Genomic DNA, 243721 nt, shown 5'->3' with positions numbered 1-243721 from the left:
ATGCTGGGCCAGGGGTCCAGAGCTGCAGCTGCAGGCCTACACCACAGCCACAGCAGTGCAAGATCCAAGCCGCATCTGTGAACTATGCCACAGCTTGCGGATCCTTAACCCATTGAACAAGGCCAGGGATCAAACCCGCATCCTCGTGGACACTATGTCAGGTTCTTAACCTGCTGAGCCACTGAGCCACAATGGGAACTCCAAACGTTTTGTTTGTTTGTTTTGTTTTTAGGGCCGAACCCGTGGCACATGGAGGTTTCGAGGCTAGGGGTCTAATTGGAGCTACAGCTGCCAGCCTATACAACAGGCACAGCAACAGCAGATCTTTTACCCACTGAGGCCAGGGATCAAACTCGCATCCTCATGGATACTAGTCTTGTTCGTTACCGCTGTGCCACTGCGGGAACTCCCTTCCCCTCCTTCTTTATTGTTCCCGAGTTCCCGCATAAACTCCCACCACAAATCCCCGCCAGCACCTCCTCGCAGTCAGGCTGGCATCACCTTGAACTCAGCCCATCCCTTTCGGAGGCCTTCGTAAATCTCTCTTGCTTTACCGCCTTGGCCTCACACGTTCCTCCCTCTGCAGACCTAACAAGGATAGGGCAGCAAGAACACTATCAGCTGTCACTGTCCCTGGCCTGGGTCACAGGGACCGTCTTCCAGAGACCCTCAGCAGCGACTTCACCGCGCCCCATCCAGGCCCCGTCCGAGGGCCCTGGTGGCACAGAGCTGGCGGCGGCAGAGGTTGGATGCCAACTAGGTCTCTGGCCTCAGCCTAGAACCTGCCTGGTTTTCACAGCCCAGGGCAGCCCCTCACTCACTATGTGCATCCGCGTGTGATGTTTCTTCTTCTGCAGGAAGGAAAACAGCACGGTATTAAGAGCTTCGTGTTTAGTTTACTTCCGCTTGATCAGATTTTACCCCAGACATTCCCTCAATGTTTCTGCTTGAGCTCAGATTGGATTATGCATTTCTCTTCTGAATGACTGAGCTGGTAGACTTAGTCAACCTTTACTCCCAAAAATCTCTAAGAGCAGTTAACACCAACCATTTCCAGTCATTATTTAAAAGTCAGGAGTTCCTGTCGGGGCTCAGTGGTTAACGAATCCAGCTAAGAACCATGAGGTTGCGGGTTCAGCCCCTGGCCTTGCTCAGGGGGTTAAGGATCTGGCGTTGCCATGAGCTGTGGTGTAGGTCACAGATGCAGCTCGGATCTGGCGTTGCTGTGGCTCTGGCGTAGGCCGGGGGCTACAGCTCCGATTAGATCCCTAGCCTGGGAACCTCCATATGCCGAGGGAGCGGCCCTGGAAAAGGCAGAAAGACAAAAAAAAAAAAAGTCTATTTCGGCCCAACGATTAATTTAAAATTAGAAATAATTCTTAAGCATCCTTCAATAATTAGGGCTTGTTTGAAATTTAAAACAGTAAAAAGGGCATTCCCACTGTGGCTCAGTGAGGAGGCAGGTTCAATCCCTGGCCTCACTCAGTGGGTTAAGGATCTGGCATTGCTGGGGCTGTGGTGTAGGCCCTTAGCCTGGGAACTTCCATATGCTGCAGCTACGGCCCTAAGAAGAAAAAAAAACTTTCAAACAGTAAAAGTAAGTTTGTAGAAATGATACATTTACTTTTAAACTTAGTCATATTCACTTTCTTATCAACATTTACAGCTACCAAAATAAATACTAATTTATTATTTTATTTTATTTTATTTTATTTTGTCTTTTGTCTTTTTTTTAGGGATGCACCTGCAGCCTCACAGATGAAGTTCCAAGGAGCATGAATTCATACTCATACTCACAAAATTATTAAACAGAGGCAAACCCACTCCATGAGTGAGCAGATCCAGAAAAAAAGCAGACTATGTTTGAAGTCAGTATTTGAGGTATGGAGTTTGTGTATGTTTTATTTACCAGGTTTGGAATAAGTAAGATAATTGTCTTTAATATGTTTAAAGAAATAAGAGGGGAATATGAAGTATGACAAAAGAATAAGAGATTAGGAGCATTTATCAGACAGAAGATTTGAAGAACAAAATAGAACATCTAAAAACAAAAGGCTACAGGAGTTCCCTTCATGGCTTTGTGGTTAAAGAAATTGACGAGGATCTGTAAGGATGCGAGTTCAATCCCTGGCCTCAAGCAGTGGGTTAAGGATCTGGTGTTGCCATGAGCTGTGGTGTAGGTCATAGACATGGCTCAGATCTGGAATTGCTGTGGCTGTGGCGTAGGTTGGCAGCTCCAGCTCTGATTCGAGCCCTAGGCTCAGAACTTCCATGTGCTGTGAATGCAGCCCTGAAAGAAAAAAAAAAAAAAGCTACAGAAACACACACACATACATTTCCAAGTATAAAAGCAAGGGACGGGACAAATGATGAGCTATGGATATAGGATTGCTCTGATATAATTACCCAGAAAACAACTTCGGAGACACAAGATGAGAGAAAATAGAAGGTAAGAGACAGTGAAAATGCCTCTTTGGTTAGAATGCAGAAAATGAGGAGTTCCTGTCATGGCGCAGTGGTTAACGAATCCGACTAGGAACCATGAGGTTGCGGGTTCGATCCCTGGCCTTGCTCAGTGGGTTAAGGATCCGGCGTTGCCATGAACTGCGGTGCAGGTCACAGACAAGGCTCAGATCTCGTGTTGCTGTGGCTGTGGTGTAGGCCGGCAGCAACAGCTCCGATTAGATCCCTAGCCTGGGAACCTCCATATGCCGCAGGAGTGGCCCCAGAAAAGACGAAAAGACAAAAAAAAAAAAAAAAAAGAAAAAAAGAATGCAGAAAATGAGAAGAGACCGTTGCTGTCAGTAACCCAAACAAGATGCAGAAGCCACAGCATTAGAGTCTTTCTAAACCAGTCGGAGAGCTGAAGATGCAGCTACAAAAGAAGGAGAGAATTGGTAAGTTAGCCAAAGACACCCTGGATTTTCAGCTGCCAAGGGCTGGGCATGTGCATGAGGCCTGAGGGTATCTCCCCAGACACTTCAGGTTTTGCACAGACAATAGCTGCAGGTGGACAGGAGCGCTAGGAGGAGTCCCTCCAAGGTGTTCTGGGCAGAGCAAGATCTTCACATGTGTCTAAAAGCCTGCGGCTGGGCTGGAGAGTAAAGAGGACTCATCAACAATGTGCAAAGCTGTCGGTCAGGTTGTCAATCAGAGAGAGGAAGGTCTCATGGTGGTGCAGCGGTAACAAACCCAACAAGGATCCATGAGGCCACTGGTTCAATCCCTGGCGTTGCTTAGTGGGTTAAGGATCTGGTGTTCCCATGAGCTGTGCTGTAGGTGGCAGACACGTCTTGGATCCTGCATTGCCGTGGCTGTGGCGTAGGTCGGCAGCTGCATCTCTGATTTGACCCCAGCCTGGGAACCTCCAGATGCCACGGGTGTGACCCTAAAAAGACAATTAATTAATTAATTACTCAGTGAGATCTATCATGTTGTGGAGAACTGATGGAAAACATGAATAGATTTGGGGAATCTTGCTAGAGTGAGCACTAAAGCACTGTAGGACAGAAGATCCTGAGCCCACCCTAAAATATGTGCAGCAAGTAGGGAACTGAAATAAACAAAATCAGCAAAAAGCTCAGACCCAGCTTAACTATAGAAAAACGTACTCAGGCACTCCAAACCAATGTCCAGACACAAAAAAAGAGAGCCCTTCTAAAGGGAAATATTAGTTACCTCAGTCTCTACTGTTTTGACATCTCATGATGAAGAAAGAAGACAGTTAATAGAAGTAGACCCATGGGTGGCTCAGATGTTGGAATTATTTGACATGAGCTTTAGAGTAACTAGAAATATGCTAAATGGTCTATTAGAAAAGGTAAACAATATGGAAGAGATGGTGAATTTCAGCAGACACAAAGAAATGGCAAACAATGAATCAAGTGGAAATTCCAGAAATGAGAACTGCAATATCAGAAATAAATATTTCATCAGGTTTTATAACAGAATGACTCAGCAGAGCAGACACTGAGTAAACTTGAGGACAAGTGAATTCAGAAAAAAAAAGTCAATCCCCCCAAAAAAAACTGAGAATATATAAGAGTGTCTAAATATATGGGACAACATCAAATGGTCCAACACACCTGAAGGAGAAAGGAGAAGAGTAAATGCTTAAGAGATATTTGCTGAGAATGGTTTAAAATCGATGAAAGACATCAACCCACAAACCCAAAGAGCTCAGAAAACAGCAATGAGAAAAAATAAAAAGGACACTCCCACACACACCATGTGTATGCATACAAATGTCAACCCAGAATGCCGTATCCTACAAATGTAGCCTTAAAAATAAAGGTGAACCAATCTCAAGCTGTTTCATCCTGTATCATTTCATTTTTGAAGTGTCAAAATTATCAAATATGGAGAAAGATGAGTGGATACCAAAGGCCATTGATGAAGAGAAGAGAGAGGTGTTATTCAAAAGGGCAACGTGAGAAATCCTTGTGGTGATGGAATGTTATTTGATTGCTTTAGTGCCCATCCCCTGGTTATGATATCATACTCTAATTTTGTCAATGTTATTAGTGGAGGAAACTGAGTAAAAAAACTGTTATCAGGAAACTGATATATGGAATCTCTCTGTTTCTCTTCCATTGCATGTAAATCTACTATTTTCCTAAAATAGAAGATTAATCTAAAAAATTAGGGGCAAAACAATTACATTTTTAGAGATGAAAGCTGAGAGAGGATTTCTCTCCGTCTGAACTTCTCTGCAAGAAATACCAAAATAATTTATCCAGGCAAAAGAAAAATTATTATTATTATTTGTCTTTTTGTCTTTTTAGGGCCACACCAGCAGCATATGGAAGTTCCCAGGCTAGGGGTCTAATCAGAGCCACAGCCACAGCAATGCCACAGCCATAGCAACGCCAGATCCTGTCCACATCTGTAACCTATACCACAGCTCACTGCAATACCGGATCCTTAACCCACTGAGTGAGGCCAGGAATTGAACCCACAAGCACATGATTCCTAGTTGGATTTGTTTCCACTGTGCCATGATGGGAACTCCTAAAGAAAAATTATATGAGATTCAACCCCGAATCTGTGGGAAGCAATGAAGGGCACCAGAAAGCATGAATATCTGTATACATTTAAAAGGTCTTATCACTGTGTGTGTGTGTGTGTGTTTGAAACTGCACATATATATCTATGAATAGTAAATTTCATAATTAAAAAAAATAGAGAAAGAAGTCAAGAAAGGTAAAACCATCTGGAGACTTGTCACATGTGCTAAGCTACACACAGGAGGGGTAAAAAGAAGTGCTATTTTGACAACAGGGAACTGACAGTGATAAATAAATGTGGTTGCTGAGTCATAGTGGTCCCATATGCAGAGGAGCTTAAAAATGCAAGAAGTGTTAGATCTTGTGAGCTCATCTAATGCTCTCAGGTGTATCAAAGCCAGTTGTCAAAGCTTGTGTTAGTAGCCAAATTGAGGAAAGATTACATTGTTGTTAAATTAACACTGTGTAAGTTAGGTTTTTTAGTGTGCTTATGTGAGATTCATTAAAAAAAGAGAGAGAACCTCAATCACTAATTCATTCCAAATGAAAACCTAGTTGAGATAAATTGTATACCTAAATATAAAGACTGAAACAAACAAACAAAACAAGAAGAATATATTTATAGCCTTGAGGATTAAAAAAAAGCAAGATCATAAAATAAAAAATGATAAATTAGACTTCATCAAATATAAAAAAATTCTTCATCACCAAATATTACCAGTGAAATAAAAAGGCAAGTTCCAGACTGTGAGGTTATGTTCATAAAACAAATTATTTGTATCCACAATATATAAAGAACTCTGGAAACTCAATAATCAAAGACAGCCCAATTTTAAGAAGCAAAGTCACATAGGCCACCTCACAAAAGAAGATAGATAAATAGTCAATGAGCACATGAAAAGCTGTTCAACTTCATTAATTGCCAAGAAAATGCACATTAGTTGGAAACCCAATAAGATGTTACTACATGCCCCACTAGAATGTCTAAAATACCCAAGATTGACTGTAGCAAATACTGGGATAGGCACAGGGCAGCCAGAATCCCCACATGTTGTTGGTGGGAGTGTGAAATGGGACAGCTACTTTGGCAAAGTGTAGGCTTCCTGAAGTGTTAAATTTACGTCTATGACCCTGTAATTTCCTTCCTGGGTATTTGTCTAAAATAAATGAGTGTGTCCATACAAAGCCTTTCAGAAGACTGCTGTAAGAGTCAAACCCAGACTGGATCAACAGAATGGATTAACTGTGCTTGTTCATGCAGTCGAATATTACTCAGTGAAAAGAAAAAGAAAAAGGAATAGATTCCTGATACCCACACCATACGTCTAAGTCTCAAAATAATAGGCTGACTGGAGTGAACCAGACACAAAAGTGCATCCTTAGAATTCAATAGGTATAAACATCTAGAACAAGCAAAAGACTTTTGGGGGTAGAAATCAGAGGAGAGCTTGCTTCCGGTGTGGAGCGGGGTGGGGAGCTGGGAGGGTGGGCTGGGAAGGGGGACAGAGGCATGCCAATGGAATTGCTCTGTGCCTTCATAGTATTCATAGAACCTCATGGAATATTCCACTTGAAATCTGTGCATGTCAATGTGTGTAAATTGTGTTCAAAACATTTTTCCTTGTATAAATTTAGATCAGTTAGCCAGCCCCCCTGGCTGAGAGAGCAGACCTGAAACTTGAAGTTGCCTTCACAAGGACCTATCTAGAGGGAGGTTTTGAGAACATTGCTGGACAACCAGCTCCTGCTCCCTCAGACCTGCCACCCTCTGCAATTTCCTACCACCTGGTTCTCCCTGGTGCATGGGCAGCGAGCGAGGTAAGGGACCCAGCAGCATGGCTGCACTCTGGGGAAAGATGAATGCTCATCGTGTTGGAGGGAGTTCCAGAAGGAAGGAAACACCTACCATCCGGGATGGTTAACTGTAGCTGGCAGCTTGGCTATGCTGTGCTGCCCAGCTCTTTGGTCAAACATGAGTCTTCATGTTGCTGTGATGGTACATTCTAGATGTGATTAACATCTACAGTTAACTGACTTTAAATAAAGGAGGTTGCCCTGCATAGCGGGTGGGCCTCATCTAATCAGTTGAAGGCCCCAAGAGCAAAGACTGACGTTTCCCACAGAAGAAGCAATTCGTCCTTAAGATGGTGATGTAGAAACCCTGGCTTGCGTTCCAGCCTGCTGCCCTGGGGAATTCAGCCTCGAGACAGCAGCACCAACGCCTACCTGAACTCCCAGCCTCCTCCATGGTTTTAGACTTTCTGGTCTCCACAATCATGCGAGACAATTCCTTAAGCTAAATCTCTGTGTGTGTGTGTCTCTCCCTATTATATAGAGATACTTAGATATACACAGATATATAGATGTATAGAGATCCTACACATATATCTAGGGATTATATGTATATGGATTATAAATGTAATCCTACTTATCTGTGTGTCTGTCTGTCCATCCATCCATCCATCTGTCCGTCCATCTGTCCATCCCTCCATCCATCCACCCATCCATCCATCATACCACGGTTCTCCAGAGACTCAGTACCGCACTCCCTGAATACACATCCTATACTCCGTGTCTCTGGAGAACCCAGACTCACACCTCAGCTGTATTTCCCTCTGTACCAGCCCAGGTTCCTGAGTCAGAGGAAGCAGGTGGCCCAGAGTGAAAGGTCATTTATTTTGGAGGAAACATTCCTGAAGTGATGGATGAGGGTGTCTCCCAGCTGGCATATTTGGGGACAGGGGCATCCATATTTCTGAGTCCAGGTTCCCTAAAATGGGCTGCTGCACGGCTCGTCACATAATTCTTCCTGATGTATCTGCTCATTATTTCCTCCGTGAAAAATCACGGTCAGCTGCAAAGTTGTTAAACCACCATCTTTTCTCCTGGGGTCTGTGGGCATTTTCGTCACAATGTGCCTCTTTCTGCAGAGGGAGGGCAGTTACACCGTTGAGCACTGTCGCGTGAATGCAGCGGGGGGCATGAAGGGCAGCATCTCAAGGTCACTGTGGGATTAGCTGCTTGCGTGTGACAGGAACCCCAGAGTGGATGGTGAGGGGTACGGGGGACAGAGCGCTTTGACCCCCTCACCTGGACCAGGCCCACACGCCGTGGGCAGGGGCAGCCCTGCCCTCGAGATTATTAAACCCTTTGCTTCTGTGTCCCCAGGTCAGCAGCTCTTTTCAGCAGGCACCCCACCCCAGGTGAGGTGCACACCATAGAGCCTGGATCCCACAGCGGGTCCCAGCTGCTGCCTGGGGTGCTCAGCAGACCAGAGGGTGTGAGGTTGTCCTGGACACACAGTTAAAAAGACCGTTGCATCCAAACTGAGGCCGCAGGCTCTAGACTAGGAGTGTAAGGCCCGGACGGGAGGAGGAAGCCGGGAGAAGCCGCCCGCATCGGGACCCTAAGTTATCCTGCTGACCCCGACCCCCCCACGGACCTCAGACAGAGGCGCCCCTCCACCTCCCCTGCCTCTGCCTCTTCTCTTTTCTTCCTTCCTCTTCAAAGACGCAGAAAGATGGGGCCCAGGTGAGACCTGACACCCTAACCCCACCCCCTACCCCCCAGCTTGGAGCTGCTCCGAGGGAGCCTCCAGCCTGGATCTGACTCTGGTCCTTTCCTCGGCTGACCGTCAGTGTCTACTTACCTGCTTGATTTCACCTGTCACTTGGGTGACTGTTTGTGGGGCCCCTTCAAAGACCACCCTCACTCGCCTTCACGTCACCCCCCGCCCCCACCTGTACTGCGAACACCCCCTGGTGCCCCGCCCCTGGCTTTGTTCCCCAGGTTCCACATCTGGGGATTCCCTTCCCCTCGTCTCTTGGACAAGGGCCAAGCTGCGCAACACAGCCAAAACTCACTGCTTGGTAGCTTTCCTCCTGCCCTTCCCTGAAGAGCTGCCTCCCTCTCAGGGCCCCAGGCCCTGCACTCCCCCCTCCCCCAGCTCTGGGTGTAGCCCTATTGTCTTCTTCCCTCCCGGACCTGCTGCCCTCCTGCAGCATCAGTTAGACTGTGTACCAGGCATGCACCTGAGAACCGCCTGGGAAGTGCGCAGAGAAGTTGGCATCCATTTCTCCAGCAAGGTCCCTGCGTTATCTGCAAGTAGCCCACCCAGCTGGTATCCTACGAGGGGTAGTGATATCTTCCAAGGATGAAAGGGAAGTGCTTGGTGGACAGGCCACGGTACCTGCCTGACCCTTGGGCTGAGGGCCAACCCGGTGGAGAAAGGTGAGGGGCTCCAACCCCCTGTGACTCAGTCCCCACGGCCTCTTTTAAATGACCTCTTCTCTGGGGATTGGAAGTTGCTCACAAAATCCTTAAGTCCAAAAGAACCCAACAGTCATTTTGATAATACTGATTCTCCTAATCCAAGAGAGTGGCATATCTTTCCATCTGTTCGTGTCTTTGATTTCTTTCCTCAGCAGCCTTTACTTTTCAGAGTGCAGGTCTTTTGTCTCTTGGGCAGGTTTATTCCTAGGTGTTTTATTCTTTTCGATGTGATGATAAATGGGAGGGTTTCCCTGATTTCTCTTTCTGATCTTTCACTGTTAGTCCATAGAAATGCAGTTGATTCCTAGAATCTAAAATACGGCACATGGAGTTCCCGTCGTGGCTCAGTGGTTAACGAATCCAACTAGAATCCTTGAGGTTGCGGGTTCGTTCGATCCCTGGCCTCACTCAGTGGGTTAAGGATCCGGCGTTGCCATGAGCTGTGGTGTAGGTCACAGACACAGCTCATATCTGGCATTGCTGTGGTTGTGGCATCAGCCGGCAACTACAGCTCCGATTAGACCCCTAGCCTGGGAACCTCCATATGCTGCGGGTACGGCTCTAGAAAAGACAAAAAAAAAAAAAAAAAAAAAAAAGGCACAAATGATCCTATCTGCAAAACAGAAGCAGATCATGGCCAAGGACAGCAGACTTATGGTTGCCGGGGGGCGGGGGGGGGGGGGAGTGGGGTGGACATGGAGTTTGCGCACTGTTAGAATTGTATGGATGGACAGTGGGTCCTACAGGGAACTGTGCCTAACTGGGCCACTTTGCTGCACAACAAATAGTGAGGAAACACTGGAAATCGACTGTACTTTAACCAAAAATATTTCAAAAAGAACCCAGAATAATAACATCGAATAACTTTCTCATACTAAGACACAAGTCCAAATGCTGCAAGTAGTTTCAGAAACAACACCCGCTTCCAGCATAAATATTTATTGGGTTGGGTACTGGCGCATTTTTAAGGATCTGGGAGAATAATTGGATGATGGCCTGTGTTCTGCATTCCATTCTTTTTGTTGTTTCTGAACCTCGACTCCCAGTGTGGGCCATGTGCTTACAGGGAGGTCCCAGGAGTGAGTCTCCCCACAGCTGGAAACACGCACGGGGGGGTGTTTCCACGTGTTACAGGATTATGCTGAGATAAAGACAGCCAAGGTCCTGTGAAAATCAAAAAGACAGATGATGAGAGCGGGAAGCTATCATCCATGAACCCTTCCCTGGGCAGCCCTGTCCTCCTGGCACTACAGATCATGTGAGGTGGGGCGGGGGGGGGTGCTGTTCCCCTGCCAGACCTCTAGGTACGAAGTCCAGCACAGCCCCTGACCTCACTGCTATGTGACCTTGGCCGAGTCTCTCAAAACTCTCTGTCTCACTTTCCTAACCTGTGAGAGGTGACCACAGAACAACCCCTCAAAGGTGGTTTGAGGATCAGAGAGCGTGAATGTGAAGGTCTGAGCATGATACCCACATGCAGTTAAAGCACAATCCGTGTTACCTTCCGTATGTTTAATTTCATGCTCACTGCAAGCCTGCAAAACCAATCATTTACTCTCCGTCTTAAAAACGGAACACTTGAAACCAACCCTGCACTTTCCAGGAAGCAGAATCTGGGGAACGGATTACATGCTGGTGCTGTACCAGCGGCGAGGCACCAGGGCTGTGGGTTTTGGTTGCCCAGGAACAACCTGAGACAGCCGCTTAAACGACAGACTTTTGTTCTCACAGCTCTGGAGGTCAAGGTGTCTGCAGATTGGCAAGGGCTGCTTCCTGGTTTGCGGGTGGCTGTCCTTGCTCTGTCCTCACAGGGCAGAGAGAACAGGTGCAGGAAGCAAGCTGTCTGGTGTTTTTTCTTTTAAGGGCACTAATCCCATCACAGGGCCCCACCCTCCTGACGTCCTTAAAACCTAATTCCCTCCCAAAGCCTCTGTCTACAAATACAGTTCTCACTTACGAAATTTTTTTGGGGGGAGGAGGGTAGGACACATTCGGTCCTCAGCAGTGGGGGAAGCAGTGCCAGGGAGGGACCAGGGCCAGGTAAGTGTTCAGCTGGGAATCCTGCTCTGCCCTAGGCAACCCCATCCCTGGGAGGGAGGAAAAAGGGGGAGTGCGTGCTTCCGAGTCCTGCTTCACATGGGCCAATTCCCCCCTCCCCACAGGTTAATGTGGTTGCATTTCTCTGGGGCAGCCCCGTGGAGCCAGATACCGGGCATATGAACAGGTTCAGGAAGTGGTGGTGCCAGTATCAGTGACGAGGGCGGGGGAGCTGCTCGGCCTTGGGCCAGCACAGATGGTGCCTGAGTGGGGCTTCCTCCAGGCAGGCAGCTGGGGGCCCCCAGGAGGCTCAAGAGATGCCTGGTGGCTCAGGCCAAGCCAGGGCTGAGGGGCCAGAGGACAGTGGTAAGAAGCTGCACCCAGAGGCTCGGAGGATGTCCCACACTGGGTGTGATGGGTGCCTGGAAGTTTGGGCCACAGTCAGCACCTCACCTGGACCAACCTCTGAATGCCGAGCCCTACCCACTGTGAACCAGACCTGGATCTGGCCAAAGCATTCCCACCTGATGCGCAGAGAGCCACAAAGGCGGCATTTAGAACCGACGGGCTCGTCCCGCTGCCCATCATCGCTTTCCCCTGTTCTTGGGGTGGATTTTCTCAAAGATCCTCAAGAAAACCCTGCTATTGTCATTTTGACAAATGTGGAGCTTCTCGTCAGCTGTCTGAGGGCCTGGCATCCGGACTGTGCCTGTGTGGGAGAGGGTTTCACCCCACAGCACCCAGCTTGGTTGAGATCAACACGATTCGTCTCAAATCGGTTTGGGGTCAAATTCTACAGTATGTGTGCAAGGCTTCCAATCTGCCGTATGGTCTGCTGTGTAACCTCACCGCGCTCTGCTCTTCCCATGGAACCCTTAGAGCTCCTTGTCCATCAGAACTGGCTAGAATTCTGAAGTGGAACCCAAAAGGGACCGAATAGACCCTGCCACCCTTGTCTGTGCTTTGGACGACTGGTACTTTTTTGTAGGCATTTTATCGAGGTATCGAAGGGAAACATCAGGAGGTGCCGATTCCGTGGCCCGTCGGTGCTCACAGGGGGGCGGGAATATTACTTGCACGGCCGAGGGTGAGGTGGGGAGAGGGTCTTGCCATCAGGAAGCCTAGTCTGGATCCCTTTGGCACGATCTTGGGTAAATCGCCAGTTTTCCCTCCCACACAGGTTTTTCCTGAATAAATTGGAGCTACTCTCACCTCCCCCGTTCTCCCCGTAAGTGACCCTCGGATCCTGTCACCCATCCAGGCTTGTGCACAAGGATCTTTCCCTTCAAATGGCTTGAAGTCCAAGAAGAGGCTCTGCGTGTTTGTTTGGCCTGAGCTTTGTTCTCGGTCTGCCGTGCTCAGCCCAGGTGAGCCTCGGGTTGTCCCCGTGCCCCAGCCAGGTGGGTACACTTGGGTCAGGAAACCAAGGCCCAGGAAGCCGAGGAACCTGCCAAGGCCACGTCACACTAGAGCCATCGGCCCCTTGTCCAGGACACCGTGCCTTGGGGACCCAAGTTTGGCTGTTTGCTGGGTTGACACATGTGATTTCCCCCCACCCCCTCCCTTGGGCCCTGTGCCAGCCCCAGGCTTCCTACGTGTCACCTGGGACATGGATCACGGCTCCAGCCTGAGCATGGCTTTTAGGACCCAGTTCTGTGGACAGTACAGCTGTACCTGTAGCACCGTGTCAACAGTACGCTGAGCAGCAGGACTCTGGAGCCTCAGCAGTGATCTGGCCAAAAGGACAGGGTCTGGCCAGCACCAGCCGTGGCCTGGCCCTCTGGGGAGGCTGGCATTTGGCTGGTAGGAGCAGCGGTGTTTCCTAGAGCTGTTCAGGGTCAGGCGGGCATCAGTTGCACAAGACTCTGTCCAATTTCACTGCTGATGGCAGTGTCCCAGAGTCCCCAAGCATCTCCAACACGACGTCTCTCAGCCCGGCAGTAACCCGGTTACCGTGATGGCACACACAGCCAGTCTCAGTATTCGTGAGTCCCGCGTTTGTGCATTCACCTGCCTGCCAACGTCGATCGGTCACCCCTGATCAATACTCTCAGTGCTTTTAGGGTCCTTTGCGGACGTGCCCAGAGCAGTGGAAAATTTGACGTCCTGTGGCGGTCCCAGCTGAGATGCAGCCAAGGGGCTGTGCCTCCTGGTCTCCGCTCTCACTCTGTAAACAAGTGTCCTTTTCACGGTCTAGTTAGCGACACACTTTCCTCATTTTTGTGCTTCTTGTGGATGATTCTGCTCTTTAAAATTGCCCTCGGGCATCATGCTGAGGCGCTGTCCAGAGCCCTCGGTACGAGGAGGCTGTGATGCGCCTTTTGGAGGAAATACACACGTCAGGTGACCTTCTCTCGGGCGTGAGCTCCAGCGACAATGACATGAGCTCCGTGGTAATGACTCCACTAATACAAAACAAGTGTCTTTAAACAGAAACACACACAAAACCGGGTTAGGTATTGATCGGCTGACAAAAATGCCTGACCAGGGGCTCCCAGGAACCTGACCCTGTGTTTCCCCAGGAGCCACGACGCGGCACCGCGTACCTCGGGGTGCCAGGCAGCTTCATCAAAGGACCAGCAATATCACTGCCTAGACCAGGGGTCGGTCATCGAGGCCCTTGGGCCTGCCAGAGTCCACCTTCTGCTTTTGTATCGCCGGCACCAGACACATTCCTTTACACCTGCCGGTGGCTGTTTTCACACTTCCGCAGCAGACTTGAGCAGTTGTGACAGCCACCAAGTAGCCCTCAAGCTTAAATCTGGTCCCTTAAGAAAACGAGGTCCCTCCACCTTATATGCATACATGGCGTGGCTCCCGGGAAATCCGCCCCTTTTGTCTGTGGTGGAGTCCGGGCAGTGCCGAGCTGGATAGGAAGTCATGACCCCTGAGGGAGGATCCAGACTCAGGCTCTGCTCCTGACTTGACCCCTGACCTCTGACCTCAAATTCCAGCTCTGCTGCTCAGCAGCCAAGGGCAGTTTCCTCAATCTTCCTGAGCCTGGGTTTCTGAATCTCATGCTAAAACCCAGCTACTGAGCAGTTGTTTTTTTCTTTATTTCTTTTTTTTTTTTTTTTTTTGTCTTTTTAGGGCCACACCCGCGGCACATGGAAGTTCTCAGGCTAGGGGTCCAATCAGAGCTGCAGCTGCCAGGCTATACCACAGCCACAGCAACGCGGGATCCGAGCGGACTCTGTGACCTACACCACAGCTCATGGCAATGCCGGATTCTTGACCCACTGAGCAAGGCCAGGCATCGAACCCTTATCCTCAGTCAGATTCATTTCTACTGAGCCACAATGGGAACTCCTGAACGGTTGTTTCTTAAATTCCTTGCTATTAAAATGCTGTTGGAAGAGGGAAATGCCATTCTTTTAATTGGACTTTTTAACTGCAAGGTTGAGTATAGCCACCCACGTGGTAGACGCCGCTGGTAGTCCACCCAACAGCAGCCGTCTTCTTTCCCTTCCACTTGGGGGAGGCGGAAAAACTCCTCCTCTGCTCCGAAGATGTCCGTGTCTTAATGCGTACAACCTGCGAGCATGACACCTTGTTCCCTCCTTACTGGTCCCGCCATGGAGAGAGGAGCCTGGCTTATCACAGTGCTCTCAGGGCCCTCGACAGCGGGACAGGGAGGCAGAAAAGGAAGAGCAGAGAGATAAAACTTCACAAGGGACTTGAAGGGCTTCACCAGCTTTCAAGATTGAAGGAAGTGGAGTTTCCACTGTGGCTCAGCCAGTTAAGAACCTGCCCTAGTCTCTGCAAGGATGTGGGTCTGATCTCTGGCCTTGCTCAGTGGATTAAGGACCCAGCATTGTCACACGCTGTGGTGTAGGTCACAGATGTGGCTCAGATCTGGTGTTGCTGTGGCTGTGGTGTAGGCTGGCAGCTGTGGCCCCGATTAGACCCCTAGCTCAGGAACTTCCTTATGTTGCATGTATGGTGCTAAAAAGAAAAAAAAAAGAAAAAAAAAAAAGAAAAAAGAAAAAAAAAAAAAAAGAGTGAAGGAAGCCACAAACCCAGGAGAGCAAGCAGCCTCTGGGAGTGGGGAAAGGCGAGGACACCTTCTGTCTAGGCTTCCAGGAGGAATGGAGCCCTTCCCACAGCTTGTTCACAGTCATTAGACATGGCTGACCTCTGACCTCCTGAGAGGTGAGAGAATGAGGGGAGGAGAATGAGCAGGTTGTGTCCTGAGCCACCAAACTGGTGTTAATTTTTTCACAGCAGTAATAGGAAACCGATACCCCCGTGGGACTTCATTTTGGATTCACAATGAATCCAATTCAGGCAGCGTATTTTCTAGGCTCCTTTGCACGTGGGGTGGCCATATTACTGGACTTGGAGTTGGGTCCACTTGCCAGGGCAGTAGAGCCAAGCTACCAACATGGGTTTTGGTGAAGGAGGCATGGCGTTTATTGCAGGACACTAAGCCAGGAGAACTGGCAGCATGTGCTCAAAAGACTTGAAGTCCGCAGTGGCTTTCCGGGAGGGGTTTTTATAGGCAATGTGAGGGAGGGGGCTGCAGAGTACGTGATCAGCTCATGCACCATTTGCAGACGGGTTGGTGTCAAGGTGAAGCTTTGAGCATCACCAATCTTCTGGTTTCAACCAGTCTGGGGTCTTAGTGCTGGTGGTTGGCAATTTCACCTGGTGGGGGGTCTGCTTCCTGTAAACAACTTAGGAACCTGTCAGGCCTTTATTTCTATCTTCTGGCTCTGCTGTGTGGCTGGTCCATAGTCTAACCTGGCACCGGTCTCCCAGCCCAACAGCTAATCTTTGTTTCTATGCCTTCATGTTTCCTAACCATTCACTCTTGAGCCGGGCTTTAGAGACTCAGGGGAGGCCTGGGAGACTAAAGCAAAAGCCTTTTGCTTTAAAGGCAAGAGGCATAGGGACTTATACATGGTTTCAAATCCCATTTTATTTGATATGCTTCAATCTTGGGGAGAACAGGTTCAGGACAAGAAAGGGAATAACATTTTGGATGTAGAGATTAATCTTGAACTTGCCAGAGGAGCTTGATTTTAGGGGGACTGGCTTTCAGCCACGTGATTTGGTTCTGACAAATGCAATGCCCTTGGGTACACGCTCTGGGAAAGCTTTAAGCACTTACCATTTTCCCTTTACCTCTCTGTGCATCCTTCTTATTGCTGCGAATTTGGATGTGATGGCTGGAACTGCAACAGCCATGCTGTGACTGCAAAGAAAAGCCGAGAAAATGACAGACACTGTGTTCCTGACATCAGCGAGCCCCTGAACCAAGGCCAGCAACCACCTGCCCCTGAATTCTCATTAGGTGAGCCAACAAAATGGCCTGTTTTAAAGAGTAACGCAGCGTAACCTAGGAGCTGCTTGTTTGAGAGCAGTGGAAGCGGGTGGGAGTAGGGCCGTTGTAGAGAGGTCTTGTGAGAAGTAGTTAATGCCCACGGTCGTACCTCCCTGTGAGCCAGCATCAGAACACACATGGGTGCGCTGTGGCTCCCTCCACGTGCAGCCAACCAGGCCTGTGACTCTCTGGGGCCAGCTGGTTCCCTCCTGGGACTCGTGCCCCTGGCTGGGCTAGTTCTCCGTCTTGTCATAATCAGTAAGGATCCTCTTATAACCCTTCCAGCTACTTGTTATTTCACGTTACAGAGGCCGGAACAGGTGTTACGGCCGTGGGGCCCGGCTCTGCCACCTGCCGGAACATGGCCCCCGAGGAAAAGGGTCTCGTGCCGCTGAATCAGCCTCTCTGTGCCGCTTGCCCACGTGTAAAATCAGGAGGGTTGTGAGAGGAGGACGTGAATCCGCCTGCACACCGTGCTGACAACGGCAGCTGGTACGGGGGCCAGTGCTACACAACCGACGGACTATGGTCTGGGAGGATGAAGCCAGTGCTTTACCCAAATCCCCTCAGGTCCCTCCCGCCTTCCCGCCCACCTCCCCACCTGACCGGGCTCTTCCTTGACTGATGCTGACCCTGAGCTCCTGGTTCCGTCTTCCACATGCACAGACCCGAAGTGCCCAGGGTTTAGGTGCTCACGGACCTGTGTTAGACTCACTCTGAGAACCGCAGGTGGTGGGATCCACGGGGGGTTGGGGGGCTGAGAGTTGCACCGGAGCACCTGGTGGGACCTTGGGCTCAGCACAGAATCCCCACTGAGGTGAAAGGTGAGGTAGGCATGGGCTGGTGGCCTGATGTCCCAGGTATAGTGGGGTCTGAGGTCCTAGGTGTGGTGGTTCTGAGGGCCCAGGCCCTGTGGTGGTTCTGAGAGCCCAGGTGTGGTGGGGCCTGAGGTCTCAGGTGTGGTGAGGTCTGAGGTCCCAGGTGTGGCGGGGTCTGAGGGCCCAGGTGTGGTGGGGTCTGAGGTCCCAGGTGTGATGGTTCTGAGGTCCCAGGTGTGGTGGGGTCTGATGTCTCAGGTGTGGTGAGGTCTGAGGTCCCAGGTGTGGCGGGGTCTAAGGTCTCAGGTGTGGCAGGGTCTGAGGTCTCAGCGGGCTGCGAGAACATTGGATTGAAATCACATCATGTGACAGGTGTATAATTTCTCCCCTCAGCATTGAGCTACCCACATGCAGGCAAGCAGTTGGATTTATGCAGGACCACGGTATTTGAAAAAAAAAAGAAGATATTAATAGCTTTTTGTCAGAATCATTGCTCTAATGAAACGGCGTAATACATGGAATCACCTTGCAAATCGTGGGTCATGTACAAATATAAATGTTCACACCTGACACATAAATATTGCTTATACTATAAACTAGAGTATTTAATTTGCTCGTTTTCTGGCTAAGCAGAAAATGAAATGTTACTTTGATTGTATATGTGAGCCGTCAGTGCCAAGTCCTCGAGTGTGGTTTAGGGGAAGATGTGTCTATCGCTGCCTGCAAGTCCAGTAGCCTGCAGTGTCCTGAATTACAGAGGCCCTCGATGCCAGCCCAGAACAGGGCTTAAATGAAACCGATTATTTATCTGTCGTCCCCGTCTTGTTTAGAAGACTTAATTGGTGGTTTGTCTCATATCGCTCTGGGGAAACTGGGTAGCCGATGCTCTCGGTTGCATTTTTAAGTAGATACTTATTTATGTAATGTGCTGCTGCCAAAAACAAGCTCACCCAGACCAGATGCTTTTATCACAAGCCCTTGGTATCTGGGAAAAAAAGGAAGCAGCCCAGTGAGTTGGCCATTAAACAGTGGGATTGCAAGGAACGTGCTCTTGGAAGTGCTGTCGTGACTATTCCCGCACATTTCTTGCTTCTTGGAGATCCGCATAGATCTGACAGAAGATGAATTGTTGCTAGTTGTTTCAGAAAATAGGGGGAAGAGTGTTTGAATCTGTTTGGCCAAATTCACGCCCACTCCAAATATTTTTTGATAATTTTTTCCCCTACTGTTACGTATCTGAAGCTTGTGGTCTTTCTGCTACGCTCTGAGGAAACTGTGGGCTGGTGAACAGGATGGACCTTCCATCACGGTGTCTCTGCTGGTCAAGACTGTTTTCCCCTCATTCTTTTAATGACTCCTGATGGGCCTCTCCTTGGTCTAATTCTTGGACACGGCGGTTCTGAAAACCCCAAAGAGGATGAATTTGGTGCTACTATGTCCCCAGTGAGCCTGGATGGAGCCTCAGAGTCCTACTCAACACAGCCATCCCCACAGCTGCTTGGAGTTAGTCTCTGTTTTTGCTTCGCTCTCTCTCTCTCTGTGCATCCGGTCTTGCCAGGACCAAGGGGCCCCTTCTGCTCCATTCTTCCCTCTCTTTTCTGCTTAGGCTTGACAAGCATTTCTTTTGCTTGCTTTCTCTTTTTCTAAATCCCATTCCATCTGATTCTGTATCCCATGCTACAATGCGCCCATGATTCTAGCTGCCCTTGTTATTCCCCTCATACATGAATGTGTAAGAGAAACAAAACTGTGAATGTGATGCTTTAAATTCGTATTTTTCTTAATTATAAAACTTAATGTAGCCGGAGAGGGTACAGAGGTGCAGGCATGCTCATATATTATTGGTGTCACTCTGAATTGTTATCACTTTGAAAATAAATTTGCCAATATGCCTTCAGAGCTGAAAATCATTAATCCTCTTTAACCCAGTAATTGAACTTGTGAAAATCTCCCCTTTAACATGAACCTGAAACTCAAGCATTAAATCACATACGGAGATGTTTATGATGGCGTCATCCATAATTACCCTGAATGGGAAAGAATGACAGTGTCCCATAAAAGAGTTTTAAAAATGGAAGTAAATACAATCACATATTACAAAGAGAAGAACATTGGTGTAAAGTTGAGAGTGTTAGCACGGAAACTGCACAAGGACCGGCATCGTCGTGGCTGGGATAGAAACAGATGGAGAGGTGGGACCCAGGACAAGTTTGAGGTGGGGGTGACGGTGGGCATTCTTTTGGGGCGCTGCGTAACAAGCGACCCCAAGCTTTATGGGGTAAAACAGCACTCGTTTTATTTATTTGTGTATTTATTTATGTATTTATGTATTTATGGCCATACCCACAGCCCATGGAAGTTCCTGGCCCAGGGATCGAATCCGAGCCACAGCTGACACCTGCACTGCAAGCACAGCAATGCTGGATCCTTAACCTGCTGCACCATAGCAGGAACTCCAGCAATCGCTTTATTATGCTCACAAACCCTGGGGTCAGGAAGCTATGGAACTCAGGAGGGAGCTCTGAGGCCTCATGCGGAAGGATGTCCATGCCTGTGCTGACCTGAGGCTGGGCGCTGGAACCATCCTCGCTCAGACATCTGTGGCTGGAATGGTGTGAAGGCTGGGCCCTGCTGGACCATCGAGCAGGGCGCCTACATGTGGCTTCTCCCCCGGGCTTGGGCTTCTCACCCCCTGGGGCTGGGTTCCGGAGGCCACATGGAAGCATCACAGTTCTTATGACCTCGTCCCAGAAGACACAGTGTCACTCCCCCCACATGGCCTGCCCGAAACCGTCACAAGCCTGCCTCGACTTAAGGGGAGGGGACGCAGACCCAGCGCCTTGATGGGAGGTGTGTCAAAGACCTTGTGACTTTTCTCTTTAGCCGCCAAGGACCTAAGGACCGAGGCACAAGGGGACGGAGGAAATGTCACAGCTAAGAGTGAACATGGTCAGAGACCAATGAAATTAAAATGCAACTCGACGCTCCCTCTGCCTGGAGGGACTTGTTCGGCCTCCAGAGAAGCCAGCACACGGGATGCAGAGGGCCTCTTGGATCTGGTTTCCAGGAGAGCCGAGGAGTCAGACGGGGAGTGATCCATGTTCTATTTCAAGGCGGAAGGAATCACATCAAATTCTGGGTTCCTACGATTCATCTTGAGAAACTCTATTTTCCCTTGTATTAGCCTTTGGAGATTTATAAGCAGAAGTTAAAATCCACACCCCAAGTTCTGGGATAAATCCGTTTATTATCGAACGTTCATTATACACAATCCTAGAAAGATTCCAGGAAATGGACACGAATATATTACAGACGGGGTTTGTTCACACCAACCCGAGGATTCCAGGAGAAAGAAAACAACACAGGATCAGAGTTAGTCCCTGAAAATAGAAGAAATACTCCGCTCTTTTTGCTTTCTTAAATTTTAAGGTGAATTTTACATACTTATAACATGTAATTCATTCAGTCATCAAGCTGAAGGACTCCAAAGCTCCTGACTCCGTGAGCTCTCATTATATTTTCTTTGTGTCTCTTTAAAGGCCAATATCTTATCCTGTCTTGGCTTATAGTTATTTACACAGTATATATATACACACACATACACACACACAGACGCGCGCGCGCTAATCTAACCCGTACTAGATTATATTCTAGTATCTTCTACGCATTTAGCATGTGGCCTCATATTTTTCATTAGTGAAACTGCTCTGTCATCGCCTTATTTGGGGGTGAGTTTTCTTTTTTTTTTTTTTTTTGTCTTTTTGTTTGTTGTTGTTGTTGCTATTTCTTGGGCCGCTCCCGCGGCATATGGAGGTTCCCAGGCTAGGGGTCGAATCGGAGCTGTAGTCGCCGGCCTACGCCAGAGCCACAGCAACGCGGGATCCGAGCCGCGTCTGCCACCTACACCACAGCTAATGGCAACGCCGGATCGTTAACCCACTGAGTAAGGGCAGGGACCGAACCCGCAACCTCATGGTTCCTAGTCGGATTCATTAACCACTGCGCCACGACGGGAACTCCAGGGGGTGAGTTTTCGATCATGAGGTCACCTTTTCTAGCTCCTTACGTGCAGCATCCATGTGCAGTTGACCTTTGGAAAACACGGGGGTAGAAAATTCACCTCTCACGCCACCGTCAGCCCTTCGTACATGCAATTCCGCATCGGCAGATTCCACCAACTGTGGGCTGTGTGGCTGAATTTACTGAAAAAAAAAATCTGTGCATAAGCTCAGCACGTGTTGTTTAAGGGTCCACGCTACCTGTGTTATCTCATTTTCAATGTAAAAATCACTGATCGTTCTTATGTTTTAATTATGTTTTGTTTACGTTTTTAACAGAATGGATGGAATCGTTGGCAGTTCCGTAGGGGGGGTTCACGGTGTTCTTTGAGAGCAATGCTGGATATTCTTGCATCACCCACCTTTTGAGTGATGTCCTGGTCCCTGAGGGCTCCCTGTCTGCCTTCCGGCCAAGGGAAAGCTGAAGCAAAGGTCGGTAAGAGCTGTGGGTTCTTGGTCAACTCCTCCTGTGACAGCCTAAGATGCTGTTTCCTACCCGAGAAGTGAGATTTAGGATAGTGGTCTTACCTACACCATGAGGTTGTTTAAGGAACAAGCGAAAAAAGACTCATGTTCCGGGACATGCCCTGGCCATGCACCTTGTAAAGAGGGACGAGGCAAACCCTAACCCTAACCCTAACCCTAACACCTGTAAAGAGGCACGAGGCAGACGCGCCTGCGCCCCTGCTGCTCCCCACTCGAGCCTCTGGTTGGCACCACTCCCTGCAGTCGCCTCCTTTGTCGTGGACCTCAGACTCTCTCTCAACACAGTGCTGATGGATTAAGGCTGGCGCCTGAGATAAATCTGGTTTAGAGGACATGTTTTCTGAGTAAACTAAAATATCCATTAGGCACAGAACCTGTGTTTTTTCCTACGTGTCTGTGAGCGCATCTCTGTTCGGCATACACGGGCAGCTCCCCAGCCCCATTTCCCACTTGGGACGGGCGCTGTGCCCATCACCTCTTTGCCGTGGGGCGTTGGGGCTGCTCGATGGGGTCCTGAGAGTGGCCAGGTCTGGTGGGGGGATGGGGGGTGGGGGGGTGGGCAGCGTGCACGGCTCAACTCTGAGCAAGGCGTCTACTCCAACTCCTCGCTGGCTCATCCTTCAGGCAGGCTCTCGAGAGGACAAGGTAGCAAATGAGGCCCTGAAAATTGACTTGCTTGATTACATTTCTCTGATCTGTAGTCTTGCTTTCTTAATTAAAGGGTCCCCCCCCCCCGAAAACACATTATTAAGCTTGAGGTTAAGCTGTTCATCTTGAAACCTCTTATTCTGCCCCAGCCCCTACGTGAGACTTATAATTAAATGACCTGGTACGCTTTAATCAGAGATGGACAATTTCTAAGAACACCATAGGATGAATCCTGAGAGAGATTTCCTAGTTTCATAAAAAATTACCTCTTTAGGAACAAAAGGAGGCAGAGAAAAAAGAACTTTGTCAAGGTGATTACTGGAAAGGATGTAATTGATGAAATGCATCATCCGACTTCAAATCTGGGGGTACAGCCCAGTGAAACATGACTTTCGGAGTTCCCGTCGTGGCGCAGTGGTTAACGAATCCGACTAGGAACCATGAGGTTGCGGGTTCGATCCCTGCCCTATGCTCAGTGGGTTAACGATCCGGCGTTGCCGTGAGCTGTGGTGTAGGTTGCAGACGCGGCTCGGATCCCGCGTTGCTGTGGCTCTGGCGTAGGCCGGTGGCTACAGCTCCGATTCAACCCCTAGCCTGGGAACCTCCATATGCGGCGGGAGCGGCCCAAGAAATAGCAACAGCAACAACAACAACAAAAAAGACAAAAGACAAAAAAAAAAAAAAAAAAAGAAAGAAACATGACTTTCTAGGCACCTGCCATGCTGGTGGGCTGTGGCGGTACATAAAAAGAGTCCATGCGAAACGCTTTCAGCAGTTAAGAAGAAATTCTATTTCTGGTAGTGGAAGATTAGATAACACAAACCCACCTTTCCACTGAGAACAATAGGAAAAACAGAACACAGCGGAAAGAGAAAAGGCCCGTCTGTTTATAGCCATCGCGGAGCTCCCAAGATAGAAAGGATTTGAGAGCCAGGATCCCGGAGGGAAGGAGAGAGATTGAAGAAATGCTGAGGGAGGGGCCGCTTGCCTCTCGAGGCCCTGGGACCGGCTGAAGGTCCCAGTACCTGCACAAGCTTTCAGCAGAAATCAAACATCAGAGCCCACTGCGAAGGAGGAGGGCTTCAGCTGGGACTCCCGCAGGGTAACTCTTAAGAGTGAGGGTGAACCATAAAGACATCCCGTCTCCCCAAGAATGAAGCCTAGAGCCCCTCGCCTCCTGACCGCCGTCTGTAGAGAGAAGAGCCTTCTTTGAAGGAGAACAGCACAAACCAGCACCTCCCAGGGGCTCTAATTCTCTGTGTCTAACATTCCAAACACAGATTAAAATACCTGGCATGAAAACACATGAGGACAGGACAAAGACAAATAGAAAAACGCTAGGGGCCCAATCCCAGGAGATGCAGGTATTGGAATGATCAGACTCAGACTTTAAAATAACTGTGCTTAGTATGTTTAAGAATGAAAAGCCAAGTTGAGAATTTCACCAGAGAACTAGGGAACCGGTAAAAGAAAATACCAGACGGAATCGTGGCAAGAATAAATGGTGAAAAAGACGTCAAAGACGAAGGAGTCCGAGTGGCAAAATGAAAAGGGCTGTCATTTCTAGAACTGGTGCCCCCCAAGGATGAGAAAACAAGCATGAATCAGGGGCAACCCTGAAAGAGATCATGGCTGAGAATCCTCCAACAGCCAACGAAAGACATGGATATTCCCAGATATCAGAAACTCATTGATATTATCCGTCTGTGATATTAATCAAGCCATACCTGTTCTGATTGGCTGGTGTTTAGGCCACGGCTTAATTAAATGAAAACCCTTGCAAGAACAAGGAACGAATGCAGAATAATCAAAGCAGTGCGGTCCAAGAGCACAGAGAACGCAGAGCAGACACAGGTGTACATAACGCCAAGTTCTTTACCAAGACGTGACAGAATACACTGCAGGAAAGATGAATCGTTTCAAGTCAGCTGGACCCAGATCTCCATCTCAAAGCGTCATCTCACCAGCTTGGTGATCCTGGGCAAATTCTTCAATTCCTTTTCTTACCTTAAAGAAGGAATCACAGTTCACAGGAAGGTGTAACAAACTGCCTTGTTTCTCTATTTCCACATCGTAGGTGCCTGGTGAAGCCCAGTCCCCTTTCACCTGGGCTACAGGATGAGGTTGGACAAAAACAGTTGCCTCCAGGCTTCTATCCTTAAACCCACCACCACTGACCTCTAGGGGCCTTGAAAGCCGCCTGGCTGTCACGCTACACCCCCAGATCCCAATCTGTGCCCTCTCCTCCCTCTTGAAATAAGCACCACCTCCTCCTCCTCCAGTGTGGACATCAACTGATTTCTTGGCTTCTTTAGCTTCATGGAGAAAATGGGGATGATACGAAAAGAACTGCCACAAGCGCCCGCATCTCTTCCATCGCCTTCCGCCGGCTGGGCCCACAGCCTCTGTCTCCCTCCGGGGCTTGGCATAAGCATGAGCTCTAAGTCCCAGCCCCTCTCTCCTTCTCGATCAGCACCTTCCACTCTGCTGGGTCATTTCCGCCAGCCAGTGACCCGGCTACTCCTCCCGGCAGTGTTGGGAAACAGCCTTTCTGTGGTCCACTGTTCCTTCCAGGCGCTAAGTGTCTGCTCTAGAAATGACTCAAGCCAGCCTCCTGTCTGCACCTCTCCTGTGGTCTCTGGCCAAGGCCACAGGCGACGACCCCAAGGCTACATGCAGGGGATAATGCGGGGCATCCCGCTCACCTGGCCCTCCAGCTGCAGGTGCTCTGGGCTGACCACTGATTCCTTCTGTCCCAGCGCCTTCACTCAGCTTCCAGAACACACGGCTGGCTCTTTCCTGCCTCCTTTGCAGAATGTGCCTTTTCCCTCTGACCTCTAAAGCTCTGTGTGCCTGAGGTTCTCACCTCAACTTCTTCCCTCTAGTTACACTGAGGTCCCTTGCTGTTAAATGTCATTCATTCACTCTTGCTTCCCATATTTCCAGCCAAGTTCAGTATCCTGAACTGCAGACTTTGGTATCTAACTAGCTTTACAGGGTCCTTACGTGTGCGTCTCATGGGCATCTGAGATGTGACACGTCCCAGTGGAACTCCCGCGTGCCTTTGCTCCCTGCCCTCTGCTCTCTTAGTCACAGGCAGCTCCATCCACCCTGCTGCCCCATTAGGGCAGCTGGCTCACTGCTTCCGTCCCCTCCACTTCCCAGTCCCTCAGCAAATCTCCAGAGCCGTGACCTTCACCTGTCTCCCGACTCTGGGCACTCTTCCAGCTCCACAGCCAGACCAATGTCATCCTCTCCCGGAATGTTGCAGAAGACCACCCGGTGCACCCCCCCGGCCAAGCTCCCCTTGCTCCTTCTGGGTTTTCATCCCAGAGCTGCTCTGTCAAAGCCCAGCCCAATCCCCTGCTCGCTCCAGCCGCCCAGGGGTCCTGGTTGCCGTGGAGTGAAGCGGAAGTTCTTACCTTGCCCTCCCTGACTTTGCCACCGTGACCTTCCCCTGCTTGCCTCTGCTCCTGCCACACCTGCCTCCTGCCACACCAGCGTGTATAGGTGTGGGGTGGGGTCGTGTAGCAGGATCCTGCTTTCTGCTGTGTCTGTGGAGCGCGTGGAGACCCAGCATGTGACGGTGAGTGCATCTCTGGAGGGATTCCTCTGCAGAGGCACCCGATGGACCAGAAATGGGTGGGAAGCTTAGGGGCCCACAGGGAGCTCAGGACATGCCCAAGACAGAGCTAGGTCCAGAAATAGGTACAGAACAGGGGAGAGCGCTGCAGGGAGCCCTGATGTGACAGGCAGAGACTGCCACATGCGCTGCAAGCTGAGGAGACTGTAGAGTCCTGCTGACCCTTGGTTTCTGACCTTTGGCCCCCAGAGCCACGAGAGAAGACATTGCACACATTTTTTTTTTTTTTTGGTCGTCTTTTTGCCTTTTCTAGGGCCGATGTCGAGCATATGGAGGTTCCCAGGCTAGAGGTCTAATCGGAGCTGTAGCCGCCGGCCTATGCCAGAGCCACAGCAACACGGGATCTGAGCCGAGTCTACACCACAGCTCACGGCAACGCCGGATCCTTCACCAGGGATCGAACCTGCAACCTCATGGTTCCTACCAGATTCGTTAACCATTGAGCCACGATGGGAACTCCCGACAATGCACATTTTTAAGCCACGAAGTTTGGGGGACCGCGTTATTGCAGCTCTAGGGAACTGACACGCCGGGCTCCAAAAAGGCCAAGGGGCAAAGGGCAGAGAACCAAGGAAAACTTTTACGTACAATGGGAGGAGCCTTTACGTGCGGTGGGCGGAGCCCTTACGCACAGTGAGCGGAGCCCTTACGTGCTGTAGGAGGAGCCTTTACGTACAGTGGGAGGAGCCTAGACGCCTTCCGGCAGAGCGGGAAGGGCCAGGAGGGGGGTGCCGCGAAGAGGAGGGAAGCACCAGGTGAAAACTCCAGAATCTCAGCTCAAAACATTTTCCTGTCAACTGAAAGACACCCCAGGCTGTTGAAAATTCAGGTTGGAGATAAAAGAGGCAGTTTTCTCTAAGTCCGATCCAGAATAAAAGGAGTGCGCAGACTGACGGAACCTCGTGCGTCTGTGGGGTCCCTTAGAGGAAGCGTTGCTTCAGCTACTCCAGGAGCTTCTGCCCTTCACAGGTGCCCAAGGACGCTTGACTGCTCCGTATTTCCGGATTGCTGCAGGGCGCTGGGTCCGTGGGCTCTGTTCTCCAGGCTGAGGGCCTGCTGTCGTTTTCCCAGGCCTGCTGCAACAAAGCACCGCATTTTAAAACTTGATGGTTTAAGAGGAGAAGTTTATTCCCTCCCGGCTCGGGAGTATGGAAGTCTGAGATCAGGGTGTCCACAGCTGAATCACTATGGGAACTCCTGTTTCTGGTTGTTTTCTAAGCAGCATTATCCACGTGCCCCCACTCTCCATTGTTGCTGCGTGGAGTATGCCAGGTGGCAGGCAACTTCTCCCTTAATCGCGGATGTGAAGTCTTTTCTGACAGTAAGTAAATCTGCACTTACCGCTCAAGAATGTTAGCTTCTGCTATTCTCGTCATCCTTTTGTGCTCTCCCATTTTATTCATTGTCTCGGCGTCTCCGGTTCATGTTGTATAATCAAATCTGCCTCTTAGCAGCCTAAGGCTTGGTGGGCTTAACTCGATATGACCCCAGCATCACCGCCTTCAAGGAGTTGTGCTGTGTGATGGGTCCTGTATCGCAGTACACTTATTATTGTTATTATTATTATTATTATTTTGCCACACCCACAGCTTGTGGAAGTTCCTGGGCCAGGCAGGGATCGAACCTCGCCACAGCAGTGACCTGAGCCGCTGTAGTGACAATGCCATATCCTTAACCCAGTGCGCCACAAGAGAAATCCCACAGCAGCCGGATTCTTTCTCTATCTTTTCTTTCCTGATTCAGAAAGACAGACCTATTCAACTGTTTTATTGTGAAATCAGGAACATATAGATTGCTTTTCAAGAGCATTCTCTTTTCAAAGGACTGTAAGATTAAGGAACACACATCTGCTGTCTGCAAAGGGCCTTGAGGATACATCTTTTCAGTAAAGAGATTGTCTTTTTATTTGCTTTGATTAAAAACAGCAGCATTCCCTGCTGCCAAATAACTCACCTGGGTTTCATCTCATCACTCTAAATAAGTGGAACAGGCATGCATCACAGTTCGCTCCATCAGAGCATCAAGGCAAAAGAGTCTCAGAAAGGCTCCCCGAGGGCCACGAGTCACTGCGCTTTCAAGATCACAGGCAGCCCGTTTCTAAATATCTTTATTTTCAGCCCTCGGGTGACACCGCCTCCTGGGACTGGGTCCTCCTGCTCTGTGTCCATTGAGCTCAAAGCCATGCATCCTGGCTTGTCTGCAGTGGATCTGGCTCACACAGCGCACACTTGGCTGTGGACACGGATCTCTGTTATCTTCCCGTGGTCGGAGAGGGAGAGCACACCCCTTGACCCGTGCCTTGATGATGGGCACGGTTAGGTGCTTTCCGATCCGCAGGTCTGGGGTGAGCACTCCGGAGTGGGGGAGCTTGAAGAAAAAGACAGAAGCAAACCTACCAGCTCCAGGACGATGGTGGTGCTGGTGGTGGTGGTGGTGATGACAGCGGTGACGATGAGTGGTGGTGGTGGCGATGAGCATGGCCATGACGATGGTGGTGGTCAAGATGGTGATGATAACGGGCAGGATAATGGTGGTGGTGGTGGTGACAGCAGCGACAGTGGTGGTGGCGATGGTGGTGATGACGGTGGGGATGGGGGTGGTGGTGGCAGTGGTGGTGGTGGAGAGAAGGACAGTTGTGTCAGCAACCATGGCGCTGATGCCTACCACTTAAAGAGCATGCTCTGTTTCCATTACTTACCTGTGATTCACTCTAACTGAAGCCTCGAGCTCTCGGCTGTGGTTCCTATTACGAGCCTGGTTTGGTCGACTTGGAAACTCCCCCACATGGAGTCTTACTCTTCTTGTTTTGGGATAATTCTTTAGGAAAAGCCATGCTATGGGTTCTTGGAAGCACCCTTCATGGACCTGTCCTCACGTGGGTGGCAGTGAAGTCTCATGACCCCACAAGGGGCAGATGTTGAGACTGAAGACAGAAATGTTTAGAGGAGGGTGAGAGCAGAGGAAATGGGTTAGAACACCAGGCTTCACCAGGAGTACCTCCATGTTTAATGCCATCCGAGATCGGATGGGCTCTGTCAGGGTTAATGCTGAGGGGTGTGGATTTTGGTGCAGGAGTATCGCGGCTGCTCATGATTGTGCCTGAACCAGACAGAGCTTCTCCTGACCAGAGAGAGAGGGCTGAGGTCAGAAGACCCCAGCGGAACCAGCTTTACCCACATTCTCAGAAGCCTAGAGCTGCGAGATGCACTGAGAGGCCTCACCTTACCTCTCTGAAGGCCCCCCCATCACCCAGGATCTCAGAAATACCTGATCTGGGACAGGCTGCTGAGCCAGAGTCCTCACCGGGAACCTGGGTCCTCATCAGACCCTTGGTTTCTGTGACTCATCCACGCCCAGCCCCAACTGGAGCTGTGACTTTACAGCCTTCTCCATATCCTTTGAAAAAGTTATAAAAGGTTATAAAACTTACATGGAAGAGATTATTAAATTGTAACGTTTCATGCTTACTTTGAAGAGTAGTAAAATAGTCTATATTTTATCTTTTATGTTAAAATACTTGCTAAAGCAAGTGCCTTTTAAAGTACCATCTGAAAGCCCACCTTTCCCCTTTTTTTTTGATAAAACAAAGCACATGTACATAAAGGGTACAGATCATAAATGTGCCAATGCATTGTTGCCAGTTTAATGCCCCCATATTCCTAATATCCAGGTCAGGAAATGGAACAGTACCAGACACAGGTGCTGTTTATGCCGCCTCACGATCGCAGCAAACCACCACCTAATGTCTAACACCTTAGGTCACTTTTGCTTGGTTTTGAGTTTACATTAAGTGGGATCATATAGTATAATTTTTGTTGTTGTTTTTTGTTTTTTTTATCCACCTTTTATTTGTGAGATTCGGCTGTGCTGGAATATGTGGCTGTAGTTTGTTCACTTTTTCTCTTTTTCTTTTTTTTTCAGAGCCACACCCAGGGCATATGAAAGTTCCCAGGCTAGGGTTCAAATCAGAGCTGCAGCTGCTGGCCTGTGCCCCAGCCACAGCCATGTGGGATCCGAGCTGCGTCTCTGATCTACCCCACAGCTCACAGCAAAGCCAGATCCTTAACCCACTGAGTGAGGCCAGGGATTGAACCTGCGTCTTCCTGGATACTAGTCCAGTTGAGCCATGATGGGAACTTCTTGTTTATTCACTCATTGCTTTGTGTTCATATTAGTATTCTAGCACTTATTTATACATTCTGCAACCGATGAATATTATACTTGCTGCCAGTTTGGGGCGATGGTGAATAATGCTGCTGCAGACGCTCTCACACGTGTCTCTGGTATAGGCCAAAGGGTACAGTGTTTGTGACACAGGGCAGGCGCTTGTTCCATAGGTGATGCCAAAGGTTTTCAAGCTGCATGGTTTTACTGTCAGTTTTTGACTTGGTCTGTTTTGGAGGGTGTGTCATGGTGTCCCATCGTGGTCTTAATTATATGTTTCTGTAGATGACTGATAAGAGTAAATGCATTTTCAGGAGTTTATTAGTCATTTAGATATGCTCTTTTGTGAAACTGCATGCTCAGATCTCTTGCCTGTATTTTTTCCATCGGGGGTGTCTGTCTTTCTCTTGTTAGTCTCTAGGGGTGCTGGATGCACGGTCTTCAGTGGATACGGTGTAGACGATACACCTGGTACAGTACAATAATAAACTTATTCAGTAATAATCTTGCCTTATGACTCGCTTCGTCGTGTCTTTGTTCATGAACCCACTTCCGCACACCTCTCTTTACCGCTCTTTTCATTTATATCTTTCCCTCCTCCTTGGTCGTGAAGATATTCCTCTATTTTCCAGAAGCTTCCGTGTTTTGTATTTTACAGGCCATCGAGTCACCACCTGGAATTCCTTCCTTCCTTTTATCTTTTTGGCTGCATCCGTGGCACGTGGAAGGTCGCAGGCCCGGGATCGAACCTGCACCCCAGCCGTGACAACACCACGGGGTCCTTAACCCGCGGCACCACGAGGGAACTCCTGGAATTGATTTTATTGTCTTGTGCCAGCCAGGGGTTAGATTCGCCTTTTCCCACGTGGGTATCCAGTGGGCTCAGACCATTTACTGAAAAGACCATCTAGCCCCCGTTGCTGTCAGTGCCATTTTATTTTCCAGCTAGTGCCTCTCTTTAGCTGCCAATGCAAAACCGTTTTCCAAAGCGGTTATTCCAAATTTTAAACATTTGTTTAGCCTTCTGTCACACCAGGGGTCTTCATTGTGGTGGCTTTATAGTAAGTTTTGACGTCTAGAGGAAACGGTTTTATGTCCTGTATATTTTTTTTAAGATTGCCTTTTTGGAAGTTCCCGTCGTGGCACAGCGGAAACGAACCCAACCTGGAACCATGGAGGTTGCGGGTTCCATCCCTGGCCTTGCTCAGTGGGTTAAGGATCTGGTGCTGCTGTGGCTGTCGTATAGGCCAGCAGCTGTAGCTCACTTCAGCCCCTAGACTGGGAACCTCCATATGCCGTGGGTGCAGCCCTAAAAAGAAAAAAAAAAAAAAAAAAGAAGATTGCCTTTTTCGTGGGACTCTTTAAGGGTTCATTAATTATTCTGTTCCCCACCCATCCTGGCGTCCTAGGCGTGTGCCCTTTTTAAACCTGGGCAGTGCATCCTTGGTTTAGAAAGTCTCCTACCCTCACCTGTTACCTCTTTCCACCGGATGCAGGGAATTTAGGGTGCCTTACGTTTCCCTCGCCCCCTCCTACTGTGTATGTTACCGTTGCCAGGATTTGAATTCAAGATCATTATTATTTTGCATGGACAGTTCTGCTCAGAAGTAGCACTAACAAGTCCCATAATCTATCCAGATCAATTGCTGTGGGAGTTGGCAGAAATTTTATTCTCATGTTTAAAGGTTGCCCTCTTGTTTCTTCTTTCACTTTTCATCTGGCGTCTTTGTTTTTCTACTTGAAGAACTGCCCTTAGCATTGCCCTTAGTATGGGTCCCAGGTTGAAAATTTTGTCCATTTTGGTCTCAACTTGTTTTCACTTTAATTTAAAATTTAAAACAATTTTTAATTTTTGAAAATGAAATGTTTTTAATTTTAATTTTTTTTTTCCTTTTTACAGCATATAGAAGTTCCAGGCTAGCGGTCAAATTGGAGCTGCAGCTGCTGGCCTATGCCACAGCCATAGCAACGCCAGATCAGAGCTGCATCTGCAACCTACGCCACAGCTCACAGCAGCACCCAATCCTTAACCCACTGAGTGAGGCCAGGGATTGAACCTGCATCCTCATGGATACTATGTCAGGTTCTTAACCCAGTGAACCACAAGGGGAACTCCTCACTTTAACTTTTGAGATATATTTTTCTAGAATTTAAATGAGTTTAAATTCTCGTTTTTGTTCGTTGTTATTTGAAGACATTTTATTTTCTCCTGGATTCCATCTCTTCCTTCAGTTGACTTTAATTCTCATGGCATCACTTTGAAAGTAGTTTGTCTTTTTCTCCGCCTGCTTTCTTTTTGGTTTTTAGTATTTTTTTCCACGTTGTGTCTAAGTGTGGTGTTTTTGCATTTATCCTGTTTGAGGTTTGTAAAGCTTGCTGAATATGTGGCTTTAGGTATTTCATTAGTTTGGGAAAATGATCCTTATTTCTTTTCCCTCTGTTTTTTTCTCGTGTTTCCAGGACTTCAGTTATAGGCCGTTTAGACTATCATACCACATCCCTGCCTGTCTCATGTTCTTCCTGTGGTTTTCATTATGTCGTTCAGATAATTCTTTCTGCTCTTTCAATGTGCTCATCCCATCTTCAGCTTTTTCTGATTTTGTATTAAATCCATCAACACAATGTCCTTGTAGTTGTTTAGTTCTAGAAAGTCCAACTTGGGCTTTTAAAAAGAACTGGCGATTCTAATTCTTTGCAAAACTGTACGAAAGTATTTTCCGGTTCTTTACGAAAATTCTCTGTCTTGCCTTTATTTCCTTGAACGTGTTAAGTCTTGTTATTTTAAAGCCTCTGTCTGAAAATGCCATTATGTGGATCCCCTATGAGGTGACTGTTCCTCTTTATTTTATTTTATTTTATTTTATTATTTTATTTTATTTTATTATTTTATTTTATTTTATTTTACTTTTCTCTTCTCAGGGCCATACCTATGGCATCTGGAAGTTCCCAGGCTAGGGGTCAAATAGGAGCTAGAGCTGCCAGCCACAGCCACAGCCACAGCAACGTGGGATCTAAGCTATGCCTGCGGCCTACGCCACAGGTCACAGAAACGCAGGATCCTTTAACCCACTGAGCAAGACAAGGGACCAAACTCACATCCTCATGGATGCTAGTCAGGTCCATAACCTGCTGAGCCACCATGGGAACGCTAACTGTTTCTCTTTATTTTAACTAGATGTTTTATGTCCCCATGAAGGGCAGTCTTTGACTAGGTGCAGGCACTGTATTTTTAGCGTTTAGAGATACTTGGGGCTCTGGGTGACTTCTGCTTCCGGAGGCTGGTAGACGAGGGGAGGGAGAAAGCTGGGATTAGCTTGATTCTCTCGGGGACAAGCGTGGGTCAGAGCCCGACCACACTTTGTTTCTGAGGGTCTGCCCACTCTGGTTTGCCCCTACTTCTAGGTGTACCCCTGTGCCGTCCCCACTCAACGCCAGGTGTTTAGCAGAGCCACCCTCCCTGTCCGCAATGCGCTGAATTCCCGTTTCTGTCCCACCCTCCAGGGTCTGTCCGTGGCTCCGCCCATCCCTGCGTGTTCTGCAGCTCGTTTCAGCCTGAAGCGAAGCATCTAGGGTTTAAATGGCCCTAAATGTGAGACCCATTTTTTAAAAATTTTCTCTCGAAATTTGGTTCTGTAATTTTTTATTGCTGTATTCGTTTTCCGACGTCTTTAAATACATTTCCAGTGTTTTCTCGACTGTCCTGGTTGCTTTCATTTGGAAGGATGCGCTCTCATCCGTGGAGCTGGAACTCATCTGGATAGCAATATCTTCCCATATATCAGAGAGACCTGCTTCATAGGAATTTCGCACCTAATGTGTGAGAGTGTAATTAAATCTGCCCACCATGCCAAGGTCCTTTCTTGCTCGTCTCCTCCAACAGCTGCGATCACGCTCAAAAGACAGCTCTTGCTCAGGACTGCAGTCCTTGTGCTCTAAGTGTTTGTGACACTTGGGTGTTCTGCCACCTTGATGGTGTCTTCTGTTACGAATGGCCCGTGAAGTCAGCGTGGAGACGGCCAGCCCCTTACCTGCTGCGCCTGACCATCTGACTGCTGCTTCCATGTCCCTGTCTGCCCTAGAAACTCTGTAGAGTCTTGCCTCCCACCCCTGCCTCATCCCCTTCCCCCTTGAAGCGGATGCTTTTATTGCTCAGGTATCACTCTCCGCATGCTCTCGGCTGGTGATGATTGAAACCCTTTCTGGTTCACTTTTATAGCGACCATTTGCTGAGCCCTTACTGTGCCTGATGCTGCCTTTAAGCGTTTTCCTTACTGGCCTCGATTATTCCTTTGCACATTTTTCTGCAAGTTTCTATGTTCATTTTACAGATGAAGAAACAGGCCCAAGGAGATTGCATTGATTATCCAAGATCCCGCAGGGAGCCTGGGCAGGAACCAGGGTGTGAACTCAGATCGAGTCCTGTGCTCTGAGCCTTGCACCACAGCTTGGGTAAAACATGTGGTGCAGATGGAACCACCTCAGCTTCCAGAAAGGACAGTTTTAGAGACTCAGAGAGAGACTCAGCCTGTGAACGAAGAAGGTCTAGTGCCGTCTACTTTGATTTTAGTTCATGGGATATTAGCCAAGAAAACCCAAATATATCATCACCTGCGGGTAGACAAGTAGTGCTGTTGATTGACTCTCTAGTACTTAATTTTTACCTGTGCATAGTGCATGTATGAAATGGGTCAGCTCGGCCAGGTCATGACCCCCAGCTTTTGGTCAGACACCAGCCTATATGTCACCATGAAGTTACCTTTTAGTGGTAATTAACATTTAAATCGGTAGACTTTGATGAAAGCAGATTACCTTACCCAAAGTGGGTGGGCCACATCCAATCAGTTGACGACCTTAAGAGGAAAGGCTGTGTTTTTCCTGAGGAAGAAGCAATTCTGCCTTCAGACTTGAGCTGCAATATCAACTTTTCCCTGGGGCTCCGTCCTGCCAGGTTGTCCTATAGACTTAAGACTTGATAGCCCCACAATTATGTGAGCCAATTCTTTAAAATAAATCTGTCTGTCTGAGATAGAGTGAGAGAGAGAGAGAGGGAGAGAGAGAGAGAGGGAGAGGAAATATATACACTTCCTATGGTTTTGTATCTTTGGAGAATCCTAATACAGATGAAGAAACTGTTTACTTATCTGAATAAGTAAATATTTTATTGCGTTAATCACAAGCCTTTGTAGACATACTCACATCTGATAGATTATGTTCTGGGGAAAAATTCTACAAGCAGAATATAGTTTCTCCCTAGAAACAGTGTCCTAATAGTCCACTCTTAAACACAAGAAGTTTCAAAAGACCAATTCCGATACTGTTTTTAAATGTTAAAAAATACTCTGTGGACAATGTGCAAATATTCTGTATAATATAACCATTTCTTTTCATTTTTTTTTTTTTTGTCTTTTTAGGGCTGCACCTGCAGCATATGGAGGTTACCAGGCTAGGAGTCAAATTAGAGCTGCAACTGCTGGTCTACACCACAGCTACAGCAATGCGGGATCCAAGCTGAGTCTGTGACCTACACAGCTCATGGCAACGCTGTATCCTTAACTCACTGAGCGAGGCCAGGGACCGAACCCGCGTCCTCATGGATACTAGTTGGGTTCATTACCACTGAGCTATGATGGGAGCTCCCAATATAACCATTTCTGAAGCCATAGGAAGAACTATGCAATCATGATAGCAAACACTTTAAGTGGAGAGAAACTTAAGTTCTGGCATCATACCTCTCATTATATGGAAAAAAATGGAGAACAAATTAAAGCTTGGTACTCAACCCAGTGCCACTCTCGAGGTAATTTTATGAAATTCTCCAAGTGGCCTGTGGGTCATGAGCATGAGTTTGAAGGACTCCCATTGAGGGCATCTGTCCCCAGATAGCTAGGGCCCATGGTGCAGGGATTGGGGGAGGCTGCAGAAGTTCTGCTGGACTCATCAGGAAGCAAACAATCCAACCACAGACTGGACCATACCTGCCGGAAGGCTGGAAGGAAGACCTGGCTGAGGAGGCCAACATGGCTGTGGATTAGTCACATTGCTGCAGGTCAGGTTGCATCATTAAATGACGTGCAAAATTTTAGCACTTGACTCTAAAGTCTTAATCATGGGGGAGAAAAGCAAAATGTGCTTTTTATTCCATAATATTGAACTATAATTTTGTTACACTACAATTATTATTGAGAAATTAGCCACCTGTAGGTGGACTGAGTGTGTCAACACTTACTCATGAACCCAAGGTTTTGCCAGAATTCTGAGCTTGAGGGATTCTTAGAGGCGGAATAAAGGCCCCTGGAGAGTGAGGAGAGTTAGTCATTCTCAACTACCTTGTCTGAGCCACGGACTCAACGCTGATGATTGCATGTAATTCTTATAAAAACCCAAAGAAGTAGGTATCATTACACCCACATACAGATTGTGAAAATTAGGCTCAAATAGCATAAGGAGTTTACCCAGGTCCGTAGAGCCAGTGAAAGCAATCCTTTTCCACCGGATTTTGGGCATAGTAAGAAAAAGCCATGCTGCCGTATGGTTCATTTCTTGCCGGGGGTTGGCAGACTTACTCTGTGATGGGCTGGATGGTACATCATTTAGGCTTTGCTGGCTATGCAGTCTCCGTTACAGGTGCTCAGCACCACTGCTGTAGTGGCCGAGCCTCCATGGATAATACGTAAGCCCAGGAAACTAGCTATGTTCCAATAAAACTTTATTAACAAACGTAGCAGGTGGGATAGATTTGGTTCCTGGGCCGGAGTTTGCTGCCTCCTCATCTGTCACCTTGTCCTGGAGGAGAGTGGACATTGGCTGGTGTGGTTTCATCTCCTTATTGTACAAATAGACATTATATACACATGAATGCAGGGTCCACTGCAGCATATGGATAAATAGTTAGCATCCAGCCAACATGGTGCTCAGGCTGGAGAACAGGAAGCTTTTATTCACTCAAGGCTTCCTTTGAGCAAAAGATTTTTCTTCCTTCAGTAGAGGCATCGTTCAGCCCTCCGTTTGGCGTCTAGAGCAGGAGATACCCTCCATGTAGGGTTCCGTGTGTGTTTCTCTTCAAGGTGATTTGTCTTTAGGTGCTCAGCCTAAATTCTCCAGGCCGAATTCTCACTCAGTATTGTAGGCGGAGGGGGGGCCAGGTGCTTTCTTGTTCTGGTAACCTCTGCAGCTGTCACCACGAGAGGGAGGCACCTGACTCTGAGTTACAGAAATTGCAGCAAAATGAGACAGGCCACCCTGTCTGGACATGACTGACAGGGATGGAAGGGACTTTGGAACCACCAGACAGACAGGAAACAGCGCTGGGTCCTTGTTGGCTCCTCTTAAAAAAAAAGTGTGTTTCAAGGTTCACTGCCTGACCATCAGACTATGAAATACAGGTTTCAGGCCCCCCCATTAGGTGGCTTTTGAACAACTGTAATAAAGCTATTTATCCTGGTTCAGCCGTTGTTGGTCTTCGGTGTCCAGGAAGAAAGAGACCAATAGAAGAAAGATGCTCTTTTACTTTGGGGGCGTGAGAAAAGCAGCAAGCATCTAACTTCGCGTTTTCCCCAACTCTGCGTTACCCAGCCCGAGTCTCCTGATGGTCCCTTTTAGCCTGAAAAGATGGGTCCGCGCTCACGGTGAGCTCACGGGCCTGCATTGTTCTCAGGGGCAGCAGGAGGCTCGGCCTGGGAGCGTGGGCGCCGCTGTGCAGGACGGAGCGGTGGCCTCTGCAGGCAGTCAGCCTTCATCAGAGGAAGACGCAGCCCTCGCTCCGCCTGGGAGCCGCCTTTGCAGCTGTCTTCATGGTCTGATTGGCCTTGACTGTGTGTCCGCCGCTGGGATGCTCGGAGTCGAGGTGCAGACTCTCTTGATTGCAAGTCTGACAGTCACACATCTTTCCTATTCACAAGCCACTCGTTGGAGAGGCCGTGCAGGCACCTGGTGGGTCAGGGGGGCCGTCGGTCTACCTCTCACATGCTCCGGCTTGACGGAGGGGTCCGGCTGTGGCGAGGAGGTCTCGGGGAGAGTTCTGCTGAAGCAGAACGTCAGAAACAGAATGGTACCTCTCCCTGGGCGCTGGAAGGACTTGGTTGATGCCCACAACCCAGGGCCAGATTCAAGGCCGTCAGCATCTCGGCAGAAGGTAAAACTGGACTCAGATGGTTCGAGAGAGCTGCAGGAAAGGCCTGGTCTCAGGAGTGCGGGCTTGCTGGGAGGAGGGCGCCGCAAAGCACGCTGACCATTCCGCTCCCCGATCCAGAGGGTCAAGGTGCCAGAGGGCCTCTCCCTGACCAGACTCGAGTTCGGGGTCTCTGCGCCCTCTCCCCAGCTGGACCCTGGCCTTGGGGCTCGCGCCTGCCTTCACATCGCTCAGTCTCAGGAGCAATCCTCTAGGTCGGTTTGCCCAGAATCCCCGACCCTGCCCGCCTGATCACGGTGTCTGTGATCAGGTTCCCACGCGCTCAGGTTCCCACGCGCTCCGGCCCCAGGGTGATGGCTGATTGCCCTGGACTCCCTTCAGCAAGAATCCTGTTAGCTCAGTTTAGCCAGAATCCCCCACCCCTACCCCGGGACTCTCAAGTCCTGCCTTTCTTCGTTGAATTCGGAGTTGAGGCCCACAGTGGAAGTTCCTCCAGCGGTGCCATAGTCCCTCTGGGCAAAGTCTGCTTTGCCATCCGAACAGGTGTCATGAATAATGCCGTCTCTGATAAAAGGGAGGCCACGCTTACCTCTGAGCTGAGGAGGAGCAGGAGCGGTGCAGACGGGACCCCAGTCACTGTAGGAAATGTAGCCCAGAACGGGACATGGAGGAGAGACAGCCTGACCTCTCTCTTTCCTTCCCCCCCCCCAGTTTCCTGCGGTGCCTCCCATTAGCGGCACCCAGAAGGAAGCCAGCCCACAGGGGAGCCGGTGGGGTCCTGGATGGGGGAGCAGAGAGAGCGACAACACAGGGCATGGCCGTCACATCCCCAGTGGGCTGGAGGCTGGCCCCTGGTCCTGCGTTCTTCCTCTCTGCAGCCCACAAATCCCGTCTCTGCGGGGTCCCTGGGAGGGGGTGGGCTGTACGTGTCAGTTCCTGCATAAAAAGAATTACCCGTAGCCTTTATTTATTTTTATCACTCAATGAATCTATGACATTTATAGTTGTACAATGATCATCACAATCCAATTTTATAGGATTTCCATCCCACGCTCCCAGTGCATCCCCCCACCCCCCAAACTGTCTCCTTTGGAAACCCCAAGTTTTTCAAAGTCTGTGAGTCAGCATCTGTTCTGCAAAGAAGTTCATTGTGTCCTTTTTTCAGATTCCACGTGTCACTGGAATTCGATGTTGGTGTCTCTTTGTCTGACTGACTTCACTTAGCGTGATAGTTTCTAGGTCCATCCATGTTGCTAAAAATGCCGTTATTTCGTTCCTTTTAATGGCAGAGTCATATTCCATTGTGTATATGGACCCCATCTTCTTGATCCGCTCCTCTGTCGATGGACCTGCAGCCTCACAACTATGAGGATGCCTATGGCTTCACCCACCGCACAGCAGGACTTTTGCAAACCTGTTGCTCCCAATTCGTCAGCTCAGAATTACTGAACCTGGGGGAAAGCGGGGATGGGGGTTTAAGGCGTCCCTGCTGCCAAGCCTTTACCTCTGCTGCCAAGGTTTTCACACGAGAACTGGCACGCAGTGAGGATATGAGAGCTTTTTAAGGGATGAATGAATTCCACTCAATGCCTGGAGTATTAGATGAAGAAATCACGGCACAGAGTTGGAAAGTGACCCGCTTGACATTCTTGCATGATAGAGTTAGGATGTGTGTCTGGGACCCCCAATGCTAGGAATTTCCTCCCTCACCCCCGTCTCCATGGCCTCAAGGACTTGTTGGGGTCCCAGAAATCCCAGGATTGGTGGTCGGATCAGGTCGGCAGGTTTTTTTCTTTTTTTTTTTTTAATTGTAGTTAATTTACAATGTTGTGTCAATTTCTGCTGTATATACACGTCCTTCTCCTGTTATCCTCCATCATCTTCCATCACAAGGGATGAGATATGGTTCCCTGGGCTATAGAACAGAGACCTCATTGCTGATCCACTCCGGATGCAACAGGTTGCATCTGCGGTTTGACTCACAGACGTTTGACGATGGAGAGGACAGGAGTGAGCTCTGTCTGGGTTCGTCAGTCCCTGTGACCTGTGTACCTGTCACCACATAGCACAGGGACCCTACAGAGCCTAGAAGAGGTGGGAGTTGACATGTGCTTTTCAGAAAGGAAGTAGATAAGGTGCGGGGTTTCTGTGTCTGAGGGCGGGGGTGCCCTCATCTGTGTTTATAATCAGGAGTTGCATTCTGTCCCTTTCAAATTCGTGTATTGCCATCCTAGCCCCAGGTACTCAGAAGGTGCCCTTCTGGAAATAGGGTGCTGCAGGTGTATTTCGTTAGGCTAAGGTCACCCTGGAAGGCAGGCCCCCAATCCTCTAAGACTGGTGTCTTTGTGAAAAGGAGGCTATTTGAACACAGACATGAACACAGGGAGGAGGCTGTGTGAAGATGAAGGCAGAGGTCAGGGTGATGCTTCTAGGAGCCAGGAAAGAGCAGAGACCAGCACCCCCCAGAAGCCAGGGGAACAGCCCGGAGTAGTCCTTCCTTGGCCTCAGAAGGGACCGGCCCTGCAGACACCCCGACCTTGGACTTCTGGCCTCCAGACTGTGAGACAACACATTTCTGTGGCTTAAGCCCCCCGGTGTGTGGTGCTCTGGAGGATGGTCCTAGCTGACTGGTGCCCGGATATTTTACATGTTCCCCTTTGTGTGTGTTTATATGTCTACAAACATGTGCGCATGCATGGGCACCACACCCACACGTGCACGCACAGTGAGCAAGTATATATGGTTTTCTGTGTATAAAGAAATCCCACTATGTCCCAAGTCCCTGGAGGCCTCCTGCCCACCCCCCAAGGCCGAGGGGCGGCCTGGCGTTTGGGAGCCACCCGGGCCTCCTCGCCTTCCTGCAACTGCCACGCCTGCATCCTCCCCTCAGAGCCCCTTGAGCATCCTAGGATGCTCGTGGGCCCTGATGTGGTCCTGTCTTCTGTCTTGGAGCACCTCCTCTGGCCCCAGCTCCACCCGCAGAGGATCGAATGTCTTACAAACGAATTCGGTTCCTATGGAGGACATAGCAGGACGTGGGGAGAACTTGCTTCGAGCGTGGCAGTGTGAATGGGAGCGCAGGGTGTGTGTTACGTGAGCACGTGTGTGTGTGTTGTGAGCACGCACGCTGCCTGGCACTTATCAACACAAGGCCCTTGGCTTCGTTGATGTGACAGTGGGACAGTGTGATCATGGGACAGCCCAGAGGGGTAGGTGGCCCTCCGCGTCCTCACCCTGTGTCTTCAGACAAGCAGCAAGTGCCCACTTTGCAGCCTAGAAAGATATCCATCGTTGTTAGAACTTTATATATGAGTCACTTTGTTTTTCTTCTCCGTTTCATTAACGCCTTCTTCTGTTTGAACATAGAAAACAAAACCCATTTTTGCATCTAAAACAATCTTAAAAAAGAAATTGCTTTTTTCTTCATGGTTGGATAGTTGAAGCTGGCCATGTGATTTTTAAACCCTGCTCCAAACCAAGGAAGAGGATATGCCCCAGTTTAAACACAAGACCACAGGCCCCAAATAGATTTGTTCTGCTAAACTCCAGACCGAGACAATTTAATGAGAGTTCTCGTCTATCCCAGAAACGGGGTGTTAAGCCAGCCACTCAGGGATCTCCTGCTCAGCACTAGTTAGGTCATCTGCCTCATAGACCCTGCCACCCCCTCAAGGAAGGTAACAACCAACCTGCTTTTTTTGGCCTAGAAAACCTTTCTTGTTCCCACTCCTCCTGCCTATAAAAGTCTTTCATTTTGTCCAGCTCCTCGGAGCTCCCTTCTTTCTGCTGCCCTACTGGCATTAATTTTTGCTCAGATAAACCCTTAAAAATGTTAAGATGCCTCAGTTTATATCTTGGTTTTGCCAAACACCATGAACGCTTCCACGTGCAGTGGAGGGACAGAGACGCGCGGGAACAACTGTGTCCAGAGTCTGCCGGACATGCCTGTCCTCCTCTGCAGGAGCGCCTTGGGCAGGATGCTTCCACGTCTCTGCAGAGGCTCTGGCCCTAGAAATTTGATCATGGGATTGACAAGTAGCTGGAACATTCTGGAAGCCTGAGGTCTGCCCTTCTGGCAGGTTCAGAAAACCGAAGGAGGTAGTGGAATGGGTGGGCAAAGGTCAGGGGCACAGGAGGCTGGGGCTGAGCTCAGGGTGGCCTTGGCACACGGGTGGGACAATGAAGCCAGTCGTCAGAGCTTCACCACCCGGCCCACCCCTACCTTCTGCGTTTAGAAGCCCCTCCTTTTCGATGGGTTGTGTCCTTTCCTTCTTGTCCCTGTCTGTGCATGGCCTCAGGACTCCCCAGCTGATCTCAGCCTTTGCAGGCAGCATACTGTGGGTTGGGTAATACACCTGCTGGTCACTCAGAAAGATGCTCTTCGCTTTGCTAAGTGTCACGCAGTCCTCCCAGATGATGTCTCATGACCCTCTGTCTGCTTCCTGGGACCATCTGAAGACAAGGGTTTTTTTTTGTTTGTTTGCCACACTTGTGGCGTACGGACGTTCTTGGGCTAGGGGTCAAATTGGAGCTGCAGCTGCCAGCCTACGCCACCGCCACAGCCACACTGGATCTGAGCCACATCTGCGACCTATGCTGCACGCTTGTGGCAATGCTGGATCCTTAACCCACTTGTTCTTAACCTGCTGAGCCAGGCCAGGGATTGAACCTGTGTTCTCATGGACACTATTTTGGATTCTTAAGCCACTGAGCCGTGATGGAAACTCCTAAGGACAAGTTTTTGACTGCAGGGTTGGGGACCTATAGATGTCAGTGGTGGAGCTATGCTTGGGGAGGAAGTTCACAGAGTCTGGTGGACAGGCAGCCACCTGCGCCAAAGGCTGGCATTGACTGTGATTAGACCCAGCTCCCTCGTCACCAAGAAGCGAAGCTGCCCAGAATGATTAAAAGTGGAAATGGCAGAACAATGCACCTGGCGAATGCTCAGGGAATGACTTATGTTCAATGACATGTATTCATTTATCCTTTCCCAGAACCGCGCAGCCCAGCGCCAAGGAGAGCTAGCTATTTAACTCACCATCTGCAAACACCTGGCATATTGATAATTCTTGCTGTTTGTTTGGCTTGACTTTTCATAAGTCAATTGATTCTGAATGGTTTTTCCTTCCCATTTAACTTCCATTCAGAGGAACTCATTTCATCAGATTTCCTAAATGAAGGTCCCCAGAATATTTTTTTTGACATTGTGATAAAATTCATGTAATTTCAAATTCACCATTTAAACAACTTTAAAGTATACATTTTGGTAGCTTTTTGTACATGCACAGTATTGTGCAACCATCACCTCCATCTGGTTCCAGAATATTTTCATCACCTTGAAAGGAGAGCCTGTACCCTTGGAAATCACTAATATTTTTCTGTCTCACTTGATTTGCTGCTTCTGGACGTCTCATATGAGTGAAATCATACAATATATGTCAGTACGTGCCCTTTTGTGTCTGGTTTCTTTCATTTAGCATAATATTTTCTTTTTTTTTTTCTTTCTTTTTTTTTAGAACCTCCCTGGCCTCTGGAGGTTCCCAGGCTAGAGGTCGATCCAAGCTGCATCTTCGACCTACACCACAGCTCATGGCAATGCTGGATCCTTAGCCCTCTGAGCGAGACCAGGGATTGAACTCTCATCCTCACGGACACCATGTGGGGTTCTTAACCTGCTGAACCACAGCAGGAACTCCAGCATAATATTTTCGAAACTCATCCATGTCGTAGCACCTTTTTAGTACTTCTTTCCTTTTTATGGCCACATGATATGGACTTACCAAGTTTGTTTATCCATCTAAAACTTAGTTGATGAATAAATACTTGGGTAGTTTCCACCTTTTGGCTGTTGTGATATGCAGGGTTTTTTTTTTAAAGGGACTTTTTCTTTGTTGTTTTTGTCACTAATATTTAAAAAAAAAAATACACAACTCATTCTAGATTCATACCAGACCGCTTTCTTTGTGGCCTCTTGTCTAGAATTAAAGAGCAGCCATGGAATCCAGCCACAGCTGTGGCCATGCTGGGTCCTTAACCCACTGCGCTGGGCTGAGGATTCCATCTGTACCTCCACAGTGACCCGAGCTGCTGCACAGGCACCGCTGGATATTTAACCTGCTGTGCCACAGCGGGAACTCTCCTAGGTTTTCCCTTTTGACTGTTAGGACAGGGTAAGGCATTCAGAAGTGAACTGAGGAGTTCCCGTCATGGCGCAGTGGTTAACGAATCCGACTAGGAACCATGAGGTTGCGGGTTCGGTCCCTGCCCTTGCTCAGTGGGTTAACGATCCGGCGTTGCCGTGAGCTGTGGTGTAGGTTGCAGACGCGGCTCGGATCCCGTGTTGCTGTGGCTCTGGTGTAGGCCGGTGGCTACAGCTCCCATTCAATCCCTAGCCTGGGAACCTCCATATGCCGCGGGAGGGGAGCGGCCCAAGAAATAGCAACAACAACAACAACAACAACAACAACAACAACAAAAGACAAAAAGACAAAAGACAAAAAAAAAAAAAAAAAAAAAAAAGAAGTGAACTGACTTCCTGCAAAACTGCAGGTCTTTAGAACGTCGGATGTTGGAAAGAACGTCCACCCTTTGGGGCCATCCCTGCTGCGCGTGACCGTGTCATTACGGCCTTGAGCGGGAAGGCGATGCTTCAGCAGGAGATGAGGGCAGCCACACATGCTCTTGTTTGTACATGTGAGTGTTGGCATCCAGGATTTGGGAGAAAGAAGACAGACTCCGGGATGTAAGGGTAAACCAGTTCCTGCCTCAGAGGTGGCAGCGATGGCTCTGATGCATTCGTGTTCCTCAGTCAATCGTGGTTTCCCAGCCTGAGCTCTGTTAACACCGAGGCCCCGATTATGGCCTCAGGGGCCACGCCCTGTGTGATGGGAGCTGCATCCGTACCTGGCCTCTTTCCATTAGATGCAGATGGCATCTAATGGAAAGATGTCCATCATGGCAATCAGAAATGTCTCCAGACATCGCTAACGTCCCCGGGGAGGCAGAGTCATCTCTGCTTGAGAGCCACTGGGTCAGAGAAAATAAATAGACGCATTATTCCCAGTACCTCTAAGCCTGGTCCTTAATGGGAAAGGGGTGGGGTCAGACAAAGAGCCAGGAAGTTGCAGGTGGAGGAGGGTTATCGCAGAGAGGAAGCCAGACCAGGAGTGATGGGTGTTTGTTTAGGTTCCCAGGGCTGCCTCATCAGGGGACACTTTTTAACCAGGCGGCTCATTACAGGCTCAGGGGTCATTACTTCCAAATTGGCTGCTCATCACTGCTCATTAGAAGAGCTACCATTTGAAATCTGTTTGTTTCCCGCCCTCTTTGAAGAGAAGAGTGAACAAGCTCACAAGGACGAATGGCTCCTGAAAGCGACTCTGTTCTGATATTTCTCTGAGGAAAATGCATCACCGTGTTTTGTGACTGCAAACCCCTAACATAAAAATACTAGAAGTCGCTGGTTGTGGCCAACCAGATGGTTCTATATGGAAATCCTTGGATGAATTGCCATGCTCTTTACTCCGAGTGACTCAGAAGGTGAATATCAAATAGGTATCAAAACATGCAAGCAGACTCTTTTAACTCAAATATTAAAAAGTTGTGCCAAAGCTCTGGCTGTGTGCATCCCCTCTGTCGGGGTTTCCCTCTGGCGGTGGTCCCCCTGTTGAAACAGCCCAGTTCTCCTCTGCAAAGCCGTGTTTTTCGCATGTTCTGTTGGAAGTCCCCCCATCACCGGGTGTGTTTGCCATGGTCCTTTTGACTTTTGGCTTCTGTGTTTTCAGCCAGCTCGCTCCGACTGGTTTCGTTCCACCAGCTGCCATTGTCCTGACCTCCGCAGAGCCCATGGGGGCGGGAGAGTCCGGTCGTGAACTTGCAGAAGGACGTCCTGTTCCAGTCCCAGCCTTGTCTTTTTGCCGCTGTTCAGAGAGTTTGTCAGTGTATTTCCTTCCATGTTTAAACATTGCTTCTGCTCCAAGGTCTTCTACCAACTCCCTTCTGCTCTGTGTCCACTTTGGGCTCTTCCTTTGTGCTTTTGCCTTTTTAGCTGGAGAGCCCACGAGAGTCAGAGACCTGCTGCTAACAAGCTTGTGGCGTTGCTCAGACCCCGGGGTGGGTCTCCTTGCTTTCCATGAAGAGGAGGCTGTTGCCCTCTGCCCCGGAGGCGCAGGTGGGAGAGAGTGGCATGATGACTGTTAAAGGGCTTGGTGAAGTGCAAGTACACATGGAAAGTTGTGTCTACATTCCGTGCGCTTACCTTGTTTCCCAGGCTCATCCCAGACCACTTCTCCATCACTCTGTCTAGCACCTTTCCGCTGTCTACTTTCTTCCAGCATCTTCTAAATTTCTCCTTATTTCCAATTTTGCATCTGTTTTATGTGACCTTCTTTAAAGAGCATGGGAATAAATGCAAACTCCAGACCCTCTGCACTCTGAAGTGTTCCCGGCATTGTCTGATGTCCCTGGCAAGAAACAGTGCCCTTCAAGCAACAGTGCCCACGTGACTCAAAGGGATAGTCCTTTCTTAGGATGGAAAGCCTCCTCTCAGATACATCTGCTGACCGCATCCTCACCTGCAGAACAATCATGCCAAGAAAATATACGAAGATATCCAGCTCTGCCTCATTTTCTCTCTCATTCTCATGCATCCTTTTTGGGGAAGGGGCGTGATGAGGGAAGGACAAGGACAAGGAGAAAAGGAGAGATTCAATCCTGTAGGGTCTGGATAGGGCAGCAACTAGCCTTGACCTGGCCAACTGGACTCCTCCTGCGGGTCCACTCAGAATCGCCACCATGGCTTCCTGGAGCGCTGTGGAGAAGGACAGGTGTTCTTCTTATTGATTGGTGATGTCTGTGCAGGTGTTGGGCTGGGGAGCAGTGGCAAGCATGCTGGAAGTATAGTCTCTCTGCTCTGTCCCACCTTGGTTAATTTCTTCTCTGGAGTTATTCATGACTCAATTACACAAGAAGCATTATGGTACTTTTACTCTTCTGTACTTTTATGCTAAAAAGGAATAGTTTAAAGTGCTTCTATTCAATGCAAGGGCCTTGGAGAGGATATTGTGGGCAGCCTCTGAGCTGCAGCATGCATCTCGGAATCAGAGATATTTAGAGCTAAGAGGTTTTATTGTCTTTCACGTTCTGCAATGGCAGCCACCCCAGCCTCCTCTTCTTTTTCTCCATGTGCTGTCCAGCTGTCACAGCACTGAGTTCTTTGGCAAAAGATGCTGTTTCCATCTCAGAAAACTTCACGGCCCATGTGGCTCTGATGATGTGTGGCCACAGAGGAGGGATTTCCAGGATTGTTTTTGCTCAGGGGTCCGGAGAGGCAGCACAGTCTCCGGTGTCAAATGAGGCATTCTTTCCCCCTGTTGTGCCATTCCTGCCCAGTGGGCTTGAGAGGGCTTGTCTGCCAGCACACATCAGCTGAGACTAGTCATGTTATTTATACTGAATGGTTTTGACCACTCATTACTAATCCATCATCTCTATTCTACAGGCTATTACTGAGCAATGATATCACTCAATTGGGATGCAGGATGCCAACTGTCATTTCTGTTGTAGACAGTGGGATCAACAGCCAAGAGACAGTCATGATGCAGCTCAGTTCTGGCTGGACCATCCCATGAGGCATGGGGTTATCAGGCTTTTTCAAGGGAACTGGCCTTTTAAATCTCTGGGCCAAAGAAGGAAAAGGGGGAGTGTTACACTTTTCAATTTGAGATTAATCTTAAAACTGTGAAAAGAGGGAGAGTTGATATTCAGAAAAGATGAAGAGGGAAGAAAAGAGGTACTTATGCCTAGGGTCTGATTGGGGCAAAAAAATAGCAGAGAATGGGAACCTCGCTGGATCTTCCAGTTTAGAAAGATGCTAAAGTAGTAGCATTTTTCTGGAATGGAGTTTGATAATAACAACTCAAAGTCTAGGAAGTATACATATCTTTGGACATGATGATTCTACTTCTAGAAAGTTATTCTGAGAAATAAGTGTAGGTTATTTCCTTTATTAAATTACAAGAGTGTTTTTATTATAGTGCCCTTGGTAATTAATGAATATGGACAACTTAAACATAAGAGGTTGACTTATCATGATGTTATAGGAAAATATTTAGTCTTGCATAAATTATTCTGTCCATCAAGTAAAACCAAAAAGTTAAAGAAGAAATATACACCGCTACAGTAATGAAAATGTCATGGTACTGGCATAAAGATAGACATGTAGACTAAGAAGATAAAATTGAGAATCTAGAAAGGAACACATACACCTGTGGCCAGTTGTATGTGCCAAGCCCACTTAATAGGGGAAAAAATAGTCTCTTCAACAAATGGTGCTGGGCCATGTGGATTTCCACATGGAGAAAAAGGAGGTTGGACCCCTACCTCACACCATACACAACTATTAATACAAGGTGGGTCAATGATCTAAATATAAGAGATAGAAGCATGAATTACTTAGAAAAAAACAAAGGGTAAAACTTCATGACCTTGTGTTTGAGGATGGATCCTTCAATATAACATCAAAGTATAAGAAATAAAATTTAAAAATAGGTAAATTGGATTCCATCAAAATAAATTTTTTGTGCATCAAAGGATATTGTGAATATGAAAAGGCAATGGAATGGAAGAAAATATTTATAAACTATATATTAATAAGGGTCTAGGGGAGTTCCCATCGTGGCTCAGTGGTTAACAAATCCGACTAGGAACCGTGAGGTTGCAGGTTCAATCCCTGGCCTTGCTCAGTGGGTTAAGGATCTGGTGTTGCCGTGAGCTGTGGTGTAGGTTGAGGACTCGGCTCGGATCTGGTGTTGCTGTGGCTGTGGTGTAGGCCAGTGGCTACAGCTCTGATTCGACCCCTAGCCTAGGAACCTCCATATGCCGTGGGTGCAGTCCCAGAAAAGACAAAAAGACCAAAAAAAAAAAAAAAAAGGGTTTATATTTCAGAATATATAAAGAATGCTTAGAACTCAACAACAAAGAGACAAACAACCCAATTAAGAAAAAGGTCAAAGGATTTGAATAGACATTTAAATTTTTCTTACTTTATTTGTATTTTCTAAACTTTCTACAGCAAAAATCTTTTAAAAACCCCTTTATTATAATATTTGGTAGGAGAGAGGAACAAAAGGACCAGACCCAGGTGTCCCTTGGGAGTGGAGCCCTCAGCCCTGCAAAGCCTGGCCACTGGGCTGTCCCTGGGTGAGAGAAAGAGCTGCAGAGCTGGTGTGCTATAAGGCAGAGAGTTGTAAAACAGGGCTTGTATCAGACCACACACACACACACACACACACACACACACACACACACACTCATTAGTGCTGATGTGCGGTGTTGAGTCTTGAAAAATAAAGGCTATTGCATAAGGACCTCAAATCGGTTTCCTTGACTGATAGGGCTAATAACCTCCCACCCATCCCCTCAGGAGCACGCTGAGCCTCCTCGGATCGTGCCCTGGCACACTGTCCTTCCCAGCCTGCGTTAGGGCTCTGAGATACTTCTCTGGGTTTGTTCTTGAATGCTCCTTTCCCGGAATAGAAACTCCAGGAGGTCAAGCACAATGGACAGCTTGTGCCCTGTTTTCCCCCAGTTGCTGGCTCAGCCCAGAGGAGCTGCGTGATAAACACGTGATTGAATGAATCAGGATGCTAAGAGAGACAGGGGATCATCACGAGGCACCCGGGTTCTGAATCACTGGTCCCATCGGACCAGCCTTTCCAGGAAGACCATCTCCGGAGAAGTTGAACAGGATGATGGGGTAGCGCTGGTGCAGTGGGCAGGTGGGTAGCGGATCCACGGACTCCCTTTCTGATGCTTCCGTGCTTTTGCCTGGCTCTTCTCTCCCCTCTGGCTGTTCGTGCATCACTGCATCTTCCCGTGTCCTCTGGGACACCAGGGTGCAGGTCTAGGGCCAGGCAGCGTCCTTTACACACCGAGGGCGACGGGAAGCGATGATTCCGTGCTGTCCTCTATGGCTCTTCAGACCCGCTCGATGTCAGTCAGGACATGGAAAGTCCCCCTCAGCAGAGTCTTCAGCCTGAGAGCTGACCTGCCAAATACCAGGGCTGCGACTCAAGTTTCCAAACTCATGACGTCCCGTGATGCCACGTGATGGCGGTGGACTGAATCAGAACCGTTCATGCGAGGCCCTGGGTTTCTGAATTTAAAACCTTTCCCGGGGGACTTCCACGATCAGACAAGGCTAGGAAATGTAGCTCCGATGAGTCGTGTAACTAGTGAGCTGCTTTAGAACCTCAGGAGGTGCTGCTTCCCAGGACTCCTGTGGTGGACCTGGAGGCCATGGGAACTTCTGTGTCAGCTTTCTCAAGATCCTTCCCCTTCCTGGACTCCGTGGACTAGAGCTTCGGTCTCTAGCCATGCCTCTCTTAAACCCCGCCGCACCCCAAAGAAGTGGAGAAGCTGGAAAAATAGCATTATTTGCTTTGATCTCTTCTTTGGTGAAGAAGTGGCCTCAGAAAGGCCTGTGTTCAGCGTGTCGTTTCCTTGACGCAGGGGCAAAGCCAGCATGTGCCCGTGTGAGGCTTCTAACCTGATAGGTTGTGACCCCTCTCCACCTTTCCGTACCTGATGGAAACCTACCCGCAAGTCCCCCTTCCTGGGCAGAGAGAGAGACAGAGGTCTGAGAAATCAGGCTGGGAACACTTTTGGTCACTCCACGGGTAGGATGCTCTGATGATATGGACCCCTCGGAAGGAAGGCTTCAGCTCAGTTGTGGATGTGGCATTTTTAAAGCCATCTGGAAAAGGGTTCGTGGAATTTGTAGAGGTGAACCCAGTAGCAGTGAAACAAAAAAGCTGGAGACATGATGGCACGTGGCGGTGATGGGGACACGTACTGAGATTCCCTAACGTCATCAGGGGACCAGGACAGGAGGAAATGCAGTGTCGATCCATCAGGAGTTGGAATGCCTTTGCTCGCTGGGGATGCTGCCAAGACAGATTTGGTTTCGCTCGCTCAGAAAGAACGAATGGGGTCAGAAGGCCTCCGGCAGCCAAGCGTCACTCTGTGGTCACCCGTGTTTTTATTGGAATGTATTGGTTGGGTTGGTCTTTGTTCAATGAAACTGAGATTGCTCAGTTGGTCCCCAGAGATGCCCGGCCCGAAGATGTGCTCTGGGGACAGAGGAGGGGGAAGGTGTGAGACCCAGTAGAGGGGTCCCACGCGAAAGAGCCATGTGGCCTCAGCCCACCCCCAAGCTTGGCCACTGCTGACTCATCTGTGGAGTGACCTCCCCAGGGGTAAGGGCGGGAGGAGCCCTTCATACCGTATCTCCCCCGTCCCTGCTCTGGCCTTGCAGGTGAGTCACTGAGTCCAGCCCACACTCAAGAGGAGCAGCTGGGGTGAGGGCTGAGCCCTGCTCCTGGAGGGGAGTAGTTGCAGCTATAGTATTTGGAATGAACTTTTTCTTTGTTGATTTTCTCTGTGCTATACGAATTTATTTATTTATTTATTTAAAATTTTATCTTCTTTTTAGGGCTGTACCTGTGGCATATGGAGGTTCCCAGGCTAGGGGTCCAATCGGAGCTGTAGCCGCAGGCCTACACCACAGTCATAGCAATGTGGGATCTGGGCTGCATCTCTGACCTACACCACAGCTCACGGCCGTGCTGGAACCTTAATTCACTGAGCGAGGCCAGGAATGGAAGTTGCATCCTTATGGATACTAGTCAGATTCATTTCTGCTGAGCCACGATGGGAACACCGACAGATTCAGTTTAAATTCATCTTTTTTTTTTTTCTTTGGTGGTCATGGATTCTTTCTACTCAAGTTAAAGAAAAACCACCTCGTAAGGTCATTCTTTAAAACTTTCAGTCGCTTCCTGCCTGTTCTGTCCTCTCAGCCCTTATTACCTGGAGCTGCCTCTAGAAGGACATCTCACCTTCCATATCTGTGCACACAGTCCAAGCCCACAAGCCTAAAAGCCACCCCAGCCTTTTCCTGTTCTGATTGCCTCTTGATCCCTCCTTCCAACCAGAGCTGCTGCTGCTCCTGCAGCCTCACCATGTACTCCAGGGGCTCCATGTACTCCAGGGCTCTGCAAGGCAGGAAGGGCAGGAGGCATGAATGAAGGTGTTAGCTGTAAAGGGAGATGGAGGCGGAGCTGGGCTGCTGCTGTCGCGATGCTGGGGTCACTGGGGAACGAAGCCCTCTAGGAGCTGAGATGCCTCATCTGGCCACGGAGGCTATTCGTGGTCCCCCAAGGTCATGAGAAGGACTCAAGTTCACACATGCTCGATGCCTGGGCAGGAGCAGGTGCTGCACGTCCTTCTGCTTCTCAGCTGAGACCCACTTTGCCCGTCTCCACTGGCAATCCTGGTTTTTGTTGGGTGAAAGAAACGGCCTGCATGGACCTCTCTTTACGGCAGAGCCCTAGCATCGGGGAGGACTTGATCCCATGGCTTTTCTTGTCACTCGGTCGACCCCACCCTCACCCACCTTCACTTTCATCCTCTTCTTGAATGTCACCTCCACCTGGGTGTCCCTTGGAGCATCTGCCCGGGAGCCCTGGCCATCATGGTGTCCCCAGAGCCACACGTTCCGTATCTTTCCTGATGGGCCATTAGCTGTGCAGCATCGTAGTGACTGTAGTTTGTCTGGCAAGGAGCAGAAGGGGCTCGGGAACCAGCCCTGTCACCCAGGGTTTCACCTTCACTCCTGGATATTAACTCATTGCAGAATAATGCAGGGGAGAATGGGGAGCAAAGCGGTGCCCTCTAAGCAGAGAGGTGGCTCTGTGTGGCCTTAGGGGGTATTTGGATCCCTGAAACTGACCTGTACCTTGAGCTTCGACAGCCTTTTTCTGTGAACATTTCGGAAACGCGGGTCAGAACCCCGGAGCGTGCCCAGCCCTCCCCGAGGTGAGCAGCAATCACTGCTCTTGCCATGGATTTGTTCTAAGCCCCCTGCATTTCTTGCCTGAATGTGCTTTGGTTCCGTTTAGCTAAGTAGGAAAAAATTGCTCTCCTGGCTGGATTGCTGAACGGTGATTCATTTTGGTGGAAGCACTCATAATTAAAAACAGTCACAACACAAACGAGCCACTAGGACATACGCGTCCCGGGCAGTCGGGGCCCAGGAGGCTCTGCCATCGTGACAGCAGAGGAGAAAGCAAATTAAATTTATAGCTCGCTGGTGTCTCTTTCCAGGGGCGAGCTCTCAAAATCGGTTGGTTTATGCAAGTGATTAAAAAGTGTGGAATGCCTTTCTCGGAAGGGATCGTGCATCTTTAAGAGCCGTTAGGATGTCAGAAACACATGGGTGTGAATGCCGGGGGAAGGGATGCTTGCTTCGGGTGAGTCTGTTGCAAACAGACTCCTGATGTAGAAGGAACGGGGGGCGCTGAGAGGATAACTGATGCGCAGATGGCGCGGCGTCAAGGTTAACTCAATGTGGGGACGTCAGAGCCGCCGCGAGGTGACGCTGGCGCAGACGGGCGGTAAAGAGAGTTCATTTCCATGCCTCACAGCCCACGCTGCTCTTCCTGCGGGCGGGGGTTGGGGGTGACCGTTAAGGGGTGGTGGAGCCCTGTCTGGGCTGAGAATGCAGAAAGGGGTGTCACCGGTGCCCTGGGGTGACTCTGGTTCCCTGGAGTGGGACCGAGAGATCTCCATCGCTTTCTCCACGTTCAGGGCACAGCAGCTCAATGGTCCTGTGGGGGTTCAATGCCCGCGCCTCGTGGTAGCAACACGATCCTCCAAGGCTGCAGACGTGAACTCTGAACTCTCCCATGAGTTCAAAAGCAACACTCCTTTGAGGATGCTTTTGCTGGCGTAGCGCCAGGGGAGGTGCTGCCTGGCATGTTCCCACTGTGATGGGTTCCGGGGAGGCGGTATTTCCAGAGAGGACGTCTGCGCGGTGAGATTTCAGGCCAGGAAAGTGAAGGTCAACGGCAGAAGCATGTTCCCCACTTGGTTCTGAGCCCTGGTGGGCTGGGCAGCGGGGGGGTGGGGGTGGGGGCCGCACAGGGCTGTGGGCACAGCTTCTTGCTGGGATGCTCTCTGTCAGTCTTTCTCTTTGCTCTCCCTCACCCTCTCACTCTTCATCTTAAGAGGCTGCAATCCCACTTTCAACGCAGAGTTTATGGAGGACACAGCCCTGAGGGCCTACTGTTGCTGATGCACTGGTTCCAGAGTAAAGATCAGACCCCCCGGGGCTGGCAGTGGGCTGCCTTGGGGAGAAGGCCTGACCCCGGGGTCCAGCTTCCACTCTTCTGGAGGGTCCGAAGGGGTGGGGAGGGGATGCTGTCACTGATGGCAGACCTCCCAGCCTGCTCCTTATGGCCTCGGGCGTCCGTGATGGGGCCAGGTGGGCAGATGGTCTTTCAGACACAGTGCCCCACCTCATGCTTTGGAGGCTCCAAGTGGCAGGTGCACTGGGATGCCAGCTGCTGCCTGGCCTGGTGCTCGAACTTTCCAAAGGGGCTGAAGCTGCCAGATCTTCTCCAAATAGAGTTGAGGTGAGCTGTGAGCTCCACCAGAAGGTGGTCTCAGGCAGGGTAGGGTGGGCCGATCTGAGATGATGGGCATTCATACTGATGATGCCCAGGATCAAGGGACTCACTCCCCCAGCGGCCCTGCGCCCACACAGCGCAGCAGCGTGCATCCTGGGCCAACCTGCTCCCCCATCCTGGGTTTCAATTCTCAGTCTCTGTGGTAGGGGTGGGCACGGATGCTGGCAGTTCTCATCCCTGGCTTCGCGGGTCTCCTTTCTCTGGGCCTGCCCTGTGCTTTCTGGCTAAACCTGCAGGGAGGCAGCCTGTTCTTCAGAGACTATTCGCCCCCGGTCCGGGGACACAGCAAACTCACGGAAGGACAGCCTCCTGCCTCCTGGGGATCAAGAGTGCTGGGTTCAAGAGGACGGAGGAAGCTGGGTTGGGGGTTAGGAATCTCCTGGAGGGCTGGAGCAGCTGTAACAAAGCACAGAGAAAGGGCAGCGTGGAGTTCCCACTGTGGCTCATGGGGTTAAGAACCTGACTGACATCCGTGAAAATGCGGGTTCAATCCCTAGCCTCGCTCAGTGTGTTGAAGATCCGGTGTTGCCATGAGCTATGGTATAGGTTGCAGACATGGCTCAGATCTGGTGTTGCTGTGACCGTGGTGTAGGCCAGCAGCTACAACTCTGATTCAGTTGCTAGCCTGGGAACGTCCATGTGATGCAGGTGCAGCCCTAAAAATTAAAAAAACAAAGAAGAAAAGGGCAGCTGAAACATCCCATCATTATCGCCTGATGGTCTGGGGCCGGAAGTCCACGGCTAAGGTGTTGGCAGGGCAGGTTCCCTCTGGGGCTGAGGGAGGAGCGGCTCCAAACCCCTCTCCTAATTCTGGGGTTCCCTCGTCATCTTTGGAGCTTCTTGGCTGTGGAAGCACATCCTGCTCTCTGCCTTCGTGTTCACATTCATCCTGTGTACGTGTCCCCTGACCCCAGTCGCCCTTTGATAAGGATGCCTGTCCTGTGGGACCAGGACCCCCTCCGACTCCACTGCGACCTCCTCTGTTTCACTAACACCATCTACAAGGACCCTTCCCTCGTGAGGTCAGGCTGAGGCGATGGCACTGGGGACCTCAGTGAGTTTTGCAGGGACACAGCTCAACCCCTGTCAAGCCAAGGCTGGTTTTAGGGCTGGGAGTTTCCTGCGCTCGGTGCACTGGTTGGACTGGGTAGAGAGAGCTGACGTTGCTTTTAATTTCTGTAAGAGTGAAAGTGAGGCCCAGGGCACATGAGCTTCCTGGGAGGGAAGTGACTTCAAAGTTTGGGCTGATGGGAGGATTCTGGGACCTCGCCTTGTTCTCCAAAGAGAGTAGCAAGACAGCCTGGAGACGGGTGAGTATGTCAGCCCCTCCTCGGTGCGGCCTGAAGGGAAGGCCAGTCTCCAGACCTGGCGTTCCCCGGTGGGGTTCCCTGAGAAATGCAGTTTCATCTTTTCAGCCTGGACAAGCCCGGCCCCAGGTGACAGAGGCCCTGGGTGTTGGGCGGAGCTGGAAGGAATGAGGGCTCGTGAGCTTCTGTCAAAGGCGCATGTCTAGGACTGATTGGGGAAATGAGGTTTTCATCACTTTTTGGTAATTTTCTCACTTTTAATAAATGTTAACTAATTCGATAACTTTTTTCCCTCATAGAAAGTGGGAAATGTCAAAATCATGGACCATCAGACCTCACTTGTAATGAGATTTAGTTGTGTTTTTCTTTCTTTTTTTTTTTTTCTTTTTTCACAGCTGCACCTGTGGCCTATGGAAGTTCCTAGGCCAGGGGTAGAATGGGAGCTGCAGCTCCTGGCCGACACCGTAGCTCACAGTCATGCTGGATCTTACTTAATGCACTGAGCGAGGCCAGGAATTGACCCTGAATCCTCGCAGAGACAGCATCAGGTCCTTAACCCACTGAGCTATAGCGGGAACGCCTAGCTGCCTTTTCCAATAAGACACACAGCTGCTGGGTGGCAAGTCCGGAAGCCGGCCTCACAGGGCGCAGGGCAGAGGGTTATCTCACAGGGAGGTTTGCTGGCGTTGCCTGGAGCTCAAGACCCCACGGAAGCATGTGGCACCTTCGCTGCGCCGTGGTCTCGGGTGCTGTGCCTCCTCTCTGTCCTGCTCTGCTCCAGGTGGTCAGAGAGCCTCACTCGGTTCAGTTAAACATCACCCTTCCCCCCGCATCTGCAGCACGCCTGGCTCCCTTTCCTTAAATCTTTACAGGAGGTGTTGTGTACAGGCTTCTAAGTCCGATTCTGTGAACATTCATGAGCGGCTCCCGTGTGGAGGGCAAGCTGGAGTGTGAGGCTGTGTGCCCGCACGTGCTGGGTTCACATGTACTTGGAGGAATGTCACAGTGCCACTTGCAGACAGGTCCCTGGGGGACAGGAGGGACGTGAATACTGCCTGGAGGTGAGAAGGGGGCTTGGTGGAGTCAGGGAGGGTGGATGATGCCTGAGCTGGGTTCTGAAGGGGGGTAAAGCAGTCTAGAGCATCCTGGGGGCTCGCTCGGGTGGCCTGGACCAGAGACGGGGCACGAGTGCTCCAGATCCAGGGTGCAGGTTAATTCAGGCCCAGCCACGGTTCCTGGCTGAGCAGGAGAGAGGCTCTGGCACACCCTCTGGGGTGAGAGGCAGCGCGTACGGAGCCATCCTGTTGAGCTCTGATCGTGTATCCTTGATAAAGGGCTCCCTCAACTAGTCACCTCTCTGCTTCTGTTGGAAATATTGCTGCATCTTACCAGCCGTGGATATTGTTATTAATTCCCATTCAAGCCATACATCTACTGTTGTTTTTCTTTTTAGGGTCATACCCGCAGCGTATGGAGATTCCCAGGTTAGGGGTCAAATGGGAGCGGGAGCTGCCAGGCTGCACCACAGCCACAGCAACATGAGATCCAAGCCATGTCTGCGACCCACACTGCAGCTTTCGGCAACGCCGGATCCTTGACCTACTGAGCAGGGCCAGGGGTTGAACCTGCGTCCTCGTGGACTGGTTGGGTTCGTTTCCACTGCGCCACAATGGGAACTCCCACACATTTGCTTCTAATCCAAACATCATGAGACACCAGCCTGTCACCAAACGGCCCGCCTGTGGGATGGGGTATGTACTTTCTCCTGGTGACAAAGGTGCCCGTGCCCGGGCCTTCTTCCCCTGAGCTCCCTGGGCGGCGTGGCGTGGAAGAAGAGGCGGACACGTTCCCTTTGTGAGCGTGTGTGGGTTTTCTGTGGCAGTTACTTGCTGGAAGCTTGTGTTTATCTTCTAGCAAGGGAGCCAGGGGCCCAGGGCTTCGAGCAGCTGCCTCTCCCCTGCACAGACGCCCCCCGATGTGGGTGACTTTTCAGGCATCTCGCAGAGAAGATTAACTGCCAAGGTAATAAAGGCAACTGCATTTAATCACTTTCCTAATTAATGCATTTATTGCCGCTCCTTGCTGCTTTCTGGGCTGAACGTAACGAGCAGGAAGGAAGCGAGTGACACAGGGACCCCCGGCATTTTCACCTAAAGGTTAATTAACCTGGGTACTATCTGGGGGATGATGCCTGGTCCGTGCCCGTGGGGGCCACACCAAGGACGGGGCGAAGCACACACCAAGCCTGCGTGTGGAGCAAGGTCACAGGAAGTGAGACTTTGCATGATGGGCTGTTGCCTTTGAAAGGACGTTCATGTGGCTATTGATTTAATTCAAAGCTGAGCCCATTATACCCAGACGCCTCTACGAAATGAGAAATGAAAGAAAGGAGTGGCCGAGCAGAACTATCAATTGAAACAGTGCTTCTATGCTGGAGCTCGAATAAAAATAGGCTTGGTGTCCGTTTACATATTGATCTGGGTTTGTATCTGCCGTCTGCAGCCGCGCGGGGGCCAAAGGCTCTTTTCAAAGAAAGCCTCGGCCAGACCTCGATGGTGAGCCGTTCCCACAGGCTCAGGGTGTTTCCCAGTCGGTGCACCTGCCCACGGCGTTGCTGAAGGTCTGGGATCAGATTTCCTAGGGTGCAGCGCCCCAGCCCCGTCAAAGCACCCCGAGCTACTTATCCACAGCAACATTGCAGCTCACCTGCTCACCTGGTCCACCAGAGAAGCTCAGAAAGAAAGTGCCTGGCAGGAAGCTCTCATTGGACTAAAAAAGGAGTTTATTGTGATGCATAATAGGATTAGGAAGAGCAGCCAGAGCAGCAGCTCCCCCACCAGCCAACAAAATTAAAAACAGGATGGGGCGTAATTTAGGAGCGAGCGCTGGGAAAATCTTTAAAATAAGCATGTGCTTAAGCTCGGCAATCACACTTAGAAAAAATGTTATCCTAGAGAAATAATCACAGATCTGCATGAATATTTGGCCATAAAGACACTCATTATTTGAATGTTAGTAAAAGATTGGAGACAGCTCTGGTTTTAGGATTTTGGAAGGAAAATCTGCCGAATGGGCAGGTTCTCCACACAAGGCAGTGCCCCAGCTCTCTGCGGACACCAACAGCATAGGATTGAATTCACTTCTGACACCGATCCTGAGAGTCAGCCCAGACCCCCCGGGGCCGGGGGGTGCAGTTCATAAGCCCCAGTTTGCCACCCTTGTCCTCACTGACGGGCCATAAATCAGGGCTTCCCCAAGCCCCTTCTCAGGTTTGGTAATTTACCGTAAAGGCTCACAGAACCAGGGGAGGGCTTTGCTCACACCTGTCAGTTTGTTACAAAGGAGAGAACTGAGGCTGCGAATGAACAGCCAGATGAGGAGGTACACTGGGCGAGGTCCCCAGGGTCTGAGCACAGGCGTTTTTGTCTCCAGAGTTGGGGTGCACCGCCCTCCCGGCATGCGGATGCAGTGATCACCCCAAGCTCTCTGAGCCTCGTCAGCTGATTTCCAGTGGCGATTTCATCATGCAGGCACCACTGGTGACTCAGCGCTCACCCCGCTCTCCTTCCTGGAGGACAGGTGGTGGGCAGTGAGGCTTCTAGTCAAAGTTTGGTCTTTCTGGTGACCAGCCCACATCCTGAAGTTCGCCAGGGGCTCCCCCAGAGTCACCTCGTTAGAACAAAAGATGCTTCTGTCCTTCATGAAAGACAAGGGTTTTAGGAGCTCTACGCTGGCAACCAGAGGTTAAGACCAAATCCACCGTTCCGATCACAGCAGCCTAACAGGTGTCATCTGTGTGACACTGAGCCGGTGCCACTCCCGGCCGCAGCTTCCCACTGGCACCCCGAGAGTGTTGCTTTGAGCTTTAAGTGAAATGCTGCGTGTGAAAGGCTGAGAACCAGGCTTGCCCCACAGGAAGTCTGTTATTGCTGGTGATGTGACCAGTTAGACAGGGGGTGACTTGGTGACAGGGGATTGAGTTATGAAAGTGACGCTGTTTCTTTGCTGAATAAAACAGTGCCCCCAGTTTAAGTGAAATTGAGGTATTTGATAAGTAAACATGGTTCTGTGCTAATTCTATGATAATATATATGTCTATATTACATATATAAAGAGAACCACTGCTAACATTTTATTATTTTATCTTCATATATATTGCATAATTTATATATTAGATAGATTTATGTATATATGTATACACATGTACATATGTGCATATTTCATATATATGATATATAAAAATTGACTAAACTAATTCACTATGAGCAGTGGTTCCTTTTGGGTATGGGAAATAGAAGTGATTTTAAATTTAGTCTGTATGTTTGCCATAGTTTCCAAATTAATTTTCAATGAGAAAATGCTCTTAAAATAATATCTATTTAATTTTACTCAACATCAGATTCCAAAATTGGGAGTTTAGGACTGAAATGAAAATCCATTTATTATGAGAGAATGCCACTCACAAATGTACATGTAAACACATAGCCTGAGTTTTGTCATTATTTGTGTCTAATGATGTCATCAGATCAAGACAAGAGAGCGAGCAGGAGTTCCCGCTGTGGCTTAGCGGTAAGGAACTCGACGAGTACCCATGAGCTGGGATGTAGGTCGAAGACGCAGCTTGGATCTGGTGGTGTGTGGCTGTAGCGGAGGCTGGTAGCTGCATCTCCAATTCTACCCCTAGCCCGGGCATTTCATATGCCAGGAGTATGGTCCTAAAAAAGGGCAGGAGAGTGAGTGCGTTGGGCAGCTTAGGCGCCAGCCACTCAGCTGGGGCGGCGGTTGGTTTGCGCGTTCCTGACTTGGCCGATAGTGAGCACGTGTGTCCACGTCTCATCATGAGGACTGCTGGTTCTCAGATCAAGTGGCAGTCCTGCGGTCCCAGAGGGCCGCATGGCACTGCTGGGGACAAGGGGATGCAGTCTAGGTGAGAACCAGCGTAATGCACACCTGATCCAGGGGTATTTTTGGTCCCCTGATAGTAGCTCCTTCGTGGTTGAGAGAAGTCAAAGAATACAGAAAGTCGTGAATGAAGGAAAGGAAGGCACCAAGATATTTAGCATTCCTTTTCAAAGTATTCATAAAGCACCCCATCCATGTTTTTCTTAAAAACAAAATTCAGTTGGCAGTGTTTGGGGTGCTGAAGGGGTAATAAATAGCCTTTTCAAATAATGAAAACAAAAACAAGGTCTGTAAATGGGATCTAAAGTTTAGAAGCACTAATGTCTTTTCTCTAAGCTGACCCCGAGGACAGCCTTGATTTTGTGCGATGGCTGTGGGGTGGCAGCGAGTAGAATGAGAGACAGGAAGCAGGAGTGTAAACAGAAAGTTAGCAAAATGAGCCTCCCTGTTGGTTTTATCCTCATTACATGCAGGTTTTAAATGAAGAGAGTAGAGTAAGAATAGATTTTCTTTCCTCCTCATTTATGCTAAATAATCTCATCCCTAACTCAACGGTTGCTTGAACAAGATGTAGAGTGAATCGATGAGAAGACAATCAATGTGTGTGTAAGCATCATTTTATGAAATCTTCTGTGCAAAAGCCCAAGAAACCAAATACCCATCATCTCCGAGACCCTCCAAAGGATCTCATTTCTTAACAGAAAGAAATGACAGGTGCCGAGCCCCGAAGCACCCGTCCTGTTGCTGTTGCTGTTGTTTACTGAACAGGTTCCTTTTGCTTAGTAAGGGGCATTGCTGTGGCCAAAACAGGTTCTTGGCACAGAATAGCTAAGGCATCATGGCTTTATTTTTCTAGCCTCTCAGAATTAGGAGAGGTTGTATTTTATTTTATTTTATTTTATTTTATTTTATTTTATTTCATTTCATTTCATTTCATTTCATTTCATTTCATTTCATTTCATTTCATTTTATTTTTAGGACTGCAGATGTGGCATATGAAAGTTCCCAGGTTAGGAGTCAAATCCGGAGCTATAGCTGCTGGTCTATACCACAGCCACAGCAACGCCAGATCCTAGCTGCATCTGCAACCTACACCCCAGCTCACGGCAATGCCGGAACCTTAACCTATTGAGCGGGGCCAGGGGTCAAACCTGCATCCTCATGGATACTAGTTGGGTTCGTTTCCACTGAGCCACAACGGGAACTCTTGCCCATTAGTTTAAATATTTAAAGGTATTTATTTCTCTCATATATTTCTGATGACGATACTCTTTATAAGAGGCAGTACCTGTTTCAGAATTCTCCTTGGGCTCCGTCTGGCTTAGGAGGGCTGGCAGCCTCGGGCCTCTTCTCAGCTCCCATTGGCCACAGCCTCCGGGTGGCGTTTTAGAGGTCAGTCTCCCCATCCCTGGCGTCTGTACCATGACCTCTTCGGCTTTCTCTCCCCAACCTCTACTGGTCCTTCTCAGGCTGATCCCTCTGAGAGCATCTTCTCCAGGACCTGATGTCTGAGCCTCTTGTCTCTTGGCATCTCACCGCATCCAAGGCAGCCAGCTCTCACCTGGGTTGATGTGTCCTCATTCTTGATTTCTGGCCCCATCTTTCTCCCCAAATCCAGGTCTTGTTCACCTCATCTAGTGACAGCCTCCGCCTGGTTCCCACTCGTATCTTCAATCTCAGCAACCAAAACGGAACCTATACTTCTTCTGCTTATCTCCACGCTTCCTTCTATCTTATCTGTCTATGTCCATGCAAACATCCTCTGACCCTCAGAGTCTTACTAGCTGCATTAGTAATTTTTCTTTTTTCTATTTAGGGCCACCACCTGAGGTATGTGGAGGTTCCCAGGCTAGGGGTTGAATCGGAGCTGCAGCTGCCGGCCTGCATCACAGCCATAGCAATGCTGAATCCAAGCCATGTCTTTGACCTACACCACAGCTCATGGCAATGCCGGATCCTTAACCCGCTGAGCGAGGCCAGGGATCGAACCCTCATCCTCATGGATACGAGTCATATTTATTTCTGCTGAGCCATAATGGGAACTCCTACCTTAGTAATTATTAGGCTTTTCCTGAATGCCTGCTGTGATGCAGGTATTGGGCTGCATACCGAGGTTATCTGTTTCTCAAGCTTGTACCAGCACACACATTATACAGCTTCTTATATATGTCTGAGTGGGAGAAAATTCTTTCTATCAAATTTCTTTTTTCTCTCTCTTTTCTTTTTTGTCTATTGTCCTTTTAGGGCCACGCCTGCAGCATATGGAGGTTCCCAAGCTAGAGGTCATATTGGAGCTGTTGCTGCCAGCCTGCGCCAGAGCCACAGCAGTGCAGGATCTGAGCCTCGTCTGTGACCTACACCCCAGCTCATGGCAACACCAGTTCCTTAACCCACTGATCGAGGCCAGGGATCGAACCTGCAACCTCATGGTTCCGAGTCGGATTTGTTTCCACTGTGCCATGACGGGAACTCCTCTATCAAATTTCCAATCAGGTTCCTTTGTGATTAAAAGTCTCCGCTTTTCACTGTTGTCTATTAAATTCCAGGTACCTCGGCCTCAGATGCTAGTAGCTACTTTGCCCCTTCCTCTTCCGTCTTGACTTTCTGCGTAATTTGTGCTCTGGTCAAATGAAACAGCCTGTTACTCTGCACAAGGCATGTAGGAGCCCATCGCCGAGATCTGACTCAGTTTTCTCTTTTCTTTTTTGCCATTCCCTCTGCATGTCTGAATCCTTCCTGTTTATCAACGTACCTAAAAAGGCATTTCCAGAAAAGACTCTCTGATCTTTGCCGCCGAGTCTCCTGTCACCTTGCACGGCATGTTCTTGGAAGCGTCAGGACCTCCCTCGAGTTACTTGCCGTCACCTCCTCGGTGTCCAGGAGACTCTCTGGTCTACCTGAGGAAGGCCGTATCTCTATGAACTTCCCTCTAAGAACGGCTTTTGCAGCATCCCCTAGATTTTGTGTGGTCGTGATTCTCTTGTTTGCGTAGATGTACGTTACTCCAGAGTGGCCCCTGACGCATGTTTGCATTATTGGAGGGCGGGTGCACTTAATCAAGGATGCCATCAGGGGTAGCACTGAGAAATGATGAGGTTAATACTGTAATTAGTTCGGGCTTACCAGTTAAGTGTCACAAGCCTCCTAAGATCAGACACCGAATTATTCAGAAATAGAACAGCACAATGAACAGGGCAAAGATATGTATTCGATTTGGGGAGAGTACTTTTGACTACGATGTGGGGTGCGCGTTTGGGCTATGAACTAACAAGGTCCCCACGGACACCTTTTAGTCACACCTCTCTGGCGTTTAAAATAAGAGAATGATTGGAAAATAATTGGTACAAGCGCCTTCTCTCTGGGAGCCAGAATTCCTTCCCTGACTCTTGCCTCCTGGCTTAGGATGCTGCGGCTGGGCTCCATCTCTCACCCTGACATTGTCTGACAATGTTCCGTGGTGATCGTGCCCAAGACCTGGGGTTGTCCCTTGATGGGCACGTGATTTAACAAAGAAAATACGAAACGAAACTGCAGTGCTCATTATTGTCTGTTACCTGATAGTCCCCTTAACGATGAGAAGTAGAGGAGGCGAAGGGATTTGATTAGCATTTAAAAAGAAGAAAACCTTGAGCTTGGGGTTTAATGAGCTTGGTGAAACTGCTGCTCTGAGCATTGCTGCAGAGAGGATGTAAAGAGAAGAGGTCGCCGCCAGCCCGAATATCGGAAATCCACTGGCCTTTGTTTAGCCTCGTGCTTAGAGATGTCCAGCCATCAGGAGAAAACTACCGCCAACACGGCGGACAGAGTTAGACCGCAGCCCGGAGTTTAGTGCACGAGCCTGCTGCCTCTTCCTTCTTGTGCTTTGTCTTGTTTCCCTCATCTGCCAAATGGTATTATCACAACAATCTTGGCTGGTTGTTGTGATAACTCAGTGAGATAATACATGGCTATTACTAGCCTCATGCCCAGTCTGTAGTAGGCACTGAAGGAGTAAGTGAGGGAATAATGCAAAGAAAATAACATCACGGCTGGGAGAGTCCTAGGTGATATCATGTGTGTATCAGGCGAAGAAGGGGTTACACATCGTATGACAGACCATGAGCAGTCATTTGTGGTTATTCAGCAAAGCATGGTGCTGTGATGATTAATTTTGTGCTCGTATAAAAAAGTGAACTGGAGGGGAAAGCGGATAGAGACAGGACATAATTGCCAAAGTCCATGCATGAGTAATGAATATGACAGCGTAAATCCAAACAAAACGCCGATAGAAGAGGCTTTAAAAGAAGAGACCCTGAAATTGCCTGGTGAAAGTATGAGAGGGAGTTATGAAGGGAACTTTCAATTAGGAAACTGAAAAAGAGTGGAAGTCAGAAATATTTGAAGACAGAGTTAATTGGGGACGTGCCAAGTTCAACTTTCAGAGCCTATTGAGTTAATGATCATGCAGCATCACTGGAGGTGAACGGTAGAAGTTTAGAGTTGGCACAGATGACTAGGAAAGATTCTAAGGAAGGATAGTCAGATTTAAAGTTGGACTCAATGACTGAGACCACGCGAATGAATGGGAATTCTAAGGAGGAAGAGCAGAGACTAAATTCCTTGAGGGCAGTGAAGTAGAGGGACCTAGAGGAAGAGAATTGCCAGAAAGGAGGTGTTGCCCAGTCATGTTCAGGCCATGAAGACTAAGAACAGGTCACTGGGTTGGTCCAAGGAAGGATGGAGAGTGCGGTCCTGTAGAAGTGGAGATGCGAATTCAGACGGTGTCCTGTCCAAGGGAGACTGAAAGCTGAGGAGCTGTCCTGGGTGCTGACCTGGCTCCAGCTGTCGCCCGTATGGGCACTGGTACACATTTTGTTGTGTTTATAGTGCTTGGTTCTTTCCTAAGTTTGAGCTTGTGACTTTGAAGGGGATGCCAAGTGGTACCCAAAAAACAAACAAACAAACTACCCCCCTCCCCCCAAAAAAAACTATCTGTGGGAAGATTCCCTATGCTCTGCTAATTTTCTAAAGTAGGAAAATAGGGTTTGGTTCCATTACCCTTGGCTACTGAGCTTGTAGCTAGTTTTCCCACCTGTGCTGCATTTGGATAAAGCTTTATTATTGGACTTTTAAAATGTATACCTTATGCAATGAGAGGGTTTTTTATTAAGGAGCAGGTCCACAAGAGCAAATGCTACCTACCTTTTTAGAATTTAGTTTCAGTCAGGAGATTAACGACTGTGCTGTACTGGGAGCTGGTCCCTTTTTTCTCTGTATTGTTATTAAACCTGTCCCCAGAGACAGTGCTCTGCCCTGCTAAATCCAGGGCACTCCTCCAGGCCTTCACAGCAGCTGGGGCTCTGATTTTTTTTCAGGCTTCTCATACTATGGTTTATTTGAGGTATGACGTACTTGTGTCTTTGAGAACTAGTTAATAATCTGGATTCATAAAAGTCCTGGCAGTGGCGGGTATGATTCACTAGTAACTTATCTTCTCTTGCTACTCTGGAGTAACGCTCTCATACTGCTCCTATGTATGAAGAAGTAAATTCACTGAAATGCCAGAATGAATAGCAGCATCCAGGATTGTCTTCCCTCCTTCAGAGCTAGAATCAAGTACCACGTAGTAGCTAAGGACTTCTGATGCACTTTCACTCCCCAAAAGACCAACTGGATTTGCAGGTGATTAGGAGGGCTGGGGTCCAGGGAGTACAAGTGTGGGGGGAGCTGGAAGAGTGTTGTTTTATTGAAGGTGCTCGTTGTCTGCAGCACAGTTATGCGTCTCCAACCTGGTCTCCTAGGGGATGTGGTGCATCTGGCTGCTGAAATCAATGGAGGGGGTAGGTGAAAAAATGAAACCCAAAACAAGTATCATGTGGTCTTGTGGGGTCTTACTCACACACACTAGGAGATCAGGGCAAACCTTCTTCTTGACCTAAGGTATCTGGATAAAAGAGAGAAGGATAAACTGGAGATAGCTTCCATGTCAGGCTGGGATGGTCATATCACAAAAGCCATTCATGCAAGAACAGAGAAGGAGATCAAAGTGAGCAAGAGGAGTATGACATACCCATGAGATGCCACACTCTGGGATCTGCTGATCTTTTTCATTGCATCTCCTATTAAGTTCCAAACATTCCAAAACTGGGTGTTCCCTACCATGGGTAGAGTTGCTTCTCCAAGTTAGATGGAAATTTCCTGCTTTACTGCATCGCAAGGATAAATAGATCACCTATAAGCTGTGCCTGCATTTATTACATTGTGTACTTCTTCCATTCTCCTAATGTGATTATTGTGCAAAGACCCAGACAAATCACTGTGTCCTCTAAAATTCCTTGTGCTGTACTTGCCAACCATATGCTAAGAAGCAACACTTTCTATCACAAGTGACATTATCCAGTGTCACATTTCACCTTGTCTCTGAAGACACGATGGTTGAGTAGCTGCTTTATCGTGGGCGAGACAGGAGCCAGGCCACCATGTTTTGTTACCGTGCTCACTGCAGTGTGCTTTTGGATGCGTGAGAAGCCATGCACATGGCTGGAATTTGAGGACCAGCCAGAGGATGTCCAGGTGGTATGTCATATCCATTGGCTGCATCTCAGACTTTTGGTCCTAAGAACAGAGTGATGCTGAGAACAGGCAGGCGATGCCATCTGTGAATTCTGCTTCCAGATGCCTGCGAGACAGGGGCAGCTAAGGGTGACTGGGGGGTCTTTCTCCATGGAGGTCTTGTCTTGCCAAAAGAAGGGGGATGGATATTTTGGTGGTAGGACTGCAAAAAAGCAGATCTTAGGAACTTAGCTGGCTTTCCTCCCTATGGACTCTGCACTTCACTTGTTCCGTGGGCTCCAGGCTTGCCTGCTTCTTTTTGGTCACGACGCTGGAGAGCAAATGGAGATGAGTGATGCCGGCTGGGCAGCTCTTTGGGCGCACAGACTCTCACCCAGCTCTCTCCTCACACTAGACAGATGGGGAAGCACAGTTGTCCAAAGCCCAGATTGGGGAGGGGTCAGTTTCAGCTCTGTCCCTTCCTGGTTGTATCACTCTAAGCAAACGACCTAACTCCTTAAGGTTTCTGTTTTCTCACCTGCCACTCAAAAATAGTTCCACCACTACCTTGGTAGTGGTATAGGGATAAATAAGACGGCCGTATAGTGATGTTTATCCGTAATTTACCATTAAGCCAATGTTGTATCCTTTAACTTTCCTCTCTCTGTCACTCACTGTCCCCCTGTCACTGTCCAATGGATTATTTTTAACCTATGTAAAGAAAGCTCTGCCACCTGGGTGTTTAACCTTACTAAATTCTTGTCATTCTTGACATTCTTGACAGCGGCTACCTCAATATGCAAGATGCCCCACTCCCTAAAAATACTTCCAAAATGTCACTTCTTCGCTACCGTTGAAATACAGATACTGCTTCCACCAGCCCGAAGGTTTAATCTCATTAGTAGTTTTTTCCTCTTTAATTAGAGAAGCTCACAAAGAACATATTTTGAGCACAGAAAAAGAAATGGTAATGAGTTGACATGATGGAAGTGTTGGCTGACACTGTGCTAGTTGTCATTTTACAGCATGGAGTGTATCAGATCGGCACACTGTACACTTTAAACTCACACGATGGTATTTGTTGCTTATATTTCAATAAAGCCATTCTGGGAAACTGGAAAAAATACATTTTCTGTCTATCGCTTGCACGCCTTCTTTGAACTAAAATTAAAAAGAGTCCCGAAGGACTGGAGGAATAATTCAGAGAACCGTGGAGTCTTAGAATAGCAAGGAATCCAGGAGGCTACACAGCTTCCCATCCAGGAAAAAAAGGAATTCTTTTTTTTTTTTTCTTTTTTTTTGTCTTTTGTTGTTGTTGTTGTTGTTGTTGTTGCTAAAAAAAGGAATTCTTGAGGCCATGAGACTTGATCTTGTCTGGATGTTAGAATCGCCTGGGAACCTCTTAGAAATCCCCATTCCCCGGCTATACCCCAGCCCTGTTAAATCTGAGGAACAGTATTTAAAAGACTCATATGGTCCCAGTGGACAGCTGGTGATTCAGAGATGTCTCTGCTGATGGTCACTCCACGCTCCATGTAGGATCCCAGAGGCGAGGAACTCCCCGCCTCTGGAGCTGGTTGATTACTTGATTAGTGTCTTAGTCAGTTCGGGCTGCCATTACCAAACATCTTAAGCTGAGTGACTTGTAAGCAACAGATATTAATTTTCCACATTCCTAGGTGGGAGGAGTCAGAGATCAGGGGCCAGCATTGCCAGCTTCTGGTTCAAGCCTCCTTCCAGGTTGCAGGTGGCTGCCTCCCCACTGTGTCCTTGCGTGACAGAAGGAACCCTAGCTCCCTCTCTGGTCCCATCTCATGAGGGCACTAAACCCATGACCGTGAGGGCTCCACCCTCATGACCTAATCAGTTTCCAAAAGCCCCATCTCCAAAGACCATCTCACCGAGGATTAGAATTTAGCATACAAATTTTGAGAGGACACATTTGGTCCATAACGGTTAGTAAACCATAGTGGCTTCCTGTATGGGGTGGAGAGGCTTGCAGTCTATACATTGGATGAGATGCACTGACTCTGGCCGTTGGGTGCCGCGTGGAAACGCAGATGGAGCATTGCCTGATGTTCTACTGATAAAAAAGCTGGAAATATGGATATTCACAGCCTTGGTTTTAAATAAGAGCAAATAATTTAAAGATTGAAAGCCAGGGTGGGGCAGAATGCACCGTACTTACAGGTTGTTGAGTTTGTAACTTCAGCTCTAAAGGGTTGGTCATCCCTCCGAGGGGCCCCAGGACAGTAAGGGCTTGGGAACTGTCTAGAGAGAAGACAGCTGGGGACAGTGGTGCATCCAAGGATGATGGAGCAAAGAAAAAGATGGAAATGGAGTCAGGAGGAAGGTATGCCACAAAGAGCGCTGGGAAAGTGTTGAAACTTGCTGATTTTTGCACTCTTGATGTGTCTGTATTTCCCTTCTGACCAGTGAAGCCTGACTGGAAAGAGTAAAACACTCATTAAAAAATCTGGCTGTGAGCTCCCTTCTCTTGCTCCCATTCACCAGAGCCACCATGCAGTAAGGAAACAGGAAGTTCCCTGTGACCACAGGAAAGGCAGATGCCTTCCATTTAGGCTGACCCTGCGAGGGTCCTGCAGGCTGGGCCTTGGGATGGGGGCAAGAGGCAGGAGGGAACTCAGAGGTCGGGAATCGACCACAGCCGGGGGTCATTCCTTTGGCTTATCCAGAGGGGTCTCTGACATGAACTTTTTTTTTTTTTTTTAATGTAATTATGACCATGCTCTTTTTTTTTTTTAATTTTTTTTATTTTCCCACTGTACAGCAAGGGGGTCAGGTTATCCTTACATGTATACATTACAATTACATTTTTCCCTCACCCTTTCTTCTGTTGGTTGCAACATGAGTATCTAGACATAGTTCTCAATGCTATTCAGCAGGATCTCCTTATAAATCTATTCTAAGTTGTGTCTGATAAGCCCAAGCTCCCGATCCCTCCCACTCCCTCCCCCTCCCATCAGGCAGCCACAAGTCTCTTCTCCAAGTCCATGATTTTCTTTTCTGAGGAGATGTTCATTTGTGCTGGATATTAGATTCCAGTTATAAGTGATATCATATGGTATTTGTCTTTGTCTTTCTGGCTCATTTCACTCAGGATGAGATTCTCTAGTTCCATCCATGTTGCTGCAAAGGGCATTATGTCATCCTTTTTTACGGCTGAGTAGTATTCCATTGTGTATATATACCACCTCTTCCGAATCCAATCATCTGTCGATGGACATTTGGGTTGTTTCCATGTCCTGGCTATTGTGAATAGTGCTGCAATGAACATGTGGGTGCATGTGTCTCTTTTAAGTAGAGCTTTGTCCGGATAGATGCCCAAGAGTGGGATTGCAGGGTCATATGGAAGTTCTATGTATAGATTTCTAAGGTATCTCCAAACTGCTCTCCATAGTGGCTGTACCAGTTTACATTCCCACCAGCAGTGCAGGAGGGTTCCCTTTTCTCCACAGCCCCTCCAGCACTTGTTATTTGTGGATTTATTAATGATGGCCATTCTGACTGATGTGAGGTGGTATCTCATGGTAGTTTTGATTTGCATTTCTCTTATAATCAGCGATGTTGAGCATTTTTTCATGTGTTTGTTGGCCATCTGTATATCTTCTTTGGAGAAATGTCTATTCAGGTCTTTTGCCCATTTTTCCATTGATTGATTGGCTTTTTTGCTGTTGAATTGTATAAGTTGCTTATATATTCTAGAGATTAAGTCCTTGTCAGTTGCATCATTTGAAACTATTTTCTCCCATTCTGTAAGTTGTCTTTTTGTTTTCTTTTTGGTTTCCTTTGCTGTGCAGAAGCTTTTCAGTTTGATGAGGTCCCATGGGTTTATTTTTGCTCTAATTTCTATTGCTTTGGGAGACTGACCTGAGAAAATATTCATGATGTTGATGTGACCTGAACTTTGAATTATGCCAATCATGCAGAACACTAATGCTTCCCAGGTAAAAAAGAGATGCAGAGGCACAAAGTGGGAGGGGAACTGAGTGTTGGCTTTGTCACAGGGCCAGGGGACAGCCACAGAGCTGGGGAGAGTGATTTCCCCAGGAGAGCGAGAGAGCCCTAAGGCCAGTGTCCAAGGGCCAAAGTGGGAGGGAAAGCCCCAGAGGTCAACTGGTGTCGGAGAAAAGGAGGAAGAGGTCAAGGCTGGGACAGGCCATGTTGGATAAGTGGCCATAGGTTTGGCCATTCCTGGGGCATCTTAAACATTCGCTAGTTGAAGTCAAAAGGTTAATCCTCATTAATTTTTTTCTCAAAAAAGAATTTGATTCTTTTATTGGGAGCAGATTAGATAAGAAATGGGAACAGGGAAGGTTTAAAATTTAAAAAGTGGATGAAGGGAAAGGACATGAAAAAGGAGGAAGGCTGGGGAAAGAGAAGGTCAAGGAGAAGCATTTCCCTCCCTGTTTTCAATCCCAGTCCAAGAATCTGCCATCACATCAGGACAGAAAGATCTAATCCCCATGAGCACAGCAGTAACATCTGTAATTTGCTATACCCTGCTCTGCAAGAACCATTGGTGGTTAAATCCTGTTTTAAGAAAAGTGAAGATGATCATTTGAACTCAGAACCAAAGAAGCTACTTGCTTGGATGGTTTAGTCGCCAGCCCTCGTTGGGTAGTGTGCGTGAGACTTAATTAACTCAAATCACCCATTCTGACAACAAAGCCGTGGTCCCATATTTGTGCCTGAGTTGGCCCTACAAGTTTGAGAAGCACTGGATGCCATGTACAGTGATGTGCCCTGGGGACAGTGGGCTCTCAGGGACTTTGAGTCAGTCCCCAGGGAGCCCTGGGCTCTTTGGAACTCAGGACACATGTTCGGGTGTGGAGAGGGTTTAGGACAGTTTGATCTGTTGGCCCACACAACTTCCCAGAGCGTCAGCTCCCAGGGGAGGTGATTTATCTGTTGGGACAATCTGGCACTGGAGCAGTTGCCCAGCCCCGGCTGAGCAAGGTCAGCACGGATCCTCGGTGACTCTGTTTGAGCTGGGAGCGTCTTTGTGGTCTGTGGCTAGGATTGAAATGGACTTTGCATGAGGAGTTAGTGAGGGTTACTGGTGTGTGTCATTGCTTTGATAGTGAACAGGAAAAATAGTGACCACGTGCAACTCAGACTCCCCATGATAGCTTTCATCTGATCCTTTGTGTGTGTGTGTGGCGGGGGGGGTTCATTTTCTTTGGTTTGGATAACAGAGATGGTGCTGCCTCCAGAGCCACTGCTCGGAGCTCAGGGTGCCCGAGGGGCGCCACCAAGGATGCATTTACAACCAACAGAAACTGATAATGATGCCCGAATGGTGATTTCACAGTGAACCAACCGAGAGAGGGGAGGGCACGTGCTTGGTAGAGCGAGCCCTTCATTATCTGACTGGTCTCCTTGGAAACTCATCAAGAAGGGATTTAAACATACTTTCCCACCACTCTGGCTATCATCCCGTGGAAAATACTGGCTAATGCTTTGTTTTAGGACCTGCCTCCCTACAAATGATGTGCAAACAATGAATAAGGTATTGATTGAACTGCAGTAGATCCCATTAGTTGTCTCGAGATTTGCACACATAAGAGAGAGTCTGACACATTTGCAATAAGGAAAAGGCTTCCAAGGGTGCTGGATTCTGCAGGAAGCCTGGAGAGGGCGCTGATGGCTGCTCCCTGGTGTGAAGGACTGAGAGAGTGTGTGCCAGGGTGCCCTTGCAGGGGGCACAGAACCGTTCCCTGGTCCTAGCGGGCTTTTCAGAGACTGATGAAGCTGGTGACATCAGCAGTTGGTGTCAGGAGGGGGCAGTCTCGCTCCCTTCTGGTGGCCTCTCCTTGGCTCCCGCTGAGTCTGAGCACTGCCCTCCCATCTGTCAGGATCAGGCAGACCCCGGACAAGTCCAGCTAAGACAAAGGGGCAGATGAAGGTGTGTCAGGCACGAGGTGATGAGTGGGACTCCTTAACTCTGTCATCTGTTCGAGACATGGGAGCGGCTGCTCCTGAGGTCTGCGGGCTGGAGGAGCAGGTGGCGTCGTGTAGTGGCGCTCAGGGCGGTGGACGTGGCCATTCACAGGCGTGTTAAGCGCATCCCAGGTGGCAGTCGCTGCGCTAAACTCCGGGGAGATGAGCTTGAAGAGGTCGGGGTGCTGATGGGAGGGAGCCCCCTGGAACCAGGCAGCGAGTGGGGGCCTAGAGCTGCCCTAACAAAGGACGACAGGCCAGGTGCCTGGAAACAACGGATCTTTCCTCTCCACAGGTCTGGGAGCCAGAAGCCAAGATCACGGTATTGGGGGTGGGGGTGAGGTTCCTTCTGGGGCCATGACGGAGACACTCCGCTCGCCTCTGGTGGTGGCTGGAGGTCCATGGCTTGTAGATGCGTCACTGCATCCTCTGCCTCCACTGTCACCTGGCTGCCCCCTCTCTGTCCCCTCTCTGTCTCATGTCGGGACCCTCCTCACGGTGTCCACCCACGTGCAGGATGGCATCCTCTGCATGTCCTCAGTTACATCTGCAGAGGCCATTATTAGGGCCATGTTTTGGGTTCCAGGTGGACGGAACTTCTGGAGGGGGCGCCATTCAGCTCCCTACACGCGGTGCACTGGGAGCAGCAAGGAGGTGCTGGTTTCTCAGAAAGGTGGCCTCAGCACAGAAACTTCCCGATAAGCTAAGGGGTCCTGGAGACGCTGCTACGCAGATCCTCACACACTGCCTGATAGAGGAACAAGCTAAGTGCCCGTCAGTGGCTGAGTGGATAAAGAAGATCGCACACACAGAGGAATATTATTCAGCCATAAAAAATAAAGAAAATCCTGCCATTTTTGACGACATAGATGGACTTGAAGTCATTATGCAAGTGAATAAGTCAGAGAAAGACAAATGCTATGTAACTTCACTTATATATGGAATCTAAAACAAAAAACAAAAAAAGAGCCCCCCCCAAAGTCATCAGTACAGAGGACACACTGGTGGTTGCCCGAAGTGGGAGGGAGAGGGTTGGCTAAGTTTTTAATTAAAGAATAAAGAAAAAAAATGGTTTGGGGTCTGCTGGAAAGGAGAAACACATGGCAGAAGAACACATTCGCTCTTCCTACAAATTTAATGACACGCAGGCCTACTGCCCTAGCTGTGCACATGAAAATGTAAAATAAAAAATGCAAATGTCATGAATAATAAATGCAATTTTCAGAATAGTGGTAACGTTACGAATGGGATCGGAAAGCAGTTACAAACTCTGGCCTCACATACAGTGATGTTGTTCGATCTTAAACAACTGTGATAACTAGTCCCTACTTCTTAACGGAATAATGTTAAGTGGGTGTTTGCTGTCTTTTTTCCTATGTTTGTGTGTAGTTAAAATGTTCCAATACTAAACAGGAGAGCATACTAAGTCTCCACGTATGTGGGTTAACTTTTCCCCCCTTCTGGAATAGAACCATTGTGAGGCTGTTTGCCTATCTTTGTTCCTCGGGTCCTTGTCCTTGGGACCTGAACATGACTGACAGTAGTCCCGCAGTGCTTCCCACCACGTGTTCCACTGCCACCTGGTCTGCTCCTTTCCCACCTCGGGCAGAGGAGAGGCCCGGGTACGGGTTCCTGAGGTGAGTGGTTTCCCGACATGCCTGCCTTGGAGGGAGAAGTGACTCCTTTGGATGCTGAGTGTCATTCTGTGTGTCCTGTGCCCCCAGCTCCTCCCCCCACCTTCGGATGCCAACCTCAGGGATAATCTAGACTAAGGTCAGAGGTTTCAGGTCTGCGCCCTGCCCTGCCTCACAACTCGCAGTCCCCCTCCTGGGATGGGAACCCTGGCCATGGTTGGCAGGAAGGTAAATTGGTGCAGCCACTGTAGGAAACAGAATGGGGGGTCCTCAAGAAATTGAAAATAGAACTACCAGGTGATCCAGCAATTCCAGGTCTGAGTATTTATCCAAAAGAATTGAATTCGGGATCTCGAGGAGGTATTAGCCTGGTCATGTTGCGTACAGCAAGAGTCACACAAGCCAAGATGCCAAAACAACCTAACTGCCTGTCCACAGGTAAACAGGTAAAGAAAATGTGGTCCAGGCACACAGCGGGATGCTAGTGCATCCTTAAGAGGGAGGACGTGCTTCGGTAGGAGACGCCGGGCGTGGACCTTGAGGACATGAAGCTAAATGAAATGAACCAGTTACAGAAAGACGGATACTGCGTGATGCACTTAAACGAGGCATCTAATAGCCAAAGTCATAAAAACAGAGTACAGAGTGGTTGCCAAGGGCTGAGGAAGGGGGAAATTGGGAGTTACTTACTAATCAAGGGGCATAAAAAGTTCCAGTTAAGTAAGATGAGTAGGCTCTAGAAATCCGTGTACAACCCGTGCCTATTATCAACACTTCCATATGGCACACTTACACATTTCAGAAGGTAGATCTCTTGTCCTGTGTTCCTATCACAATATAATTTCAGAAAAAAGAGAGACTTGAGGGAAAGGTGAAGGAGTGGGGGTGGGACTTGGCGATTTCAGGCTGCAGCCTTCCTAAGATTCTCTCTCTGCAGTTACCTTTCTATTCTCATTTTTTTTTCTATTTCACTGATAATCACCCCCCCCCCCCACCCCAAGCCCCGGCCCTCTGGTGTTTGATTGCTATAACTTGAAAACAGATATACAGCTGTAAAAACACATCCGCGTCCTGACTGTCTGGAGGTCTTGCTGCAAAGATTTCCATGTTTCTAACACATGAGTACAACCGCATCATTGACATGTTATGGTTGACAAGAGAGAAATTACTTTAAAAATACAATGTAACGTGTTTCTTTTGTTGATGACAAGTTTCTGGGGCCCTTGAGGAAAATGATCATGCCTGTTGGAAATGAGTCACTTGTTTTTTTGAGATGATGGAGCAAAGTATATTCCACACCTTGAATGGGATAGAATTTGAGCAAGGGGCAACGGGAAAGAATTAAAATAATCCATTCAGACTCTTGGGTAATTCAAAAACCATTCATTGATGACTCAGGGCTATGTGCAGGCAGAGACTGATTTTTTTTTCATGAAGCAATTATGTCGCCCTGGTAACTTTAAATTTGCTGTCTCCATGGTTCAGAACATCATTCTGTCCTGTACATTTTTTTTTTTTTTTTGTCTTTTTAGGGCCGCACACACAGCATAAGGACATTCCCAAGTTAGGGGTCGAATGGGAGCTACAGCTGCCGGCCAACACCACAGCCACAGCAGCACAGGATCCGAGCCTCGTCTGCGACCTACACCACAGTGCACGGCAACACCGGATCCTTAACCCACTGAGTGGGGCCAGGGATTGAACCCGCCACCTCATGGATCCTAGTCCGGTTCTTTCCCACTGAGCCGTGATGGGAACCTTCCCTCTCAGTCTTAACTAGGATCTCACCTGATGCAGGTGGACAGGCTGGTGTGCCGACCCAGCTTCCATCCTTGATGGTTCTGAGAGTCCTGTGACCAACCTCTTCTCAAGCCGCGGCTGCTGTATTTACCGGTGACGGCTCAGCCTGTGTCTGGGGCACCGAGAGACACCTTGCAGATTCCTGAAGAACGCGAGGGCTGTAGTGACGCCGTGGTGGTCGGGATAAACCAGCCCGGGGCTGAGGTAGCTTCCTTCTGTGCCTGCGGACTCTACAGCAGGAGAAACCCGGTGGCCGGAAAGAGTCCTTGATCATGTTAGAAGGAGCCTTCCTGTGTCCCCTTGGCAGCCTCTCTCTTTCTGGAGGGACCTCTAGGTTCCAAGTTCAGACTGACCACAGAGCCAAAAACTGTTGTGATGGGAAATACAAACCCACCAAGTGGGTCCTTGGAAGTGACCGTGGAGAGGCGTTTTCCAGACACAGCAGTTAGACCTTTGAGGACATGGCACCAGCGGTCATAGGTCAGGTCCCTAAGGAGCAGAGGCTGAGACAGAGATTCGGGCATCCATGAGCATAGAGGCTCTGCTCCTCAGGGGGAAAAAAACCTGGGAAAGAGAAAGGGACTCAGAACAAGGATGGAGAAATCCAGCAGAGTGTGGTTTCAGGGAAAGATCCAGGTAGCAGGCTTTGGAACCTAGGTCATGTCATCAAGTTGCCACCCCTTTGAGGCAGGGGCATGTCTTGTGCTCTGTGTCAGGAAGCCATCCACTGTGGGCCACCAGGCTGGCGGACACCCCACCAACAGCAAAACTCACGGCAGCTAGGAGGTTGGTACCAGCCTGATAAGGGGGCCTGGGTGCTACTCTTCCCACAGTGGGCGCCTTCGAGTCTAACCCCAAGAGCACTGGTGATGCGCGTTGGACACATTAATTGGTCTCTGTGCCAAATCTATAAAATGTCACATAATAAGCTCTCAAGAATGTTAGCTTTTCTTGCTGTTATTGGTTTTTTATTGGCATGGCTGCGATTCATTGTTCATTTAATGGCATTTTTCAAAATGCTGAGTACGAACCAATCTTCCCAGGAGATTAAAAGATTAAAAATTCAAGATTAAGAAATGGATGAATTTTCACCATGTGCTGCTGAATATTTTAAAGGCACAATGACCAGCTGCAAGGTCAGTTCTAAAATTCTCCATCTTCATTTGTTCTTGTAGGATGATAACAATGACTCAGCGCTCCTGCTGAGTAAAATAATGAGTAGCCTATTGGATGGAATGTCTTGTTATCTAAACATCGGACCTAAATATGAGATTCCTCAACAGGTCTGGTTTATCGGTCAGGAGATTGGTCCCGTGCCCAGATCCCCTCCGGACTCACTGCGAGAACCTGGGAAGTGACGGTCCCTCCATTCCTCCAGGCTTTCGTGTTTAAAGGGCACAAGTTGAGAAGTGACGTCTTTGAGGGCTGGCTCCGCCTGGGACTGGTTGGTTGTAAGAGAGGGGAACGCATTTAAAACCGGCTCAAGAGGGAGTTCCTGCTGTGGCAGAGTGCGTTGAGCATCCATCCGACTGCAGTGGTTCAGGTCGCTGTGGAGGCTCGGGTTTGACCCCTGGCGACGCGGGTTCGACCTTCAGCCTGGCTCATTGGGTTAAAGAATCCGGTGTTGCCACAGCTGCAGCGTGAATTCAATACCTGGCCTGGGCACTTCTGTATGCCACGGGTGTGGCCATAAAAAATAATAATAAATAAATAAAAGTAACCCCATGTAGGAGATTTCAAAAAATGTGGCTTAAGAAATAAAATAAACTAGCTCAGGAAAAGGGAGATCATTTTAATTTTACTGAGTTCATCACGTTCCGGAATTTGTCAGCAGGAATGTTTGTTATCGTGCTTTGCAAATACAATTCAAATTCTGAGCCTCTCAGACCCTGTATCTCTTGGTTCCCATCCTCCAGAGACCATAGGGTTGACCGCCGCCCGGGTCGAGTCTGCGGCAGCCGGGAGAGGACCGTGCGGCGGAGCCCAGCCGCCCTGCTCGGGGCTGCGGCTGCGATGGGACGTGGCGCCCCGCAGAGGAAGTGGGAGAGCGGCTGTGCTTGGAGAGCCCGCCCCGTGCTCGACCTCGCGCTGTCTGCTTTCTCCCGGGAGCCCTGCGGGGCAGGTAGCGGAAGGCACGGTTCTGCAGCCGGAGGGAGACAGGTTCATCCCCGGCTCTGCAGTCGCAAGGGCAGAGCTGGGAGAGCGCGTCCTGACGTCCCGCAGGTTCTGTGGATGAGAGCGCGTGCCCCACTCGCCTCTTCTAGGATTTCCCGGGGCTGGTGTCTCCGCGAAGCTGGGGTGGGGGGGCGAGACTGGCCCCCAGTCTCTGATGGGGGGTGTCATTACTCCAGCCGGTCGGGGTGGGTTTTTCTTCTGGGTGCCTGGGCAGCTTGCCTGCTGGCTATTGGGAGCCCTTGTCCCCAGCCAGTATACACGGATGCCCACGTTTCATTCTCGGGTCTCCTGAGGCAGAGCTCCCCTGCATTCAGGAAACAGTTTTATCAGTGTTAGCCTGGGGCACACGAAGGTGCAGGAGTTCAAGAGCTCGAAGTGACATGGCTGTTCTACAAACCTTAATGACTCCGAGGGTGGACCCGAGGCCATTTGCTTCCCCTACTTTTTTTTTTTTTTTTTTTGTCTTTTTGCCTTTTCTAGGGCCACTCCCGCAGCATATGGAGGTTCCCAGGCTAGGGGTCTAATTGGAGCTACAGTCACTGGCCTACACCACAGCCACAGCCACAGCAACCTGGGATCCGAGCCACATCAGCAACCTATACCACAACCCACGGCAACGTCAGATCCTTAACCCACTGAGCGAGGCCAGGGATCAAACCGGAAACCTCATGGTTCCTAGTCGGATTCATTAACCACTGAGCCATGACAGGAACTCCTTTTTTTTTTTTTCACTTTCCCTACTCTTGATGTCTCAGGTCTTATGGTTATTCTAGAATACTGCTGGGAATTTTTTATCTCACTTATTTTTCCAAAATTTTTTTTTTTTTTTGTCTTTTTCCCTTTTCTAGGGCCGCTCCTGCGGCATATGGAGGTTTCCAGGCTAGGGGTCCAATCGGAGCTGTAGCCGCCAGCCGATGCCAGAGCCACAGCAACTCGGGATCCAAGCTGTGTCTGCAACCTACACCACACGGCAACACCGGATCCTTAACTCACTGAGCAAGGCCAGGGACTGAACCCGCAACCTCGTGGTTCCTAGTCGGATTCGTTAACCACTGTGCCATGACGGGAACTCCCCAAAACATTTTTTGACCATACCCATGGCACGTGGGATCTTCCGGGCCAGGGATCAAACCTGCGCCATAACAGTGACCCAGCCTGCTGCAGTGACCAAGCCGGATCCTTCACCTGTTCAGCCACAGGGGAATCTCTCCAATTTATTTGTCCAATTTATTTTATAACCTGCTCTATGCTTATATTGCATAGAGGGCTCTTTCGCTCTGTCGGCTTTCCTTGTCAATCTCACCACAGTTGGCTCACAATTTTGAAAATTTCCCCAATGTTCTGGTCTTCCCGTGAAATTACCAACACACATTTATTCTCATTCCTTCTTTAATTCAGTAGGATTTTCATGGAAGCAGGGGATCGATCTGTGTGGTCAGCCTGCTCCAGGTGGAGCCCTAGACGTCAGGCTACATCACTGATAAATGCCAGAAACAGAGCTTAGCTCCTTGATGCTTTCTGAGTCCTCTGCTCATGCGTAGCATGGTGATTTTAAGGATGTTTTTTGGTCGGTTAGTTTTGGCCTTAGGTGTTAGTGGCTTCCGTCCCTTTCATGATATTTTTTTCCAGCGGTGGAACATCGTAGACACAGCCTCTGGGAAAACATGCGACGTGAATGTTTGATAGCTGTTCTCTTCTTTTCATCTTTTTAAAACCGATATATTTCTGGTTAATGATGGGTTTCAGGAAGAAAGGTAGATTCTGTTGCAGACAAAACAACAGGAAAACACTCTCTTCTTTGTAAGACACCTGTTCGCGTCGAGTACTGTGCTCCCTCAGGTGATGCTCTTGGAGAGAGGAAGGCAGTGGTTTCTTTGTATGTGAGGATGCGGACGGAGTTAGCTCCTTCGACAGCAGAAAGTCAGTATGGAGACAAAGCCTATAGCTTTCGATCAACCGTCCCTTTTTTGATTCACCAGTATGACATGGATGCGGAAAAGTAAGATGTGCTCTTCAATGGCAACAAACAAAATACAGTATACTGAGAACAGTTCTCTCCGTTTTGGGCACTGCTTGTATGACTTTAAAAAAATTTATATTAACAAATTACAACAAGGCAAACAGCCAGTAAACACGTGTTTCTGTATATTATCACTTTGCCCCCTTTACTTACCAGGTTTTAAAATAAAGAGGACTTCCCGTCATGGCGCAGGGGAAATGATTTGGATCAGGAACCATGAGGTTCTGGGATCAATCCCTGGCCTTGCTCAGTGGGTTCAGGATCTGGCGTGGCCGTGAGCTGTGGTGTAAGTCGCTGAGGAGGCTCAGACCCCGCATGGCTGTGCTGTGGTGTGGGCTGGCAGCTGCAGCTCTGACTGGACCCCTGGGCTGGGAACCTCCAAGCTACGGCGCAGCCCTAAAAAGACCGAAAATATATATATATATATATATATATATATATATATATATTCCTTTCAGGCTGTAAAATTGATCAAGTCAGGATTTTTACTTAAAGGATTTTTTTTTTTTTTTTTTTTTTTTTTTGTCTTCTGTCTTTTTAGGGCCACATCCACGGCACATGGAGGTTCCCAGGTTAGGGATCCAATTGGAGCTGCAGCTCCCGGCCTACACCACAGCCACAGCAATGCCAGATCCGAGTCGTGTCTTTGACCTACACCACAGCTCATGGAAATGCCGGATCCTTAACCCACCGAGTGAGGCCAAGGATCCAACCTGCAACCTCATGGTTCCTAGTTGGGTTCGTTAACCACTGCGCCACGACGGGAACTCCCCTTAAAGGATTTATGAAGAGTTCAAACATGAGCCTCAATGAAGATCAAATTGCTCTGGTTTCGGCCAATGGAAGCAAAGATGGCTTCTGAGTCCCTTTGAAATGACTCTGCAAGTCCTTGATTCTAGAAGGGTTTTGCCTTCTAAAATAACAGGGTATTCGAGACTCATCTTGCACATTTCCTGCCTTAGATCTGGAGTCTGTCATTTCTCCAAGAACTCTCGGTTTCTTTTAGTGGAAAAGGAAATTTCAAAGACACAGTCAAAGACCCACGTGACAATAAAGCTGTCTTACCTAGGGAGCTGGTGTATTCTCCCGGTGACTTGAGAAACTGTATTTGTGAAATAACTTTTCTAACTTTCTTATAAAAATAATTATTAGCAGTTCCTTCAATAGAAATAAAATACAATCGTATTTTCACTTACCTAAAGAATAATATGGGATTGATTAATATTTCTGAGCTAATGAAATTTAGTCAAAATTTTAGTAGTCTGATTTTGATATTTAACAGACACCACTGGGTGTTCTAAAGTGAGGAAAAATACGTCTTCTTGAACCTGGGTTTACGAGTCTTCTCACATTTCTGTATTATTAATAATCCCTGCCTACCGATAAATATTGATTTCTGGAAACAAATTTGACTGTATAAATCCATGCTTCGAAGTCACAGCTCTCTGTTGTCCACATCAGTGAAAAACTAAATCCCTTGGACTGACATTCAGATCCCCCGGGGCCCCTCTGATTTCATTTCCAACCCGTTTATTTCCTACCATTAATTCTAAGACACCTTCAGAAGGGCTCAGCATCCTCGACCAGCTGTCCTCTGATACCGGTTCTGGTGCCCGACAGATGGGAGATTAAAGCCACATCTGGGTAAAATAGGATGCTTTACAATCCGAGTGAGCCTCATGTTCCATCTGAAGATAACGCCCCTGCTGCCGAAGGAGGGCCTGGTTGAGGGTGGGGTGGGGTGGGCGTCGGGCCCAGCGCTCGCCTCAGACCGAGCCCCGAGTTGTCGTGTTAGTTTTGTGTCCTGGCTCTTCTCACTCACTTGGTGGCTCCCCCACCTTTCCTGCATTCATGCAAGTTTTGCCCACTTTTCAAGTCTAGACAGATTTCCTGCTTCCTAACAGGTGCTATGTGCATCAGTCCAGGAAGCTCCGTCCTGCTGCTTGACCTGGAATGTTCTAGTCCCCACACCAGGACGCAGCCGCCTTAAGATTGAGGAGCAGCCGTCGAAGTGACACTCCCCTCTTGTGTCTCCTTCCCCTGCTTAGATCATGATTTTCTACGAACAGGAGGAGGGATTTACATTTGTGAGTGATGGCACCCTGTGGGGTTGGTAGCGTGCCCAGGTTCTGCACACCTGCCAGTGAGATCCAGACAGTGAGACTGGTGATTGGCACAGACACACATACACACACATACCCCCTCATTCCCAGGGCTCTTCGCAGTGACCTGGGGACACTGATTTAGCCTCCTGAGGACGACGCAGGGCGATGCAGGGTGACGCAGGCACAGGCAGCACCAGGAGGGGAGCCTGCTGGGCAGCAAGAACGGCGAGTGCAAAGGCCCTGTGGTGGGAAGTGTCTTGAAGTTGCGTGGAAGGGGAAGGGGTGGGGATGAGTGGAACACGGAGGCACTTCCCGAGGGGCCGGAGACTGAAGGAAAGCCTGCGGATGTGAATTTGGTTCTGAACGGGGGGGAGGTCAGTGGAGGGCAGGGGGACCCACAGCCGACGCTTGCTCTGGAAGATCCCTGGGCGGCTGGGGGGCAATGGGCTGAAGAAGCAAGGGCGCCACCAGGAGGCGAGTTAGGGGCTGGGGGTAGCTCAGGGGTGGTTACAGTATCCGAGGGTGGCTCTGGCAGAGATGCTAAGTGAAAGGATGTGGATTTATGGAAGGCAGGTGGGGTGAGAGATTGGGGGCCGCCCAGGATGAACCCAGAATTTTGGCTGCAGCAGCTGGAGAGCGAGGGCCCTTGGCGGTGGAAGCCACTTTCCCCATGTGTGTCAGTTCCTTTTTACAGAAGCCATTGAAATCAGCAGGAGGCAGGTGGGTGACATGGCCCGTTTTACCTGGTGACCATGCTGTCACCAAGGGGAGGAGGCTGGGGCATTCTGATCCTACAGCTGGCCTGTCAGGGACACTCCATCCTGGCGAAGGGATGAGGATGTGGCTTTGGCAGTGTGAACCATGTCCCTTCCTGCCCTTTGCATGCTGGTTTGATGGGAGTGTGTACAGTCATGTGATCAGCGTGCCCTTTGACCCTCCCGCCTCCCTGGACACTTGCCCGTTTCCATCGTCTCGTCCTGACGTCCTTTCTTCCCCCGTCTGAGGACCCCACACCCCACTGCCCTGTCTGATAGACTGGTCTTTTAGGACCCCACTTCCCCTGCCTCTCCTTTCCTGGCACAAAATCCACCGGTCACCTGGTGACAGGTTAGATGGGAGGTGGGTGGGAAGGAGGAGTGGCAGGTGAGAAACCCAGGGGTCTGAGAGGCCTTTCGTCCCCCAGGTCCTTCCTCCAGAGGAGAGGGCTGGAGTGCTGGGCGGGGCATCTGCAGAGTTGAGGTGGGGACCCACATGGGATCACGGGCACTGTCTCTGTCCTGCAGGGCAGACCACCGACCAGCAGCCTTGAATCTTCCAGTGGCTGCTCGCTGCCATCCCTGGGAGTGCAGGTCACCCACCGCGTGGGTCCAGCCTCCATCCCAGCCATTGTTTCCAGGGGTGTTTATAGTCAGTTTCTTGGCAGAGGTTTGAAACGCAGAGAATAATTAGGGCTTGGGATCCGGGAACAAGCGATGCTCTCTTCCGATGGCGCACAGGCCCGCTTCCCCTGTCAGGACAGAGGGAGGAATGTGAGCCATTTGTACCTCCAGACACAGCTGTTCCAGGCTGTTCCACTTCGGGGCTGTGTTGGCGGCAGCCGTGGGTGTCTGATGCTGCAGTGTGGCCTCGATGGGCAACTGGACCTTCTGACTGTAAGCAATTCACTTAAAGTGTGTTCCCGCAGCCTCTGAGGATTATAACTACTTAAATAATTTACGTCTTATTTCAGGACTCTAATAGCCAATTAAACTGTCTCCACTATCAGTTTCTTGCAGAAAGATGTGAACGGTGACATTTTCACTTACGTTCCACGAGTCACTGTGAAAATAATCAGGGTGCTGAAGTGTTTGCTAATAATATGTTAGGTGGGAAAATAACTGCTCTTTCAAGGAATCGCTGCACTAGTAAAGTTATTTTTTACTTTAAAGATGGAATTTTCTCTCATTGTTTGAAGTTGTTCATTCTACAAAGAATAAGCTAGATGGAATAAAGCAATTCTGTTGATTTAAAAAAAAAAATCTGACTTCCTCAAATGTCTCTAGTCTAGGGGTTAGAATAGTAGCATCTTTTCTCGAAAATCCCAGCTTGTTCCCCGCGTGGACACAGCCCTTAGTCGTCGTGTCTAGGACTTTGGTAATCAGAATGCGTGTCAGTTTTCGTGACACCCTCCTGGGTGTTTTGAGAGCATGCGTAGAGACAGAAATAAACCAAGGAGATGGGAAGTGTCTGTGGTGGGGAAAAGAAGCTATTATCAACAGCTTTAATAAGCAAGGAGGGAGAAGGGACAGGCATTGAGGGTTATGGAGAGTCCTGATTGCTAAGAGCGGGCAGGGTGGTGGCAAGGTCAGCTTTGTCCTTGAGTCCCCTCGGGGACAGCAGAGGCCTGGATGGCAGGGAGCTCCATGTCTGAGGCTCCAGGGAATCAGGGTAGGTGCCCAAGGTGACAGGCAGGATCCTGCAGACTCTAGATCCATAAGGCATTCGTTCGCCTCTTTCAGAAGCCACATTCCAGGGGCTGTAGCCCTGTGCGCAGGCCAAGCGCTCAGCACCGCCTGCACCTGTGGCGGGCATGGCAGCAGGAGTCAGCCTTATTTTGTGTAGAGGGACTAGGAGGATTCTTCTGCCTTTAAAGAAGGGGGCTTCAGCCAGTTCCAGCCCAGTTCCCGGGGCTTGGACAGCCTCCCGGATTCCCTCTCAGCAGCAGACCCAGGACGGGCCTGGGTCCCTCCCTCTCTGTTGTGTGGGGACCCCAAGAGCTGGGTCTTTCTATTCAGGTCCTTTCAGGTCAGGTAAGTGGACACGCAGAACATTTATGGAAAGTCTTGGGTGTGCAGGGTGCTCCATCAGGGTCCAGGACTTTGTCTCCGTTGCTCTCTGTCCTTCCTAATGACGGTGATGTCACCGTGATCGCTGCTGCCAACACAGTGCGTTCTGCAGGGACAGATTCCACACCATGGATTCAGTCAACATCAGGTTGAAACTATACCACAAAATTCCAGAAAGCAAGACTTTGACTTGCTGCATGCTGGCAACTATTTTTCACATGGCCTTTCCACCGTAGGAGGTATTCTAAGTAATCTAGAGATGTTTTAATGTATGCAGGAGGATGTGCGTATATGCAGGAAGTTATATGCAAAAATGCAGGAAGTTACGTGCAAACACGACACCCTTTTCCAGAAGGGGTTTCAGCATCCGTGGGTTTGGGATGTTGTGGGGGTCCTGGACCAATCCCTGAGGATACTGAGGGATGACTGACTCACCTTCAGACAGTGTACAGTTTCCCCAATGCTGTCCCGATGCGCTCTCTGATCTAAAACTCTTCCTTCAATTCCGATCCAGAATCGTCCGTCACCACGATTGATGATTTCGGCCTTTAAAACAATGACCTATAGATAAAAAACTAGACGGAATTTAGGGCTGGGAGCAGAATTCTTTAAATATGTGAACGTTTCTGAACGCTTGTGATCCATAAATGGGATGTATGGGGCTGAGGTTTGGAAAACAATATTTAGCAAATTACCATCTTTGCTTTGGAAAATCAGGCTTTCTTTTTCTTTCGCACTAAAATGTACAGAAAGAACAGAGCTTAAAAGGAGGATGAATCAGCAGATGAAGCCCATAAAGCAGAAAAAAAGCTTTTACAGCAAAGGCTATTTTGGGAATTTGGTTGTTTTCTTTTGTAAGAATAATTTATCATTTCTCTCTCTTTTTTTGAGCACAGCATTTTGTTAAATGGCATTTTGGTAAATTGCTGGCCTCAGCTGTGATTAGAAAATGATTGTTCTGAATTATAACCAGCCAAACACCTTTATTGTGTAAGAGACATGTGACTGATGAAGAACCAGTTATTATCGATTGGTAATTATGGCCAACATCAATTCACAGTCCTGCCTTGGCTCTTGAAGAACGTCCACTGGGGAGGTACCTGTTTCCCTGTCTCTGTGTATCTGCATGGGCTCCCTAATTCCAAATACCCCAGCTCTGTAAGGACTCCGGAGCTGAGGAAGCAGAGCTCAAGGATGCAAGCAGACTCAAGACTTGCCCATCTCCTTGGGGAGAAACCAGATTTTTTATCCTTTTTTTTCTTGTTGTTTTATTTGTTTGTTTGTTTGTTTGCTATGCCAGTGGCATAACAGAAGTTCCTAAGTCAGAGATCAAACCCATGCCATAGCAGTGACAATGCTGGATCCTTAACTTCTAGGCCACTAGGGAGCTCCAAGGGGAACCAGATTCTCGACTGTGCTACTGGAGCTCTTTCCCAGCCCATCGGGGCAGGCACAGACCCTAGGTTTTGTTAGTCTCACCTAGAAGGCACCTATCTGGGTTCCATCCCAGGTCAAGGAGCCACACTTGGAGGAACGCGCAATCAGTTGCTTCTGCTGCCTTCTCCTTAAATGGGAATAAGGCTGCTGCTAATTGACAAGAGAGGCCCATGTATGAGTGAAAAAATAAATCTCCTGGAACTCCAGAATGGAGGCCTGAGGGGGGCACACAACCTGCGTACCTGTCAGCAGCGGCCCCGAGTGAGCCTGGTGGATGCTGTGATGCAGGGTGCAGAGCCACCTTCTGGACAAAAGTCCTTCCATCTTAGATGCTGCGCATGTTTCTGGGAGGCAGCTCCCATGTTGCCTCACCCAAGGTCACACCCACTCTTCGATGACCTACGTTCAAGGGCTTAAGGGATGCCTTGAGTTCAGGCAAGCCTGAAGGTCATTCTGGGCTGCAGGCTGCGGGATTCCCGATAGGTGGGCTGGGGCTTCCACAGAGACTGATGATGGAGGAAAGGGCTTGGAGCCAAGAAATGCAGGCAGCCTCTAAAAGCTGGAAGAAAGTGCATTCTTCCCCAGAGCCTACAGAAACGAATGCAGCTCTGACAACAACTGGGTTTTCCTCCCGGAAACCCGTCAGGCACTGACCTTTTAGATTTGCGGTTTGCATCACTAAGTTTGTGATAATTGATTGCAACAACAACAGAAAACTAATGTATCCTGTCTTAGTTAGACAGAATTACGTAGGCAGGGGGGCTTAAACAGCAGACACTCATTTCTCACAGTTCTGCAGCCTGGGATGCCCAAGATCAATGTGCTGACACTGGCTGTCTTCACTCTCTCCTTATCCCATAGAAGAATCTATGGAGCTCTGTGGAGTCTCTATTATAAGGGCACTAATCCCATTCTGAGGGCCCCACCCTCATGACCTAATCACTTCCCAATGTCCTACTTCCTGGCACCATCACACTGGGGATTAGGTTTCAAGGTGTGACTTGGGGGAGGGATACAAACAAACAGCCTGTTAGATACTCTGTATAATTAATTGATCTGTTTTGCTACCTTGTTGTTTTTGCTTTCTTATACAACTTAAAGTAAAATGTACAAATTATAAGCTTACATTTTGCCGAGAGCTGGCAAAGGTAGCCAACATTCGACCAGACAGAGGCTCGTTCCTCCACCTCAGACGATTGCCTCAAGCTGCTTCCCAGTTAATCCCTAGCCCCATCCACAGGGCGCCCGCTGCTGGATTTCCATCACCATGAATTAGGTTGCCTGCTAGGAACTCCATAGAAATGGAGTCATAAGTCATCAGTGTGTCTTTCTTTATGTCTGCCTTCCTTTGCTTAGTACAACGTTTTATCCAATCTCCGGTTGGTGGATGTTGGATGGTTTCCAGTTGGGGGCTATAATGAATAAAACTGCTATGAATATTATTTTACAAGCCATTTTCTTGTCATAGTCTTTCATTTCTTTTAGATGCATGCCTTGGAGTGGAGTTGCCGGTTGCATGGTAAAAGGAGATTTAACCTTATAAGGAACTGCCTCTTCCTCAAAGTGACTATACTTTGCCACATGTGAGAGATCCAGGTGCTCTAAATTCGTAAGACTTGGTATGGTCCGCTGTTTAGCGCCCGTCTAGTGGGTGTAGAGTGGTACCCCACTGTGATTTCAACATGCCCATCTCTGATGACGAATGATAATTGAGTTTCTTCTCATGAGTTTATAGACCAGCATACATTTTCTTTGGTGAGCTGTCGGTTCAAATCTTTTGCTTCCTTTTAGATCAGGCTGTTTGTTTTTATTATTGATTGAGTTAAAAAAACACAATAATATACTCTGGATTTGTGTCTGTTGTCAGATATATATGTATTATGAATATTTCCCCTGGCTACATCTTGACTTCTCTTTTCTTAACCGTCTTCTGAAGAGCATACATTAATAATATTGATAAAGTCCAGTCTATCATTTTCTCTTTTCTGGTTGGTGCTTTTGTGTCCATAGTTATTATGGAGATGAAAGCTTACATTTTGTGCTAGCTTTATGTTCAAGTCTATAAACCATCTGGAATTCACTTTTTTGTTGCTGTTGTTGAACCTCGATGGAGAGGTCAAGGTTTAACTTTGTTTGCCTGCATACCCAACTCTTTTTCACATTGAACGCCACCCTTTAACCAAAAAAAAAAAAAAAATGTGGTTTAGTTGCTCTGTGCATATATATAAAAATTGTACATCTAATAATCATGCTCCTGTTTTGACTAGTAGAATGTCTCAGTTGGTTTGAGTGCAGTCATGAATTATAGATGCTCTAGAAGCAGCTCAAAGTGAAATTCTGACTCAACGGATTTTCATTTCAGTAAGAATTTTGCTTTTGCCATACTATTTTACTCCACCGAAATTTGTCTTCACATCATTTCACAAAAATAATTCTATATCCAGCGTTAAACACTTTAACTGAATATACCAGAATATTAATAATAATGTTTCACCTTCATCAAAATACACTTTTAAAAGCCGTCTATTGATTCCATGAATTTCGCAACTTACTTGACAATTATCATAATTATCTTGTTTTCTGTTTGAAGCATCTGAGGACATTGATACAAAACTGCATCACTCAACTGTTTGCAAAGTTTTCCTGTTATGGAGCCAACCTATTAATAGATATTTCTTCACTTTTTGCCCATGTGCAAGAAAAATTGGAATTGGAAATGGGCAGAATTAATTTAGGAAACAGCCATTTGCTTAGAAGTCAAGCTACTCAGAGTGAAAAGTGACTTCACTTTTCTGCAACCGCTTGTGTTACATTGGCACCTTCAGGCGCCATCTGGTTAAAATCACTGACACTCCTCAGCAGGTTGGTGTCTTTGATTTCCGTGTGGGCTGTGATGTCACCATGTCCTTCGTGGGTGTGTGGGTGATAGTGCCAGTGGATATATCCTGCAGAGCTCATGTTTACCACCAATGTTCTTGAAAAACAAGAATAATTTTTCAACAAACATGTACGTGTATTTTTTAGCTCATTGCTGCTGGATGCATTGAATGTGAAAAAAAAGATCAAATAAAAGAGATAATTGTAGATCTTTATAATATACTAGGAAGCTGCAGCAGCAAGAGCATTCAGATGCTTTAGGTCATGTGATTCTGCCTCTTCCTGCATCTCTCATCTGCAGTTTCCCACATTCACCGCTAACCTTGTTGATGGTAGGTTGGTGACAGGATGTATCTTGCAGGCTTTGGCAAGCGTGTGACAAAATTGGTTAGTAAATCAATAGGTGGCAGGAGCAGCAGATTTAGAAAGATCTTCCCATGATGACTTGGGAGAAGGACCTAGCTGTTCCTGGTGGCTTGTGTCTAAGCATTTTTATCAGCAAGCACCCCACGTGCTGCCCTTGAGAGGAAGGTCACGCAAATCTTGTGCTCTTAGACTAGATCACGCCTGTGGCTGGAACGGTAAACAAGAACAAGATGGACCCTTTGTACTTTATTTTGGCGCAGTTAGCGATAGAGACACTTTGCTAAAAGCTGTAAAATTTGAGACAAATACTGCTTCCAATGGGAAGGCGGAGCAAGGGCCATAATCAGGACCTACCCTTCCCAAAGGGAGGATGGCCGTCCTCCGTGAGGGCTTGGCAGGCTCTGGCCGACTTCATCCACCTCGTGATAGATGCTCTCGCCACCCATGAACCGGGACCTTCACGGAGTGTCGGGTTCACGCCTGTCTGCATTGCTGGCCTTCAGTTCTGGGGGCACAGTCATCACCATGGATTTGATTCTCCAGCGGGTCCCTGCAGCTGACACATGGAGGATGCCCAAGCATATCTGTTGAACAAATCAGTCTTGAGAAGGAAAGACACAAGAGAGAAGCCCCTCTCCAGGCTGTCAGGGAAGCGGGCGCCCCCTGTGGATGGCTGTGGACAGTACACTTTGGGGGGGGGGGGCAAAAGGAACTGGCAGATGTATCCCCAGGGATGTGCTAAGTGTCTGATGTCTTTTAATGACTCTTTTTCATCCCTTTGTTTTTGCTTATTATTTTGTGATAAAAGTACATGAATAGTACGGAGTGTGGAATATCAAGTTCTAGGGGAAACTTGCTCCAGGTGTAGTCTAAACCCACAGTCTTCTTCCCTTCTATATCCCAACACACACAGGCACACACGGTAGCATGACCACATTCTGGATGTAATTTTCAATAGATTTCACTACCACAAACTCTTTTCAAATTACCTAGGTAAGTATAAACATGCATATATAAAAAGCATGTTTTCAAGTAAAATTAATATTGCTGCAGTAACAAATTTGTTCTGAAATCCCACAAAATCTGTTGTGGGTTTGAGGAACTATCTCTATTTGAGGAGGCGCAGAGATTTGTCAGCCTTCGAAAGGCCTAGACCCCAAGTTTCACACATGCACATGCTTTTCCAAGCAGGATCCTGGTTCATGTGGCAACACAGTTCCTGAAGAAACTTAGTGGACTGCTGATCTGTTTTCTGTAAACACAGTCCCAGTTTCTTTCTGGGCTGTTCGAGAAGAATGGAACCCGACAAAATTAAACAGACCAAGAAGGTTTTATTCGAGACTGTTGCAATCAGGGAGAGAGACTGGACTCACCTTGGGACACGGCGAGGGCAGCTGGGGACTTAGAGTCCATGGGCAGGATGACTGAGTCCGTAAGTGGAAAATCATCAAGAGGATCCGGTTGGGTATTGGGGTGGGAGAAGAAGGAACTTGATTAGACATCAGGGGTGGGGTGGGGAGTCTCAATAAACTGACTTAGCGGGAGTCTCCTTAAAACTGGGCTTGGAAGGCCGAGGACTAAGCCTAGTTAAAAGGAGGCTCAGAAAAGCTGAGCAGAGTTTGCTCAAGGAGTGTGTCCTTGTCAGGGCACAGCTCCCTTGCGCTCTAATTCTTTGCTTCATCACCCTCACAAATCCCTCTTTCCCTAAAGGAGGCTACTTTGAGGTTTTATTGTGTTTTCCACCCCAAATCGTTCAAAGCTCCATGTTTTGCTCTTCAGAATCTAGAGATAATAAGGTCCTTCAACATTGCAAGGGTTCCAAATTCCAGACTCGTATTCTTTTCTCACGTCCGTGCTTGCAAATTAGCTGCGTCTTTCTGGCTCAGTTTGTCTGTTTTAGAATACTTTTTTGGACCCCAGTAATAACCAGGACGCCCTACCCCTTTTCTGTTTTGTAAAACGGACCTCCCTTGGTTTCGTGTCTGGAATGAGTTCCCTTGCCACGCACTATTCTACCGTGGAGGCGATGCCACACATTTTAGGCTTCTGTTTCCACGTCCCTCTCCTTTTTCACCCCAATGTATGGTATTATGATAACACTCTGGTCTGCTGTGGTGGCAGATAAATTACCCAGCCGCACTGGTTTAACACAGTGAAATTTTGTGTCTCACCCGCATCACACGTGGTATGCCAAGGAGAGAGATGATGAATGGCAGGCATGAGGGTTGTCTGCTCACACAAGGAACAAGCAGCCATGGCAGGAGAGAGAGAACTGGAGTTTCTGATGCTTTCGATTGCTTCAGCCTGGAGCCGGCACAGTCCTGACTCTCACATCCTATTGGCCAGAAATGATTCCGTGGCCCAGAGAGAATGGACACTGGCAGGGGGCTGAGATGTTTGGTGGAGCAAATGGATAGTTCATGTGTCTGCCGCCGCAGCTTTCCAAGACATTAACATAAATAAATATACGTAATTGTGCTCTCGCCTCTGTGCTCTCTCTCTTCTGGAAAAACCTTTGTGTAAAGGCCATATTTATCACATCGTAACACAGGCTGCAGATTGCATTTCTTTCTTTCTTTTTTTTTAGGGCTGCACCTGTGGCATATGGAAGTTCCCAGGGTAGGTATCAGATTGGAGCAGCAGCTGGGGCCTACGCCACAGCCACTGCAATGCCAGATCCTAGCTGCATCTGTGACCTATGCGGCATCATGTGGCAATGCCGAATCCTTAACCCGTGAGCAAAGCCAGGGATTAAACCCTCAAACTCATGGATCCTATTTGGATTCTTTACCCAGGGAGCCACAACGGAAGCTCCCCAAACTGTGCGTTCTGAAGTTGGCCTCAGTAGAGTCCCCCATGGCCGTGACACAGTCCCCCCCTCGCCCCTCACAGGAGCTTGCTCACATCTAAATCTAGGCTGGTCTAAAATTCACTTGTCGCCAATAGCAGGGGCAGAAGGGACACTGCGTCTCTTTCAGGAACGGATCAGACACATCCCTGTAGCCGATTCCTGTTTCTCTGGAGTCTTAATCTGGAAGCTTCCCGCTATGGATACAATGTTTGTGTCCCTTCAAAACTCTTATGTTGAAGCTTAATTCCCAAAGTGACAGTATTGGAGGGGACCGGGTTGGGGGGATGGTTAAGTTATAAGGTTATAACCTCCCCATGAATGAGATGAATGTCCTTATAGGGACGTGAAGAGACCCAGCCTTCTCCATTGTCCATCATGGGAGAACCCAAGAAGTTGGCCACCTGGGAGTTCCCCAGTGGCTCAGCAGGTTAAGGACCCAGTGTTATCACTGCTGTGATCCTGGGTCACTGCTGTGGTGAGGATTCAATCCCTGGTCCCAGGACTTTTGGATGCTGTGGGTGAGGCAAAAAGAAGAAGAGGAGGAGGAGGAAGAGGAGGCAGAGAAGTAGGCCACCTGCAAACTGGAGGAGGTCTCTCACTAGTCACTGGATCTACTGGCACCTGATCTTGGATTTCCAGCCTCCAGAACAGTGAGAAATAAATATCTGTTTCCTAAGCTGCCCTGTCTGTGGTATTTTCGTTATAAGCAGGTGTAGGTCACAGACGAGGCTCAGATCCTGCATTGCTGTGGCGGTGGTATAGACCGGCAGCTGCAGCTCCGATTCCACCCCTAGTCTGGGAACTTCCATATGCCATGGGTGTGGCCCGAAAAAGTGGAAAAAAACAAAACAAAACAAAAAAAAACAGCAAACAAGCAAACTAAAAAGATCTCCCAGCCCATTTGCACAGCTTTTTGAGTTACCATCATTTTGAGTTTCTCAGTTTTTGTCATCTGACCAGTTCCGCTGAGGGGTGACCAAGCCTTGGGGGCACTGCCAAGGTAGCTTCCTTCCTCCCCAAGAGGTCTCCGTGACTCCTCACCCCTGTGAGGTCATCTGGGGGGAACCGAGGTGCTTTGCTTCGGAGTGGAGGGAGGCTAAAAATAGAGATGCTTTGGATGCGTGTGCAGACATGGAATTCTCTTTCTAAATCAAACCCAGATGTACTTCCGACCTACATTATCATTTTGTCACACTATTTTTAAACTCCCATCCTGTTCCCCTCCTGCCTTCCTCTGCCACCCCTGCCTTTGTCACTATGGAGAAGCAAACCCTTAAATCCGAGAAGGGGGATACTGCCAGATTTTTCTGAACAGTGATACCTGTGCAGGCGCTCACCAGTTTGGTAGGGGATCTGACTTCTGTCTTGCTTCTAGTTCATGCTGACACTTAAACAAGAGGTTTTGTTTTTGTTTTCTGTTTTGTTTTGTTTTTTCTCTTAATCAAAGGAGTTAAAAGTTGTGGTCAGACTATTAGAAGCATCCATGGGAAGTTGATTCCCAGTGAGCAGTTCCCGCCACCTGGTTGCCCCCATTCCTGGGGCTCAGAGCTCACGTGAGCCCAGTGCCAGCGGGCGGGTGAAGGGGGAAGCCCTGTCACATGGGAGGGAGGCTGTGTGTCTGGGAGTGTGTTATTCTTTGGGAAGACCTGCCAGGCTGCCACTCTGTTTGGTTCTGGGCCCCTTTGTCACTCGTCCCTTTGTCTTGGTACCTCGTAGTTCTGTCTGTGTTATAGTCTCTGCTCATTAGTCACTCTAGTGAAATCCCACGTAGAAAGGCAATGGGCAGGGTGTGTGTGCTGTCGTGAGTGTGTGTGTGAGAGAGAGAGAGAGGGAGAGAGAGAAGGGGGGGGGAGAAAAAGAGAGACGGAGAGAACGCACCCTGAAACTGACCTTGGAAGGTGCATCCCCCCAGCCCCCGCATCCACAGCCCCCCCAACCCCACCCCCCTGCCAGAGGAAGGGGAGGCAAAGCCAAGCTTGATGGTCAGACTCTCCAGCAACATCCCCGGGCAGCCCTGCCCCTCGCCCCGCTCTCTGCACGGGCACACTCCATCCAAAGCAAGCCTGGCAGCCGTCGCGGGGATGCAGGGCACATGCTTATGGGCGACTTTCTTTTCCACCAGCCGGGGCTCAGCTCTGGGCCTCCTGGGACAAGACCACGGAGTTTCTTCTTTCTTTAAGCTGCCGGCAGAATGGCCTGCGAAGGGCTGCGTGGCCGTTGACTGAGAGCAGAAAAGGACACCCTCCTCTCCCTGGATCGCCTGGCGACCCTGAGTCCCCGCTTCCAAGGCTGGGTGGGGGTCTGCGCCCGGCCCCTCCTGCGCCCCTGCTCCCTCACGGCAGGACCACGGGGGTGAGGGTGGCCGGGGGTCTGCCTCTGGGCTTCCCAGGCAGACCCTGCATCCCACCAGCCTCCTCAGAGACAACCGATGACTGAGCCACAAGGGGAAGCTAGGGACTCAGGTGCAGGAAAGAGAGCCAAGGTCAGCTCTCAGCTGGGGGCTGCGGGTGAGGGTCTGAGGTGCTCTGTTTCGGATTCACCACCGCGATCCGGTCCGAAGGGCTTGCAGGGGGTGTTGTGACGCTTGGGGACGAGTAGGGGCCTGAAACTATGGGCAGCCTCCATTCCGCTCTGCCTGCTGGGATCCTGGGCCAGTTGCCCCCGTTTCTGACCCTCGGTTTTCATCTGCCATCTGGGGATGACAAGGCAGGCCTGGCAGTGCCACCAAGGGCAATGTTACAGATGGAGGGGGCGTGCTGGTGCCTGAGTCATGGGGGCGGGGGACTCTTTGAGGTTGATGGAGGTGCTGGTCACATCCCCCAAATCTGATGATTTCTTTCTTTCTTTCTTTCTTTTTTTTTTTTTTTGTGTTTTTAGGGCCACATTCATGGCATATGGAAGTTCCCAGGCTGGGGGTCGAATCAGATCTGCAGCTCCCGGCCTACACCACAGCCACAGCAACGCAGGATCCGAGCTGCGTCTTCGACCTACGCCACAGCTCACAGCAACACTGGATCCTTAACCCTCTGAGTGGGGCCAGGAATCGAACCTGTGCCCTCATGGATACTAGTCAGATTTGTTTCCGCTGCGCCACGACGGGAACTCCCTTTTTACTATTTATTTATTTTGATTTCACCTTAAAACATTTCCTTTTGTAATGTTGATGTTTGCTGCATATTTATTTATTTATTTACCTAAAATATAATTGACTTACAGTGTAGCGCTACTTTCTAATCCAGCACAGTGCCCAGTCTCTCTCTCTGTCTCTCTCTCACACACACACACACACACACTCCCTTTCTTATGCTATCTTCCACCACGTTGTATCTCAGCAGACTGGACATCCCTCCTGGAGATTTATTTCTGAGACTGGGAAGGCGAGGAAACGGGGAGAGACTCGGTCCAGAATGGTTGTCGTAATAATGCAGTGGGTGAAGCCAGGGGCCAGAAGTCTGAGTGAGGGGCTGCAGGTGTCCCTCTGCCATCAGCCGGGGACATGGGACACAGCTGGGCCTCCTTGCGCCTTCCGCTTCCCTGGGACCAGAGCGAGTTTTCCTCTAGACGGTCCTTTGTTATGGACCTTGGTTTGGACATTGGCTGGAGCAGGGGTGCCGAACCAGGGCTGCTTTTGCTGCGCAGAGGCATGCTCAGGTGTCGCACCTGGAGGACGGTACTGGCAGGGAGTGGGTGGAGGAAGAGGTGCTGATCAGCATCCTTTGACGCTCAGGATGGCACCCACGTCAGAGAATTGTCCATCCCCAAACGGCAGTGCTCAAGGCTGATCAGATGCAGTAAATGAAGGCTCTGTGTGTGTGTGTGTGTGTGTGTGTGTGTGTGTGTATGTAAAACAAACCTGTTCCGTGGATAGGCATATCTTAGACATTTTGAAACATATCTTTGACCTAGAACAAAATTAAGAAGATAAAACTTGTGCCCATTTTAAAAGTAAATACATTTCTGTACACTTTTCAGGAAATGAGCCTTATGAAGTCTGGACAAGCATGAAGCTGCTACAATTTCAACTAGAGGCACCACCAGCTTCAAAGGTAACACACTGTCCTTTGAAAAAATACATAATTTTGTATTTAGTTTCAAGACTTTTCCCCACTTACCCCACTTGGCTTGAGTCTCGTTTTATTTGCCGCTCGAGCAGATCACTAATGACAAAATTGACCTTAGAAATGTTTGATATGAACGAGTCCCTTTCTCCCCCCTCTCCTCTTTGTCTCTGTGCCGTTGGGTAACTGGGTTTGGTAATAATTAAGCTTCATCCAGATGGAAGGGTGGATATCTACTAAGAGAATTACCCACAGATGCTACATAAAATCCATCTGGCCAAGAGAAACATGAAGCTTAGCTCTTCCTTAGGTAAGACTTATTTTGCCACGGATACAAAGGATTTTCTTTTGAAGAGTGCTCGGGTTTAATAAATGAAAATCTGCTCCCTCACTGTACTCCATTTTCGCTTATGCCACATCCAGGGCACAGGGATCGGGTGAGAATGACAGGCAGGCACATCAGAAATCCCGCATGAATGCAACTGGCCAGATGCTAAGGGCCGGGTGAGCGATTCTTTCTCGCTCTCTCTCCTCACTTTGGTTTCGTTTTGGCGCATCTGCAGAGTAGAAAGGATTGCTGGGACAAAGCCAAGCAGACAGACACCTCTTTTGTGCCTACACTGGGTCCCCCCAAAGAGGATCCGTATCCAGTTGGACCCTGGGCCATCCATAGCACCTACCTTAACCTCAGACTGACCCACGAGGCTGAGCTTTTGCTGTCAGAGTCCTGGTCAGTGTTTCCAGAACTTTCAGGATTCATTCCCTGTGGAATCAGTCCATTAATAATATTCTTTGGGTGTCTACTGCTTCCTATTTTTCCATCGTAGCCTTTTGCCTCCATACCTGTGTGACCTCGCTAATTCGTTTAACCTCCCCATGTTCCAATTCCTCGCATCTAAAAAGACACAGTCAATGCGGAAAATTACTCATTACTTAATGTTCACGCTCCCTCTCACCCCTCATGCCAATTCTTTGGGTAACAAGGGCTTTTCAGAGACCCGCTCCAGGCTTATCCTGAGAGGCCGTGACAGTGTATCACTGGCAGCCAAGTCCAGCCCACGTGCTGTCATCCCGGGTCAGTTCACCAGTGCTGGCCTCCCAGTGCCTTCCTCTCTGTGGGCTATGCCTTCCTGAGGACCTTATGATCTGGTGGGCTTGACTGCTGCCCACGTCATTTCAATAATCATTCCGGAATTTAATTCAGAACTCCTTGGCACTCTAAAAATAGTCTAGCCCTTTGCTTATTTTTATACCCTACCCTGGCTGCCAAGATTTCACTTGGAGTGAAATATGAGTTAAAACTGATATATACCCGAATGGTATTAATTACAGCACCCCAAATAGCAACGCAAAGTGACATTATGAAAATTAATGGTTAACCACATACAAACAGCGCTTGCTGTCAGCTTTTTATAGCTAGAATTGGGACTTCGTTGGGTCCAATTTTATCTTGAACAGTGACAGTGCGCAGAGCTGCTCTATCCTCCTAGAACCAGCAATGCAAGGAGGTTAATCTCAAGACTCAAATAGAACAAAGATCCTAAACACAGACTCTCTGGTTTGAGGTCAAGTTTCTCATCCTCTCTGGAACACACTGCCCTCAGGTATTTGGAGGATCCAGGAGGAAACACAACTTTATGATGCCACTGGGGGAAGTAGCTGGTTGGAACAGTCCAAGCACACTGAGGTTTTTATACTATAAATAACTGTGCTATTTTTGATTCTATCATCAAGTGATAACAATGGCTGTGGTACAATTAAGGAAAGTTTAGATTTTCCCAGCAATCTGGGCTTTTGACTCTTTTTTTTTTTAAGAGAAAAGTTCTTTGGTAAAAAAAAAAAAAGTGAACCAAATTCTGGAAGGAAATAATGTTTTCTGGGCCAGGGCAGAGGAAAGACCCAAAGGTGAGATTGTAATGTCATAAAAGCTAATTTGAAGCAAATCAGTATTGTCCCTGCAACGTAGGAAAATTTAGTTCTAAAATAAAAGCTGTTCCCATAATCTAAAAGGTATGTAAATTGGAATTTCTTGGTAAAAATGAATGAATAAACAGTCCCATGAGCTGTTTCACAAGCTTGTTCAAGTAATGTGGGCTTCCTTTCTGGTTCTCCCTTTGAAAACCCCTGGTTTATGTGGCAAGCACACTTCACATGAAACATGAGCAGAAAGAGCTTGAGAGGCTTTTATCCACTGCTAATGAAGATACCTTTTGTATTCTTTTTCCCCGGACAGTAGTTTTGCCTTTTAAGGGCTATTGGTTTCATTAATCTTCCAAAACTTGCTAAACTCTTCCATTCTGTGCCAAGTTGGAAAACCCTTGGCAATCTGCAATGGATGAGTTAAAGTATTGAGCTCCCCAGCAGAGATGGGTTGAGTGTGCCGTGAACTTCAGACTCGCCGCCTCCATAATCATTGGCTCACGTTCAAGAGGGAGGAGCCTGGGAAGGCAAAATACTACTTGACCAAAACAGATTTGATTTCTGCATAATGAGAAAGAAAGGCATGAAATGATTTTTTCTCCAAGAAAGAGGTTTTTTTTTTTTCCCCTCCACAAAGTGATTTTCCTTCCAAGACCACAGGCTCATTTTCTTTCTTTTTTAATTTTTTTTTTTTTTTTTTTTTTGCTTTTTAGGACTGCAACCATGACATATGGAAGTTCCCAGGCTAGGGGTCTAATCGGAGCTACAGCTGCTGGCCTACGCCACAGCCACTGCAATGCAGGATCTGAGCTGTGCCTCCAATCAACACTACAGCTCACGACAACACCAGATCCTCAACCCATTGAGTGAGGCCAGGGATCGAACCCACAGCCTCATGGTTCCTAGTCGAATTCGTTTCTGCTGCACCATGACGGGAACTCCTTTTTTTTTTTTTTTTTTTCATTCTCTTTCTTTGGGTACTTCCTACCTCCACATGGACATTTTTGGTTGCTACTATTTGGGGACTTGTCCCAGATCTGCCTTTTGCAAAGAAAAAGAGTGACTATGAAGAGAAACCCATCAAGTTCTCCCTGGGTTCTCTCTGGTCTGCAGCTGCAGAGGAAATAAATCTCTTCTAACCTGGACTCAGGGACGTCCAGGAGTTGACCAATCTTCATAATCAGGAGACGCAGACTCGACTTAGTGCTGATGCTGCTTTAATCCCCAGTCTCGGACCTAGGAATGTGGCTCCTACTGTTTCTCCCGTGTCTGTAGCCTCGGCAGATGTATGGCCTAAGAAGAAGTGGTACATGTGCACAGTGGCATACTACGCAGCCATTAAAAGAATCAAATAGTGCCATTTGCAGCAACACAGGTGCAACTAGAGACTCTCATACTCAGTGAAGTAAGTCACAAAGAGAAAGACAAATACCACACGATATCACTTACATGTGGAATCCAAGATGCGGCACAAATGAACCTGTCTACAAAACAGAAACAGACTCGCAGCCGTCGGGGACAGACCTGTGGCTGCCAAGGGGGTGGGGAGGGAGTGGGATGGACGGGCCTTTGAGGTCAGGACACGCAAGCTGTTACATTTAGAATGGAGAAGCGGTGGGGCCCTGCTGTACCGCACGGGGAACTGTGTATGATGGGGTCCCCTTGCTGCGCCATGGAAATTGAAGAAATGTAAATCAAGTATACTGTAATTAAAAAAATATGAAAAATAAGGGGCAGCCGAAACGAATCTGACTCGTATCCTTGAGGACTTGGGTTTGATCCCTGGCCTCACTTGGTTAAGGATCTGGCGTTGCCCTGAGCTGTGGTGTGGCTCAAGGGTGAAGCTCGGATCTGGCGCTGTTGTGCTGTGGCGCAGGCCTGCAGATGCAGCTCCGATTAGACCCTAGCCTGGGAACTTCCGTGTGTCGTGGGTGTGGCCCTAAAAAGACAAAAAAAAAAAGATATATAGATAGATAGATAGATAGATGTACATATATTAAAGATAAAAAATAGACTAGATAATCAGTGAGATCCTACTGTATAGCACAGGGAACTATATCCAATCCGCTGGGATAGACCATGATGGAAAAAAAATAGGACTGGGTCACTTTGCTCTATAGCAGAAGTTGACACAACATTGTAAATCAACTATACTTTAATTTAAAAAAAGTAAATAAATATAAGCAAAAATAAATTAATTACTAAATTGCATAAGCCAGGCATGTGTGTTTTTACTTCTGGTGTGTTTCCAAAAGAATAACGAGAGAGTATGTGTAATCAGCAAAAATAGAAGAAACATACTGAAATATTTGATTGATTCAAAATCAAGAAAGATGAGAAGGACAAGGACTTATGCGTAGTCTCCCTCAAATAATCCATGCTGCCTTCCGAGAGTGTGGGTACTTTCTTTCCTTTTTTTTTTTTTTTCTGGTTTTTAGGGCTGCACCTGTGGCATATGGAAGTTCCCAGGCTAGGGGTCGAATCGGAGCTGCAGCTGCCGGACTACACCACAGCCACAGCAACACCGGATCCTTAACCCACTGAGCAAGGCCAGGGATCGAAGTGGCGACCTCATGGAACCGTGTCAGATTATTTCCGCTGCGCCCCAACGGGAACTCCGTGTGGGTACTTTCGTTTCTCCTCTCCTGGACTGTGTGCCGATAGGCATCTATTCTTACTGCCACGTATGGACTAACCCCCATGACACACTAGTTATTTTTGCTTTTAATGACCGGTTGTTTTTTTAAAACCTGTAACTAATAAACAAGAAAGAACTCTCGCTCTTACCCCTGCATGGACCATCCCCGAATCTTCCTGCCTCTGTTAGGTCCAGGCTTCCATCTGGTAACATCTCTTCTGGAAGGACAACTTTAGCATTTCTTGTCCTGCACGTTTTCTCATGATGAATTCTTCCAGGTTTTGTGCAGCTTGAGAAAAGTCCTTCTGCCTCCGTAATGTTTGAAAGATATTTTCCGGGTGTCGGGCTGTGTCTAAGTTGACAGTTTTCTTTTAGGACGTTAAAGCGGTTTCTCTCCCATCGTCGAGTTTACTCCGCTTCTGACAGCAAATCCACTCTCATCCTCTTCTTTGTTCTTCTGTACCTGAAGCACCTTTTTTCTCTGGCTGCTTTTAAGATTTACTTCTTGGAACTGTAGGGTTGTCACTTTCATCCAATTTGGAGAAAGTTTTGGCAGTTAGTACTTCAAATGACTTCTGTCTCTCCGTCCTTACTTCTCTTCTCCGCAGACGCCAGTCAGATGTCTGAGGACTTAAAGGTGTCCCACCATTCCTATATTTTAAAATTCTTCTTTCTCCCTGGATTTTGCTCTTGCTTTTTAGGGCCCCAGGTGCAGCATATGGAAATTCCTGCTGTACTGGAGCTGCAGCTTCTGGGCTATGCCACAGCCACAGCCACGCCGGATCCTTAACCCCCTGATCCAGGTCAGGGATAGAACCTGCAGCCTCATGGATACTAGGTTCATAACCTGCTGAGCCACAGTGGGAACTCCTAGATTCCACTTTTTATCATCGCTCTGTCTTTAGATTCTCTGATTTTTTTCTTCTGCAATCTCTATCTTATATTAACAACACCCACTACATTTTGTTTCTATAATCGGTAGTACTTTTCATCTCTAGAAGTGTAACTTGGATGTTTTTATAACTTTTGTGTCTCCACATAACAGGCTCAGTCATCACTACAGGCCCTTGAGCACAGGGAGTCGAGTCATACCCCTGCTTTGACTCTCTCAGTGCCATTTTTGACGGACTGACTTTTCTCCTCATTGAGATGTGTGTTTTCTGACTTCTTTGTGGAGCTGATGGATTTTGACTGGAAGCCAGATGCGCACTTTACCCTGGGTGAGGAAGAGTCTTGCATTTCTGTAACTGCTCTTCATCTACATTCGTGGGGTTGCAAAGGTAGCCAGAGACAGTGTGGTTCCTTCAGAACTTGCCTTTTTTAAAAAAAATTTAGGAGTTCCCGTCGTGGCGCAGTGGAAATGAATCCGACTAGGAACCATGAGGTTGTGGGTTCGATCCCTGGCCTCACTCAGTGGGTTAAGGATCCTGCGTTGCCATGAGCTGTGGTGTAGGTCGCAGATGTGGCTCGGATCCTGCATTGCTGTGGCTGTGGTGTAGGCTGGTGGCTACAGCTCCAATTAGACCCCTAGCCTGGGAACCTCCATATGCCGAAGGTGTGGCCCTAAAAAGACACACAAAAAAATTTTATTATAGTTTATTTACAATGTTCTGTCAATGTCTGCTATACAGCAGAGTGACCCAATCATACATATATATATACATATATATACATATATATATATATATATACATTCTTTTCTTTACATTATCATCCATCATGTTCCATCACGAGAGACTGGATATAGTTCCCCGTGCTATACAGCAGGATGTCACTGTGTATCCCCTCCAAATGCAATAGTTTGCATCTACTAACTCCAAACTCCCAGTCCATCCCACTCCCTCCCCTCCCACTTGGCAAGCACAAGTCTGTTTCCCACGTCCATGCCTTTGCTTCTTTTCTGTAGACAGGTCCATTTGGGCCGAGTAAATACCGGATGATATCACTTACATCTGGAATCTAATATATGGCACAGAGCTTGCTTTTGAACCGAGCTGGGGGGGTCGGAACCGTCTTTAGTCCAGTGTTAGTTCCCCCACTGCTTAGCCCTGCCCCTTCTTGTCCTCTAGTGGGTGCTCTGGGCATCGGGAGATTTTCTCTGGCTGGTGGGAAGAGGCACTAAGCCCAGCCAGCGAGAGCTCTGATGCTGTTCCCCAACCCTGGGTCCTTCACCCTTCTTTCTGGTAGTTTTGTCACACGTGCCGATCCCTGGTCACCTGCCCCGTGGGCTCCAACCCCCTTGGTCTCCGGGAGCTCACGCGCTCCTCCTCCCACCTTCTGCGGGCAGCAAGCCCGAGCGACAACAGGGCTCGGCTCCGGGCTTTCTGTCTCTTAGCTTTCTCTGACCTCTGGAGCCTCATGTCCAGGGTTTTAAAAACCATCATTTATTTATTTATTAATTTATGTCTCTTTGCTTTTTCTTGGGCCACTCCCGTGGCATATGGAGGTTCCCAGGCTAGAGGTCTAATTGGAGCTGTAGCTGCTGGCCTACACCAGAGCCACAGCAACGCAGGATCCGAGCTGCGTCTGCAACCTACACCACAGCTCACGGCAACGCCGGATCGTTAACCCACTGAGCAAGGCCAGGGATCGAACCCGCAACCTCATGGTTCCTAGTCGGATTCGTTAACCACTGCGCCACGACGGGAACTCCTAAAAACCATCATTTAATAGAGTGTGTCCGTCTTTTATCTTTTCGAGCTGGAGAGTAAATCCATGTCCTCTTACTGCACCTACACCGAAAGCAGAAATCTCACCATAAACAAATAGGAATGTAAATGGACCACTGGGTGTGTGTGTGTGTGTGTGTGTGTGTGTGTGTGTGTGTGTGTGTGTCTACAGTACACATCAGAGGAAGAGGGTTAATATTCTTCTTAATAAAAAAGCTTTACGGACTCGTGAAGACAGACTTAGCCACAAAAAGAGACAAAAACACAGGCAGTGTTTATAAGTGGTCTTTTCGGAGAAGGCGAGATGCACATGGCCAAAGGGAAAGAAAAAAGATGCTTTACGTCCACAATGTCCAAGGAAATCAACTGCGCATGCGTGCAATCTCGTTTTTCTCCATCTCAGCCCAGCAGGGACTGTGGTGTGGTGGCCCCTCCCTCCTGGGAGGAGCCTGGGAGGAAAAAGGCAAATCCCAGTCAATTCTCAGGAGAGGGTGCCTTGGCGCCACGTTGTTATGTATGCATTTATAGCCAAATTTATATGTATCTTTGGGGTTTTATATGCTTCTATTTGGTTATGTGTGTGTGTGATAAGTCTGAAAATATGATTTTGGTCTCATTCTTTTCTACTGGAGTTTTTCCCAATGAAAAGCAAACCAGGGCCACTTTACAAGGGTGACACAAAACCCTTGTTTATAAAAGTCGACGGTAAAGAAAACCGCTTGTCTAAAAGCAGTACATTCAATGCATAAGTTGTGGCAGATCCATCAGATAAGACAGTATGCCACCATTAAAATAAAAGTGCCTATGTGTTATTTGACACGGGAACATTTTGTTAAATAACAATAGGCGAAAAGACAAACATCCAATCAAAATTATGGCATGATCCCTTTTATAAATACGTGTGTGTGTTTCATTGCATGTGATTGCACACGAGTGTGCTGGGAATGGGTGTGGGTCTCTCTGTGTGGGTCTAAGCGGCTGTGTGAGTGCGTTTGTGTGGACAGAAGTGTGATGTGTCTTGTATATGAGACTACGCACGGGACTATGAGAGGGCATGTGTGTCAGTGTGTCTGTTTTATTTTCTTCCTACTCTGTCTCTATTTTCTAAAATGCTTTTAGAAAGAGCCTTTTTCTTTCTCATCAAGAGAAGCACAGAGGTCTTCCTCAGGGAGAAAATAACATTCATACACACAGAACACTGCGCTCACAAGGAGACCTACGTGTAGTCACTCCGCAGAAACATAACCTCGGAGATGCACGGGGTTGTCTTGTTTCCTGATCCTGAGAACAAGTTTGGTTCCAGAAATGTAAGGTACACAAGTCCATGCAGAAATTAGAGGACAGAAGCTTACGTTGGAAGAAGGAATTAATTTTTTATTTTTATTTTTTGGCCACAACTAGGCATGAAGAATGTCCCTGGCCAGGGATCAAACCTGAGCCACAGCAGCAACCCGAGCTGCTGCATTGACGTTGCCGGATCCTTAACCCACTGCACCACAAGGGAACTCCTGAAGTTCTTAACCTCAGAGGAAGCAAACAGTGCTGCCTCCCCCTCAGTCTGAGAGCAACCTGGAACAGTTTGCGTCTTAGAAGCACAGAGGTCCGATTCAAGACCCTCACAATGGGCTTGCAAGCCGTGCACACTGGGTCTGGCATCGTGACACGTGATGAGACAGCATGTCTAAAGCACTCAGGATGACACCTGACTTCAAGAAAGCCCTCAGTAATGAGGCACCATCATCCCTAGATTCGGCAGAAGACCTCTGGGAGTGACCATGGCATCGGCAGACTTACCCTGCCGACTTCTGTCTGATTTTCATCAGCAGGACCTCCTGACTTGAAATTATGGTTTCTGTGGGTGGAGGGAGGAACGTTCGCTCCAGCTGAAAAAATCAGAGCCTGGAATTTCCATGGTCCATCCTAGAGGTTCTGATTCTCTTTCCCCCCAAAGTCCTGGAGCATGTGGCATCAGGAACACAGGGGCCCCAACGACAGAGTCTGCGTGCACGTGGCCCCTCCCCCATACACACCCCTGGCTGGAGCATCACTCATCACCTTTCTGGATTCTCTCCGGGGTAAGGACTCTCTCGTCCTGCTCTGTTTTCCCGAGTTCCTGGCCCGCTCAGCCCCCCTCTCCTTCCATCCTGAAGGGGTTTCCTGGTGATCCCATCAGATATTTCTTTTTCTTCCTGCCCCCCAAACCTCCGAGTAGCCCAGGAGTCCATTAATCAATAAGCCAATCGTTGACAAAGTCTTTACCTAGTGGCGGCTCTGGATTTTCTATATAATAAAGAAAGCATAGGAGAGGGCAGGGACCCTTTTGGAAGTTGTGAGTACACTGTTTTTACCTGGAAGCTCATCACGGTTGCCCAAATGCACCAAAGAGTCAGATGAGGCCATGTATCTGTCTCGATGCTCCTTTTCTGCGGCCACTCGCCTGGGTGCACAGTAGGGACAAGCCCAGAACAGGAAGGACCAAAGCAGGTCAGCGCTTCTCAGAACACAAACGCGGGCTGTTTAAGGACCCTCCAAAGGAGGGCTATTTGGCGTCTTGATACCGTGTCCGTTCGGAAAACCCATTGCTCTTGTGCAAATGGGGTCTCATTAAGATGGACAAACATGCGCAGAGTTCTCCCTGACGTTCCGAGAGATTAGCACAGCGGCACAGCTGTAGGGCCATAACCCAGAGCCAGCAGAACACAAACGATGCCCAGTGAATATTTGACAGCAGCGCCTAGCTCTTCTAAGTCGTGCAGTCCTGAGCCTGGAAGGAACGGTTATTACATAAACCTTGTCTTGCTAATTCCTCCAGGATACCCAGGAGGAGCGTGGGCAGCAGGCATTGCTATCCCTGTCACTCCGGACCGGAGACCGGGTGTCGGTCACGTGACATCTTTAACGTCCCAGGGTCATGATGTTCTTTAGGGGTCCAGCTGGGGAGACCACCTGGGACCTCAGTCTCTTTTACCCAGGGATCCCCCACCCTGGCTTCCTGCACCCTTGGCCCCTCTGCCCGCCTGGTGTCTGTTCAGATCACAGGTAGATGAGATGTTCCCGGGACAGCCTTTTCAAATCAGGTGCAACGTAAGAGGCAGCCCCTCTCAGGCAACACAAACCAAGTTCTCAGTTATATGTGGGGATTGATTCTGCAAAGACACCATGAAGGTAAAATCTATAGAGAGTGAGAGATCGGAGGGAAACACAGTCGATAAACAGCCACCACAAACTCGTCCAATATTTGACTTTGGGGGAGAAGAGCTACCAGCCTTTCACAGCCGCTCCTGCCCCTGGAATAGTGATGAAAGCATTTATGGTTCTTTGCTTTGCAGTGACATCTATGGCTGGGCATCTGCTAGAGACGTTTTCTTCCCCTGTTAGTTTATCCTTGGGAGCAATAAATGTAATGAGATTATGTTAATGTCTTTATTGGATGGGGGAACCTTTCTTAAAAGCCAGAAACAAAACATCTAATGAACTCTTAGAAGGATAAATAAAAGGCATTGTCTACATATTTTTCAGATTATCATTTATTTCTCCTATTTTATATAAAAAAGATCACAGTTCCTCTTTTTAAAAAAAGTATTGTTGATTTACAATGTTGTGCCCTTTTCTGCTGGGCAGCAAAGTGACCCAGTCATCCATATATATACATTTCCTTTCTTATATTCTCTTCCATCGTGTCTATCCCAAGAGACTGGATGTAGTTCCCTGTGCTGCGCAGCAGGACCTCATTGCTTATCCATTCTCAATGTCGTAGTTTGCATCTATTAGCCTCAAACTCCCAGTCCATCCGCCTTCCTCCCCCCTCCTCCTTGGCAACCACAAGTCTGTACTCTATGTCTCTGAGTCTGTTTCTGTTTTGTAGACAAGTTCATTTGTGCCATATTTTAGATTCCACATATAAGTGATACCATGTGGTATTTGTCTTTCTCTGACTTACTTCACTTAGTGTGAGAATCTCTAGTTGCATCCCTGTTGCTGCAGATGACATTAGTTCATTCTTTTTTATGGCTGAGTAGTATTCCATTGCATATATATGTATCATATCTTTTTAGTTTATTCATCTGTCAATGGATATTTAGGTTGTTTCACGTCTTGGGTATGGTGAACACTGCTGCTGTGAACATAGGGGCGCCTGTATCTTTTTGATGATAGTTTTGTGCAGATGCACGCCCAGGAGTGGGATTGCTAGATTATATGGTAATTCCATATTTAGTTTTATGAGGAATCTCCATACTGTTTCATAGTGGTTGTACCAATTTCCATTCCCATCCGCAGTGCGGGAGGGCTCCCTTTTCTCCACACCCTCTCCAGCGTTTGTATTGGTACACTTTTAACGATGGCCGTTCTCACCTGTGTGAGGTGGTACCTCACTGTAGTTTTGATCTGCCTTTCTCTAATGATGCGTGAGATGAGAGCAGAGCATAATTAACTTACTGTAAAATCATTCCTGCCCCCAAACAGAACGAGGTGCAGAGTGAGGATGGAATGGTAACCCGGGGACGGGAACGTAAAAAGGAAAAAGTCGGTTCCCACCCGAAGCTCTTCGTACACAAAGGTCCTCTGATTCTGGGCGAGCGAAGCTGCCGAGCAGAGCCCAGACAGCGGCTTTCCACGGCGGGGTGATCCTCTCTGTTTTGAATAAGAGGGACCGGCGTCACGTGCCGTGGGTCAAGGACAAAGACTGGAGCAGCCCTGGGAGGGACCCCCACCTGCTGGCTGCGTGTGCTCATTATGGGGACCGGCCACCCTGTGGGCTCTGAGATGAGTCACTGGACAAGGACATGAAAGAAGAAGGAGTGAGGCACTCCTCCGAAAATCCCACTGATGTCACCCCTAAATCAGAGGTGTGGGGACGAAAGACGCCCATCAGCAGGTGAAGAAGCCCTTCTCCGGTGTTGTGAGTGGTGCCAGAAGGGCTGCTGAAGCTCGGGGGCCGGGGAGGCAGGTAAGACACCATCCAAGCACCACGGGGCCTGACCTCCTTCAGGGTGCCTGAGGCGGTGGTGAGCAGGGCAGTGCCAGAAATGTGCCAGGTCCCATCTGCCAGTGTTCTCTCTACAGCAAGGAGGATTCCTTGTGCCAAGGGTGGCTGGTGAAGTCCAGCATCACTGCCGGTGCTCATCGCACCGCAGCACCCAGGGGGCCCTGGGGACAGACTGTGACTCGTGAGGACACAAACACCTGCTTTGCCTGCAGGGCTAAGGCTTTAGGCTTCTGGTCCCTAAGGAGCTGTGTCACCTGGGCAGGCAACCTGACCCCTCTGTGAGTCAGGACCTGAGCACTGCTACGTGAGCCCAAGCGCTGCAATGTTACTTCACGAGCTGGTACGTGCAAGCGCAGCAACGTGTCAAAGTGCTGAGCACAGGGCCTGGTGGTCGCAGTGCTGTGGGGACATGTTTGCTGCCACTGCTGCCATCACTGTTACCGGCCCGTCAAGAGCACACATCCCGCAGTCCCTGGCTTTGTTCTCTCCATCCCATGTGACCTTGGCAGGTTAACCTCTCTGTGCTTCCTCATCTGCGATGCCCTGTACCCCTAACCCCGGCGGTCCAAGGGGCAGGAAGGATGCTGCAGAGCATGCAGCCTCCCTCCAGCGGCTTCACTGGCACACAAGCCTCCAGAGTGTGAGCAGCGAGGATGGGAAGCGAGGCAGACGCTGCCCCCCTGACGTCACTGCACAGACACTGCGCATGAGCAGGGGGAGAAGCGGGGCAGCGGTGCCCAGGCGCGATTTCCAGCGCGGGGAGCCTCACGTTGATGCTGGGACATCACTCACTGCCGCCGTCCAAGGCGCTCTGAATGCCTCCTTCACCTTCCCCGGGCGAGGCCCGTGAGACCACGACACCCCATCCTCCGTGACTGTTCCTTGCATTCGGAGGGTGTGATGGCCCATTAGAGCAGCCCAGGCGCAAGTCCTGTTGATGGGGCAGCAGAAAAGCGAGGTCAGCTCTGCCTCAGAGCTTAATGCCCACCCCGTCACCCTCCTGTCTTCCCGGCTACACTCAATGGCCTGTGACGTGGCGGTTTTCTCCCTTGCAGTTTCTCTGCTCCAGACTGAGCTGATGTAAGCAGCCTGCTCCCGGTTGATCGACTTCTTCCACTTCTGCTCACGAACCTTGATGTCCCTTCCTGCATCCTGCGGAACCCCGCTCATCCCTGCGGCTGGCCTCGCGGGGTCGGCACACCGAGGGGGATCAGTAAGTGATCATTAGTTATTATTTCAACAGAAAGTAATTACGGCAGACCAGAACATTTTAGGAAGAGCCAGGAAGATTCAGCAGCTAAAGTTTACTAAAAGGTCTCTTGCATCTTGTTGGACTCAATGTCCTGTGGAAAAAGGATACATTTTATTTATTTATTTACTTATTTATTTATTTGTTTATTTTTAGGGTCACACCTGCAGCATATGGAAGTTCCTGGGCTAGGGGTCCTATGGGAGCTGCAGCTGCTGGCCTATACCACAGCCACAGCAATGTGGGATCTGAGCCGCCCCTGCCACCCACCCCACAGCTCACAGCAACACCGGATCCTTAACCCAGTGAGCAAGGCCAGGGATGGAAACCACGTCCTCTGGGAGACTATGTCAGGTCCTTAACCTGCTGAGTCACAGTGGGAACTCCAGGATACATTTTAATCAGAGATCCCGCTGCAGGACGCCAGCTCTAGTTACTCATGAGATATGTGACGTTTTGAAGATCTGTCCCCTCATTTAAAATTTGAAGGAGGAGCCCAGTGCTCAGTATATGACCCAATGATGCGTTCAGTACCCAGTCAGAGGAGGGCTCGCCTGGCGTCATGGGCCAGTCACTCCTGCTCTCTGGCCAGCGCCTCTGAGCATGAGCTCATTTAGCTCTGCACCTTTTGGTGAAGATGAAGAGTTTTATTTTGATCAGGCAGAAACAGAAATTTACTGACTGTGGCGCCTTTGCTGGGCCAGAGTGTGGCTCAGAACACTTAAAAGGCTTTGAAGGGGTCGGACAGAAGGAGTTATAGTCATATCACACCCCCTCTTAAGTGAGGCGTCCGAGGTGTCTGTAACCAGAACCTGCAGCACTTCCCTGAAGTGTAGCAGCAACAGATGCAACAGAGGTGATGGCTTGACTCCTGCCCAGATGAGGCTCACCAGGGATAAGCCATCTATCCTAATTCCTAGCTTGCACGGTGTTGATGTCTCTTCTGCTCCCTGGCTTACTGACTCAAAGATAAAATGCATCTTTTGCACAACAAGGGGTGTTAAGGCTCTTCTGATTTTAAACATAAGAGCTTCTCCTGCAGACGTGATCGTGTTTTGCTGCAGTGTTCCAGGGGCAATCCTTATGGGTTCCGATTTTACTTAGAATGATAGCTGGCACTCTCAGAAAACAGTATTTGCAACATACAAATGGACTCGGTTTCATAGACATTTATAAGTTGTTATAAGGTATCTTAAAAGTATGAAGCTAGAATGCCAGGTCGATGGACTCTTACAGGGAACTGCTGACTTTTTTGCGTAGGTTTTTTTTTTTTTTTTCTGGCTGTGCCTGGGGCCTGCAAAAGTTCCCAGGCCAGGAGTCAAACCTGAGCCACACAGGGACAGTGCCGAATCCTTAACCACTAGGCCGCCGGGGAACTTCTAGAAATGTTAGTCACTCATCTCTGCATTCAGTATTCAGCCTGGGTGTACTAGGAGCCAGGCTGTGTCTCAGGCACTGTGCTAATCTGAAAGGCACAAAAGTGAGTGAGGCAGAGATGCCCTGTCAAGTGTCAAGGCCTAGATGGGAGGAGAGAAAGAAACCCGGACACCAGTTCTAGAACACAAGCGAAGCGGGTTGCGCATTGCGGTATCTCAGAGGGGCTCCCTCTCCCTCCCTGTCTGTCCCGTTTTCTCCCTCTCTCTGCAGATGTGGCACAACTGGAACGAGGCTACTTAGAACCATACATAGTATTCTAAAAACTTTTCTGAGGTCAAAATAAGCATGTCACTAAAATATAACACCAAACTTCTAATTTGGTGGTTAAAAACAAAACAAAAAACACAAACCTCATTTTCATTTGATTCTCTCTGATATTTCCTTTGAATGAACTTTTTTTTTTTTTTTTTTTTAATGGCTGTTCCCATGGTGTATGGAAGTTCCTGGGCCAGGAATTGAATCTGAGCCACAGCTGCTACCTACGCCACAGCTATGGCAATGCCAAATCCTTAACCCACTGAGCCCAGGCCGGGGATCAAACCTGGACCTCCGCTGTGACCCAAGCTGCTGCAGTCAGGTTCTTAACCCACTGTGCCCCAGTGGGAGCTCCTGAATGAACATCTTTTTATGTTTTACCTCCTGTTGCATTTTCTTCTCTGTGAACAATTTATTTACAGCCACATTCGTTTGGGAATAATTTTGCTTTCCTCCTCTATTCCTGGATGGGGTCTGTATATTAAGGACAGGGACACTTTCTTTTTCCATCAGATGTGAATCTTGTTCCCATGTTTTCTCCCAAACATACCAAACTCCTTCTGGTATCGAGTTTGCCTTGCTGTTCCCTCTGCCGAGAAGATACGGGTTGATGGATTCCTATTTTACCAAAAGGGCTACAGTCTGGCACTCTTAGTATTTACACTGGTGAATTATCCCAGACCGGCCAGCAGGACCCCTTTCACGCTGGGACAGTTCCATCATTCTGGAAGAACCGCTAGGTCCTCAGCAGACACGCTGAGGTCGAGTTGCCCACGAGGACACACCTCTGTCAGCCTCCTTCCCCGCTCCCCTCGCCTGGCTCAGTGCCTGGCACGTGGGAGGCTCTCCGTGAGTGTTTCTGGGCGGACAGTGAGGAAGTGAGGGAATGCATATATGGACCCCCTAAGTTGCTTTCTTCTTTTCCCATCTATTCATCCTTCCGGAGAGCCCCACACATCCCCCAAGCAGACTGGACCCTCCCTTGAGAGCCCCCGCCCCGGGGTTCTCGAACATGCTCGTGTCATAAGACAGGACTGCACTCTAGGCATTTATTTATTTATTTGTTTGTTTATTTTTTAGGGCCACGCCTGAGGCATATGGAGGTTCCCAGGCTAGGGGTCGAATCGGAGCTACAGCTGCTGGCCTAGGCCACAGTCACAGCAACACAGGATCCGAGCCATGTCTGCGACCTACACCACAGCTCACGGCAATGCCAGATCCTTAACCCACTGAGGCCAGGGATCGAACCTGCCACCTCGTAGTTCCTAGTTGGATTTGTTTCTGCTGCGCCACAGCAGGAACTCGAGTTGAGGCATTTATTTGTGTTTTCCTATGATATTCTCAGAACATAAGGCCAATGCTGTGCCTTAGCTGCGTTTGCATCACCAGTGAATGTTATAGCGCCTGGCATGCTCCCCCTCTGGAGCAATCCATTTAGTGAGATGACTCGAGAGACAAGCGGAACGTGCTAAAGACAGTCGCTGTTGTCCTGCTCTGCTCAGAGGACTCGGTGACCAGAAGGTCATGGCACCGATGACCAGCTGCCACTGGCGTCTAATGGCCTGGCTCTGAAGGGGGCTGGCGAGATTTGGGGTGAGGATAGCTGTCCTCCGTTGAAAACCAGTGGGGAGGCTGTTGACAGGCGGGACAGAGGCTTGTCCTAAGTGGGAGCTTCTCCTAAAAGACGGGAGAGTTAATCTGACAAACTTGACCCGAAGCCCATGCAAGGGTAGCCATCTGGTGGGTCATTCTGAGAACCCTGTGCCAAGTCACCTTGTGTGAACCCCAAGGGGGACATGGCCACTGGTGAAAGTTAAAATGAAAGATCTGACGGCATCATCAGGCATCTTGACTTTGAACCAGGAAGTCTGGTATTCTGGATGCCTGCCTAGAAAAGTAAACTGAAATAAAAAACCCCGACAGTCGCATTCCTTCTTCCTCTGTTACTATTTGTTTCTCCTAATTCCTGATGCACTTGATCCGCCGTGGTTTGCGATGCTTCAGGTTTTCATTTCTCCTGCTCTTTAATGATCCCAAAATAAACATTTGCGAAGACAGTACTTAAGGGAGCCCTGCCTGCCTTTTGTAAGGGGGTGTCTCCTTTAGGATGAAGCTGCATGTTGGATAGTCAAGGACTAATATCTTCTATTTTGCTTGAAAAATGTAAACTGTCCTTCTCGCCCTCAAGGGAAAAGGGCAGTTTTATGCAAGGCTTCTTTCTCCTAAATCCTGTTTGGATGAAGCTAGTTAGCTAGCTGAGAGTGAGGCTAAAATACAGAAAACATCTCACAGCTTCAACCCTGGACCCTGGAAGCTTGCAGAATATCAGCGGAGGCCCCAGGTGGGAGCAAAGAGGGCTGCGAAAGTGGCCAGCGAGAGGCTGGAGCGCAACCGAAGGACAAGACAAAACGCCGAGGATGCTCGGCCGGCTTTGCCTTTGCTGCGCGGTCTCGGTTCCAAACGAGGTGACACTGCCACCCCAGGGAGCCCGGGGAACGTTCGAAGGGGCTGAGATGCTGTGATTATCCCTGAGCCGCAGTGACTTCTGGGAAGGCGGCCTCTCTGGACCCGGGGGGGGGGGGGTTCTGCACACCATCAGCTGCTTTACTGCCTAGACATGCAGTAGCTATGTTATTACACGTGTAATTTCTCTTTCTACTTCATTTTTGTAAGTGGTTATTATGGGTAAAAGCAGAAGAGCAATCGATTTTTGAATGTTTATCTAGTATACAGGGCAATCTTGCTGAACCATCTTTTCGCTCCTTCCCTGGTGAAGAAACCATTGTGCTTTGTTGATAAAGCGTTTCGAGTCTTGTAAGATTTCAGCTGTACCTTCCTGTCCTTTCAGTTGCCACCCTTGACTTTCACACTGTGTCCGTCCGACACTGACTGGGCAGGTGCATCATTTCTGCCCCACCCCCCGCCCCGAAGGCAGTGTGGACCTTAGCCTGCGGTAACCGTGCTTGGATACCTCCATGTTTTTAACAGGTTTAGAGTTTTATTTTTAACTTTTTAACCCCAAAGCTTGTTATTATTTTATATTAAATAACTAATTCCGTTTACATTTCATTAATGTTTCTCTTGTATACCACACTTTCCCTCTGAGCTATTTTTTTTTCTTTTTTTTAAGGTCATCTTTTGGTAGCTAGTTGGAAGAATCCTAGGAGGATAATTATTTTCTTTAGGCTTTGTAGTTTATTACACTGTTTGCATTGGGACGCCTTCTTTGATAAGAAGAAAGCCTGCTGAGAATTTAATTGTTCTTCTGAGATAAGACAGTCTTTTCTTTGGTACTTCAAAAATTTTTATCTTTATCTTTGATATCTTGCAATATCTCCTTAAAATATGGCTGGAATATATCTATATTATATCATTAACATGATAGATATTACATCATATATTATCATGCATTATAATTATATAGATTATAATAAATTATTTACCACATAATTATACTGTAGAATGACATGACATATGCGAAATGATTAGGAATGAAAAGACTTGTCATGTATTACTATGTTTAATGTTATGTTGTGTATTATTATAGATAATGTGTATACACTTATATATGCATACACTCAAAGTTTTGAGATTATGCAAACTGTAGAACACTGTGTACTGATAGGTATGATTTTTGTTTTATTGAGGCGGTTGATTGACAAGGTCATGGCCCTGTCTGCTGGACAGCAAGGCGATTCAGTTATACATGTTCACACACCCATTCTTTCTCAGATTCTTTTTTGCTTCTTTTACAATGATTCTTATTTTTTCCCTTATAGGTGACTTACAGTCTTCCGTCAATTTTCGATTGCACGGCAAGGTCACCTAGTCACCCATACATGTATACATTCTTTTTTCTCACATTATCCGGCTCCATCACAAGTGGCCACACAGAGTTCCCAGTGCTTTTTCAGCTTCTTTTCCCACATAGATGATCACAGAATATTGGGTAGAGTTCCCTAGGCTGGACAGCAGGTCCCTGTTGGCCAATCATTCCATATGCCATGATATATTATCATTACACTATATATAATAATATATAATATATTATTAATTTTAATATTACATTATATATTTCACTGTATTATTATATTTAACATAATATGTAATATAATATTAAAAATATTCTGTAACATATACATATATTTATATTATGTAATATACAACATATAATATTATATACACTAATATGATATTATTACACTACATGATATAGCATAACAATAATAATTTATATACACACACACACACACACTCAGAAGTCAGAGTGCACTCTCAACCTAAAGACCCACTCCTGTCTTCAGCCCGTAGATTCTCGGCAGGTCCCTCCTCGGCAACTTGCTCTGCCTACTCTTCTGGAGCCTTTATTGCCTGTGCCTGGAAGTTTCTCACGCTCTCCTCCGGGTCTCCTAACTCTCTTCTTCCTCCTGGTCTTCTTCTTCCTCCTCCTCCTTCTTGGTTGGTGATTGGCACTTTTCTAAGAAAGAAGAAGAAAAGTGACAATTTTGGTTTACGATCATATAAAATCCGCATCTCACGCTAAGTCTAAAGAAACATTTTAAACTTTGGGGGCCCTCAGAAAAAAGATACAGGTTTATAAGGCATCCCAGAGTTGTGAGCAGGCGGTAAAGTGCTGCTGAGGAAGCAGGTGCGTGCTCCCTGCCCTAGTAAACGCGGATGGACGAGGTCGTAAGCCCCCTCCGCGGATTCTTGCCAATGCCTGAAGCATTCCCCTTCTTTTCCCTGCATCAGTCTTTCCCCAACATCCACCGCTTCCTCTTTTGCCCACTTCAAATCTTGTGTTGTTCCTTCCCTTGGGCTCAAATCACAGCTCTGTCCCCGCCCTCTCTCCTCTGCTACCTGCTTATCTTTTTCCCCGTGGAAATCCTTACCGCCAGAAGGTTTACTGTCCGTCGTTCCCCACTACTTTTGAGCAGGACCTGGAAATGGAATGGTTCTCCAGAGGCCCCTGTTGAGAGCCATCCTGCCACTTGGATGGAGTGAGTCTGCCGACCCCAGGTTGCTGGCTGTGATGGGGTCTCAGAGAGAGATGGCCTTGGGCCTCTAGGATCCCCACAGGGGCATTGCAGCTTAGATCCTAGAGTTCTGGGTCAAGGCCATGCCCTCTTTGGCCAACCACAATTCTCCACTTGAAAAGCAGTTTCTGGGCTTCCACTGGGTCTTGTGCCTGGAGGACCCACCGCCCATCCTGGCCAGGGTGTTGTTTCTCCCATAAACCACACACATGGGGTCCCAGCAGCATTTCGCTGGGAGGGGTTCAGCAGAGAAGCTTCCAGTGTTTCAGGAAAGCAGGGGGATATTTGGAGTGAGCCCTGGCGCGTGGAGGTGGGGCCTCTCCCACGTGTCCTGGGACAGGAGTCTTTAATGGCAGAGGGACCATGCTCAGAGCAGACGAGAGTGAGGCTGAAGAAACCCTGTAGGGAGCTGCGATTCCATTCACTTTGGTGGCTGCAGGAGCTGGGGGTCACGTGAGCAGAAGTGGGCAGGGCGTGGGTTCGGATGGGTGGGTATGAGGATGTACACGGGGCCATGGAGTGCAGGTCACAGGTGGGGCACCGGTGCCTGGGGGGCTGCGATGCCTGGAAGGGTGGCAGCATGGACACAGGACTGCATGGCCAGCTCAGGGCTGGTCTTGGGGCTCTCAGCACCCACCACGGAGCATCTGTGTCTCAAAGACAGAAAATCATTCAGATGTAATGATAGGCTTCACACTAGGCATTCTTCTTATTAAAACATGGTAAATCAATAGCATATAAACAAAAGGAATTTGGATAATCCTGACCCAAATTCCCATAATATTTATAAATTACATCTAATAGGACTTCCAAAACACGTAGGTAGAAAAGGAGACTTGTGATGTGTTGTGCTTATAAGAAAATGGAAAGATTTATTGAGAAAGTCGTTTGGTTTTGTCCTTTAACCTATTAAGGCTGTGAACATTTATAGGCTTTCTAATGTCAGATGCTACTTCAACTACTGTAATAAGCGCCCTGTGTACAAACGGATTATCATTTTTTTATTCACCACTGGACTCCGTTTGCTAATATTTTATTTAAAGGATACTGAAGTTCTGGAGTGAGTTTGGCCTTTATTTTTTTTCTCTTTGTATTTGCTTTTTTTCATGTTCTGTTTCTGTTTTAGTTTGAGTATCAAGGTATACAGGCCTCCTAGAATAGTTGGGGAATATTCTTCCTTTCTACACTCTGAGAGAATTTGTTTAATATTAAAAAATTTGGTGTAACTTTCCTGTAGCACTGTATTAGCCTGGAAATTCCTCTGTAGGCATGTCTGTAACTACCACTTTGATTTATTTGGTAGTTCTAATGCATTTCAGACTTTTCGTGAGATTAAGCTTTGCCAAGTTATATTTGTCTAGATATTTCCACTTTGCTTCAAGTTTTCAAACTTGTTGTAGAATTATGCCTTTTTTTTTTTTTTTTTTTTTTTTTTGTCTTTTTTAGGGCCACACCCACAGCATATGGCTAGACCCAGGCTAGGCTTAAACTGGAGCTTCAACGGCCTGCCAGAGCCACAGCAACACCAGATTTGAGCCACATCTATGACCTACTCCACAGCCACAGCAACACCGGATCCTTAACCCACTGAGCGAGGCCAGGGATCGAACCCTCATCCTCATAGATACTAGTCGGGTTCTTAACCCACCAAGCCACGACAGGGACTCCTATGTCACATTTTAATCTGTGTTGTGTCTGTAGTTATATCTACTTTAATCCCTCACATTCTTTATTTTTGCTTCTCTCTTATTTTCTGGATCAGTTTTGCTAGATGTTTATCTTTTATTAACTTAGTTGAAAAACCAACTTTTAGCTCTATCTTTTCTGTTGAATATTTAATTGATTTCTGCTTCCTTCTTTATTATTTCCTTACATTTACTTTATTTGCACCTATTCAGGTACTTTCTAACTTTTTACGCTGAATGATTAACTCATTAGTATTCAGAGTTCCTTCTTTTTAATAAAAGTGGAAGATTAAAATCTTCCTTTTAAGTGTGACCTTATTTGCATCTCACAGGTTTTAATGTAGTATTTTCATTATCGTATGTCTCTGAATATTTCTAAATTTCATTATAATTTCATCTTTGACCCATGAGTACTTTAAAAGGGGGTCTTTTACTTTGTCAGTGGGGAGTATGTGTTGACTTTTCTCTTTTCCACACTGGTCTCCAACGTGACTGCATCGTGGTTACACACCGTGATCCGTACAACACAAAGCGTTTCAGCTCTGTTGAGACTTTGCTTTATGTCTCCAAGCATGGCCATGTTTGATAAATGTCTTGTGTGTGTGAGTTTGAGAGCAACGTAATTCTCTGATTCTTGGGTGCAGAATTTTATAAAGTCCCCTAAGACGTGCTGGTTAATTATTGGGTATATCTATCAGTATTTAATGAAAATGTTTCAGCATATTGAAAAGCTTCACAGAGCATTTACATTGTTAAATTCTCTCTCTCTTTTTTTTTTTTTTTTTGTCTTTTTGTCTTTTGTTGTTGTTGTTGTTGTTGCTATTTCTTGGGCCGCTCCCGCGGCATATGGAGATTCCCAGGCTAGGGGTCGAATCAGAGCTGTAGCTGCCGGCCTGTGTCACAGCCACAGCAGCATAGGATCTGAGTCTGTCTGTGACCTACACCACAGCTCGCCACAATGCCAGATTGTTAACCCACTGAGTGAGGCCAGGGATTGAACCCTTGTCCTCATGGATACTAGTTGGGTTTGTTATTGCTGCGCCATGATGGGAACTCCCTATGAGGCTTTTTGCCTTAAAGTTTATCTCAGCTGCTATTGACCCAGGGGCCTCAGGCTTCTTTTGAATAGCATTTACCTGTTCACTCTTTTCCGTCTTTTCACTTTCACACTTTGTGTCTGTAAGTTCAGTTGTTTGCATTATAAACACCATGTAGTTGGATTTAAAAAATTCAGTCCAGTGATCTCTAATTTTCACTGTGGAATCTAGTTCATTTGCTTCTCTATTTCATTGTATGTTTGGAGTTGTCTCTTGCTGTCTTGAAATTCTCCGTAATTTTGAAAAGGGGCTCTGTGTTTCCATTTGGCGCTGGGCCCTACAAATTCTGCGTTCAGTCCTGGGGAAGAGGCGTGGTCTGCCTGTGGGAGAAGCTGGCACCAGCCCTGGGGGGTGAAGATGCGCTGGGCTGGACTTTTCCCTGGACGCCCTGGACATTCATTTTCCCGCTGGCAATCGATTCTGTTCCTATGCTGGATTGTCTTCTCGAGCTGGATGTATTGAGCATTTAAGGCGAGAGGGGATTGTGCAAAGTAGAAAAGGCATTTAATCTTCACAGTAACACTATGAGCAGAATTATTATTCCAATAAATAGAAGTTCAGACGTTAAGTAACTCACAGGATCTCAAACGTGGAGATGGCAGCACTCGGGTCCGGCCCCGGGCCTGGGACCCTCCTGCCCCCTCTAGCGCGCGGCTGGTGTCCTCTCCTGGGTGTAGCATGATGCCTGTTCCTGGACGAGTCTTCCGATCACCCCCAACTCCTCTCAGCTCCTGTGTGCTGTGTCTGTTTCTCCAAAAGCGAATACCTCTGTGTTTGGTTTTGGATCTGATAACATCGATGCTGATGGCTCCAGACGCTGTGTCCCGCTGGACGGACTCAGCTCCCTTGCAGTGAGGACTTGTGTGTCTCTGCCACTCGCCTCCACAATGTCAAAGCAGCCTGGCATTTCTGCATCCTACACCTCGCCATCCTTTCTTGGGGGCTCCCTTGCTCCCCTCCAGAAGGACCCCAGTTTCTGGGTGCACCCCAGCTTCTTTATTCTAATCTGGAATGCTTCGTTGGACCGACCTATAGACCAATCGCAACCCATTTTGCTTTTGACCCCTGAATTCTTGCCCGGACGGGAGCTGCTGCTCTGGAGAAGGCTGCTGTGTCTCCAGCTCATCCTTGCTTTTCATGCTCTCTCTCTCTCTCTCTCTGTTACAGTTTTATAGTTAAACTCCTTTGCTTGGAATGTTCCGTTGCTTTGACCTGTTTTTTACTTTTCTTTTCTTTTTTGCTTTTTTACTGTCACACCACACCCTCAGCACATGGAGGGTCCCAGGCTAGGGGTTGAATCGGAGCAGCAGCTGCCGGCCTACACCACAGCCACAGCAACACAGGATCCCTGCCGCATCTGTGACTTGTGGTGATGCTGGATCCCGAACCCACTGAGTGAGGCTAGGGTTCGAACCCACATCCTCACGGACCCTATGTCAGGGTCTTAACTGGCTGAGCCATAGGGGGAACTCCACTTCGACCTGTTCCTAACAATGGGGCTTCATGACTCTTTTTTGAAATTCCTCTAGGCGATTCACTGTTTGCTCTTTCTTCGCCTTTTCTGAATCTGGAGTCAGCTCAGGTCTTGTTATGAGGCTCTCTCGCCTTTGCTTGTACTCACTAACACAACCCCCAAGAAGATGGGCAAACACACACACACACACACACACACACACACACTGCATATAATCCATGCCCTCCAGCTGCACCATTACCTGCGGAGGCCTCGACAGGCATGTCCATTGACCTGTCCTGTAGGTGGAACTGCCTTGTGTGGAATCCGTCCTACTCCCAAAAGGCCTTACACAAACCAAGTGTTCATTTCACATTTGTTATCTTTCTTTTTTTCTTTTTGTCTTTTGTCTTTTTAGGGCCACACCCACGGCATATGGAGGTTCCCAGTCTAGGGTTGTATTAGAGCTACAGCTGGTGGCCTACACCACAGCCACAGCAATGCTGGATCCAAGCCACATCTGTGACCTACACCACAGCCACAGCAATGCTGGATCCAAGCCACATCTGTGACCTACACCACAGCTCATAGCAATGCTGGATCCTTAACCCGCTGAGAGGGACCAGGGATCGAACCCGCAACCTCATGGTTCCTAGTCAGGGTCGTTTCCACTGCGCCATGACGGGAACTCCTCCTCACGTTTGTTATCTTTTGTGCTGGTAGCTATTAGAGTATAAACCCTGGGAACGAGGCTTTCTTGTCCTTTGGAACCACCACACTAGTATGTCATTGGTGCTTAATAGATGCTTTCACAGATGAATCTCAGCTGCTCAGAGCCTCCAACTAGAAAATCTTTAAAATGCTGGCACAGTCGCAGGTCTGTACAGGAGCAGTGAATTTTCCATAATTACAAGCTGAGCTTCGCACCAGCTCAACAGAGTTTTAACGTGTAGATGGCGCTGCTTTAGTTTGTTGGATTATACAAGTTTCCATATAAATTTGTGGACTCTGGGCATTTCATCCGTCATTGTTCTTAACTCCATGTACCTAACCATTTGTTAGCATCTCATTCAACACAAGCAAAAGTAAAACTGATGAGTTACCAGGATCATAGGCTCGTCTGCCTCTTTCACATGAATAAGTGCTTTCCTCGTTGTGCCGAGGTGAGGTTTAATGCCTCGTGTTAATACCCTTCTTTATGTGCATTTAGCGATTTGCTCTTTGAAAGTTCTTGGATTTCTCTTCTTAATGAAATACTCCTGTTACTACATGAAGGCCTGGTGTTTTACTTTTGTCCATCCCCCCCGCCACCGCTTCTCTTTTCTTTCTGAATTCCTTAATTCTTTTTCCTGCTATATGGAAAGTTTTAAATCTCTACCTGAAATAGACCAAGTTAATGATCCCTAATGATACGTACCATCCTGAGATGGGTCCGCTAATTCGGTCGTATTCATAGGATGGGCAGTTTTGTAGTCTCCTCTTCTCATTTGCACCTTTTAAATATGTTTGCTGGTTGTCGGCATTGCACTGACATCCCGCCTCTAAAATGAGATAAGGTTTATTGTCGTATTTGCTGAAGGGGAACCGTTTGTTCCCATGATGAATATGCTAGTGTTTTGGGGATTCGAATTGTAGACAACTTTAAAATAGAGTATCATTTTTAAGTGTGATGAGAGGCTGAGTGGGGATGCTCGCAAAGATCAGGAATTAGGTTTCTCTCCTTTTGTCGCTTATGACACCATTTTTTATTTTTCATCTTTCTTGGAACTCTTTTTTTTTTTTTTAATCTAGACATACTGATCCAGATTTTTAAAAAGTTGGAGACCAAATATAAGTAGAATGGCTTCATGTTGTTATTTGAGACTTTCCTCTGCGAACTGGAACAACAAAAGTATAAATAGCAGTTTGAGATTAAGGTAAATAAAATTTTATTCAATATGAGTCCATGAACGTTGAAATTGGAGCTTCGGTTTTGTAGAACAGTCTGGAAAGTTCAGAGAACAGAGGGCTGTTGAAGGATTTATAGACACAGGTAGGGATGGGCACCAGGCTGGCATTTAGCACGTGGCACTTGGTCAGGTTGGGGAGAGCTCAGTGTGCTCCCAGGAAGTGGTAGTTGGTGCCATCTCTCTGCCTGTTGCTGCTGCGCAGCGGCTCCCTTTGCTGTCTAGTCTCCTCCCCTGTGCTTCCCTCTTCTTTTCGGAAGTAAAGTGTGGCCAATCCGCTGGGCTTTATATGCTGCCCTGTAGGAGCCTCCCCAGTGGCCGCTCTGTTGCTGCTTTGCTCTCCCCCGAGGTTCTGCCTGATACCCTCGGATCCAGCTGCAGAGCTGTGCTGGGGGCTCACACTTGCTCTTTGCTTTTTCCTCTTAGGCAGAGACCTAAGGAAATGCAGGGCTGCAGGGACATCCCGGGAGTCTCCTCCTGGGATGGTACGTCCTAAAACTGAACAGTCTCCGGGTGCCCACTGTGGTGCTTGAATTAAGAATCTGACAGCAGTGGCAAGGGGCACTGTAGAGGTGTGGGTTCAACCCCTGGCCAGGGAACCTCCATATGCTGTGGGTGCAGCCATGAAATAATAAAATAAAATAAATAAAATAGAATGGAATGGAATAGAAAGGAATAGAATGACATGAAATAAAATAGAATAAAATAAAAAACTGAAGTGTCTCTGCCTTTGGGACTGGCAAGCCCAGGACCCCTTGGGAATTTGGGATGCGTCCGACTGTGACACCTTCATATTTCTTCCGATGGGTGGGCAGAGGAGGCACCTCCCCGAGACGGACATGCCCTTGTAGCTGGAAGCTGAGGGCATTGTCTTCCATGAGGTGAGAGCTGGGATTGAGGCCGCCAATGAGCTGCCCTTAAGAAGGAAGATTATCCTGGCTTCTCCTCAGGCTCAAGGTCGCAAGTGTCCTTCAACGCAGAAGAGGGAGGCAGATGAAGGCATCAGTGAGGTGAGGCCAGGCCGCTGCTCGCCTTGAAGATAGAAGGACCTTGAGCCAAGGACCATGGGCAGCGGCTGGCAGCTGCAAAGGCCAGAGGGGTTCCCGTTGTGCTGCAGCGGGTTAAGAACCCAACTAGTATCCATGACGATGTGGGTTCAATTCCTGGCATCGCTCAGTGGGTTAAGGATCGGGCGTTGCTGTGGCCGTGGTGTAGGCTGGAAGCTGCAACTCTGATTGGACTCCTAGCCTGGGAAACTCCATGTGCCACAGCTGCAGCCCTAAAAAGAAAAAAGGAAAAAAAAAAAAAAAAAAGCCAGAGTTTCACAAAGAAACGCAGCCCTGCTGCTGGAGTTCAGCCCAGTGAGGCCAGGGCTGGGCCTCTGACTTGCTGACCTCTATGGGCACATATTTGTGCCATTTTAAGCCACTACATTTTGGGTAATTTGTTACAGCAGCAATCATTTTCTAACTAATACGGAACTAAATGTTCAATTTAACTTAAATGTGAGGAGCCCCGTGTGGCTGGCGGCTGCCTCGCCCTCCGCAGTGGGGTCTGCGGTGCCCTGATGCAGTCAAGACACAGGCGGAGCTGCCCTCGCAGTCTGGTCTCGGTCTGGGACCGATTCTACCAGACCCAGAGGTCCGCCTCACCGCACCCTTGTCACTGCCTCTCTGGTGTCTCTCTGTCAACAAAGAATGTCACCAGCCATCCAGTTCTGCAAAGATCAAGTGGTAAGCCCCTGCCACCACTGATGTCCAGCATGTCCTGGAAGAAATGCAGGACGAAGCAGCCTGTGCTGTGGATAAGGGCCGCCTAACCAGTTAAGACGCACGACTTAGGACGAATTTCTAGGACCTCAGATTCTCGCATCTGCCCACACAGAGAAAAGCGCTAACTTGAGATGTCTGTTCTTTGTGATTTAAAGTAATCTTTGTATTCTTGACTACACGAATTTCCCAACCAAAAAATGTGCATAGATACCAGCTTCTCCCCTGCTTCTTCTGAAGTTTCTCAGCTTATCTGAGATGCTGTGTCTCTGGCTGTAGTCATTGTAAGGTCCCCAAATAAAACCAAAACTCGCTGCTCATAGGTTGTGCACTTTTTTGCAGCCGGCATCTCTATTCCAGCTATTTCTGCCCTCGGCTGAGGTCAAGGACAGGGATAGACTGACTTCCTGTGGGGTGCAGACAGGTCCTAAAATATTTGTCACCCGTAGCTCCCTTTGGGTCCCTCCGTTACCACTGGCTTGTGGTCGCAGACAGGCCATCAGAATGAGCTGATGGCAGCCAGGGCATCCTTCACCTGGACAAAGGGCTCCTCCACGGGCAGCGGATAAAGCTAAAGGTCTAAGGGGTGACCTTGAGGGCACACGAAGCCCAGGGTGCCGCAGGCAAGGGCTGGCTGTCGTGGAAACCATCTGGAAGCAGAAAAGAAACAGAGCAAAACAAAATAAACCCCAGAGGGGGCTGAGAGAGAGAGAGGCGGGGTGGTACACACGCCCACACACCATGTGCCCCCCAGCGAAGGGGCGGACCGGAAGATATCTGGGGTGCGTAAGCACAGACGCCGTCGGAGAAGTCAAACCCTGCACCGCTCTCTGTGGGAGCATCCTGATTTGCATGTGAAACAGCAGCCTCGTGATTTCTGCAATTACCCCCGGGACTCTGTGTTCCAACACAATACCTGCTAAGGTCACACACAAAAAGGCAGAGGTGTTTGTTCTTTCCATTAAAATGTGATTAAGTGGGGAAAAAAAATGCCCTTTTTTTCTCCTGAAATAGGTCTTATGAACTCTTTTTTAAAAATGTTTTCTCGGCATTATTATAAAAGCAATTGCTTGGCAGCTCAGGGTAGACAATGAGAACAACACTGAGGAAACGTACATGGGAGAATGCGCGGAAGGACTCTAATCCGGCATTCACACGAAACCTATCATCACTAACGTTTTCCTGCCGTAGTTACTCCCAATCAAGAGACAGATTGAGAAAAACAGCTTTGTGGCAGGTCTGGCTCTGCGGCTGGATCAGGAAGGGCCATGTACGTCACGCCCTGGGGGGCAGACTCCGGGGCTTCAGACAGTGGAGAACTGGGAAGGTATGGAGCAGGCAGGGGCGTCATTAGATGCTGCTTAGGCAGGTACCTGAGGCTGCAGGTGGAGCGAGGGTGGGAAGGGGAGAACCAGAAGCGGGGGTCCCACGAGGTCCCGGGAAGAGACGAAGGGGTGAGTGGGGGCAGCCGCAGCTGGGTAGAGAAAGTGGCAGATCAGGGTCCTGGGAGGGCACAGTCCCGCGATGCAGGGCTTTGCCGAAAGGATGGTGTGAGAAAAGGCAGATCACCCACTTTTTGTGTGTTATAAGCAACGCTGGGCACGAGGCATCCGTGAATGGGCATTTCCCAACTCAGCTGCCCCTGCTTCCCCAAGGGAATTACTAAACACAGGGCCAGTGAGTCCAGAGGGTGGCCGGACTCTGGGCGAGGCTGGAGCCATGCCTCCACTTTCCCACGCGAGTTCAGAGCTAAGAGAAGGATGAAGGAACAGGTGAGGGAGACCCAGAGAGCTGGGGAGGGGACAGCTGTGTCTGCAGCCCCAAGGGCTTCCCAGCTGGACCTACCGCCTCGTGGGGACGTGCCCCCAAGTTAGCTTAGTCCAAGGGTCTGTGCATTCCTGCTCCAGAAGGTGCAGAAGGACGAAGGTAAGCAGAGTGCACGCCCAGCCATGCCCCACGCATCGTGGGCAGGAATCAGGGATGGCAGTGGGTCAGTTTCTGTAGGGCCCATGGAAACCCAGTTGGGGATGGAGGCACTTCCCACAGAAGGCAAGGCGTTTACGCACCTGTCATGCGGCGCCTTTATGGCAATGACAAGCCTGCTGAACTGAAGGTCTGTCACATTCAAAGACCAGAGTCTGGTAAGGGGCAAAGTGTCACCTGCAGTGGGAGCCTGGACCACACCACCTGACCAAGTGACAAGGAGTCATGTGACCCCTAGGTCCCGTGGACGTCATGCAGCCCTGGGATGAAGTGATGAGACAGGCGTTTCACCCCGCAGTGCCCTTCCCCAGAGGCACCGGCCCAGGCGAATGAGGAAAGGCCCTTCTGGACATTCCACAGGGGACTAACCAGTACCCTCAAAACCATCAAGTCACAAGTCAGAGAAGGTGACAAGACGTTGAGGAGATGGGGCAGGTCAGGGTGACGGGGTCTGGATGGGGTCCTGGAACAGAGAGGCCACATGAATGGAAGACTGCTGACACCCCAGTGAAGCCTGGATTTCGTCAGTAGTAATATACCAATGCTGATTTTATTTATTGCTTTTTTAGGGCCGTACCCGCAGCACATGGGGATTCCCAGGCTAAGGGGTCGAATCAGAGCTGCGGCTGCCGGCCTACACCACAGCCACAGCAACACCAGATCCGAGCCTTGGCTGTGACCTACACCACAACTCACGGCAAAGCAGGATAGTCAACCCACGGAGCGCGGCCAGGGATCGAACCTACATCCTGATGGATACTAGTTGGGTTTGTTTCTGCTGAGCCACATGGGGAACTCCTTATTTTGTTTTTTTTAAACGTTTCACTCATGAGCCACGGGGATGTCAAATGCTGGCAGGGGACACCTGGGCGGGGAGGGAGGTACCTCAACTCGGCTCAACTTTCCAGGGAGTCTAAAATTATTCAAAAATAAGACGTCTAGGAGCTCCCATCCTGGCCCAGTGGTTAATGAACCCACCAAGGAACCATGACGTGTGGGTTCAATCCCTGGTCTCACTCAGTGGGTTAAGGATCCGGTGTTGCTGTGAGCTGTGGTGTAGGTCGCAGACGTGGCTCAGATCCCGTGACTGTGGCTGTGGCTGTGGCACCGGCAGCTACAGCTCCCATTAGACCCCTAGTCTGGGAACCTCCATATGCGGCGAGTGCAGCCCTAGAAAAGACAAAAAACAAAACAAAACAAAAAAAAAAAAACAAAAAAACAAGAAGAAGAAAAAGTCCAATACTAAAAGCATAGAGCATTTCAAGCCCTCAGCATAGAGCCTGGCCCAGAATCAGCACTGGGCTGGCTGGGCTGATAACTGATCAATATCAGTTGTCCTTAAAACAAAAATTAGGACAATTATTAAAAGTCCTACTTCAGCTTGGTCATTGACTTATTCTAATTTTGAGTCTGGGCCCCGTCACGAAGGGTCTCGAAGGCTTTAGAGAGCAAGGGACACATGCTTTAGTCCATGGAAGGGACGGGGATTCTCTGAAAAGTTTTGTGCAGGGGTGTGGCATATTTAATTTGGGGAAGACAATTCTGGTGGCAGTTTGTCGGATGAGAGAGGTCTAGCTAAGGCCATTGCAATAGTCCAAGTGACATATGGAAAGTCTGTGATCAAAGACTGGGGCAAAGTCAGGATAGAAAAGAGGAATCTGATGGGAGGCGGCTTGCAGAGGAGCCAAGAGGCTTTGGTCACAACCAAATATGAGAGAAGATGCGGAGCACGGCTCGCTGCCCCCAAGGCTGGATGTATGGACTTATTTATGCTTTAGGGCCATAGCCATGGTGTATAGAAATTCCCAGGCTAGTGGTCCAATCAGAGCTGCAGCTGCCAGCCTACACCACAGCCATAGCCACAGCAACACAGGATCCAAGCCGCGTCTCTGACCCACACCGTGGCTCATGGCAATGTCAGATCCTTAACCCACTGGATCGAACCTACAACCTCGGGAATGCTAGTTGGGCTCATTATCACTGAGTCACAACAGGAACTCTCCCAAGGCTGTATTGATAGCAGTCCCCCAGTGCAGGGCGAAATCCTATCATCCAGGTATAATCATTGCCCCGCTCCCATTGATCTCAGAGGCTCTCAGGTCCTCAGCAAGGCCAGTGGAGGGACGTGGCAGGCCTGGGACCAAGGGGTGGGGTCCCTGGCCTGGACGCTGCCTTTGCCGTGGGTATCAGGGGAGCAGGAGCCACAGGCACCTCAGGAGTGATGGCGAGGTTATCACAGGGTCCAGAGGCCCCGTCCAGAAACAGGACCAGAATCAAAGACCTAGGTGCTGGCTGGAATCCCCCCAGGAACTCAGGCCAGGTCTTGCTCTGCCAGTGGGCAGGGCTCTGGGAGGAGTGTCCATCCCAGGACTTCAGAAAGGCCTGCCTCGTATTTAAACCTCCCGGGAGTTCCCGTCGTGGCACAGTGGTTAACGAATCCGACTAGGAACCATGAGGTTGCGGGTTCGATCCCTGCCCTTGCTCAGTGGGTTAAGGATCCGGCATTGCTGTGAGTGTGGTGTAGGTCGCAGACGCCACTCGGATCCTGCGATTCTGTGGCTCTGGTGTAGGCTGGCAGCTACAGCTCCAATTAGACCCCTAGCCTGGGAACCTCCCATGTGCCGTGGGAGAGGCCCAAGAAATGGCAAAAAAAAAAAAAAAAAAAAAAAAACCCTCCCAAGCCCTAGGACCAGGGTGCTGTTTGCTGGAAAATGAGACAAAACTGCCTCTCTCCTGTCACCCCTGTGATAAATGTCACTTGCAGACAATCAAATCGAAGCCCTGCAGGGTCTCAACAGATACAGACCGAAGCGGCTGTGGCCTGTTCTCGCCTTGTGGGACTGAGCTGGGAAGGGGGTGGGGGGTGAGGGGAGCATCTGAAGCCTGGTGCTGGGACCGAGCTGCGAGGAGCCGCAGAAGCAGACGTGGAAAGACCCAGGCAGCGCTGACAGTAACGAATCTCCCAGCTGAGGATCAAGACGGCACGGGTATCGGGTCTGTCTCAGCTCCAGTTTTCATGGCTGTAATGGCCGCACTGGGCAGAGGACCATGGGTGATGGCAACTGAGAAATGGTCCAGGTCCAGGGCTGGAGGTTCGGGGCCTGCCTGTCGGCCGCCGTGCTCCAGCCCAGATCCAAGCCATGCAAAGTGCGTTCACTTAAGCAAAATAAACAGGATTTCTTGGACGTTAGTGGGAGCAGGGTAGGCGTACCTGAGGACTGCCTCCAGCCTACTGCACTCCATGAAAATGCACCTGCGCTTTTGATTCCACCGCATAAATAAGGCCCTGGGTGGTTTACTGTGTTTATATGACCGGATACGTCTTTTCTTTTTGTCTTTTCAGACCTGTCTTTCTCTACTGCTGTTTTGGGTTTCCTTGCAAATCATCTCCTGTTGCAATTGCATAGCTCCCACAATGGGATGCTTCTATAGAGCTGCAAGGAGTTTCTGGACCTCTTTTCAAGTGTAAATTTAGAAAACCCTGATTTGGGGCTATTATCGTGGCATCAGTAGCCAGTCTAATTCACCTTCAGTAAAAGATTCAGATAAAGCTGTTAAATGAACTCACCCAGAGCAGAATGAGCCCCAAAGAAAACCACAAAACCAAACCTCACAGCCCTTTCTGAGTGCTCAGTACAAAGGCTAGGCGGGCAGCTTGGCAGCGAGGGGCACAGCGGGCTTGTTTCCTTCTGCCTAATTGCACTCAGCATCCTGTGTCTGTGTCCACGCGGACCGCAGAGAAGGGAAATGCAAATGCACATGCCCCTGCCAGCGCTGCTAAGTGAGCTTTTCTGGGAGAAAATCTACACACACCATGAGCCTAACAAGGGCAGCTTTGCCGGGAGAAAGGAGAAGTTCTGCCTCCCACCTTCTCTGCGTACTGCAAAGCCAAAAGGGGTGCATCTGGCTCTTAGGACACGACGTTGAGAGAGGGTGCGATGTTCTATGCACAGGACCAGTGACAGAGTCTTCCGGTCTGGTGCGTGGACTTTTCCCAAGGAGTCTCCACCTTGAGCCCCTGCAGGATCTCACCTGGGTCCCTCCCCAAACTGATTCTCAACTTCGCTCCCTGCTCCAAGGTGGTAGAAGTGAAGCAGGCATCTGATGTCACCTTGGGGTCAGCTTTGGGCATTTGCTTCTATTTTATCCCCTAAAGGACCTTTGGCCCCTTCCCCTCCTAGTGCTTCCTGCCTTCTGTCCTGAATTGCCAGCTGCGGGCATCTGGTGCAAATTGGACTGTGCCACCTGCAAAAATAGTCAGGGACATCATCTCTGGTCACTGCTCCAATGATGCAGAAGCACCCATGCACACTAGACCAACCCCGTGTGCAGCCTGGGTTCTGGGGATGGGGTCCTGGGGTAGCAGAGGGGCGTGGTAAAGGCTCTTGGGTCTGGGAGGGCACTGGTGGGCAACCTCGTTGGGACGGAGAGGGGGCAGCTGAAGGGCCGAGGCGTGTGCAGGATCCACTGTGCCTGCTGACCCCAGGCTGTCCCCAGAGCAGGTGCTTCTGGTGGTCTCCTCCCAGGCTCCTCTGAGGTGCTCCTGGCATCTTCCTGAAAGCCAGAGCCACAGCAGCAGGTGGGCAGGTGGCTGTGTCAGAGCTGAGCTCACTCGTCTTTCCTGCCTCCTGCCGTGGTCCCCTCTTCTGCCTCGTGACAGATAAAACAATGGCACCAGATTAAAGACCCTTCAGAGCAGAGAGGGGCGCGGCCACATCTCTCCCTCCCCCCGGGGGCAGGGGCTGGCTTGAGGGAACCTACCTGAGTGTAGGGCCTGGCAGTGTCAGGCGGAGGCATCAAGTTTAGAAGAAATGGCCTCTGAGCCAATTAGCACCTCAGCCTGTGGCCTTGATGTTAATTTATCTGTGTGTCCCATCACTGTCCCTCCAAGCTCGCTCATAGGATCAATTATCACTTTCTCCTGGTCCCAAGAAAATTGCCACTGACTAAAGGAAATGGAGGCACTGTCCCTGGCCTCTGGTCAGATGACACCTTTAATGAAAGTCACGCAAAAGCCTTTTGAGTGTTTCACACCATTAAGGGAAAAAAATAAGAATGACACTCAATATTAAAAACGTCCCTTGGGATTTGAGTCTCTGTTAAGCAGCTCTTAAAAAACAGTTGGTTTTTCTAGCATATTATCTTGACTTTCACTAGATAATAAGATGACCTCAACTGAACTTGGATCAGTGGTTTTATGTTATTTTTCTAAAAAGTAAACTTTTGTATTTTCCCCTGCATATGTGTGTGTGTCACTGAATATATAAATGATGGGAATGCATTCATTTTTATTAAGGAGAGTGTTATTTTGTTAAAAATAAACCCTCCTGGAGTTCCCGTTGTGGCTCAGCAGCAATGAACCCAACTAGTAGCCATGCGGATCCTTGGCCCCTTTGATTCCCGGCCTCATTTCGTGGGTTAAGGTTCCAGCAGAGCAGCGAGCTGTAGCGTAGGTCGCAGATGCAGCTTGGATCCCTGGTGCTGTTGTGGCTGTGGGTGTAGGTCGGCAACTCCAATTAGACCCCTAGTCTGGGAACTTCCATGTGCTGCCCTAAGAGGCAAAAACAAACAAACGAACAAACAAACCCATCTGCATTTTTGAACATGGATATAAAGATTTAAAACCTGATACATATTTTGACAAAGCGATTATTTTTTTTTCTAAGCAAGTCTTTAAGCCTTTATGCTAGACAATAATTAAGGATGCTGCAAATTATATATACAAAGATATTTATTACATGTTTTTAACAGCAAAAATTAGAGACAATTTATAGATCTACAAAGACACTGGTTTGATAAACAGCAGTGCTTTTGCAACGCCTTAAAAACTGCATTGTGGGAGAGGACTTAATGACATAAATAAATCATTAGCTTAGCTCACTAAGTTAAAAGAACAGGTTACACAACAGCGTTTACCATACAATACAAAATTTGTAGGAAAAAAATGTGTATACAACCAAAGGAAAGAAAGTATGTAGAGTTTTTAAAAGCAGATTGTTTTGGAGTAGTTTAACGGTTGATACTTTTCATTTTTCTTCCCTGCACTTTCTTCCTTTCCCTGTTCACAATAAATATGCCTTACATTTGGCCGGCAAAAAATAATACCGATCATACAAAATTACATTTCTTTATGGACAGCTTATCTAGGTTTAATAGCCTTATAGGATGTGATGGATATTCATTACACGGCGTCTATTTAAAGTATACAACTCAGTAAAGTCTTGACATGTGAATACCCCTGAAAAACCCCGACCATAATCAAGACAACAAACACATCCATCCCTGTTAAATTTCCTCACCCCTTTGGCAAACTGTCCCTCCAGACCTTCCCAGCCCCTGCCTCACCCTTTGCATCTAGGCAACCAAGCATCTGCTTCCTGTCCTTCTGTCACTTTTGATTAGGTTCCGTTTCCCCAAAGCTTATATACATGGAGTCACACGCGGCACGTGCACGTCTTGGGTCTGCTTTCTTTCACTCTGTGGGATTATTTAGAGATTATTTCAAATTGTGGTGTATCTCAAAGTTTGTTCTTTTTTATTGCTCTGTAGTATTTCACTGTATGGATGCACCATCTGGTCATCTGTTTACCTGTTGATGGGCATTTGGTTTGTTTCCAAGTTTTCTTTTTTTTTTTAATTTAAGAAGGAACTAGTATCAAGGTCTGTGTATAGGTCTTTGTAGAGATACATACGTTCACCTCCCTTGGATGACTACATGAGATCAGGATGGCTGGATCATAGGATAGCTGTATTGGACCTTTGAAGACACCGCTGTGTTTATGTCCAAAATGGTTGACGTTTTACATTCTCAACAGCAGGGAATGAGAATCGCTCCATGTCCTTGCCAACCCTTGGCAAGTCAATCTCTTTATATTTTTGCTGTTCTAATATCAGGGCAGTGGTATTGCATTGAGGTTTTTACTTTGTGTTTTGCTAAAGACTAATACTGTCGAGTATTTTTATGTGCTCCTTTATCCTCTGTGTATCTTTTTGGGGACGTGTCTGTTAGATATTTTAAGGAGGGAATATTCCTCAACTCATTCTGCGAGACCAGCATTACTCTGATACCGAAACCAGATAAAGATGTTATAAGAAGAGAAAACTACAGATAAATATCACTCGTGGGCATGGATGTATACACTCTAAGCAGAATTTTAGCAAATCTAATACAAAAATATATAAAAAAGAATAATACCTTGTGCCCAAGTAAGGTGCATTCCAAGTTGCAAGGGTTGTCTAACATCAGTCATGTTAACCAACTAAGAAAGACTGATAATCCCAACAGATAAAGAAAGTTCTTTTTCCTTTCTTTTCTTTTTTTTTTTTTTTTGTCTTTTTGCCTTTTATAGGGCCGCTCCCGTGGCATATGGAGGTTCCTAGGCTAGGGGTCTAATTGGAGCTGTAGCCCCTGGGCCTATGCCAGAGCCATAGCAACGAGGAATCTGAGCCGCGTCTGTGACCTACACTACAGCTCATGGCAACGCTGGATCCTTAACCCACTGAGTGAGGCCAGGGATCGACCCCGCAACCTCATGGTTCCTAGTCGGATTTGTTAACCACAGCGCCATGACGGGAACTCCCATGAAATTTCATTTAGCAATATCTATTCCCGCTAAAAAAGACTTTCAACAAATTAGAAAGAAAGGGAATTTCTTCGATTTGATAAAATGCAGTTATGAAAAAACTATAGATAACATCTTACTTCCTGGGGAAGATTGGACCCTTTCTTTCTAAACTGAGGAGAAAGCACAGGGAGCCCTCCTCTGCCACTTTTGTCCAGGATTGAACTGGGGATGCTAACCAGTGTGATAAAGCAAGAAAAAAAGTGTGCTCTGGTTGGAAAGAATTAAATTGCCTTTATTCTTGAATGACACAATTGTCTATGTGGAAATTTTGGTGGACTCTACCAGAAAACTTCTAGAACCAATGAATGACTTTAATAAGGTTTCAGGATAAAAAATCAGTTTATGAAAATCCACTATATTTCTAAATACTAGCTTTGAACAATTAAATGTTGAAATTAAACAAACAAACAAATACCTTGGGAGTCCCTGGTGGCCTAGCAGTTAAGGATACGTCATGTTTACTGCTGTGGCATGTGCTTGATACCTGGCCCAGGGAACGTTCACATGCTGTGGGTGAGGCAAAAAAAAAAAAAAAGAGAGAAAGACAGACTTCATATTAAAACCCATAAAATATGGTTAATAGAAATTTATAATAAATGGATGATTAGATAGGCTATATTCTTGGATCAGAGATTCCTGAGAAATGGATTCTCCCAAATTTCTATAGATTCCAATTAATTCCCATAAAAATCCAATTATCCTTTCACTTTGTAGAAGCTGACTGATTCTAAATTTCACATGGAACTTCAAGAATCTAGAATAGGAGTTCCCGTCATGGCGCAGTGGTTAACGAATCCGACTAGGAACCATGAGGTTGCGGGTTCGATCCCTGCCCTTGCTCAGTGGGTTAACGATCCGGCGTTGCCGTGAGCTGTGATGTAGGTTGCAGACGCGGCTCAGATCCAGCGTTGCTGTGGCTCTGGCGTAGGCCGGCGGCTACAGCTCCGGTTGGACCCCTGGCCTGGGAACCTCCATGTGCCACGGGAGCGGCCCAAAAAATGGCAAAAAGACAAAAAAAAAAAAAAAAAAAAAAAAAAAAAGAATCTAGAATAGCAAATATGGCTTTTGGAAAAGAAGAAAAAAGTTGGAGGATTAGAGTATATTCTTTCAAGACATCATGAAGCTATAGTCATCAAACAGTGTGTTGTTGGTGTAAAGATAAATAAATAGGAGTTCCCGTCATAGCTCAGCAGTTAAAGAACCTGACTAGTATCCATGAGGACCTGGGTTTGATCCCTGGACTTGCTCAGTGGGTTGGGGATCTGGCGTTGCCGTGAGCTGTGGTGTAGGTTGTAGATGTGGCTTGGATCCTGAGTTGCTATGGCTTGTGGTGTAGGCCGGCAGCTACAGCTCCAATTCAACCTCCAGCCTGGGAACTTCCATATGCTGCAGGTGTGGCCCTAAAAAGCAAAAATAAAATTAAAAAAAAAAGATCAGTGGAATAGAGTCCTGAAATAGGCCTGCACACATACAGAGAACTGAACTCCGAAAAAGATATGAACCTCCAAAAAGTTGCAGAAATGATTCATTATAGAAACCACACTTTTGAACAGCCATATATAAAACAGAAAAAAAATCTTCCCCCTGTATCTTAGACCATACACAACCAATAATTCAAAACAGACTGTAAACTTCAATCTAAATCCACATCAATAAGCCTCCTAGAGGAAGAAGTCTTTGTGATGATGGGTTTGGCAAAGATTTCTTAGACAACAAAATCAGGATCCCCAAAAGGACAAATGAACAAATCCTATTTTATAAAATGAAAAATATTTGCTTTTTGAAAAGTACTCAAGAAAATAAAAATAAAAACCACAGACTAGGAGAACCTATTTGCAAATCTCATATCTGATAAAGGACTCACATCCAGAATATGTAAAGAACGCTCAAAACTCAATAATATGAAAAAAACAATTCAAGAAAAAATGTACAGTGGTTATCTTTAAAATTACAGTTAACCATTTGATACATATACGTATAAAAGCACTGCTGTTATTTCAACAATCAACTACTGAGTCAGAACTAAACAACGACAGATATTTTTCATGCTTCAAATAGCTGGCATCTGAACTTGTATTGAAAATTCTTTTTGTTTGTTGTTTTCCACTTAAAATTCTCAGTGGAAATGGTAGGTATGAGTCAGATATTCCAAGTCTCAATTTTATGACTCACTGGCACCTTACCTTTGCTCAGAAATATAAGACAACATTCAAACAAAATATAATTGAGTTCCCTTGGGTAGTTTTTGTCCAGTCGTATTTTGATCATTCTCTCTGTGAAACGGGAGGTTTCAGAATGACAAGGATTGGGGGAATGATGTGACTTGCCAAGATAGCTCAGGAGATGACAGACCAGTAGAAGGACCATCGTGTCTTGACATTCCACCCCGTGCTTTCCTATAGACCACTGACTTGAAAATAAATTTTACGATGCTCATGCATCCAGGTCCTTGTGTTTTAGAATTCTGTAAATTATATGTATGTGGTTGGGTGGTTTTAGATTGTCTAATAGATAAAATGGGATATAAATCTGATGGGATATCATCCTGAAATTTTGTTAAGGTGATCTTCAAGTTGAACTAAGGGTTTATTTTTGTCCTAGCCAGCTGAACATGCTGAGATGGGAATGTCCTTTGAAGCCTGTTCACTGGATCTTGACATGTTATAGTTAATTATCCAAAAGGATGGAATTTTCCTGGACTTTCCTGGAGTCTGGTGAGCCCTCAGTCAAGGAGGTATTTCTTGAGATTGTTTTGGCCTTACTAGAGTGTAAGATTAAAGCTAATACCAATAATTTTCTCGTTGTGTTGGCAGCCAACTTATGATCAGGTTGATAAAAGCAGACATACACATTTGGGAATTTGATCTTTCAAATTAGAGCATTTTCTGTAGTTCATGATATATGAGAGTCTAGGGTCCTGGGAAAGCAACCAGGCTCATTAGGTGGCATCACAGGCAGTGACCCTTAGGCAACTCAGAGGCCAGGGAGTGGGGGATCTTTCTACCAGAACTGGATGGTCCTCCCGCATGAACTGATGTCACCCCTTGCTGATTCGTTGCTGCAGAGGAGGCTGGACCAGAGAGAAGACTGTATCTGAGGGAGTAATAGGGTAAGAGATGGTGTTTGGGGCACTTGGAGAAGCAGAAGAGAATTAAATTTGCTCATGGGCCCAACTTCTGATGCTACTGTGCAGCATGGACTGTGTTGCCATAGTAACATTTCAAGGCACGTTATTTCCAAAGACAGAGCAGACTCCTTGAGGCACCATGTGTTTTCTTACCTGAGTGGATTGGGCTGGTACCTCCAGGGGGCAGAACTTCACGCACAAGGGCCTCCACCCCTGAGCTCACCACTCTTTGTTCACTTGTGGAGCTTGCATTTGAGGTCTGTTTTTAAAACTTGTTTCCTCTGGATATTTATTGGCATGTGTTGGATTTCCTGATAGAAATGTCTGTGAGTCAGGTGGGCCCTTTGGGGAAAGAAGAGAAGAGCCGATGCTCCTGGCAGGCCTGCCACCACGTGGACACGCCTTTACTCTTGGTTTCCTCTTTACAACACAGGGAGGGGGTGTTCTCAGCCTGTTTTACAGATGAGGACACGGAGGCTCAGAGAGCTGGTTGAGGGATGTATCTAAATTCACAAAGGCAGTCAGCAGAGGAAACTGGCGTCAGATCCAGGTCTGTTGTGTCTTAAAGCCAGTACTCTTTTTAGGTTTATTGCTTGAAACAATTATTGGTTGAATATTTACTACATAACTGGCACTGTTCAGGGCGCTGGAAATGTAACAAGGAGCAAAACAAAGTTTCTGCTCACACAGAGCCTCCACTCTAGTCGATGAGACAGACAGTAAACAAGATACATGTTATCATGGAAATGCAAAGGAGGAAAAGAAAGCCAGGAAGGATGATGGCAGAGCCCTGGGACAAGGACTGGGATTGTAGATAAGGTGGCCAAGGAGCGAGGAACAGGCTGTGTGGCCGTCTGGGGAAGAGCTGTCCACGCAGAGGGCACAGCAAGTGCAAAGGCCCTGAGGTGACGTCTTTGGGGGACTGTGTCTGATGTTTAAGAAACAGCCTCAAGGAGTTCCCATCCATGGCTCAGTTGGAAACGGATCTGACGGATACCCATGAAGACACAGGTTTGATCCCTGGCCTTGCGCAGTGGGTTAAGTAAGGATGTGGTGTTGCCGTGAGCTGTGGTGTAGGTGGCAGGAACAACTCGGATCTGGCATTACTGTGACTGTGACTAGGCTGGCAGCTGCAGCTCCAATTCAACCCCTAGCCTGGGAACCTCCATGTGCTGCAGGTGTGGCCCTAAAAAGACAAAAAAAAAAAAAAAAAAAAAAAAAAAAGAAAAAAGAAAGAAAGGAAGACAAAGAAACAGCCTCAAGGAAGTGAGCAGCAGATACAATTTTTACACCCAGGGTTCCCTTAAGGATTTTTTAAATAACAAGATAAGAGTGTATTAAAGCTATATCAAAGTATATATGATAGGCGTTCCCATTATGGTGCAGAGTAAACGAATCTGACTAGTAACCATGAGGATGCAGGTTCCATCCCTGGCCTCGCTCAGTGGGTTCAGTATCCAGCCTTGCCGTGAGCTGTGTGGTGTAGGTCGCAGAGGCGGCTTAGGTCTGGTGTTGTTATGGCTGTAGTATAGGTCGGCAGCTGTAGCTCCAATTTGACTCCTAGCCTGGGAACCTCCATATGCCGCAGGTGTGGCCCTAAAAAGCAAAATAAATAAATAAATAATATATGTATATAATAATAAATAATATATCTTGCATGTCATTCGTTGGGTAGTTTACAGATTATTGGACTCACTTTTTCCTTTTCTATTTTCCATCAAGTTCTATCACAGGTGATTAGATATAGTTCCCTGTGCTACACAGCAGGATCTCATTGCCCATCGACACCAAACGCTATCACTGGCATCTACTAACCCCAGACTCCCAGTCCATCCCACTCCTTCCGCCTCCTCCTTGGCAACCACAAGTCCGTTCTCCACGTCCATGAGTCTGTTTCTCTTCCGTGGAAAGATTCCTTTGTGCCGTATGTTAGATTCCAGATATAAGTGAGATCATAGGGCATTTGTCTTTCTCTGATTTGCCTCACTTACTACGAACCTCTTTAGTTGCACCCATGTTGCTGCCAGTGGCATTATTTTGTTCTTCTTATGGCCGAGTAGTTTTCCACTGTATGTATCTACCACATCTTCTTCATTCATTCGTCTGTTTAGGTGGGGCGTTGAGGTTGTTTCCATGTCTTGGCTATTGTGACGAGGGCTGCAATGAACATAGGGGTGCATGTGTCTTTTGCATGGAAAATTTTGTCCTATGTGGGTATTTGTTATTGTTACTTTTCTGGATCTTAGAACTTTTCAAGTGAAAAACATGGATATTCCTGTGGCTGAGAGTTGGAAATAGAGCTGGCCTTGGAGGTCCCATGATGGGAGCACGAGATTAAGGGCACTTGACCGAGGCCCACAGCAGTGGGGACTGGCATGAAGGGGCACACCTTCGTGGATGGGTGGAGGCGGTTCCATGGGATCCATCGCCTTCTGAAACTGTGATATTTACAACACCCTAAATTCTGACTCTGGTTCTGAATGATGTATAGACGCTTTTCCCAGGGACATAAACTGAACGTTTCTGCAGTTTATTTTTATTTATTTTTGTTCAGTTGGTTATTTTTTTTCTCATTGATGCTGGTGAATATTCCCGTAATCAAATCAGGGTGAAGGAAAGAACAAGGTTAAAAATATGGGAATTTCAGGTTTAAAGAAGGAAACTTGAATATGATACATTTCTGCTTCTACCTACGAAAAAAAGTTTCCCAGTGCTTTTGCTCATGTTCTATGTCATTCAATAGATTTTAAAAGGCAGCTCCCAAAACTCAATGAGAAACAAATGCATATTTCATCATATTAGCCACCTATAGATTCTAATCTTTCATCGTTTCATGCAAATTTGTGATATTTACATCAAGACAAATACTCTGTGCTTTCCAGAGTTATTGTGTTAGTATAGCTGCGGCTTGCCGGTGGGTTGAATGATTTGGACGGAGAAGGAGGCTACCTGAAGTTTTAACCAGTAGAGACCAAGATTGGCTGCTAATAAACACATTTTCATTGTGAATAAACGACTTTTCCCATCTAAACATGACACAGGATTTGCAGCTTTATAAATGTAGAACTTTTATTTGGGGGTAAATGAATTTAGTCTTCCTGGTCAACTTTATGTCTCTTTTTGATTTGACTTTATACAGACATGGAGGTTGGCATCAGGTGATTACTTCGTATGCTTTATTATACTGAAATCATAGATTTCCATTGGGGGAAGGCTGAAAATTACCATGTCAAATTCCCTCACTTGATAATTGATGACAGAGAACTGGCTCAATATCACTCAGTCCATCAAAGTGAACACTAACCTCAGCTAAGGTCCTTTCCACTGTCCAATAGCAAAAGAGGAGGAGGCTGGGACGGCCTGGATGAGGGGCAGGCAGGTTCGATGAGATGCCCAAGCCCTGTTGGTGATGACTGTGCAGACCAATGATGGAGGAACAGAAGGACCCCACCAACCAGCCCCATCTCTTCGTGCTTAGAAGACGGGCCCGTGGCTCAACCCTGGGAAGGAGAAAACAGGTGAACCAACATTATATTTTCAGCTGTCTTCTCACAATGAGCAGCTATAGGAAAAAGCAATGACATTTCTTATAGCCTGAGTTTTGAAGGGGTTGTCTTTCCTGTGAGTCATTTAGATAGCAAAGTCTTCACAGGTTGACCAGATGTTTGGCTCTTCGGACTGGGGTATGAATAAGATTATTTCTCCTAAAGCACCAGACGAAAATCAGTTTTTACCATGATTTACCGACGTGTCGCTGACACCGTCATCCTGTCACTTACCCAGAAGGCGCCTTCACTCCTTCTCCTCCTGCATGTCGTTCGTTGGGTACTTTATAGATTATCGGATTCGCTTTTTCCGTTTCTATTTTCTTCATCTGTTTGGGATCCTAAAGGACTTTTGCTTTGAATCCCTTCACTTGCCCCTCCGGTAGTCGGTATGTCGCTAGGCTGTGATGTGCTCTACCTGCTGCTACTCGTGTTCATGTGCCATCTCCTCCCTTGAGACTGGGCACGGCCGTGTGAACAGACAGGGCCAATGGGACGTCATCAAGGCAGATGCGAGAGGAGGCTGACTGAGCTCTGATGCTCTGGGCCTGTCCTGTCGGAACCCTCCCCCTTGGGATTCCCGCCACGCGGTGAGGAAGCCCAAGCATCCAGGAAAGGCCCCCGCACCCGTGTGCTGGAGCTCCCAGCAGGCAGCAGTAAAAATAACCACACTGGTGGAGTCCCCATCGTGGCTCAGTGGAAACGAATCCGACCAGGAACCATGAGGTTGCGGGTTTGATCCCTGGCCTCGCTCAGTAGGTTAAGGATCCGGTGTTGCCATGAGCTGTGGTGTAGGTCACAGACATGGCTCAGATCTGGCACTGCTGTGGCTGTGGCGTAGGCCAGTGGTTACAGCTCTGAATGGACTCCTGGCCTGGGAACCTCCATATGCCGCGGGTGCTGCCCTAGAAAAGGCGAAAAGACGACAAAATAAATAAATAAAGATAACCACACCAGTGAGGCATCTTGAATGTCCCATCCTGAGGTGTAAGGACCCAAATGTCTGCAGCCCCAGCTGAAATCATGTGGCGCACAAGAGCGACCCCACTGAGCCCGACTGACTGGAAAATCATAGTAATACGTTGGTTTAGGCTGTTGTGTTTTAAGACGCTGAGTTTCGGGGTGCTTTGTACTGCAGCAGTTGATAAAGAACGTGTCTTCCTTTTTTTCCACCTTCCTTCTCCCACAACTTCCCGGTGTTACAGCCCAGATCGTCTCCCTGCGCCTCTTCAGTGCCCTGCTGCCCTAACTGTGGAATGCTCACGCTTCCCAGGACCACTGTTTGGCTCCTGCTGTCTCCTCTCTGCTTGTCGTGGCCCCGCCTGAATTACCGCTTGGTGCCTCCTGCGAGCCAGTTCATCTCCCAAGGGCCACCGCTTCCCAAGCCCCCAGGCTGGCCCGCTTGGCTCCACAGCCAAGGGCGCTCCCTTCACTGCAACATGCATCGCTGGTGCTTGGCTCTTCCCTCTTTGCTCCTGCTTTGTGACTCCTGACTGTCGCGCCCAGCGTGTCGTCTGTGTGCCCACAGTGCCTGACACACACGGCACACCCCTCTCTTGAGCTGAGTCCTTGCAGTCGAACAGCACAGAGCACAGCGCTCTTGTAAATACAAGCATCGCGCTGCGCACGAAAACCAACGAGCCCCACAGGAAATTACCGGGTGGCGCTAAATCACTGGAGTCGGAAAACAAAGAGCAAAGGAGCAGATGTAATAATCATCTTCATAGACGGTCGAACCCTTTGCAACACGGCTGCTTAAGGAGTGTGACTGACGCTAAGCCTAGGAGTCAGTCGTTTGTGTCAGAATTTTTATAGCGTGCAAGTTCAGTGTTTGCAAGAACAGGGTTAAGGCCTGGAAAATATTTCCAAAGGATAAAGGGGCTATATTTAGACATTCAGGTAGATAGAGAGGTAGATAGTAGACAGGTAATAGGTGGAGAGATTTTAATGGAACTTACCAAGGACTGCAGTTTGGAGAAGGACACTTAAAGACTGAATGAAAGCAAACTGACCCTTACGTGCTAAGGATGAGCGCTGTGCGACTTTGTTTCAGGACACTGGACCCCAGGTGACAGATGTCTTTAGCAAGGTGCCCCTGATGAGCTGCTCCAAGATGTCTGTGAGCTCCAGGGACTTTCTCCCTGGCATTGCTGCGTCCAGGGTCTGGGCTGTGGGTCTTACCTCTGGTGTAAGAGCCACCCTGGACTGGCTTGTGCGTGCGTGCATGTGAAAATAATATCTCCTTGCACACTTTCCATGTTTTGTGGCAACACAGAAGTGCACAGAAAGTGAAACACGGAGTAAGGAGTCCAGCGGGGAGAGTGACGGGCCCATCATTCAAGGCATCTGCTGACTCGGCTCCTTGTCTTCCAGCCTTCATATCCCCTCCGTGTCTGCCTCTGAGCCCGAGCCTCTTTCTCCCCTCCAGCTTGTGTAATTGGGGCCTTTCCTCTGCCCTTGCCCCCGGCAAGGATTTTCGTTTCAAATGGATTTTTAGCTGAGGCAGGAAATAAAGTATAGAGGTACGAACTACTCTGAAAACTTTTATACGGATTTTTACAGCAAATCCCAAGCAAACCCTTTTATCAGTGGTGGCTTTAATGAATATATCATGTAATCCAGAAAGACGGAAAACAGTTTCAGGTTTTATTCAGCATTATGAAATTGCTAGGCATTCACCTGATTATTTTAAAAATAACAATAATTCTTGGGCATTATTAAACAGATACAGTAAGTTGAAGAAATGGAGAAATTCATGAGAAAATGGAATGGGGTTTTAATAGGATTTATGAAGTCAAATAGCATTAAGATTTTCAAGCCAAAAAGACTAGCTGAGGGGTTTAACATATGAAGTGGTTTAAGTCACCTTCAAGGCTGAGAGCCCCTTAAAAATAAGTGGATTATTTCTTTTCCACCATTCCTGCCACAGAAAATCCCAAAATGCTTTCCACTTTGCTCAATTACTGCACACTTTTAAAATATGCTAAAGTGAGTGGGCTAAAATGGCTTTCCAATTAGTTCACCGGAGCTTCCCCAGTTTGGACCAGGACCCAGAGATCCCAATACACCAGCTGAGATAAAACTTGTCTTGGAAAATCATATAGCAGTCCGAGCCTTGTACATAGTCGCTGTTCACTCAGCGTTTATGGCATCATAAACAATATCATCCAAGCAGAGAAGACGATTGCTCTAAGCACCCTGTATCTTCCACTTCAAAGACATAATGAAGAAAACATGCTAAAATCTCGGTCCTCACTGTTCTTGGCCAAGAGCGTGGCCACGCCCAGCTCGATGGGCTCTCTGAGCAGGAGTCTGCATCACGGATGCAGGGCACCAGCTCGCTTGTCCGCTGCCGCTTGCGTTCTGGAGACAACGTGTGCAAAGGCCTCCGTCTGCCGTGTGAATACCGGGGTGGGATTCCACTGGACCCTGTCCCTCAGTCACTGCCATGGGTTGAAACCCCAGGTGCTCTCTGTATGCATCACACTTGTTGTCTCCTCTGTCTGGAACACCCTGGCCCCTACCTACCATAAACAGCCACATCCACCAGGCAGCTGGCCATTAATCCCTGGGAACCCAGGTGAGACACCCTCCCACGTGGTCCTACAGCACCTGGGCAGAGCCCTAATCTCACTCATCTCATCACCTTTGATTTCTTCTCTGCGCTTTATCGATAAGTATCTTAGGACAGAATTGGGTCCCCTTGTTTCCTGCCGCATCCGTACTAATCACGGCAGATCCCCGTGCTGTCAGGACTGTAGCCATAAGTCAGGTGTGGCTGTGGAGCTCTTGACACATGCCTGGTGTAACTGACAAACTGCATTTTCACTTGAACTGAAATACGCACTGGATCCTGAAGATATAGACCAGAAAGAAGTGGATAAGATATGCATCATATCTGTTATGACTCGCTGAAATAGCATATTTTGGGTATATCGGGGTTAAATAAAATCTATTAAAATCATTTCACTTGCCGCTTTTAAATTTTTTAGCGTGACTACTGCAACATTTGAATGTACGTGTGTGGTTACCATTGCATTTATTTGTTTCTTTTTATGGCTGCACCTATAAGTTCCCGTCTAGGGGTCGAATCGGAGCCGCTGCTGCCAGCCTGTGCCACAGCCACAGCAACAACGGATCCAAGCTGCATCTTCGACTCGCACCACAGCTTTTGACAGTGCCAGATCCTTAACCCACTGATCAAGGCCAGGGATGGAGCCCACACCCTCATGGCCACTCTGTCAGGATCTTAACCAGCTGAGCTACAGCAAGAACGCCTGGCATTGCATTTCTATTGGAGACAGGAGTCTAGCTCAGAATAGATACCTACGGATACCAGACCAATGAATAGACTCTATTTTTATTATCTAGTATAGAGTTGAGTGTAAAATGCAATTTAAGAAAGATTAATAGTTCGAGGGAAAAGGACGATCTATTTTGACCCTCAGAAGAGACTCATTTTAGGTCCAAATGACTCTGTATAATGTGCCATGGAATAGATTTCAGGCTTCCTGGTGCCACCCCTTTAGCCAGAGCCGTTTTGCCTCCTTTTCAATGTGCAGCTTCTTCGTCAGTCTAGGATTTGGACAGAGATGGGCTCACCCTCTCCGCGCGTTCCTTGCTTCCGGGGACACATCCTCTGCTGCTGTGCTGGATTCCAACCCTGTGTTCTGAGGCCTTGAGATCCCTGCCCCTGGAGCTGGGGGCGGGGTTCGTTAAGGAATTCACCAGCCGCCTGGATTTGACCCTGCAACTCGCTACCTTGCACGAGTAGATGCCCCTTTACCCTCTGGTCCTTCTGCTAAACCCACTGAGGCGCTTCCCCGCACGCACAGTTTAGCTGTCAGCCAGCGACTTAGCAAATTTCTGCTCTGAATATTGATCTTCTTCCCATGATTCTTGTGTTGGCAGCATTTCCTTTTATGGTTCCAGCTGCTTCCTCAGCCCTAAGCTCTAGCGCTGCTGTCTTTAGCTGATGAAGCTGCCGCTTTGCTCTCCCTGCTCCCCATTTTTTGCAGTCTCGGCAGGTGGATTGGGCAGTGACCTAGCCAGGGGGCCGTATACTTGAGCACTTACTTTGGGGTGAGTACTAGTGTATGAAATGATGGTTTTGTTGTTTGTGTTTGTTTTTCATTCTTTTTACAGCTGCACCTGTGGCATGTAGACGTTCCCAGGATAGGGGAATCAGAGCTGCAGCTGTAAGCCTACACCACAGCCACGGCAACACAGATCCAACCTGCATGTGCCACCGACACCATGGCGTGCAGTAATCCTTAACCACCAACCAAGGCCAAGGCTTGAACCCACATCCTCCTGGACACTAGGTCAGGTTGTTGACCCATTCAGCCACAAGGAGAACGCCTGCTTTATTTATTTAATCAAGTTTTGATCATTGATAATCTGCCAAGGAGAGTCACATAACCTACTTCACTTTTTTTTTGTAACCATTTCCGCAGGCAAATACCATGTGCAGGTTTCATGGAAGGTGGACAACAGAGCAGCCATAGCTGGAGAAGATCATGTGGCTGGTCACTTACCTGCTCCCACACAAGGGTCTGTGCTATTCTCCTAGGAAGGCTGCTGGACCATTAGAGGTTCTAGCTGAGAACTAAGGAACCTAGAAAGGGCGGGAGAAGAGAGAGGAGGTATTGTCAGCTCAGGCACATGATAAAGTACCAAGACTGGGAGGCTTCTGAAGGCTGGGCGTCCGAGGTGAAGGTGTCAGCAGATTCGGTTCTCGCGGGGAGCCTTCGCTTCCTGATTCATAGACAGTCACCTTCTCACTGTCCTCACGCAGTACAGGGAGAGGCAGAGACGCTAGCTCTCTGTTTTCCATTCTTAGAAGGGCACAAAGCCCATCACGGGGCCCCATCTTCATGACCTCATCCAAACCTAATTACCACCAAATATCATCACATCGGGGGTGGGGTGGGGGTGAAAAGTATACACTTTTCTTGGGGGGGGGGGCACGTACCACTGATTCCCTGAGAGACAGAAAATGTCCGTTGTGACCCTAACCCACTGCAGTGTGGGAGCTTTTAGTTTGTCACACTAACACCCTTCTTTTTTTTTTTTTTTGTCTTTTTTTTTTGGCTATTTCTTTGGGCCGCTCCCGCGGCATATGGAGGTTCCCAGGCTAGGGGTCAAATTGGAGCTGTAGCCACCGGCCTACGCCAGAGCCACAGCAACGCAGGATCTGAGCCACGTCTGCAACCTACACCACAGCTCACGGCAACGCCAGATCCTTAACCCACTGAGCAAGGGCAGGGACCGAACCTGCAACCTCATGGTTCCTAGTCGGATTCGTTAACCACTGCGCCACAACAGGAACTCCTCACATCCTTCTTTCAACTCTCCCCAGGAAATGAGCCAGAATCTGGAGAAGCTGTTTCCGGGTATAGTGAAATCGCCAGGCTGTCTGGAGTGTGAGATGCTGCCTGAAGGGACCTGTCACACCCCCGGGGTAGAAGGTCCAAGCTCCTGTCCCTCAAGTTAGGGGACAACTCTGAAAGGCCATCCTGTGCATAAAAATTTACCTCTGCTCAGTGCTGCTCCTGCTCATCCTCCTTCAGAAGATGCTCTGAGCACAAGCCCGGAACCTGGGTCTCTGCTTGGAGTCCGTTGCCACCAGAGGTGTGTGAGCCATCCCAGCGAGAGGGTGGGCAGACGGATGCTGAGTGCACCCACCATGTCCATTCTGCGGCCCTCTCTAGATCCCCTTTGACATATAATTGGATTTTTCTCACTAAGGAGGCACATTTCTTTCATTTATTTCCTTGTGACCATCTAGCTGCTTTGCATAGTGGGATGTTAGCAGATATATTCTATGTAAATAGTTGAAAACTGCCTTCAGTTCTATTTGACATTTTAAAATTTAAAAAAAATTTTTTAAATACTTATTTATTTTTTAAGGGCCACTTCCACAGCATATGGAAGTTCCTGGGCTAGGTTGAATCAGAGCTGCAGCCACCGACTTATGCCACAGCCACAGCAATGCCAGATCTGAGCTGCATCTGTGACCTACAGCATAGCTCATGGCAATGCCAGATCCTTAACCCACTGAGCAAGGCCAGGGATGGAACCTGAGTCCTCGTGGATACTGGTCGGGTTGTTTACAGCTGCGCCACCATAGGAACTCCCTTTGTTAAAAACTTTTCATTGAAGTCTAGTCGACTTACAATGTTGTGATAATTTCTGCTACACATCAAAGGGATTCAGTTATACACACAACTGGTCTCTTTCAGATTCTTGTCCCACGTGGATTATCATAGAATATTGGATCTTGATCCTCTGTTATCTCAGGAGATATGCCTGGACCAGCCCATTCCAATACAGCTAAAGATGCTTTCCCTTTGAAATTTGGGCCAGGTTTTCTCATTACAGAACCCTAAAGTGGTGAAGTCAGCCCTCTTTGGCAAGCCAGGCTTGTTGGAAGAAACCCATGTTGTTATTTGCGTAGAAGATGGAAGATCACACAATCTATCTTTGGATAATTGTTCTGCTGACGACAAGGCTCAGAAACGAGTGAGAGGAGAATGGAAGGTCGTGTGGTTCCTGGTGAATCATCCTGCCTTGTGGGGCAGACGGGTGAAGCAAGGTCACTGCCACCCACAAAATGACAGTGGGTCCTGGTGTCCCCACAGTGAGGTCAAAAGTCCCTTTTATCTGAAGGGACACATACACAACCCCTCCTTGACAGATGTATGGAAATTCAACTGCCAAAGAAATATTGTACAAATACTATGCTGAGTCTCAGTCAATATCTCCTAATAAACGCTCACTGACTTTGTTTTCAGAGAATCCCATTTCAGAACATGACACTGAGGGCCACACCTGAGGCATATGGAAGTTCCCAGGCTAGGGGTCGGGTCAGAGCTGCAGATGCCAGCCTACACCACAGCCACAGCAACGTGGGATCCGAGCCACGTCTGAGACTTACACCACAGCTCATGGCAGTGCCAGATCCTTAACCCCCTGAGCGAGGCCAGGGATCGAACCCATATTCTCATGAATATTAGTTGGGTTGGTAATCCACGGAGGAATGACGAGAACTCCCATATTTTTAAAAGACCACAAGTAGTAAATGTTACTGGGGACTTGGACCAACCGACACTCTTGGACATCGTTGATGGCAAAATGGTGCAACTGCTCTAGAAAAGTTGGCAGGTTTATCACAACACCAAAGTTTCCCAGTCATTCCGGACCTGGGCACTTATCCAAGGGACATGAGGGTATGTGTTCGTAAAAACACTTGTGCAAAAATGTTCATAGCAGCTTTACTCAAAATAGATAAAAACTGGAAATAGGGACCAACCATAGAAGGGAAAACCAAACTCTGGTACATCCATACAATGAAAATACACTCTCATACTGTGGAATTATACTGAGCAAGAAAGGGAACAAACTATCAATACATGGAATAACATGGTTGATTGCACTGAGTAGCAAGGAGGGTGAAAGATGCCTTCCATAAGAGCATGCGCTACGTGAGGTTCCATGGCAGACAAAACTGGTTGATGACAGAAAAAAATCAGAATAGTGGTGACACCTGTGGGAATGTAGGTTGAATTGACTGAGAAAACAATTTAGGGCTTTCTGGGGTGATGGTTCTCTTCTGTATCTCGACAGGGTTTTACAGGGATTATAGACATGAATGCCTCTATCAAAACTCAGTGAATGTACCCTGAAGACTTGCGCCTTTCATCATGGGTAAAATTTGCATAAAAACATGTATGCAAATGTTGAGTTACTCTTACAGAGGCTGACATTTGGGGTGGGAGGTGTGCTGACGTCTGCAATATGTTCCGAAGTGCATCAAAAGGAAAAGAGTTGGATGGATGGACGGAGGGAGGGCTTGATGGCCGTATATGCGAAACAGAAGGAACAGTAAAAGGTTAAAGGTAGCATCTAGATGGTAGGCAGATGGGCAGTCATGACAAAACCCAGGCAGTTTTGCTGTCTGTTTGAAAAGTGTTGTAATAAAAACTCAGGGAAAAATGAAATCTCCTAGCAATCTTCCTCCGCTGCTTTTGAGATGTCTGAGGCAGCCCTGGGTAGCAATGGTAGCCAGAAAGCATGGTAGCCATAAAAAGGTAAGTGGTTCTCAAAGTGTGGCCTGGGGATCTACCCCGCTCTGCGGAGGGATCTGCCAGGTGAAAACTGTGTCTGTAATCATAACAATTTAATAATACTAGGATGATATTTGCTTTTGGAAAACGCATCCTTGCACGAGTGTGCAGTGGAGATGTTTGGTAGCTAACTGATTTGAAGCTTCTCAAGCGATTAAATCCAGAAGCAGCTTGAAATCCAGCTGCTTTCTATTAAGCTAGAACGCACAGAATGGCAAACAGGTCAAACAATTCCATCTTCTCACTCATTTTCAGTTGTTTTGGAAAAGTGAGTTATTTTTGCCAGAAATATGTAGGTTAGCGTGTAATGGTTTTACTCTGCCATTTTCAACTACAGAAAGAAATATTTCATAAAGGCCGTAGTTCTCCCAATCTTGCAAATAGCAGTTCTCAGCAGTGGTAGTTCAAGTCTAGGTCATTTTAATCGTGGGGGTTTCCTTGGCAAAGTTGCATGAGTTTTATTGGCTCAGCTGAAGTTAGCGGCCCTCGGTACCTGTGACGGGAGTCCGTGGCTCTGAGACCAGAGAGCTTGAACATCTCTGCAATCGCCCTTTATTTCTTGGAGACAGACAGCCTCGTAGGAATGTCAGGAGGACCAGTGCTGGTCCTGCTCCCTGCTGGCATCATGTCCTTCCTTAGCCTCCCTTGAAAATGCGGATACCAGTGGTATCTATCTCACGTCGATGGAAAAGGATTAGACCAACTGACAATAGGCGTTCCCACCATGACTCAGCAGAAACAAATCTGACTCCCATCCAAGAGGATGCAGGTTCGATCAATCCCTAGCCTCCCTCGCTCAGTGGGTTAAGGATCCGGCGTTGCCGTGAGCTTTGGTGTAGGTCGCAGACTTGGCTCAGATTGGTGTTGCTGTGGCTGTGGGGTAGGCTGGCAGCTACAGCTCTGATTTGACCCCTAACCTGGGAACCCCCATATGCTGCAGGTGTGGCCCTAAAGAGACAAAAAAAAAAAAAAAAAAGGTAAAGAAAAGAAGAAATGATAGGTAGTTGGAGATAGTATTAGAGGGATATTTCCAAAAAATAAAGCAAAGCTCATGTTCGAATGATTTGTCCACAGGTGTTTCGGTCTTCTCATATATCGTGGGCTCCTCGAGGAAGGCAGGTAGAGCTTCATACTTTCATTTCTGCATCCCCACAGGAGTCTTCACACTTTCCACCTGCCTGGCTGCAGTCAGATGAAGGTGGAGATGATAAAGATTTTCCTCCCCGTCTCCCCAGTGCCTGGCGCAGAGCAGCTCCTCGACACGTATTCAAGGAATGAATGAATGCAGTCATGCACTGGAGTTCCTATTGTGGCTCAGCCGGTTAAGGACCTGATGTAATCTCCATGAGCATGTGGGTTCAATCCCTGGCCTAGCTCAGTAGGTTAAGGATCCGATGTTGCTGCAAGCTGTGGTGTAGGTTGCAGGTGCATCTCTGATCTGGTGTGGCCATGGCTGTGGCGTAGGACCCAGCTGCAGCTCTGATTTGAACCCTGGCCTGGAAACTTCCATATGCTACAATGCAGCCATAAAAAAAAAAAAGAAAAAAAATTTCATATATACGTTACTGTGATGGCTTGGTTTTATCCAGTTGGAAGCTGAATGATAACAAAAAAATTCTCAAGAAGACTTGTTTTCATGTGTGCAGATATTAAACAGAAACCATGCCTCTAAAAGGGGATCATAAGGAAACGTCTTAATAAAAGAAGAGTGGCTTCCAATTAGTATATGCCAAGTGTTTACATGTAAACAGATGCTTCTAGACACTTGAAGGTGCTCAAAAACAGTGTTCATCTAAGCACTCTGAGTGTTTGCTTGAAATATTATTTCTACTACAAGTTTAACTAGATGCTCTTCAGATGAAGCACAGCATTTAAGTTCCAGCTCTGACTCAACCATGAAGTTCAGAATGACAGTAAGATTCCCTCAGGGGAAGCCAAACAGGAATATTACCCCGTCCCCATGTCTGCACTATGCATGGAGATAATTTGTCCGAGGGGCCAAGACCATGTACCAGGAAGCATCAGTTGTTAATAAGAGCTGCACATTGGAAAGAAAAGCCCTGTTCCTTGGACTGTCTCCTCCAGAAGCAGAACCGATGCCTCCGTGTCTCTCCCAGTACAGAAAAAGGGAAAGCGAGGCGGAGAGGCTGGAGGACATGGCTTCCCGTCCCTGGTTTCAGCTACACAGGCTCAATTTTTCAGGGAAACGTAGATGATCAAAACATTATCTGGTTTCCAGTCACTGCACTTTAGAAGAGTGTCTATTACAGTGCTCGTGCTGCAGGAGTTCCCACTGTGGCTCAGTGGGTTAAGAACCTGACTAGCATCCATGGAGATGTGGCTTCAATCCCTGGCCTCCCTCAGTGGGTTAAGGATCCGGCATGGCTGCAGGTTGCAACATAGGTCGTGGATGTGGCTAGGATCTGGCATTGCTGTGGCTGTGGTGTAGGCCTGCAGCTGCAGCTCCTATTGGACCCCTAGCCTGGGAACCTCCATGTGCCACAGGCGTGGCCCTAAAAAAGAACACACAAAGCAAACAAAACAAAACAAACAAACAAAAAAACAAACCAAAAATCAGTAACAGCAAAATGTTCATGCTACAATGGCAAAATTGCCAAGAATATTTAATTCAAGAAAAAGCTGACAAAAGTAAATTATGGACAAAGCATGCATTAATACAAATGTCCCTCATTTAATACGCCTTAATTTCAAAAGGAATAGGTATCTAAGAAAGCAAAATATTTGCAGTTCCAGCTCCTGATGCCATGATTATGGTCAGCTTGGAAGGAACTGCAGAAATGAAGGCTGGCCCCGTGCGGAAACAGTCTTATTAAAGCATCTTATTAAAGAGCCCATAATCGCCAACCCACAAATACTGCTGACACTGATTTCTCCTGGTGAGACTTTCTGCTGATTTTATTCCGGATATTTTTAGTCACCTGAGATCTGTTGAATTTGAAGGTACTCTTTCAGTTCTTTCTGCTCTAGTAGTTGGAACTCAATGTGCAAATGTTTTATTGCAAAAGGATATCTTACAACATTTGATTTTTTAAGTCTGGTCCAAGAAATTTGTTGTTTGCGTCTGGATTTCTGTCTTTGTTAAATATCTTCTTGTTACGTACATTCAAGTACATCCAGGATCCTTTCTGTTTATTTTGGATGTGTAGGGTTTTTTGTTTGTTATTGAGATCTTTATTGTGCTAAAAAAAAAAAAAAGAAGTCAGCCTGGGTGGTTGCCACTCCGATTAAGCAGCTCTCAGCCAGGAGCTGTGCAAGGCTTCTTGCCTGGCCACCCCCTGCCACCTGCGTGGTTCCCTGCTGCCTGACCTTCACACCGCTCCTCTTGTCTCCTCTGCTAAACTTGTCACCTGGATAGGTTCTCCCAGGCACCTGTTCATTGCCCTTCATCAGAGCCAAGGTTAAGCTTGTGACAATGAACGCCTGCCTCCCCAGAGACGTTGCCAGCACGGAGCAGAGGGGAGGGGCGTTCTGAACACCCCTGGACCCCTCCCCGTGTCCCCGTGACTTTCTGCTGAATGTTCCCCATCTCGCTAAGCCGTGAGTGCTCCCCAGCCCCCAGCCAGCGTGTTCCTAGTTCTTGACTTCTACCTCATTTTGAAACACATGCCTTGACCCTGGTTAGTTTTGCAGGTTGTCTCACCTGATTCTTTTTTTTTTTTTTTTTTTTTTTTTTTTGCTTTTTAGGGCCATACTTGTGGCACAGGCAGGTTCCCAGGCTAGGGGGCAAATCAGAGCTGCAGCTGCCAGCCTACACCACAGCCACAATAATGCAGGATCCAAGCCGCATCTGAGACCTACACCACAGGTCCCAGCAACACAGGATCTTTAACCCACTGAGCGAGGCCAGGGATCGAACTTGTGTCCTCCTGGATGCTAGTCGGATTCATTAACCACTGAGCCACGATGGGAACTCCTCACCTGATTTTGACCTCAGGCTTGTCCTAATTTATTCCCAGCTTCCACTAAATACCCCAATCCCGATTGGACATGTTGCCTTAATGCTCTAGTGCCATTCTCTCTTTCGTTTCTTTCCCTTGGTGACCCATCATTGTGAGCTCTGCAGACCCCTCCCCCACCCCTTCCTTCTGAATTGCCCTAAAATTCAGGTAGAAAATAGACTCCTAGAACATATCACATCTATATCATCTATTTCTTTTTAAAATTTTTTTTTTTTAGTTTAAGGGAGAATCGCAACCTTTTAAAATTTTAATTCTTATTTATCTATTTATTTCCTTTTTAGGGCCATACTCATGGCATATGGAGGTTCCCAGGCTAGGGGTCCAATCAGAGAAACAGCTGCCAGCCTACACCACAGCCACAGCCACGCCAGATCTACACCACGGCTCTGTGTCTGCAACCTACACCACAGCTCACGGCAATGCCAGATCCCTAACCCACTGAGCGAGGCCAGGGATGGAACCCACAACCTCATGGTTCCTAATCGGATTCGTTTCCACCACGCCACGACGGGAACTCCCCATATCATCTATTTCTAAATGTCTCTCTCTCTAAACATAAATCACCTTCCCCGGGAAAAATTCCAGCATATGTCAATTTCTCCCTTTACATTTTCCCCAATCCACAAGAACTTGAATTTTCACATTTTCAAATGATGATTTGATCTACGAAGCGAGAGGGCACTGGAGACAGGAGTAGGCACCGGTATTCGAAGAGAGACACAGCCGGTGGCGTTGTGTCCACAGAGCAATTTGTAATAATAAATAAATAACGATCATGACTATAACTTGCTGAGTACGTACTCCTTAAAAGTGGCCCATAACCAATATTGCTTTCCCTCAGTTTCTGTCTTTATTATTTATTATAGTGAACACAAAGCATTATTAAGTTTCCCTATCAATTTTCCCCGTGAGGTCTTCATTTCCGCAATCCATTCCACTCTTCTTAATTAAATTCCCTTCAACCGATATTTATTGATTATCCATCCTGTTGTTCTCACAACAGGCAAAACACAACACTGAATAAGACGTGGTACCTGCCCTTTCGAAGTTTACAGGCTGGCAGGGATGGTTTAGAAAATCGGACAATTGGGATGCATAGCCGTGAGATGCTGCATATGGACACGTCTGAGCTGCCACACAGCGTGTGCAAGGGCAAAGCCTGGGGGACGCAGTGTCTGAGCCAAGGGAACATATATCCCCACCTTCTCCCTTCCCTTGATTGGGAAACGGGCTACTCTGATGCCGTATGTCTGTGAAATGTTAATAAAAGCTTAATTTCTTTGTTGCTCCCCGAATATCAGTGTCACTGCAACACGGCATCAACGTGCCTCTAATTGACCCGCTCAGCCTGGACTGCTCTGCCCTGCACGTTCCTGTGGAGTAAGAGCTGAGCTGAATCATGGTTTTCTTAGGGGAAATCAAAAAGCTACATTAAATAACACACCAAGGAACGCACTTTATTTGTTTCTTATTGCTACTACAACACTTACCACAAAATTAGTGGTTTAAAACAATGTAAGTGTATTATCTTACAGCTCTGGCAGTCACAAGTCTCCTGGGCTAAGACCAAGATGTTGGCAGGGCTACATGCCTTCCGGAGCCTTGGGGAGAATCTGCCTTTTCCCACGTCTAGCTTTCAGAAGCTACCTGCAATCCTCGGTCTGTGGTCTCCCATCTTGCAAAGCCAGCTTCAGCATCTTCAAATCTCTCTGTGACCCTGAGGGCTCCTCTGTCTGCTTCTCTTACTTATAAGGACCCTATTGATTATATTAGTTCCACTAGAGAGTTCAGGTTAATCTTCCAGTTTGGTTTTTTTTTTTTTTTTTTTTTTTAGCTGCACCTGCAGGATACAGAAATTCCCAGACCAGGGATGGAACCCATGCCACAGCAGCGAAAATGTCGGATCCTTAGCCCGCCGAGCCATCCATCGAGGAAGTCCTAATCTTTTAAAGATCAACTGGTTAGCCACCTTAATCCCATCTTGACCGTAATCTCCCTTTGCCATATAATCTAACATGTTTACAGGTTGGGGGACCAGGATGTGAGCCTCTTTGGGGGAATATTTTCTGCCTGCGGCCATTTTTATACATCTTCTCTTTAAGTGTTCCAGTATCCCAAATGCATGTCTGGTGTAGAAACCTGTACAGGTTCTGCTTCTGATGATGTTCTGATGATGTTGGATTAACCCCCTATTGAAAACAATCCAAAAACCTTGAGACAAAATCCTCAGATTAGCTTAAATTGGAGAATTACACAGGCAGCCAGAAATGACCGTACATTGTCCTAGTGGAACTCACTGATATGAGCCCAGTATTCCGTGATACTTTAGTCTTTAAGGAAGTCGTTCATTCGTAAGTATTGCAAGATCAAGGGAAACAAAGATCTGAGCGAAAAGGAGCCAATAAAACTCTGGGCACCTGAGCCATTTTGGCTGCTGAGACAACACTTGGAGTTTGGGGTTGCGAAGGCATCCAAGCTTGAGGTGCTAAAGCGGAAGAGAGGAGGGAGAATGGATTAAGGACGGCACATCAGACATCGGCTGATCTTGATGGGAAGGCGTGGGAAGGAGGACAGACCTTGGCCTTTAAAAGGGGAGCTGCCCTCAGAACCCTCCAGATTCTCAGGAAGGACCCCGGACCCAAAAATGAGAGTCCAGTGTCTACCTGTTTCATCCAAGCCCGGACTGAAGTGACCTGCTCATCAGCCAATTGCCTTTGTTGTCGTCTTCTTTTTTTGTGGGGTTTTTTTTTTTTGGTCTTTTTAGGGCACCTATGGCATATGGAAATTCCCAAGCTAAGGGTTGAATCAGAGCTGCAGCTCTGTGAGAATCTGCATTGTGGGATCCAAGCTGTGTCTGCGACCTAAACCACAGCTCACGGCAACACTGGATCCTTAACCCTCTGAGCGAGGCCAGGGATCGAACCTGTGTCCTCATGGGACCCTATGTTGGGTTCTTCACCCACTGAGCCACAACGGCAACTCCAGAATTCTTTTTTGACGATGTATCAAGCCCTATAGTTTATTTTTAAAAATGTGTTCTACCCCTATACAGTTATGACAATGCTATTGAAAATGTACATAAGCAAAGAAATCTCAGAATATTCTGGATAAGTCATAACTCTTCTAGAAATTTCTCCATTTAAAAATAGAGTAGTTGCCCTGAAGATACAGACCTGTCGTTTGATCGGAGAGCCTGGGTAATGAAAGAGAACACGTTTTTGATGACCTGGCAGGCTCACCACCTTGCTGTCATCCCTGAGAAGGAACCAGACAGTACCTGAGGGTGAGGAATTGCCTCCATCGTGTCTGTGTGATGTGCCCTGGAGCCTGACAATGCCCCTGGCTACTCCAGTCTCCAAGCGAAACCCCAGCCATGCCCCAGGGCATTCAATCTCTTCAGGCCCCAGCACTGCTGATCATGCTTCGAGCTCATTCCTATTTCTTGTCACACAGGGGAGGAGGCCCAGCAGCAGTCTGGCCAGCAGTGTTTGCCACAGGAGGAGGAGCAGGTCATGAGGACCCGGGGCCCTTCGTGTTCCGGAAGCTTCCTGTGATTTAGGAGAAGGCCTTGGAGATAAAGGGGCATTTCTGAAAATTTGTCATGAAAAAATGTTTTCAGTCTGGCAACAGAAATAGGAGCCAGTTTCAGCAGATTCAGCTTGGCCCTGGATCAGAACCAAGGTTTTGCTTGGTTTCTGGGCATCGGAAGAGCATAATCAAATTTCATGGCTTTTTCACTGAAAGTCATAAAACCACGAGTCCAACACTTGGCTGATTTTGAAAACACCAACCTTAAAATTACTTTATCTGCTTTAGGGATAAATTGGTTTGAGCCTCATTAGGTTCAGTTTCCCCAAATTAAACTGCACTCAGATTCTCTTTTGCTCTTAAAAGTTATGCAACCACAGATTTTTTTGGTTTTGTTTTTTTGTTTGTTTTTGGCCTGTACTAGGTTAATGTAGTTTTACTAATCAAGAGGAAGACGGTCGAATCTGCTTCTTTTGAGAACACGGAGCCGCTGCAAATTGCACAATGAACACTTTGGTCTATCAGCGACCAGCCATTTCTTCCGGCAAAAAAACAAAACATACAGTTAAAAAAAAAAAAAAAAAAACTCTAGGGGAAATTGATTTTATCAACTCCAACACAATGTTTTGTTTCAATGTAGCTTGGTGAAAACATCAAGAAATTGCAATTAGAACTTTTTTTTTTTTTTTTTCTGCTGTAGTCGCCAGTATCCATCACTTTTAGAGATTTTTAGAGAAATCAAATCTGTTTTGATTTCTTGTTTTTAATCTCTTCTCCTGTGAGAAATCTCATTAGGAGTAGAATTTGTAACTAATTGATCTGTAGTTCACGTCTAACTGCAGTAACTGCTTCTTTAGCAAAGGTTCTGTTCTTAAACTCTGAACTTCAGTGGAGATGGACAGCTTTCTACTAGCCTTAGAATGTAAAAGGGGAAATATTTGAAAGGCCCTATTTCTTTCTTTCTATTTTTAACTCCAGTTTACCCTGCAAGCGAATTTACAAAGTAGGGCTGTACAGGAGTTCCCTGGTGGTGTAGCAGGTTAAGGATCTGCTGTTGTCACTGCAGCAGCTCCGGTCACTGCTGTGGCGTGGGTTCCATCCTTGGCCCTGGAACTTCCACATGCTGCAGGTGCAGCCAAAAAAATGAAAAACCTAAATAATAAAAATAGGGCTTTAAGAACCAATTCAAACACCCCCCCCAAAGTTTCTGTTCATTTAATTACATATGAAATGACTGCCAATGGGCCAGAAAATTCTCCAATCTTGATGACATACAACCGGATTCAGCTGCCAGTTCTTAGGGCAAGGAGGCTCTTCGAACACAACTGGGACTGTTTATTGAAAAGTATTTCATCCAAAATGCAGATGTTCTATAAGAATGGGGAAGCTTTTGTTAATTGAGACTTTTACACACACACACACACACACACACACACACACACACACACACCCCTCCCTACTTTCTTCATTGTGTAAATAAAAAAGTCATCCAGTTCTATTTGCTCTTTAGGAGAGAAATACAATAATCCTTCTCATGTGTTTTTCAAATTAGTAAAAGCAAGTAGACATTTTCCGTTCAATGATTTACATATGTTTAAAATTAAGTTCAATTCCATAGCATATAAGACAGAGCAGATTCCAGGAAGGAGGAATGTGTGGATGGGAAAAAACAACCAAACAACCAACCAAACAAAACCCAGACCAGGAGGATAAAGGGTTAGGCCGCAAAGGCAGAACAAGTGACAGTTCCACAGTGGATGCTCTGAGAGTTGGTTGGTGCAGCGTCCCCACCCGCTAGAAGGCACATGGGCACAGTGGTGGAGCGGCTCACAGTCTTGGGACATCTTAGAATTAAAGGTACAAACTGTTACAGTTATGATGCCTTCATATCCTTAAGGTCAACTTTCCACACGCTCCCCCCTCCAAATTGGTTTAGAAACAAATAGCATCATGAATGAAACGCACCCACAGCAAATCTGAATGTGTGAATCTTTGTTTAAAGCAGTGTATATACTATACAGGCACATTGAAACCCAGCATCTGACAAGACATTTCATGGAGTCTGGACAAGTCCCAGGAGCACACGGGCTGGATGCAGCAAGATGAGCCCCCTGTACCCCCGTGTGGCCAGGTTTCAATACCCAGTGAGACTCAGGATGCGCCAGGGCCTCAGATCCCAAGGACCAGCCAGACCAGCCCCCAAACCTCCAGCGGCATCCCGTTGGCTGGCCACTCGGAGTCTCTGATGGTTCCCTTCCAAAAACCTTCTTAGCTTTTTGAAGATCAAATAACAGTCTTGTGTTACGCCTGGCTGTCCCACTGCCTCCTACCCACCCGGGGGGCTGGGGCTGCAGCTCCCAGGCTTGTCTGTGATGTGAAACCCGTAGTGAATGCCTCTCATGGGTTTTCTCGAGACAGAAGAGAGGGATGAAAGTCTTTCCGATGACTTTTAGAAACCAGTTTCTCTCTGGGTGTATGTGGGGTATTTTGCTGCTGGTGCTGCTTTGACTTCTGAAAAGCACTCTTGGTGTGGCGGCAAAGGGGAGCAGGTGCCAGGTGAGCTCTGTGGAGTTTTCTGGTGTCAGCCTTGCCCTCGGGGCACACTGCGTGTCTGTGTCACTCTGTGTATGAAGTGAGATGGAATGGAATGAGCTTTCTTCGAGCCAGCCAAGCTCTGTTCTTCTTTCTTTCTTTCTTGTCTTTTTTTGTCTTTTTGCCTTTTGAGGCATATGGAGGTTCCTAGGCTAGAGGTCCAATCGGAGCTGTAGCCACCTGCCTACACCACAGCCACAGCAACGCAGGATCTGAGCCCAGTCTGCGACCTACACCACAGCTCAAGGCAACGCCGGATCCTTAACCCACTGAGCAAAGCTGGGTATCGAACCTGCAGCCTCATGGTTCCTAGTCAGATTTGTTAACCACTGCGCCACGATGGGAACTCCTATTCTTTCTTTCTTTCCTTTTGTCCCTGACTGGACTCACTCTGAGAACTTCTGTCCTTATCATAAGCCCTGCGTGCTCTGAGTCATACAGAGTATGTAGGGATTGCAGGCACAAAAAAAAAAAAAAGAAATTAGTTTTCAAAGTGTTTTAGGTTGTCAAGGCCCAGAAAATATGTTTCTCAAAGAGGGACTCCAAGATACTTGTCAGGTGGAGACAGGAGTTTGTTGACAAAAATATCCTGTCTTAGGCATCCGTGGATACGGTTGCGTAAAAATCCTAAAATCCCTGCGGGGGGAGGGAGTGGGGAGGGAGGGGCAGACAGGGCGATTATGAGTGGGTTTTACTCACGTCAAGCGAAGCAGATTTTGTCTCAATTCATTGTTTTATCTGGTTGAATGAAAGCATTCTATTTACATTGCCAGGGAAAAACACAAGAACGTGGATCAGAATGTCTATGCCAGCATCCCGAAAAATAGAGCTCCTCATACCTTTTAAAGCCTTGCTTATATTTGAAAAATGTTTCAAAAGAAGAAAAGAGAACCCAAGAGAAAAATAAAACAAGCCTGTAAATATATTACCCATGTAAATGTATAAGAAAAAAATAGACGGGCGGAAAATCTGGCGAAGTAGTTTGTGTTGCTGGGAAGCTAAGCAGAATCTGTCATGTTTACCTCCAAGACACTGAATGAGAATTCTTTTCTGAAATTCTGCCTGTTGAGTTTTCACCAGACCGTTTTCATCTGCCTGTTGGGTTTTCATCTGAATATACAATAGGCGGCCAATTTAGACAACTGTTGGACGTGATAGCTTTTCTTTTTAAAGGACTTGAATCAAAGAGGTTAGATGGTCTTGAATACCCACCATGAGATCCCACAGTGAGTTTGATTCAACATTTCTAATTGATTTGTGCATGCGGTGGGTGTCGCTCAAGTGAGAAGAGGAAAAGGGCGTGTGATGGAGCATGCGCACACGTAGACGGTATGTTTCAGGAGACTCTTGGTTTTATAACCCCTACAACACATTTTCTGATTTTTATTATCATGCACGTTTGACTTTTTGCTAACTTGTTATCTAACTATTGCCAAAGCTTGCTTTTATCTTTGTTTCTTTTTTAATGATCCCAGTCAGGATTTATCCAAAGGCTATATACACTTTTCAGGAGCTAGCTAGATACAATGTATAATTCACTAAGGGTGACATGGAAGCTTTCTCAAGGGAAAAACTCATCCCCATGCTCAAAGCAGGTGCCGGTCACTGTCGCAGACTCCTGGGATGGGGGCACACACCGCATGGGGCATCCGTGTTAATCTCGACCCATGTCTCCACACCGAACTGTACCACACTTCCTAGGTGTGGTCATTTGCATGGAATGAATTCCGAGGTTGATTCTCTGTGCTCCCTACTGGATCTTTAAGATCACGTGGTCAAGATCATTCTCTTTGATGGAAATGGAAAACACACACAGAGCCATCGGGGAGGCTCTCTGTCCTCTTAAAGGTGGCTGGTCCCCTCATTCAATTTCCAAAATGAAAACAGAAAACCAGAAACGCCTGATAAATACCCTCTAAGAGAATGATGATTCACCAAGTTAGCCCAATACCCGGGGGCTGTGTCGGGGACACGGCCTGGCGCGCAGTCTCCTGGCCCCCCTGGCAGCGGCTGCAGCTCTCAGGAAAACGAGCCCCCCTTCAAGTCCTGCCTACTTGTCCCCAAGGTGGGGTGGTCACCAACCCCGGACCTGTCCTGACCTGTCTTTCCCTTCCTCCACCCTCCATGACTCCTACACCTGGGTCTCAGCAGTGGTGTGCGGTGTCCCGGCCAAGCTTCCCTGCCCCTGCCCCTTCTCTTGAAAGCTACCCTGCAGATGACAGCCACCCCTTCGTTTATTCTTTTCTCGTGCCAGGAACCTATTTCGGATGCTGTCAATTGCTCCGGCTTCTTCTTGTAGAGCATCTAACTCACAGGCTTGTCTGTGGGGTCCCCTGCAACTCTCCTCTGCTGAGTCCGCTTGCTTCTGAGGTTGACCTGGACTATTGGAGTGGGCCATAGACGCAGTAACAAGGCTCCCTAGAAAGCGGGAGGAGGGTCAGTGAGGGAGAGGCGGCAGTGACCATGGAAACGGAGACTGGAGGGATGCAGCCAGGAGCCGAGGGATGGGCTAGCCTCCAGAAGCTGGAAGGGGCCAAGACTCAGTTTCCCCTGGAGCCCCTAGAAGACTCCAGCCCTACCCACACCCTGATTTCAGCACCTTAAGACTCTGACTGGTAAAACTCTATCCAGTCTCCTGGGATAGACCATGAAGGAAAATAATATATAAAAAGAATGTGCATACATCTATGACTGAGCCACTGCTGTACAGCAGAAATTGGCACAACATCATAAATCCACTCTACTTTAAAAAGGAATACTAATATAACGGCATTAGATTATTTTTACAAAGGCTCCATCATTTGTAAGGTAATAAATGTGCATTGTTTTCAGCCACTAGGTGTATGATTTGTTTGAACAGCCATAAGCAGCAAATCCGTGACTCAAAGGTAGACGTTACTGACTCAGCGGTGAGCACACCTGCTGCTCCCTGTGGAGACGCTGCTGTCCCCTGAACTCAGATGGCTCTCCTGCAAACCTGGGGGCTGTCCTTGTGGTTTTCATCTCTTAGAATACTCCAAAAGCAATACCAGTCATCTTTCTGGCCAAGCTCACCCCTCCCTTCAATAAGCCTTCTACATGTCCACCCATGTCCACTCTGCTTTTCTGATCTAACAGTTGAACTAAGTCATGGTTATATCTGGCAGGTGCCGTTCCACGGCCTTTTTTGCACCCCCAGTTCCTTTTGCTGTTTTTACCTCCCACAGTGGCCTATCAGCTCCTGTAAGGCATAGTCACTGTGATGAAAACAAATATCAGCAGCTGCTTTCTTTCCTTTTCTTCTTTTTTTTGCCGTACCCATGGCATGCAGAAGTTCCCCGGCCCAGGTTCGAATCTGCACAACAGCAGTGACCACACCAGATCCCTGATTCCATTTCTAACAGGTCTTAGGATGCTCTTAGTTTTACTTTTAGCCCCTAATTCCCATCCCCCTCCACAGTGGTCAGATGAAATGGGCAAGCTGTTAGCTGCCTTTGAAGGTTCTAGGTCATGGGAACATGTAAACCCCAAGCACATAAGCCGCCTAGAAGGCGACCCTGCCCTCTCCACTGGGCCGCCTGTGCAGGTCATGTCAGAGCACGAGCCACTCACTGTTTCCTTGACACTCTTGGATCACTGGTTTGGCTTTTAACCAACTGCACCTGGGCATGAAAACTACATTGAGAACCTTATAAACAAAATCACCAACTGAAAGCTTTTCCTTCGTAGTACGAATGGCTCCTTCTGTTGTGATGTCCATAGTTCTTTTTTTACACAAGTGTTTGGCAATCAGGAGGCATTATGGTCCCTCCAAGACCCCCACATGAAGGAGCTGAATGGACAGAATGGGCAGCCATGTCCTATCATCAAATCAATGAAGGTCTTCCATCTATGCTTTGGGTCCATGAGATAGAAGCTAGTTCCATAGAAAGCCAGAGGCTCTGACCATCCATAGTTTTCTGCCCCAAACCTTGGAGAGACCATAGGTAGGGTGGCTAGGGGGATGTTGATGATGGACTCAGAGCAGATTTTAGTGAGTGATGGGTCTCAAGGAGGAGTCTCTCTAGATTCTTTGTGCACCTGTCACTAAGGACAGGTGTTATCAGCAAAAGTTAGAGGACTTTGCCTTTGCTGTTATTCTACAAATAAATGGGAAAGAGTGGTATGAAAGATGAGCTTGTGTCCTAAGAATGCAGAAGGGCAGGTGTGCAAATTTTGATAAAATTGGAGCACACGGATGCTGCTTTCATCGGAAGGTGGGGCAGGATGAATAATGCCCCCAGATGTCCTCTCCCTGGAATCCATGAACATGTTTTATCATGGAAGAACTTTGTAGATAGAGTTTGGGTGACAGATCTTAAAATACGAAGATTATCCTGGCTTATCTCCCAGGAGCTGCAGTGGGTGGGCTGGCGTGAAGATGGAGGAAGGGGGCCATGAGCCAAGGATGCAGGCGGCCCCTGGATGCTGGAACCAGCCTTCAGCTGGCAGCCAGTGAGGAGATGGAGCCTCCATCCTATTGCAAGGAATTGAATTCTGCCAACCACCCGGATTAGCAGCAGACAGATTCTTCCTTACAGCCTTCCTGCCAGTACTTAGACTTTAACCAGGTGGGACTGTATCAGATTTCTGCCCTCCTGAATTATAAACTATAAAATTGTTTTCTTATGTTGGTAATGCTGTAGTTGATTTGTTTTATAGCTCAGTGGTCCATGGGACTGCACACAAACAGTGCAGATGCACAAAGGAGAAGACTTTGTATTTCATGCACAGGCTTCCAATCTAAGGTGGTTCTAAAAAATAGCTTCATCACAGCTATTGGCCAACACAACTTTGAAGCTGTCTTGTCATGACCACACCAACCTCTATTTCACTGGTTCATCTCCTGTGATGATGAGGGGTCTCCTGTCGATGCACTGTTTCCTTCCCTAGTGTCTTGGGCATCCTCTTCATACACCTTGCATGTTTTGTGAACGTCTTCGCTGTTGGAGATGCTTGTTCCCACCAGAAGCCAGCTGCGGTCTCCAGCCAGAGGCCACAGTATTTGGATATTAATTTTATGGGCACTTGATTTCATTCCTTGCCTTGCTTTTCATTGAATACGCTTCCTCTGAGGAGGTTATCAAGCCTGCTTTGTGCAACAATCTCACAGGTCCAATTTTATAAGCTTTTTGAGAACAAGGTAGACTAATTTAAAGCCATTTGATGTTTGCAGAGCAATTGATCAGAAAGTGAAAAGAGTTCCCACCTACTGGCCTCTTCCCCAGCACATGGCTTTTCCTTCTGTTGCATTTTGTAATGGGGCCGTGCATTTGTTAAAATTGATGACCTTTTATTGATACCTTATCATTAACTAAAGTCCATAGTTTACATTGGTGTTCTTTGTGTTGTATATTGTGTGGGTTTTGACACATGTATAACACCATGTATCCATAAGCATATTGTCATGCAGAACCCTACAGAACAGTTTCACTGCCCTAAAAATCCCCTATGCTCCACCTCTTCGCCCTCCTCCATAAAACCCTAGCAGCCTCTGATGTACCATCAAGATGGAATATTGGCCAGCACTGGGTACATCCGAGTTATGGAGTAAGGCTAGAGGTCAACACAGGATATGGGGCACTCTAAATCTATCCACCTTCTCTACTTCAGAGAACTCATAAAGTAAAGAAAAGGGGTTTGTGTGTCATTAGAGCCGCCTCTGGTTGCAAAGCTCCCAAATCACGACTTGTAAAAACTAGGGGCCAGTCAAAAGAAGTGTCTCAGACCACCTCTAAAACAGGCTTGCATCCAGAGTTAGTCGTCATGTGTAAGCTTTGCGGTGTGATTTCTGTAATTCCTGTGGGTCTGAGGCCATGAGAAATCAGGCACTAAGAATTCATACCTGCAATTCACAATGCTCCATTTCCAAGACCTCAAGAATTGCTGATATCAATTATTGTCCAATAAAGATGGTGTTTTTCTGAGATGGATGCAGAGCTGGTTTTGTGGGCATAGCCACCCGTCATTTTCGAGACAGACACCAAAATTGTACTTGACACCCAGAGGTTGACTGGTACAATTCACCTATATAATTCTCTCATCGCCCTCAGCTTCATTTTCTGTTCTGTCCTTGGGGGTGTAGCTATGTCACCTGCTATTCTACCCTCAGGAAAGTGTCTCTCAATGAAAGGAGAAAGGAAGCACCTATATTTGGATGGATCTACTTTAAAAAAGAAACAATCCTTATCTCAGAATATTTGTAAGGTGGTTGCTCCTACCTGCATTTCCTTAGAAAGGATGTCACCAGCCAGCAGCCTCTCTAGCTAAGTCAAGGACATTGTCATAAGATGTGATGCAGTCTGCAGGCTGCCCTTCCCGACTGGGTCCTGGAGCACAGACCTCACACCCAGTTCTGGAGGAAGTTGCTTCCACTTGGTTTCCTGAAAGCCTGAGGCCCTTTAACTGCACTGGGAACCCTCTTTCTCCAGGAATAGTTCTATTCATCTGGATATTCACGCTCACATACACAAGACCCCAAATCAGCACTCCTGTCACCCTCCTTCTAGGCGATTCTCTGGAAATCAAGGTCATTAATCTACTTCGCAAACTCAAGCTCCATCATTTTTTTCTTCCGTAAACCACCCCTTCACAGCCCAGGGGTTATAACACATGATGTGGTTTTCTGCCAGACGTGGACTCATCGCAGGTCAATACTTTTATTTCATCTTTTTTTTTTTTTTTTTCCCACTGTACAGCAAGGGGGTCAGGTTATCCTTACATGTATACATTACAATTACATTTTTTCCCCCACCCTTTGTTCTGTTGCAACATCAGTATCTAGACATAGTTCTCAATGCTATTCAGCAGGATCTCCTTGTAAATCTATTCTAGGTTGTGTCTGATAAGCCCAAGCTCCCGATCCCTCCCACTCCCTCCCCCTCCCATCAGGCAGCCACAAGTCTCTTCTCCAAGTCCATGATTTTCTTTTCTGAGGAGATGTTCATTTGTGCTGGATATTAGATTCCAGTTATAAGTGATAGCATATGGTATTTGTCTTTGTCTTTCTGGCTCATTTCACTCAGTATGAGAGTCTCTAGTTCCATCCATGTTGCTGCAAATGGCATGATGTCATTCTTTTTTATGGCTGAGTAGTATTTCATTGTGTGTATATACCACATCTTCCGAATCCAGTCATCTGTGGATGGACATTTGGGTTGTTTCCATGTCCTGGCTTCATCTTTTTTTTAATCCCCTCAAAATGATGCAAGCTCATTTCTTCCCTTCTCTGGTGGGGCATAGTCTGTCTCAGATGGAATTGACCTTGGTCCCAGAACTTGTAAGGTGCATTGAAGATTCCAAACAGCACGAGAACACAGGAGGTGCGGATTTTCCCAGAAGAACTGAATCCATTAGGCCAGTTGGAAAAACAAAAATCACACGAGGCATTTCAAACAGAGGGGGACATAGTCATTTTTGCATAGATGTTGAAAGTCAAAAAAAAGCAAGAAGGGGTAACCCAGATATTGGTTAATATTCCAGGCACCAAATCCCTCCAGGGTTTATTAGTGACCCACTTATCTGTAAGTGAAGGAACAAGCTAGGTTCCTCTAGATTGGGGAAACACAAGGACGAGGTGGGGTTACTGACTCAAAGCTCAGAGGAGGGACCTCAGAGGAGGCTCAGACCTCAGGGTGGGGCAATTAAGAGCCAGCTCATGCTTAAATATGAGAGTGGGTCCCCGTACAGCTGCATCTTGGAGCACCAAGAGGGTACCCTGAAGCTGGTCCTGGGAGTGAGGGCCCAGGGGAGGGGGGCCTGGAGCCCCCGCTGCCTTCTCCTCGGGAATGGGGTGGGGATGGGAGATGCTTGGGAGCTAGAATCAGGAAGGAAGTGCCTTTTTCTCTCCTCTTGCCTTTCAGTTCTCTCCCAGCATCTCCACCCACAGAACCTCAGAGGAAACGGGTGAGAGCGCGTGAGCAGTGGCTTCGGAACTTCAGCCATCACAGGGTCTCAGAGCCGAGAAAGAAGAGATACGTGACCTGCACAGCACTCCCCCTCCCCAACCCCGGGGTGTCCCGGCATCCAGGTACCCCCTTCTACTTATTTTCAGTTCTTTCCCATTTTAGTACCTACAGGCCTTGTAGCCTAGAAAATGTAACTCTGCCTCATAAAAAACGAAGATTCTCACTTATAAAAGGGGAGACACAATTCCCCAAAGTCACTCTATTCACCTCTGGGCCGTGTTGATTTCTCTGCCATTCCCTCGCAATCCTACCTGAGCAGTCGGTAGCCTACAGACTACATTATAAAGTTAATTACCCAGGGCCCTTATATGAAATATAGGGGAAAGCAGAAGGATGAGAAATTGGCTAAAATATCATGTGAATTATCCCAAGCTGGAAAGAAAATAGGTGTAGCCGCTACAATCCTCGCGCTGTAACTCCAACCCCGTTGACACACCGTTCCCGCCACTGTCGGCTGGTCTCCCGTGCCTTGTATTCTCCGGCAGTGCTGCAGGTGACCAGCGCTGTTTTCTTGGGCAGAGAGAATGGCCCAAATCTGTATGTCTTCAGCGTCTAAAACCTCAGGACATCGGTTTTTATTAGGATGTCGTAGTCTCCTTTTCTGTTTACTCTCATGAGACTCAGATGAACACTGGGGATCCCCTGCGTTTGAAACATCGTCCCCTCTGCCCATATTGAGCAGCAGCACCCCCGAATCCTGCTGGGAACTAGAATCACTTACTCCGGAAAATGGAACAGCCACGAGGCAGCCAAGTGGCCTCACTCTCCACTTAGTCTCAGGGGAGTCATTGCCGTGTGGCCTGGAGGTATCACTCCTCTCTCGGACACTGGGATGGGGGCCACACGCCTGGCCAAACAACACTGTGTGTGTGTGTGTGTGTGTGTGTGTGTGTGTGTGTGTGTGTGGCTATTTCTGGGTGAGATTAACATTGAACTGCCAGACTGAGAAATGCAAGTTGCCCTCCCTATAACTTGGAGAGACCCGAACACCCGAAGAGAACAAGAAGGGCTGATGCTCCCATGAGAAAGGCAGAATTCTCCCTGCCTGAGAGCCTGCGCTGGGACACTGGTCTTTTCCTGGCCTTCTCGCACCCCTACCTCATTGCTTGCAGCCCAGGAAACACACCACCGGCTCCCCCGGGGCCCTAGGCCAACAACGGCAGGTCTCAGCACTTGTCAGCCTCCGTCACCTTGTGGGCCAGTGCCTTACAATAAATCTTTAGATGTAGATATAGAAACGGATCCAGATGCAGCTCTAGATACAGACACAGGTGTACAGGCCACTGGTCTATCCCTCCGGAGACCCCTGACACGGGAACGGATACCCAGGATTGGAATTAAGGGACCACGTGAAACGTTTGCCTTAGACACAAAATTTAGAAACTCTCCATAAGACAAATAATAGTTTAATACAATATTTTAAAAATAAATTTGATGCTGAAAATCCATGATGAACAAAAATACTAGCATCTGAAATGAAGACAAGATCCAGTATAAGCCAAACCGTACTGAAGCCTGAGGGAGAAGGGAAACTGTGCCTTTATATATATGAGGTTTTTTTTCTTTTTTCCTTTTAGGGACACACCTGTGGCATATGGAAGTTCCCAGACTAGGGGCTGAATCAGAGCTGCAGCTGCCGGCCTACGCCACAGCCACAGCAATGCCAGGTCTATGAACTGCGTCTGTGACCTACACCACAGCTCAGGGCAATGCTGGATCCTTAACCCACTGAGAGAGGCCAGGGACCGAACCTGCATCCTCATGGATACCATGTCAGGTTTCTAATCCACTGAGCCATAATAGGAAGTCTCATGTATATGTCTTTTGTGTATTTTGTTTTAATGGATAATTTTTTTCTACAATGTTAAAGTAGTTGAAGACACATTGGAAAATTGAAAGTAAGTATATTCGAACCTGAAATACGTTTAAATGCTTTATTTATGTCAAAACCAGAATTTATTGTAAAGTTATTTTTATGACTTTCTTTATTTACTTATTTTCTGGCTGCCCTTGCAGCACATGGACGTTCCTGGGCCAAGGATTGAACCTGAGCCACTGCTGTGGCAATGCCAGATCCTTTAACCCTGTGGGCCTGAACCCTTGTCTCCACAGTGACACAAGCCACTGCAGTCGGACTCTTAACCCAGGATGCCAGAGCGGGAACACCTGCTTTCTTTTTCAATTTATTTCATTGAAGTGTAGTTGTGTTAATTTCTGCTGTACAGTGAAGTGATTAAGTTATACATATATATTATATATTTTCATATTCTTTTCCTTTATGGTTTATTTGGTCCCTGTGTCATACAGGGAGTCCTTGTTGCTGATCCAACTTTTCTGACTTTGATGGAAATAAATTCTTCAAAGGTAGATTCAAAGTCAACTTTGTTTATTTTTTTTCCAATGGAAAACTGCCACGTTCGACACTTTCTTTTCAGTAAGTGACAATTTAAAATCACATGGAATTATCTCAGTTGCCTATCCTGCTTTTATTTACATTTCTGATATTTGGTTCATCAGAAGTTTTTTTTTTCTGAACCTGGCCCTGTTAAGACCGCCTGTTCAGTGAAATATGTTATTAGGTGCAATAATTAGAGGGAAGCGTGGGAGGGCAGCTCCCAATTTCACCCCTTACATTTCCGGATGTGTCCATATTGCCTTTGGGAGAAACGCTACCATGTGATGCCTTCCCTGGATTTAAAGAAGTACACTTCTTCCCATGAGAGAATTCTCCAGATTTTTAGGATATTGTTTTTTTCTTTGTTTTTGTTTTTTAGGGCTGTTCCCGTGGCATATGGAAGTTCCCAGGCTAGGGGTTGAATTGGAGCTGTCGCCACTGGCCTACACCACAGCCATAGCAATGAGGGATCCAAGCCGCATCTATGACCTACACCACAGCTCACAGCAATGCCGGATCCTTAACCCACTGAGCGAGGCCGGGGATTGAACCCGCATCCTCATGGATGCTAGTTGGATTCATTTAGCTGTGCCACAGCCGGAACTCCAGGATGTTGTTTCTTAACTGGAACCATAACTAAAGATTTAGTAGCTCAGTTCACGGTGCCACCTGACCATCTGTTTCTCAATGACAGGCTAGATATCAAAACGGGCGAATTCGGTGGGCGTTGAGTCCATCCCTGTATGTCTTCTGCCGTTTATTGCTCTGTTAGGAGCCACGACGGTGAGGTACCATGAAGGCAAATCAGGCATTTGATGCATCCACAGATGCTGCTGCTGGCAGAAGCCCTGCAAGTCAGAAAGTCAAGTTCATATTCATAGGGCATGTCTATACTTGGAGAGACCACTCATTGCCCTCCCACGATGGGAGACGTTTCATACACTTCACTTGGCTCAAGCACTTTGTCCCTGCAGGAAATGACGGCCGTGTCGGGGCATAGTTGCTGTCATCAGGGCAGAAACTCGGCAGGGACAGGAGCCAGCCTGGCTTCAGTGGGAGCACGTCCATGCTGTCCAGCCATGCTTTGCTTTGTAGCAAATGTCGTGCTGTTTTGCTGGTGCGGCCTGGCTGGGCAAGAGGGCACTGAGGGAACGGGGCTCCTTGTTGACCTGGTTTGACGGCGTCCTCTGCAGAGATGCCCTCTGGCAGAGGTTCAAATGCTTTCCAAACATCTTCTCAATCTCAGCCCCGCCTGCGGGACCCTTCCACACACCCCTTCCCCAGGCTTTCCGCCCGTTCATTCCAAACCCCTGGCCATCCAGCCAACCCACAGGTAGCTAGTGAGCCAGGGTGGAGCCCTTTATCCTCTGTGCATTCCTTGAGAAAAAGCGGACGGTGTTACATTGCTTAAAGTTCTGGCCATAAGAAGAATTTCATTTCAACCCTGGTCGTTTATGAACCTCTCCGTGATGCTGTAAGGTTGCAGCTGTCAACCACTGGTCAGGGCCGCTAAATTATAGAACATTTACCTATATATATATTAATCAGTATAGGATTAATCAGTGCAGGATTATTGTGTATATACGTAAAACATATACACACACACATTATATATATTCCCTAGTTAACCAAGTATAGGCAGCTCTGTGTTAGGTCTTAGGACAGGAGGCAATAGAAGGGGTAAATCCCATGAGCCAAATCGTCATATGCCATTTACTGTATTTCAGGATCTGATCAAGCCCCATACCTTGTATGCCTTCGTTGCCATCTGATGGTGGATTTGATGCCGCCCACATCAGCCCTACGGCTTGTGGCCCACAAGGCTTCGGGAGAAAGCTGGAAAGTAAGTCTTCAGAGCAGAATGGTTACCCCAGGATTTGTTCCACACACCTGCAGCTCTGTGCTGTGATTCGCCCCTTGGGGTCTGTCACAGTCAGCATGCAGTGTGCCCACTTGCCACGGGATGTTTGTGTACCGTTGTACCTGCTGGCTCCTGAGACTCAGGTGGGAGAACAGGTGAGCCATAAATGGACAAAAATAATGTCTTCGCTGAAACAAAACTACCTCTTTTTACTCAAACATGCTTAAAATAGCTTTAACAGCCCCGCACTTGTCCACAACATAAATAAGTTAAAGTACCAGTTACCTAGTTACTGAACACTCACTGCCCTCATTATACTGTGCCTTGGCTTGCAGGATGCAAGGATATTGTACAGACTCAGATGTAAATTATAATTTTCTTCTATACGGAAATGAACATGTAACGTGGCATAAATGATGACGTAATTGTTAAACACTCATAATTAGTTCAAAGCATTTGCAAAATAAAATGTATAAACAAGGCCATATGAAAGCGAAGATGTCTTTTGATGGATGAAAAAGTTGCTTGCATCGGCTCTGGTGATGAAAGGGGTCAGACAGAGCAGGTCCTTGCTGGTCCTGTTTGGAGGACGGTGAAAGTGGACAAGTGTAGGCAGGCGAGGGAGTGACAGGCAAAGTGACGCTTAAAAAGATGGAAAAGGAAAGCAGGTGCATATGTTTGCTGTGGCGGCTGCAACAAAGTACCACGTACACGTGGCTTCATGAGCACAAACACATTGTCTCAGGGTTCTGGAGGCCAGAGGTCTGATCTCGAGGCAGAGCTTGTTTCTTCTGAGGTGGTGGAGGGAATCTGGTCCACGTCTGTCCCAGGGCTTCTGGTGGTTTGCTGGCAATCCCTGGCATTCCTTGGCTTGTGGCCACATAACTCCAACTTCCATGCCTGGCAACTAAAGCTACTTTTTCTGTCTCCTCCAAGCCCGTCTCCATGTTTCTGTTTGGCATCGGAGTACGGAGGCAGCTGAGATTTCAGCAACAATGGTTTTATTTTCCAAATCCTCAGAATCTGAAATTGGGGGATTCGACCTAGTCCCCCTAATTCTACTTGACACTGGGTCATCGTTGTCTGAGACGAGGTCTTTCTCATAGAACCTTGTGAAATAGAACCATGGCAATGACCTCCCACGCCCCGTTGGGCCTCATGACCTCTGTGCCCCTGCCCCACCCGTTCAGGTCATTGGGTTATTTCCCGCGTTTATTTTAGCAAAGACATTAGACTGACAAAATGTTTTGCCCCCACGCAACACAGATAACTATCTTCCCAGATTATGTTTCCCTATACTGGTGACCCAACGTATTGGCACCAAGACCTTAAGGTGATGCCACGTGATTTCTGTGTTGGTTGTAGGGCAGTGCCTCACTTCCGATACCAAGGTCGGTATTAGTGATGTTTTGCTGCGATGATGACACACAAGGAACCTCCCCACCCCCAGATCTCAGAGAAGGTCGGGGGCAGCCTTAGTGTCTCGTGTATGAGTCTGCGAGTTGCTGGAACAGGTTTTCTCAGGCTGCAGGTCAGATTCAAGTCTGCTCCAATCTCTACCCCTGAGTCACAAGCATTAGAAATTGTTTGTTTGGTTTGGTTTGCCATGTTTCCAGTCTTCAATGGCACTTTACCAGGGACGTGCAGTATAATGAATATTTGCAGTGGCAGAGGGCAATGCCACAGTTTTAGGACGGGCTCTGAACTGAGATCAAACTCACCTGCTGGCATTTGTCCTCAAGAGTGAGGGCTGGAGTCACAGCCAGCACGGGAGCTTCCTGTGATCTTGATGTTGGTGACTTTGACATAAGCCATGCTTTGCAGCCTTCTAAGTGAGCCAGGCTCAGACCTGGGGCCTGGGACCCTTTGCTACCATGGCTACAGCGCTTGCAAATGGACAACCATCTTCTCGAGCCACAAAATTAAAAAAAAAAAAACAACAAAAAACTATAAGGGGCTGAGGATAACTGCAAGCATGAGCAGTTGGGGCAAATTGTAGGCAAGAAGATAAAACAAAAAAACCAACCCCCCCCCCCCCAAACTGAAAAACCCAACTGCCATTTCTGAGGAGCAGAGAGCAAAAGCAGGGAACCACGCATGCCCCCTGCACACAACACAGCCAAGGGGGTGGCCCCCCTCTGGTCTGACCTCTGGACCCGCCCCTCCCCTCCCCCAGATAAGAAACCAGATTCCCCTTCCTCTTCCACCCAGGCACCCATCCAGCAAGGGATCCTGTTTCTGCTTTCACTCTCCCTGCCACCGCCGCAGCAGGGGTCTTAAAGTCACGCCTGAATTATCCTGTCTGGCCTCTTATCAATTTTCCATTGATTAAGAAGCCAAGAGCCTGCGACAGGAACACAAGGGCTTGGGTGTGTGTTACCTGAGTGCAGGGTAACGAGAGCACAAAGAAGGGACCTTGACCATTTGGCAACCGAAGGAGAACCAGTGAGAACCTGTTTTTAGGTGACTTGGCCACAGAAACAACCTTGAAAGTGGGACGATTAGAACTTGATGCAGCCAAGACCCCGGATCCTGCGCCTGCACTGCCTCCACTCCATCACTCCTTTGATCTAGAGGACAGCTCGTCGCCGAGGGACAGGGGAAGGGCCAGAAGACACCGAGATACTTCATCTGATGTCTCCTGGCACCCAAGAAAGTATTCTTTTTTTTTTCTTTTCATGTTTTATTGAGGTATAGCTGGTTGACAGTGTTGTGATAATTTCTGCTTTCCAGCAAAGTGGTTCAGTCATATGCATAGACACGCATCCCTTCTCTTTCAGCTTCTTTGCCATGCAGGTCACCAGGGAATATTGGGTAGAATTCCCTGTGCTACACAGCAGGTTCCCATTGGCCAGTCATTCCATGCAGACCTCAGGGTGCACGTGCCGGTCCATCCCCAAGCACCAGGAGCTGAATAGAGACTCTTCCAGCTGAGAGGTGACGATGCTTTGCTTGTTCTGGGCTACTGTCCAGGGCTCTACTCTGCGCTTCGGCATCTGCAGTGCTCTGGCTGAAATGCGGATGGACAAGGTCAAGTGTCACCCACCCACACAGGATCACGTGGATGGTTGTCACAATTCAGAGGGGAAAGTCAGATTCTCAAGAGAAGTCAGCTTCTTCACTACCTCGGAAGACCTCGGGTTTCCAAATTACGTGATTTCAGCGGAGGTCATGCTTGATTCCAAGCACGAGGGGATTCATTGAGGAGACGTTTACTATGGCAGCAAAGCAGTGAGCATCTTAATACAGAGCGAATCACGGCTTAATTCAAGTTATTCGCAAAATAGGAATCTTTGGGAAAAGTTGTTGCCGGAATATCTTACTTGCTTTTATAGTTTGGTATCTGGGAGGTAGGCCAATCTATTGGGAATTTAATATTTATAATCCTTGAAGCAATCCTCTAGACTGTTTAAACTCAGCATATTTTTTGAGATTTCGCTGTATGGATTCATTAAAATCTAGATTGCTTGTTTAAATGTTTCTTAAGGGTTCATTATATAAATGGACTAAATTTGAAAATCCATTTCTTTCAGGAAGGGCAATTACTTTGCTCATTACCTATTTTGATATTGTAAACCCTGCAAAAGAGTTTGGCATCCACAGGTTTGGTGAATGTCCCTCTCTCAGCATTTTCTCCTTATTCTGAAGAGAAGTGGCGCAGGGGCGATTTGAGATAAAGTGAGATTGAGGCTCTAAGGAGCCCAAACTTGAGATGAGATCCATTCACGGAGCCGGGGGGGCAGAGTCTGCAGAGGCAAAGTGCAGAGGAAGCCTGCCTGGCGCCCCCACCCCCCACCCCGGGCGGCACACGTGATTTAAGGAGAATTTACGGAATGAATGAACCGTGTACTGAGTTGATGGGAGTTATAGCCACGTTGCAGCATCAGCAGGGCTCTGAGTCAGAGTCTGGCAGAGAATCATAATTTTGCGGTTTTCACGGGTTAAGAGAGTATCTGACAGCCGATGAACCGCTGGGCCCTGAGCTGGGAGTTTAAGGCTGGAATTCTTGTCCTGGGGGAATTTCAGAAACTGGTGCTTAGACCAAGGCTTAGGTTGTAAAGACATGTGTGCCTGGTGCCGGGTAAGCACAAATCTAAACCTAGGCAGTGATGACATATTTAAGATCATTTAAAAAGTCAAAATGGAGTAACTATGGGTCGAGCATCCGTCATGGAGCCAGGTGGCCCCTGTGGATGTGGTTTCTACCCCTGAGAACTTGAACTTTCTGGGTTTTGTTTGTTTGTCTTTTGTCTTTTTAGGGCCGCACCTGCAGCATATGGAGGTCCCTAGGCTAGAGGTCCAATCGGAGCTGTGGCTGCCGGCCTATGCCACAGCCACAGCCACGCAGGATCCAAGCCGCTTCTGTGACCGACACCACAGCTCATAGCAAGGCTGGATCCTTAACCCGCTGAGCGAGGCCAGGGATTGAACCCTGTGTCCTCATGGTTCCTAGTCGGTTTTGTTTCTGCTGCACCACGAGGGGAACTCCCATAGAACTTGAACTTTCTAAATTACATCAGACTCAAGGACAACACCAGCCTTTCTCAAGATGGTATCTGCTCGCGGCTGCCAGCTGCAACCTTGTCGCTTCGAGGTCAACCCAGCTCAAGTGCTTTTGTGGATTTGTGCTTCCCAGGCTGCAGTCCTGACAAACCAGGTCTCTGGCTTGGGATTCTTGGTTAATGGAGAGGAGAGCCTTTGTTCAAAGGTGCTGATGGGGTAAGGGGAGGGGTCTATGCTGTAGGGAGAGCGTTCTGACCCTGAGATCTGGGCAGGGAGTTAAGGGGTGAGGAGTTTCTGACTAGAGAGGCGCGGATGGGGCTGCGAAGGACCAGGTGTGGGGACCTGGAGGCGTGAGAAAAGGTGTCTGGGGAAGGTTTTTCCCTGTAGGCTGCTGATTCTGGGGAAGAGAGCGCTTTCTGACGGCTCCGCTAGGGTGGGTCCATGTGCAGAGGCCTGAGGGGGAGAAAAGACATTTGGACAAATGAGGTATTTGGTCCAGATGGGTCAGTGGGCACAAAGAATTCAGCTAGTCATTTAGGAGGCAAAGGATGGGGCCTGGGAGGCCTCTGTTGGGACTTTTCATAGATCAACACCGGGGGTGTCCCAGCGTTCCTTCCAAGTCACCTGCAGACGAGCGGGTCTTTGCAGGAAGCTGTTCCCCGAGTGCTGGGGAGAAGGACTTGCCACTCTCCTCCTCACATCATCACCGATCTGGGCAAGTCCAGCAGGTGCAGAGAGGTGCTCGCGCTCAAGAGCAACGACACCCAGACTGGGAACCAGGTAGGGCCGAGCCCAAAGCAATGGCCAGGACGTGGGCACGTGGGGTCCCCAAGGCGCCCTGAAGCCCCCTTACAGTGCTGGGTCCACTGGAGAAATTCCTATACACCCGAGTCTCTGCTGCACAGTCAGGAAGTGAAGGTAAATCTATCATGATGGCAAGAATGACTCTACAAGCACAGGCACCTCTCGTTACCCACGTGTAATCTGCTCCTGAATTTGTGGAAAGCAGGAGATAATGTTCCACTTATATGGCAAAAAGCATAATTAGCGCTTCGTGGTTTCAGCCCAACAAAAATGTCTGCCCACCGATCCCCCCAAATGTCACCAAAATGCATTTGAACTTAGAAATAAAACTCCCCTGAAGGCTTGTGCGAATTATAAAATGATTTTAAGTTCATTTACATAATTATTTAATGTTTAATGAACTAATAAAAGATTTGCTTAGAAAGGACAACACAGGTGCATATCACGTCTTCTTCCTTCACTGAGGACACTGCGGCTCCACGTAGAAAATCAGAGACAGGTGTGTGAGTGCAGCACAAATGGACACAAACAGCGCCCCAAACAAGACAGCCGCACAACGAAGGCTATGTTCTCGCCCTGATGGAAGGTTTCTTGAGTGGGACCTGGCACTTGAAGGAGGGGAGACGGAGGCTCTGCGGTCACAGGTGTTTGGCGGAGGGTGGAGGGAAGGACACTGGAAGGGCGAGTCTTCAGGTCGTTCATGCAGACCTGGAGGTGCAGACGGAGCCACAGGGCAAAGAGAACGCAGACATCACCCTGACGCGCGTATGTGGTTCTTAGCAAGGTGACACTCTGCCTGGAATTGCATTTTTTTTTTTTTTATTTTCCCACTGTACAGCAAGGGGGTCAGGTTATCCTTACATGTATACATTGCAATTACAGTTTTTCCCCCACCCTTTCTTCTGTTGCAACATGAGTATCTAGACAAAGTTCTCCATGCTATTCAGCAGGATCTCCTTGTAAATCTATTCTAAGTTGTGTCTGATAAGCCCAAGCTCCCGATCCCTCCCACTCCCTCCCCCCGGGGGGGTTGGGGGTGGAATTGCATTTTTGAATGTGTGCTTCCACTTACACCCCTAGCGGTCATGCTGTCTGTCTGGGATGGATGTGCTGAATCTCTGAATTGCTTTTTCTAGGTGGTGTTTATTTGAGAACTTATCAGTCTTTTGAGGCTTATTTTTTCTTCTTCTTAAAAGCCTTTATCAATTTCTTTCCACCTTGATATTTGGTTTGATTATACTGCAGCTAGATACAGATTTTTTTAAATGTGCCCTGTTGAGCCTAGACTATGTGGGATTGGCACGTGCTCAGAACACACATGCAAAGAGATGCCTTTTTACTAGAGGGGATTTCTAAGCCATTATCACTGCGAACGTTGCCCGTTCACCCCCCATCCTACTCTTACTCCAGGGAATGTTCTTAGTTTGTCTTTAATCTTCTTGGGATTGTTTTCATTTCTTTATTTCTTAGTATTTAGGTTCAATATTTTGGTAACTTTGATTATCTAATGACTTCCTATTATCCTGTATTTATCTCGTTGAAATTTTTTTTATACTTTCCAATTGGCCTTTAAAAAATATATTTCTGTTTGTTTTGTGTCAACCTTTTTGTTTTGTCACACTTATGCTATCTCTTGGGATGTCCTCTTGTCTTTTAGACGATGGTTCATTACTTGAATTTTCTTTGGAATGACTGCTTCCTTTAATCAAGTTTATGAAGCTCAAACTTCCACGGAATTGCTCTTCTTCATGTGTGCTGGAACTTTTATTTCCAAGCCATCTCAAGTCATGTTGTGTGTGTATGTGCGTATGTGTGTGTATGTGTGTGTGTGTATGCATGTTTGTGTGTGTGTGGTTTGTGTGTTTATTTTCCTCTTCTTGTTTGCACACAGGTATCACTATTGCTCTGGTGCCCACTAGGTGTCTAGTTCAGAACTGTCAAATTAGCACACCCCCAGCCCCCACCACTGCAGGTTCCCACTAGGTAAGCCAGCCCGGCTGGACCCCTGCTTCAGAAGACTCTCACCCACTGCTCTTCAGCAATGGTCTTCCGTCTATTTCTGAGGTCCCCATCTCGGCCCCCGCTCAACACCTCATACTGCTATTTCTGCTCCACGGAGATGCTTATCTTGTCTTGAGTGAACATACACTCTTTTAATAGATTGTGTAATTCGCTGTTGCTCTTACTGGGAGCATAAGAATTGGAACGTGTGCAGAAGGAAAGGCATCTGAGGACCTGACGTCTCTTCTGACCTTATACTTCCTTTTGTGGGGCTGGCAAGATGTGCTTGAAGCCAGGGAGCCCCAGCTAACCTTCCAGAGGTCTCTGTCCTGACACCAAATAGGGGCAGCCCCAGCGGGCATCTGCCAAATGACCAATTTTAGAAATTAAGCCCAACCTGGACAGCACTGTGGCATCCTGCCAAGTGTAAGACTTCAGTCATAATTATATTGATGAGCTGGCAGGGTTTTTTGCTTAGATGTTGATTGGAGCCAGACGGATTCTGTTGTGGAGCTTGGCTTGTAGTGGGCAGACAGGGTGGCGGTGTCTGACTAGCGGTCTGCTCACTGGAAGTGGAGGTGCCTTGAAATCGAAGAGCAGGTCTCTGTTCTCCCACTTGGACTTCCACCTCCGAGAATCAAACCAGAGATCATAACGGGAGTGAGATGCATATTTCCTCTTAAAGTGAGCAGCAGGAAAGCTTGCTGTCACTATGAGAAGATTGCTTACCTTGCAGAATGGGTCAGTATTGGAAAATTGAAAGGACTCTGAGATATTTATAGAAACAAGCATTCACTTGAGACATTCAAATGAGCATGAAGTATGTGCATTTTCTCCTTAGTTTATAAATAGAGTTTCCCCGTTGAGAAGTTCTCCTGCTGTTACAAGGCTCATCTCTGAAACTCAAATGCTAACAGGCTGGCCAGGTGCAGGGTAAGTAGCCTCGGTTTTGTACAAACCCTTATGTGGGTGTTCTCCTTTGTCCTCAGGCTTAGAAGTAAAATAAGAACAAATGTTCTAGCTTTTTGGTGATTTCATGCTTTATGCCGATCAGTCTTCCTCTTGTTTTTAGAACTGCAGTGAATACAGGATTTGAAATATTTCTTTTCTATAATTTTCCCACTTTAAGAAATTTTAACTTAATTTTTGTTGCACATTTTTTATTAAAGTATAGTTGATTTACAGCGTTGTGTCAATTTCTGCTGTACAGCAAAGTGACCCCATCCTACACGTATATTCCTTCTTTTTGTCATATTATTTTCCATCGTGTCCTGTCCCAAGAGATTGCATATAGCTCCCTGGGCTATACAGGAGGATTTCATGGTTTGGATTTGAAATATTTCTTAATCTTAGGGAAACACGTGCTGTTTGTGGCATATAGTGTGGCCAAAACCTGTGGACATTGAAATCCATTTAAATTGCCAGTTTTCCTGACTATTTTTGAAAGAAAATGGTAGCAACATGGGAGGTAAGAACTGTTTGAGGAGTTCCCGTCGTGGTGCAGTGGTTAACGAATCCGACTAGGAACCATGAGGTTGTGGGTTCGGTCCCTGCCCTTGCTCAGTGGGTTAACGATCCGGCGTTGCCGTGAGCTGTGGTGTAGGTTGCAGATGTGGCTCGGATCCCGCGTTGCTGTGGCTCTGGTGTAGGCCGGTGGCTACAGCTCCGATTAGACCCCTAGCCTGGGAACCTCCATATGCCGTGGGAGTGGCCCAAGAAATAGCAAAATAAAAAGACAAAAAAAAAAAAAAAAAAAAAAAGAACTGTTTGAAAGTAAATGATCATTGATTCTTTCAGATGACATTGAGAATGTGTTTCATGTAAGCAATTCCTAAAGATGAAAACATCCTCCTACCTAAAAAAAAAAAAAAAAGAAAAAAAGTGCCTTCATGCCCCATGGGCCGTGTGGGCAAAGGCTTTGAGGTCAGGTTTCACTGCATTCCGCACTCTGCCAGGGCCATGGTTTCAGGCACCTGGACGTGGAGCTGGGTGTGTGGACTGGAGCGAGAGATGCTGTCTGGAAGCGGAGTGGGGCTCCTCAGGTCAGCAGATCTTGGCTACCCCACGTGCTCCTTCAGACGTTATTAACCTATTATTTTCCAAGGTATACATATACCTTTATTTTATTGGTTCGAGAGTCTGTGCAACACCCTATCCTGCCTTTGGCGTTAAACTTTTTAATTTAATTTAATTTAATTTAATTTTTGTCTTTTTAGGGCTGCACCTGCAGCACACGGAAGTTTCCAGGCTAGGGGTAGAATTGGAGTTGTAGCCGTCAGCCTATGACACAGCCACAGCAATGCCAGATCCGAGCCATGTCTGCGACTTACACCATAGCTCACGGCAACACTGGATCCTTAACCCACTGAGCGAGGCCAGGGATTGAACTCGCAACCTCATGGTTCCTAGTCGGATTCGTTTCCACTGCGCACGATGGGAACTCCTGTGTCACCTCTTCTTCAAGGCAGCAGCTCAGTGTCAAGAGAGGCCTTCCATGATTTCTCCCGTGGTGGAAGGTGAGTGTATGAGTTAGTGTCTGGCTTCCCCACCTGTGGGGACGCTGCCAAACTTTCTCATCCCATCCGGGATACTGAGGTGTGGCTGCATGACTTGCTCATGATAGTGGCTGTGAGGACAGCAGCCAGGCTCTGGGGTGGCATTGAAGAGATGCAGACCCTGACTGCTTTGAGGGTTGCATCAGGAAGCCTGTACATGAGCCTCTGGGGACCATTCAACTGCAGGTGCCCCCAGCTGACCCATAGACACCCCCAATGCTCAGTGTGCCTCACCCACACACACCCTCTCCCCCTGTACATGCCCGCGATGATGGCAAGAGCGAGCCTTTGCAGATGGCTAGGAAGCACATGCAGAAGCCAGCCTGAATCTGTGGGATTTGTAGAAAAAACACATAGCGGTTTGCATACTCAGTACCGCCCCAGGGAAAGCAATGAGGGGCTGTCAGCACCCAGCAGCAGACTGGTTTTGAAGGGTACGGAGAAAGCATACAATCTTAAGAATGTCCCCCAAGTGAAAACAAGAAGTATGGAGGCAGTGTATCCATTAAAAAAAAAAAAAAAAAAAAAAAAAAGAAAGAAAAAGTAAGAAAACTTAGAAACCCTAGCAAGGCCAAAAGAAGGTGTTTTTCTGAGTCCCGTCAGTAAAGACTGGGGAAGGTGACTATTTCTTCAAATGTGGAAACGGCAGCACAGGACTTCAAGGAACATAAAAACAAACAAAAATCAAGGAAATGCGACACCACCAAAATAATGCAAAAATTTTCCATTAATAGACTCCAAAGGATGAAGATTTTCCTGAAATTAAATCCAGTTAAGGACCCAAGAAAATAAAACTATACACCAATACTCCTGATGAATATATATGGGAAATTTTTCAACAAATTAGTAGCAGGCCAAATTCAATAGCACATTGTAAGAATGATATACTATGACCAAGTGGGATTTGTACCTCGTATGTAAGGTTGGTTCAATATATGCAAAATCCAACATTTGCTCGTGATAAAAACTCTTAACATATAGTCTTCAGAAGAAACATACTACAACCTAATAAAGGCCACATATGATCCTTCTATAGATAATTCACACTTAATGATGAAAGTTTGAAAGATTTTCTTCTATGATCAAGAACAAAGCACGGATTCAAACCCTCACCACTCTTATTCAACATAGTCCTGGGAGTCCTAACAGAGTAATTAGGCAAGGAAAAGAAGTAAAAGCTATCCAAGTCAGAAAACAAGAGTTAAAATTGTCTCTGTTTGTAGATGATCTTATAATATAGAAAATGCTAAAGGTGTCACCAAAAAACTGTTAGAACTAATAAACCAATTCAGTAAATTCGAAGGCTACAAAATCAACATACAAAATTAGTTTTGTTTCTATACACTACCAACAAACTATCTGAAAAAGAAATAAAGAGAAAAAATCCTATTTACAACAGTATCAAAAAAAATAAAATATATAGGTATAAGTTTGACCAAAGTGAAGGATCTGCCATTGAAAACTATAAGACTTTGATGAAAGAAATGGAAGAAGACACAAATAAATGGAAAGATGGCTCATGTTCATGGACTGGCAGAATTAATATTATTAAAATGTCTATATGACCCAAGGCCATTTGGGAATTAAATGGAATCCTAATCAAAATTCTGATTCCATTTTTCACCAGAAATGGAACAAACAGTCCTAAAATTTGTATGGAACAACAAAAGATAGAGTGGGAAAGCAATTGTGAGAAAGAAGAACAAAGCTGGCGGCATTAAACTTCCTGATTTCAAACTACACTACAAAACTGTAGGAAACAAAAAAGTATGGTATGGGCATAAAAATAGATCTGTGGAACCTCAGAAATCAATCCACACATATATGGTCAACTAATATTTGATAAAGGAACCTAGGATTCTCAATGGGGAAAGGAGAGTCTCTTCAATAAATGATGTTGAGAAAACTGAATATTCACATGTAAAATAATGAAACCAAACCACTATCTCACACTCCTCACAAAAATTTACTTGAAATGGACTAAGAACAAATATAGGGCCTGAAACCTTAAAACTTCTAGACGAAAACACAGGGAGAAAGCTCCTGGACACTACTCTTGGCAATGCTTTTTTTTTTTTTTTTTTTTTTTGGTCTTTTTAGGGCTGTACCCATGGCGTGTGGAGGTTCCCAGGCTAGAGGTCGAATAGGAGCTGTAGCAACTGGCCTACACCACAGTCACAGCAACGCCAGAACCTTGACCCACTGAGTGAGGCCAGGAATCAAACCTGTATCCTCATGGATACTAGTCAGATTCTTTTCTGCTGAGCCACGACAGGAACTCCCTTTGGCAATGATTTTTTTTAAATGTGATTTTATTTATTTATTTATTTATTTATTTATTTATTTATTTATTTATCTTTTGTCTTATTAGGGCATTACCCCTGGCATATGGAGGTTCCCAGGCTAGGGATCTAATCTGAGTTGTAGCCACCAGCCTATACCACAGCCACAGCAACACCAGATCCGAGCCTCATCTGCAACCCACACCACAGCTCATGGCAACACCAGATCCCCAACCCACTGAGGGTGGCCAGGGATGGAACCCTCAACCTCATGGTTCCTAGTCAGATTCGTTTCCACTGAGCCATGTCAGGAACTCCTTAAATGTGATTTTAAAAACACAAGCAGCAAAAGAAAAAATAAGATAAGTGGGACTACATCAAACTATGAAAGCTTCTACATTGCAAAAGAAAGAATCTTCCAAATGAAAAGACAACATATGGAATGGGAGAAAGTAGTTGTAAGCCATATTGCTGATTAGAGATTAATATTCCAAATATACAAGAAACTCATACAGCTCAAGAGCAAAGAGGCAAATAATCGAAATAAAAAAATGGATGAAGGGCCTGAATGGAAATTTTTCAAAGAGGACATACAACTGGCCAACAGGTAGATGAAATGTGCTTAAAACTGCTAATCGTCAGGGGCATGCAAATCAAAATCACAGTAGGATATCACCCCCAACCTGTTAGAAAGACAATTATGACGAGATGATCAGTGCTGGCGAGGACTGAGAGAAAAAGGAACCTTTGAACACTCTTGGCGGGATGGCCAATCCTTGCAGTCACTCTAGAGAACAGTAGGCAGGGTCCTCGGAAAATTACGAAGAGAACTACCACATGGTCCAGGAGTCCTAATTCTCGTGACACAGCCGAAGGATATGAAATCACGATCTTTAAGAAGGGTCTCCACCCTATGCGTGCCTTGCAGCATGATTCGCAAATCAAGGCCTGGAAGCAACCGACGTGTCCATGGACGGATGACTGGATAAAGACAATGTGTGCATGGTATTAACACAACAGAACATGATTCAGACATGAACCAATAAGAACAATTCTGTTGCTCGTGACAACATGGTTGAACCTGCAGGGCTTTAGGGTCAGTGAAGCACGTCAGACAGTGAAAGATAAGTACCATGTGATCTCACATGTGGAATCTAAGGAAGCTGAACCCGTAGAAAGAGAGTCGTTTGGTGGCTGCTGGGGCTGGGGGTTGGGAGCTGAGGGAATTGGGAAGATGTTGGTGAAATGGAACCAGTTTCCGATTATAAGATGAGTAAGCGTGGGGGACACGATCTATGGCATGGCGACTCCAGGTAACAAATTTGTACACCTGCAAGTGGCTAGGAGAGTAGATCTTAAATATTCTTTCCACCACCACCACCACAAACACGGTGGGCATGCTGGGCGGCATAACTAACCTTATATCATAGAGGACGCGCTAACTGGCTTTACTAAGAAAATCATTTCACCATAAATACACGCATCGAAATCATGACATCACGCGTGTTAAACTTACCAAATGTTATATGTCCACTAGGTCTCCATAAAGCTGGGGGGCGGGGAAAGAGAGTGTTTCAACGGTCTAAGGAGAGCTCCCTGCCCCATAAGGATGGGCTTTCCCAAGTGAGGAGAGTGTGCTCGTTGTTCCCAAATCAGGCTCTCTCATCAGACTCAGAAGCTTTCATTTGAATATTCGCTCCCATTGTGGAGCCTGGTTGCTCCAACTGTGGCTTATTCTACTCCAGAAAGGAAGAGCTGGGTGCCTTCAGGATTTCAAATCAGCTCTGGGGAGCTCTGTGCCTCTGCCATGTGGGACTCTAGGTTTTGTGTCATCACCTGGCAGCCCCAGAATGCCACGTTGATGGCATCTGTAAGAAGTGACGCCGGCACTAGCAACATGGAGTCACCAGCTTCTCTCATGGGGGTCCCCTGGATGCCAGCCAGGCTTAGGGTATCAGAAAAACAATTCAGCTGCAAGGATGGATCTCAGCACTCGGTTTCATGCCCTCTGCACACAGGACCCAGGTTGATTCGTGAGGACAGCATTGTGAAGTCTGCTCTGGTTTCATTAGCAGTCACTGGGTCGCGCTTTTCTCCTTGTGGTGTAAGATCCTGTAAGGGCTTTGGGCAACTGATCCCTCCATCTGAATGTATACAGTGCCCCAAAGATGCAGATGGTGGCGATGGCAGCACCATGGCTGACTTTTGTCCCAACAGTTCTTAAATTATGCCAAAAGAAATGTCACTGCTTACCCCGCTTACCAAGCTGGTCCCTAATCTACGAATGTGTCCTGCTCCCATGTGCAAAGGTCAGCTTTCCTCACTTAAGCGGGAAAAAAATGAAAGGTATAAGCGAAAAAACAACCATATTGATAACTTAGGTTTTCATAGGTTGTTTTTAAATTTAATTTTGGAATACTGTTTAAAACGGTGGAAGCATTTTACAGTGCTTTCATGCTTAGCATCTTTGACACACACACAAAAACACACCCCTTCCCACCCCTGATTCAGCACATTGTGACAAAAGATGCTACAAATGTCTCGTGTAGGTGTGGTACTGGAAGGGTCCTCCATGGGCTGGGCTGGGCCCTTTCTCGTACCCCAACCGGGCTCAGTCACTGGCTGGTGAATCCAGGGGGTGGGACCCAAGGCAGCTGGTCCCTTTGTAATCTCCCTGTAGCAGGTTCTCGAAGGTCTGAGCACCCCCACCTCCAGCCCCGACCCCTGCTGGGCCCCCAGAAGGGGGTGGAGCTGGAATGAAACCTGCTTTTCTGATTGCAGCTAAAGGGATTATTTCTTTTCAGATATTACTCTTTTACTTCAGACATTCCACTAGGAAGTTTAAAATATACTTTAATTTTCAAGTCTTTAACTAGGCAATGCTTCGAAAGTGCTGATCTATGAAACCAAAAGCTCAGTTACAGTTTATTTTAGAACTTCCTATAACAGAGAATCTCAGGTAGGGAGAGGTGGTTATTTAGTTTTCAAGGTTGCAAGGTCCTTTCCTGAGAAACTAGTGGAGATTTCCACTGGGGAACAAAAGCTGGGTAATTTCACTTTCTTGGTTTTATTGGGTTTTATTTTATTATTTTGGTTTTGGGATCACCTAACACATAACTCACAGGTTTTTGCTATTGCATATGCATTTATATATAAATTCTGTGTATACATATATATGTATAAAGAGGAAGAGACGAGGGAGGCACACATACGCGTATAATCTGTGGTCTATATTCAGCTTATACATATGCATATAGACATATGTATGCATGCGTGTGTGTATTTTTTTTGAATTTTTAAGATTTTAAATTGGAAGCCAGAGAAATGGAAGAAAACAACTGAAGACGCCTCAAAATCATACTTCTAAGGATGTCTGTTTTATAGAATAAACAGACTGTCATGAGTTATTTTTTCATCCAAACGAGTGATGGTAAAAAAAATTATGCACCAAAAAAAAAAAAACAACTCTGAAGGCAAGCCTTAGTCATTTACTAAGTGTGTGATATTGGCCTCTGTCACAGGATTCATTTTTAATTAATATTCTCCCATCTAAAATCATTCTAGTACAGATATTCCTTACTTTCAGAAAAAAATGTGTAGAAATAAATCATAGAAAGGAGGTTATTTTTGCACGAGGGTGGAGATGTACTGTAAGCTTTCTCTCTTTTTTCCTTTCTTTTTTTCTTTTTATGGCCGCACCCGTGGCATCGGAAAGTTCCCAAGCCAGGGACTGAATCCCAGCTGCAGCTTGCTACCTACACAGCAGTTGCAGCAATGCCGGATCCTTTTACTCACTGTGCCAGGCCGGGGATTGAACCCATGCCTCCACAGCAAGCCAAGCCACTGCAGTTGAATTCTGAACCCACTGGAGTTCCCAATGTGGCTCAGCAGGTTAAGAACCCAACATACTGTCTGTGAGGATGCAGGTATGATCTCTGACCTTGCTCACTGGGTTAAGGACCCAGTGTTGCTGCCAGGTTCGATGTAGATTGCAGATGCGGTTTAGATCTGGTGTTGCTCTGGCTGTGGTGTAGGCTGGCAGCTGCAGCTCTGATTTGAGCTCTAGCCTGGGAACTTCCATATGCCGCAGGTGTGGCCCTAAAAAGAAAAAAACTCCCTTCTATGTAGCATACCGTGTGTGTTTTTAAAGGCAATCTTTTAAAATATTTCATAACTATATTTTTTATATTTATAATTTTAAAATCTAATGAAAAGAAATCCTAGAAAACTATTTGCTCTTGATTTATCTATAATCAGAAATACGTGTTTCTTTATTAGATTTGTCATATGAACTTTTTGGTGCTTATTCTTTTTTATTGAAGTACAATTCATTTAAAATGTTGGGTTAGTTTCAGGTGTACAGCAAAAGGATTCTGACGTTTTTGGATTCTTTCCACAATAGGTTATTACAAGCTATTGAATATGGTTCCCTGTGCTGCACAGTAGGTCCCTGCTGTTTATCTATTTTATGTATTATAGTGTATGTATATTTATCCCAGACTCCTAAGTTATGCCCTCCCCCAACTCCCTGCTATCCCCTTTGGTAACCGTAAGTTTGAAGTTAGAGAAAAAAAAAATCATATGATATCACTTATATGGGGAATCAAAAAAAAAAAAAAAAGATACACATGAACTTATTTACAAAACGGGAAGAGACTCGCAGACATAGAAAACAAGCTTCTTAAAGTGGTCTTGCTGGATGTTTTCCATTTGCCCTGAAGCCTGACCTTTGCGAGCCGTTCTCTGCCTCTCCGTTTGTCATCATCCAAAGAGGACCACTGGGTCCCTCCAGGGAGAGGAGCAGGATTGGGTCAGGCTGTTTATTCCCAAACACCTGCACCACACGCACGGCTATTGCGGGCTGCCTGTGGCTCACGGCAAGAGTCCCAGCTTTTGTCCCTCTGCAGTTCTCCGTCCCTGGTTCCCAGCTTCTCCCTGCCCCACCCTTCAGAACAAGCCACCGCATCACTGGGAGGTCCCTGCCTCTGCCACAGCTCTGTAACGAGTGCTGTTATGGGGCACTCCACATGCCACTCCAATGGAGCATGCCATCCAATCGCGCTGGGACCCCAACCTATGCACTCCTTATTATCTCACAAGATTCTTACAAAAAACCCACGAGAGAAGAAGGCCATTCATGATTTTCTCAACAGAATGAAGTTGAGGCAGGCCGGGGGGGACCAGCCCACCCAAGATCACAGAGCTGCTAACTGACAGAGGCTGGCTGGGCGTGGGGGTCCCTTCCCTGCACAAGGTCTGTCTTCCCAGGGCAGCCCCTTCTGGTGTGGCTCTGTCGTCACAGTTAAGTCCGAGCTGGACGTTGGCTTCATCTCTCACTCATTACAAAAAAGTGGGAGCCAGCAGCGTGCTCACATGATGTCCTTTTGTTTCTTCTTTTATTATAAAGCACCTCAAGCTCATTGCTAAAGGGCACAGCATTAATTTAAAGGTAACAGATAGCACCATGGAAATTGGAAGAATAAAATAAAAATATATGCTCATAAGACTACCTGTGTGCACTCAATCGCAGTGTTATTGGCCACACACCATTCATAACACACCTCCTAGAGGACTCCAACCAGTCCGTCTTTATTGCAGTTTCACCCTTCAGAGGTTTTGGAATTCCAAGACGGCACCATGGAGGCTGGATCTGCGGGGTCTGCCAGTCTTGCACCTGGGTGGTGACCAGTGGAACACCTGTATCCAGGTGTCTCTTGGTTCAGCTCTTACTCTACACGAGCTGCTCTGAGAAAGAGGAGTGCCACATACCCTCTCATTCCAGGTGTACTTTAAATGCACTACTCTACTTTCAGTGGACTCTGAATTAGATTATAAGCAGGAAATAGAGACTGGTTGAATGTACTGTGTGAAGTTACCAAGCTACAATAGCAAAGGCATCAATTAAACATTTGCTAATCATCTGCTAGGCCCTGGCCCCTGTGCTGAAGGCACCGAGGAATAAGACCTTCGTTCTCTCAGGTTCAGTCCAGCAAGGGAGACTAGCCCAAGGACGCTCGCGAGATGGTCATCTCAGTTGTCAGTTATAAACCTAGAAAGCCGTCTGTACAGAGGCGCCCTTTGGATAACCCTTGGCCGACGTGACTGGCTGTTGCTGGACACCAACCCGGCTGGAAAACGTGACCTTCTCTCACCTGAACTTGGACCCCCAGGGCCTCAGGTGCTCCCTCCTGATGGATGGAGCCAAGCCCTTCCAACCTTCTGGTTGACCCTGGTCCTTATGGGCTTCTCATAGCGCTGGACATTCTTATTGCCTTTGTGGCTCCAAAACCACGTGGCTGGCAGTTCTGCAAGGGGTCAAGAACATTGGGGTGAACCAAATGGAAAACCACGGCTCGCCACCAGGGATGTTCTAGATGGAGGGGTGCTGGGTGCCTGTGCCTGGAGGTAGGGGGATTGGGCTGCCTTGCAAGAAGACCTGCACTGCCAGGAGCAGCAAGCAGGTGAGAGGTGAGAAGGGGCCACATTAGAGATGCAGGCCAGGTGGGCTCTGCCGACCGTGGTAGAGATGGAGTGACTTGATACGATTGGGGTTTTTAAACCCTGTGCAGGCTGTTGACCAGAATGGAAGATGCCCAGAGTGGTGGCTGGGACCCTAAGTAATTGGTTACGTAGGCACCTGAGCAAGAGGAGAGCAAGCCTGAAGCTGAGAGAGTGCAGGAGCGGGATGCCGGCTGGTGCTTAATGCCTAGATGCAATTTTCTCCAGTTCAGATATAGATGCTGTCTGTTCTTTCAATTACGGCTTCCACGGCGACTTTCCTGCCTTTCCCCTCCCAGATCAGCTGTAAATGCGTGGAGAAGGACCTTGGGCTGGGTGTCTCTTCATCAGGAAAAGGCTTCCCAAATGTTTGAAAGGAGGTATTTATTGTGCAATGAATTCACACTCCTGCCTTCCAAGGAACGTAAAGAAAGATTTGTAAAAGCTCCTTCAACCAGCAGCCCAGCCCCCAGCCGGGACGTCCACGTTCAAGTCTCCTCTCTGGCCCCGCTGCATCCGGATCGCTGTTGTTGAACATTTAAGGTCTTCCTCCTACAAACGGAACATGAAGTGGTCAGTCTTGCTGAGCTAATCCTCTAGGAGGAATGTGGGGATGACAGGAACCCAGGTCTTACCCACCCTCCCAAAGCTTAATCGGCAGTTCACTCGCAGTTGGGTTTGATTTTTCATCTCACAGCATCTTAGAATTGATGAGGACCTGGACTTTTATTTTTAGCTGAATTCCAGTGTTGTAATTATGTTGCAAATAGCAGACTGTGTTTGCCTGTTCTTTTAAATTTCCCATTTCCCATTCTCTTGGTGAATATTATGACGTAGGTCGGGAGCTGCTTAGACGTGCTTTAGAAAACATAAAAATGTGACTGTGCACAGTGACAGGCTGCATTTCATGGAGCAAAGAAATGCATCTGCAGGACCAGCTTGGAGGGAGAAACTTGGGGCTGGGGATGGGAGGGTGGGCTCGCAGGCAGGGCCCTTCCCTGGACTTGCGGACCATTGGAGGTGGGGCTGGGGAGAAGGTGGAGCTGAGAGTAATTCCCAGGCCAAGACCAGGATGGGCACGCAGCGGGTATGAGAGGTGAGGGTACAACCGGCAGCCTCCAGTGGCATGTCCGGGGCTTCCTAGACGGGCTCTGAGAGATCCATCAGTCCACCCCAGTGAACCTCACGACCTGGACACACTTCCCTGAGGCAGAGGGGCACAGGAGCAGCAGGATGTGGGCAGAACCCTGGGGAAAGGCTCCAGGGATGAAGAGCCCAGGAAGAAGATACCAAGAAGGAGACTGGAAAAAGGCAGCCTGGAGGTTGCGGAGGCCAAGAGAGTGTAGGACACAGGGAGAGGCCGTTTGCCCTATACCCGGCTCCGAGCTGGGCGGCCGCCCTGGATGGACCACATTCAGAGGCTCCTGTGCCTTTAGCTCTAGGTGGGGTTGGCCAATGCGCGGCACAGGCAGGAGGGGGTGCCAAGGCTGGACCTAGTGCCCGTGCTGTGCCCCTTCCTCTCTGCCCCCGGCCCCTCTTCCCAGTGCCTGGGGACCTGGTCAGCCTGTGCTGTTTTCTTGGCCCCTGTGCACAGGCTCTGCAAAGTCCCTTCATGAAGCACTCCGCAGCTATGCTGCTCTGAGAGCAATGTATTTCCCAGCTTGGACGCTGAGCGATGCAGTGACTCCAGTTTGTACCAGGCAAGGAGGTCACAAGTCTGTCTAAAATACACTCTTTGACGTTAGCACTCGGGCTTGCATGGCTTCGGGGCTGGGGGCTGTTTCAGTGAAGGTGTGCAGGGAAAAGATGATGAGAGCCCCAAAGGGAGTGCGCTGTTTTTCAGGGCTCGTCGCTGCAGATGCCTCGCCAGCCCTCCTGCGAATGGTCCCGCCCAGAAGGAAGGGGACACCTTCCCCAGGCGTTTGCCACCTTAGCACTTTATTCACAGTGTAGCTGCTTTTAATGACATTCTTAAATAGCGGTAATCTTTTCTTTCTTAAGCTGTCAACAATCGCTATTTTTTACACATTAAGAAGCAAACAGAAGCTGTTGGTGTGGAGTTCCCACGGTGACACACAGGATAGGCAGCATCTCTGCAGCCCTGGGACATAGGTTCCATCCCCACCTGGCACAGTGGCTCGAGGATCTGGCATTTCGGCAGTTGTAGCATAAGTCACAATGGTGGCTTAGATCTGACCCCTGACAGGGGAATGCCACAAACTGCGAGGTGGCCAAAAAAGAAAAAAAAGAAAACAAAACAAAACAAAAAACATCTGTTGGTGATTTCTCAGCATGTGGTGCTAGGACTTTGCTTCTCATGTGGACCGTCTGGGTGAAGTCCAAGGTGACTCAGTGCTCTTAGGTACCAGCCATGTCCTGACAAGGACTGAAGACCAAGCCAGCCTCGCCTTCCTCACTTCTCTCCACCGGTGTGGGAAAAAGGCACCCAGGAATTAAAGCGGGGTGCCTGGCGGAGTGGAGCCTCAGTCACCTTCTCACCAGCAGGGACCATGCACGTGTGCAAAGTCTCAGAGCACGACCTCAGAGCATGGGACCAGCGGAAGTGGCCCCACGTCGCTTGGAAATATCATCAACCACAGGAATCCTAGCCTTGTGCGGCGTTCAGTTCATCCTCAGCTCTGGAAAGAGTTTAGTTCCCTGCATTTCTGACCTTCCCATCTTTCAAATATGACAAACTTGCCCGAGGTGAACCGAGGAAAGAAAATAATTGATTCATATAAAAATAAAGCTTTTTCTACCAAAAGAAAATGTGTTTAATAGCTGGATTTTATTAATGAAGTAACATGATTTGCAGGAATAAATACTTTCTCCAGAAAGCAATGAACACTAAAAGAAGGGGCTACGTGTCATTTCTCCAAAGGCTGCTGCCCAGCAGGGATTCCACACCTGGTACAATGATCCTGGCCTCCTGCCTGACTGCTGGGGGCAGGAAGAAAGGTCGATTCCACACGCCCAGTGCGACGTGAGACAGGACATTATTGTCCGTCAGGGATACTCTTCCGTGTTCTCCTCACACAGATGATAAGCGAGATGGTGAAGATTTTCAGCAATTGTGCCAACTTTTAAAATCGTTTTCAAATTTTATCATTTTTCCCCTAAAATTCTAGGCTTCGCCTTTGGAATATCTGGTGACACCTGAGTTAAACCCAGCAACAAAGAGAGTGGCGAGATCACCTCTGCTTCCACAGCTCAGGGTTTATTTTTTCATTTCTTTGGCCTCGCCCACAGCATGTGGAAGTACCTGCACCAGGGATCAAACCTGCGCCACAACAGCGACAATGCCAGGTCCTTAACCTGCTGAGCCACCCGGGAACTCCTCCTGGTTTATTTTTAAATGGTGAAATCTATATGTAAGCGAGCACCCAAGGTGGGGGGGGTGGATCATAAAACCAAAGCCAGTGGCCCAAAGGGCAGCTGTGTCTGGAGACAGATTCCAGGCTGGGGCCAGCGACACGGTCGGTTCTGGGTGAACCTGAGGCCCCCCGCCTATGGCTCAGACACAGCTATGGCTGCCTTTCCTCAAGCTCGGCCTCCCGCCCCGCCTCCATAAGGGGAAGAAAACATTTGGAAATGAGGACTTTTTCAGTTTCTTCCAGCTCTGATCGTCCCAGTCTTCATGAATTTTCTCTTCGTGACTCTCTCTAAATTAACAATGAGGCGAGGAGTTCAAGATGACATCACTCTTTTAAAAAAGCAAAAGCGAGTAAGCTACCGAGCTGCTGGAGGGGGCCGTTCCCCCAGGGGTGTACATTCTGACTTATATTTAGCCCCGAGCGCCTTGCTGAGCCTGCATGTGGATGAGTGGGCAGACAGCCGGAAGCAAACAAACACACGGTTCTGGCTTGTCCCCAAATGACATCCTGCACTTGGCTCGGGGACCACTGTCTGCAGCCAAAGAGGGGTCCCCCAGTGTGCGCAGCCCTCTCTCCTTGAGGAATGCCCTCTGCTTCCAGGAGCTGAGACCCGGGAGGGGAGGGGACAGGAACAGGCACGCTGGTCCCTCCTGGGCACACCGGAGGCAGGGACACCCTAAGGGGACGGGCAAGAAAGGCCTTAGGAGCTAAAATAGAGATGGGTGACATTGACTGGCCGCTATGCCTTGCCTTTTTTTTTTTTTTCCCAGAGATATTTTATTTCTTCATTTTTTCTTTCCTGGTTTATTACGGGATGCTGAACATCGTTCCCCATGCTATACAGTAGATATGTTCATCCATTTTCTGTACAACAGTTTGCACCTGCTATAACCCCCAACTCCCCATCCTTCCCGCCCCCCTCCCCTGGCGGCAACCACGTCAGTGAGCTTGTGTCTGTGTCCTAAATAAGTTCGTTTGCGTCAGAGTCTAGCTCGTCCTTTTCTAAAGAATACTTTCAGGGTGCGAGAAAGGAAAGGAACAGTAACTGCGGCTACGGAAAATAATGCAGGAGAGAGAGCAGAGGTTTTTAAACCGCAGTGAGGGCCTGTCGTCATCGCAGAGAAGGCGGATTTCCAGAGCCCGCAGGGGCTTGGAGGAGCCCAGCTTCCAGAGCAGGGATGGGTTAGTCATTCATTCAGGTCCTGGTTTCAGGCCACCTCCTGAAACACTGCGGGAACCCGCCTGGGGTGTTGGGGTGGTGGCCCCTGGCTCCAGGACACCCAGGATGGAGCGTCAGGTGGGCACCCCCACCAGCAAGGGTATCGGTGCTTCTCCCCACTACGTTGCTGAAACGCTAAAGGGATATTTTTGCTTACAGGGGTGCAGTGTTGGGCCAACAAGAGGCAGAAGGTGGTATAGACATGACGGCCTGGGGCGGGGGGCCTTGGGGAGGGATCTGAAGGCTGGCCGTGGACTAGCTCCCTCCTGGCTGTCCTTTCAAACCGTTGTGTGCCTGTTATGGTGCAGCTGGAAGCTTCTGATTCTGACACTGAGAAAACAAGTGGGCGTGTAGGAGGGTGGCATTTTCAGAGGAAGCCACAGCCCGAATGTGTGGAATGTGCGATTCCGGCTCCCACGGAGGCCCATGCAGGGGCGGGAGCGCACAGCCGGCGCCTGGGGGCAGCGGTTAACCGAGGACTGCAGGATTGCTTCGCTGAGCCGGGTCCCTCCAGGTGAGGCCTCCCCGGACTCTAGAGAGTGTGTCGCAGGCCGTCCTCTCACGGTCCCCGCCTCTACCCCTCACAGGACCAAGGCCGTGGCAGGGCAGGGTAAGGGGCGCTGCACTCTCATTTGGTGGGTGGGAGAGCCTGGGCATCAGCAGTGGTGCCCAGCGGCCTCCGAGGGGGAGCAAGGAAGCATCCAGCCAGGGGGTGCAGGGCTGGGCTGGAGCCCGGCAGACACAGCCTGGGCCCAGCGGGGAGAGGGCATGGATGGTGGGGGCCACAGGGCTGAGCACGGGGTCCAGGGGTGACACTGGCCTGCAGAAACCAAGAACACCGGGCTCCAGCTGGGTGCCCAGCTCTGCACCAGGACGGATGCCTTTGAAAATGTCCGTGACCTGGACTTAGAACACTGGGGGTCCAGGGGAAGGAAGGCTGGGCCCAGGCAGATGCATGGCTTTGCTAGTAAAGCTGGCGTTGGCGGAAGCGGATTCTTTCCATCTGGGGGTTCAGCCTGTATTGGAAGTTATGCTTTCTTCTTATTTTGGCAGAGATTTGAGTGCTTGTATCTGTCAGAGATGAGCCTGGGATCTGGAGCCAGCAGGGTTTAAAAGTGCCGAGGCAGCGGCCGCAGTCTGGGGATGGCAGTTCACGCCCAAGCCTCCTAATCCCCAGAATTGCATTTTCCTGAGAAAACCCAGGAGAGCAGACATCAAAAAGATGGGGGGGGGGACCAGACACTCAGTGACGCCAAAACCTTGCCGGAAGACGGTGAGCTGGCTGCCTCGAAGCCTTCCTTCCTCATTTTGCAAAAGGCCGTCGAGAAAATGAAATCACAGCGTTTCAATAAATCTCTGCTCGAGCTGCATCTCCCTGACAAGCAGCCACACGCGGCGGGGGGACCAGCGGTGTCGTAATGAATGCGATCCCGAGCTCGGCCCAGTGGCACCAGCGCTGGCAAAAAGCTGCTGAGCAGAAAGGCAGTAAATAAAGATCAGGGGAGACGTGAGAGACTCCAGTGCAGCCTCCTGATGGCAGGGAAATTAACAAGATAAACAGGGAGCCCAGTGCGCCCAGGCTCAATGACCTGGGGTTTTGCCATGGATGCATGTGTGCGCATGCGTGCTTGTGTGTGTGTGCACACGTGTTCATGTGTGATGCGTGTGTCCACAGGTAGTTCTCTCCTATGTTCTTTAGCCTGTGTGGCCATCAGTTTTTGTGCTTATTTGTCGAGGGACACAAAATGCTGCTTGGGGACCCCCACGCTGAAGATAAGGTGATGTATCCTTCGTGTAGTGTGAGCTGTAAGCCCTTAAAGAGAGAAGTGCTCACAGGTCCCACTGAGTCTGAGGACAAAAGCCAGTGGAGGTGGGGTGGGGGGAGTGCATATGGAAAGCAGACCCCTGCGTGGTGAACAGAAGCCCCTGCTTTGTTCTGTTCGCTCTGGGTTTGTAGGAACTTGAGAGACGTCCCGTACTGGTGGAAGGGGGACGCTCCTTGTACCATCTGCTGGGTTAATAAATGGACAGTGGAAAGCTCCACTTGGGACAGAGGCTGAGACCTGAGAGCTTTCCAGGGGGGTCCAGGCCCAGGAGGAAGAGGGCCCAGGCTGGGGGTGCAGGTGAGGAAGGGGGAGGGGGCAGGGCTTGCACACCTGCCATTACCTACATCTAACCCATGAGAACCTGGGGCTGGAGACAGGGTGTCAGGCCCACCGCTTAGCAGGAACACTGGCAGCCTCACCCTGAGCGGGAGAAATGTGGGGGACCAGCCATCCTTGGCCAAAAGGGGGACCCCATCTCCCTTCCTGCTCTGCTCTCTCCCACGTGCAGCTTTGGTGCTGGGCTCTGAGTAGCACCCTTGAGGGGGCCCTGCAAGCATTTTGTGCAAATGAGGAATCCCTCCAGGAGAGTTTCCTCCACTCACGGCTGCCCCAGAGCCCCGGGGCGGGACTGTAGCTGCACAGGCACCTGCGGGCTCTCTCCAGGGACACTGGGTACCCATGTGTTCCCCTGCCCTTCTTCCTCTCAAAAAGTACAGTCTGAAGGGGTGGTTAAAAGGATACCGTAACCCTAAGATTCGGGCCAGGATAAGTCCTGAGTTTTGGAGCCAGATAAACCTGTTTGATCCTGACTCTCCCTCTTGGTAGCTGTTCCCCTGAGCGAATTAATTACCTTCTTGGAGCATCGGTGTGGCGGATCAGCAAGAGTAGGTACAGTAGTACTTACCTTTCAAGGTGATTAAAAGGTTGGGCAATCTATTAATGGAATTAATCACATTAGCATTTCAAATAGAAAATTTATGTGCATATGATTATCTCAGATGCCGAAATATCTTGGGATAAAATCCACCGCCCCTTCTTCCAAAAGACCCAGCAGAGCAGGAATAGAAGGAGAATTCTTTCAGTGGACACAGGTTGTCTGCTAGAATCCTGCACTGTGTCCTGAATGCTGAAAAAGAGGTGCGTTTCCCTTAGAGCCTCGTGTATGCCAAGGATCTCGGCTTCTCCTGCTCAGGGTCCCCATTGACCTGGATATTCTAAACATTGTGATGAAAGTAAAACTAAATATATAACTCAGAGGGAAGTGGCATTTTTTTTTTCCATTTTTAGGGTCGCACCTACAGCCTATGGAAGTTTCCAGGCTAGGGGTCAAAGCAGAGCTGCAGTTGCCAGTCTACACCACAGGCACAGCAACACCAGGTCTGAGCTGAGTCTGCAAGCTATACCACAGGTCACGGCAACGCCGGATCCCTAACCCACTGAGCGAGGCCAGGAATCCAACCTGCATCCTCATGGATCCTAGTCAGCTTCTTAACCCACTGAGCCACAGCAGGAACTCCAGGGAAGGGACATTTACCAACTCTGTAATCAGACATCCAGAAAAGCCAGGAGGAAGAGCAGAAAGCTCTTTGCCAACAGAGTAGAGCAGCCAGTTCTAAGGACAATCAACAGCCAGTTGTCTCTTTGCGGGAATCAGCAATTAAGACATTTTGTAACAAAATTCTCAAGCCCATTGAAATAAAAGTAAAGACACAATCCCCCGAATATCCATGAAATGCCTGTGAAATCCATCACAGCTTTTGGAGAACATCAGAGGAGCCTGAGTTCCTGGAGAGGTAGTTTTGAGGTGGGATGCTTGGCCCTCTGAACACATCAGGTTTTCTCAAAGCCGTCTACAGACTAATGAAATACCTACCGAGGCAGCAAAATACTTTTTAGGGAACTGGACAGGCTGATTACAGAATTTATGTGGAAGGTAAAAACATTTTTTTTTTTGTAGCTTATTTATTTTTTTATAATGATTTTATTTTTTTCATTATAGCTGATTTACAGGGTTCTGTCAATTTTCTGCTGCACAGCTAAGCTGACCCAGTTTCGCATACATGCATACATTCTTTTTTCTCACATGATCGGGCTCCATCACAAGAGATCAGACATGGTTCCCAGTGCTACACAGCAGGATCCCATTGCTTATCCATTCCAAAGACTAAAGTTTGCATCTCTTAACCCCAAATTCCCAATCCCTCCCTCTCCCTCCCCCTCCCCGTTGGCAACCATATTTTAAAACCCAGAGGTATCTGTGAAAAACTTATCCTTCTTATGATAAATGTCTGATAAAGACTCATGGCAATAAAGCTGGGAGTATAGGGACCACATCCTATATGTTTGAGAAAAATTGACTATCAATTGGGTAAACGAATTAAGTTTGAAGAGTGCGCTGGTGGCCTAGCAGCTGAGGATCTGGAGTTGTCCCTGCTGTGGAAGGGATTCAGTCCCTGGCCTGGGAACTGCCACAGGCCATGGGCATGGCCAAAAAAAAAAAAAAAAAATTTAAGTTTGATACCTTCCTACTTTATAGCGTACAAAAAATGACTGCAATGTAGAGAAGCATAATGTGAAAAGAAGATGACGGGACCATATGAAGAAGAAAATAGGATAATATTTTATAATATGGAGATTTAAAATAATAACAAATTATGCTCTTAGAAGTTAAAATCTTCTGTCTAAAAGTCCCCATAAACAAATTTAAAACAAGCAACCATCTAGAGAGATTTGCAACATGTACAGTTAATAAGAAGCTCATGTTCACAGTATATTAAGTGCGCCTAAAAATCTCTTTAAAAAAGTAACTCACAGACCCACATAAATATACTCGATTTTTTTTGACGAAGGAACAAAGATAATATAATGGGAAAAAAGAGTGTTTTCTACACATGCATCTAGAACAGCAGGACACCCATGAGCAACAAGATGAATCTAGACACAGACTCTTTACAAAAATTCAATCAAAATGGATTATAGACCAAAACGTAAAACATACAATTATACAGCTGCAAGAAAATAACATAAGAAAAATCTAGGTAGAGACGACTTCTGATACAGCACCAAAGACACAATCCATGAAAGATAGAATTGATAGGCTGGACTTCCTTTAAAATAAAACAAAAACAAAAAACTTCTCTGAGAAAGATGCTGTCAAGAGAATTAAAAGCAAGCTATAGAGAGGTAGGAAACATTTGCATAAGACATACATGATAGAAGACTTGGAGCCAAAATATGCGAAGAACCTTTAAAATGCAACAATAAGAAAACAAATAACTTGATTAAAAAATGGGCAAAAGTCCTGAACAGACACTTCACCAAAGAAGATACACCAATGATGGTATAATCATATGACAAGGCACTCGTTATCCAAGTGCGATTTAAAATAACCTCCAGATACCACTACATATTTACTATACTAGCCACAACCCAAAAGAATGAGAACCCCAAATGCTGGCAAGGATGTGGAGCAATGAGACTTCTCATTCATTGGTGGAAAAGCAAAATGGTACAGCCACTTTGGAAGGTACTTAGGTGGTTTCTTAGAAAAGTCAACAAAGTCTTACTGTATGACCCAGCAATCACGATCCTTGGTAGTTAAACAAAGGAATGGAAAACTTAAGTCCACAAAAAGCCCCGCATACCCCTGATCATGGCAGCTTTATTTATAATTGTCAAAACCTAGAAGCCAACAAGATGGCCTTGGGCGAATGGATAAATAAACTGTGTTGCATCCAGGAACGGACTTTTACTCAGTACTAACAAGAAATGAGTTACGGAGACACAAAAAGACATGAAGGAAACTTAAACACATATTACTAAGTGAAAAGCATCCATCTGAAAGGTTACCTACTGGATGCTTCCAGCTCTGTGACATTCTGGAGAAAGCAAACAAGGGAAGCAATAAAAAGATCAGTGGTTGACAAGCGGTGGGAGGATACAGGGCTGAGTAGCAGATTGCAGAGGATTTTCAGGGCAATGAACCTCCTCTGCATGATGCTGTAATAGTGGACACACGCCATGAAACATTTGTGCAAACCCACAGAAAGTACAGCCAAGAGTGAACCCTGATATAAACGGTGGACTCTGGGTGATAACAATGGTGAAAGTAGGTTCATCCGTTGTAACACAGGCACCACTCGGGCACAGGATGCTGATAATGGGGAGATGACACACGTGTAGGGGCAGGGGGTGTTTGGGAAACCTTTGGAATTTTTAATAAAGTATTTTAAAAACAAGAGATAATAATAATGACCTATGATGACTTTTATATTATTGTAGGTCCTTATTGAGGACCTACTCTCCTCCAGGCACTGCACAATCCTTAACTGTGTGTTTTTGGCTTTGTTTTTTTAATGGCAGCACCTCTGGCATATGGAATTTCCCCAGCCAAGGTTTGAACCCACGCCTCGGCAGGGACCCAAGCTGCGGCAGTCAGATTCCTGCACCACAGCAGGAACTCCATTAACTGTGTGATCTTGATCAAGTCATCTGACCTCCTCAAACCTCAGTTTGTTCATCTATAAAATGGGGCAATCATTATCACTCTACTTCACTCTGACAATTCAATTAAGTGACGGCAATGAAATATTTAGGACCATGCCTGAGTTAGATTAAGTGTCCAGAAGATAGTTATAAAAAGACAACCTCACAGGTAGAAGCAGCTCTCATTTCACCTCTGCTTAATAAGAATAATAAAGATGGCATCTCCGCCTTGCAGCCTGAGGCTTAGAGAATATGCCCTGGAAAGCCTTCCACAGACTTTGATAAACTCTCCCAGAAGGCTTCCTGCATGCTTTGGAAGCATCCATGGGTCGTCTTTGCATTTTTCCTTTCGAAAAGGATGAAACTGAAAAATGCATTAGAGAAGGAAAAGAAACGTGGCATGGACTTGCTTGATGGAATCTCGGCAGCAGCCGAGACCCAGAGATGGAGCACAGGCTGAAAGCAAGGAAAACAGGATGAAAGTATCAACGATGTATTTTCCATCAGCTTGGCAGTGATTTAGAAGGACTGACCATGTTGAATATGTCTCGGGTGTGGGAAGATGGGGACTCTCGAGGATGTTGGGGGGCGGGTACCTAGGCGAGGCTTCTGGACCACACTCTGTGGTGAACAGCCCTCACCTGTAGGTGGTCATGCGTTTGTGTTCAAGGGCTCCAGAGCGGAGTTCCCGTCGTGGCGCAGTGGTTAACGAATCTGACTAGGAACCATGAGGTTGCGGGTTCAGTTCCTGCCCTTGCTCAGTGGGTTGACGATCCGGCGTTGCCATGAGCTGTGGTGTAGGTTGCAGACACGGCTCGGATCCCGCGTTGCTGTGGCTCAGGCGTAGGCTGGTAGCTACAGTTCCGATTCGACCCCTAGCCTGGGAACCTCCATATGCCGCGGGAGCGGCCCAAGAAATAGCAAAAAGACACACACACAAAAAGACAAGGGCTCCAGAGCAAGTGCTATCAGTGTGCTGGACTCTTGACACCTTGCTCCGCCCAGAGGAGACCCTATCATCTGCCCTGCCCTCAGGGGCACAGAATCCAGGGCGCCCAGTGGGCTGGGAGGAATTAAATACAGAAGGGCTTCTAAGGCTCCGTTTTTCTTTCGTTGCCGTTTAAGTTCTGGGTTTTCGAAAATACAGTATTTGTTGCTCTTTCATTGATAGGAGTGGTTTTTCTATTCTTTCCATATGACCTTGGATCCCCTTGGGAAGTTGTCCCCCATTATTGATAAAAATGTTACTACTCGATTGCCTCGCTCTTAGGTGCTTTTTATTATTTTCAGCCTCCTCTTCCAGAAGTGCGTTCAGTGATGCCAGGGGAACAGCTTTTCTTTGCACCCAGGAGCTCTGCCCCTTCTGTTCAGCTTGACGGCCGTGAGACTTGCCAATGGCTACCAGTTGAACATGGAAGAATGATGGCCTTTGAAGAAAAGACGCTCTGGGCTCCACTGTGATGAAGACAGTGCTTTCTGAGATGAGCTGACTTAAGCATTTAGGAGTCCAAGGTGCTCGTCTGCAGAAGCCGGCTCACCCTCTGCTGCCTTTCCTGACCTGAAACCTGCCACCCGGGGATGCAAAGGAGGGATGCGGGGAGAGAGAGACGACCCCTAGTGGGGGAGGCCGCAGAGGCTCCACACACAAGGGCACACACTCCCGCTTTCGGAGATGCTGAACCCACACCCTTGGCTCCAGGGGCTCAGGACCTCCTGTCCAGGCTGCGTTCCTCAGTTTCAGGGCTGGGTATCTGTGCACTGCTCCCTTAGGAAGCAGTTATGTGGCAGATGTAAGAACAAACACACAAACACAGCACCAACTCAGGCAAACGACTTTCAAAACAGAAATGAATCTATATAATTATGATATATTAGAAAAGTACTTGTAGGAAAAAATTTTTTAACTGAAAAGCACTTAATAGAACAGCACTTGTAAGCAACTCTTCGAATCACTGCCAATGGTTCCATTAAGGTAGTGAGATATGGGTAAATTATCTTTTTTCTTTTACTTACACAGTTTCTATAATGAAGGTGGAGTAATTTGATAGTAATCAAGGAAAAATGAGTTTCCCCGTAATGTTCAGAACAACAAAACAGGCGACTCTCCATATGGACTGACCCGTGCGGAGCAGGAGAGGCTCCCAGCTCCGGTTTCCTAGCCCTGCAGCCTTTCCAGGGCTTGTTGTCCCAGCACATGTGGGACGTGTGTCTCTCTGAACCTTAGTGTAACGGCAGCCGATGTGACAGTCGGGGTGTCAGCCTTAATCCGCTGTCTTCATAAATTCTGAGTGACGTGAGATTAGCCTAACAACGGTTCCGTCAAAAGGAATATTTTGAATTTTTAAGCAGCAGTCTGAGTTCTTTCCCTCAATTCCTCCTTGGTTTAAAATGAGATTGGATTAACAATTCAGTTAAATTTCAGCATTTAAGTGCCAGTTGATTCAGAAGCTATAATTTGACCAGCCTGAAGCTTTCCTTTGCTGAATATATTCTTTATGCAATGAAACTGTGAAATCAGTGCAGTGGCTCCACATCAATGACAGTCAAAGAGTAAATGCTTTAAATAGAATAAACTATTCAAAATAATTTTTCAGAGCAGTCAAATGCTGTAAAAGTACTCATCTCATGTATTTTATATAAACACACACACATACACATCTGTATGCCTATAATTTTGTTATATATTTGGACTTATGTATACATAAAATAATTATATATATAAAAATATGGTATGACGTATATTTGAAACTTGCTGGAGGCATCTGGTAGGTTAGATATCACTCCTAATGGATGTATAATATAATATGATATGATATAAATATTATAGTTTGGATTAGATATCACTCCTAATAGTTTTCTTAAGTCATAAAATGTTAAAACCAGGTTAAAATTAGAAGGGATGTTGGAGATGATCTCATTTGTCAGAGGCATTTTTACTTTTTTGGATGTGCCGGAATTCAGGAACACACACCTGCGGGATGGTCAGCAACTCCATCGTAGGCGTGTCTTACTTTGTCGTGACAACGGTGATCTCTAAGGGGCTGGAATAGGAACTTACAGGGGAGGACCCCGCCATTAACTCCCCTCTGCTGTTCTATGGGGAGTTCTTTGGAAGGTGCAGGATTCACAGGAGGGGACAAGGGGAGGGGGTGGGGGGGAGGGGAGGTCACTGCCTCCCACCTTCCAAGAGACAATCTGAGCTTCACCAACACGGTGAACACCAAATTATGCTTTTCTTAAAACAAATACAAGGAGAAGGGGAGGGATTATTTCCCCTTTCTTATTTTTTCAGAACCCAAGTTTTATTCGGAACCAAGATTCTCCTGACGCCCTTTATAGCTCCCCTCCCTCTGGTACCAAATCTGAGATGCCATTAAGTAAGTGTGTGCCGCATGTATTTCTTTTCCTTCTCTGATACACTTTTCAGTTTCATCCTTTTCGAAGGAAAAATGCAAAGACGACCATGGATGCTTCCAAAGCATGCAGGAAGCCTTCTGGGAGAGTTTATCAAAGACTGTGGAAGGCTTTCCAGGCATATTTCTCTAAGCCTCAGGCTGCAAGGCGGAGATGCCATATTTATTATTCTTATTGCACGGAGGTGAAATGAGAGCTTGAAAACAAATGCTCACATTCAATGTGGGTGATAAAAAAGAAAACTTTTTAAAAACAGGTTTATTAAAATTCAGAAACAGCAGATGCCTTCAGCAAGTTTCATCAGGGGAATTCTGGTGAGTGAGCTTTCATTTTCAGAGTTTTAAGCCACTGGAATTTCCAGTTTCAATTTCAGTAAAAAAATGTAAAATTTATATTTCTCAGTATGAAAAGAGAACCTTTAGGAAGGTTGATATATCTTAAAAAATGGAAAATATGTATTCATTAATTTTAGTATTCTGCGTCAGAAGTTTTAAAATTACTTTCAGCCATCCAGACTCAGTAATTTTTTTCCATAAAAGAAAAATAAATGATCTCATTTTTTTCTTCATCATCAGACTCCAAGGAAATAAGAGAGCATTTTCCACTATAGAAAATAATATATTGGCTTGTTAAAACCAATCTGAAATCTTGATATTCCTTATTCTATATTCTATATTTCCTAAGAATAAGTTATACTGGTTATATGAAGAATAAATACATACATATTGAGGTCTGGGAAGTAGCGTATGATAGAAGTATACGGATAATTTGTAAGGGAGGTTTTGTAGGAAGATAGATACAGCTATTTTCCTCAAAAACTGTTTTCGGCTTTACCTAGTCAAACTCTTAAATCAGCGTCACCATCACAGCACAAGTCTCGTGGAAGAAAACTCTGTTTTATGTGGAATGTGTGATCTTTCATCGCAGGGGAAGAACGGTCCCATAAGAATACGTGTCCCAGCTGATTTTATTGCCTATACAGAAATCAAGGGGTAGCGCTACACTCGGCAGTCTTAGCATCTGAAGGTGCAGGCTTGAGTCTCTCCTGCCGCATAGCAACCTCGTGTCTCCAGGCTCTGTTTGAATATCTCCCTTTGTAAAAGTGGTGGAATCCTCATTGTGTGAGAAACACACTGAGTGATGGATGCTTACGGAAAGCTTTGTCAAGTTCATTTCCGACTGGAGGTCAGGGAGCGTTTGAATGACCACAGCAGGGATGAGGGATGCATTAGTCAGGGTCTAGCTCCAGGCAAGATGGAGCAGGCGCAGTTCCCCCCAGTGAATTCAGCTGGAAGACCTGGGAGCAGCTGTTTGAGAACTTGTGGAAGGAAATACCACTGGCTGGGTTGGGGAAGAAGATCAGAATTGTGACTTCCAGCAAATTGATGGAATTTTCCTTTTCTCATGGCCTGACACCCAGACATAAGCATCAAGGTGCACAAAGAAAATTCCAAGGGAAGCCCCCAGATTCAGGTTCAAGGAGCAACAGAGGTGTCTTGCGATTAGCAACAGGCAAAAGAGTCTAACCTAGAAAAGGGAGAGTCTTCCTCATTAATCAGAGGAGCTGTGGCCTCAATAAAGTATCTGTTCATTGTTTATGTCCTTCCACCCCTTGGCCTTAACGGTGGCCCAGTTTTGGGAAGGTCAGAGCAGAGAAGGATAAATAAACCCAAGGTTTTCGGGAATGGAAGAGGGGAACCTCAGGGAACTGAAAAGTACTGAAAAGGCTGTGGAAAGAGAAGAACTTGGGAAGCAGCCCCATGTGTTGTCTACCGATTCCGAGGCTCGGCCTCCAAACGCACAAGCTTGGACCATACCTATAGCAGCAGACGAAACAATCAAAAACTCCGCTGAGACAGACTCTGCCTGGGTTCTAGTCTCAGTGTCACCCCCATGTGACACCCAGATCATGTGAGGACTGCACAGACGTTGAAAGTGCCATGGATGTTCAAACCACAGCCTACAGAAGACCGGGTGTAACTCACTGCCCAGATTACCCGCTAAAACGGCGTGGAAGGAAATTTGGGGGCTGCTGCCGCCTGGATGCCATGTCAGCAAAACAGAAACTTCAATAACTTTCTTGTCCCTGTAAATGTCCCACTTGATCAGAAAGAGTACATGCAGACAGTCCCCAAATACCAAGCCATCTCTGAGCGCTGTCCTTACTTTTGGGTTCCTTTTCTTTCTTTCTCTCTCTCTCTTTTTAAACCAGCCACACCTGTGACATGTGGAAGTTCCTGGACCACAGGATGAATTGGAGCTGCAGCTGCAGGCCTGCACCACAGCCACAGCAACACTGGATCTGAGGTGCATCTGCGACCTACCCTGCTGCATGCAGCATTGCCAGATCCTTAAAGTACTAAGCAAAGCCAGGGATGGAACCCACACCCTCATGGAAGCTACATTGGGTTCTTAACCCTCTGAGCCACAACAGGAACTCCTGGTTCTCTGTTCTCTGTCCTGCAAACACTTCTGACTTTCCCCTTCATTTTGCAATGCTCCGAACAGTGACATCTTCATAGTGTTAAATTAAGATTTTGTGTGTGTGTGTCATCTAAATTGGGTTGCTTGCTCATTCTTTAACAGCAGGAAATGTCAACCTTCTCCATAAGCTTTAAATAAGACCACAAAGTCTTTGTTTATTTATGTATTGCTTTTTAGGGCCGCACCCACGCCATATGGAAGTTCCCAGGCTAGGGGTTGAATCAGAGCTACAGCTGCCGGCCTACACCACAGCCACAGCAATGCAGGATCTGAGCCTCATCTGCAACCTACACCACAGCCCACAGCAACGCTGGATCCCTGACCCACTGGGCAAGACCAGGGACCGAACCTGCATCCTCATGGATACTACTCAGATTCATTGCCGCTGTGCCACAGGGGGAACTCCTCGACCACAAACTCTTATAATAGCCGAAGGACTCAGGGTACACCGAAAATGACTCAGCCTATGAAGAACCAAGAAAATCTCATCCACATGGGAAAAGGCTTGAAGTAGATGCAAGGCCAAGGTGACACAGAGGTTGGCGATAATCTGCCAAAGACTTTGCTTTATTTTTATGTTTTTGCTTTTTAAGGCTGCACCCACAGCATATGGAAGTTCCCAAGCTAGGGGGTAAATTGAATTGGAGCTTCAGCTGCCAGCCTACACCACAGCTACAGCAACGCGGGATCCAAGCCGCATCTGCAACTTACACCACAGCTCACGGCTGGGCCAGATCCGTAACCCACTGAGCGAGGCCAGGGGTCAAACCCGGACACACAGAGCTTAAAAACGTGCCCCATTCACATCGGATGTTGTTTGGATCCTCAAAAAATGCCATGGGAAAGCAGCTGCAGACAGTTTTGATATTATGTAGATGTTTTATTTCTTCGTTCCTGCTGGAAAATGCCCGTTCCTCTCCTCACCCCTTTTTTGTTTCTTTTGCTTTGTTTCTTTCTTGCCTTTGCTGGGTCCTGAGTAAGCTGTAAGCTGTTCCTAGGGAAAGCTAGGGCAATGATTCTGTTAGTGTGGCCCCAACTTCCATGCCTTGAATTTCCTCAAAGAAACAGTCAAGCCACTTCCGGACGTCTTTCAATTCCAGGTGGCCACAGTCAAGGCCATGGCGAGGTTGCATAGTCAGCCGTGCCCAGCTGACTCCCTGAGGAGACAAGTTTTGGTCCGTCTAACCCAGCCTCTGAGAGCTGAGAAACCCTAGGGGTCCCGAAGTGACACTGGTCTCCAAGGTGGTCCTGAAGACACAGCAGATGACACAGGAACTCAGCTTTCTCCGCGTTTCAGTATTTGAGGGGTGACATTCAGATGGGATCCAGCAGGGATGTGGGAGGAAGGCAGGGATGTCTCAACGATCTTCCAGCCTCAAAACATGGTCCTGGAGCTCGTGGGTACACGGAGCTGGATAAGCAGTGGTGGAGCCTCGGCCAGCCCAGGCGGCCGAGACATTGAAAACCGCAGACGGGGAGCTTCATCAACAGACTGTTGCTGTCTCCCAGTTCTGGAGACTGGAAGGCTGAGATCAAGGAGCTCCCAGGGTTGGTTCCAGGAGAGAGCTCCCTTCCCGACTTGCATGTGTCTCTTCTTCTTCTTCTTCTTTTGGTCTTTTTAGGACAACACCCACAGAGTATGGAGGTTCCCAGACTAGGGGTCCAATCGGCGCTGTAACCGCCAGCCTACACCACAGCCACAGCAAGGGGGGGATCTGAGCCGTATCTGTGACCTACACCACTGCTCACAGCAACACCAGATCCTTAACCCACTGAGCAGGGCCAGGGATGGAACCTGCATCCTCATGCATGCTAGTTGGGTTGGTTACCGCTGAGCCACAGTGGGAGCTCCTGCATGTGTCTCTTCTTGCTGTGTCCTCACTGGGCTTCTCTGTGCATTTGCGGGGAGAGAGAGAGAGAGAGAGAGAGAGAGAGAGAGAGAGAGAGATAGAGAGAGGGAGAGAGAAGGACCTCTGGGGTCTCCTTTTCTTTCTATAAAGACACTGGCCTATCAGATTAAGACCCTAGCCTTATGACCTTATTAAATCTTAATTCTTTCCTTAGAGACTCTATCTCTAAATCTTTAGTAACTTCGGGGGGGGGCATAACATATGAATTTTTGGCACATAACTTGTCCAAAATGAAGAGAAGCATTGTAATTTAAAATATAAACCATCACAATCACAAATATGAAGCGTTTCCTTGGTGTTCACTCTTGGGATATTTCAAAAGATGATAAAATATGAAATTAAGCAGAACTTATTAAGACCAACCATTTTTATCATATGACCTTTTCATTTCAAAATATAAATGCACATAATAAATAAGTTTTCCAGCACGTGTAACTGCTCAGCGGTTTCTGCAACTCTGAAAAAAAACTAGCTAATTAGACATGAAATATCAACTGGTGAGCAATTATAACCTGACAAAAAAACCCCCAGTGACTCTGCATTTTATAAATGTATGATTTAGGCAAATTTCAAGGTTGTGTCTACATCATGAGTTCAGAAACAGCAGTAGAACCTGGTCATTACGCACATACATACTCTACTATCTATTTTTCTTTCATCGGTAATAAGTACACATGAATTTCTTCTCATTTGTTAGATTTCTCTGCATATTCATGCCTAGTTTTTCTGTAACCTTTCCTTACCAGCTTCAGTAAAGAAAAGTATGATTGCTTCTATGTAATAACCTGACAGAGCTCTAGTGCCCCAAACCCAGAAGCTCTAAATTCTGGAAGGTTGGTAAACCCACAAACTGAAAGCCAATGTAGGTTGCTTTGCTCTTTCTGTGTAGAATATGACGGCAATTCTTATCCAGCCATATGAACGGGTGGGGATTTTGACTGGCTTTTCCTTTAGGGTTCATCCTACAGCAGAACCTGAGTTTAGGGCTTGGGCATAGGTGCTTTTATTTATGCAGGGGCATTATCTGTGCAGGGGCATATAATGACAGGAGGTCCCCAAAGCCACAGTGCCCCCAGCATTACTCGGATCTACTCGTGATCAGATTAAACCCGCTCTGCCTTCCTCTTCAGGATGGTGGCTGGCTAACGACAGTTGAAAATTCATAAAATGATTCAGGTATTCTACTTCTGGGTAAATACCAAAATTAACTGATGGCAGTGCCTCAAAGAGACATCTCACATTCATGGAAGCACTAGTCACAATAGCCAAAAGGTAAAGTGACGCAAGTATCCATCCAAGGACGGATGTTTAAGCAAAATTCAGTCCATCCAGAGTGGGGATTATTCAGTCTCAAAAAGGAAGGAAACTCTGACTCCTATCACAACACAGGTGGCCCTTGACGTCACGACATCATACTAAGTGAACTAAGCTGGTCAGAAGAGGACAAACGCGGTATGATTCCACCTATGTGAGGTCCATGGAGTAAAATCAAAATTCCTAGAGACAGAAGGCAGGATGGGGGTCAGAGACTGGGGAGGGGTGGGGGTTACTGTTTAATGACATTGCGGTTTGGGGAAATGAAAGGACGTCTGGCAACGGATGATGGAGATGGATGGTGGTTGGACCACAGGGTGAACCTGCCTCACGCCAATGAACGTGGCTACCATGGTACTGTTATGTTAGGTATGTGTGGACTTCCCTTCGTGGCGCAACAGAAATGAATCCGACAAGGAACCAAGAGGTTGCAGGTTCAATCCCTGGCCTTGGTCAGTGGGTTAAGGATCTGGCGTTGCTGTGAGCTGTGGTGTAGGTTGCAGAGGCAGCTCGGAACCAGCGTTACTGTGGCTGTGATGTAGGCTGGCAGCTGTGGCTCCGATTCGCCTCTAACCTGGGAACCTCCATATGCCGCCGGTGTGGCCCTAAAAAAAAAAATATGTGTTACCGTGATAAAAACACAGGACATAAAGGAGGGAGATTTGTGGGACAAGCTAGAGTCTCTGCTGCACGGTTGTGGGGGGTCTCAAGCCACTGATTTTAGCCAAGAGGAGCTCAGTCCTTGTCTTCTGGGGGAAAGAATTCAACAAAGAGAGCAAGGGTGCAAGCTGGCCCAGTGTTTGTTAGAAGCACAGTCTGAGTGGGAGCACACATGGCTGAGCTCGCGGGGTGGGTTGTGAGCGGTAGAGGCAGTTTAGGCGGTTAATACGGGGTTAATCTTCGGTTAATCTTCCAGGGTTTGGATGAGCGTAGCTCCCCTTTCCTTCCCTATGACTGTGTCCTCTGCAAATGTCTTTGGGGTTTGCACCAGGCTCCATTTGGAATCCTTCCTGTGAATATCTAAGGGAAACCCATGGGGTGGGGTGGGCTCAAAACCACCTGCTAATGATATTACAGTGGGGCCAGGGTTGCTAGAGGATGGCTCGAGACACCCTCTGCGCATGTGTAGGCTGGGAAATCTCCTGGACCACAGAATATGGAATCGGTGGTGGGTTGCTTTCGTCCTTCGCCCAATCAGGGCTCATCCGTTCCCATAATAGTTTATCTCAAAAAGTCTTTATGAAACTGGCTGCAGCGGGTAATCTGAAACCTATCTATCTCCTACCTCAAAGGGCAGGATCCATGGTTTTATTGTCTTTCTCTTTTTTTAGGGCTGCAGCTGTGGCACTTGGAGGTTCCCAGGCTAGGGGTCAAACTGGAGCTGCGGCTGCCAGCCTAAACCACAGCCACAGCAACACTGGATCCTTAACCCACTGAGCCAGGCCAGGGATAGAACTTGCATCTATGGATACTAGTTGGGTTCTTAACTTGCTGAGCTACAACGGGAACTCCCGCTCCATGCTCCACATTTTCAAGGTCAGAGGTTCTTGCTCAGATGCTACAAAGCTTCTGCTTTGGATGCCAGTCCACTCCTCCTGCATCCTGGCCCCATTAAGTGGAAAACAAGGAGGTGGTTTTGCCTTCTGCCTAATGCCTATGCATGAGGGGGCGGTCCTTGGGTGGGGCCCTGTCTTCGCACCTCCCCACGACTGAAATTTGTCAGCTCCTGTCTCCACCGACATTCGGAGTGCCCTTGCAATTGTATGTATACCTTCTCTTTTGAGAGCTCTGATCCTTGATTACATATCTCTTCTTGGCTACGGCTGCTGCAATTTTCCCATCCGCCGTTACCATGGATACACAGCCACCAAGAGGCGTCCAACATTCTCCTCGCTGAAGGAGACCCTGGCTCAGGGACCCCAGCTCATCAGCCTAATCAGGGCCACTTGCTTTTGTCAACATGGTAGCTCCTTTTTTGTATTTGCTACTTGGTTAATTTTTAAACTCCTTTGGGGGTCATGCCAGCGAGCCCTTTTAAGCAAAGTGTTTGTATTTTCTGGTCCCACCAAACAGTGATCTGATTAGTAAACCTCAGGAGAGTCTATGTAGCCAAGACAAGTCTGAATTCTTCAGTCTGTTCCTGCAGAGGATCAGAGTCCTCAGCAGTGAACCAGGCTGGGAGTAGATACGCTGTCCCTGGATCAGGGAGTATACGGAAACTCTTTCACACGGAGGTTGGGATTTTAGGCATATTAGGATCACACGAATGGCTCAGGAGAAGGAGAAGATGGGGAGGGAAATTAAAGATGCAAATGAGAAGGTGAAGGAGTTGTAAGTTTTGCACATTTTTAGTGGCCTTCCTTTAAGGGTTTTTTTGGTAGGAATTTTAGAGTTCAGATTGCATCTGGAAGGTCCTTACATGAATTAAAGAAATTAGTCCATAGGGCACTTGAGATTTTGTTTCTAAGGTCTGTCCTAGTTTTCTCTCAAATGATTTTGTTTGTATCAAATACTCCTCAAGGTGGCCACTATCATTTCAACATATATTTCATGAAATAGACCATCTAGAGAGATGAATGAGTGGGTCAATCAACAAACATAAGCTCTCAAAAAAGTCAGTATCTGGTCCTAATGGATGTAGACTCAGCCTGAAAAGACCCCACGCAGCACCGGTTAGTACGAATGGTGCATTTACAGTCCTGAGTCTCTAAATGTGTCCAGACTGAGGGCTTCGCTACTCCAATGTCAGGCTCACACAACTAAAAGAAGCAGTCCTTAGTACATGGAGACAAGACAGAGGAAAGTTCTTACAAAGTTTTGAAGAGACAAACCACGCAGAAAAACATTCACAAGATACTGGTCTGAGGGGACCTCTACTTGGGGCTGGCTCAAGGGATGCGATTATCCCTGAAAAGACTTTTGTAAAATGCTAAGCATTAAGACTGCATCCACTTCCAAAGAAACTGAGCTTGTGTAGGCAAAGATTTTATTTATCACGTGCGTGCGTGGAGACTGAGGTCCCACAGCTAAAAGGATGCACAGGACAAGGGCAATGGCTCAAGATGGCTTGGCCTGAGTTACGCAAAAATGTTTCTGTGGTTTTAACAACATGCTCTGGATCTGGTGGGAGGTGTGATGACTCTTTGAGAGCTTTTCCAAACTCAATAATTCACTGGATAATTATAGTGCTTTCTCTTCATCTTTTTGTCTAGCGTCTTTGACCACAATATCCCAACAAACTCATTCACGTTTGGTTTTTTTTCTAAATCATATTTATCTCAGTGGGATCCTTGGACCCCATGCTCCAAATACTGCGAGCATCTGTTAAAAATGCACATCCTTGGACCTATCCCCAACCAATTATGTGATACTCCCCAGGGGTAGAGTCTTGCAGTTTTTAAAGATCCCTCCAGGTAGTTCGAAAGTGCTCCAACATTTGGAATCCTTAGCTTTGTACAATCTGGTGCTAATGCAATGCTTGGTTATTTTTAGACACAGCAACACCCAGACTGTATTTGAAATTTGAATTTTGCTCTATCGTTTTCAGGAAGGATTTCCTGTACCTATTGCTGCGGTCCCCAGATCCCTAGAGCCCCTTTATTTTCCGCTCTCACTGCTTTCTGCCAAACCCTACCCAAAGATTTGCACCCATTTCTCTCTCCACTGATTGTCACTTTTGTGCGTGTATCCATTTCCAGGAATTGATGGCAGATCTTAAAGACTGATAAATGCATGCGGTTACTGCTTCACCCGGGAATGGCTACTTTTGATGAAAACAGGCAAAGAAACGGATACTGTGTTACGTTGAGCCAAGGTCTCTCGGGGAACTTTTCAGAACTTTGAATCTGAAAACACACAATTTGCCTGAAGACAACACCAACTTTGATCTTCCCGCTACTCAGCGCCCTCCCCCACCCTAACTCCCTGGTGGCTCTTTCATAGAGAAAGATCTGGTGACAGTGGCTGTGGCATTTGCTGAGATCTGCCTGGCCCTCCCCACCCCCCCACAATCCCAGTGGGCTTCTCCTGGTGTCCGTGCTGCCGTCTGCACGCATCTTTCATGCTGGGCATCCTCTGCGAGGACCAGTTAGTGCAGATGACCCGCTGATGCGTGTGGCTTCTTTGTGCTGCTCTGGGAAGAGAGGCATGGTGGGTGTGGCCTCAGAAGAATACGCCCCGATGGTTCCCCTGACAGAGTGTGCATCTCTCCGTTTCATGTCCCTAGTGGCAGGTTCAGAGGGAGATGAAGGGGACAGGCTGAGAGCAGTGGCTGTTTGTTCGGCAGGAGACAGTTCCTAGATGGCCATCTGGGAAAGCGCGGACCTATTTTAAAAGACTCGCCCGTCTGATCTGTTCCCCAGGAGACATCTGTGGGTTTTAAGGGGTGTGATTTGTTCAGACATTCATTATCAAAAAACCAGGGAATTTGTCTGAAGCCCAGAGGCATCGGCTTTTGTGCTCTGGTGAACCTTCCAAAGCAGCGTTTATGCTTTTCTTGGATCTGTTACACCACTTTGTCTCTATTGTCTACGACGGACAAATATTATTATTTTTTTGATCGTAACCAATGTCTTAGAGTTTTCCTAACAGGTTATTTCCCATTTCTCCAATTTCTGGTCTTCTTACCAATTTTCTCACCTCATCACACATGTCGTCCGTGCACCTGTGGGCATCTTCTCACCTGCCGAGAAGAAGCTTTGCTTTCACTGTACACCGATGTTGGGGTGTGTGTGTGTGTGTGTGCGTGTATGTGCGTTGTGTGTGTGTGTGTGTGTGTGTGTGTGTGTGTGTCTGGGTTGGCATGGCCTCCCCTGGGGAGCAGAGGCCAGCCCTTCCGTTCAGCCTGAGGGATGGCCCACAGCAGGGAGGCTGTCCCTGTCCCCAGAAACACAGACCCCATCTCCATCTGTTCTCCAGCATCAGGCCCCCCTGCGGCTGGGCTGGAAACTGCCTGGAGGTGGGTTAATTCGGATGCGATCCCAGGAGTGGAAGCAGCTTCCAGCATGGACTGCAGTGCCTCCTGTCTCCTGGCTTTCACGTCCCTGCAAATCCTCTCCCAACAGCATATGTTAGCAGACCAACAGCACAGGGCGGAAGCCATGATGTCACTTTCCAAGTTAAGTTATAAAAATGACTTGGGCCCTCCTTTTGGTGCTCGCTCTTTTGGTTGCTTGCTCCAGGGAAAGCCACTGAATGTCATGAGTAGCCCCAGGGAGAAGCCACCTGGTAAGGAGCTCAGGTCTCTGACCACACCTGCTGGGGACCTAGGTCTGTCAATGGTCAAGAGAATGAACATGGGAGGAGCTCCAGGGGAATCCTTTGGTGACCAGAGCCCAGCCAATGGGTTAAAGTAACACAGGAAAGACCTTCAGCCAGGACCCCCAGCCAGGGCAGGCCTGGATTCCCGACCCACAGACTCTGAGGGAGGACCCATTAAACCTCTAAATCTGGGGTGATCTGTTACCCACAGTGGATGACTGGTACACCAAGCCTTCAGCCTTGTGTCCTCAGGTCCCAACTTGTTCAAACCATTTACTTCAAGACGCAATTCCCGGACTGACTCATCAGGCAGGATGTCATCGCCACAACTTTTGTTTATTGCTGAGTCTTGCCATGCAAGGAATTCCTGTGCCAGAAGATCCAGCACACAGAACAATGTCTGGCAATGGGAACTACCCAATAAATATTTGCTGCATTAAGGATACAAAGATTCACAAGATCAAAGCTCCAATCAGACCCCAAGAAAACCACTCAATCTGACAGAATATTGACCAGAATGTGCCATAAGTTGAATGATGAGCAAGCACTAAATGTTGCCCAGCAAGGATCACGAAATTCTACGAGCTTCCCCAGATCCTCTCCATCCTGGGGTCCCGTGGTTCCTGTGAATGAGTCCTTTGTGGAGAGTCTGGTTCCACTCGAGGTGGTGAGGACACACACCTGCTGGCTCACTACCTGGGCTTTGGTCACTCCTCCAGCTTGGTCTTCCTTGGAGAAGGGCTGCCTACATCCTTATTTGAGCTTTTTCCTCTCCTATTCCTCTCTCACCTCCCTGAGTGCACCTCAGATTCTTGGCTTCCTCCCTTGTCTGGGGCACTCAGGGTTCCACTTGAGCCCCATGATGTAGCTCTTCCCGGCAGGAACCACAGCTCCAGCTACGCCATACTGGGCACTGGGCCCCTCTCTGGGGTTATGGTCAACGAGTCACTTATCAACCGTCATCCTTTCAGCACGATACCACCCATCAGCTGTAACATTCAGCTTCTGGCCTGGGCTTCAAGAAAATCATCAACAGAGATTCCCAGGCAGATAGGAAGGCAGTGACTTTGCTCAGCTCTGCTGTCCTGCCCACATCCTCTACAGAGAAGGGGGCGTTGACCCCAGCTGACCACTTCCCCGGTATCCAGGGGTTGCCATGGTATCCTGACGCTCCTCTGGGTCAGGAGGGGGCACCATGCCTGTCGCTTAACCATTATCTATGGTCTGTGTCTTTCGTGTACTACAAAAGTGAGTAAATGCAACCTCGTCTGTAAGGCTGAAATGAAATGATTTACTATCTGCCCTTGATGGGAAAAATTTCCTGACCCCTGATGTCTAGGTCGGTTGACGCCAGAAGTTTGCATTTTATCAGAACTATGACTAGAGCGAGACTGGCAAGTACACCTGTGATAATCATGAAATAACTAACACACCAGCATCTTAATATAACAAGGAACGAAAGTCATCTCAGTATTTAAGAAGATCGCTTAATGAAAACACTTAATTAGTAGTCCACCCGAGTTCTCAAATTTACCATTTCCAGCCAATAAAAACATCACCCGAGCCCAACAGCGAAAAAGATCATGGGAATTTTAATACATGAGAGGGTGAGTCGCAGCCTTTCTCCTTTCCACTGAGTGAGCTGAATAAGTTGATTGGGTTCCATGACCTCATATTAACCTCGTAGGAAGGAAAGAAGGAAAAAAGGAGCCTCAGGGATGGACGGTTACCTATGTCAGCCACTGAGCTCTTTCATTTCTGCTCCAGATTTGTGTACCTGAGGTGAGTATAGCTGAGGGGGGATGAAGCAGCAACTCCTGTTGAACAACTGAACATGGCTCCACGGGGATTCGAAGGAAGCTCTGCTCCCCAGAAGCCTGTACTCCATGGCCCTTCACAGGGCCAGGCAGAGGGAAGAAACGAGGTAGTCCTGGTCAATCCGGGGGGATGCGTGGGGCCAGGAGCAGCCCCTCCCCTGACATGTGCCCCGCCCACCCTGTCACGTGACCAGGGAGAGCCCCGCCCCCTCCAGGCCAGTGATGGGGATTGGTTTTTTGACCTGGTCTGTGTGGGGAGGTGTGATGAGGCGACGACCTTGGTGAGAGGTGGCGCGGGGCGCCCTGCCCCTACTCATCCCTCAGGGGTGAGTGATGCAGAACATAAGGCTGAAAGGACGCGTAACTCGGATGCTCCTTCCAAGTTCCTAAAGGCCGCTGGTAGGAGTGTAAGATGTGCACCTGCTCTGGAAAACTTCCTGGCTGCTCCTCAATTCGACAATTAAACATATGTGCCCCAGCCGCCCCACTCCTGTACTCAAGAGAAGTGAAGACACATACCCACCCAGAAACCTGTCTCTAGTATTATAACAGCAATTTTCATACTATCCCAAAGGTGGAAAGGACCCAAATGTCCATCAGTGGGCGGTTGGAGAAACCAAACATGGCCTATCCATGCAAGGTAGCATTATTCGGCAGTAAACCAGAAGAAGGCACCGATGCGTGGCTCAGCGTGGACCAAGCTTGGAAACATACTGAATGCAAAAGGCCAGTCACAGAACACATACGGTATGATTCCTTTGGCGTGAAATGTCCAGAATGGGTCAGTCTCTAGATACAGAAGGTAGATGGGTGGTTGGCCACGGATGGGGGCGGGGGAGGGGAGATGGGAGTGAGGCGAAAGGTTAGGATTTTCTTTCTGAGGTGACGAAACCGTTTTAAGATGGGCTCTGAGGATGGTTGCACACCTCTGTGAATATTCGAAACCACTGAACTGCACACGGCACTGGAGTGAATTGTGTGGTCTGCGAATTATAACTCAGTCAAGCTGTTAAAAATATTCACGCTCACAGCCCTGCCTCTCTCTCCACCTCCCCTACTCTCTTGCTGACACTTCTAGGTTTTAATTTGGAAATAACTTGGGGATGTGGGGCAACCAGGCTTCTGTCTGCTCCGCGGCCGCTCGGAGAGAGCGCATCTCCTGAGCCGAAAATACCAGGGTCTGGCAAACAGGAGCTCCCGAACCTTAAAATATATGCTTCCTTTGTGTCTTCTAATCGGTACTTGTCAGCAGCAATGAAAGTAACGCTGAGAAACAGTCATTATGAAACATCAGAGCAGCACGCTAACGATCCTCGGACTGGGGCGCAGCGGCTCCCCGGTACCCCGGCTGGGGGATAATTAAGTTTGATGCTGTGCAGCGATTTGAAAGAAAAACCGCTGCGGTTTCCTGGCAGCAGGTCTGTTCAGGCTCCCCCTGCCGGGAGTCTACTTTACAAGGAGCCCGAAGGTCACCAGCCTCTTTCATGGTCTCTCTGCCCTCGACGAAATGTGCTGTAAATAATTAGACTTTAAAGCCTTGGAAATAATCAGGCCTCCATATACCGTGGGTACAGGGCTAATTGGCAGAACTTGGTCCTGCTGATCATTAAATCCCTGAGTCTGAAATGCCCGAGGAGGGGGGAGAGACTGGGATTCTCGTCTAATATTGATATTTATGGCCCTTTGGGTTACCGAGAGCAGATGCCTTCCACTCTGTGAACATAAATTCAGAGTCTTTTAATTTCACATTCTCATCCACAAATTATTGAAGCACCGGGGCTCTTTTATAAACAGTGTTACCTTAAAAAAAAAAAAAATCAAAGAGCTGAATAATGACAAAGTTGCATTGAACGCATGTAAGCCTTGCAGGCACCCATAGGGAGGCGCCGCGCCGCGCGGAGCAAGGCTGGATGCATGAATATTCATATCCCACCGCGACTGGGGAGGGAACGCCCCGCCCACAAGAACCCAGAGGAGGAGCCACATCTGAGAAGCCTCCTGGGTGGGGGGAGGGGGCGCAGCCCCTCCCGGGTGGGTCCTGGCCTTAATTATCTCATCTCTTAATCAGAAAAGCAAGGCTGGACCCCTCCTTTCTTCTTTCCCAGGGGTTTTAAGAACAAAGGTGACTGGATAGCTGGGTTGTGCTGTGAGTCTCCTGAGACAAAGCCTGAGATTAATACTAGCGACTGTTATTTTAAAGACCTGTCTCCCAGCCACCTCTGAGAGGTCGGTCTAATGGATCCACTTCCAGTCTGACTGGCCCGCCTCTTCTAAAAGCAAATTAAAATCAATTTTGGTTAAAGACAGAGCTGGCAATGTGACACATCTTTCAAAGTCCTTGAAGACCTCCTGGGGGGGTTCAGAAAGTCATCACGTTTACCTGCCTAAAGGTAGAGTCTGATAATGGCCCCTGCCACCTGTGCCTCCCACGGGATTAGAAAGGAGGGAAGAAGCCAGCGCCACTGGCTGGTCCAGCTCTCTGCCCATCACCGAGCTTTGTTGGCCAAGGGGGGTCATTTCTCTACGGCTGGATTCTACGAAGGGTCTGATGAATGGGGATCACGGCTTCTGATTTACCCATAGAAAAGGGGGTGGTTTATTTTAATGGTAATTTCTGAGGTGCAAATGCTCAGATAGTAATCCTTCACATCAGCAGAGACATGTACAGTTGTTAATACATTTTCATGTGAGTTTTAGGGTACGAAGTAACAAATACATACTTTGGGAAAAAATTAAGTAGAGAAGAGCTAGGGAAAGTTACGTCATCCTTTAGAAAGGAGGAGATTTAGAAAGAAGGAGCAAGACTGAAAAAAAAAAAAAGATCAGCGTTTGTCAATGCCACCCACAGAAGAGCCAAGAGCAGAAGCCAGGGGTCAGCCTCTGGCCTTTGCCCTGGCCATGCCTGCTGGCCACCCAGCCTTTCACCAGAGGGGCGTGGCTGACACCCCCACTGTAAAGTGGCACCCCTAGGGATAAATTAAGAGGCTGGGATTAACATATGCACATCACTATATGTAAAATAGATGAACAAGGACCTACCGCATAGCACAGGGACCGATACTCAGCATTTTGTAGTAACCTGAACGGAAAAAGAATCTGAAAAAGAATCTCTCTATACATGCGTATCTGAATCACTTCGCTGCACACCTGAAAGTAAACGCAACATTGTAAACCAGCTGTATTGCAATGAATAAATAAAGTGGCCCCACTGATCACCTTGTCACTCTGAAAATAGGAGACCCCCGCCTGAGAAGCCGGCTGGCACCCTGTGAGTTGTAAGGTGACAATCTTCCAGGGGGCTTACCTCCTGGGCCAGGCAAGCATGAGGGCATTCATCCTTGTCACCCCATCTCCGCTCACAGCCTGAAGGCGCTGCGATGAACGTGCATCGCAGTTGGCACCAGGCTTAAGCTTTACAACCATCTTGCCTCGGAAAGACCCCGGCCCAGGAAGCCTTCCTGGGCCAGGGACGCACTGGGTGTTGCAGCTCCTTCTCTCAGTGGGTTGGGCATCCTGTGGATTAATAATAAACTGCAGCCTGCTGCAACCACGGGCACGACTGAAGGGTCCTCCAGAGCCCTGAGACACTGCCTGGGCTTTGTCTCATTTCCTTCTGCACGCTAAAACCTACCGGACTGTTCATCTACCACTGATGAGTATTATGGCATGGCTTGGTAGGGACACAGAGGCAACTTGGGCTCACCGTGGAGATTATTGCGCTCCTCATTTCGTGTGAAAATGTCTAGAAGTTTCCCCAAGAGACCCTGTCAAAGATGAAATGTGTCCACTGCCCTGCATTTGCCAATTTGGTTAGTTCTGATCTCATTTGCAGGACTCGATATAGAAATTCATTGATCCTGAACAGACGTGGAATTTATCCAATGCCATTTTCTGTGATGTGTCAGATATACACACTTATACTGCCATCTCTTTAGATACGTGTGTGTATATGTATCATACATATGTCATGTATGTATGTCAAAGATTCTGAGGCAAAAATACACTCAGCTCTTAACGGCGTCATGTCTTCCAAACAGCGTAATGCCTTCCAAATCCCTCGATATTCCTTTTCCCTGAGTTTTGAAAGATACTGTGTTTTAAAGTATAAACATTTTTTTTTGTTTAAAGAACATGTTCATTGTATACTATAATCATCAAATTTCAATCAAGGAACAAGAGATATAAATTCTACCTTAAGGAACAGAAGAGAAGGCCCAGCGTGGATGTTTAGACACGCCATTAGACAAACACCCGGACTAATTTACCAGACTTGGCCACCTCCTACGGACCCCCATTCCTCATGTTCTCAGCCAGCTTTGGGGATGCAGCCATCGAAACAGCACACCTGGCAGCACATCTGTCAAAGTCAGAGTCCCCGGCCCAGTGCCCACCTCCCCCTCCTGCTGCTGTGTGCTTTACTTGCTGGCTTTTCTTTTTTTTTTTTTTAAATCTCTTGTTGAATGGACATGCAGGAAGAGCCTGGATGGAAAAGAAAGGGCAGGATTAGATAGTATCTGCATAGCGGTGTTTGTAAACACGGGATGTTTCTTTCAAAGGTGTGCAAAAGATGTCTCTTCCTGGCGGGGAGCTGTTCAGCCACAGCCACACTATTCGCATTGCTTTGTGTGTGAAATTGGAAGGGGGTCTACACGGATCGTCTGAATTTCTTAGATTGGCTATGAAAAGAAGAAAAAGCTCCCAGCTTGCTGCCACTGTTCGCCGTGATTGGACAGGTTCTAATGAAGGAGAGTGACAACACGTCTGGGGGGATGGACTTGAGGAGCTCAGTGTATTAAATCCAAGATGCTCTGAGGATGGTGAAGGCTTCTAGCCGGTTTCACAGTCTCAGAGCGAGCATCGTACGGAAACAGCACAGCCGTGTGTATTTTTCCAGCGGTAGGAAGCACAGGGAACTTGACAGAGTGTCCTGGTGCCCTTTGCTGGGATTTCTTAGTGATCACTGGCTGTGAGTTACGCTCTTCTGCCATATTTAAGAATACGCTGTCTGCGGAGAATGAAGAGCGCACAGGATGAATGGAATGTGGGCGGTTGATCATAAGACAAAACCAAACCAGCCCCCTAGGCTGGGCAGCTCTCCACGGCTGCTGGGACCCATCAACACAGATGTAGTGGCTTGGACCGTGGCGGATGTATTATTTTACAGCTCTGCAAGTTCAAGTCCAAAACGGCTCTTCCTGGATGAAGATCATGTCTCTGGCAGGGCTGTGCTCCTTCAGGGGCTCCAAGGGTTGTGTACCGGTTTGAATGGTGTGTCCCTCCCCCCCCAAGATGCACATCTGCTGGGAATCTCAGAATCTGACCTTTGTTTGGAAATAGGGTCTTTGCAGATGTGACCGGTGCAGTTAGGATGAGGTCATACTGGATTAGGGTGGGCCATAATGCAAAGTTGGGTGACCTGACAAGAGGAAAAAACTAATAGAGAAACTCAGAGAGCACAGTGGGGGAGGAAGGCGGCAGAGGCTGGGGGCTGCCTGTACAAGGACGTCAAGGATCAGTATTGCCAGCAGCCACCGAACCCTGGAGAAGGCAGAAAGGGTCCTTCCCTAGAGCGTGGTGGGAGCACAGCCCTGCCAACATCTTGAACGCGGGCTCCCAGCCTCCACAACTAGGAGACAATACTCTACTAATTTAAGGCCCGTTTGTGGTTATTTGTTGTGATGGCCCTGGGAGACTAGCACAGAAACCATCCATCTGTTGTTTCTTCCAGAGGCTGCCTGCATCCTTTGCTTCCTGGTCTGCTGCTCCATCTTCAGAGTCACCTGTGATGGGTGGAGTCCTTTCTCCGTTGCATCTCTCTGACCTTCTGTTGCCATATCCATCTCTGACCAGAGCCAGGAAAAGAATGTATGATTCGACTGAGCCCACTGGGGTAAGGCTGGTGGCCTCCATCACACCTACAAAATCCCTTTTGCCACTTAGGTGACGTGCTCACAGCTTCCAGGATTAGGGCCTGGGCATCTTAGTAGGGGGGTGGGGACATTCTTCTACCTGCTGAAGATGGGCTGTCAGAAAAGAGTACCCTGAATTAAAAACAAAACTGGGGGCCTCATAACTTAAGAAAATCTAAAAAGAAAAGTCCACAACGATTGAACACTCATTTCATTCAAGGATGAGCATGAGGGAGGAGGAGAGAAGAGATGAATGAGGCAAGTCTCTCTTCAAGAAGCCAGACGGTATCTACTGGAGGAGATGATGTAAACGCATCTTATGATGTAGCAGCAAAGGCATTTACTATTTAACTCCAAAAGAAAGCACGGGAGGCTTCTTAGAGTTTCCCTTGGCTCCTTTATTGGCGTCTGTAAACTATTTTCCAGCCCCAAAATAAGATGCCAGGCAAGCAGGAGTTCGGCCATGAGCTGACCAGAGGTCTCTGGGGGAGCAGAGCGGAGCTCATGCCAGATAGCCCCCGTCTCCCCAAGAAGACATCTGAACCGGTTTTTGAATGATGGGTATGGTGCAAGCAAGGGAGGAAATGAGACTCCACACAGGCAGAGCAGCATGAGCACGGGGATTGAGCCGTGAACTTTCTGTGAGCATCGAGAAGACCAAGAGGGATTTCTAAGGCAGTATCCAGCCAGAGAATGAGGGTGAAAATTAATGTGCTGTGCTCACTGGCAGTGCCTGAGCGCTACAGACACTCTTCTAGAAGGTTTTCTCCTTGCCTTTCAATTACTGACTATTGAGTAGCCCGGGTGATGGCAGCCTAGGCAACCTTAGTTTTCAAAACCAAATCCAGCATGCTTTTCCCTAACAGTGTTTTTCTTCTCATGTCTTTAAAATAAAATTAGAGTTTAGAGACTAATAATAAGACAACTGAAATATCATGATTACTAGGACCTCTGAGTCTTTAGTTTGTGACCAGATTGACAGGTATAGGGTAACAAAATTTGCACCCCTCCCCAAATATGTTTCACTAGCATGAGGATTATTTTATACTGGTTATGGTTAAGAAATAGAAGACACAGGAAGTCAGTCTTTTTACTTCCGCTTTGCTACCTGAAGAATTTTTTTAAAAAATTGTATTGGAGTAGAGGTGACTTACAATGTTGTGTTAATTTCAGGTGTGCAACAAAACGAATCGTGATGCATACATACACACATCCATTCTTTTATGCATTCTTTTCCCATATAGGTTATTACAGAATATTGAGCCAGGTTGCCTGTGCTCTACAATAGGTCCTTGTGAGTTGTCTATTTTATGCTAAAGGGCCTGGTCCTGAAACAGAATGAGCTCCAGAGACGTCTGCAAAGAAGAGCGTGGGCTAAGTGTGTGCTGGGGGGGGACACGACAGGGACTGAGATCAGGGTCGACTGGGGCCTCACTGTCTCCTCTGGCCCCAAGGACAAGTTTACCAAACATTTGCTCTTCCCTCTGCATGTCAATTCCCTTCCTCCCCTTTGAAGTCCGGAACCACTACTCCCCACCCCCAAACATGCTCTTTGTCTGTAGCAGAAGATATTTAAGATGAGGGCTTTGGCCATTTTACCCAGTTCCCCTGGGTGGCTCCCATGTATGCATGTTATTAGATTTTGTTTGATTTTCTCCAGTTAATCTCTCTTCAGTCTTTTGAATTCTTCAGCCAGCCAGGAACACCTAGCAGGGCAGAGCAAAGCATCTCCTTCCTAGACAGGTGGAATGAGCATGTGAGATGAGAGAGGATTGCCTTGAAAACAGGCTTAAGATAAAACTTTTAGTTCATATCTATCTAGGTAAGAGTGAAAGGGTTTTAGCTATTTTCCACAGAGCAGGTGCACTTTCAAGTTCGAAGAGTGGCTGGCAAAAACAGGAAAAAAAAAAATACCTTCATAGCAACACCTGGTCTCATATTTGATCAAACCACTGGCTCCACAGCAGAGCCTAGCTGACCTGTAAAATCAACCCTCATGGAGTCTACCAACGTGAGATAAGTGTGTTTGCCCAACTGTTCACCGTGGTCGCAACTGAAGCCAGGTTTGGGCTGAGGGAGAAGCCGTGGGAAGGGGCTTGAGGGGGTCTGATGGGCAGGCTCCACTCCACCTGCTTCAGTGCGGCTGCTTTCTTTCATAAGTTCCATCCATGGGACTCAGTATAAGACAATGGGTAGGTGGGTAAAGAGGCTGGAAGGTATAGAAGAAAAAAGATAAAATTAACAAATATGTGCCAACCCACTTACACCTTGGATCACTGACCTTCAAACGTGAACACGTAGTCAGTCAGACTTCCCTGCGTGCTCGGATATGCTTGCAAATTTCCAGTCATTTGTTCAAATATGTCCTGCTTATCTCTTCCCAGCCTGTGCACAGACACACACACACACAGACACACACACACAGACACACACACACACACACCCCCTTAGGGAAGAATTTGGTGCTAGAACCTGTCACTCCAGGAACACAGAGGGAGGCAGGCCTCCCGTCCCAGCCTCGTCACTTGTAACTTGCTGGTTCTGACCCAGGAATTCTCTAACAAAGAGATGTCACAGGTACTTCCTAGGGCCTGGGGATGGTGAATTTCTTACAAAAGGGGCTGGGCTGCTTAAGATTCTTCATGAGGCCCGCTGGGAAGGTAGAGCTCTCAGATGTCCTTCTATCTATGGGGCTGCTTGAGGGATTCAAACCAAGACTCTAGTTCAGGTCCATTAATCGTTTCCCACCAAGGGCCCACGCTGTATGGACCAGCTGTTCTTGAGCCACAGTCTAAAGGGCAGCAACACAGTCTAAATATGTTACACATCCTCTGGAAACAAAGAACAGATTTCTTGTTATCCTCGCTGGAGCCATTCTCTTACAAACTTAGATGATGTTTTTTAAGGGCTGCACCCATGGCATATGGAGGTTCCCAGGCTAGGGGTCCAATCAGAGCTGTAGCGTCAGCCTACACCACAGCCCCAGCAGACCCGGATCCAAGCTGTGTCTGAGACCTACACCACAGCTCATGGCAATGCCAGATCCTTAACCCACTGAGCGAGGCTAAGAATTGAACCTGTGTCCCCATGGATGCTAGTCAGATTCATTTCCACTGAGCCACAATGGGAACTCCCAGATGATTTTGTTTGAGATTATTTTTTTTTACAATGTTGTGCCAATTTCTGCTGTACAGCAAAGTGACCCAGTCATACACATATACACATTCTTTTTCTTATATTATCTTCCATCATGGTCTATCCCAAGACACTGGATATAGTTCCCTGTGCTGTACAGCAGGACCTCATTGCTTATCTATTTTACATGTAATAGTTTGCACCTACTGACTCCAAACTCCCCATCCCTCCCCCTCCCTCCTCCACCCCCTTGGCAACCACAAGTCTGTTTTCTGTGTCCATGAATCTCTTTCTGTTCTGCAGATAGGTTCCTTTGTGCCATCTTTTAAATTCCACACATGTAAGTGATTTCATGCGGTATTTGTCTTTCCCTTTATGACTTATTTCATTTAGTATGAAAATCTCTAGTTGCATCCATGTTGTGGGCAAATGGCATAATTTTGGTTTTTTTTATGGCTGAGTAGTGTTCCATCGTATGTACCACATTTTCTTTACCCATTGATCTGTTGATGGATATTTAAGTTGTTTCCATGTCTTGCTATTGTGAATAGTGCTGAAATGTACCTAGGGGTGCATGTATCTTTTTCAAGGAAAGTTTCAGCCGGTTATAAGCCCAAGAGTTGGATTGCTGGGTCATATGGTAGTTCTATATTTAGTTTTCTGAGGAATCTCCATATTTTCCATAGTGGCTGCACCAATTTACATTCCCTCTAACAGTGTAGGAGGGTTCCTTTTTCTCCACACCCTCTCCAATAGCTGTTATTTGTTGACTTGTTAAAAATGGCCATTCTGGAGTTCCCGTCGTGGCGCAGTGGTTAACAAATCTGACTAGGAACCATGAGGTTGCGGGTTCGGTCCCTGCCCTTGCTCAGTGGGTTAACGATCCAGCATTGCTGTGAGCTGTGGTGTAGGTTGCAGATGCGGCTCGGATCCCACGTTGCTGTGGCTCTGGGGTAGGCCTGTGGCTACAGCTCCGATTCAACCCCTAGCCGGGGAACCTCCATATGCCGCGGGAGCGGCCCAAGAAATAGCAAAAAGACAAAAAAAATAAATAAATAAAAATAAAAAATAAAAAAATAAAAAATAAAAATAAAAATGGCCATTCTGACCTTGTGAATTGGCACCTCACTGTAGTTAGTTATCTTGGCTAGACTTGTTCATTGTCAAATTTCTGTTTAGGTAAACATTTCCAGATGCATTTGAAAATATATTAAAGTGAGACCCAAATCTATAATGTAGGACACGTCATTTAAGTTACTGGCTCCCAGTTTTCATCTGTGATAGGAAGGAGGGGAATTAGATGGTGGTTAAGGCTATAGCCCTCTTCCCCACCATCCGCCACAGCAATCGTTTTTTTTTGTCTTTATATTTTAGGGCTGCACCTACGCCATATGGAGTTTCCCAGGCTAGGGGTTGAATCAGAGCTGTAGCTATAGGCCTACACCACAGCCACAGCAACGCAGGATCTAAGCTGCATCTGCAACCTACACCAGAGCTCATGGCAATGCCAGATCCTTAACCCACGGAGCAAGGCCAGAGATTGAACCTGAGTCCTCATGGATACTAGTCGGGTTCATTACTGCTATGCCGTGATGGGAACTCCCAGCCACAGAAATCTTTAATGCCATGAAGCACCTACTTTAGAAACATGAATAAGAAAGATCCTTGGAAATTGTGGCCTCAGGATAGATTCTACTTGTTACCAAATTTACCAGGAGACATAGTTATAATGTTAATATATAGACTCCTAATACCTACTCAATGTCTCCTTTCTTGGCTACATGGACCATCAGAATTTATGTTGCAAAGTGAGACATACCCCTCGACGTAGAGACAATTTGGTAAACATCACTGAGTTGTGATTAAAAAAAAATCAGTGTAAAATAGTGACTTTGCTGCCTGGGACATCGGTCTCCAGTGTGAGAGCGGACACCTGATGACTTGTTCTCTGTTGAGATCCCTGTACTTCTCAACATTATGCCAATGACACTGAGATGTCTTCACCAGCTTGGACATTATCTTCAGGAGGCCCCAGGGAGCTGAGGAAGCATTCATCCCGCCTTCGGTGTCACCTGTCTGGCCTCGAAGTCATTCTATGCCCAGGGGCCACCATTTACATGGAGTTCCGTCACAAGAAGGTAGTGACAGGGACCACAGCCTGTGTGCAGCTTCTGCCCCCAGACAGACCCAGGGCCTCAGCAAACATGCTGCCAGGAGCCCAGGGCTGCTTCTGGTGTGGGGCCCTCCATGCGGTTCCAGAAGGATGAGAACAGGCACTGTTTGGGGGGAATCTTCTGGGTGCCCAGAACTGCCACACACAGTTGGCTTGTATCAGCTCATCTGATCCTTGCACAAACTTGAGAGCACAGCCTGCATTTAGTCACTTTACACGCAGACGGGCAGGACGAGTGACTTGCTTGGGGCCACAGGCAGCTCAGGGGAGAAATGAGCTCGATAGCTCCTGCTGTGGCTCAGTGGGTTAAGAGCCCGACAGAGCGACCATGTGTCTGTGAGGGTATGGGCTTGATGCCTGGCTCACTCAGTGAGTTAAGGATCCAGGGTTGCCACAAGCTGTGGCTTAGGTTACAGAGGTGGCGCGGATCTGGCATTATTGTGGCTGTGGCCTAGGCCTCAGCTGCAGCTCTGATTTGACCCCTAGTCTGGGAACTTCCATATGGCTCCGGGGTGGCCCTCAAAAAAGAATGGAACCCAGATGGGAACATGGTGAAGAAGCCACTCAACGTGGGAGGCAGTCTCAGCATCCTGGCCAATCCAGATGCCCAGGGTACCGGGGCTCTCCCAGTGCCAGGCGATGTGCTGGGGCTCGCGGCTTTGACAAGGGGTGGGCCTCCTCTGCTGAGGCTGCCCTGCCTCCCAGCTCAGATGGAGCAGAGCGGAAGCACGCTGCTCTCTCCACCTGCCTTGCTGAGCTCGGGCAACGGTCCTTTCGTGTATTGTAGCCTCTTTGCCCCACCCTCGATCCCGCTGTGATGGAGTCCCTGGCGACACAGGTGTGCTCACAGGGATCTCATTTGAGGTCTTTTTCGCAAAGTGCATGTCCGGCTTAACCCTCACTTGAAGGACTTGGTATCACGAAGAGGGATGTGTATTTAAAGCTTTGCGATTTAACGTCCTAAGTGAGAGTGTTTAACTACCTAAAATTGTGATGGGAGAGTGAGCGTGAGGGCCTGTGTTATCTTCTCTGGACGTAAAACCAGACCGGCGCAGTGTTGGCAGCAGGAATAACATGCACAGGAGCTCACTGGTGGCAGCGCCCCTGTGGTCGAAAGCAGGAGCCCGTCCCATGTGCGGCTGGACCCAGCCCCTGCGGCAAAGTCAGCAGAATCCATCCGTGTTAACATGGAGCGCTGTCCACGGATGCTCAGGTCTCTGTAACCCCCCAGTGTGTCCCCAAGTGGGGTGGACATCGAAGTGATCCATCCCATTAGGCTTTCCTGATATGAAGAGTGACAGGCTTATACATAAAACACGACTGCGTCTCCCAGAGGCCCCGGCAGTTCTTGGAGATTCTACTCTGTTCATACGCTGAGCGACTTGGTGCAGAGAAACGCTCTGTCCGCTGTGATTTTGCTTCTCAGCTGGAAGTGACAATATTATTTGGGAGTGAAAGGAACAGAATGGCATCTCCTGGGATCCATAAAGATACCGTGCAGATCTGGGAGTCGAAATTATCCACGAGTTCGTATTTTGCAGTATGTTTACCCAAATCATTTTTGTGGATAATTAATATTGCTGTGCTATTAGGCCGCATAAAATGATGTGGCAAATCAGCCTTCGGATTTCCCTGGATGCCCCCGAGTGTAAACAGCAATTATTTATGTTGTGGAGAGACGACCCTTGATAAATGGCATGGATTCCTTCTCTTAGGGCCACGGAGCATATTGTAAATCAAGATTGTGGAAGTGAATTTTAAACACTGAAGCTTTTCTTTTCAGTCGAGGAGCATATTGATGGAATGCAACAATGAATTTGCTGCATGCTGTCATCACTCCTCTTTGCTCTGACTGTAGGACATTTTCCAAATAAATTGAGTCCTCAGAGCTGGATAATATCCGAGCAGCACAAAAACACACAGGGGTTTCAAATTATTTGATTGACTTCTTCAGACTATCTCAAAACATCAAGGACAAAAACGCACGGGGGCCCAAGGAATCTATTTTATTACATGGGTTGGAGAATCATTTTTTCCAATCCTCACTTTGTGGAAATGGATGGAATATCTGCCTAGAAAAGTTCCTTTGGGTGGTAGGGGGGTCAATTTAGCAGTATGCCTAGTTAGCTGGCAAAAAAATCGATCAATGGCAAGCTTCTGATTGGGTGCTTAATTGATTTAAAAGCAATACAGGAGTTCCTGATTCTTTAACTGCTGTGCCACGACGGGAACTCCCCAAAGGGTCCATTCTTAGTGAGGTCTGGGTCTCCAGTGTTTACCAGCAAAGCTTCCCACAGGACCTCTGCAGCTGTCACATTCGAGAGAGGCCAGGAGCAGTGGCCATAAGGAAATTGGCCCTGTGGCTCTTTTTCTGCACCTTCAGTTTGGATGCACTTAGCTTCAAGCACAGGAAGAGAAATTTTTTTTTTTAATTTTTTTTTTTTTTTTTTTTTTTTTGCTTTCTAGGGCTGTACCCACAACACATGGAATTTCCCAGATGAGGGGTCCAATTAGAGCTACAGCTGTTGGTCTATGCCACAGCCACAGCCATGCAGGATCCGAGTCACACCTGCGACCTACACTGCAGCTCACGGCGACACCAGATCCCTGACCCACTGAGTGAGGTCAGGGATCAAACCCTCAACCTCAAGGATGGTCGTCAGATTCGCTTCTGCTGCGCCGCAATGGAAACTCCAGAAACAAACTTTCTTTCCTGAACTGGAAGCTTCTGACGGATGGAGCAGCGTCGTGAGTCTGACTCGGTAGGCGAAGCTCAGCGTTCGCAGGGAGTCAAGCCACGTCTGCCTGCCGGCCCAGGGGTCATAGCTGTCATGGCCCTGCGGGTGGGTCCTTTTATAAGCAGAGCCCCCATCCTGCTCGAAAACCTCCCGCCTCCTCTCCCCGCGAGGTGCAAACTTGCCCCCTGGCCCTCGTGACCGTCCTGCCTTGGCTCCACCTGCCTTTCTGTTCTCCCGAGGTGGAAGCCACGTGCGAATGAGCAGACAATAGCATCTTACTTTTAGGCCATAAAAACCCACATCCCTGGAAAAGACACAGGGTCGTGCTGTCTAGTTCCGGCCTCCGGAGCAGAGGCACGCAGGCTTCAGGAGTTCGGTCTTCAGTGACAACCTCCCTAATCCCGACTTTGACGACGAGGACGCAGAGACAGGTCAGGACACGGGCAGGTGGGGAAAGGGCTGTTTCTCCACCACGACAAGCTGAGCGGTAGGCTGGCTAACCTGGACCCACAGTCGTGTGTGTGTGTTTCCCTGTGGCTAGTTTCTGTTGAGTGTCACGTGATGCAGTATTTAGCATGTGTGTAACTGTGTGTGTGTGTGTGTGTGTGTGTGCATATGTGCAGACATGGATGTGCGCATTTGGTGTTTTGCCCGTTGGTCTTGGACCTGTGAACTCAAGTCTGGCACTTGCCATCAGCTTCTAGATGGATTGAATCGTGAGCCATTGCAGCTGCTGGCCCTTGGTCCCCTGAGGGGCGCTCAGGAGTGAGACCAGGACGAGGCCCGCTGTGCGCTGGGGAAACGGGAAGAACAGGGCTTCAGAGAGTCAGATTTATTGTCAGGAGAAGATTGTGTGAGCCCCACTCTTGCATCGCCTCATATCTGGGAAAACACTAAAATTCTTCGGGGTGATGCCTGCTCCTCGTGACTGGTGGTCACCGCCTGAAGACCAGCGACAAACTTAAATGCGTGTGTGGCTGCCTGCCCCCCCCCCCTTTATCATATCCTGACAGTCCCCCTTCCCTCTTTATCATATCCTATATCCTCCTTTGACAGAGCGCTGAAATATGTCCCCCTGGTTGTCGTTAAGGATGACACAAAGTCTGTCGTCTGTGAATGCCATCATCCCCGAGGCTGAGAGCCAGCGGGTCCTGCAGGGCAGGATACTGGCCCTGATGGCTGAGCTGCACATCAGAGGAAGGAGTTCAGTGATCCCAGCCCTAGGTCCCAGCTCCCTGCCCTGTGTTGCAAAAACTCCTACGTATCCTAGCTCGGTCCCTCAACTCCTCGGAGTGGTTTCTCAGGCCCCTGAGATGCTGTCTCCCAGGCTTACGTCCTAATTTTGCCCCCAATAAAACTAAATCTCAACTTTCAGGTTGGGCATCTTTTTAAGCTGACAGAACTCTCATATCTATCTTCTGGCCTCTGAGACGAGCATCTGCTGCCACTAGGTCACGAGGTGTTATTTTTATAAGGATGAGGTCATGTGTGCCACTTTCCACATCACTGACGTATCTTGTCCTCTGACAACTGAGAGCCTCTCTGTGCTGTTTCCAGCATATCCCCGTGATGTTCGGGCTCTTAGAAAGAAAACTGTTGGGGGTTCCCGTCATGACTCAGCCGAAATGAATTTGGCATCCTTGAGGTTGCGGGTTCGATCCCTGGCCTTGCTCAGTGGGTTAAGGATCCAGTGTTGTCGTGAGCTGTGGTGTAGGTCAAAGATGCAGCTTGTATCCTGCGTTGCTGTGGCTGTGGCTGTGGTGTAGGCAGGCAGCTACAGTTGCAATTCGACCCCTGGCCTGGGAGCCTCCATATGCCGTGGGTGCAGACCTAAAAAGACCCAAAAAAAAAAAAAAAAAAGAAAAGAAAACTGTTATTCCTTCTGGAACAAAGGAAGCCCCCTGAGTGCTGCAGCTGGATGGAGCCAGTGAGTTTGTGGTTCTACGGGGTGCTTTGGATCTGTGACTAAAGTGGCACAACTGAGGTTCTGATCCTCTTTTTGATTCTCTAAGTGAGAAAAAAAAAGATTGTAAAAGGGCCCTTCCAGCTCTTTATTAAAATAATGTGTTTATAGCTGTAACTCACTGTGTTTCTTTGGCCAGTGGGTGTATGCCCTCTCTCTCACTCTCCCCTCCTCCCAACACACACACACACACACACACACACACACACACACACGCCCTTTTAAATTGGTCACAAGAAGTCCCCATTTTGTCCACTCTAAGGATGCACACTTCAGAAAGGCCCCTTTACCAACTAAGGGGAGGAGATGCAGAGCTAGGAGGAAGCATGTTTGCAGTTGGTTTTTACCTGGTTTGGAAACAGAGAAGAGACACCTGGAAGGGTTTGTCTTAGTGCTGTAACAGCTGTGGGCTGGCCCCGAATGCGGATGGAATGGGAAACCAGTTTCTGGCATGTCTGGATTGGCCTGGTTTTATGAGAAATTCTAAGGAGCGACATCTTTCTCCTCCTTCAAATGAACACAGAGGGGAGTTCCCGTTAGGAACCCGACTAGCATCCGTGGAGATGCGTGGTTGATCCCTGGCCTCGCTCAGTGGGTTAAGTATCTGCCATTGCCATGAGCTGCGGTGTAGGTCGCAGACACCGCTTGGATCTGGTGTTGCCGTGGCTGTGGTGTAGGCCGGCAGCTGTAGCTCTGATTCAACCCTTAGCCTGGGAACTTCCATGTGCTGCAGGTGCGGCCCTGATAAATAAATAAATAGATAGATAAATAAATAAATAGATAAGCACCCGGGAGGCTCCTGCCAACTCACCCTTGGCAGGCTGTTCCGTGAAGGAAGCAACAGGCTGAAAATAAGACGCAAATAGACTTCAAATTTGCCCCGTGAACTTGAACCACAGCCCGGCTGGCAAGGGAAAAGCATTAGCACACCAGGACACTTTTTCTGTAAACCTCCCCTGAGCCCCACAGCCTGGCCCTGAGTTGATGGGGTTCTTTGACTCTATTTCTAAAATATATTTTTGAACAAACACAGATGTCTTCTCCCATCTTCAGAAAACAAAAATTGGTGTTATATAGATTTAAGTGACTTCAAGAATTTCCAGAAATTGAAACCAAAAGCAGTTGCACTGCAAATGCCTCAAAACTATCAACTTTTGAACTTTTAGAGACTTACCTCAATGAGAAAGAGATAATGTTTAGCCATGAGTTTAGTTAAAGGTCCTGCTGAATAAGTTGCAAGCTGAGAAATTTAAAAAAAAAATTTAAAAACCAAGTTGTTAACATGGAAAAATACCTGAGAAAATTATTATTGGACTGGTTGGATAATTGTGCTTTAAAATTTCTTTATATCTTTTCTCCTGTTTGAACAGAACATAAAATATTACTAACATATCCTAGGTTATATAAGATTTAGATTTATTTCTCACTAAAATTCCAATTAGTTCTTACTGCTAAATATCTTAGACTTTTAAATAAATCCATCATGTGATTTTTCTGTCCATAAAAGATTTCCAATTATATGTGAAAATTGTGTTAAAATACATTTAATTATAACATATTTTTAAAGAAAATGTATTCCTGTGAACTACTCAGAATTTTAAAGATAAAAAGATAGCAACTGTAGGGTGATATTTATCAAAGACATTGGTTATGTTTCTATTTATTTATTAAGGCTAAATGAGTGTAATTTTGTTTTAAAATATAAGTGACTGGTTCTGCCATAGTGGAAAAGAAGATACAAAAAGACAAATTGGAGAGTGTAAAATAAGTTTGAAAAATATAAAGGGAATTACGTTTTGATTTATATTTCTTGCAAGTGATACATTTGAAAAAAAGCAGTGACATGTGATGCAATTTTGACAGACTTTGTTCACTGTCGGCGAGTATAATTATAAAAAGAGAAAAATACTTAGAAAACCTTGTCTCCAAATGAGCGCACGCACAGCCTAAAAATAAAACCTGATATTCGGGGTTCCTTGCTGTCACGTGGCAAACTGACCTTTGAATATATAGAACAATACACATTCTGCTTTTAGCGGGAAAGAGTGAACAGTTACCCTGTGTCTCAGTAACAGAGTTTCTTGTTATCGCCAAATTATGTTCTTAACTTTTATGCTTTCTGTTATGCTCGTGAACTACCTTTGAACAAATTTCTTTCTTTTTTTAAAAGCTAAATTCCCGATGGTGATGGTTACCTGCTGAGGTGTATTTCTTTGGTTTGTTTTTTTTTTGTTGTTGTTTTGTTTCATTCTAGACTGTGAGTTTATTTCTTGTCTTTAAGTATTTATGACTTAGGTTTATTTTTTTGGTCATCTCTCCCAAATTTACACCCCAATCTCAGCATGACAAAACTTTTGTCTTTTTTCCTTTAACGCTCTTAAGGGCTTTCCAGATGGTAGCTGAGTCCCAGGCAAGGCTCACTCCCTTACGTTCTAAAAAGAGGCGTGTTGGAAATACCTGGCTGGGCTTGCCATGCTCCAGAGTTTTAATTATCTCCACTTGTTGAAACTCTACCGTTTATTGACCCAACCCTAAGAGAACCAGCATATCAAAAAGTGGAACCGACTCCCAAGGTTAATCAGAATGCATAAAAAGCCACAAACTCGAAGATGTTTCAGTCTTGAGTTTTACAGGTTGGATGCTCAGTACCTTTGTCACTTGTTAGCAGTCAGCCTGCAGGGCTGAGGGGATGCATGAAAACGTCCTGGAGCTGTGTCGGTGCCCTCACCAACCTCTAGGCGCACAATGCTCGCTTGGCTTCTCATTGAGTCCTTATCACTTGATAAGGATAGATCCGTCCTTCAAAAGGGGCCCTGGTCTCCCCCATTTGGATATTTCTGCTATAGTCAGTTTCCAGAGCCGCTTTGCCTTGCCGAGCCTTGTCCGTGGGAGTTTTCTCGTTGCCCTTACCCTCGCCTCGAGGCCCCACTCTATGTGACCAGCACACCTCGAATCTTCGGAGAAACGTGGAACCACTGCAGGCGACCACTGAGCTTTGCGGTGCTCTTGGTGATTCCTACCACTCTGACTCCGCAGTGAGGAATGATGGGGTCTCAGGGGACACGCCCTGCACGCCCCCATGTCCCATCAGGAGACTGAGCCAGGGGTCCCGGGGACTGAGTCCAGAAACAGGTGACTTGGGGAGCGGCCTCTGTTGAACACAAAATCATCAACCGCATTTCCGGAGGATGAAATGGACCAGGAGAACAAATTAAACCGTGATTCCCTTTCTGTTTTTAAGGAGCACATGAGAAACCCTTTTGTCTCTTCTCAATCCTGACACTCACATCGCCAACCAATACTTAGAGTAACTGAAACGGAACTTTCTTTAAATATCGTTTCATCTAATCCCTCACACTTGAGCAAAAAGAAAAAAAAAACTTATGAAAGTTCTCATATACGTATAAGCTAATAAGTGGCTAGCCCATGAACCTAGAGCTATTCTCATAGGAAATATTTACATATATTAATTATCTGTGTCTACAAACCTTTTCAGGAAATAATTCCATGGAGTTCTCTTGTGGCGCAGTGGGTTAAGGATCCAGCATTGACACTGCGGTGGCTCAGGTTGCTGCTGGATGAGGGTTCTCCCCCTGGCCCAGGAACTTCCACGTGCCAGGTGTGGCCACAAAAAACTGCCAGTGGTTAAATATAATGTAAGCAATTTTACTAAATCTTCTTGTTCTTGTTGTTTCTTTTCAAAGTTTTACGGAAGTCCAGTTGATTTACAAGGTTTGATAATTTCTGCTGCACAACAGAGTGACCCAGTCTTATATATACACGCATCCATTCTCGCTCAGATTTCTTTCCCACGTAGTTTATCACAGGATATTGGGTAGAGTTCTCTGTGCTGTACAGCAGGTCCCCGGTGGCCAATAATCCACATACCTCGGTGTGCATGTGCCAATCCCAGACCTCAAGTCCATCCCTCCCCTTGCCACCTGTCCCCTTTGGTAACTGGAAGATTTTCAAAGTCTGGGAGTTTGTTTCTGTACTGCAAACGAGTTCATTTTGTCTTTTTTTTTTTTTTTTTTTAAGATTCCGCATATAGGTGATATTTTACTAAATCTTTTGAATTTTCCTGATCGTGTAATTACTTACACAAGGTCAATAAGAGTCCTTTCTCTTTTCTGATAGGACATAGTTTTAATCATGACCACACAGAGAAGCTATATCATCAGTTATGACAAACCTGCATACACAGAATTGGGGCAAATATCAAGAAAAAAAGATATACTAATATCAAAGGATTTCTATATCTCTTTATTATCAATGGGATTCACTACCAAAACGAACAAAAGTCTTAGGGTTGTCACGACATTCTTAGGAGAAGCAAAAACAAAAATGCCTTTTTAATGGCTTCTAATAGAACCCAGGACAGTTATCAATGACAATCAGCCCAGGACTGGAAGAAGCATTGGGCTCACAGTCTGACCATCCTTTGAAGGGCTGTGAACAGGTCGCTAACGAGAAGGCGGAAGGCAGTGACAACTGAGGAATCTCTGCCATGACCCTCTGTGTGGCTCCAGGTGGACTTGACCAAGTACAAGGATGGGTAAGCAAGCGAGCTACAAAAGTTATAAAACATTAAAACCCAATGACCTTAAAATCTCTGGGAACAGGCTTCAGATGGCCACTCAGATGGACAATAAGCAGAATCTTCTCAATAATTAGGTGCTTGAGATCCCATTCAAATTTTAACAGGAGCGTTTACATTCTAATGTCAGCCTGCGGGGATTCCTTTTCTTACAGAGAAAGCTCATTTGCCTTTGGACATGGGGGTGGGCAAAGATAAGCAGAAAGCGGTAACAGAAAATTCGTGAGGTCATCTATCCACCCTTTGCAGGGTCGGCTGCTGGCTGAGGATTTTCTTTGTCTTCCCTTTTTGAGTGGATTTTTCCAGCTCATTCTTCATGTAACAAGATCATGATAACTCTTCAGAGTACTTTTGCATATACTCAAGTAATACGTAAAATTACCATATTACTCTGAAATGCTATATACCATTACAACCCGGCTTGGTTAAGGGGTCTCTTCGTCATTTTGCAAAGAATCACCAAGCACAGGGCCATGGCCACGTGTTTGAACATCCTTAAGATCTGATAACGAAGGCTAAGAGCTAGTGTCAGTCTGGAGGAATGTGGAATGTTCTCCACGCCTGCCGAAGCTACGGTGACCTTCAGGTACACCTGCTCCTTCCTTCATCCATTCAGCAGAAGTGCATGCGCGCCTGGTATATACCGAGCACAGGCTAGCGGGGGTGTGATGGTGAACTTGGCAGACAGCATGCTTTACGCAGGCAGACAGCCCCTGACGTAGGAAATTACAACACAGGCTGATCTGAACTGGGGGTACTCCACTGGGACTGGACGGTGTTTTATAAAATGTGAGGAAGAGAAACGGGAGAGGAGGACCATGTGGCGTCTGAAACCCAACCGTCCTTGAGTCCTTTGCTCCCTTTCTACCTGTCCTCTGAGCCCACATCTTGGCTGGGCCTCAACCTTGGCCCCCATCCTTGCTGGGCCTACCCAGCCCCGTTTTAGCAAGAATCCTGTTAAGTGAGTTTAGGGAGAATCTTCAACCTTGATATCAGGTCATGCTGGCTGCCTTCAGCAAGAGTGCTGTTAAATTGATTTAGCAAGAATCTCTCTACCTTTAATGTGTCCTTTCAATAACTTTGCACTCAGAGACTCCCTCTCTCTGGTTATGGGCTTGTAAATCTCCAGCTGTCTTTACGATATTCAGTATTGGCTCAATCTCTCTCCCTACAGACTGGAAAAAAAAAAAAAAAAAAAAGCACAACAGGAGAGATGTGAGCCAAGTTTTATAGGTGCCAAAATGAGGACTATAGTCCGGGAGAGAACCTCGCCCCCAGCCCTGAGGAACTGCTCCGAAGGGGTCAGGGGGAGGTGGTGTATCTGTGATTTTGGTGAAGGGGATACGTGCAAAATCCAGCACACATTTTGGCAGAAGGTTGCTGCCAATCACGAGGAACAGATACCTCCGTGAACGCCTTTAATGCTCTTCTAGGTATGAGACGATGGAAGAAACTGGGTTCATAAAATCTTCTCCTTAAAACGTCCAACTGTCTGAAGACTTGTCTGCCGGTTTTCCCAGAGCACAGGGGTCTGATCTCACCACTGATCTCCAGCCTAACCTCCTTCCGGGGGTGTTGAAGGTCAGCGACTGCAGGGGCTACGTTCTTATAGAATCAGACGATCAGATGGTGGGTGACAATTTTTAGTTTGCATCCCTATTGCAATAGCCTTGAATCAAGCCTTCTTTGCCATTTTTAACACGTGTCAGAATCATTTTTTCTCTGGCACTTGTCAACAAATCCACGTCGTTTTTATCTCCCCCAAATCTTGAATTAGCATGAGGCTTATGAAGAGCTTGGCTGATTCAAACTGATGGTTGGAGAACCCATCACAAATTACCAAACTGCGTGATCTGAGCTGTCAGCTAAGATGCGATTTCTCGAATCTGTATCTGTCAGTGATGGGAAAATGCTGAGCACTGATGCCAAGCCCACACCAAGCCCTCCACTTGCAGTGTGATGCTTGTTAGAAGGGTTCTTAGGATACTATAAATATATTAGCTTGTGTTTCTCCCCTGAAGTTTTAAAATCTGAGGTTATGGAAGCAGGAGCATAAAGGGGTCTCTGTGGGACCTAATCCTGATTCTCCTGGGCCACTCTCAGACTGTGGCTCTGTCATGTAGTACCCAGGTACACTCCATCCCACATAAACCCCACAGGGGATCACAGGTGTAGCAGGATATGGACAGAGCCAGAGAGCATCTCCTGTGAGACCTGAGAAAACTCTGCTGAGCCATCACCTGCAGCTGATTGAAGAGCAGAGGCCACCACCTCCAGGCTCACAGTGCCCATGGGCAACGGGCTGATTGCATCGCATGGGCCCCATGGAGCCAGGCTGAGTCCTGCAGGGCATGGAGGGTGAAGGGCTGGCTTTTCCCTAGAGCATTATAGCTTGATTGGCCCAGAACCAGGCTGAGATCACGAGGAACTCATAGGTCCAGAAAGGCCCCACCCAGAGCCTTCAGAGTGATGCCTCTGTCCAGAACTGACTCTGGTGAGGTCAAGGGGAATAAGGCCTTGACACCCCCCTTCTCACATTTTCCTCTTCTCTCCAGTTTCCTTGGCCCCTTTGGCATCTCAGGTCTGGAGGAACAATCTCGCACCATCTCTGAGTGTTGGGAGGTGAGGTGGGCAAGGAGCGGAGAGACGTCCCCTCTTTGTTTCTGCTTCCTGCGCCCGGGAGACGCCGGGTAAGTGCCTCTTTATAATCACTTCTCCACATCAGCATTGTTTTATTCACTTGGTTTCAGGGTTAATCATTCTGAATTAGGAGAAAATACTTTCTTTTATTAAGAAGATACTTTTTCAATTAAAACCTGAAACTTGCTTCATAACAATTATTCAGATGAAATGTATCTCAATAGTTGCATGAAGAAACCAACCTTTTCCATCTTTTAGGTATCGCTATTAATAGACCTGGTTAAATGTACATTTTTCAGAGAAAATGGCCTGAGATACTCAGTGGAGACGTATAACTTTAGGAATCTCCCTCTGGCAGCAAACAGTGAGGTCTGCTGGGTTGACCAGAAGCCCCGTTTTTTTTTGTTTGTTTGTTTTTTTTTTTTTTGCTTTTCAGGACTGTGCCCTTGGCATATGGAAATACCCAGGCTAGGGGTCAAAATGGGCCTGCAGCTGCAGGCCCATGCCACAGACACAGCAATGGCAGATCCGAGCTATGTCTGTGACCTACACCACAGCCCACAGCAATGCTGGATCCTTAACCCACTGAGCGAGGCCAGGGATCGAATCCGAATTCTCATGACTACCAGTCAGGTTCATTACCACTGAGCCACAATGGGAACTCCCCAAATAAAAATATTTTAAAAACATGCCTCCTCTGGATCCAACCTTTCTCTCTGCCTTTTGGACTTTTCTGTATCTTCCTGTCAAGACTAAACACTCTGAAGAAATTATTAAGCATCTACTCTCTTTGTCCCTTTTTACTTTATCCATCAAATTGCAGTCTGGATTCTGACCCCGCTTCTGGCCCTATCGCACCGTTGAGGGAACTATTGGGAAGACTTCCGCCATTATGAAAGCACCCGGGGGGACCTAGGGCGACTTTTCCATCTTTGTTGGTCAACGCTGCGCAACCCCAGTGGCT

The 243721-nt window shown here is 47.6% G+C and overlaps 2 long non-coding RNA genes across 2 annotated transcripts; both read left to right on the top strand.

Annotated features, from left to right (window-relative positions):
* The first annotated feature begins 26977 nt into the window (after positions 1–26977).
* LOC146395709 (uncharacterized) lies at positions 26978–146352 on the top strand. The gene is made up of 6 exons (XR_014831070.1): positions 26978–27615; positions 97882–97955; positions 109659–110142; positions 111237–111394; positions 142179–142361; positions 143594–146352. It is a non-coding gene; the product is annotated as an uncharacterized LOC146395709 (long non-coding RNA).
* Positions 146353–197485: 51133 nt separating this feature from the next.
* Positions 197486–207071, top strand: LOC146395708 (uncharacterized). Its single transcript, XR_014831630.1, has 2 exons — positions 197486–197607; positions 204695–207071. It is a non-coding gene; the product is annotated as an uncharacterized LOC146395708 (long non-coding RNA).
* Positions 207072–243721: the final 36650 nt, after the last annotated feature.

This window comes from Sus scrofa, chromosome 16 (assembly GCF_054392235.1).
Source record: "Sus scrofa isolate SSC_HxYL_T2T_F1_AM1 chromosome 16, Sscrofa_HxYL_maternal_Yorkshire_Landrace_v2.0, whole genome shotgun sequence".
Lineage (NCBI taxonomy): Eukaryota > Metazoa > Chordata > Mammalia > Artiodactyla > Suidae > Sus > Sus scrofa.
Note: the sequence above shows the minus strand (reverse complement) of the source record. Positions and strands in the feature narration are given on the sequence as shown.